The sequence below is a fragment of the Desmodus rotundus genome, chromosome 7, assembly GCF_022682495.2.
Source record: "Desmodus rotundus isolate HL8 chromosome 7, HLdesRot8A.1, whole genome shotgun sequence".
Taxonomy (NCBI): domain Eukaryota; kingdom Metazoa; phylum Chordata; class Mammalia; order Chiroptera; family Phyllostomidae; genus Desmodus; species Desmodus rotundus.
The window spans coordinates 105978546-106224478 of NC_071393.1; the positions used below are offsets into that span (position 1 = coordinate 105978546).

Below are 245933 nucleotides of genomic sequence, written 5' to 3' on the forward strand. Positions count from 1 at the left end.
CACTATGGTTACACTCTAAGTACTTTACTATATCATTTAATTTTCAAAGGATTAGTCTAAGCCAGGGGCCCTTAACCTTGGATTAGGTTTAGGGTATCCATGTATTAGATGGAGAAAAAAATTCACAAGTATATTGCAATTAACCTCTAAATGAAATTTAGCACCTCTTTCAATTATCACTGTAGGCAGCAAACCAAATAATGTTCATAGTACCTGTGACTTTGTCACCAGTAGAAATCACAGGTATTTTCAAGTCACATTACAGGTGCAGATATCTCAAAATATTCCTTATACTAGTCACTACTTGAAAATTATACTAATTATTATTAGACCAATTATTAATTACTGTTAGAGTCTAACAGCAATAAATAAAAAATAATATATACTACTAGATCACAAATTCAATAATTTTGTTAAGAATAGTTCTTTATAGCTGATTTCAATGGTGTGCATTTAGAAACATTCTCAGAATGGGTCTGTTGATTTCACAAAACTGACCAAGGTATGCTTGGTACAAAGAATAAAAATCCCTGGTCAAGGCTGATCACAATTGCCCTGCTCCCCGCACCAGTGATTGGCTCATAAATTAGCATATGACTCAATTCTGGCCAATGAGACAAAGAAAATCTGTTGGGGGAGGGGGCTTCTAAAAAAAGCTTCCTTTCTCCTGAGAGCTCCAGGGACAGAAAGTTCCTCTTGTCCCTCTGGATGCAGCTGTGACTAGATGAAATGCCTGGAACCGCAGCAGCCACCTTGCAACCAGTGTGGGGATGACATAGGCACACAGAAGATGGCCAGGCCAGGAGGCTGCTGGGAGCGACTGCCTGGAGGGCCATGCCTGGGGCCCGCCCTACTTCTAGCCAGTTTGGATTGTGTTTTCTTTTTTCTTTAAGATTTTTTTTTTCTTTAGAGAGAGGGGAAGGGAGGGAGAAAGGGAGAGAAACATCAGTGTGTGGTTGCCTCTCACGTGGACCCCACTGGGAACCTAACCTGCAACCCAGCATGTGCCCTGTCTGGGAATCAAACTGGCCACCCTTTGGTTTGCAGCCCGCACGCACTCCACTGAGCTACACCAGCCAGGGTGGGTTGTGGTTTTGTGACGTTTGCAGCCATGTGCACATTAACTCTGTGCTGTGATATATGTAGATTTTAGAAAAAAAGGCTTCTTTGAGAAGGTAACCCGCAAATGGCAGAAAGGATTAAGGTGCAAGAGGGGGGATCTTAAGGGTCAAAGGAAATGGTGTGTGTAGAGGCTTTGAGAGTGAATGACTTTGGTTTGTTTGAGGCACTAAAAGCTCATAGGACTGAAGTGTGGTGACTGAAGGGGAGTGTGAAATGAGATTTTAAAAAAGATCATACTGGGTCTTCTAGACCACAATAAGTTTAGACTTGATTTTGAGTGTAATGGGAAGTCACTGAAGGACGTAAACCTGAGAAGTGACATGATCTGAAGCTCATGATGCCTGCTGCTTGGAGAATGTACTAGAAAGGGGGAGTATAGCAGTCGGAAGACTATGTGGGTCTGTCGCAGGAATCCAGGGAAGAGATAATGATGGCTTGGGCTATTAATGGGAATTTGGAACAGTGGTTCTCAATTTTAGCTTATGGAAGAATCACTTGTGGTATTGGTTTAAAATGCGAGTAAGCACGTGAGTGGATTTTGGTGCAGGTGGTCTAGAGACCACACCTGTGAAACACCAATGTGGAAACACGGGTTAAAATCTTCGACTCTCTGGGTAAGACCACTTTCCAAAAATAATCATCTCCCATTCTTTAAGTTCTCCCAGTACAGCAGCTTCTAGACTTCCCAGGTAAAAAGTCCTGACATCCCAACCTCGTTAGAATCACATGATTTTTCCGTACAGTCTCACCTCAGTCTCTCTCAGCAAAGTCTATCTGTTCCCTCTCATGCCGTACTCAATAAAAGAAAGGTCCCTTTCACTCACTGCCCCTTATGTTCCTGAACATCATTTTTTCATCCATTCAAAAAGCACCTGTTAAGTACCATCTAAGGTGTTTGGCAATGAGCTGGGCACCGCTCATACCAACATAAATAAAACACACACTTTCATATGATAGATGTCCATCTTCCTTTATTTATCTCCCCTCAGATGCCATCCACGCTACAAAACTTAGATTGTGAAGGAAAAAAGAAAGAACACAAAGGGAAATTAGGCTCAGCAGAAAACAGAAGCAGAGAAATGCCCGGGAACAAGGATTCAGAAAATATAGATTGACGAGACCCTACTGGGATCTTGCATGTGGATGAGATCTTATTATGACTCTCTTACCTGAACTTTAAACACAGAACAAGCAGCCTCTGAAATCAGGACAACATCTGACGACTTGTGAGTACTCCGGAGACGTACTGAATACTCAGAAGAGAAAACTATGTGTCTAGATTGTGTATAAACCGCTGGAGTCAAGGAGGTCTTGTCGAGGGGAGGAAGAAACAGGAACTGAAATGCCCTCCACCGAAGTTGACTGAGACAAGGTCCTCAAATCACTGTGTGCTGGTCCCATCTGAAAGGTGGACAATTTGAGAATTCAAGAGATACTGTTGGGATTTTAGCTCCAGCCCTAGATCCTTTGATGTTTAATTAATGTGCTGAACTTAAGCTTATACTCGCCTCTCTAACCACCCCTGCCCCGGAATAAGACTAGAAGGGGGTTATTGAGAGCATAATTACTGTTTCTAGACATAATACCAGAAGTTCTTTTTAAAAGATAAATATTGAAGTGTTTTGAGTGGGCATCAAAGTTTACAGTAAAGCTTTAAACACTTCTGCCAAGAGCTTTAGAAACAATTATTCAATAAGTAACAGCCTTTTCTCATGAGTTACCTAGAACCTCAATTTCTTTTCTAGCCACTCTGAACTCTTAACAGCAAGATGGCAAACAATTAGACAATTGCGATAAAGGAAATTATTTATGCACAAGTACCCTCTTAGTACATTGACTTTGCCAACGTGTTGGGCACGGTAAGGCTTTAAGGCAGCTGCAAAATGTGGTTCTGATTTCAAATATAAAAAGAAATTAAAAATATAGAAATAAAACCGGCAGCCTAAACACTTTATTGTACCTTCACAGATCTATAGTATACTAAGAGGTGGAGGAAGAGAGTGATGAAACCTCTAACATAAATGCATGAACTGTTTATCATATTGGAGTGTTCAGTCAGATAGGTATTTTGCTTTCTGTGCTGCCAAGTGATCAGTTTCACTGGGTGTAGAGTAGTTGTTTTTTATAAAATTGTGATGCTAGTTTTATGTAGGCATAACCTTAGACACTTGGAAGAAGCTGGTTTAAAAAGTGTAACCGTAGCTCATCTACATGCTTGTACTTGTTAACCAATACAAATATAATTGTTCCAAAAAGATAACGCTGTTTATATTAGATTTGTTTTTCCTGGGTTAATACACAGTTAAACACCCATAAATTTACCCACTCTAGTGAGATAAAAATCTTTCTCTCATTACCTTGTGAATATTTTGGGGTGCTCTGGCAGGATTTTTTAGGGGGAGGTTTTTTTTTTTTCTTTAAATGAAAACCATGCCTAGGAAAGGTCTGGAGTCACATTCTAAAGACAAAGATCCTCTTTTTATATTTTTTATAATAAAAATATTTATCCCCCCAAACATGAGTGTTCATACACGTATAAGCAATTCAATAAATCCAGCTTGCACTTTTTTAACAAAATATGTGAAGTTACAATGATGCTTTTCAGTGTGATTATGCTTCCCACTTCTCAGGGACAATCTGTCCTGAGGCCAGTCATTCAGCTTACCTGAACAGTTCTCAATTTCCACCAGCACAATCTTATCAGAAGAGATTGGCCAGAGAGATAAGGCTATCCCATATACTGTTGCATCTGGAGTCCACGGCCAAATCCCTGCTGTTGATGCCACATGCGACCCAAGAACCACTGTGTGGATTGTTTGTGAATAACATTTTTAACCATAATTCTCCACTCATTGTTAGAAAGGAGAGCTTTCTTTATATTTAACTGGTCAACTCTTTAAAATAAATGTAGCCTCAGTTCTATGAATTAGCTACTGGCCATGTGTAGATTCCTTCTGAGACAGCCACTTTAAATCATACTACCAGGAGGGGAGAGGCCTTTCTTGATGGTGGTTTTCTAACTATTGCCAAATTCTCAAGGTAGAAAAATGTTCCTATAAAAATGAAAGGTACATTTCACCATCCCTTTCCCTCGCATTCATCATAAACAAGGACATTACTAAGTCCGAAATCTCATGAGACGTTTATTGTTTTAAAGCTTATTTTTATTATTATTTATCATTGCTTGTACATACATGGCCATGAATTTCACTTTTTTGGAGATTTTGTTGTAGGCAAAATTCCAAATTTAATTGCAACACTGAGAGCATATTTAGATATGCTATCAGTACTTCATTTCTGGTGAAAGCAAAGGGGCCAGGAGTTTAGCAGAGATCACCATGCTGACTATCAGCTTCCTATATGCAAAGCAATTGGCTCAACCAGGCAGCACAAGCACAGAAAACCTCACTCAATCATCTAATCCCTTCTGGCGTTACATTTTTCCTTTTTAAAAGTCTTTGGCTAATTAGAAGCATAACCTTACCAGGAAAGGAGAAAAAATATTTTCTCTTATCCCTTCTAGTCCACCTTCATTACCAACTCTAATGGCTCCTCCCACGAGCCTTAATTAATTGCCCACTGTTAACGAGCCAATCAATCAATCAATCAAAGTAGTATTTATTTCCATTTTTAAAGACAATTGCATTGAATCTACTGCAATGGTAATGAGAATGTGTGAAAGAGGAAGACAATAAAAAAGGTAGAGGTTTTGAGAGATGACTGGATAAATCAAATTGCTGAGAAAATAAATAAGTTACCATGCTCTCTGGCTTCCCATACCTTACAAAAGAACTATGGACAGCAGAAATTAACTACTGTTCACCCTGGCCGGGTAGCTCAGTTGGTTACAGTGCCAACCCGATACACCAAGGTTGTGGGTTTGATCCCTGGTCAGGGCACATACAAGAGTCAACCAATGAATGCAAACAACAAATCTCTCTCAAGTCAATCAATAAAAACTTTTTAAAAAAGAAATTCACTACTTATCTTGCTTATTGTCTTTAAAATAACTAGTCCCACATAAGACCTTTTTAGACATTGAGTTGAACCATTGATATACTTTGTCTGGGATGGTATTTTATTCATCTTAATAATCTACTAGTTCCTTTAAAACCCAATAACTGTTTTTTATCTTAGTAAACAATTTTACCATTCTGGTAGCCTAGATATACTATGCATTTGGCCATTAGTATCATAATCTTAATAATTTACCAAAAATTTAGAAACTTGTATGTTTTCTTCCATTGAAAGTATTTATAGATATAATTTTTTGTTCTGACTTAAGAGGTTAATTCAATCAAAATACATCTAAACAGAAAGTCTTCAAAACTTTCTTGGCCATCAACTTCACAACCATCCACAGAAAAATATCCCACTGCAGTCTAGCACAGGGAATGAAGAATTAACACCACTTCCTGTTATAGCTAGTACATAAATAGGCATAGAGGAGGACTTAAACCTGAATTTCAGCCAGGTTACCAGGATTGTTGATACCACTTCCAAGACAACTAAAGAATGTTAAGGTGAATTCTGTGGTCAGAACTTGAGGTTTTATTTCTCAGCTAAGAAATATAACATGTTAGAACTCTCTTCTCTTAATAGATGAAAGACATGATTTCAGCTTTTAACCAGTTGGTGTGCTTGAGTTGGTGTTGAAAGAGGGCCAATGCTGGAATTATAAATAATAGTCTGCCTCAAACTAGTCTTCACAGTATAGACTGGCCTGTGAAACAGGAAGAAGCTATAGATCAGGCTCTGGACCTTCTGCCTCTTACCCACTCTACTCAGGAGGGGATGCAATCACCAAAAGAATTTCCCATAGGAAACCACAAACCCCGAAACTTCTGGTACCACCTGCATGTCCTTCTGCACGAGGGTTGGCCCACCCCAACTCTTTAATTCTTCAGGGCCAGTGAGTATACAACTGTACCAAACCACTGAATTTCACAATGTAACCTGAGACAAACTGAATCTGAAAGGCTATTTTATGGGTATTTTGCCTCCACTCCTGCAGGTAATACAATCCACAGTACACCCACTGGCTAGCAGTATTTGACTCTCCTAATCCTCATTACCATACTTCCTTTGGTATACCTCTCTAGGGAAGTATGGCTGAGAGAACCAGCAAAGAAAATAGTTCTTTTTAAGTCATTTGTGTTATTCATAAGAAGTATAATGGAAGATTAAAATCAATCTTGATTCTTGTTTGTGAGTTTTCTTCACCTCTTCACAAAAATGTGGTACATTCGTTTTACTGTGTTTTATCCATCTCAAGTAATTACTCAATTGCAAGTCTTCATTAGGCCAAAATCACAAATTATAACATCTGTCATGTGCGTGTTTTTACAGTAAGTTTACCGCCCTGTAATGCTAAAGACTTGAACTTTGAAAAGTAAAACTTGCATTTCTTTTCATCTGTTGTTTAACTCAGCTAACTAATGCTGAAATCTTTAAGTTTTATAAGAAATTGACTTATTTTCCATTGTTTTGGGCCTTAATAAAAAGGGGAAAATACTTTTAACAGTTGAAGTATCAGTCAGCTGAGACTGACCTATAATTAAAATCATAAAACGTCATGCATCATAAATATACTGAAAACATCTAGTATGTTATCTTTCAAGCACTCCATGGGGGCTAATTCATTTTAGCTATAACTAATTTCCAGTAGAAAGAAAGTTACAATACCTCTGAGTGTATTGACAAGACTTTCAGTTTCGTGGAGGTTAGAGTGAGCAGGAACTACTGATTCAGCTCTTATGTACAACTCCTTTCGAGAAACTCTAAAATTGAGAGGCCTGGATTTCCACACATTTTTTTTCACTATGATACATCTGCAGCATAGAAATAAGACTCCCCTCTATAGCTAGCCTTCAAGTTCAGTCATATATTCTTTTATTTGAAATGAACTAAAGCTGATTTACAGCGGACATGCCTTTGGGAATTCCCCAAGGCATTTCATTTCTTGAATGATATGCTAAAGCTTGGAATCTACCCAAACCTCCTTGAAGTACCCTCTGCAAAGTTTAATCTACCTTAAATTAACTTATTCCTCAGCATAAAATGCTCTTTCTTATTTCACTTTATTGTTTGAGTGAGCACATGGGCATATTTTTTGTTTCTAAATATGTGGATGCTGGAACAATTTAGAAACAAGAATACTAGTACATATTTCTTTACTTCAATCACATTAAAAAGCAATGGCCAAAAGCATAATTCTGAGAACTCCTGGCCCTGGCATTATGCTAATCATTTCACAACATGCAAATTATTTTGTAGCAATATAATATAGTCATAGTTCCTACCAAATGTTTCTCTGATTATAGGACACATTCATAAAAGTAATGACCCTGAACTCTCTCTTTTTCTATCCATTTCTTTCTAATACTCATATTCAATTATTTACTTTGCAAATACAACTAATTAGAACATGCATTTGCTAAAAATAAGCATTTGTGTGAAAGGTGCAATTATGCAGGCATAAGGCAGTGTACACATGTACAACAGACATTTTGGGTAAATTTCTACACAAATGATAAGGGATGCGTCTACTCCCTTTACATCTACTTCATGGAAATTTGTGAGAATAACATAAAATTTTTAAACAAACAAAAAAACATTGAACAATTTCTGAGACTGTATGGTGATTGGCTACAAAATGATCAGTCCCCTAAACTAACAATTTAAATGTGTACAGTTTTTAGTTGGCTAGGATACCTTTGAAGAAAATGAAGTTGCTGGAGGAAAATGCAGTTACTAAAGAACTGAACACAAAATGCCTCTTCCAGTAACAACAATGAAGTCATTGTCAAGGGACTGCACACATGGGGGTCCTTCCTTAAAGACACCCACCACATGCATGTTCCACCTATTCTCTAGGTTTTACATTTACCTTTGCTGGGAGTGTTCCTCCTATTGGCAGGCCCCTGGTTTTACCACTGAGTCAGGCTAGGGGGGATAAGTCCCCACACAAACCCAGAAGTGTTCTCTCTCTCCCTGCCCATGCTAGTTTCAGCTATACATTTTGCTTTCCGTAATACCTGAATGAGAAAGTCCTTGAAATCAGAGAAGGATGTGCGATGTGTCAAAATGAGCTATTCATCCCTGGTGATCATTAGCAAGTGTCACAAGAGAAGAAATGTACCCAGGAGGGCCCTGCAAAATTCCAACTCTGGGAATTGTGTTCTATCTAAAGACTCTCCTTCATTTCAACAGCCCATTCATTTACTCAAAAAATATTTATCAGGTGCTATTATATCCAGCACTGTGTTAACATCAGCAAGGCATTAAATCTTCAAAGTAGGTTCTTATTCTACACTTATGTTGACACTTTTAGGTTGGGCCTTAAATTCTGTACTCAGCTGAATGCTTTAGTTCCCTTTTAGGTAATTTGTCATTTTCAGGCACATTTAAGAGGGTTTTATTTTTCATCAGTGGAACTCTACCATATATGATGGCATCTACATAAGTGTTGAAATCATGAAGAACAATAGAGCTGACAAAATCTAATCATAATAGATTTAAATATCATTTCAGAATTAAATTACTGGAGTTAAACCTCTGTGTCCTAGACTCAGAGTTTCAAGAACTGTTGTAGCTTTGCCTGCCCTCAAAGGCTAATCAGACCTTAGGTCTCTATCAGAATAACTTGTTTCCCTCTGTGTTTCAGACAAAAGGAGGAAATGGCCATAATCTGCCCTCACTGGAAACCCTAGCATCATGGGAATTTTCCCAGGCAGTTTTGTGAAAGCCTAAGAAGGCTTCAATCATATTGTAATTACAGGTACTAACGTCTCTTATACCGAACCCCTCACAGTTAATACTTCAGTTCATTTAAGCTCCATAGCACCGCTGCTCTGTATCATAGTTCCAGTTTTCCCTGATGAGGCTCGGGGAAGTCAGGTAACTTGCCCAAAGTCCCACAATTTGCAAGTGTGTGCAAGTGATAGATCTGTGACGGTGCTTTGCATTATTACAGTTCTCTCTGTAACCTGTTTCTACAATTAAAAAAGAAAAATCACCTTCACAGTCCCCATGAAGGTTGGGGAGAGAGATGAGGGCTGATTAATGCTGTCTGATTAATGCTGATACTTTCTGAATTAATGCAGGGAGAAAAAAGAAAATTCTGTAAGAGAACAAAGCAGCTGTCCAGGTTAAGGAGAAAAACTGGCGTTAAGGGGCCTTGGGTTTACTTCCTCCTACCACCCCTGAGGATGCACCAGCACAGGGCGAGGTGATTGGCAGGAGCGTCCTACCCAAGGGTGGTGGGCCTTGTGAGGTGGGAGCGTGAACTTCTCAGCTCCGCTTTATCCCATTAAACCCACCCCTCTGTCGTCTCCCAGCCGCCAGCGGGGAGCTTCCACTGCCAGTGCAGGCGAGGCCCGAGGCAGATGGATGCTGCTGACTGATGGGGGCGACCGAGCGCGAGGGCGCTGAGTGAGGCCCGAGTTGTAGCCGCTGGGCCTCCAAATCCCTGCAGCGCACCCTGCGCCTGCCCCGGCCAGGGCGGAAGGGAAGCCTCTGACCAAGAGCTGGCGCGAGATCCCGGAGCACCCCGCATCTCAGGCCAGTGCGGGCGCAAAGTTGGGCATACCCCACGCTGCGGCCCACTGGGGGCCTCTAGGCCCTTACACCAAGGCCGCGCTACTCCACAGGGGTCTGCCTTGGGCCTTGGGTTTTCCTTCCCACTCTGGGTTGACCCTGAAGACAGATGAAACAGTGGCGGCGGCGGTGGCCCACGCTGTCTGGAGGCGCGGGGTGCTTGGGACGCGGCGTGGAAGCCAGCCCCAAGGGGCGCCTGGGCCTCTCGCGCCCAGTAATCTCCCGGTTGTCCTCTCTCCTCCTTCCCCGGCTCAGAAAGCCTGCCAGCCGACTCCAGTCCTCTCCCTTCTCCTCCCCCCAACTCTGCGCCGGGGCTCCGCTTTCCCTCCATCAGCTCCAGGCCGAATTCAATCCGAGAAGGCTCCTTTGAGCTTTTGTGTTTGCTGGGGAAGATGTGGGCGCAGGAGGGATCGCGTTACAACTTTCATTTCCTGAAATGTTTGAGGGAACATCCAGGGTTTTTATCCCCCCATCAGGCCGGGCGATGGGCTCGGGTTTCAGGCCTTGTCACTCAGCTGTCACCAAACAAACGAAGCTCTCATAGCCCTGGAGAGGGAGAGCTACCTGCTATTCATGACCCCTGGAGCAGGTGATCGCTCATGGGAAAAACAGGTAGAATTAATCATAGGGCTGTTCTCTGTTTCCTCTCCTTTTGGCAGACCTGCCCACAGTGTGAAACCTGTCAGAAAACAAATTAACTCTTTCTTGCCCCCCAGGGGAACTAAAAACACATTTTCAGAAAGCCCAGTACACACAGTCACACCGAACGAGCCGAGGGAGTGTTGGAGAGAACATCTTCACATCCCGCTCCGCCTTGCAGTTCCTCAGTTTGTGGGATTCCCCCCTTAGTGGGACTCGGGACTTGGGGGTACCAGAAGGGAATAGGGCATCTTCCGGTCACCTGGTTCTAACTACCGAAAGGAGCCCCCGGTGTGGTCTCTGACTCAGGTGGATTCCAACCTCTTCCTTCCTGGGTGTCAGTGCAGTTGGGCAGAACCTAAAGAAGGAAAATCTCGACCCTTACACGAGTTTCTAAGAAACTTCTGTAAATTGGAGTTTCTCCTCCCCCAGACTCTTCCCTAAATCAAACGTGTCGAGCATGCATGTTGAGCTCTATATTAGAAAACCCAAACAGCTTCAAAATTTCCCCCATGCATTTCATTTCCAACTTAATTCAGAAGTAATTTTCTAAAATCAGTTCTTGCCTCAGCTGAACACAAGCTGAAAGGTTCACAGACTCGTGTTCTTTGTTGTGTGAATACTGTCTAACTTCTACTTATTAAATATTATAATGCAAATGTTAAAGTTTACCTTTATTTTATATTTTGTTTTACTTTTCTTTTTCCTATACCTCTGTCCCTCCCTAGAAAAATCATAAAATTAGAGGGAAAGAGGAAACACATACAGATTTACTTCTAAGATATATTAAGGTTGGAAAGCTTGGGGGCCTTAAATCAGACTGATTTTTTAAAAACAGAAATGTGGTAAGGGGTCTGCATTGTCATTCTTCCATTTACTTTTTCCATAAAGGATTGTTTGTTAAGAAATCAAGAGATACTGTATGTAAAAATAATCCTCTTGGACTTCTTTATGAAGGTTTTGGCTGTTTATTTTGAAAACAGCCATTGGTTCCAGATTCCCAGAACTGATTTTCTTATTTTAGCTATTTGGACTCAGAGGTAGAGCCCTGAGCAATATTATTCTTCAATTAAAATCAAGAACTTAACTTTAAGAGGAAGCATGTTATGTTTATATAGCATCAGCAACGCACAGAAAATATTACCACACATATCTGAAGACAGACAAGGCCTCAATTGTTTAAATGCTCTCTTCACTTCATAGATACTAAGGCACATTGACCTTTCATCTAGCTTCATTTTTTAAAGCTTGTTGCCTACTTTCTCTGATATTTACAGCATTCTAAATACATACAGAGATAATGCTTCTTTCTTGTATCTACTTCCTTGACTTAGAGGTAAAAATGCCTTCTGCAGGGTATTGCTGACTATGCCACCTCACACTCAAAATGTGAACGTTCTGTAAAGCACTGTCAGCTTCTGCTTCCCTCCACCAACCACATCAGTCCTGACCAAAAACAAAAAACAACAAAAATAAAACCCCTGCAAAGTTAAGGGGAACATTATTGCATACTAATGCTTACCATTTAAATATAATATGTATGTAAGAGTCAACTAAAGATGTCACAGTTATGTGGGTTGGGTTGGGTTTGTTATTTTTCACAGTTCGATTGCCTTTTCCTGGTATTTAGATCATTTGGATAGCTAGCTAGCAACTCAAATTAGAACTGAAGTGTTGCACAGCAGATAAAGCTATGCCTTAATGGGGGAAGATAGTAGTTGAATTTGTAAAAAAAAAAACAAAAACAAAAACAAAAACCCAAAACCAAAAAACCTGAATGTAAAGAACACCTAGGAAGTCAATTTTACAGACTTTCTGACTGGAGTATGCAGATTTTGTATCAGAGATGCCGATTAGCTCTATGAGATGTGAAAGAACGTTGAAAAGAATCCTAATGTTCCTTAAGAATGCTAAGACAATTTAATGGCCTGTGTCAGTAAAAATATGTAGTCTAGGACTGTTCTTTTCTTTACAATTCCACATGGATGTCAGCTCAGATCCTGCACCACCACCATCATATCTATTATAGATAAGCCATGGCATTATGAAAAACCATAATCTATTTAAACTCCTAAATTAAAATAAATTTTATAGCAAATTATTATAAATGTGCTTGTGTAAATCCATCCGTGTTTCTATTTGACCCTGCCTATGTCAGTCCTATAAAAGATTTACCTTCTAAGTTAAGGAGGGTAGGAAGGACGGGGGACCAGGTGGAGGAAGCTGGTACACATTTCCAATGCCTCCTTATTATAGTAAGTAAAGGGCCAGAATCTATCTTTCTATTTATCAATCTGTCATTTTAATGACTACCACTAATGGCAGTGAAGAAGGGAGAGCAGCCAATATCACCTAATAGTATTTTAATTACAATTGCGTGGCCATTTCAGGTACACATAAATATGTGTTAAATCTGAAGGTAACCTTTTCTCTGTCAAAGATCAGATTGTTTGGGTTTTAGGTTTGGGGGGGGTTGCGTTTGTTTGTTCTTTTTCTGCATTTTCCTGTTTGATCACAGGGAAATGTGGTTTTAAGAATATGTTAACGTTATGGCAAAAGAAAGCAATTAGTAAGCACTCTCTGAAAAGGAGAGGGGACAAAAAGATTCCCACTAGCTAAGCAATAGAGAGCAGCAAACCTTAAGGTGGGTGAGCTCTACCTGCTGAGAACTGGGGTCTCAGCTGTTCATTAACAAGTTAAAAGGAAAGGAGCTGAAACTCAGATTGGGGAAGAGACCTGCATCCAGGCGCCTCAAGCAGTCTCTTTCTCTTTGTTTTTAAATGCTACTGCAGTGTTGTTCCTCGCTGTCTGAAAGTTACCACAGCGTCTAAAACACTGATTGTCATCCTCAGTGGGAGAACAGGTTTCCAATTTCATTAGCTGGAACGAAGTTGTGTGTGTACACTAGGTTTAAAAACACTAGAGAAAACGCGGTCTCACCAGGGCAGCGCTTTTTCTGGGTAGACGATAAGCCTACGATTTTTGACTCTTTTCATTCCTGGCTGGCTCACCTATCTCTTCAGAGAATCTTCCAGGTGGAGCTTTTGGATTGAGTCAGACTGGGGGATGGGTCGCTAGACCTCGAGGGAGCTCAAAAGTCCCCATCTGAGGTCGCAGAGCAAACCTGCTGGCTAAGGGACTGAACTCTCGGGTATCCTCGGTACCAATTACTCCATCAGGTGCGAAGTGGGCACAGACACAGGTTCCATTGGCTTCGGGATGTTGGAGGAGGTAGCCTGGGAGGATTTTTAGGCTCCTACTCCTGGGGAAAGTTCAGAAAAAGGAGAAACGTGGACTACCAGCGCTTTTCCTCACCTTAACCCTGTCCCACTTGTCGCTGTCAGTTCCACCTACCCACCCAAAGAAGGGCACAGTGTACGCCCCCGACAGCCGGGTCCCAAGCGCGCTGCCGGCGTCAGCCAGTGTCCTCCTGCCGAGGCCCCGGGCCGTGCGTGGGGAAGGGGCCGATGCTCTTCCCAGGGCCCCTGGCCTGGGAGGAAACGTCCGAACATGCCCCACCGAGGAAGCGGAACTGCCCCCTAGTCCTGCCCGAGACTCCAGGGACGAGGGCAACTCTCCATGGCCGTTCTAGCAACAAGCAAGAGGAGCTTGGCGCCCCTCCGCCGAGGGGCTCGGGTGGAGAGTCCAGTCTGAGGGCCAAGACCGAGGCTGCAGGAGGCAGAGGAGACTGACTTTATCTGAAGCACGAAGGGCAGCGAGGCACCGGCGGCAGCGGGGCCTACGCCGCCTCTCCACCATGCTCAGAAGGCCGCAACCCACCGCCCTGGGCGTAAAGCGCACGGGTGTGAGAACTGCAGCGCGCCCACGCCCGCGGGCTGCGGGCACTAGAGTCGCCAGCGGCCAGGAGGCCTTCACCCACCGCCGCGGGGCCTGGGCCGACCCCGAGGTCGTGCGTCCTACGCCGCTCGAGTGCCTTGCCCGGACCTTAGCTCCAAGACTGCGAAAGGGAAACCGAACTTGCGCCTGGGAGGTGACTTCGGGGTACCCAAGACGACTGCACCTGCGTCGTCCCTCGAAGTTCAGGCGGCGCCCTCCTCCGCTGCCTGGCCCCTCGAGGCTGGCTTCGCAGCGGGCCAGGCCACCAGGCCCCGCGCCTAGGGCTGTGCTGTGATTGATGCCTGGAGCAGAGAGCAACTGCATCCCACTCCCCGGGCCCCGGAGCACAGAGTGCCAAACGCTACCTCCCGAGCGTGCGAGTGGCAGGAGAAGCGGCCCCAGTTTTCTGCAGCCGGACACTGGCGGAAGGGGAGGGAGTCTCTGGATCCCCAACCTCGAGTACCGTCTTCGCTTTACCAAAGATCTCCAGGCGGGGTGCGGGGGGGTGGGGGGGTGGGGGGGAGTGAAGCCCCTTCAGCTAGAAGCGCGGCTGCCCCACCGCCGCGGCGGCGAAGAGGAACTGCCGCTTCTCGAGGGTTCAGTGCCAGGTGCCCGACAGCCACCAGTGTCGGGGGAGAGCGGCGTAACAAGGGTCACAGCTCAACAAACTCAGAGTTCGCCTACAAGTGCCAAAGCCACTGCCTCTTCTTGGAAGCTTCCACTTCAGCTCAGGGTTATGACCAAGATGTCCTTGCCTGGAGAATAAGTTCAAGACCAGCGATGCCCGGCCCCAGTGGCGCCTACCTCCCTGCCCGCAGCTTGTGGGGACTTGGGGAGCCCTTGAGCCCCTATCTCCTAAGCCCAAAACTGGGGAACCTCTGGCCAAGCCCCTTGGCTTTCGAGTATTTAGGGAGCTTCATTCTCAGCCAAGAGGTCAAGGCGAGCAGGCAGACAGACCCGAACAATCCAGGGTTCAGATTTAAAACATCAACAACAAAAAATCACCCTGGCATTATTTTTTCATTTCACTTGGCAAAATACTGTAACGTTTTGTCCTAAAAACACTTTATTTATAAGCCGTTGTTCATTTCTTTTGGCTATCGTTATAAAATCTGTAGAGGAGAAAGGAAAAGTGGCTTTGATTCCGTTGAACTGCGACGCCGAGAAGGTAAATTGAAGGTCCCTTAACAGCTGGTTCTCGAAGATTTTATCCAGGGGAAAAATTTTTAATATTTAGTTAGTTAGTTAGTTAGTTAGTTCCCCCTAATGATCACTCGAAAATGATTGCCAAGAAAACTCAGAGCAATATTCAGCTTACTGGCTTCCTCCCGCTTCTCCCTGGTTTAGCCAGTCTGAGCCGAGGGTGGCACAGGGAGGCGTATTGTGCAATTTCTTATTAAACACATCTGGAATATGCGCGCTCTGTATCGAGTGCCAGGGATTTTTACAAAGAGTTTATGACTGTGACAGAAAATTGTCCTTTTAACGAGTTTACAAGCAGTAATCACAAGGGTTTTTACAGGACCAGGCTGCTCTGCTCCTCGCCAGATCTGCACACATTTCCAAGATTCACCAACCAAGGGAGCAGGAAGTGGGCTCTGGCGCCCTGGGAGACCCAAGTTCCACGAGCCTAAAATTATACTAAGCAGAGCTGGAAGAGTGGGGGGCAGTCACCAGAGTAGGAAGAGAGGGCATGTAAGAAATTAAAGTAATTGGCCCTTCCTTATTTTCCAGGGAGATTTCCGCGGTGCCCTTTGAAGCCTGTCAGGGTCATTGAAAGCTATCTTTGTGCAGGGTGTTTGTTTTGGGGAGTGAATGTGAAGAATGTGCGGAGATCCCCTGTGAGAGCCCCTCCTGCAGAGGGTGGCATTTCTCTCTGGCCCAAGACGTGGAGAATAAACACCCTCGTGACTTAAATAAACACCAACTTAATGATCCAAAACACTAACAAGGGAGATTGGGACCCTGAGCTCCCACTCCAAGGGATCGTCTCTGAGCGGCTGTGTGCACATCTGTCCATCACTGAGGGAAAAATGACTTTATAAGTAAAAGTGACTACAGTTAAGTACAGTGACCCTTTCTCCCTTGAACTCCGTCAAATCCATTTGACATTTAAAAAAAGTCGTAATAAGGCCTTAATCCCCACCCCACCTCGGTTTCCTAGATCCACACAAGAAAGATAGAAAAGGGTAAGAAAAAAAAAAGAAATGATTGTATTAACTGTGACACTTACAGATGAGGAAAAATCAAAATTATGAAACTGTCATGTCAGAAAATAAATAGATTCTCTCTGGGGAACAATATTTTACAAAGCACAAGCAAGCCAATCCTGTTGTCCTGAGTAGAATTTTAATAAATAATGCCATTTGTTTCACTAACTTTAAAAGCTAAATACAAAGATACATCATTTTTGCCCCAGGCAAAAATAATATGGAGCCTACATGATTACTGTGATTTTTCTGAACACTATCCAGCAGCACTGCAAAGAGCTCCTGTATTGCTGGTCTGTTTTCTATTTGTGCAAGTTAATTCACAAAGTTCCTATCCTTGTTCGAGTCCCCCTCTGTTCTCCCCAAGCAGATAAATTATTTCACTTTCACAGTCTGGTCATAAATTTGTTAATACAAAAGAGCTGAGTTAACATACGGATGTTGTGGGGAAAAGCCAGTGGTAAACAAAATTGCATACCTAAATAATAAGAAAATAAATTAATAACCCAAAGCTAACTTCACTCTTTTTCTGTCATATAATTAACTCAGTCACCACTCTTGGTTCAGGTGATGGCTTTCAAACTACCTTGCAATTCATAACCACCATTAAGTAGACAAGCAACAAAACTACCTGTTAAAAAAAAAAAAAAAAAAAAAAAAAACAGGGCCCAATGACAGCAATATACAACTCACCTTTCAGAAACAGAATCTCGTACTCCTGGTGTTCTACTAAGTTTTAATTTAGACAGGTTTAGGTACAATAGAAAAGAAACCTGAAAACACATGCTGTTTTAGTAACAAATACCAGGTTGCCAGATTTGTTACATAGTTTTTGCAAGCTAGAAACTAGGAACAGAAGAAACCCTTAACAGGAGTAGGCTACAGATATGAAAGCTTCAAGGGCGTGAGAAGAACTGGCATTCAGGAAAAGTGTATTTTTTTCACATTGGTACATTTTGAAAGTTTGCCATAAAAAAAAAACCAAGAAAACAAACAAAAAACCAACCCAAAACCCCACCAAATTTGACAAAAATACTTGTATCACTAATGGTCACTTCTATCTCTAACTGCCTCACATAGAGAGCATTAAGACATTTAGGCACTTGTTTTTTTCCCCTAATACTGTTATTTCATTTTAAGCTACATAAAATTGTTTAACACTAAATATGAAAAATGTAAACTTAACTTTCTCCATCAAAAAATGTTATATTTTTCCTTCTCACCTTAAAAATGCAACCATTTCCTCCCAGGCTGGAGGCTCTTATTTTTCACAATTTTGACTTCTCTCTCTCTCTCTTTCTCATTTCCTTTTCCTCTTCCCAAAAGATTTTTTCATAAATAAATTAAAATGAAATAATTAAAATCCATTTGATTTGTAATTCCCATTCATTGGGGAAGAAAAAAAAAGGAGACAAAGAAGAAGAAGACAGCCTACTGAAGCAGGAACATGGGTTGCCCAGAACCAAGACTGGGTGACTAGGTGCTTTTGTTTGTTTGGGTTTTTTTTTTTTCTTCCTGATTTCTGCACTGGGAGGGGAAATGCAAAAGTGGAAAGAGTTGAGAGAAGACTAAGTTTGAGATCGCTGTTGGTTTTGAGTTTTAAAAAGATATCTGTGAAAGTCCACCGTTCCTTTATGCACAAAGAACCCTGGAAACAAGCTGCAAAAATGTTCCTGATTTCTATTTACAAGTGTCCCTAGTCCCTGCTTGGAGGCCCCAGTCCCTCCCCACTTAGGACCCCAAGTCCACCAGACTGGAGGTGAGAGGGCCCAGCAAGGAGTCCTGGAGCTGATGCTGGTGGGCTTGCAGGCCGTGGCTGGGCTGGGAGGCGGTTAAGCCCGGGAGAGAATAGTTTGCGCTCCTGGCGTGGCCCATATTGCCCTGCAGCAGAAGGACCGAGTTCTGGTCTGGACTTTGGGGAGGTGAGAATTCTTCTTCTGAGCTGGACATGAGCGGCTTGCCCCCTTCCAGAGGAGAGAGTTGATTCTGCTTGTTGGAGGAGGAGTTATTGTTTTCGGTGTTCTCCCTAAGAAATAGAGGACAACACCATATGGTTAAAAAAAAAAAAAAAAGGTAGGTTAAAAAAAAAGTGTGAGATGGAGGGAGGGGAGCTGGAAGGAGAAATGGGCCATGGTGCAATCAGTCGTAGACCCAAAGGGAGGAACTCTGCTCTCCTACCCATCTCCAAGGGTCCTGAGAAGAGTGGAGAAATGGGGAGCTACATACAGAGCTCATGGGGAGCCAGTCCCTTCCTGTTCCAGATTTTAGAAAGCTACAGCGGCAGGGCTCATAGGAAACACACAATTATTTTTTAAATTTCGTTCAAGGAGTTATTTCTAAATACCTATCAACTCGCAGCACGTTTAGAAGTAGCTTTGAAAGTCTTCCAACAAATGGTTGTTGGTGATGAAGAAAATGATCAGGGACAAGCAGTCCCCAATGCACACGTTTGGGGTGAATCAAGTCAATTGTCGTGTTCCCATATGAGGAAACAATTAAACGTCGAGTTTCCCTGCCCTTGCCCGGAGGTTGTGGTTTCTGAGGCACAGGACAGGTCATGGGAAGTGGTGCCCAGGGCGGCCCAGTGACCTGAGTAAACACAGGGAGCGTAGCCAGTCTCTCCAATTTCAGCAGGTAGTGGGGCCCTCGGGCCTGGCTTGCAGCGCCGCAGTTTTGTAACTAAAGTCTAACTGGAACCATAGTGTCCCAGTCCCTGTGTTACCCACTCAATCCTTAGTCCCTCATGCCCCGCTCTCAAACTCTCCACAGACATCCGCACAAGCGCGCCCTTCCCTGCCAGGGAAACTTCTCGACCCCGCACAGCCGGTGAGCAGTTGCGGGGTGCCGGGGGTGGAGGGATCAGTCCCGGCACTGGGCGCTAGTAAACTTCAGGATTTGAAAGCTCTGGGCGCTTCCGCCTGGAGTGCTCGCCAGTCTGCCCACCCCGAGAGCCTGCCCGTCTCCCCTTTCTCTCCCCTTCTCTATTAATCTCTCTCTCCCACAAAGCCCATTTCAGCTGAAAGTATCCAAGTCCCCTGCTTGTCTACCCAGAGTGGAAAGCGGAGGCGACATCTTCCGCCCCCCAGGTTCGGAAGCAAACAAAGGAAACCCAGCCCGCCTGGAGCTCAGGTTTCCCCGAAACTCGTCGGCTTCCCGAAGCGCTCTCCTCGAGGTCGCTGCTGCCGCCACTCGCGCGCTCTGCCGAATCTCAGTCGGAAACTTCTACTGCGAGCGGATGGAGCGGGGCCAGGTGGCCGGGGGGTTGCGGGGGAGAGTGTTGGCGAGAGGAGGGTGGAGGCAGAGACGAGTTTTAAAATTACTGCCTTCTGAGCTCCAAGGCGGGAGAAGCCAGCGACTAGACCCCTTCCTCGTCCGGCGGCGGTCATCCAGACGGACCGGCCGCGGCGCCTGGCCACGAGCGAGGGAGCCCAGAGAGGAGCGATCCTTTCTGAGCTTTGGGCTTAGGGAAGTAAATGCAGCGCCACCTCTACCAAATCTCTCTTTCTGTGGATTTTAAAATGACTCCTCCCTTTGTAAGGCTAGTGCGGAATGAAACGGTGACCTCTCGCCCAAAAGACTAGCACGGGAGCACCAGTTAAGCTCGGCGAGGCAGTGGGGGCACAGCCGAAGTCTCAGGCCAGCTCCACCCCTCCCGGGAGCAAGAGGAGAGAGGTTCGCGACCGTCAGCCTCCACCGAATCCCTTTCCTCGCGTTGCCAATCAGCACTTCCCTTCTAGTTGATCTAGAAACTCCCTCTCTACTTCCACACCTCTCCCCAAACAGCCAAGGAAGCATGAAAAACAAACTTAGCACCAGCATTTCTCGACACTCACACCCCAAGAAGCCCACGCGCGGGCGCTCAAATCAAACGAGTCCCCGTCCCTAGCAAGCGATCTCAGAGTTCATGAACTTTCGCTGCAGGGCTGTGGCGGCCCGGGCGCCGCCCCGCGGACTGGCTCCCGCGGGCCGGGAGGATGCGGTGGCGAGTGCCTGCGGGGGCGGGAAGGGGCAGAGGGAAATTGAAGGCATCCCCGGGTCGCCCCAGCAGCGGGAAGTACGCCGCGTACCTTTCCTTGGCCTCGGCAGCCCGGTCTCTTTGCCTCCGGTTCTTAAACCAATTGCTGACCTGGGTGGTGGTGAGGCCAGTGGCCTCAGCCAGCTCCCGCTTCTCACGCGGCGAGGGGTAAGGATTGTGCGCATACCACTCCCGCAGCACGCCCCGCGACTTCTCCTTGAAGCAGTAGCTGGTCTCCTCGCCGTCCCAGATCGTGCGCGGCAGGGGGAATTTTCGGCGCACCCGATATTTGCCCACAGCACCCAGGGGCCGGCCCCGCAGCTTCTCGGCCTCCACGTAGTGCGCCTTCAACCACAGTTGTTGTAGCTTGGGGTGGTTATGTGGCGAGAACTGGTGGCTCTCCAGGATCTTGTAGAGCTCGCGGAAGTTGCCGCGGTGGAAGGCGACCACGGCCTTGGCCTTCAGCACGCTCTCGTTCTTGTGCAGGTGGTCGCAGGCAGGCAGCGACCACAAGAACCTGCCCAGGCGCTCCAGGTTCCCACCTTGCTGCAGAACCTCGCACACGCACGCTACTTGTTCCTGCGTAAAGCCGAACGACGGCAGCATCGACATGGCTGGGCCCTGCCGGGGCGCAATGCCCGGGCGCAAGCAGTAGGGAGAAGAGCCGAAAATGCAGGGGGCGGCGGCCGCAGGGGGGGTGCGGCTGCTCCTAACCCCCTTCCTAAGCTTTCCCTAGCCGAAAATGCAAGTCGAGTTTTGGGTATGGGCGGCGCCAGAAGAGCAGAACTAGGAGTGGGGAGCGCGCAGGACTCGGGAGAGGCCGGCTCACTCCGCAGCTTTTCGGGCCTCGCCGGCTCCAGGCTTCCACCCGGTGGATGCTGCTAGTTGCTGGGGAACTTGGTTTCTGTTCTCCCGGCTGCTGCCTTAAAGCGCGCAGAGTCCTCGGCGCGCTGATTGGCTGCGGGCGGCGCCTATCCCGGGCTGGCGAGCCTGCGCGCCGCCCGGCCGGGCGGGGAGGGCGAAGCTGTGCAGTGGGGGATTGGGAGTGGTGAGAGGAGAAGGACCGGGAGAGGTGGGAAGCGAGGTGGAGGGCGGGGGTTTGGGGGGTAGGCGTGAGGATGGAGCCTCGCTGCCCGGGAACGAGAGGGGGGTGGTGTTGGTGATCGCGTCAGGACCCTGCAATGTGAGCCCCCTCTCCAGTGTCACCTAAGGGCAACCGCGCACATCTCTGCGCGAATCAATGACTCCAGACCTTCTAATTCCCCTCTTCTCCCTCCGTACCCCTGTCTCTTGCAGACATGCCCTTTCCCGGTGAGCTCATATTTAATTACCTTAATGTTGGAATGAATAAATAATGAATTGATAAATAGCTTATGGAACGAGATAAATAATACAAGAGCAGACTAGAGTTCAGGGCTGCAGTCGCTGGAAGAGTGGCCTCTCTCCGGACTGGCTTCAGCTCCAGGAGCCAAACCTAATTTCCTCTCCTCTGCTTCCCTACTCCCGCCCCCACGCCCCCACCGCCCTCCAAAGGGCACGCGTACTCCCAGCTGGAGAGCGCTTCTCTCATTGTCAGAAGCCCGCGACTATTTGCGACCACGCGCAGTGCTGTTTAGAGCAAGGTTGCAAAGCAGAGTAAGATTCCGAGGATTCACTTGTGATTTGGCATCTTAATTATGGTTTGAGTCTGCAGGCTCTGGACTCAGTTTCCCCGTCAGCGTGGTTGCGATTTCCAAGGCTACCTCCCCTACCGCAGAATGCCCAGAAGCTTTACTTGCTGTTAGCAAAGATGCTTTGGGAACCTCATACAAAAGGCGCTGGATGGGGTGTAAATTAAATAAAACTGGTCCGGCTCCAATAGCCGTCTGGTTGTAACATAATCCTTGCCCGGCTCTAAGAGGGACACTTCCCTCAAAGCGAGGACGACAGCGGCTCCAAGAAGATTAAATAAAGAGGGTGTGTGTGTGTGTGTGTGTGTTGATTGCAATGCTGGCCTATTTTACTGCCAGGGACTGAGAGATGTCCTGCAATTTCAGTCCCATCATCTGTTATTTTGTGTATGTGTGGAGAATGCTTAGTAAAACTGCACAAACAAGTGAAGCTGTAATTATCGTAAGCCTCATTTGCACACCTTGTTCCAAAGCAATTACTAAAAAGATTTTGAAAACAATTAGCATTTCTAAACAAAGATAATCTATTGTCAGTAGCTGAGGCTGGCAGAAGATAAGAACAATGGGTGGAGATAAGGGGAGCCAAATGGTGGAAGGAGAGTGACTTTATGACTATACTTATCTCTGATTAGATAAGTTCAAAAACAGAATTGTAAGTACACTTCAAAAATGCTTTTGATTTAAATGCACGCTCTTAGTGAATGCAAAGAACAGACTCTAGGCTCTTTAAACTTTTTGTCTTCTTTAAATGTTTTGATTCCACCAGCCAAAGCCCAGCTCCACAAAACCCTTTGCATATTGAGACATAAGTGGGAAAAGGAGAAGCACCGTGTGGGTTCCCCCCTGTATTATTTATATGGTTTTAAAATAATGCACCCAGTCCAGTGTACCCTGTAATGTACATTTTAAACTCATGATGGGTTTCCACCTCCTGGCTGCCGCTCCAGAGATACCAAGTAGAGGGAAGCTACTTCTTTGCTGAACTCCCACACAATGCTTTTTGCTTCCTCGAAACTCAGCAGTATCCCATGCAATTAGACCTTGGAAACAGATACTGATATTTCATTACATTTAGAATTATTTTTAAGTGCATTTAATGGGTGCACATTATTTCAAAAGAGCCCCTACCACATGGTGTGCCCAATGACTTACTTTCCAAACTGGAAGCCTGGCATGGCTGAGCCCAAGCCCATGTGTCTGGTAATTTTCCCTTGCGGTCTTATTTTAGTACTCATGATGTTTCAGATGAAGTCTTAAGAAGCTGCAGTGTCCTGCCAGAAGGAATGTCTCTGCTTGGAACAGTCCTCATTGACACAGCAGCTGCGTGAGGACCAGGACGGAGGTTTAAACTTGGCTCTAAAACTCAGTTAATACCCTAAAGTCTCGAGCAAGTGCGCAGAATTACAATGTGTGGTGCAAGGTCTCTTAAAAGACAAACAGTAAGTTGAGTTGGGGGTGTATTGTATAATTAACAATTTTGTATAAGGAAATGAGGCATAACTTGGACAAATAAGGGCAGGTATAAATTTACAGGGGATGACAGCGAGCAGAGAGATGGCCATTAGACACCAATATAACCACCTTTTTTCCCCGGCTTACTCCAGACCTCCCTGCCAACTACTTTTCATCTCTCTTCAAAAGAAGCCAGGATGTACTAGACTTTGGTGATACCTGGGAAGACGACCCTGTGGATGCTGTGACTGCAGCAGGCACCAGGGTGCTGAGGAGTGGTGCTCAGTCTCCGAGGCTCTGCCGAGGGCCCGCCAGCCCTTCTCGTTGCGTTTCACCCAATAGACAGCGCAACTAGAAAGGAAAAGTGCTATTCGCTTTGTACTAACGAGACTACCTGCTATTTCGATCCCTTGGTTAGGGGAACCAATTGTTATAAGTGTTAATTATTGGCTCGGATATATAAGGTTTCCCAAAATGGAACCTTTCACTGAAAACCACTAAAAGAGGTAAAATGACATGAATTTACAAACCACATAAACCAAATGATCCATTTTAAATCGCACACAGAAAGGTTAGAGTTGTTCTAGTAACTTAAAACCCTTGCTGTCAATGCAAATCACACGAAAAACAGAGATGCGTCGGAGATTTAAAGGGAACGCGCAACTCTAGCTGCTGCCCTCGCCGCATCTTGGCTCCCGAGGGCAAAGCGCTGGCAAAGGGTGCCCGACGCCAGGTTTAGCTCTTGTGTGCCTCCTCTATGCAGGTACTGGCCGGGTGCGCACAACGGGTCTATGGAAAAGCCAGAGCGAAGGCACTAGGTGCTGCTGGAGTTTCTGGCTGAGTGGACATGAGGCCTTGGTTCAAAAACCTCTGGCTAGAACCCATGTCTTTCCCTTCTGGCTTGCAGCGCGATGCTTTGGGGCTCCAGGCCCGCTTTCTTGGAATTCCTTCGCCATCAACAACAGCGGGGATCCTACTTTAACTATCGGTAATTTGGAGGGGAAGGACGTCGGGAGGTGTTTCTTCAACAAATTAGCATCGTCGCTCAGGGAAAGTGCGAAGACTCCCCAAATCTGGTTGAAGTGACAACATTCATCTTTTTCCTCTGCTTGTTCGGAAACTCCGGGTGTCCTCGACCCTAGGTATCCTGGGCTCCAACGACCTGTGCGGCGCCGCGGGAGCAGCCTCCCACCTGCCTCCTGGGGGACTCTGCTCCCCGAGAGGTCTGAATAGGCCGAGAACTCAGGCAGGGCGATTTGCGGACCCGAAGGAGAGAAACTCAAAACCAGTCCATTAGTAAATGAGTTTTGTGTTGTCAAGGTTCTTTCCCATCCACTTGCTGTTCTGAAAAATAGATCACGTTTCGTTATCTTTAGTGGGAATCTGCAATGTGACACCGGATCCGTGCGGCCCCCACCTCTCCGCCTCCCTCTCTTCCAGCCGCGCTAGGCCGGGCCGAGGGGAGTCTGTCGGCCTCCTCGGCTTATTTCTGAACAATGAAGATCTGTCTCTTCCCCTAATATATTTATGCATGTATGGAGGGAGGGAGGGAGTTTTCTCCTGGAAGCGGGAAGCGCACTAGCAGAGCCTCCCGCTTCCTTGGTGCAAAAACTCAGCGCCAGCCCAGGACGCCGGGACGGCTGTCCCCAGCCCACACCTGGACAAACAGAGCTGCCAGCCCGCTAGCTGTTAAAAACCCTGCCGCCCTGCGCGGGTCCTGAAAACACAGTCTCCACATTGTCCCGGGGTGGAGGAAGGGAGCGAGAGTGAAAGACGGAGACACCAGGGAGAGAGAACCCAGATTGCAGGGGAATGGAGCTGAGGGGGTGTGTGTGGACGAGTTACCCTCTCCCTCTGTGCGCGGACTCACGTCTAATCTCTGTCTTTCTGTATGTCTCTTCCTGTCTCATTCTCTCTTCCCTGTCTGAAAGAGGAAGCTCCTTCATGTTGTGTGTGAACCCGTTTCTCATTCTTTCATTCTCTTTCAGTCTTGCTCATCGCCAGGTCACCTTCTCTCCCTCTTTTTCTGCCTCATTCTTCTCATTGTTTCCCCCCTCCCTCCATCTCTCTCCTCCCCACCTGCATATCCGCCTCCCCCCGCAACCCGCACACTCCCTTTCCTCTGTATCTCTCTCTCTCTTCGTTCTCCTCCCTTCCGAAGGCTGTGGGCGCCTGAACCTGCTTCTTTCTGCCCCAGCCAGGGACTGTGAGGTTCCGCAGCCATCGTGCTGACATCGTGAACCAAGGTGACTCTGAAGTCTCGGCAGGGCCTGGGCTCAGTCGATGGGACCCTGTCAGGCTGAGTGGTGGTGTGGTCAAAAGGTGGGGATGCCCGTGGGTAGAGCAGAAGAAAATGGGTTGGGGAAAAGGGCCCACTGCAGCTGTGCTCTGAGGAACTCGGGCCCAGGGACTCACCAACTGCCAGGTTTGAGCCAGAAGATGCCACTCGACATCAGATGCCAAACACCTTTCTGGAAAGTGAAGGAGAGAGTTATAAGAACCCATTTTTAAGAATTTAAGACATTCTTATTCCTCTTCTCTTTATTCATGTCGCCTTAGGGCAATTTTACAAAAAGATACTCCTGGAGAGCCCTTATCTTCCACTGAGTTTCCAATCAGCTTTTTTCCTCAACTAATGTACATCCTGAATACTGCATCTGTCTAAGCTAAGAAGAATTTCCTTTTGGGAGGTGAAAGCCTGCAGCTCCTCCTGTTCTGAGGAAAGTGCTAGTGACAGTAATGCAGGGTGACACTAAATAAACAGTTAGGGTGGACTGGAAAGATGGAGTTAATTATCCAGTGAGCTGCGTTTCAGCCCAGACCATCAGGGGCTGATTTGTTTTGGCTCATAGTCGGAGGAAGGAGACAAACCACTCTTCTCTACTTCTGTTAGGGATCCCGAGTGCTGGTTTCTCAAACAAAACAAAAACGACTACCCAGGTATCACTACTTTGATTAAAATTTAGTTTATTACTCCTTTGCAGACTCTGTAAAAGCAAAAAAAAAAAAAAAAAAATTGTCCATTCCATTGTCCCATGGCCCTGGAGGGAAGACCCAAAGTGACCCAAAAATGCACTCCCAAAATCTCTTTTCAGAGGCCTACTGGTAAGGAAAGTGGACATCCAGCAATCCTCCCCAACTCTTCACGAGGATTCTTGCAATACGTTTACATAACTGCGTGTTTAGAAAAACTAAGATGTTAGCCTGGTTTTCACTGTGGTTTTTACTGCCCGCCCCCTCCAAAAAAATCAGGCTTCGTGAAATTTTAGATGCAATTAGATTTATTGTTTGCGTGATTCACTGACTATCCGGTTTCCTCAGGTAAGCCTGCACTTACATATAAATCCTAGTAATTTAAAACGTCTCCCTCCCCACTTTGCTCTTCCCTGCCTCCACTCACGTCCCCACCATGCCACATTCTGATATTAATAATCCCCGTCTGCCCCTCTTTCCGGGTCATTACGGTACTGCTGGTCTCTAATCAATCCTAATGCGATGGCAATTGGAGTCCCTGATGACTGCGGCTCGGGTTTCTTGTAATGGCTCTACCACATTTTCCTGGACCTCCTTCTTTAACCTGAGATGCCAGGGGGACGAGTCCCTTCTCTGCTGCTGATTACTTCAAGATGTGGGGGCTGGTTCGAGCAGAAGGAGAAAGAGACGCGCGCACAGCGTGGCTACTACTGCGGGCTGGGTGGCTGGGGTGAGCGAGGCGTCTGCCAGCCCGACGCCCGCACCCGAACGCCTTTCACTATTCTCTCTTTACTCCCTCCACCCCCATATTCCAGGCCCAAACTCACCCTGGCAGACTGAAATGAAGATTTTTAGAGTATTTTTCCCCTGGTGCGGAGACGCCTCTTAGTCTCTCGGCCTCTCCAGTTCTCTCGTGTTCCTATCCTGCGGCGCCTCCCGGGCTCCTAGGCTAGGCCTACCCGTTGCACTGGAGTGAACGCCTCTTCCCATTCTTCAGAGCCGGCTCCTCTTTCCTCCAGGGTTTTTTTTTTTTTTTTTTTTCCCCATTACCGCCCATCCTTCCCAATTTTAGTGTAGTTGTCACCGAATAGGAATTGGATTCTTCCCTATCTCCCTTGCTGACCCTTGACCTCTCCCAACCTGTTTCGGACCCAAAGCTGGGGGACACAAGAGTGGCAGGGTCTTGTCTGAATATGAGCACTCCTTTTCCGATCTCTGAGGGCCCATTGCTCAGAATCCTTAACCCCTAGTGACAAAGGTCCAACACTTCTTTCTGCAGGTGCCTTTGGAAGAAAGGACCTGTAGTGGGAACTTGAGCCATACCTCCCTCGCCCGGCTGCAATCTTTTCGCTCACTTCTCCTACCCCTCGTGCAGGCCCGGCAGCGAGGCGAACAGCACGTTCGCGGCTTTTGTATTGTTGCATTTCTCAGACTAACGCCATTTAGCGTAACCTGAGCCCGGGATAATTGGCACGTTTCTGCCGCGATACTTTAAAAAACAAGATAATGCATCTGAATTGCGGAAGAAAGTACTTCGGACAAATTGGGCGCTGAGCTGTCGAGAAGGATCGCTTTGTTAGGGAGGCGGGTGGTTTGTGACTCAATTAGTGCCTTTCTGGGATCCGCCTGCACTCTGCAGCCGGGTCAGCTCGAGGCGAACTCCCTCCCGTAGCTCCCGGGCGCCAGGAGGGGTTGGGTTGGGGCGGGAGTAGGGGGGCAGTACTTCAGGCCTGTACCTACGTCGGGGCAAATCCACGATATGGAAAATGTTTTTTTCAATCCCACACGAGTACATTGTTTGGGTTCTAAATGATCCAGATTTTCGCGGACAGAAGCTTCGTTGTCTCTGCTCCCGACTGCGCCGCGCGGCATCAGTCTAAATCACCGGTCCTCTGAGCTGTGGGGAAAAACAGACACTGGGTGGAGGGTGCTGGGAAGGTGCCCACTCACCCAGGCCTCCCTGCGCGTCTGGCCCACCAGCCTGGGCACGGATTTTGCAACAACGTTTCCACCACTGCTGTACTTGGCGCAGCCTTCCTGGAAGCCGGCAGGGTGAGGTTTCAAGGCAGCCAGCAGACCGCGAGGGGCGCTTTGGGGGCTCGGAACAAGGCCGTAAGAGTTTTCCTTTCCTCTCCTGAAGTTCATCCGCCACCCCCACCTATCACCCCGCACGCAAGCCGGGTCCTCCTTTCGTGGGCCCGCCTTGGAGTCCAGGGTAAGTTGCTCTGCCAGGTGCGCGCGCCGGCCCAGCTCGCAGCGCGCGGGAGCTGGGGAGGGCTCGCCGCGCCCCTCGCTCGCGGCCCCGCCCCTAGCAGGCTGGCCCGGCCGGGGGCTGCGGGGCCCCACCCAAGCCGGGTCGTCCACACCAGGAACCCCTCCCGGGAGGCGCGCGAGGAGTCTCGGGCGCCGCGTTTGCGCAGGGGACGGCCCCGCGCAGCCATGCGGCCAGAGGTCCGGCGCTCCGGCCTGCCCGGCCCAGGGGTCCGGACCCGAGCAGGCTTTGGACCTGGCCGCTCTCTCGGGTGGTTCGCCGAGGCGGTTGTAGGGACGTGAGGGAGGAGGGGACAGGGCTGGGGAGGGCGGGGGCGAGAAGGAGGCTGGGAGGTCAGCGGAGCCAGGCGAGGACGCAGGCCCACGGCGGACGCGGCTGGAGGAGAGAGAGGGCGCTGTCTTCCTGGCAAAAGAGACCGATCGACAAGAACCGAAACAAAACAAAACGAAAAGAAGAGAGGGGCTGCCTGGTTGAGCCTCGAGGGTGAGGGGCTTAAGGCGGGGAGGCGCTGGGGCGGCAGAGCGGATTCTCAGCCCACCGCCCGGGAACGGCTCTGCCCGTCTCGGCTCCGCGTAGCTCGGGGCGGGACTCACAAGTAGGGAACCCTCTTTGGACCCCTTAGCTCTCCACCTAATGCCTTCCTTCAGGACCACCCCTCCCCGGAGAACTGGAGGTACTGCGGTCGCGGTAGGGTTGGCCACGCTTCCCGGGCGACGGAGGAGCCTCAATTTGCCCGAGGCGAGCGGCGGGGGGGAAGGAGAGTTGGGAAACGGATCCCCTTTTCCTGAGCGAAGTCCTCTTTTTCAGTTTCGTGAGTCCTGCGGAAGGGAGCCGCGACGCCAGCCGATGTTTTTTTTTCTTTCACATTCAAGCCCCGAAGCAGGTGGCCCTACCTGGTTTGGCGGTACTTTGCCCAGGAATAACCAAGGAATAGAAGACCCCCTTATTTATGTCACCAATTGGCCGGAGCGGACACTCGGAGACCAGAGGGCCCCGCAGACGATACTATCAAACATTCCCCACCCAAACTCACAAATCTAAAAACTGCATTTATATTAATTCGGGAGAAACTGCTATCCCTCCATTCCCAAAGTCCATACTCATCTGTCATGTACAAAGGATAATGTGTTCTTGTCTTTCCATGCTCATAATAAACCGGGCAAAGCAAAACAAAGGAGCCCAAACTCACTCATCTTCTGTCTTGGAAGGCCCCTCTGTATTAATGGACATAGTTAAAGGCCCTCCTGATTTGTACATAGATACTCTATGTACCGACCATCTCCTTACACGGCCGCCCCCGAGAGTCTCAAGCCCCCGTCTGCATGTGAATTTCCTGGAGAGTTGTGACTCTTCCATAGCCCTTTCAGCAGAATTCGTGCAGCCCTGGAGTTCCGCCTCTGGCAAGAGAGCTGTTTCCTAGGAGTAACTGGGTGGGCTTCAGTCCGCCGGCCTCTTCACATTGAGAAACGCTTCTCTTGTGGGAACGTCTGTTTCTATTCACCCGATTTTGTAATTTCTTTGATCAGCCTAAATATTTTCTTGGCAAACGGAAATTGACCATGCCATGAATATGATAACAACCTGCTTAGAAAAAAAAAAGCGATTTTGTTTCCAAGCAGCAGAAAAAGGGGGGCGGGGGTCGCTAGCTGGTAGAATGTCTGTAACAGATTCCTGCACGTATATTTTTTTGCAGTCTCTAAAGCGGCTTTGAGGAAAGCTGCCTTTTCCCCCTAATATAGTTTCTTCCCTTTCTCTCCTCCCTTCAGATAAACACACACCTGGTCTCTTAAAAGTCTTTGATACTCTTTATTAAAAAAAAAATAGAACTTCAATGGATGCCTCTGGAGAATTTCCCTTTAAAACATAGATGAAAGGCAAGGTTAATACAATGTTCTCTTAATCCCTTTGCCTTCTGAGTCAAAATAAATATTTTCTTCTGCATGTGATTGTACATCCTGCCATTTGGCTGTGGCTATAAGCAAGTTGACCGGTAATAAAAGTGTTTTGAGGCTGTGTATTAAATGCAGTTCTCTTGAAATCAAGGTGGGAGGGGGGAAGGAGCAGAGAGGGGGAGCTTTACTTCACAGGCAAGAGTTGGTGGGTTTCTGAAAAAGCTGCAAGAAAAAGACCTTTCACCTCTCATTAGTGATGCCATCAGTGCTCCGGCAGAGTGGAGCTGAGGTCATGTTACATATGGCACACAGTCTGCTCAGCACTTGAAACGTCAGCTTTGAAATTTTAGAGAGGGGAAAGGTCATCTTTAATAAGCTAAAGTCTGGGGCTCCCATTGCCCTCATTGCAAACTGGGTGGGTGTCCATATGCTTCAAACCTTCTGGGTAAGTTTTTTTTTTTTTTTAAATTTGCAGTTTTAAGCTGATTTTTGTTTCCCATCTTCAGTGAAGCTGTAATGTTTTCAGCTGCTAATGCTCCAAAGGCCTTTCATTTTTATAGCAACTCTGTCATCTTTCCTTTTCTTTTCATGCAATCATAAAACCGTCTGTTCTGAGTGATAGCTTTTTAGAACTAAACTTCCCAGGAGAAATGAAGTGTATCTGTCCATCTGCATACATGGATCCAGACATGTGGGCTATAAGGTTACCCTTCTGAGTGGGTAATTTAGACTTCACTCTTCTACACTACATAATTTACGGGACCTTCAAAACACTAAAACTTCCATATTATGTAAAAGCTTTAGTTTCTGAAAACTTCCTGGGTACTACTAAAATTTTTCATGCCAGTTACTGAAATTTCACATTTTATTTTTACCATGTGGAGGAAACTCAACTCAGAATATACTGATTCTTCCAAAAGGCTTAAAGTTAAGGCTGACAGATGCTATAATGGTAGATACAACACTGAAAAAAAAAAAGTGCTAATGTCTCACTTTCTTGTTCACAAAATATTAGGAACATTTGTGAATGTTTAATCCTCATATTTGTTCAAGAAATTAAGTCAACCAAACCCAAGCCACTGAACTATCCCCAGATCGTTTTTTAGCTACCGTCAAGGTGGATATAAATATTTTTCTTTCATGTAACTCTGCAAGGAACTTCTCAATAGTGATTTATCATTTGCTCAGTTCCAGAAACTTTTTTTCCATATGGGTCTCCAGTCCAAGAGGAGTAGCCTCACCAAAGTTAACATGCATTCCTCTCTTACTTTCCCTTATATCTGTCAGTCCATTTTATCTGTTTATCATACAGTGCTGACTTTAGTTGTTTCTTCAGTTTTTTCTTCTCTTACATAAAAGTTACATATTTTGGCCTTGTAAAATAAACTTTAGAAAATAAGGCAACTATATGTGATAATCAGATGCAAACAGTAAACTCTATTAAAAAATTCCTTCTGCCACTGCAAATTGAAAAACATCTAAAGGATTTAATGATTGTAATATGCAGATGTGTTGGTTTGGTTCTGTTTCTAGTTCTCAAAAATTCTTAATTCGGTGAGCAAAGATTTTTAAAAACAGTCTGCATAATAGCAACTGGAAATATAGATGGGTAGGATGATTTCACAACCAAGAGCGACATCAAGTAAATAATTTATTTCTAATCACCTTCTCACATTAGGGTTTACTGCTAATAAGCTAGTGGACTTTTTGATACTTTAGATAACTCAAAGCACTTAAGGGTTTGATAGCCCAAATGGTTTAGGAAGTCCAATCAACCTAGTCAATACGAAGTCAAGGTGAAGACACAGGCACTATAGTCCTAGGAGTGCATGAGTGGGAGGACGGTAGTGCTGCCTTTTCTGGTTTTTGACTAAATTTTAAAGCTCCCCAAAATACTCCAGGAGAATTTAAGAGCAGAGTATGTCACTGCAGTAAGTCTGAAAAACAGGAAGTGGAATATTTCAAGAGGCAGGTTCATCACTGACAGGTCAATAACTCATTAAAGGCCTATAAAAGGAATACTAATAATTTACACTTTTTATAGGATCCCTCACTCAACAACCTTTAACATTTTACAAGCCAGATCTTATTCGTCTCCTTGGAACTTCGTAATAAGAATATTATTCTTACTACAAAGTGATTATCCCTATTGCAAAAATATGGCAAAGAGATTGTATAATTTGCCCATGGAATTATAGTCAGAGGCAGTTTGGGGATTAGAGGTATTAATCCCAGATCCTTCACAATTTATCTAAAAAGCAATTTTCCATAAAGAGACCATGATGAAAGTGATTTGGACTTAGTTCTTATAAGTTCTCCTTAGGTCCTTACAGAGAATAAAACATTCATTATTCTCCTTAATTTAGACTCTATAATTCAGGTTCAAGATTTGTGAAAAATTCCCTAAGTGTCTTTAAATCACCAAGAAAAAGAAAATGTAACATGAAGAGGCCTCAGTTCACAAAGGCCTGGTAGTTCTTCCACCCTGGAAATAAACCATAGTCTTAGTTGGTGCAAATGTCATGTGGGAGGAGACATACAGATTACAGAACCATGAGGTAATTACTACAGCTTAACTGTCCCATGGAGAAGCTACTAAGTGTTCATAAACAGGGTTACCATAGAATAGATATTCTATGACAAGATTTGGCCTGTACTCTCAATGCTTATAATTCTTTCTTTGGCTTGTTTAGGAGAAGAAATACTAGATATCCCAGAAAATTAGGATTTGGTTAATATTGAGGGCAGTGCTTCATAAATTTCAGGGGGGAGCATGCAAATAACCTGAGACACTTGTAAAAATGCAGCTTTACTGGGCCAGATACCTAGAGGTTTTGATTCCCTAGGTTTGAAGCGGGGCCCTGGAATTTGCATTTTAACAAGCACCCTGGGTGATTTTAATGCAATCAGTTCCTAGGCTATTCTTTGAGAAGAAACACTCACTCTGCCTGAGGTAGCAGCATAAAAGAAGGAAGGTTCTATTAGAAGGTATAAAGTTTAAACTCCAAACATTGACCTAACCAGAATTTACTTTTCTTTGTATGATTTGTGAAAGAGGACTTTTAGACTAGGCTTTTACTAGGGAGGAGACTCTCTGGGTTTCTAAAGAATTTTGTAGGAATTAAAATGTTCCTAGCTAATAATTACAGAGGAAATCTTTTGTCTTCCTTCCCAAGTTATTGCTTCTGCTGAATGGCTTAGCAGGAAAGTGACACCAGACCAGGAAAATGAGACACGAAAGAAAAATCTCAGAAGAAAATCCAAGCACCAGTCACAAAAATTAAGTAAATCTCATTGGCCAAAGAACAGTGCATAGGAGCATGATAGAAAACAAGGAGCCAGTTTTCTCCCGAATACCACCTTAAAAATTGAATGTTTTTAAAACATCTGTCAATGTGCATGGCCCCTTTAGAACAGAGTAACCCAGTTAGGTCCCCCTCCCCCAAGATCTGCAAGATATGGAAGTACTCTGGAGAGTCACTACAATATAATGCAAGGAATAGAAAACAAAATCTAAGAGGAAGTTAAAAGTGTCTATCTACACTACAAATAGTGGCCATTTGTTGCTTATAAAGGTATAGAAAAGGTTTTGCAAGAAAGAACACAACCTCATAAATCATGCCGTCTTGCTTTTAAGAGGGGGATTAAATAATGGAAAAGGTTAATAATCATAACTTATTATTTTTCTCCCTTTAAATACCATTTGAAAATGAGATCATGGGAACATAGATGCCAGACTCTTTATTACTGGAAGAGGCCAACAGTAAGTCATTGGACCTGCCACTCTAAGTAGAATCCCTCAGAGAACACTCTTGAGGAGACACCCCCCAGCTTTGCTTAAACACTTGAGTGTTGGAGAACTCACTACCTCACACCTGTTTTGCATGTTTCAAGACTCACCAAAAGAAGAAAGATATGCATGGTGGCAAAAAAAAAAAAAAAAAAAAAGAAAGAAAATCACATGGAATCCGTGATCCTGTACAAACTAGATAACATGTGAGAGAAAGAAACATGGAGGGGAATCTCCTAATTACCTGTTGGTCAAGTTAGGAAGTTAGAGTAAACTACTAGCTAAACTGCTTTCTCAAGTTTCCATTTTAGGCTTTTCTACTGTTTGCCCACTGCTTCTAGGCTCCTGGAGCTCCGTATAGGAGAAGTAAATATTGTCATTTCAAATAAAGAACTGTTTATTATATAACAGAACAGAGGTTGCCTTCTATTTTTGAGACTCTGCTAAGTTAATTGGGGACAGTAGCCAAAGCAGCTGCCCTGGAGATGGTGTTTTCCAACAGCTCCAGTCCTGAAAGCTAAACTGGGTTCATGTTTGCCTACCAAGTGGCAATCACATTGTTCCTTTCATTGAATGTTCTTTGCCTCCTGTTGGGGTTGAGTAAGTGGGGGCACCATTTGTACTACTTCACCAGCCTATTTGACTCCTGCAGTGAGGGGAAAACTTAAGCCAAGACAGATCAAAGCCGAACTTGCTACCATTAAAGGGATTCAGCCCAGAGACATTTCTCAATGAAAGGGGAAAGGTTGACTAAATGCGGATTTCCATCTAAATCAGGGGTTCCAAAATTTTGATAGGTTGGGCACAGGGATTAGTGTTTTTAATAACTTTTGCACATCCGTTTTGATCGACATGAGTTTGTTGCCCACATTTTAGAAACACTGATAAATAGATGCAAAGTTTTGCTTAATAAAAGAATGTTTTTCAGCCCTGGTGGGGTAGTTCAGTTGGCTAGAGCGTCGTGCCCGGTAATCCCAGGTTGCAGTTCGAGCTGCAGTCAGGACACATACGGGAATTAACCAATAAATGCATATCAATGTTTCTCTCTCTCTCTCAAAAAAGAAAAACAAAAAAGAAAAAGAAAAGGAAGGAAGGAGGAAAGAAAAGAAAGAGAAAAGAAAAATCAATAAGTAAACATTTAAAAAGTAAAAGAACATTTTCAGAAACAATCACTTGCACTTCTACAGTGCTTTCTATTTTTCAAAGGGCTTTTTACACTTGACCCTCACTTATGGGATGGGTGAGAGGAATGATGTTATTAACGCCATTTTCCTAATAGGGAAATTGAGACAAGAGAGTGTAAGTGACTGGATATGTGGTGGAATGGAGGCTCTAAGCCTGAGCTTTCCCGTCTCTGTTGACCCAGGTCTTAGTCTCACTTCTAGTAGGTCAAAATATATCATGCCCCTCGAGCTCTTTAATGGCTGTGAGATATTTCATGGATTTTAAAAATGTATCTAACTATTCTCTTATGGATAGACATGTCTTTTTTCCCCAAACTTTTTCTTTTATAAATGATGGTTCTGTGACTGTCTTTACATATATGTCTTTGAATACTTGTGTGACCATTATAATAGGGGAAATTGCTAAAAGTAAAGTTACTGAGTCAAAGGGTATGTATATTAAAATTCTGATGAATATTGCTAAATTGCCCGTCAAAATTTGTACCCTTTTGCACCCCCCTTGACAGTGTATAATAGACTGTCTTTCCCCAAATGCCTATCTGTACTATTTGATCTTTACCAGTCTGGGAACATGTGGCTAATTTTAAATGTCATTATTATTAAAGTTTAGCATCTTTAAATTATGTCTAAAATAGATACGAGATAGGAAAATGTAAAAATCTGAAGTGTACAGCTCAGTGAGTTTTTACACATGTACACCTCTGAGTGACCACCATCCCGATCAAGATATAAAACATTTCCATTTCCTCAGAAAGTTCTCTCTTGCCACCTCACCCACCCACCCCTAATCCCTCTTTTGACTTCTGTCAACATCGATTCACGTTGCCTGTTCTTGAATTTGGTATAAATGAAATCAGACTGTTTTATGATGTCCTCCTTACTCAACATAACATTTGCATTCATCCATGCTGCTGTGTGTTAATTTTTTTATTATTGTTTTGTATTACGTTATATGAATATACAATAGATTAGTGATCCATCCTCCTGCCGATGGACATTTGAGCTGTTTCTAGTTTTTTACTGTATTGAATAAAAACTGCTGGGACATCCTTGCATATGTTCTCCATTGGGCACACATAGTCACTTCTCTTGGTCATATACCTAATAGTAGAAGTGCTGAGTCATAGAGTAGGTGTATGTTCAACTGTAGTAGACACTGTTGAATAGTTTTCTAAAGTTACACTCCCAGGAGCAATTGTATGAGAGTTCCACCTGCTCCCCATCCCTCTCAATACTTAGTGTTTTGAGTCTTTTAAGTTTTAGATACGTAGTAGTTTCCTATTGTTTTAATTTTTGTTTTCCTGATGAATAATGATGTTGACCATCTTTCCATATGCTTATTAGCTATATGGATATTCTCTTTTGTGTGATGTTTGTTCAAACCTTTTTTTCCCCATTCTTTAAATGGTTTCTGTGTGGGTTTTTTGTCTTATCTGATTTGTATGAGTTCTTTATGCATTCTGATATAACCCTTTGTCATAGATAGATAGGTAAAACATTATCCTAGTTTTGTGACTTGCCTGTTTACTCTCAAACTAATATTTTAAAAGTTGTTTTAAATTTATTGATTTTAAAGAGACAGAGGAAAGGAGGGAGGGAGGGAGAGAGAGGGAGAGAGGAAGAGAGAAAAACATAGATTCGTTGTTCCACTTATTGATACATTCATTGATTGATTCTTGTATGTGCCCTGACTGGGGATTGAACCCACAACCTTGGTGTATCAGGGTGTCACTCTAATCAACTGAGCCACCTGACCAGTGTCAAACTGATGTTTTTAATAACAGTTCTTAATTTCAATTAAGTCCAATTATGTTTTTATTCTCTTATGGTTATTCTTTTGTATTCTAGTTAAGAAAGCTTTATCTACCCAAGGTTAGGAAGATGTTCCCCATGTTTTCTTCTACAAGTTTAAATATTTTAATTTAACATTTACATTATGGGCCATCTTTAATTAATTTTTGAATATGGTGTCAAGGAGGGAGTCAGCTTTTTGAGGATTTCCCCCCATATGGATGTACAATAGTTCTAGCTTCATATGTTGAACAAAACCATACCTTTTCCCCACAAAATTGCATTGGCATCTTAGGGGGAAATTATTCAATATTTCACCATTAAATATGTCAGCTCTAGTTTTGTTTATTTGCTTTTTATTTTGTAGATATATTTTGTCAGATTAATAAAGTTCCCTTCTAGTTTTAATTTGCTGAGATTTTTTTCCTGAGTACATGTTATGGTTTATTAAATGCATTTTCTGTGTCTACTGATATAGTTACATGGTTTTTCTTCTTTTTTTATGTTAATGTGGTGAATGAAATTGATTATTTTAGAATGTTAAACCATCCTTGCTTCCCTGGGATAAACCTTACTTTGTTACTATGTATTTTTATCTCTTTATTCAATTTGCTAATATTTAGAAATTCTGCAGCCATATGCAGGAAAGACTTTGGTTTTGGCTCAGATTTACGTTAGCCTCATAAAACCAGGAAGTAATTGTTCCCCTTTTCTCTAATCTCTGAAAGGGTTTGAGGGAGAATGTCATTATTTCTCCTTAAATATTTGGCAGAATTACCATGAAAGGCACCTATTCCTGGATTATCTTTATAGTAATTTAACTATATATTGCCATTTCTTAATGTATATCAGAGTATTAGTATTTTATTTATCTTTATATCAGTTTTGATAAATTGTATTTTTCAAGAATTTGTCTATATTGTAAAATTTATCGGCCAAAAGTAGTTCATTGTGTTCTCTTAATATCTGTAGACTGTGTAGTGGCATCACATTTTGAAACTCCAGATACTGGTTTTTTGTGTTCCTCTTTTATTGATTACTCTTATTAGGAGAATATAGATTTTATTACTCTATTTAAGGAACAAATTTTGACTGTGATGATTTCTCTATTGTATATATACTTTCTATTTCATTGAAAGAAATATTTTATTATTTCCTTCCTCTTTACTTGAGTTTGAGCTTAATCTGCTCTTCTTCTAGTTTTATAAGTGAAAGCTTACAGTATTGATTTTTAACCATTCCTCTTTTTTAAATGTATTCGACACCATAAATTTCCTTCTAAGTACTGTTTTAGCTGCATCCCACAAAGTAGATGTTTTCTTTTCATTATTATTCAATTCAAAATATTTTCTGGTTTCCTTTTTGACCTACAGGTCATTTAAAAGTATGTTCCTTAATTTTGATACATTTTGGGATTTTTCTCCTTATATTTCTTTATTGATTTCTAATGGTTGGAAAATATACTCTGTGATTTCAGCCCTTTGAAATTTGCTGAGTCTTATGTTAGGACTCACATATGGTCTATCATTGGTGTACATTTGAAAAAATATGTGTATTCTGCAAGTGTAATATAGTCCTACAAATACCAATTAGGTTAAGTTGCTTAAAATGTTTATATGTCTCTTTACCAACTGTTTGGTCTTCTTGTTTTTAGTTACTGTGAGATATGTGTTAAAACCTCAAATTATGTCTGTGACTTTGCTTATTTTATTTTACTTACTTAATTTTTGCTTTACATGTGTTAAAGCTACATTATATCCATATAAATTTAGAATTGTTGGGTTTTCTTATTGAGCAACACTTTCATTATTATGAAATGTTCTTTATCTCTAATAACACTTGCCTGAAAGTACTTTTGTCTTATCAATATAATCATACCATCTTCCTTCTTTCCTCCCTCCCTCTTTCCTTCCTTCCTCCCACCCTCCTTTTCCTTCCTTCCTAACTTCCTAACTTCCTTCCTTCCTCCCTCCCTTCCTTCCTTCCTTCTCTCTCTCTCTCTATCCCTCCCTCCCTCCCTCCCCCCTCTCTCTATCCCTCTCTCTCTCTCTCTCTCTTTCTCTCTCTCTTTCACCCCTAGAGAGAGCAGAAGGGAGGGAGAAAGATAGGGTGAGAAACGAGAAACATGCACATTAGTGAGAGAGAAACACCTATGGGCTGCCTTCCTCATGCAACCAGTTGGGGACCAATCTACAACCCAGAAATGCGCTCCCACCGGGAATCAAACTGGAAATCCCTGCCCTGTAGGAGAACGCCAAACCGCCTGAACCACACCGGCCTGGCCGACTGACTGTTTCACGCCATGACTTCTTCCATCCTTATATTTTCAAGTTGTCTCTTTCTTTTTGTTTAAGTGTGTTCCCAATAAACAGCGTATAAGTTAGTCTCTTCCAAGAAACTGACATTCACTTACTTTTAATGAGCTTATTGATATAATTGGGTTTTAGTCTACCATCTTCTATTTGTTTTCTATTGGTTTCATTTTGTTTTTATTCCTCCTTCCTATTTTCTTTTGTAGTAGTTAAGTTTTTATTTTATTTTAGCACCATTTAATTTTTGTTATTTATTATTTTTTAAGTCTACCTATACAGGAAATGGTATATTTATTTAGGTCATGTTAAGCCTGTAGTGAGTTGAATAATGTCCCCCCAGAATTCATGTCTATTCAGAACCCCTGAATGTAACCTTATTTGGAAAAAGGTTCTTTGCAGATATAATTAAGATAAAGATTGAAATGAGACCATACAGGATTCGGGTGGTCCCTAAATCCAATGAGAGTTCTTATAAGAGATAGGAGAGAACACATAAATACAGAGAAGACTATGTGAAGGTAGAGAGAAGGGTTGGAATGATGCTTCTTCAAGCCAAGGGATGGCAAGAATCGCCAAGCAACCCACCAAAAGCTAGGAGGGAGGGAGGTGACAGTATCTCTCTCAGAGCCTCCATAAAGGGACTAACCCTACCAACACGTTCACGTAAGACTTCTAACCTTCTGAACTGTGAGAGAATAAATTTCTGTTGTTTTAAGCCATTCAGTTAGTGGTGATTTGTTTTCAGAGAAGTTCATGATCCCGTACTGCTTTACTGTGTTGTTCCAATACTACTCTAACCACCTCTTGGTGTCTCAGCTAAGAATGCCTGTCTCAGTTCCACCTGGAAATTCTCCACATATATTTGCAGCTGCTAGATTGCCTCAGGTACAACTAACACTCTTCCTTACTCAGGGAGGCCACTCTTCTGTTGTCTTGTGTTTGCCTTGGACTTCTACCTCTGGCATGTGTTGTTCTGCCGTCTGTCTCAGGTGCAAGCGGTCCCTGGACTGCTCCGCTGGCCGCTTCCCTGGCCACACCACCAGTCATCTCTACAGCTGCTCCGCTCTACCCCATCGCTTTCTTGCGTCCTGTGTGGCAATGGGATCCCTGAAATTGTAATTTGTTTGTAGTCACCTGTTCCTCCTAACCCCTCCCCACAAAAGCTTTTAGTGTGCTGTCATTATCCATGGTGTGCTGAAATTTCACAGTGTGTCTAGGGATGCATTTTTAATTCATCTTGTTCTGTATTTAACAGGCCCTTTTGGTCTGAAATTTTATACCTTACAACAACTCTGGGGATGTTCTTCTATTATTTTTATGATTTTTTCCCTCCATTCACTATTCCTGGATCTCCTATTGGATGGATAGTGATTCTTTCAATTGGTTCTGCCTCTCTTGACATTTCCCCCTTGTGTTTCTTGTCTTTTGGTCTTTTTGTTCTCTATTCCAGGAGATTTTCTTAACTTTTTCTTGCATTCTTAGATTTATTATTTATTATTTTGGTATTTTTAATCTCCATGAACTCTTTATTGTATTCCTGTGCTCCTTTCTCATAATAGTCTCTTCTTGTTTAAATGAATACAGTATCTTCTCTTTTAGGGCACAAGTGGGAATTCCTTGTAGTATCTTATATTTTATGAATGATCTTTATTTATGCTGTCTGGGTCAGTTTTTTGATATTTATTTTGGTTATTCTCACTTGAACTACAGAATTTGCTACTCATCCTTGGTCTTTCAGGTATCTTTGCAAATCAAGGACAAGTTTGATTGATATAGGTGGCTTGGGTGGGGTTTCCTTTGTCCTGACCCTGAATTAGAGCTAAGTTTTGTGTTTTGAGGTATGAATGTGAATGATAGGATTCACTTTAGGGTTTTGGGGGCAGGTGGTAAGGTTGAGCCTCTCCGCAGGTGCCACAGCAAAGTGAGTCCCCTCTGGGGCTTCAGACATGTACTCTGAATTGTTATTGCATGGATACACTACATTTTATACCTAAATTTCTTCAGAGATAATGTTTCCAACTTGGCTTGGGGGCAAAAGTCTTGCGGTATAGCATGACAGGAGCAGGGGACAAAAGACCAGCAGGACTCTGTGCTTTGGCTCTGTCCGTCCTGATACGTGTTGTAGAGTCGGGGATGAAGACACCGGCACTCGTGACACCATGGATTGAGCAGAAAAACTGTATTCCTCAGAGGAGATTCTGATGCTTTTATCTGAGGACAAAAGCTATGACTGTCTGCTATAATGAGCAAATGTGATTAACTCCATTTTATGAGTGAATTTGGTGAAATATTGTAAATGAATTATGGAGGTTAGGAATGAGGAGCAGTGTGATATCATAAATCAACCTAGTATAAACAACGCCATTGTTGATCATTGTGGGAAAAGCTAGAGGGAATGATTAAGCATTTCCATCAACCTGACCCAGTTCACACCAGTTGGGGATGGAGAGGAAGACGTCTGAGGAAGGAGAAGCTTTAAAAATCACTAACATCATAGCAAAGATGCTGTAGGCTTCACTAGAGACCAATTTCCAGTTTCTGATTTACTGAAATTTCCCTTCAAGTGAGCATAGAGTAATTATGGGAGGAGAATGTGGCTGTAGAAAAGACATTTGGAATTTCACAGAATGTTTTGGGCCTTTTCCCAATCCACTTGTATTCAGTTTCTATCCATTTCAAAGGCTTTTCTGAGTGCTGACAAGGAAGAAAGTTCTGCTAAATTGGAACCTTTTAAATACATCAGGATTTTCAACATATCCCAAATACAGTGAGTTCTATGCAGATAAATCTCAACCATATCACAATGTTGATGGGATTATTCATTTCCTTTCTTTTTAGCAGAGTAACTAACAATCCCAATCACCAATCAGGTATTTGGCCCTAACAAAAGTAGTAATGTAGTAACCCAAATAGACAGCAATCAGCTTATCCAGTTTCCCATCTGTGCTTTAGCTGGGATGATTAATTTTCATTTCCTCCTTTCCACTGACATTCTAGCTCAGTCAGGGAGGTCTGATAGCCCTTTCCAGGGGACGTTGTTACTTCCTCATTCTTACATGAGAACCGGAATTTCATTTGGAAAGACGAATTACATTGGGCTTGATCAATAACCTCAAAGAACTAAAAGAAAAAAAGTACCTGTTATTTGACTTTAATATGTACTTGATGTCCATGATTTGTGTTCATGTGTTAATTGTAGGGTCACTAGCAATTAGATTAGCCACTGTTAACATCTAAAATTGATTTAAATGCAAAAAGAATCAATACTTGAGCTAAATGTTTAAACATCATAATACTAACAAAAGAGGAATCTTCCTAATTGAATTATTCTTTGCTTTCTGCATTTTAGAACATGGAGTAAATCTAAGAAAGGTGAAAATCACCTCCTGTTTTAAAGGACAATGGTAATATCTTGCTGTGGTCACAGAAATGATGGCAGTGACACAGGTGTGAGCAGTAAGTGGTAAGTGTAGTTTGTGAAACTAAAATTTCTTAGCATTAAATTTGACAAAAGATTATAGTAATTACAATGGCTGACATTATTTGGGTGCTCGACAACTGTTATTTTATTTTTTTCACTTAATCTTCACAATATTTTTATGATGTAAGTACTAAGTGAGTCTGGAAGTCACAAGCTGGGTTGAAGCCCAGGTGTGCTGAACACAGATCCAGAAACTGTAACATGTCTGCCATGTTTTAGCAACTGTGATTCTAGATATCCTAAACAAATGGAGTCTTAATGGAGCTTTAAATAGTGAAAAGTAATTGGAGTTTGCCAATTACTTGCTCTTATATTTCATTAATTTAAGTCTCAGAAACTATCTTGTTAAATTTTGATACCCATAAGCCCTGGCTGGGTAGCTCAGTTGGTTAGAGCATAGTTTTGATGCACCCAAGTTATGGGTTCAATCCTGGGTCAGGGCACATACAAAGATCAACCAATGAATGCATAAATAAGTGAAACAGCAAATCAGTGTTTTCTCTCCCTAAAAATCAGTAACAAATTTTGGATACCCCCATAACCCTAAATTTTGTTGAATTGGATTCTAAAATTCTAATGGTGAAATTCACAAAATTTTTTTAACATGTTCGAATCTTCTGACTCTTTCAAGTTCTCAAATTAAGAACTATTAGCATGCATGCAATCATAGACCACAGAAACATAGATCTGAGTTGGGGGACTAAACCTAGCCCTGTGTGTGTGTGTGTGCCTACTGCGTCAGTGGTGAGGTTCTTGGATAGACATAATTTCAGCCAAAGAAGCTGCGTTTAAACATGGGCTCTGTTTAAAAATAGTGAAACCCCTTGATGCAGATTCTCCTTTTGTTTTTTGTTTTCAAGTATTACTGAGAAGCTAAACACAGTTATATAAATGTACATCAAGGGGGCCGTATGGAAAGTGGAGAGCAGGATCTTCTGTGGTTTGACAAAGGTCGTTTATAAGAAGCCCTTGGTTTGCAGAGTTGGACCCCTGGAGAGAGGAGGTAGGGGGTCTGAGGAGTAAATTTGCCAAAATTCTGGAGAGCCAACATTTTCTTTTCTGTGGTTCAACTTTATTAGAACATCTCTGAAGGACTGAGATAATCTTGCCATCAGCCAATCTGTAGGACAGGACACCAGCAGCCTCCAGATGTAAATTACCCCAAGGCAAGAAGAGTCTTGACCTGGTGGCCTGGGACTCACTCAGAGGGTCTTGGTCATCCTGGCACAGAATGTTGGTGAGGTTGGATGTCCCTCCTGCCATTGTCACCTCAGCATAGAGGATGTGCCTTAGAAGCAAATTATTGAGCATGTGAGGGCAAAACAACATAATTGATACTCCAAGCCTGCACTATTCTGGGCTGGATACAGCTTTGGAAGGAATGGTTCATTCTTTCTTGGTTCAGTGATTTTAAAACTACGTAAGTTACTCAGACTCCAACCTATTAGAGTGTAAATTATAGCAATATTTTAACACACTTTAATTTTACCAAATCTGATATTCAACTTCAAATATTCAGGCTTTGACTACATTAACAATTATATTTTGAATACAATTTTTACTTTAGATTAATAAATGCTTTATTTGGGAATATCTTAATAGTCTTTTTTTTTTTTAAGTTCAGATTTTTACTGCCCGTGTTACAAAAAGAGCTTTAGTCAAATAGTCCGAAGCCCATGTCATCATCAGACTCCTCAGATTCTTCTTTCTTTGCTTCCACTTTCTTTTCCTCAGCTGGGGCAGCAGCAGTTGAGGGGGCAGGACCTCCTGCTGAGGCCGCACTAGCTGCTGGGGCAGGTCCACCAGCCCCTACATTGCAGATGAGGCTCCCAATGTTGACATTGGCCAGAGCCTTTGCAAAGAAGCCTGGACAGAAAGGTTCAACATTTACACCAGCTGCTTTAATGAGGGCGTTGATCTTATCCTCCGTCACCGTCACCTCATGGTCGTGCAGGATAAGGGCCGAGTAGGTACAGGCGAGCTCCGAGACGGAGGCCATGGTGTAGGCGAAGGCTGCCGGGAGTGGTGCTAGTCACTGGATGAAGTGAGGGCCTCACCCCAACACGGCCTTAGCTTCCTCAGAAGGACCGAGCACCTTAGCAGCAGCTGGGGAAAGGGCGGGAATATCTTAATAGTCTTAACACTTCTTTCTTTTAAACCTAGTTTGCTTTGGAAAGGAATATTTCAACTTTGAAACCGTTAGTTCCCACCATTTTGTCAAAAAATATTTGTGTTTGATCTGTTCGGGGCCTCAAAAATTTCTACTCATCTTTTCCTATCTCTGCTACTGTGAGAAAGGACTTTCTGCCGTTTGGGTGGTAAAGATCACCCAAATCACACTGTGAGGTAAATAGGACATGGATCACTCTTCCTATTTCTGGTTGAGGAAAGCGAGATAAGGTATGAGTTGATGAAGGTCTCACAGCTGGCCAGCAGCAGCCCTGGAGCTCGCATGGGCTATTCCCACTGTTATGTGCTGCTGATCCTTATGAATAGTTTCCTAGACTGAAAAGTGATTTTCAAAGAGGAGGCAGATCTGACTTCGAATCTGAGAGCTTCCGCTTCTTATCTTTGGTTGGGCAAGGAACCTAAACTCTGAGCCCTAGAGTCCTCGTGTGTAGAATGGGAGAAAATAATATAAACTTTGCAGGGTTGTTAGGATTTCATGAACTGCAAGTTTTAAGTGCCTGGGACTGTACTATATAAGAAATACTATGGACTTAATGGAGGTCAGAACAGAGGTGTAGGTAGATATGGTTTACCTCCTCACACATCCTCAACAAAAATTACAACTATACTACAAATATCACTTAGAATCAGAAAACTGAGCTGTATGGAAGTCTGACAACCAAGGAATTAAAGAAGTGACATTCATCCAAATGGGTAGGAGGAGCAGAGATGAGCAGAGAGGCACGAAGATGTAGAGATGCAGAATGGGTGGTCCCCACAACATGTGTGGTGAATAAAAATTGGTAAGGATACCTGGAGAGTGAGGGATCCCAGCTCCACACCAGACCACCCAGCCCAGGGTTCCAGTGCCAAGAAGATAAATCCTCATAACTTCTGGCTGTAAAATCCAGTGAGGGGCAGCAGGAAGAAACTGCAAAATTCTTAAAGGGCCTGCAATAGACTTAGGACTTATGCAGACTTACTCCGTCTGTGCTTCAGCACCAGGGCAGCAGCTGGAAGGGCACCACTGTCACTCAGGGAGAGAAACTGAAGTGTCCGGCATGACAGTACCGGGGGACAGCTTCCTCCCAGACAAAACTCCAGAAGCCAGGTAGTGGCATTATCCCTTCTCTGAGCCCTCCCTCACACAGAGCCACTGAGTGGCGACACCATATCTGAGACTTTATCAACCTGGTTCACAGGGGTTGCCCTGCCCTGGAGATTAAGGCTCTGCCTCACCCAAGTTATTGGTGAGCTTTTCTACAATAGGACATGCTACTAAGACAGGGAGTCAAAGCAGCTCTACCTAATACACAGAAACACACACACTGGCTGGTATGGCTCAGTGGATTGAGCACTGGCCTGCGAACTGAAAGGTCACCAGTTTGATTCCCTGTTGGGCACATGGCTGGGTTGAGGGCAAGGTCCCCAGCTGGGGGTGAGCAAGAGGCAACCAGTTGATGTTTCTCTCACACATCGATGTTCCTGTTCCTCTCTTTCTCCTTCCCTTCTCCTCTTTCTAAAAAAAATAAATAAAATCTTTAAAAAACAAACAAACACAGGGAGGCTGCCAAATCGTGGAGACAAAGAAACATGACCCAAATGAAAGAACAGACCAAAACTCCCGAAAAAGAACTAAACAAAATGGAGATGGCAAATTGGTCAGATGCAGAGTTCAAAACAGTGATTATTAGGATTCTCAAGGAACTCATTAGGTACTTCAAAAGCATAAAAAAGACCCAGTCAGAAATGAAGTTTACAGTACGTGAAATAAAGATAAATTTATAGGGAACCAACAGTGGAGGGACTGATGTCAAGACTCAAATCAATGATTTAGAACATAAGGAAGAAAAAAACATTCAATCAGAACAGCAAGAAGAAAGTAGAATCCAAAACAAAACAAAACAAAACAAAACAACCAAGGATAGGCTAAGGAGCCTCTGGGACAATTTCAAATATACCAACTTTCGAATTATAAACCTGCTGGAAGGAGAAGAGAAAAAGCAAGACATTGAAAACTTGTTTAAAATAATGAAAGAAAAATTCCCGAATTTGGTGAAGGAAACAGACATACAAGTCTAAGAAGCACGGAGAGTCCCAAACAAGGTGGCCCCAGAGAGGACCACACCAAGACACATCATAATTGAAATGCAAAGGTTAAAGATAAAGAGAGAATCTTAAAAACAGCATGAGAAAGGCTGATAGTTACCTACAAAGGAGCTCCCATAAGACTGTCAGCTGATTTCTCAAAAGAAACTTTACAGGCTAGAAGGGACTGGCAAGAAGTATTTAAAGTGATGAAAAGCAAGGACCTACAACCGAGATTATTCCATTTCACAAAGCTATCATTTAGAATGGAAGGGCAAATAAAGTGCTTCCCAGACTAGACAAAGGTAAAGGAGTTCATCATCACCAAGCCAGTATTATATGAAATGTTAAAGGGACTTATTTAAGAAAAACATAAAAACTATGAACATTTAGATGGTAATAAATTCACAACTATCGACAATTGAATCTTTAAAACAAAGTAAGCAAACAAGCAGAACAGGAACAGAATCATAGATATGGAGGTCAATTGGAGGATTATCAGTTGGGAGGTAGAAGGGGAGCATGGGCGAAAAGGCGCAGAGATTAAGAAGTATAATTGGTAGGTACAGAATAGGCAGGAGGATGTTAAGAACCGAATAGGAAATGGAGAAGCCAAAGAACTTACATGCATGACCCATGGACATGAACTAAAGGGATATATTGCCAGAGGTAATAGGGGGCACCAGTTAGAGGGACACAAAGGGGGGCAAACGGGACAACTGTAATAGCATAATCAATAAGATATATTAAATAAAAAGAAACACTATGCAGTGAGTTGAGTCATAAGAGAATAGAACACATGTAATTATTTCAAAACATTGTAAGAAAGGTGTCTAGTGATGTATAGAGAAAGAAGAAAGTGGATTTCAAGTTCTAATCAGAAGGTGATTATAGATCATTTTTTCAAGTAATCAGAAGGCCTCTAAGGAAGTATTCCAGAGGCATTACTAAACCCTAGTGCAAAAGGGAGAAAGAAAGAAATAGTGTTCTTTTTTTTTTTTCACTTAAAACCTTTTTCTTATTATCCAAGTAAAACATGCTCATTGAAATGCTGAGTGCATGGGGAAAAAAAGAATAAATGCTCAGTGCAATGGACACTTGCTATTTGGATGGTCCAGCAGCTAACTTTCTTCTACGTATATCACATTTCTTTTTATCTATCTATCTATCTATCTATCTATCTATCTGTCTATTTTTAGAGAGAGGGGAAGGGAGGGAGAAAGAGGGAGAGAAACATCAATGTGCAGTTGCCTCTCAAGCACCCCTTACTGGGAATCTAACTGGTGGCCCAAGTTCACCAATCACAGTGTCTCACTACCACTCCCCTGGCTACTGTGATTGGGTAATGGTTGGATATGTGATCTAAAGTGGGCCAATGAGAATTTTTCATTTGGATTGTTTTAGCTGCATCTGCCTGTAGCCTGTCCCAAAGAATAGGGGAGCGTTCTTTGCCTCTCTAGTGAGAAAACCAGAAAGTGTGAATCCAGGAGCTGTTGGCAACAGTTACAAGGCTTGTGGAGAAGTCAAGTCTGCCATAGGAGACACTCTAATGTGCAGTTCTAGTAACTGTTTCAGTAAACCAATAAATGTCCTTTTATTTTTTATTTTTATTTTTTTATTGTTGTTCATGTACAGTGTTCTCCATTTTTCAGCCACCACTTCCTGCCCCCCATCCTCAGCTCCCACCCTCAATCCTTCCCCACTTTGACTTTGTCCATGGGTCCTTTATACATGTTCCTTGACGACCCTTCCCACTTTACCCCCATTATCCCCTCCCACTTCCCTCATGTTACTGTCAGTTTGTTCTTTATTTCCATGTCTCTGGCTCTATTTTGCTTGCTTGTTTGTTTTGTTGATTAGGTTCCACTTATAGGTGAGATCATATGGTATTTTTCTTTTACTGCCTGGATTATTTTACTTAGCATAATGTTCTCCAGTTCCATCCATGCTGTCATGAAGGGTAGGAGCTCCTCCTTTCTTTCCACTGTGTAGTATTCCATTGTGTAAATGTACCACAGTTTTTTGATCCACTCATTAACTGATGGGCACTTAGGTTACTTCCAGGACTTGGCTATTGTAAATTGTGCTGCTATGAACATTGGGGTGAGTAGGTTCTTCTGAATTGGTGTTTCAGGGCTCTTAGGGTATAGTCCCAGTGGTGGAATTGCCGAGTCAAAAGACAGATCCATTTTCAGTTTTTTGAGGAAATTTCATACTGTTTTCCACAGTGGCTGTACCAGCCTTCATTCCCACAATAAATGTCCTTTTAATTAAGCTAAGTTTGTTTTGGGTTTCTCTCACTTACAATTAGAAGGCCTGATATCAAACAAAAAAGTATAAAGAAACAAATAATATATATGCAAATATACAGAGACAGCAACTATCATGTACTTGTGGTCTTTTTTATTAAGCATTTTGTTGTTGTTTTTCATCATATTGATTTCCAATATCATTGAAAATCTTAGTAAATAATTATAGTTTTCATAATTGGTCCCACAATAGTGGACATTTACATTATATCCAAGTTTTTGATGCATTGTGGGCACAAATATTTGTTTGTATCTCTAATTATTTCTTTGGGATATATTACTAGAAAGATAATCACAGAGTCATAGAGTATTAATTGAGACTTTTAAAGTTTTTTTTACTTCAGGGGAAAAAGAGGTTTATGATAAAAAGAATTAAACAATTTAAAATGATATAAAAGTGAACCAGCCACCCTCCCATCTTCGATCATGTTTCATCATGCTGCTTCTTCCCCAGGCCGTGTGCGTGCACCTTCCACTCCGCCTTTAGAGCATCCCATTCACTTAAGGTTTTGTAGAAGTAATTCTTGTGTACTTTGATTTTCACATTTTTAACAATATATTTCTTAGTAGCTGCTGGCATTTAATTGTCTCCTTCCAATGATGGACATCTAAGCCTTTTCCAGTCTTTTGCTACCACAAAGGAGTCCCATTAAGTACCCTTATATTTAGAAGTATCACAAATGTGCACATATGCACAGGTGTGGACAAAAGTAGGGCTACAGCTGTAACACAAGGAAAGAATACAATAATTAATAAGTAATAATATAAGAATACACTCTGTATTTGTATACTCACAGCTGAAAACCCGTTTTTGTCCACCCCGTGTATGTAAGACAGATCTTTAGAAAGAAATACTGAGTAAGAGTATGTGCATTTTAAAAAATGTACTAGCCATCCCCAAAATGTCTCCACACTGTTATTCCAAACAGGCTCCCACCAACAACATATGAAAGAACATGCTTTCTGATACCTCATTATGAGAATGTGTTAACAAATTTTTATATTTTTGCCCAAGTGATCAATAAAGTTTGTTTCTTTTTATAGTTGTAATTTGGAAAATTGCCTTCTGGAAAGGTTACATGAAATTTTTAGAAGATTTTATTTTATTTTTTTTAGAGAGAGGGAAAGGGAGGGAAAGAAACATTGATCAGGACCTGGCCTACCACCGAGGCATGTGCCCTGAGTGGGAATTGATTTGGCGACCTTTCGGTTTGTGGGATGACACCCAACCCGTTGAGCCACACCGGTCAGGGCTGAAAAGATTGCACGAATGTATACTTCCATCTGCAAGATGTGAAACTGTCCACCTTATTGCATCTTCATCAGCGTTAGGCACCATCATAATTTTAAATCTTCACTAATATAATAGGGGATAACACTATCTCATTTTTAAAGCTTGCATCTTATTCATTTATAGAACATTTGTTTTCCAAGCCCCTATAGTGTGGGACAATGTTCTGACAACTGTGGCGAGACACTCTCCTTGCCCTGAAGGATCTTACATTTCTTTGATTACTAAGTCTGAACATTAAAAAATGAGCAGTTTTGAATTGTGTTTTAAGTTAGGAATTATGCATTGCCTCAAACTTTTTAATGAGACAGGAGATGGTAAATTTAAAGATGATGTTTATTATTCTAATAGGAAGCTGAGTCTGTACATATGTAATGAAAAATGGCATTTCCTGACTCATTTATATGATTGCTTTTTTCCTGCTATCTGGAAGGGATAATCCATAGGCCTCAGGAAAGTAGGCTGAGTACAATGGCAGACACCACTAGTTGACCCCCCAGTGTCTATTGTCCCCTTCCTCCTTTTAAGAATAGAATGATCTCACCTGTTATTAGGGCATATGGCCACTCAGGTAGAGACTACAGTCCCCTTAGAGCTGGTATATTTGTACTAAGATATTCAAGGCCATTTGTCTCTTAAAGAACACGGTGCAAATGTACTTCTTAAATAAATAAAAACAATACAAACTTGTATTATATTTCCCAAATTTCAACCAAATGTGTATATGTGTGTATATGTATGTACACAGGCACATCTCCTATGTAACACACATCTTAAAAAGCAAAACAAAACAAAACAAAATCCCAGAATAACCTGTGCTTTTCTATGGCTAATTTTTATGGTTTTATTACGGCTAATGATTTTTCAACACAGGAATCTTCTTGAAGGAAAATTTCCAGGCTCTGGATAAGATGGCTGTGGGGAAAACTCCACTGTTAATTGTTTTCAGAGGATCCAACAGCTTAGATTCCACTGGCTGGTCCTTGATGCTCATCAGGAAAGGGGAGCACACAAAGAAGGGAAAATGGGGACAGTCTCTCTTTTTCCTCTGCTCACCCATCCTTCTTTCCCTATCCCCCAAATAAACACAAGCTCGCGCGCACACACACACACACACACACACACTTGCTGCACTGAGGAATAGGGAACACTTTGCTTAGTTTTATTAATCTGCAACTTATCATCCACTATTATACTTAGTTCATTTGAGTCTTCAAAAGTGTTCCTTGAAGTGCAAATTCCCCAGGCTTAGGGGGTTGGGCTCATTGAACTGTTAACCACTCCTATCTTGATTATCAGTTAAGGCATTTCGGGAGGTAGGGCAATACCTGAGAGAGGGGCAGACCCATTAGGGAGCCAAGTAGACACATGTGGAGAAGGTGAAAGAGTGCAAAGCTACACCTGCCTTGCCTAGCTCTACACCTCTAAATAGGGGGCACAGGTTGTGGACTCAATATCAATTATTTTATCTTTTGCCTTTGTAGCCCTTGGCAGGTGACAGTGTACTTTCACCCTGTAAATGATTTGCTCTTCTTAACCTGTGGGTAGGGAGGGGGGAGTGCATTTTTAAATCCTTTCTTTTTTTATAACTACATGGATCTCAAATATAATCATATCCGACATACTTATTTCAATAGGAAAAATAGGCCCAGAGAGGTGAATTGCTATTTCCCATACCTTAAGACTACTCAGAATCAAGATTTTCTGATGCCTAAACTCTATGTTCCATTTACTATTCCTCATAGACTCTCTAGACATCTGCTCAGTTCAAAACAAGTACTAGACATATATCCACAGAGAGAATATTTTTAGAAAGTATATCTATACATAATTATAAATAGCTTTTCTGTACATCACCGCTATTTTGAAACATTGATCTAAAAAGGCTTAATGAGTACATTTTTGCTAATGGCCCAGTTGTCAAACTTTTAACCAACCTCTATCATCTGAAACAATTTGGAAGTAAGTGGAAAAAAAACCAATGCTTGGAGCAAGAAGGAAAATAGTCACTCTAAAGAAAATCCACTAATACTAGAAGATTCCTATAACCACTCTGGTACTACCCCAATTTACTTTTGTCCTCTAAATAGGGATAATACTTTAACCATTTTAGCCATAAAGTTTCCTAATCCATAGCAAGTGGAATGATTTAAAGGGATGAATGACAGAGTTATTATTCATTTAACAAATAATTTTTAAGTGCTTACTATGCCCTACTATACTATGAGGGGGAACCCAGAATTTATTTATAAAAAAATGTGTATTTATTCTTTTTTTTTTTGTACCAGTCATCTTTTATTAGGTGTTAGTTACAATATGAAAGGATTCAGAGGTGCTGTGCAAAGACAATGGTCAGGAATTCGGAGTCCCCAGTGGGTCCTCTTCAGTGGTACTTGTGTCGCCGCTCATGTTTGAGTTCCTTATAAGAGCGGCAGTAGTTAAAAAGCACGTAAGCTGCCAGCACCATAGAAACTCCAGCAACATTCCCTTTCTTCACATTGACGTACTTGTTGTAATACCGGTAGTAACCTCTTTGAAACGCTCCACCAATGCCTTTAGGGGTGAAATCCCGCATCAGTATCCAGCTTGGCAGCTCCCCTAGTTTGACATCCAAGAGTCTCTTCTCCTTCAATGGTACTGCTGACACCATCTTGGAGTCCGGGGTGTCCTATTTATTCTTACATGTTTAAAATTCAGTCACCTTCAAAGCACTCTCCATTTGAAGCAGTACACCTATCGAGATGTTATTTTTCCCACTGTTTGAAACAGTTTTTGAACTCGATTTTGACGCTGTTTAGTGCTTCTGCCATTTTTTGTTTCAGCTCTTCCACATTGGTAACATGTTTCCCTTTGAGGACATTTTTCTCATCTGGGGAAACAAAAAGAAAAAAGTTGCTCAGGGTGAGGTGAGGTCAGGTGAATAGGGAAGGTGGGGTAGGAGGGTCATGCTGTTTTGGGTCAAAAATTGCTGAACACTCAGCGTGGTGTTGGAGGTATGCTTGTGAATCACCCATCATGAAATGAGCAAATGCGTTGAAATTCTTTAAAAAAACTCACTGAAGCTGAACACAGCTTCTCACAACAACACCAGCTGGTACACTGATACAGATGGGTTCCTAGAACACTCACCTAGCTGTGGCAAAGCTGTGGGGAAGCCTGTACTACAAGGGGCCTGCCCTGCAGAAGATAATTCTGGGGTTTTTTTGGGTCCCCCCTCATAAATGTCAGAGAAACAAAGATGAAAGTGTAGAAAGGAAAACACAATTACAGGGATGTGATAGTGCCATGCTAAAGGAAGGTTTAAATCCCCATCTAATCACAGAATGGGCCATGCACTATTCTACTATGAGGGTGAAACAGAGCTTCCTGGAGCATTACCTCTAGTGAGTCTCGAAGTTTGAGTGCTAAGAAAGAACCTGGTCCACTTGGGGAATACAAGTAGTTTTGTGTGGCTACAGGTGTGACTAGACAAAGAGATAGGGCCTGGATCATGGGGGTTTGTATGTTAAGGAGTTTAAATGGTATTTCATAGGCCCTGGAGAGCCATTGAAGGTTCTAAACTGGAAAGCAAGGCTCAGATAGTAAGTCTTGAATTCTGAATGTTACATCTGCATGTAGTTGTAATGTATCCTGGAATGAGGACCAGGCATTGGGATTTAGTCAAGAAATGATATATTCCTAAACTATAGCAGTAGCCTTAGAAATAGAGGGGAAAGAACTGTTAGAAAAGACAATGGAAGAGAGGACATGGATATAGGTAGTGATCTTGGAAGAAAGCAAAACAACACCAAAGTGAGTCTCAGGTTTTTTAACTGGACAATGGATGGATCAATGCTATGAAAATGAGGAACACAGAGTGGAGAAGAGGCTTAGAGCAAAGATAATAGTTTAAATTTTCATATATTGAGTCATAGTTGACTGGGACACTGAAAATATCCATTAGGGGACTGGATCTACCAGCTTGGAGTTCAGGGAACAGGTTCAGGTTGGGATAATCCCCGCAGGAAGCTGGTAGCTTTAGTTAACAGCAGGAGGCAGAGTAGACAGAAATCTTGGAGAGCACAGAACTCCGAAGACACCTGGGGACAAACTGCTATACATGCTTAAAGTATTTCCTGTTCAACAGCTTAGGACAACCAGACATCGTTTCGAAATTCCTGACTTCACTCTAGCCTCCTACAATGCCATTCTCCAAGGAATAGGCGTGGTGAGAATTTTAAAGTGTAAATCATGATTTATCATTCCTCACTTCTCAGACTCCAATCCAAACTGTTTGGCACAGAGCAATAAAGCTCTACCTGTGATGTGATTCCTATCTCCCTGAGTGGATCTCCTATCACATGACTCCTGGACTTTACACTGCAACCCAGCTGCTCTGCCCCTGCCTCGGGCCCTGCTATTCCCTGTCTGGAATGTTCTTTTCTAGGTCCTGCAGACTGGCTCCCTTTCATCATTCAAGCTTCTCTGCTGAAATGTTACTTCCTCAGAGACCTTTCTTGACAGATCTAATGTATATCCTCACCTCTACCATTCCCTGTTCTTAATCCCATTACCCTGTTATTGACTTTATAGCACTGACCATTATTTGAATGTATTTTATTTAACTTTACTAGCTCTTGTATTGGCAATGGTTATGTGAAAAGGTAAATCTCTACATTATTTCTTAGGAGAAACTGGAAAAGTGAGATACAATCATGTAGTTGAAGGTCTTGAATTCCCATTGAGGGGTTTTATTTGATTTGCTAGTTTTCCAGGAGCCAAAAAATGTTTGAAGTAGGTCAGTGACCTTGTCAAGTGTTTTGAAATATTTGTTTGGTTAAGATGTTATAAAATGTAATCACTCCACAATACTCTGACCCTGTACTCACTTACTGAGGCACTATTCACTTTAACTGGTTTAACTACATAGAAAATTTGTAAACTAAATAAATGAACTGAATGACAAGAATATAAAAAATCTAGGCATAGTACCTGAAATTCACTTGATGGCTTTGTAATAGAACTGTGCAGTTCTACTTTACTACTAGTCTCCTCTTCCTTTCAATGTGGGAGCCATACAAAATCATTTCAAGTGTGAGAGACATAATTGTAAAGTTAGGACCAGACTGTACCAAGGCTGTCTTCTACACACTCGGTAATGCAGCTCTGTCCGCGACTTCGTGTCAAACCACTGGTGGACCCAGCTGTGGTACAACCAGACTTTGGCTAATGGGAGAGCTTTAGAGGGTGGGTTATACTTAACTCTTTCCATTAGAATGGAATGGAAAGATGTTTGGACCTTTCAATTTAGTTTTATTAAACCTTCTAGAGTACCAGATTTAGATTTTGGGATACCAAAATGAACAAAACACATTTCTTTCCTTTGAGGAGGATGAATTGTAATCATTTAGCTCTGTGTATGCAGTATGGTTAAGTGAGTCGCATAATTTTGTACAGAGTGCAACAGAGATTATTTTTCCAAAATGACTCCTTTTGTCGTTATATTTGCCACCCAATGAAATGTTTGTGTGGGTTTTCTTCTTTCTCCTTCTTTGCCTTTTCAGGGAAAAATAACTTTCCACACCAGGTATGTATAAATATAAAGTTTATTTAGCATAGTGTTTAGAAAAATAAGTTCACATCATTTCAGAAACAAACAAAACACTTAATTGTCCAGGCATAAACCCCTATTACAGTACAACATACATACTTTAGAGCTCTTTGGTTGGGTAATTAAGCACAGAAATGTTCTGGGACATGCTCTGTGTGCCATCACCTAACAGTGCAGTAAAGACTCTGTCACCCCGTCCCGTGACATACATTCTGTATAGATCTTCTCTGCGTAAGGCACAGTAAAACCATATTGAGTATGTAACTGGTTGCTTCTAAACATACAGTACATGCAATTAAAGAATAAAATTTTTTGGAGAACCCTGAAAGCCAAGAGTCACATGCTATATAATTTTGATTAATAAAAAGTATGGTTGTAATATTAATGTGATGTATCAATTAGATACAAAATAAACATTAGGCTCTAATCATCTAAGTTCTTGGAAGACTTTGAAACACCTTTTATACAATGTAATTCTTTCCCCTCCAGTTTTCCTGAATTGTTTATATTTTTATGATGAGATGATCTGTCAGAAACATTTTAAAGAATGAAGAACTTCTGGCTATGTACTAAGCACACTTGTCTAACGTAGCAGGGCAGGCTCAATACACGCCCATAATCCAACGTTCAACATGCAAGATGTGAGGGCATATGCAAGATTTAAAGTCAGTGTGCAATTTGACTACAGTTTTTATCTATGGCTGTAACGTCTACCTGCCTTTCATAACGCAAGAAAGGCACTGAAACGTGTAAAATTCAGTTTTTCGTTACTATAAATATACATGAGCTATAGAGAGCAGTACAACATAGGTGCTCTTGTTTGACTGAGGAACAAATGCACCTTCTGTTTAAACAACAGACCGTCCTTTGCTAGATGTAACTAAGAGCTAAATGCCAAATTCTGGCTGATAAGAGTGCATAGTTAGGCTCACACCAAAAATCCCACAGCCAGACGCAGGCGTAGAAGTTTGTAAGGAGTTATTTACCCCTATTCTGATTCCTCTGTGGGGATCATTAGAGGGTCATTTGCAGCATCTTCAAGCATCGGTTTATGTAAAAGAGAAATTCCGCCACATGAACTCCAAGGGTTCTGAGTCTGGCCCTTGGTATTGCAAAGACATTGCAATTCTGTGCATGGAGATCATGGGGTTTACCTAATTTCATTCACATATATATCGGCTACATACCAACTGGCCCGCATTTTACTGAAAGACTAGAAAAGAACAGTAAGTTCTTTATAATGTGCATTGATTCTTACCTGGTACATTGTGTAGCTACCTGGAGTAATTATAGGGGTATAATTACATCATGTTGGGAGTACGAATGGGTTTCCTAGGTAAGTCTTAAGTTTTGTGCTATCTTTTTTTTTTTCTTAAGGGAAAAAAGAGGAAGAACTGTGAATACAAGAGGTTTATTATATTTTTGGAAGACAGAAAACTTTTCCAGTTATATATATATAACATATATAACTTTTAAAACCTTCCAACCTCCCTTATTGAATGGGTATTTTTAAATAATTAACAAACTTTTGATATCTGCAGCAATCAAGTGGAAAACATCATTTTCATGTAAACCACACCATGTAATTAATCTCAGTAACATGATCAGCACACACCCAAAGAAAAAAACAAGCCGTATAAGTAGCGGTGGAGTGGAGGGGAACTCTACAACACTTGGCTTTGTAAAAGAACAAAATTAAAAACATGTAGTTTCAGCAGTTTAGGAACACTCACCAATTCTGTAAAAAGAAATCCGAAGTTCTTTATCAAAATGATAGAAGAATTCTGCATAAGGCTCTTCGTCTATGCCTGCAAGTTCCACTTGCAAATAACAACAGAAGTGAAATTCGCTATGGCCCTTATTTCAACATCTCAGCATACAGAGATCTATGGTGGACCCTCTATTCTGATCTTAAAGCAAGCAAGATCTTTATGTTCAACAACTTTATCATTTTCCCACTTGTCTTGCTTTTCAGAGACCAGAGACTTTACTCACTACATACAGGTATTTTCACTCTTACAACTTGTGTTCAGAGTCCTGATAAAAACTGTAACCACAGCTCATGACATTATCACACAAGCTTCTTACAGAAACCCCAAAAGATTGACTTTTAAAGAGGACATGATATAGTGCAAACAACGGTCATATGTCGTAGTATAACAATGGATTCAAAACATTTAGAACGAAGTTTCGACAGTACAGAATTTTGCTCAATAGAATCTACATACTTTTTCTTTACTTTAAATGGTTGTTTTCATAGCCTAGAGAATTGTTTCTATATGGTAATCTATAATTGTTATTTTCACTGTAATGAAAAGTATTAACAATAATTAGTTGTTCGTCCACTTGCATCATAAACATTATACATAATAATAAAAGTAAAACGGAAGTTCTTCGGATTTAAGCAATTCTGTGTGAAATTAACCCTGTTAGAACAGTAGAAAAGAGCCATCAGTGCCTCTGTTGACACTTCTGTACCTTAGTAAGAGTAATAAAAAGGCCACAAGGTAAAAAGGCACATAGAATTCTATATAAAACATATTTAAACGAATCAGAGAGCTGCTAAATAAAGAGCAAGGATGTGAAAAAAAGTACCAAAATTCCAATATTGGGAGTTGGATTTCCTGTTTCAGTGTTATTAATATTGACCTAAATAGACTCCTGATAAAAATTATTACTTTTAAAATCCTACAAAAAGTAAAACTTCGTTGGAAATAACTATGGTCACTTCCTGTTCAAAGAATAAAAATAAATTAAACGGTAAGAAAACATTTTTCTTTTCAGTTCGTAGTGTCTGAAGTATAAGAGAGACATATATATAGCATAAATAAAATTCACTGTAGTCACTCAAACCCTTGCTTATAGGACTAATATATTTACACTCATACTGAAATTTGTTTCATAGGTTTTAGTGGAGTTGCGAACTTTCTCAGCCACACAGAACTATCAGCGATCACATTTGGAAATGTGTAGAGAGAAATCCAGACTTTCACAAAAATGTTGAAAAACAGAAATGCACGTATTTAAAAATACAGCCTTAGAATAGTGTTGAGCATAGTACCATTTATGCTACTTAACCTTATCAATGCCCATGGAGTAAAAGTAAACAAAAAGAACCGTATTGTTTCTAATGCTCTGTAGTGATATTTAATTTTGTTAGGTGCGTACATTTTTAATTTAAAAAACTATCAAGTCCCATTTGACCTCAGAATTATATTAAGTCAACCAAATGATACACTTTGACTTGACATATTCCATCTTGTTCCTTTGTCTCCATCTGTTTAAAAGAGAACACGTGTGAAGAAAAAGGCTGCAGTAACGCAGTTCCACTCCTGTATATTCACTGTGATCTTCATGCAGATCAACCCAAAGTCTCTTCAATGCATTTATTTGCAAAACTAGTGTTTCCCTTTAAATGGGAAAATGCTTTATGTCCTCAGGGCTTCTTGAAAAGATTTGCTCACTGATGTCAGAGGAAAAAAAAAAGGGGGTGGTGGATAAAGTTTATAAGTCTTGCATATCTTCATCCAATTGGACAGTTTGGAGCTTGGCAAGCTCTTTCTTGTCTGTTTCCAGGTCTTCACAGACTGTCTCAACCATGCCCTCTAGGACATACTTGGATTTGGAGTCCAGCATCATTAAGCTGCTTGTAGCTTTACTCTCTGAACTTGTTAAGAAATTCTCTTTTATGTTGGTTACTGATTGTAGAACCAACCGATGTTCTCTGACAAAATCCTGGGGTACTGCGGGGGAGGGGTGACCCACCTGGTCTTCAGCTGTAGGAACTATTTCCCCAAGGGCAGCCTGGGTCATTGGGATGGACAATAGATCTTGACCAGTAATAAGGGAGCAGTTCTGAAGAGTTGCATAGTTAGTGTTGCTGCCAGATGTCACAGTAGATTTGCTTGCCACAGGTGCAGACATGGGCTGGCTATCAGCAATGTCGGGGTTTAGTTCAGTGGGATGTAGCAGGGTAGGGGGATTCAGGGGAAAACTGTGAGTTGGGGATACATTGACTAATGAGGAGGCTAGTGGATGAAGGCCACTCCCCGAGATACTTTCAGAAGACAGGTTTGCATTTACTTGTGCATTCTGATTGACAGGCATCAACTGAGAAAACACCAGGCTCCTCTCCAAACCCTCTTGTTTAACAGATCCTATAGTCTGGCCTGAATTAGGAACAGTGTATACCACTGCACTGGGAGCAAGAGAGCTCAAGAAAACCTTTCCTTGCTGGACTGTGGTAGACTCACTTGTAAATGTGCTCCCATCTGAAGTGCTTGAATTTACTGAAATATTACCTAAAAAAAAAAGGTACAGATTATCATTGATTAAAACTGCTAATGACAGAAAATAATGACTTTCTTACACACATGATTTTTCTCAGGTTCAGTAGAATCACCTGCACGTAAAACTACAGATTCCCAGGCCCCACTCCTAAGAATCTGGCTCCGTTAAGTCCTGGGACAGGTGTATTTTTAACTCCCTGAGCAAGTCTGATGACCAAGTGGGAGTGAGAACTATTGGTTTAGAAACAAAGTGTGAAAAAAAAAAATCTTTCCAAGTTTTAATTTTAGTCAAGTTCTGGTTCATAAAAAATATTTATTATTTTCCATATAGACCCCAGCTTATCTTTCAATGAGCTGACAGTTACTGCCAGCTCTGCCAGTCAGAACTAGAAAACACAAATCAAAATAAAATGCCTTTGTTCAAGACAAGCTCAGTTAACTCACATAAAATATAAATGGAAATGTAGAAAATACCACATAAAATGACTTACCCTGGGGCTTAAAGTTAACCATATAAACGTGTACGGACAAGTTGAAAACTATTGCCAAACTAACCATGAAGTAATGTCAAGTCAACAAAACATTCAGTAGGTTTTGTTTTTCTTTTCTTGTGCCAGTTCTGAATTTTCAGTGTTGTAGTGATAGGAGGAACTAATGATAATAATAAAATGTGCTTTTAAAAATATAGATTAACATAAAGAATTAGAGCTAATACTTCTTTAAAAGGTTTGAATCTTTTGAGGCCCTCACTGGCATGGTCTGCAGAGATTAGAAGTAGAAAAAGAAATGTTAATAGAAAGCTGATGATGTTCCAATCAGGTAACTCAGACAATGCAGATGAATCAGATCCTCGCCCCACTCCCACCATTAAATAAAACCCTCGTGTTTCTGAGTCTTTACATAATAGGCACAGTGAAATGTTAGCAATGATCTTGCCAATGAAGGAAAGGTGGACTTGGGGGAGTTTTGTGACAGAATAGTTTCCAAGGACTGTTTACCCTGCTCTTGAATTAGATGTTCAGTAAACTCTTAATCATTTTGAGAAAACAGCCCAAGAGTAAAGGGAATTCACCTAACACATTTGTCTTCTTGAATTACTACAATAATTTGTGATTATATTGCCACCTACATTGATAAATCAGTGTCACAGGGCTGTTTATGTCTTCCAAACATTTTTAAGCACCCTAGTGCAAAGGAATGTCTTTAAAATGAAAACATACACGCACAGTATATTTGAACTTAAAAAAAAATTAACCACCTGAGAGTATCCATCATGGAAATACTGGTGTTAAGAAAAACATTTCTATGTTTTGTTTGGGCTCTTCCCTAACATAAATGTTTGTTCTAGGCCAAATGAATGAAAAAGGTTTTTATTTGAAAACATTTAACTTCAACTTAAGTATGCTTTAAAATTCCTGTCAGCTGCTAAACTGTAGCAAAAAACATCTGAAATAGATGTTTACTTGCTTGTTAATGGTTGTAAAATTGTCTGCCAATGTGTATGTGAATAAAATAGTCATTTTTTGATAGAGCCATAAATAATAATAGGTGTGACATTTCCCGCAATTGCTGTTGAATGTAAATAAAGTAATATTTTTGAATGTGTAGAAAGTACAACATATAAAAGCAAAGGGGGAAAAGCAGATGTGATCTAAACCTTGATGTTTCAATATAACTGCCATTAAATTATAAATTGAATAAATTTAAAAATCAATTAAATCCAATCGAAACATGATACAGGTGCAAAGTATGTAACTTTGCAATGATGGTCAAATAAGAAAAAAACCCTTATTTTCTCATATTATAAAGTGAGAAAAAGATGTAGGTATTCTGCTTCTCCATATGAATGCCAACTATAGAAGATTATTTATCTTGTCAAGGTCTTTTTGAGAAAGGCTGAATCTCCAAATGCTTTGTTGAGAACTGCAATACACAAGTACTATAAAGAAGTGTTGCTTCCCAGACCCATATGGTTAAACTTAAGCCTTCAAGTCACCCAGACAGTGTGAGGATTGACAGTTCTGTCATTTGAGCTTAGCTTTTAAACTGAAAATGCTATTCGTATTCATATTAAATGCTCTGTTAAAAAAATTAGCCATTGGTTTGCAATAATCTTCTACGGCAGCACTTTTTTAGATTACACATGAAAAGTATTTCTGCTTTTCTCTTCCCTCAATCTATATACCAGGCTTTTTGGTCAAATGTGTTCTCTAAAATGTTACATACTGTTTAGAAATTTCCCGAAGAGAGAAAAGGAATTAGATCCACATTAAATTATTATAAAACTAAGCATTTTGGCTTTCCCTGTGGTTTCGTATCTTTGTCCTATGTTGGACAGTGGCTGAGCTTAGTCCTTTCCATAACCTGGAACAATGAAAAAATAAATAGTATGCTGAGGGACTGTCGTGTTTTCTCTACCATTTTACCTAAAAAGAAGCGAGTACACAGACGAAATTTACTGCATAACCATTTCTTCCCTTAATGCCTCAAATAAGCTGAAGTAGATCACAGTTGTTAAAAAAAGTTGTGCATAAATTGATTTTTAAAAAATAAAACCATTTTATAGGAAGCTCATCTTTAAGGCAAACAATGATTATTCTGCATTGGTAAAGCAATCTGGACTTTCAGATTTGTTTGCAGAAGGCCAATATTCATTAACATCTTGCACTCCTAAATTCAAGGGGGATATACAATTTCCGCTGCTATTCTAACCATTCTCATTTCTATATAGAACAAAATGACACAGAACCATCCAGACTTGGTTAAAGTCAGTGAAGGACTGGCATATCGGCCTCTGGCTTCCTGAATTTTAGATCAGTGCTTTCTTTAGCAGACTATCTTTAGTAACAACACAAACATATAAAACAAGGCTTTTTAGTTCCTCTCACTAATAAACTTGCATATTTAGGAGTCACATATTCTCCTGATTTTCCTCCAGGTCTGTTAGTCTCAGTTAAAGGAGGAACATGAATCAAACAATTGATCTAGTCTTGTTCTTATAAAACACTTTTCGGTCAAATAAATAATGTGAAGGTACAGTGCACACATTCTTACCAATTACTCCACTGATTTTGTGTTCTTAGCAATGTTATTAATTTTTAATCTTAAAATGTCAAGCAATGGGTTATTTTGTAAGCACCAATTAACTTACTGCATTTCTATAATCATAGACCTGGCAAGACTTGCTATGAACCATATTTTCCCATTCAGTTGTTAGGAAAATAAAAGTCCATCCCCATGATGCCAGGGAACCAACCAGGCTGGATATTTCATGGGTGTAGTGAAGAAGGAGAAACAAATCAAGGCAATTGTGCACCTGTGGCAGCCAACAGGGTACCTGAACATCAATCCATAGCTCTCACCAAATGCGTCATGTACAGCAGCTGGCTAAACATTACTGGTGCATTGTAGTACCAAATGAGACTTTTACCTTGTGAAGCTGCCACTGAAACAGGAGGCAGCTGCAATGGAGAGAATCCAATGCTCCCATTAAGAAACTGGCTGTTTGCTCCGGAATTGGGGATCTGGACAATACCATACTGATTAATTTGCACTGGTGTAGTAAAAGTCACGACAGAGCCTCCATCCTGGGAAGCCACTGTTTGAATGCCTTCTCTTTTCACCTCAGTGCTGGGGATCAGTCCGGGAAAAGACACGGGGGCACCGGGGCTGTAGGTGGTGGTGGCTGCTGAGTTAGCTGAAGAACTCTGGAGAACTTTGAATTCCTTCACATCCTGGGAGGTAGAGCCCAGTATGTCAGTCATGGATATACCATTGCTCACAATGTTTGATGCCATTTTGGGTGGGTTCAATGACACTGTCTGTGTATTTCCCACATTTAATCCATTAAGGATAACTCCGTTGGGTCCCTGAATGAAAGAATTACCATTAAGGAAGACAGGTGAAGTACTTGCAGGTACCAGGCTTCCATTCAACAGAACTCCAGAGGGGCTTAGTATCTTAGCATTTCCAATTTGTTGCATATATACTGGCTCCATGTGACTGGAAAGGCTGAGGTTGGTGACACCTTCAGATGAACTGGAGAGTGGATGAGGAGACAGATCCTCATGACCCTTGCTGGACTCATCTTCAGTGCTAGGATTACCATCTGACTCACTGTATGGACAGGGAAATCAAGACATTAAGGTTAGGGGCTGACATTTTACATTGTGCCATTTGTTTGCAAAACCAGCTTCTAACCCCAGGACAGCAGCATTTGAGGAAAAGCACAGCAGGAAATCTTTTAGTCCTGTTTAAGCTATAAGGCCTTTCAGCAGATTCTGACCAGGCAGAGAACCTGGGAAGATGTAAATTTAACTAATAGGATTTATGGAATTGTTTTTAAAGCATTGAAGTTACTTCTTCCAGTTAAATGTGCTATTATCTATATATACCATAGGGGAAAAAACCTTATTAAATGCTAAGGTCAGCCCGTCCTGTTTAGGAACCCCTTCCTTCAAACCAGTTCAGGTTAGTGTGATTTTGAAGGTAAATCAAACTGACAAAGGAGCAGGAGGGGGAAAGTATTCCGTTTTGTTTGCCAGTTAGTTAACAAGTGATCATTTCTCACCTGCTCTCAAACTTCTACTCCACCAGATTGACAACTTTTTCATTCAACAAAGTGGCTGGCCTTTAGGAAAGGCACTTTCAACCCAAGACTGTTTTGTGCAGCCTCCCTTGAATCCAAAGGAAGCTACAAGGGCCCATTTAACATACGCCATCCAGTGCCCTGGTGAGGTGGGAGGGGAAGGGTAGGTCACTCAGCTGCTCAGTAACTATCAGAGCCCTGACCTGCACCCTCGGTCCCTCTGTTCCAGACAGGGCTATGTGTGTTCCTCAGCCCCTCGACTTGGGAGGCATAACAATCCGGGGAAGGGAGGTGGTGGGGTATCCCATTTGGTCTGAAGGTGGGCGGGGGAGAAATGGTTGAGTAGGACATTGGCAGTTTGGAAACGCGGCGGGACTTGGCCTAGTAGTAGATCCAACATCCCAGTAGTGCCCGCCGGTTTGCTTTCAAGCAGAGGGGAGGGGATTACCCGGGCTTTGGGCTGCGGGGCTAAGAGCGTAAAAATTGCTTTGATTTACGAGCTGAGGCTGAGCCGCCGCTGCCGTCTGCTAGGGTGACTCACCGGGGGTGCGGGTGGGAGGTAGATCCGGAGAGGGGCCTACATCAGGCAACAGGGCCCGGGGCGGGAGTGTAGGGTTTGGGAGGTGGGCGAAACAGGTAGAATATGGTCGAGGAGACCCAGGGAACGCGCCCTGCCTGGGGGCAGAGGCTGCAGGACAGTCGGCCTGCGCCCCCGGCCCGCTCCCCACCCTCTGCCCCCAGTTCCCGGGATTCGGTCAGGGCTTGGAGTGACGGGATCCGCTGCCTCGAACGGGAGCGGGGGACAGGTGGGGCGGCGTTACCAACACGCCTTCTCTGAGTCTCTTGCAGGCCTGCGGTAGGGTGCACTCAAGTCGCAGTGCGCGTTTTTTTTTTTTTTTTTTTTTTTGTTTTGGTTACCGCGAGGCCGGACTCCGTCTAGCGCCTGCTTCCCTGACTGGGGTTAGGAACTGCGGAGCCGTCGCGCCTCGAAGGAGCGCAGGGGCAGGGGCGGGCAGCTGCGGGTTCTGGAATGCGCCGGGTGATCACCTTCGCCCGGCGGGGCAGGCTCCCGGATTCCTTCCCCGAGGAGAACCTTAAAGAAGCATTTCGATTATTTCTCTCCTCTCCCCGTAGGGCTGGAGGCACCATCTCTTTAGGCGACCTTCTCCTTACTTTCCTTCGCTCCCTAACTCGGGAGGACGTACAAAAGAGGTGGAAAACCCGATTATATTTTACCGATTGAGGAAAAAATACCTGCCAGTCAAAAAGTTCAAACCCGCCAGGGTGGGCGCTCTGGAGGTGCGCAGTTGATAGCACCCCCACTCCTCCCTGCTGTCCTCCTAAAGCCAGCCCGCGCTAGCCCCCAACCACCGTACAAGGAGGGAGCCACGCCGGGTTCCGGGGGTCCAGAAAGCAGCCCTCCAGCCTAACAGCCCCATAACGCCGGCGGCACTGAAATCCGATCCGAAGGAGTTCAGAATCAGGTTTCAAAACACCGCAGAGCCGAACTGCACCAACACCCCACGTTGCCGCGGCCGCCGAGGGAGCCACCGCGGGCAGAGTGAATGATTAACTCTGTCACATAAAACCTCGACGGCCCAGACCCCCTTCTCCGCCGCCAGCCCCTACCAACACTCTCTACCCTCCAGAGCCGCCAAGGGGACCTCCTGCGTAGACTTGTCCACAGTGGGTGCGCGGCGGCACCCTGGGGGTCGGGGACACTGCGGCGCGCGCCGGGCGGGTGCGACCCCGCGGAGGTGCGGACCCCGCGGGCGCTGGCAACCTCTACGGGCCTCCAGCGTCAGCGGGAGCGGCCTTTCCCGCGCCTACACACGCTCCTTCGACCGCCCCCCCCACCCCTAACAGGGAAGAGAGTGGCAACTTCAAAGCCAGCGGGATGGGGGTGGGAAACAGGGCAGCAGTGACCAGCCGAGGTGGGGGCGGGGACTGAGACCTAGGCAGGCGACGAGAAACTTCTTGGGGGGGAAGGGTAAAGAGAGAGGCTCCCCCGCCCCTAGCCACCGCCGCTCCCCCTTCCCGGCTCGGGGAGAGAGGTGGGGGCGGGGAGAGGTGGGCAGCCGGACCAGGCTGGTGGGGAAGGTAAGCGCCATGTTTGCGAGCGCCAGAAGGAAAAGAAAGCTGGGAAGGGGGTGGGGGAGAGGAAGGGAGAGAAGGAGGAAAGTTGGCGCTCACCTTTTGGACTGGGTCTCAGAGGGGTTCCGATCGCGCTGCCGCCGGTTCTTGAACCAGTTGCTGACTTGGGTGAGGGAGAGGCCGGTGATCTTGGCCAGGTGCCGCTTCTCGGCAGGCGAAGGGTAGCGATTCTGCTTGTAGAGCTCCTTGAGCGCGTTGCGCGACTTCTCCTTGAAACAATACACCGTCTCCTCGCCGTCCCAGATGGTGCGGGGCAGGGGGAATTTCCTGCGGAGCCGGTACTTGTCCACGGCGCCCAGCGGCCGGCCGCGGGCGCGCTCGGCCTCGGTGTAGCGCGCCTTGTACCAGAGCTGCTGCAGCAGCGGGTGGTTGGCCGACTCGAAGCTGTGGCTCTCGAGGATGCTGTAGAGCTCGGGGTAGATGCCCTGGTGGAAGGCCACCAGCGCCCGCGCCTTCAGCAAGCTCTCGTTGCCACGTAGCAGGTCGCTCTGGGGCAGGGACCACAGGAACCGGGCCAGGCGATCCAGGTTGCCCCCCTGCTGCAGCGCCTCGCACACGCAGGCGACATGGTCGGGCGAGAAGGCCAGTGTGGTCTGCGCGGCGGCGGCGGCAGCCGCGGCGTGGTGGTGCCTGCCCAGAAGTTCCGAGTGGAGTTGTACCTGATCCGCTGCCGCTCCGGCCGCCGCCGCCACTGCCCCTTCCTCTCCGCTCACCCTGGCGGCCGCGTCCCCCGGCTCCAGGGGAAAAGGGGCTGGAGCCGGGGGGCTCAGCCCAGCCGCCGCGCCCCCCGCCACTTCTCGAGGCGCCTCCTGCCCTTCCGAGACGCTTTCCATCCCATTCTCCTGCTTGATGTCCGCCGCACTTGCGATCTGCCCGGTGGGGGAGGAAGAGGACATTTTTTGTTGTTTATTTTCCTCCCTCCCTCACTCCCTCGCACTCTTTTCCTCTTTCTTTCCCCCTCTCTTACTCCTCCTTCTTCGTCTCCCTCCCCCCTCCCCCCCTCCGGAAAGCCCACTCCCTCCCTCCCGGTTTCGGCTGGATCTGGCCGATCAGGTTTCCCCCCGGCCACGCAGTCACCATTAAGATAGCTGCTAGAGCAAAGTAGTGTAAAAGGATAGCTGCTTTCTGCCGTTCCCCCAACGTGACTCCTCGGGCTGCTGCATACTATATGGCACTGGCGGCCGGGCCGGCCGGGCCGCGCCACCTCATTGGCTATTTCACATTCAGAGGGAGGAGGAGACACTGTTTCTATCCCTGTCGATCACCCGCCTCCCACTCCACCCCTTGCCTTTCCCTCTCCCCCCTGACCCCCAGGGCACCTATACCTGAAGGAGAACACCGACATTCTTTTCAGGCCATGTTCCTGGGCGGGAAATTACCTAATGTAGCCTGAAAACTGGACAACAGACTCTTTCAAAGACAGTCTCTACGATTCCATAGGGAATATTAATTGTGTGACCTAAAGGTCCGAATGCGAAACTCTCAACAAAGAAACGCCCCCCTCAGCATTCAGAGGACAGAATTTCAAAGAGGGTGACTTCCCTATCTCCCTACTCCCCTTGACCCCCCCCCCCCAAAGACTTCTTTATTAAGGGTATTGAAAAGGGTCAATAATAGAATGGCACTCGGGAATGTGCTAAGGGGGAAGCATTTACAGTAAATTAAAATTCCAAAGAGGGAAAAATGCTTGGAACCTTAAAATAAGGGGTATAAATAGCCCAATGACAATACAAAAAACAAAAAGCCTTTAAAAAACGTGTTTCATCTTAAGTCACATGGCAATCCAACTCAGTTGAACCTAAGCATATAGAATATTTAACTATGTTTATCCTGGGTGAGTAGGGTGGAAGAGATCCAAGCTTTAGATTTAGATAACAGGATGTAAATGTAAGTCTTCTGTATGAACATTTTTAAGAAATGCACATGTATGAATAGTTCTTCGGAGATGATATTCCTGGTAGAAACACCATTTCCACGTGCAGGTGTCTTGGAGGAGATCAATGCAGGATCAGCAGCTCTTTCCACAGCACAGACAGATGGAAGACTGCCTGCCCTCTGGTTTGAGGTGAAGTGCCTGGGGGTGGAGACTGCTGCTGTTTGCAGTTCTGCCTCTTTCCTTCATGGTTTTGGTAAAAGGTCTTAGCTCAAAGAAGGATGAACACATCTCTGCTTCTCTGATTATTGTGAGTCAGTTGGGTCCACTTGCTGGTGCTTTCTCTCAAAATCCAGCCTATTAATGACATCATCCTAACCTTTACTTCAGGGTGGCCTTGTGTTGTTTCTGTTTCCCAGTTACCCATAACTGCCTACTTCAGCATACTAAAAAGCAGCTGTTTAGGTCACCTGCTATTGTGATGAACTTGGTAGCTTTTCTTTTTCATGGACAGGCTGCACTTTATTGCTGGTCAACCGAGATGTCATTCGATTTTGTACTTATTTTACTTCTGTACAATCCCAAAGAACCTAGCACTGGCTTCTCTGGTGGTTTAAAAATTCATAATCATTGAAAAGACCATGTGTTTCTACCCCCTTGGAAATACCCAGTTACATATTGAGCTTCAGGACAATATCTGAGATTCATATCTTCCTTGAATTTTTAAACATGTACTTTTTATTTTAGAATAATTTTGACCTACAAAATAGTTACAAAAAGAGTATAGAGTTCCCATATATTCTCTACCCACTGTAAGATGTAATGTTAGCATCTTACATTGCAACGATACATTTATCCAAACAAATTTTGGTGCAATACTGTTGCCTAAACTCTAGAGTTTATTTGGATTCACCAGTTTTTCCACTAATGTCTGTCTTCTATTCCACGATCCAGTCCAGGTTACCACATTGCATTTAGTTCCTTAAGTTTTAAAAGCATATTTATCAAAAGAAAGGAGACAGGAGGTAGTGTGGTTTAGTGGAAAGGATGTGGACTTGGGGATCAGCTATCTTGATGTCAGTTTAATCCTAGCGCTGCCATTTATTAGCTATTTAACTACAAAAAGTGGAGAGGATTGTTGTGAGGATTAAACAACATAAGATGTGCCAAAAAGCACCCCGGACATCATTAATCTTTGTTACATGTTTGTTATCTTCCTCCTGATTGTGCAAAGTAAGAAACTTTTCAGTTGTATGTATACCTAAGGAAAATTCATTTGTCTATATTTTAGGGTTATCCAAGTTCAGGTCATAGAGTCTTCTTCAGGTGTATTATCTATCAAATATAGTGCACTGATTTGAAAAACCACGTATTGGGTTTCCCCACATGTCTTCTGTATAGTGCCTCCAGAGCACCAAGTTCAACAGATTATATAGAAGCAACAGGGACCTTTTGTTGCTATCTGTAGCCGGAGCTAGATTGGTATTCTATAGCTCCAGGAGGAGATTCCTCTAGGACCAGAATGAAATCCAACACCAGGTTCTGGATTCCTTTAGCGGGCTGAGCGTGGGGCTCATTCTGGCAGTGGTTCAGAGTGGCCTGGAAATCTCACTCAAACATGGTCAGCTACAATGGAACAGCAGAGTTGAGGAAGTGTAGATCTAACCTTAGAGCACTGGTTTTGCCAAGGTATTTGTAAAATTGATTAGTACTTGCTTCTGCTTCTTATGTCTGCCATGCTGTAAACATCGAGTCTGCTGTGCTGATATGCGGTCTAAAGCTGTGCTGTAATTTGGTAAAACCGGGTTGAGGCTGAGACTGTGTGAGAGTCAAAACCAAGCTGTTCATTTCTGTATCTTTTCCTTCCTGCCCAAAGACAGGATGAGAGTATATGAGAATGTTTTGCCATTTTAGTGTACTGAATGTACACTAAAATTTTAGTATTTTAGTGTATAAAATGTTAACTTTTAGTGTACAAAATGTTACACTTTGCTTGAATATATTTAATGGTGTTGCCACCAAGAATGGTGATTTCTTTCTGAAAGCTGACTTTTCCTGTTTGAAAGATAGAGGGGAGGCCATATAACTGTTTCTTGGTAGGTTCTTTCTATTTCAGAAAGCTTATGTACTGGTACCATTAGGAAAGGTTCTAAAGTTATCTTCCAGGTAGAGGAGGTGTTCCATTGTTATTTAGTGACCGATGGTTGATGATGGGTAGTCAACATTTCTGAAGGATCAGTCATTTTCCAAATATTTATTGAATCCTCATTAAGTACAAGGTATTGCATCAGGTACTGAAGGATAAAAAGATGAATAGATGGGGGTCCCTGCTCCTGACGAATGTAAAACTACTGGGAGAGAGAAGACATTTGTAACTAAATACTTTACAGGGGATGGGATTGGTGAGGGTAAAGAGACTAATTTTGAAAGGAGGAGGGCAATGAAGAGTGGACTTTTAGCTGGGCCTTTAAGGACAGAATTTTTGAGAGAACAACGATAGAGCTCACTAGAGGCAGAGGGAACAAAGTGAGTAAAACATAGAGCCATGAAGTTATGTGATATATTTCTAAAATATTGAGTAATTCAGTGTGTCTGGAGTTTGGGTTTTCTGTAGGTGTGTGGTGGGAAATGAGCTTAAAAGGCATGCTGGGGACAAATTATGAAGGACTTTGAGTGAAATGCTCAGTTTGCTGTGGGGTAGTGGACAGAGTAGTCCTTCTCCAGTGGCTGTGCCTGTGTAACATCATGGCCACTTGATGGTCACTTGCTCCAAAGTGAAACAGAAAAATTCTCTGAAGTTTTAAAAACTTGCATGAGGGGAAGAGTTAAGACTGGTAGAGGGAGCCTTGGATGTAATACTTGGGAGTTCTCATAGACTGAACTACCTGCCTTTGGGGATGCTGTTGTAGGTAATAAGGAGGGTGACTTAGTGAGTTGCATGGGTAACAGTGCAGGGAAAAGATCCTGGCAGAGATGGAATGAGTGTCGGGTTCTAGTGCTTTCCCAGGGATAGCAGCATCTTGCCTTTCTGTGGTGATATGAATTTTCCCAGAGGCCAGAAACCCTACTTGAACTAGCCTAAGACAAAAGGTGAATTTATTGGATCATAATACCAAATAGTATGAAGAGCAGGAATGCAGCTGGTTAGACTTGAGGACTAGTTGTCCCATTTCATTTGTCTCTGCCTTTCTCAAGTTAGTTTTAGTCTTTCAAAGGGCTTTCTCCAGAAGGATTGGAACCACGGCTCTCTCTAGTTGCCAGCTCACATTTTCTGACTTCATTAAAGAGATGGTGCTGCTTTTCCCTTACTGCCAATGTGAAAAATTCTAGGGAAGATTTTTGATTGGCCCAGCAAGGGTTGTATGTCAACCCCTAGGCCAGAGGGCCAGGGTTGTATTGGTAGGCCCACTGAAACATCTGTGGCGTGTGGGAGAGGATTTCTTTTCCATAAGATGCTGGGGGAAGGAAATGAAGGGTGATATTTAAATAAGCTGTTCAAATGAGGAAAGTCCAGGAAGGGTCTAGAGTCCTGGGCCTGGAAAGGAGGGTCCAGGCCCAGGGCTCTGGACCCTCCTGCATTTGAGAAACCTCGCTGCATTTGAGAAACACTGCCCCAGTGAGGTAGAATCTACTCTTAACTGAGAGGGGAATGCTAGAGGATGAGCAGATTTGGGAATAATGGTCCATTGTTGGGATGCAGCTGTCTTCAGACATGTAGGAAGCTTGATAGTTTGGTGGTTTTAACATAGGCTGATGTTCTGTTTGAATTGAAGTCTGGTGTTATTGCTTACCCTCTCAAAGTTTTCTGACTGTTCTAAGTTAGTGAAGCCCACCAATTATAATTGTGTACATTTCAGAGTTACTGTTATGTACACGGCATTGTTCTAAGGCCTTTGTATGTGTACATATCATGAAATTTAATCATTACAGCAATCTTATGCAGTGTATTATATGGAGGAAGGAAACAGGGAAGGAGAATAAGACGTTTGGCTTAAACAGGTCTGTCTGATTTAAAAGGATAGGCTCTTCCCATTACATTACCTCTTTTAGATATTACTGCTAATAATACTCATACTACTATTAATAATGGCTAACAGTTACTGAGCTCTTACTCTGTGCTAAGTACTGTGTTAAGCACTTTAAATGAAATATCTAATTTAATCTTTACAAGCATTATCTTCAACTTCTAGTTGGGAAAACTGAAACTGAGGTCATATAGCTAGAAAGTGATGAAGCCCTCACTTGAACCCGGCCAAATCTCTAATCACTACTTTCTGTTGTGTCTAGCTCTATGATTATTGTAGTAATGACTAAAAAATTTAATCGCTCACTGACCATACTCACTTGTTCACCAGAAGTTTCCTGCTCTGTTACAATAAAAAAGATTCTGAAAGCTGCCTTTATTTTTAGAGATCTTCACTCTGAGTCATGTAACTGACTTGAATGTGTTCTCTTTCAATAAGACGACAGCAGCATAACAAGCCTCCAGGTTGGCCCAGCACTTGATATTGCCTATTTTAGTTAACTTACATTTGGTTTGATCTTGATCATGAACAATGTTATGATCAAGCCGATGATAACTTATTTATTAGGTGAATCCCTGATGTCCCTATACTAATACAAAGCCATGATCTGCTTTGGACTGCTGTTTCCCAGGTGTGGTATTCAATTGTTTGACAGGTTTCCCTTTCATATCCCATGGAAATCCCAACTGTATTTCCACAGTATGGATTGCCTGCTTTGTTCACTGTTTAAAAAGGTGGGAGTTGGAATGTTCTTTTTTATGTTTTTATTGAAAAGAGCAAAAGTGCTATAAAGAGTTTTAAATTACTATGAGTGTATACAGCTGGTATTCATTGCACGGGCTATGAAAAGCTTAGTATTCTGATGGAATTTGGGTCAGATTATAAGATAATGCTTGGCATAAAAAATTTTCACATTACACTACTATTGATAATCATTCACTCATTTTTCATTTACTCTACTTATTCAGTAAGTACCAACAAACCCTTGCTATGGAGATGAATAAGATGTGTCCCTTACAGTGGGAGTTTATTATCTGATAGAGTTGTTTACAGACTTCACTTTTGCAACCTTGATAAATGCAGTGAACGCGGCTTACAATGTCCAAAGAGATTCAGGCTCTCAGATCTTAGAATTGCTGAAAGAAATATTATATTCTTGTGTGCACCCCCTCCACGCCCAATATTGTCTTTGGTGTGGGGAGGGTAAGAGACATGAGAAGCAGGTGACACCATTAATCTCTGCAGAGCAGATGCCAGGTATTATTTATATAAATATTCCAGTATTTAGGGTTGGTGCAGAGACTTTCACTCCAGACAACTTTCCCAAACTTTCTATCTGCGAATGCATAGTATTTCTGTGTTTGCATGACCGTGCCAGCATAAAGGAGAAGTATACAGCACAGACTGTCAGACTGTTCGAAAGAAAACACTAGTGTGAATTATCAAATATGTACACCAGGCATAACTCTTTGAAACCATGGGAATGTTTTCAGACACAACAAGATGGAATCTATGTTATTAATTGTGAGACAATTCCTTGAAAAAAATACAGTTAGAAAAAATACGGAAATGAGGCTTTGAGTACAGTTGCCCTTTTTGAAAGCCCTCCCCCCCGAAATCCAAGGTTTTGGGCTTGCTCACGGAAGCTAAGTCCTTGCTTCAGCGGCAGGACCGGAAACCTCGCTGCCGGAACGTTTGTGCTGCAGGGCCTCTTCCCGGCCGGTGCTCGTTCTCAAAGGGACCGTCTCGGTCAAGCGCCTGTTGGTGGGAAGCTGTTTGGCGTCGGTTCTCAGGGATCCTGGAGGTGACTGTGGCTGTGGTGAAGCAAGCTTCGGGGAGTCGGTGCGAAAGAAGGCGCCATGGACGATCAGGGCTGCCCGCGGTGTAAGACTACCAAATACCGGAATCCCTCCCTGAAGCTGATGGTGAATGTGTGCGGACACACACTGTGAGTCGGGAGACAGTGAAAATTTATGGGGGTGAAACGAGCAGGGTTGGAGGAGAGAGCCGAGAGATGCTTGGCCTCGGTTCGGGGGAGAAAAGGGCGGCATTGGTTTCGACACACCGGGAAGAAAATGGGAAAAGGGAACGTTGTTTCTGTAACGGACTGGAGCCGCCGCTCCGGCCTGCTTTGGACTGCCGGTTCTCAGGTGTGGTCTATCAGTTTGTCAGGTTCCCCCCTTCATAGCGGAAAAATCTGTATTTCCAGGCTGTGCCCTTCACTGGAGTCCAGACATATTGATGGTTAAAAGGGTGGGGGATCAAAGTGTTAATTTCACGCAAAATAATTTTACTGAAATGAGCGAAAGTGCTATGGTAACAATTACCGTGAGAATATACTGCTGCTTCTGGGTAAGTTAATTTGAAAACCCCGTCTGTGTGCCCACTTGTCCTGATGGAGTTCGGATAGATTCTCATGACTAAAAGGGGGAAGAATCACACTCTAGGCAGTTAACTTTGGAGACATAATAATGGCTGGCATTCATTACGTGCATATTATGTGCCATGCACAGTTCTGAGCCCTTTACCATGAATTATCTCCTCATTTCCCACAACAACCCTGTAAACTAGGTATATACTGGTATCTTTCCCATTGCACAGGGAAGGAAACCGAGCCTGCTCAAGGTCCTTTATTATGGGCCCTGCCAGAATTGGAACACAGGGTGTGTAACTCTAGAATGTCCATTTTTGGGGGGGTGGTTAGGGAAAGGAGGGAGGCTGAATTTGTGTATTTTGAAGAGTAAGTGCAGGGATTGCTTAAAGTGTTTCCTACCACATTTTTATGGTTAGATGTGGTTCACTAAAGGTTTTTTCTGTAAAGTGTGGGATGTAAGGTGCTATGTTATGGTGAGCATATATTGTATTCCTGTAGTTTCTCTGAGGTGTCTCAGAGATAAACATGATGGTTAATCTCCAGCATGGTGGACAAGATCTTTGAGAAAGCATAAATTGCATAATTAGTTGTAGTTACAATGATTTAATGGGTTTTATTAACTGGTCTCTTTTCTGTATCTTATCTAATCTTTATTTTTACCGTTTATCCATGATTGAATGGTTTAAGATTATAAGTATGGTAAAAGTAATCAAGTAGGATTTGTTAAAAAGGGAAGCATGGCAAACACTGTATATAGATTGTTAGGTTTTTAGAGAGATTTTGTTCAGTTTCTCTTCATTTTCCTGTATCAGGCTTATTACAGATGTGCTCAAGGAAAGGGAATTTACTTTTTTGGAAGGATAATAAATGTAATTGACTGGAAGAAATGTCTGCTTAGTTGAAATTAGAAAACCAGAGAAGATTATGTGATTTCAGTAAAATAAATGGCATTTTTAAAGACAATTATGAAATACCTATTTTTTAATTAGAAATTGCTTTTGTTGTATCCTTAGTCCTTTTTACTTTCTCCTAAGAGTTAAGAATTGTCCCTTTCATTCCAGTGTTGCATTTGTTTTGTTTTATTTGCTTATTTGTTAGTAATAGGCCACATTTTATAGTCCTTTTTAAATTGTTATTCTGTTACAGTTGTCCCATTTTTTTTCCCTCTTTGCCCTCCTCCTCCCAGCCCACCCTGATCCCGCAGTCAGTCCCCACAACATTGTCCATGTCCATTAATCATTTATACTTGTTCTTTGACTAGTCCCTTCCCCTTCTTTCCACCATTATTCCCTTCCCCCCTCCCTTCTGGTCACTGTCAGTCTGTTCCGTGTTTCCATGTCTCTGATTCTACTCTGTGTGTTAGTTTATTTTGTTCATTAGATTGCCCTTATAAGTGAGATCATATGGTGTTTGTCTTTCACCCACTGGCTTATTTCACGTAGCATAATACTCTCCAGTTCCATCTGTGCTGTTGCAAAGGTTAGGAGTTTCTTCTTTTTTTTTGCTGCGTAGTATTCCATTGTGTAACTATACTAATTTTTTGATCCACTCATCTACTGGTAGGCACTCAGGTTGCTTCCAGCACTTGGCTATTGTAAGTAGCACTTCTATGAACACAGGGGTGCGTAAGTTCTTTTGAATTGGTGTTTCGGGATTCTTAGGGTATATTCCCAGCAGTGGAATTACTGGGTCAAAAAGCAGTTCTATTTTTAATTTTTTGAGGAAATTCCATACTGTTTTCCACAGTGGCTGCACCAGTTTGCATTCCCACCAACAGTGCGCTAGGGTTCCCTTTTCTCCACAGCCTCGCCACCACTTGTTGTTTGTTGATTTATTAATGATGGCCATTCTGACAGGTATGAGGTGATATCTCATTGTGGTTTTAATTTGCATTTCTCTGATGACTAGTGATGTTGAGCATTGTTTCATATGTCTATGGGCCCTCTGTATGTCCTCCTTGGAGAAGTATCTATTTAGATCCTTTGCCCATTTTTTAGTTGGATTACTTGTCTTCCTGGCATGAGTCCTATGAGTCCTTTATACAGGAGGTCTGTCTGGAAAAAGTCCATCCGTTGTTAATATAACGAGAACAGTTTGTGTGACATTGATGTGATCTAGCAGCCAAGGAGAGTGGGCTGGAATGCATGTGGGTGAACAATGATGACTTCATTGTGGTCAGTGGGGGTGGTAGAAGCCATTGAGTGAGCATGTGTACTGTGTGGCCGTGGCATTGAAAATGACTGAACGAGTAGAGCAATGAATCTGCATCAGAGTTTGCACTAAGCTCGAACATTCCTCCACAGAAACTATTTGGATGATTCAAATCGAAGGCCACAGCTATGGGCAGCTGGTGATTGGCAGCTTTATCATAACAATGCACTTGCTCATTTATCATGTCTGGTGCAGAGTTTTTTGGTGAAACATCAAATCATCCAGGTGACTCAGCCACGCTAATAGCCCAGATTTGGTGCCCTGCGATTTCTGGCTTTTCCCAAAACTAAAATCACCTTTGAAAGGGAAGAGATTTCAGACTATCAGTGAGACTCAGGAAAATAAGGTGGGGCAGCTGATGGCAATTGGGAGAACTGTGTGAGGTCCCAAAGTGCTTACTTTGAAGGGGACTGAGGTGTCATTGTCCTGTGTACAATGTTTCTTGTATCTTTTTCAATAAATACCTCTACTTTTCATAGTACATGGCTGGATACTTCCTGGACAGACTTTTGTATTTTGGAGATTAAAACCTTGTCAGATGTATCATTGGCACATATGGTTTCCCATACAGTCGGTTCCCTTTTCACTTTGTCGATGGTTTCTTTAGCTGTGCAGAAGCCTTTTAATTTGATATAGTCCCATTTGTTTATTTTTTCCTTTATTTTCCTTGCCCTAAGAAAAATATTGCTACGTGGGTTACCTGAAATTTTACTGCCTATGTTTTCCAGTAGGACTTTTATGGTATCCTGACTTACATATAAGTCTTTTATTTATTTTGTGTTTATTCTGGTGTATGGTGTAAGTTGGTGGTCTACTTTCATATTTTTGCATGTACCAGTCCAGTTCTCCCAACACTATTTATTGAAGAGATTATGTTTTACTCCATTGTATGCTTGCGTCCCTTTTGTCAAATATTAATTGACCATAGAGACATGGGTTTATTTCTGGGCTCTCTGTTTTGTTCCACTGATTTATGTGTCTGTTCTTATGCCAGAACCAGGCTGTTTGATTACAGTGGCCTTGTAGTATAGTTTGATATCAGGTATTGCGATTCCTCCAACTTCATTCTTTTTTCTCAAGATTGCTGAGGCTATTTGGGATCTTTTTTGGTTCCATATAAAATTTTGGGCCCTGGCTAGTGTGGCTCAGTGGATTGAGTGCTGGCCTGCGAACCAAGGGGCAGCCAGTTCAATTCCCAGTCAGGGCACATGCCTGGGTTGCAGGCCAGACCCCCATTTGGGGGCACACGAAAGGCAACCACACATTGATGTTTCTCTCCCCCCCTCCCCTCCCCTCTCTCTAAATATTAAAATAAAAAAATTTGGGGGGGTATTTGATTTAGATCAGTGAAATATGCCATTGGTATTTTAACAGGAATTGCTGTGAATCTCTAGATTGCTTTGGGTAGTATGGATATTTTAATGGTGTTAATCCTTCCAATTCATGAACACGGTATATACTTCTACTTATTTGTATCTTCCTCAATTTCTTTCTTCAGTGTTCTATAGTTTTCCCAGTACAGGTCTTTTACCTCCTTGGTTAAATTTATTCCTAGGTACTTTATTTTTCTTCTTGCTGTAGTAAGTGGCATTTTTCCCCCTAGTTTTCTTTTTCTGATAGTTCATTGTTGGTATACAAATATGCCATCGATTTCTGAATATTGACTTTGTATCCTGCTACTTTGCCAAATTCACTTATTAGGTAGAGTAATTTTTTGGTGGAGACTATAGAGTTTTCTATGTACACTATCATGTCATCTGCAAATGATGACAGTTTTTCTTCCTCCTTTTAAATTTGTGTGTCTTTTATTTCTTTTTCTTGTCTGATTGCTGCGGCTAGAACTTCCACTACTCTGTTAAATAAGAGTGGTGAAAGTAGACACCCTTTTCTTGTTCCTGATCTTAAGAGAAAAGCTTTTAGGTTTTGCCCATTGAGTATGATGTTGGCAATAGGGTTTTTTTTTGTTTCTTGTATATGGCCTTTATTATGTCAAGTTACGCTCCCTCTATTCCCACTTTGCTGAGTGTTTTTATCACAAATGGGTTATAGTCCTTTTTGACATGAGCGAATGAGTGAAGGACTAAAGGATATTGGCTAAGAGAACAAAATTCTGTTTTTGAATTCATTGCTTTTGTAGACTCAGGCTTTACTAATTCCTTGTGTTTTATTTTCCTTATCTGTACAGTAGAGATAATAGTGCTACCTACATTACAGTATTTGAGGATTAAAAATATATGTAAAATATATGTAGGTGTCTAATAGAGTTTCTATCACATAGTATTCATTCAATATATATGGCTCTCATATTACTATTATTTGCGGATGACATAGGTGCTAAGCGAAAATGAAATTAAAACAGGATTTATTTGACTTGCTATGAAAGACTTGCACAATAGTGATTACCTTTAAATAAATGAGACTATAAAATACAGCGTTAATTTTAATGACCCTATTATAATTTTCTTAATATAAGCTCATTATCATGTTGTGTCATGGAAATGGGGTTTTATGTCTTCTGAATTTTTTTATGTATATCTTGGATATCTTTTCTAAATCAGTATGTGTATGTTTTCTTTATTTTTTAACAGTTGGATGGTAGCCCAGTTGTTCTCAAAAAAGATTGTACTAATCATGCCCCTAACAACCATGTCTGGTAATTTTTTTTGCCACACATCTTTGCTGTTGTTGGGCATTATTATCTTTTAATCTCACTGTTCTGGTAGGTAATAAAACATTATGGATTTGATGTGAAATACTTTTGATTTGGTAGGATGTTGAGTTTGTACAGCATGTATTTCATGGAAATGAACTTGGGCATTTTTATAATACACATTAATCTCAGAGGAGCTGGTATGTATTATTATTTAGCATTGCTATTTGTATTAGTTATCAATTGCTGTGTAATGAATAACCCCAAAACTTAGCTTAAAACAGCAAACATTTATTCTTACACAGTTTCTGACTGGGAATAGCACTGGCGACCTTTTGGTTTGCAGGCCGGTACTCAGTCCACGGAGCCACACCAGCCAGGGCCTTAACACAGTTTCTGAGTGTCAGGAATCTGAGAGTGGCTTAGCTGAGTGATTCTGGCTCAGGATCTCGTGAGGGTCTCTCAAGCTAGTTTCTGAGACTGGAGTATTTGTTTCCAAGGTCACTTGGAAAGCTGTGGCTCTTGGCAGGAGGCTTCAATTCCTCCTATTGTCCTTCCATAGGGCTATGTATGACATGGCTTTCCCCAGAGTTAGTGATGAGAGAGAACAAGAAGCCGCAGAGCCTTTTTAATCTAATCACAGAAGAAATCCCCATCACTTCTGCTATATTTTGTTAACACCGAACAATGCCGTTACAACATGGGAGGGTATTTACACACAAGACTGTGAATACCATAAGTCAGGGATCACTGGGCCATCTTGATGCTGGCTATTTTACTTGTTTTATCTTTTGTTTCTGTCCTCAAGTAGCAAATATATTTTGGGCATGTAGCAAAGGCATTTTACAGGAGGCAGTGATGGAGTGAATAGTAGTGCTTCCCAAATGGAAGGAAGTATAGGATTATGGAAAGATTAATTGGGAGTACTATTTATGGGGGAAAATACAGGGGTAGAAAGGAGAGAAGAGGTGAAACATTGTGAAAATACTTGTCTCCCTCAACTGCTGGTGATTGAGGAAGCATATTCCTTTATATATCAATTCAATCAGCAAATACCCAGGTGAATTGATTGCATCAAAGAAGGTTGGATTCTACTTGTGTTTGTTTTTTCAATTCAAGGATGAACTTTGTCTTAATTACAGAAAAGGGTAGTTTTTTTCTTTGTTTATCATGGCCACCTATTTTAAGAAATGGGCCTTGCACAGAATTCTTTCATAGAATTCTGAAGGCATATTGCATTAGGTGGAGTCAGTTATATCTAATTTTCATTTAACTACAGTCTTGAAAAATTTAATTTCTATCCCAGACAAAGTAGTAAAATAAATAAAAGCATGTCCTGATATGTAAAAGTCAATATTTTGCCATATTTACTTAATTCTTTCTCTCGAGCCCCTTCTTACCTTTTTTTCTCTGTTCCTCTTTCTCTCTCTCTTACTTACTGATGTTACTGGGTAGTTTGTAAGAGTTTCCCATTTAAATTTTGCTGATTGCATCTCTGTGGTATTGTGTAATATGTTCTTCTGTATCTTCTCTAAATTATTAGTTATGTTTAGGAGCTTTATCAGATTAAGGTCATATTTATTGTTGGAAAGAATAAGTCACAAGTGATATTAATTTATTTGTTTTAACCGATATGCTGGACAGATTAGGCAACAGTACCTCTTCTGGGCAGAATAATTAGGAAAAGGCCCTCATTGTGGGTAGAAGAATTAGAAAAGGGGACTTTCTAGAAATATTGTTGATAATTTCTAATTTTATTCTGTTGTGGTAAGAACATACTCTGTTAAATTTCAGTCTTGAAATTTTTTGGAAATTTATTTAAAGCCTAGCATATGGTCCATTTTGATGAGCAATCAACGTATATTTGAAAAGAATGTGTATTCTGTGGCTGTTGGGCATAGTGTATTATACATGTCAATTAGGGCAATTTGGTTGATAGTGTTACTCAGATCTGTTATTGAATATATCTTTACTAATTTATCTACTCATTTATCAATTGTTCCAACTGGATTATGGATTTATCAATTTCTCCTTGTAGTGCAGTTATGCTTCATATACAGAATTTTGAAGCCTTTTTATTAGGTACATAGATATTTAGAATTGCTATGCCTGGATGAAATGTCTCTTGTAAATACTCTTTGCCCTGAAGTTTTGTCTAATGTTAATGTAGTCATGTCAGTTTTCTTATGCTTAGTGTTTGATTGTATATGTTTTCCTATCCTTTTGCTTTCAACCAGTGTGTGTCATATTAAGTAGACAGTGCATACTTGGGTCTTTTTTTAAAAAAATCTTGTCCAACAATCTATGCCTTTTAATTTGTATGTGAGTCCCTTTATATTTAATGTAACTGTTGATATTGGGTTTAAGTCTATTTGCTTTCCATTTGTCCTCCCTCCCCCCGCTTTTTTTTTTCAACCACGCCTGACTGGCTTGCTTTATTGGAGAAGGGGACGTGGAGAGAACAATGTGAAGGTGGTTGGGATGGACCTGAAATTGAGAAGAACTCACCTTCCTGTACATGACCACTGCCCCAAATAAAAAATAACCAACTATGGGAGAGCAGCTGAGACAGTGACTGGGGACGGGGGACAGAGACAGGAAACTCGAGGACAGCAGAAGAGACCATGCGTATGCTGGGAGGTCCCAGAGGCAGCGGCTGTAGAGTAACATGGTTACAAGTCTCTGTATTTTCCACACAGGTCTGTATAAATACATAGAGATAGGTTGTTTGCTTTTCTTCTCCTCTCCCTTCTGGCTCTGTGCTGTGCTGCTCCCCATGGTCCCAGCTCCTCTTTCCACATGAGGGCGGAGGGAAGGGGGATGATGAGTGAGTCATCACCAAATTGCAATCAGACCCATATCCATCAGCTTCTGGATCTTCTGTGCTATCACAGGATTCTTTCAGTGTCTGCTAAGTGCCTGAGGGTCCTGCTGCATCTGTTCCAGGATGAGCCACATGGCTGGGTCACTCATGATCTGCTGCACCTCCGGGTCAGCCATGGCCTGTCACTTCACATCTTCGGGGCTGTCGTGTCTGTCGTACTGGCCATCAAACAGCGTTGGTATACATCTGCTGCCTCCTTATTGTTGCAGTCCAGCTCTAGCGCCTTCTGGTAGACATCCATCGCTTTTGTGTAGTCCTTCATCGCTTCTAGGGCAGCTGCTTTCCATGTATAACCCTTAATGAAGGTTGGTTCTAGCTGAATACACTCTTCACAGTCCTTGAGTGCCAGCTGAAACTCCAGGAGTTTGGTGTAGCAGGATCCTCGATTGCTGTACAAGTTGGCATCTTTTGGGTTCTGTTTGATGGCTTCTGTATAATGCTTCATGGCTTGGGGATAGTCCCCTTTCAGGAAACATTTGTTGCCTTTGTTTTTCTCCTCCAAAGCCAGGTAAGGGTTTATGTAGGCCAGCCGCTCTTGCTCCTTCAAGATTTCCTCTGCCTGTTGGCATTTCTTGAGCACATCTGGTGTTCAGTGCTCTGCCAGAGCACTTGTTGTAGAAATGGAAGGCATCCTTGCATTTTTCTTTGAAGTAGGAATTGCCAATTCGTGTGTAAGGTCTGGCAATCTGCCGATAGTCTTCCCGGTTTTCTTGCCCTACTTCCATGGCCTTCCCACAAAGCTCCCTGCACTTACTGTAGTCGCCCCTTTCGAAGTACCCAGCTGCCTGGTTGTTCATGTATGTCATGTTGGTGGGGTCCAGGTCCTTGGCTGTGTAGTGCTTCAGGCCTGTGTTGAAGTCCTTCTTTTTGTAGGCCTTGTTTCCCAACTCTTTTTCTTTTAGCGCCTGCTTCTTATTCTCTGGAAGATCCTCTTCCATTGGTTCTGGCTTGGTCTCCTTTTTGGGAAGTGGTGGTGATGGAGGTGTTGCGACCTCCTCCTCCTCATCCATACTGCCCAGATCAAACCCCAGAGGGACACTGAGAGTGGTCATGATCTGAGGGTCTTGCAGTTTCGTGCCCTGGTCGGACGGCTTGTTTTGTAGTTGCTATATCAGTGCCCGGTAGGAAGGGTCACTGTGCAGTGCCCTTGTCCTGGGGTCACTCTCCAGTTTCTGGTACAGGTTGGGCATGTTGAAAGGGTTCATGAATTTCCTCTCTGCCAACCAGGCCTCCATGTTCTGTAACTCTCTTTGAGCTGAGAATTATTTGCTTCTTGTTTTAAACCCTCATCATAGGTTTGCTTGGCTTCTTTGAATCGGTTTAAGAACTCAAGAGCTGCTACTTTTCGCGAATAGCCCTCGCCCCAGTCAGGCTTTAAGTCAGCAGTTTTGCAACCATCCTCATAGGCCTTCTGGTAGTCTCCTTTCTTGGCGAAGGCCGCCAAGCAATTGCCGTAGAACACATGGTTCTGGGGATCCAACTTAAGTGCTTCGGAGTAGCGCTGTAAGGCATCGTCGATGTTGCCAGCACTCAGAGCCTTATTGCTCTTCTCTTTTAGCTCATTCATCTACTCCATAGCCCAGCCAGGAACCCGGTTGAATCGACTCCGTCCGCTCCACCTTACCAACCGCACATGCCGCCTTCTGGAACCTACTTGAAGCTGCTGGGATGGGCCCATTTATCCCTTTTGTTTTATTCTTCTTGTTCCTTTCCTGATTTAGTTTGGATTAATTTGATATTTTAAAGTATTGGCCTATTAAAAATAGGTCTTTATTGTTATTTTATTTTTTTTTGTAGTTTCTTGAGGTATAATTGTTCATCATTTTCAAAGTCTATTTGGAGTCAACACCTGACACACCTTATTTTTTAATTTCTTTTGTTTTTTTTAAGATTTATTTTTAGAGAAGAGGGAAGGAAGGGAGAAAGAGAGGGAGAGAAACATCAGTTGATCCCTTGCCTCTCACATGCTGGCAACCCAGGCATGTGCCCTCACCTGAAATTGAACCGGTGATCTTTTGGTTCCTGGGATGACACCTACCCCACTGAGCCACATCAGTCAGGGCCACCCTATTTTTCACTTCCCACTTCACTGCCCCACAAATATGAACAAAATAATTCCATTTACTCAACTTCCCATCCTTTATGCTGATGATGTCCTATCTTTTATTTCTATATATGATTCAGTGTTGTTATTTTTTTGCTTTAAACAGTCAGTTGTCTTTAAGGAAAAGTAGAAAATTAAAAAAAATAGTCTTTTTAAAAACTACCTTTGTTGTGATATAATTAACATACCATAAAATTACCTCATTTAAAGTGTAGAGTTTAGTGGCTTTTGGTATATTCTCAGAGATGTGAGTCCATTACTACAGTTAATTTTAGAACATTTTTGTTACTTCATAAAGAAACCCCTCACCATGTAGCCATCACCCCCTCACTGGTCTCCCCTGTGCCTTTGCTTCCCAGCCCTAGGCAGCCATTCATGTACTCTCTGTCTCTGCAGATTGCATTATCTGGACATTTCATACAATTGGAATTATACAGTATATGGTCCTCTGTGATTTACTTTTTCTAAGAATAATGTTTTCAAGGTTCATCCATGTTGTAGCATTTATTAGGATTTCATTTCTTTTTGTTAATACTGGTCCATTGTGTTGATATAACACATTTTATTTATCCATTCATTAGTTTATGGACACTTGTTTTTTTTCCCCCTACTTTTTGGCTATTATAATGTTGCTGTGAACATTGATGCACAAGTTTTTGTGGGACACATGATTTTGTTCCCTTGCGTATGTACTTAGGAGCAGAATTGTTGGACCATATGATAACTCTGTGTTTAATCATTTGAGGAACTGTAAGACTGTTTTCCCACGTGGCTGTACCATTTTACATTCCCACCAGCAGTGCACGAGGGATCCAGCTTCTCTACATGTTTTGCTTACACTTACTGTTTATCTTTTTTGATTATAGCCATCCTAGTAAGTATAAAGTGGTGAAAGGTAGTCTTTTATATTAATCTACTTATTTTCCATCTTTGGTGTCCTTCCCTCCTTTGATATGATTTTTTTAGGTGTATTGAGTTTCTTCTGCCTGAATAATATTCTTTAGCATCTCTAGTAGTCCAGGACTGTTGGTGAAGAAGTCTCCCAGATTTCTTTCACTGAAAGTGTTTTCATTTCGTCCTTCTGTTTGAAGGATATTTTTGTTGAATATGAAATTATGGGTTGGCATTTCACCACCTCAAAGATAGTTTCCATTGTTTTATGATCTTCATTGTTTGTGATGAGAAGTTAGTTGTTACTCATATCTTTGGTCCCATTATATAAAAATCTTTTGGGGGTGCTTTCAAGATTTTGTTTTTATCTTTGGTTTCTAGCAGTTTGAGTATAAGGCTAGGTGTGGTTTTCTTTGTATTCATCCTAGTTGAGGTTTGCTGAGCTTAGATTTGCAAGGCAATGTTTTTTCATCCTATATAGAAAATTTCAATGGTTCTCTCTGCATTATTTTCATCCTCTTCTCATTTTGGAACTCCAATTACATGTATGTTAGACTCTGATATTGTTCTATAAGTTCCTGAGGTGCTGTTAATTTTTCTTCAGTCTTTTTTCTCTCTGTTCTTCAGATTAGATACTTTTTGTTGACTATCGTCAAGTTTGCTGACTTCCAACTGCCATTTCTGATCTTCTGTTAAGCCCATTCAGTAGATTTTTAGCTACTGTACTTTTTGTTCTAGAGTTTTCATCTGGTTCTTTTTTAAATTTTAACTTCTCTGATTACATTTCCTACCTTTATACTCATTATGATCATATTTTCCTTTATTTCTTTTGAATATATTTTCCTTTAGTGTTTTGAACATATTTTGGGTTAATCTTTAAAAATACTTATAATAGCTGATTTAAAAGTTTCTGTCTACTTGGTCCAACTTCTTGGCTGTCTCAGGGGTGGTTTCCATGACTGCTCTTTTTTTGACTATAGATGACACTTTTTTTTTGAATGTTCAGTAATTTTTTCAGTTGTATTACTGGATTGTGCAGATGGTGCATTTTAGAGATTCTGAATTTTTTCATCTTTCTGTGAAGTGTTTTTTTAATTCTTGAAGGTAATTCAGTTACTGGCTGATCACTTTGAACTTTGTAGGCTTGGTTTTAATCTTTGCCAGGAGAGACTTGTGAAGAGCCTAATGAGTTTTCTTAGTTTAGTGCACAGGTGGCAAACACAAGGCCTGTGGGCTGAATCCAGCCCTCCACCTTGTTTTATTCGGCCTGTAACTGTTAAGGAGTAGTTACAGTTATATAATCCTAAAGTTACATTTGGCCCTTTGAAGGCAGCTGTGAGGCTGATATGGCCCTGGTGAAAATGAGTTTGACACCCTTGCTTTAGTGCAACTAAACCTTCAGACTTTTAATACCTTGGAAACTCATTGGGCCTTCATTGTAGTCTTTGTTTGGGTGAGTCAAGAATGTCTTATTCTAGGATGTGGTCCTTAACTTAACTGATGTGGTCTCAGTTGAGGCCATTTTGGTATCTCAGCTGGATGTCTTAGGTGTTAATAAGGTATTAATGTGGTTTTTCTACTCTCGCTAGGTGGGAAATCCAAAGTGTACCCAGTACTCTTTAACTACCCTCTATTCCTTTCTCCGCCACTGTCTTTTAAGCCTTGGTTGGTTTTGTCCTGTGCAGCCTGTTCCTTGGCCAAGGATTTATGGGGGGTTCCCTACACAGACTTCTAGACCTTCTGCCTTGCAGATTTCAGCCTTATCAGCTGTACTCAATTGTGCCTATTCAGCTTAGCACAACCACTTTCCCTTCTTAAACTCTTGCTTGCTGGGCCGTGGTCATGGAAACTGTCTCCAGGTAAAAAGCTGAGGTGATTGTAGGACTTTGGCAGTATCTCATCTCTGAGGCATTGTAGGTTTTGTGCTGCCTGTTATCTAATGGCTATAAACAATTGTCTCATATACTTTGTTTTATGGTGGCTCATCATGGGAATGCTAGTAGGCATCATTAGTCCATCATTTTTTGTTAGGAAAGGCTGACCTTAGTGTTGAGGCATTTACTTATATCGTCTCTGTTCTACGTGTAAATACATGTTTATTTTCTTTACCTCAAAGTTGGCAATTGCTTGTGTTCTTTTAGCATTTTTCCCTTTTGTATTTTCTGATTGTTATTACTATTGTTTGTACTCTCTTGGCTTCTTCCCTAGTACTTTTCTAAGTTTTTTTTTTTTTTAATGGAGTGTTTGAAGTTGATTAAAACATAATGCTTCAGAACAGTGGTAGAGAATTAATATATCATTATCTTCTGAATGTTAATTACAATGAAGTTGTCTTTGAAGGAGGTGGTTTTTCGCTTTCACTACATATATGAGTTGGTGACCCATGTATTTCAGTAATTCAGTTTTGTAGCATAGTAGAAAGAACACTGAATCATGAGTTAGAAAATCTGGGTTCTCATTGTGCAATAGACTGGCCCACAGGCCAGCCATTTAACTTTGATTTGTTTGTTTGGATAGATACTTTTTAGCCCCCTTCAGTCTCTTAAAAGGTGGGTAATTTAGTTAATAGTTAATTAGAAAGTCATTGTAGTTTTCTTCATTTTTTATACCGTTAATAAAACTCATAATAAAATTTTAGTTATTTTTGTTAGTTGTAATTTTCCAATTGGAGGAGAGTGCTGATCACCTTATTTACAGAATATGCACACTGCATTGTGGTTATTTATGGCTGTAATATGTATATATTTTTTGGTTGACCAAAAATGATTCTTAGTGCACTTAGTCTTTAAGATGAAATATGTACCAGTATAATCATTTCCATTCATTTTCTTAGAGTGTAACTTAGTGTTATAGTTTTTAAAACTATAATTACTAAATATTTAGTACTTACTGTTATTTGTAATGTTTCTCTTTGTGTTTGTATATCCATCCCTATCCCTACATAGCTTTTCTCTAATTTTTTTTTCGAATTGGGAATCTGTTTTTAGGGTTACTTTTATCTGCTAACTATTTCATTCTCATTCTCTCTCTCTTCCCCATATATAATATATATTTATATGGGGATATAAATGTATATGTAATATACATCATGTATATAAAATGTACATATATATATTTTTTTCCCTTCTCTTGAGGAAACCTTTTGTAAGTTTTTGCCTCGGAAGGTATCAGAAAGTTCCATGGGAACTTTGGTTTCATGGATGAGTGCCCTGTAGGATCTCTTTCTCTGGAAGTTAATTTCCAAATTTGTGTTTTAAGATTCAAATAGGTAACATGAAGTCATCTATTAGATGTTCATATATATTTGTTAAAATGCAAATTATTTTATTTTTCAAGAACCTGAAACAATAGTACATTAGTTTCCTTTAGGGATACAAGTATAAACAGAGACAGAATTCGTTTATTTTCTCATTGCCTTTTTTCTGCTGTGGGCATAAAATGTTTTGTGTAACAAATATGTAATGACAGTCTGCCCTAGTTTTGCTGTTTTCTTAGCTGTGTGACTTAGGGAAAATTAGTCACCTTTCTTAAGCCTTTGTTGTCCGTACAGTGGGTTTAGCAGTAGCATGTACCTCACAGGGTTCCTGTGAGGGTTACATGAGGCACAATTCATGTAAATTTTAAAAAATCAGGTAACTATAAATGAAATTATATTTAGTTATATTTGCTTTATCATGCATAATCAACTGTATAGTGTTATTTTCAGTATTCTAAATGCAAAAATACACAGTTTTTAGGTTAAGTTTCAGGAGTCTTTTTGGCAGTTTACTTCCTATTTACTTATCAACTAGTGCATAAGACTGTAAATAGAGAGTAATTGAATGAAAACTTAACCTAGTGATCTTAATGGTTTTCTTTAAGTTTTAAATGTGTTAAGTCTATTTTCAAAGAAGCAAAGTAAGACTCAAGTAATTAGTTGTTGGTGTTTACTAATAAATACAAGTTTGGAATTTTTGTCATACACTTAATACATTTTCCAGGCCACTGACTCCCAGACTTGCCTTATCCTAAGAATCATCTTGGGTGTCATTTAGGATACAAATTTCTGCACCCTACATGCACCTTTGGGGGAGGGACCTTGCTTTATACCAGCTATCTAGGAGAGTCTTGTGTTCCAGTACTTTTGGAGAACACTGTGCTGGGCGTACTGTAGTGAATATGGCACACGTGGCTGCTACCCCCACCAGTTTTAGAGTGTGTTGGCTCTTCTTTTGAGTCATTGAAAGGGAATTAGTTTTTCTCTCTTCTCTATGAGGAAGAACTAGGAATTTTAGACTTATAAATATATTCTTTGTAATTAAGGTGTGAAAGTGGGCTTTATGCAATGTGTGAAGTAAACTATTTGTTAAAAAGAGAACTATTAAAGAAACAGAAACCTGAAATCCTGAAACTCAATCATAACCATTCTCCTGATTTAGGAAAAAGAGCCTTTGGGGAAGCAAATAATTTTGGTGGGTGTACCCTGAACTTTAAATTTAACATCATGGGAACGAAAATGTTTAGTTGATTCCAAATACATAAATGTTTTCGTGGAGCAGCCAGTGAAAAGGAAAGATCTAAATATTAGACCTAAAGGAAAGTGGAGTGTGATGTCTGATTTGGCTGTCAGCCTGAGGATGGAAGCCTGTGCAAAAGTACATGCTAAGGGTACCATTTGTTTGTCAAAGGGATTGATAGGAAGCTGGCAGACTCAGTTAATTTAAAATAGAAAGGAGTTTAGCAGTCATCCTTTTCGTTTTATTCTACAACTGTCCCCCTTTTCTTAACAATGGGGAAGCAAGGCTGAGAAAAGTTGTATGGTTGTATTGCCCACCTGCCAGTTCCATTTTCCTCTTGTTGTGTCAATCCCAGGTAGGAATTATTCAATTAAAATTTGATCACATTTGCTAAATAAAATTATTATTAATGTAATGCTATGAGATTGGAACTTAAACCCATTTTATGTAAAAAATGAAAATACTACAATAATATCAAAATGAATTTAAATATGCTTAGAACAATTTTCTCTATATTTTAGTTTCTAGGATATTAGCTTAAAATAAAATTTTAAACATTCTATAATGATTTATCCGTCAATCCTGGTTTTTGCTTTATCTTTTTCATTGATAATATATAAACAATGTTACAGTATTTTGTTTTTGAGGTATAGTCCATATGCAAAGTAGAAAGCCTAACTGTAGTGTTTATGTGATAAAATGATTTGGAGGATAACTTTTTTTTTAGTTTAATTAGAAGCAGATTTTTGTTTTGTTTTTTAGTGTTTTTGGAGAACAAAAGATCTCATGGTATCTCTGAAAAATCCATTATTTAGCCTTTATTTTGTATTGTTATACTCAAGTGTCTAGGAAGATTATATCAACCAACTCATAAGGATAACTTATTTTATAGTATTTTTATTTTGCATATCTCACTTTCTGATATTGTATCAAGAAATAGATACATGTACAAACATATGTATTCTCTTCAAAAAGACAAGAAAATGTAAAATTTAATGAATTTCATTAGAAATGTTTTGGATTATTAGGTTTCTTCTCACTTACTAAGTTAGAATATTTAACAAACAGTTTAAAGATGAAGAAAAATAGTTGTTCACCTTACTCAATTTTTTAGAACACAAATATCATTGTGACTATATCATTGAAAATTAATGAGGACTTCATCAATATGGTGCAGTACCTCTGCATCACTGATTTATATATATTTAATGAGCCTGCTATTCTAATTTCAGGTAACTGAAGCAAACTGCATCTAGCACTTACTCTGATTTACTTGGAAACAATTCATTTTATTAAAATATAAATGTCTTGAAATTTACCACTGTTAGGTGTAATTTCTTCATAAATATTTCTATAGTGTTTTCTTTCTGGGTATAATTAACTGGTCTCTAAACAGAGCATCATTTTTAGTACTGTTTCAGATACTGTTACCAAAACATGTTTTATTTTATCTTATTTGTTACTACTTAATCTATGGAGTTGGAATGGAAAATATGAGGGGAAATAACTTAAAAAAGTAATAGGATTGTGAAGTGTGACATGGCAGATGGTGTATTTTTGAGATCCATTGGAGCATATATAAGAACCATTTAGGGATATATTTCTATATTCTTTGTCATTAGGAGTGTAATTTTTAATATTTGCTTTATTTTTAGTTTTATTTTAAAATACTTGCTTTTAAGGTATCTATTTTGTAGTTTATTGAAAAGATAAAATATTTTTGACAACAGTAAAGATTGTACTTAATACTTTCACAAAGCATTTATTTTAATTTTTGCTTTCTGATTCTTGTGTGTTACCCCCACACACAAATGAACAATTAGGTAGAAATCAATATTATGTAATGTGTAATTTTTATGGAACAGGAATTTGCTGAATTACACATTACTTTATTTTCTAAAAATGCTAATACTGAGAGTCAAATTAATACATAATTGATGTCCTAAAATTTAATAAAATATGCTGTAGTAGATAAAAATTCTTTATCTGCATATTGTCTAACCCCAGTCAATTGATAGCAAAGGGAGTGAGCTTCTTTAGAAAGTTGCCATTTATAAGCAAAATTTTGAAGACAAAAACTCTTACTCTTAAGGTAGTTTAAGTATATTTTTAAGATCTAAAGTATAATTTGTTACAATAGATGTTTTGCATTCAGATTATGATGTCTTGTTTCTTATAATTGTATCTGGCACATTTATTAATACTTAATATCTTTTGGAGGTTAATTGCAAAAAAAACTATGTAATATGCTGCAACTAAATGTCAAAACATCCAATTTATAGTAGGAATGGTGTCAAAAATAATAAGTTGCCACAGTTAGTATAAGATTAGTGTTTGTAATTCCCTCTTGGGAAATATATTAGTTGTGCCTCCTGTTGTCTTTATGTAATTTGGATTTATATGATTTGGAATTAGAATAGAAACTAACATTTATGTATTTATGTAGCAGGTAGAATGTAACAAACGAGAAATTATTGAAAACATATGGCCCAAGGGGATTGATTAATAAAATACCTCACAGAGGACAATTATATACATGTGTAAATACGAAGGTTCCTTCTTTTCCTACCAAAATAGAGAACCAAAAACTAAAACTGTGCTTTTCGATTATATTCTCTTTACTAACTCTGTTCCCAATTGCTGTATTGATTTATGAGTGTTTGGTTTCTAGATTATGCTTCCAGAGAGACAATTTGGTGCAGTGGCTAAAAGCATCAGCTTTGGAATCAAACTTGAGTTAAATCCTTGTGCTACCTACCACTCAGTTACTAGTTGTGTGATCCTGAGTAAGAGTTCTTTGAGCCCCAGATTTCTAAGTTTCTAAAATGGTGATAAAATAATATCACTTACTTTTGTGAAGATTAGATAAATGGCAAGTTGTGCAAGTGTTGGCATGTTGTGCCTGGCATGTAGCAGCTAATATTTATTGGGCACTTAACTGTTAAGAATGGTGGTGTCAATCTTAACTTTTATGTAGTGTTTCTTTGTGAGAAATTGTAAAATATTTGCAATAATAGAGAATTTTAAGTACGCTAAGGGTACTGGTCAAGCAGATGTAACCACAGCTAGCAATTTCTATGCATATGCATTTCTTTCTTTTTTTTTTGTAAAAATTAAGTACGAATAGGATTGTGCCATATGAATTTCTCTGCAACCTAGTTTATTAATTTATCAGTGTATCATGGATAATTTCTCATGTTTGAGCATATAAGTGTCATTCTCTTTATTTTGCTTGTAAGTTTTTTAATTTTTCAATTACAGTTTACTTTCAATATTATTTTGTACTGGTTTCAGGTGTATGCATAGTGTTAGAAAAACATGTACTTTACATAACATCCCCCACCACTGATATTTCCAATACTCAACTGACACCATGCATAGTTGTCACAGTATTATTGACTATATTCTTATGCTGTACTTGCAGAGTCTTCCATCTTTTAAAAATGTATTACTGTTGACCATTGAACAATGTGGGGAGTTAGGGGTACTGACTCCAAGCAGTTGAAAATTCTCATATAACTTTTGACTCCCCCAAACTTTTATTTTTCGGACTATAAGACGCACCTAGGTTTTAGAGGAGGAAAATAGGGAAAAAAAATTTGAAGCAAAAAATGTGCTAAAATATTTAATAACATCCTTTAAAGCAGAAATCCTTATCTGCTTTGACATCTCTCCACAATTACGGTAGATTCAGCAGGAGACTACGGTACACTATCGTATCTTTCTACAACAAAACACAGTAATGACAGAACTATCAGCACTGTGTCCTTCATAGCTATGGGGCACTGTAGCTGAGAACATCACTCTTATGGGGGGATCTGCTACTGACACTGTTATGGGGGAGATCTGCTGCTGGAGGGCCATTGGTTGTGCAACACTCTTGTATGGGGACAGCAGTTTTGCACAACCTGTGTAGCTCTGCAGCTGTTGCTAAACTACAACTCCCATCATGGGATGATGGGAGCTGTAATTTAGCAACAGCTGCAGGGCCACATTGACAGGTGACCCTGCAGTGGAATTTGCCTATGTTAATGTTAATGGGGGACACACCAGTCACATGATGGAGGCACGTATGGGCGCTGCAGGCTTTGTTCTAACGTGCCTGCACTGCCTGTACCCTCCTCCCTGGCACTATAGTGTGCGGCAGTGGGGACTCTGCTCCTGCCTCCTGTGACTCCGCTGCCCCCCCCCCCCCCGCCCCCACCCTGCGCGAGCAGGTAGGCTACTTTTGGACTATAAGACGCACCCCCATTTCCTCCCAGGTTTTTTGGGGGAGGAGTGTGTCTTATAGTCGGAAAAATATGGTAACAGTTCACTGGTGACCAGAAATCTTGCTGATACCATGAATAGTTGATTAACACATTTTATATGTCATTTGTACTGTATTTTTACAATAAAGTAAGCTACAGAAAAGAAAATGTTATTAAGAAAATCATTAGGAAGTGAAAATACATTTACAATGTTTATTTAAAAAAATCTGTGTATAAATGGACCCATGTTATTCAAACCTGAGTTGTTCAAGGGTCAACAGTAATTTATGTAACCTGTTGTTTATGAATGGAATCTTGGTTATTTCCACATGTTTAATATCACGCTTTTAGTGTTCATCCTTATATTTGTGTGTTTATGAATATATAGGAGAAAGTTATAATAGCACAATGTGCATTTAAAATTTTGGTAGATATTACCAATATGTTTTCTTTTTATTCTGCATTTTTCAACTTTTTTGAGGTTATTGATTAATATTCATTAAAGCATACACACACATATGTATTTTTAATTCTCATCTGAGGATGGATATGGATATATATATATATGTATATATGTATATATATATATATACACACACACACACACACACATACCTATATCTACATTTTTTTTTGAGAGAGGAGGGGGAGAGAGAGGGAGAGAAAAAGATCGATGTGAGAGGGAAACCTCCATCAGTTGCCACTTGTATGCGCCCCGACCAGGGATTGTACCTGCAGCCTAGGTATGTGCCCTGACTGGGGGTCAAACCCGTAACCCTTTCATGGACTGGACAACGCTCCCACCAGCTGAGCCACCCAGCCAGGGCTAAAGCATACATATTTAAAGAGTATAATTTTTATTCACCTGTGACACCATCACCACAATTGAAACAAATATTTCTATTACCTCCTCACCCAAAATATTCTTATGCTCTTTTGTAATCCATTTTTCCCTCTACTTCCATCTCCAGGTCACAACTGATTTACTTTATGTTATCACATACTAGTTTGCTTCTGCTACAATTTTACATAGAATTATGTAGTCTGTATTCTTTTTTTCCCTGGCTTCTTTCATTCAGCTTATTTTGAAATCCATGTTTTTTGTGTATCAGTGGTTCATTCTTTATTGCTGAGTGCTGTTCCATTGTATAGATATACTAGTTTGTTTATCCATTCACCAGTTAGTTGGTGGACAGTTGGCTTGTTTCCAGTTGTTAGCATTATAAAAGAGCTGCTATAAACTTTTATGTAAAAGTCTTTGTATAAACATGTTTTTGTTTCTCTTGGATAAATAGGAGTGTCATGCTGGGTTGTGTGCTAGGTGTATGTTTAACGTTTTAAGTTTTATAGTTTTCGATTTTATATTTAGATCTGTGATTCATTTCAAGTTAATTTTTATGTGTGGTGTGAGTGTTTTTCTCTCCCCTCTACAAGGATATCTAGTTGATCTAGCACCATTTGTTGAAAATCCTTTCTTTTTTTCCCCTTGGGTTGCCTTAGCATTTTTGTCGAAAATCAATTGACTAAGTGTGAGTCTGTTTCTAACATCTATTCTATTGTATTGATTTATATGTGTCTTTGCCAGTACAACTACTGTCTTAATTTTGCAGCTTTGTGGTAAGTCTTGAAATCAGGTAGTGCAAGACATCTAACTTTGTTTTTAAAAATTGCTTTGGTTATTCTAAGTCCTTTGCCTATCTATGTAACTTTTAGAATGAGTTTGTCAATTTTAGTAAAAATGCATGCTAGAGTATTGATTGGGATTGCTTTAAATTTGGGGAGAATTCCATCTTGACAATATTGAGTATTTCAGTCAATGAAGATGATATATCTTTTAATTTATTTAAATCTTTAATTTCACTCAGCCAAGTTTTATAGTTTCCAATTAGAGGTCTTAGTCAACTTGTATTATATTCATTTATTAATTTATTTAATTACTTTATTGTTGTTCAGTTACAGTTGTCTGCATTACCCCCACCATTCCCCCCACCCCACTATTATATTTATTTTTAAGCATTTTGTATTTTTTGGTTCTACTGTATATGGTCCTTAAAAAAATTTCACTTTCCAATCATTTGCTACTAATATATAAAGATACAATTGATTTTTGTGTATTAACTTTATATCCTGCAATTTTGCTGAATTCATTTATTCTCATAGTTGGTTTGTAGATTCCCTGGGATTTTCTATGAAATAAACCTTATTATCTATAAATAGGGCTGTTTTACTTCTGTTATTGCCATCTTTATTGATTAATTAATTAATTAATTTGGCTTTCACACAGTGCTGGAACCTCTGTGGTAATGCTGAATGGAGTGGTGAGAATGGGCATTCTTGCCTTTTTGTTGGGTTTGGGCAGATGAAATTCAAATTCAGTCTTATGAAATGCAGTGTTTTACCATTAAATGTGATACTAATTACAGGTTTTTTCAAAGATGCCCTTTATCAATTTGAGGCAACTCTTTACTATTCCTAGTTTGTTGAGAGTTATTTTTTGTTTTTAAGCTGCAAATTGGTTTTGAATTCTGTCAACGCCTTTTTTGACTCTATTAAATAACTGTATGTTTCTTCTCCTTTATCCTGATTGATTGATCTTTGAGTGTTAAAACAATATTATGTTCCTGGCCTTAACCTGAATGTGTCATGATATATCATTATTTTTATATACTGTTAAATTTGGTTTACTAATATTTTGTTAAGGATCTTTGCTTGGATATTCTGTAAATTTTTTTTTTTGTAATGACTTTGTTAGGTTTTAGTATTGGAATTACTCTGGCCTCATAAAACCAGCTGTGCTGTGGATTAGCTACCTATTTCTTTGTAACAAATTATTTAAAAATTTGAAAAGCAAAAACAGTGTCGCACAGTGAGTTAGGGATTCAGTGGTGGCTTAGTGAGGAGGTTCTGGCTGAAGGTCTCTCCCAAAGCTGCAGTCTTGGTGTGGACGGTGTGGACGGTGTGGACGGTGTGGACGGTGTGGACGGGTGAGGAGGTTCTGGCTGAAGGTCTCTCCCAAAGCTGCAGTCACGGTGTGGACGGTGTGGACGGTGTGGACGGGTGAGGAGGTTCTGGCTGAAGGTCTCTCCCAAAGCTGCAGTCGTCTCCAGACCCTGCTGGGAAAGATCAGCTTCGACTGACTTCCCTGAGCTGTAGTTATCTGAAGGCTCAACTGGGACTGGAGGATACACTTCTAAGGTGCCTCCTGCGGCTTTTGTAAGGAATTCCTGTTTGTTGGCTAGAAGCCTCATTTCTTTGCTGTATGTGCCTTTCTTAAGTTTCTTGGATGTTGTCACCACATGGTAGCTTTCTTTCCCTAGAATGATTGATTTGAGAGAGAGAGAAAGGTAGAAGCCATCATGTCTCATGAACTACTCTGGAAGTCTGATACTGTCATTTCTGCCACTTGTTAGAGTTGTAAGTACAGCCCACATTCAAGAGGGGTGGGGAATTAGGCTTCACCTTCTGATGAGAAAAGTATCAAAGAATTTGTGGACTTGTATGAAAGGACATCAACCATAATATCTGCCAGTTCATCACTGTTACAGCCCAAATCCAAGAGGGCTCCCAATGATTCCTGCCTCCTGGTTTTCATGCCCTTGTGTAATTTCTTCCCAAATTGTATCAGTTGCCTGTGTGACCAATAGAATGTAGCAGAAGTGATGGTTTGTCATTCCTAAGATTAGGTCATAAAAAGACTCTGCGGCTTTCTCACGGACCACTTGCTCTCAGGAAGGACAGTTTCTGTGTTGTAAGCAGCCATATGGAAAGGCCCTGTGATGAGTAGCTGAGGCCTCCAGACAGCAGCGGAGTGAGCAAGCCGTCTGCTTCTCCAGCTCAGTCCTGTCTTCAGATGCCAGTCACGGCTCACATTTTGACAAATAAGCTGCTCTGGATCCCTGGCACTCAGAAACCATATGAGATAAATGTTTATTGTTTTAAGCTTCTAGATTTGGGAGTATTTTGTTACACAGTAATAATTAATCACTTCATCTTTATTACAACAAGAGAGACACATTACCAAAACTCGTACACTATTAGGCATTTTTTAAAATGGTAATGGGGAGAGGTTTCCTGTGTCAAATAAGCCATTGTCATTATGTAGATAAATGGTTTTTGTTCAGGGGTATATAAACTACTTTAAGAAGTAAAGTAATAAAGGGAGAATCTAGTAATATTGTTTTGCGAACTGTAAATTGCAAAGGGAAATACTTTATCTCGTAAACTTTGATAATGGTGTTTTTTTTAGGGAGAACCTTATAATTTTTTTATCATTGACTAAGGTCTTGATTAAATTTTATGGCAATGCATGAAGTAGCAAAATTTTTAAAATTTTTATTTATTGATTTTGGGGAGAGAGAGGGTGAGCAAGAGAGAGACATTGATTTGTTGTTCCACTTTTTATGCATTCATTTGTCATTTCTTGTATGTGCCCTGATCAGGGATCGAACCTGCAACCTTAGTGTATCAGCACAATGCTCTGACCAACTGAGCTACCTGGCCAGGGCCACAAAATAGCAATTTGAGGAGCAAATTCTTTATAAAAATGCTTTAGTTTATGTATGAATTTGTTTTTATATGTTGTATAATAGTGTTGAATCTTACTTGGAATTTATATCGTGAAGTTGTGTAAGGTAGAAATCAGACATAGTGAATGAAATGGTATGATCATAGCAGTTTGAAATATGCACAAGTTGAGTCATAGTATACTTTTACCTTGCTTTTCCCATCAGTGAGAGATCTTGAGTATTAGCATATACCACTTTATCTTCTTTTTAGCACTTAATTTTTCTTTGTATGGATGTTTCTCCTATTGATGAAAATTTAAAAATTGAAATTTTTATCTTTCTAAATTGTTGTTTAAAAAAATACACCAGTTAATTCCCTGCAACGTGTATAAAATTGCCTGTTTCCTCACACACTTTTGCAACCCTGCAGATATCATAAAGGCTATTTTGGTTTTAATCCACTGTGATCAGTTATACCTATTGTGTTACTATTTTTATTTAACAGGAAGTCTCCAATATGATTGTAAGACTACAGATATAAGGTGTTTTTTCCCTTGAAATTTGCAGTTTAAGGAAAATACAGGTTGAAGTTTCAGGTTAAATCTTTTTTTCTTTTTAATTTTTATTGTTATTCAATTACAGTTGTCTGAGTAATAAAAATCTGAAAGAACATTTGGAAATATACTCGTATGAAATAGCTATTGTTTGTAAGCACTTTATCCACCTTTTCTTTCTGTAAAAGAGTCATATTACAATTAGTACGAGATCTATTCTTTGGGCAGCTGGAAAGCAGGGCAAGGAAAAATCATTCTCCTCTTGTCCAGTAAAAAGTGCATTGTGTCCTCTGCTACCATACTTGGGCTTTTTTGAAAGGATAATGGATTCCACACAGGTGAGTCAGTCTTTTGTGTTCTTACCAGGTGCATTACTGATTTTCCTGATGGCAGTCTAAGTGCTCTCATTTAATAGTAGTTTAAGCAATTCTCTGAAAGAGTACAAAGAAAATAATCAGAGATTTTCGCATTTTGAGTGCAAGGAAATGAATTTCCTTAACTTTTTTGGCCATTGTACTTTTTCTTGCTCGATGCTTATGAACTGTGACTTCTTTGAAAATTGTATGTAATGTATGTAGCTTTTTTTTTTTTTTTTTGGCATGGATTGTGTAACATGATGTACTTATCTAATTTGGAATGTGAAGCAAAATATATTGATTTATAGTTATTTTTCCTGTCTATAAACTGGATTAAGTTAGGATGGGATGGATTCCCTGTTACAGAAGGTTATCCATATCCCAGAGTCTATGAATAGTCAAGTTCTGATAGACATTTAGGGTTACCAATCATTTGATACTCACTTGGCCCTTAAATCACAATACTAAAAATACATATGAGGTTTTAATTAAGGCAAGCATTTCAGAGTAATCTTAATGTAAGAACTCTTTGAACAGATTTGTGAGTGGAAACTATAATCTACCTTCCTTCAGTGTTTGGGAAAAGAAATACCTACTACTTTAAACTTTGAGATTATCTTTTCTCAGGTTTGCAAGTTATTTATTTTTTAATTGTTAGCACTGAGGTAGTAGCTTAAGCTGTCATAGCACTGTAAGTTTATTTTATGTTGACATTTAGTATTTCAAACAGTGGTAGTGAAACTTTATTTAGATTATATCTTCTTTCTTGGTATTTCTTATTAGGGTTATATTTTCCTTTTAAAGTTGTCATAGCTTCTTTCATTCAATAAATATTGAGTACTACTATGTGCCAAGCATATTCATAGTTATAGAATGATACTACTTTTTGCCTTGGTTATTAGGTTTCTTTGATTATCAAATATAACGCTAGTTAAAGGTTTTAAGTGTTGCTTTTCCTGTCTTAAATCTTTTTTTAAATTAATGTATTTATTTTTATTCAGTTACAATTGTCTGCATTTTCTCCCCTTCCCCTTGATTTTGTCCTTGTATCCTTTATAGTAGCTCCTATAGACCCCTCTCCCCACTATCTTGTTTTGTAAATAACAGTTTAGTTTAAATGTATTATTTAAGCATTTTTGTGTGTGATTTGACAATTTTTGGCATATATAAATTAATGTCCTGGCTCCTAATCATGGGCTCAAACTGTCTAGATTTGTGAGTTGATAAATTCTAATTCTGGTACTTTATATGTTTCAACATTTGTTTTTTTTTTTAATCAGATATTTGTATTTTCTTTTCCCCACATTTTATTGATTCTGTATTCCCTCCATTTTCTATTATGTAAATCATCTGCTCTTACCACGTGGTAAATTGCTGCTTCAATTTGAGTCAGTAACTGGAAGTTTATAGCATATCAACTAGACCATAATCTTCTCTTTTGTTAGAAATCTCATGCTTAATTCTCAGGAGGAAAAACCCTATAGAATTCTTGGATGTAATTACTATACTTTCTGGGCAAATCTCATCCTAATGAGAAAATTTTTAGTTCTTTAGTCCAAACCTTATAATGGACTGTAATTGTTTTCAAATAGATTATCAAGAGAGTGAATGTTGGAAAATATTTTGAGACTTTCTGTGGTAAAAGAATTTCACATTATGCCACTGTTTAAGGGGTTTTTCTGTGAGATTTATATATACTTCACCAAAGAAAAAAATTGTGACTACCACTTAGGTAGAAATTTTGACTTATCTATGGTATTGCATATAAGCAAAATACATAAAGAAAACTAAACATGTTTCTTTTAGCCTAATTTGCAGTTCAGTTTATCGGTTGCTTTATGAAGACAACTTATTCTCATGTATAGACTTTCTGAAGCCAAAAAGAACCTTTAGTACAAAGAATCATCTAGTATAACTTCTTGATTTTAGTAGATGATAGATTTTAAACATTTTTTTTGGTAAAGCTGTTGTGGCATTGAACTTTGCAAATTCAGTTTGATCCTCCCTCCCTTCCTTCCTTTTATAAATACAGCATTGTATTTATTTTTTCTTTTTTATTGTATTTTTTTCATTACCATTTAACCTTGTTATACCCCCTACGTTTGCAATCACCACACTGTTGTCCATGCCCATGAGTCCTTTTTCCTTTTTTTCTCAATCCCTCAGTTAAACTAAATGAGTGATGTTTAAAACAATCTAGAGTTAATTTACCCAGTTCTCATTGGTGCTAATGAAAAGTAAGAAAATTTCTTACTGAGGGTCAAAAGAGCACAGTTATTTTTATCATTCATCTTTAATTGTTAGTTTATAGATGAAATGGCCATTGCTGCATTGCTGATTAGTACTTTATTTTTTTGCGACTTGATAGCAACTGCTATAGCCTGTATCATTTTAAGTGAATGATTAAAGAGGAATGGCTTATTATTTTCCAACATGTACATATAGGATGTTAGTTTCTTAGAATTACAGACTTTATGTTGGAAGAGATCTCAGAGCATCTAGTCCATGTTCTTAGTTTATTTAGGTGAATAAACTAGGATACAAAGTGATTGAATGATCTAATCCCCCACGATTATAAGGCAGTTTGTGTGCTTGCCTCCATTGTGATTTAGTAAGGTTAGAGCCCTTAATGCTCTCTGACTTCAACTTTCACTAGGTTAAATTCCAGTTTATGAATGTGTTGTATTATCTGCTTTCCTGCTTAGTGTGAGTTATCAAGCAATGAAAACTCAGAATTTATGTGAGTGGCAATTGAGCACAATCACTCCTCTAACCCTATCATTATCTGTAATTTAGAATTACAGTGACCAGGAAGCAGTGTTAGTATAAGCATACTTTAATACATCCATATTAATCCACCCGGCAGAATATAACATTTTAACATACCTTTTAGATCCATAGTGGTGGAAAAAAAAGATTAAATTGCTTATTGTCAAAACAAAGAACTACTTTAGATATGGTCATTTAATAAGCTGTTTTGCTTCATGTAAACTAGTTTTGCCTAAGCCCTAGAGATAGTCACATGGACTTATCTTTCATTGACAATTGTTTACTGTCTGGGTTTATGTTTAATGCAGGTGCTGGTGTTAGTTTAAGATTCTTGACTTAATGCCCAACTTGGAAAATGATTGGTTTTGCTAGCTATGCACAGAACTGTCTTTTAAGGTTCCCTTTTTACTGCAGTTAAACCTGACAATTATTCTGTCTTTATAATGTTATGAAAGAATGGTTAGTGGTGTGATATATCTTGTGTATATTATGTAAACTACTAAATATATGTAAGATGAAGTTTATGTGTACATGGTAGTTACTGCAGTAATGTAAGTTTCAAAAATAGAAAATAAATATATTAGGTTTATACATTTAAATTGTACAATATTGTTGCAGCCCTCTTTTTCTGGAGGATTTGTTCGTTTTCAGTATGTTCTTCCTTTTTCCTTGTTTATGGCTTTATGCCTGCGATAACAGTGACAGATTGCTAAGGAAGCCTATCTAGTCTGTTTATCAAGGAGTGAAGCTAATTTAATTGTCTTTTGGCTTTGTATTACTTACTAGCTGTCAAATAGTCTAATAAATAGGTAAAGCTTATCACAAATGGTTATAAGTTAACGGGTTATTTGATTTTAGAACCCGTACTTTTAGCTGCTTTTGTGTTGAATTAGTGTGTGAAAAGGACATTAACTAAGATATTAGAGTTGAATTGAAGAATGTAGGGAAGATTTGAGACAGACTTAGGAAGTAAATTGGAAGGATTTACTGATTCTTTTGACTATGAAGGTAAGTTGGAGTAGTCTAAGATAATTCTTATATTTGGGATTTTGATGAGTAAAGAATGGAGTTTTGAAGTTTTGGTGAAATTCTTTCTGAAACAAGACAAGGAACTTTACAGGAAATAAACAAGCAAATAAATTAGCTAGTGGTAATAATAGCTGAAATGGTGGGTCTTGGAGTCTGAGTTGATTATGAAAGGTACCGTAACTAGGAGTGAGCTGTACCTAGGAGCAAAAGGAAATATGAAAGTGTTGGAGATCTGGATGTGATCAAGGAGGGCAGCATAGGTAATGGGGGATTGAAAGCTGGGATTTCAGAAGGTTGTGGCCACAGTTTAGAATATAACGAAAACAAGCTGATGCTGTGTCCAGTGTTGGAGAAGCTAGTGGCAAGAGAGCTAAACAACAGATAATAAATGTTTACAAGATTTAAAAAGTAGAGTATTCTTAAAATTAAGATTCATTAGAAAACAGAGGCATAACCACAATAGCTTATTGCTGATTGCTTCTATTTACAGTTAAATCGAATATAAGAATCTTCTTGCTAACCTAAGACATACTGTGTTGTGTTAAAACTTTTGAACTATATTTGTCATATAACTATGATTTTAGCAGGTGTTGAATGATAACCTTTAAGTGTAGAATCCTTTATCTTAAATCCTTAAATCTGCCTCTGTGCACTTTAAAACCTGTGATCTTAGAATATATAAAATATTTATTTATATATATATAATTTTTGAAATTTTAAATAGATATATATATATAAGGATAAATAAACCTTGACATGATTTTTAAAAAATGAATCTCTTAATTTTGCAATATTTGTTTTTGCTGATGCCCTAAGATGATGATGACTCAGTCAGTGTGAAAGGACTGCGTCTGCTAAATACAAACAGCTGCTCTGGCCCGTGTGGCTGAGTTGGTTGGAGTGTTATTTTGTGGACGGAACGGTTGCAGGTTTGATTTGCAGGTTTGATTTGCAGGTTTGATTTGCAGGTTTGATTCCCAGTCAGGGCATGTGCCTAGTTTGCCGGTTCCATCCTTGGTTGGGTGCGTGTGAAAAGGCAACCAACTGATGTTTCTCTCTCATATTGTTTCCCTCCTTCCCTCCCTCCCTCTTTAAAAGCAATGAGAAAATGTCCTCAGGTGAGGATAAAAAAAATTTAAAAATATATAAATAGAAACTATTCCGTCCCCCTGTTTTTAGGTACCAATCATGATTTTCAAAATCTTTTTGAGAGGTTTTCACATGTACGACAAATAATAAATCAACAAATAGTCAATAGCATTCATTATATGACTAAGGTTTCATTTTTGTGAGGTTTATTAATATAGTTTAATAGTTTAATTATTAAACACCAAATGTATTGTGGGTGCTTGTTAGAACTTCAAATATATGACAATTGAAATTTGAAACAATAAAAAAATGAGTGAATAAATGTTCTCTAAGAAATAGGAAATGTTAAAAAAAGTTAGAAATAGGAAATGTTTTCAGATAATATGGAGTAAGTGTGGGGAATTACAGTTCAATAATAAAAACTAATGTTTGTACCTAAATCAAATTTGAGAGTTTCTGCTTTAATAAGTAGTTAAGGTTTGGGTTCAGAGATCTGTTTCCCTTATAGTAAACATTTTTAATATAGGAACAGATCAGGGAAATAGTTTCCATATGCTTCTTGAGGTGTTAACAATGCACTTTTGGATTGGGAATGCAATATAAACCTGAACTACATTCTGAAAGGTGAGTGGAGGAGCATTTCAGTGTAATATGTACAAGAAACTCTTGTGCTTTGTGGATTTGTGACTTATGATTTTGTGAGTTTCTGGTACATGCAAATTACTCCCCCACAAACCTGGAGTCTAACACACCTTGTTCTGTCTGGCCAGCTTACAGCCTTAGTCTGGTCCAATATTTCTTTTACTATAGTTCATCCCTCTGGGATTTTTCTTGGAAACCCTTACTATGGGGAGAATTGAGGCCAGTTTTGGGGCCTAGTCTAAGGGACTTAAGATACATAAAACAAAGAGGATGGCTGGGGGATGGGAAAAAATAATCCAAGTGGTAGTTATATCTGCCAGAGCCTTTGGATTTTCTAATGATTTTAGAGACAAGAACAATTCAGTTTTTGAATTATAGCTAATTTGATTTCTGTTTGAGGTTGAGTATGTAGTAGTATTATTTTACTGATTTATTAAGAACTCCAGAATACATCCATTTAAAAAATAGAATGGTTGTCCATAATGGTATTTATAATTTTGAAGAGTTGCATGTTTAATAATTTATTCTTGGTTGACTTTTAAAAGTCTTGGTTGACCTTAATTTTGGGGGGGGGGTCTATGTAAATGACGTGTCCCACAGAAATATAAGAAAAATTCTAAGGGGTTTTAGAGTTATATCTCCGAACAGTATTTTTTATAACCTTTCTTTTAGGATAACAACAAAATCTTTCAAATAGAGGTAGGGCAAAAGGAGGATTAGAATAACCTAGGAATGTTTTTAAAAAATACTCCTCCTCCTATAGAAATGCTTACTGTGTCTTAGGCATAATACTGAATGTTCTTTATTCATTATCTCATTTAATCTTTATAATAACTTTAATTGGTAGGTACTGTTAATATCCTCTTTTTATGGATGTGGGAATTGAAGCTGAGAGACTTTAAGTAACTTGCCTAAGGTAACAAAACTAGTAAATGGCTCAGCCTGCATTCAGCATTGTCTAATTGATGACAAATCTCTGCTTCTAAATCACTGTGCTATAATTCATTTCCCACAAACCCTTTCTGTCTTTCTCCTCTGTATCAGACGGGGATGACGGCAAGGGCATGTGCATTTTCAAAAAGTTACCCTAGTCCCCAAGGTTATAATGTTGAGTTGATATTTCAAGTTATTTTTGCATAAAATGTGTAAAAAACATGTGTAGCTTAACAAATAATAACAGTAACTCAAACACCTGTACTTACCACCTATATTAATGGGATATTACTGATAACTCTGAAGCTTCTATCCTTTCTCTGTCATATTTCTTCCTTCTCCCATGGGCATGACTACTACCCTGAATTTCATGTTAGTCATTCTTTTTTTTCCTCTATAGATTTGCCACATCTTGCTGGATCTCTAAGCAGTTTAGTTTTGAGTTTTATGTGTATGTATTATATATGTGTTCTTTTTAGAAAGATATTTTAAGTGTACAGTTTAGTAGGGTTAAGTATATTTACATTGTTGTGCAAGAGATCTGTAGAGCTTTCTTGTCTTGCAGAACTGAAACTCTATACCCATCAACAGTCACTTCTACTCTCCTGACCCCCAGCCCCTTCACACACACCTTTCTATTTTCTGTTACTCTGATTTTGACTACTCTAGATACGTCATATAAGTGGACTCATACATACTTGTCCTTTAGTGAGTGGCTTATTTCACTTAGCATAATGTCCTCAAGATTCTGCCATTTTGTTGAATGTGGCAGGATTTCTTCCTTTTTTAAGGCTGGGTTCCATTGGGTGCAAACACCACATTTTGTTTCTCCATTCAACCATTGATGGACATTCAGGTTGTTTCCATATTTTAGCTATTGTGAATAATGTTACAGCGAACCTGGGAAGTGTGGATATCTTTTCAAAATCCTGGTATCAGTTCTTTTGGATGTATACCCAGAGTGTGATTGCTAGCTCATATGGTAAACAGGAACCTGCACACTGTTTTCCGTAGTGGCTTCACCATTTGACATTCCCACAAGCAGTGTACAAGAGTTCCAATTTATATGTGTTCTTTTTTGACTTTGCTCATTCAGTATTGTGTTTTTGACTTATAATTTTGAGATTCATTCATGTTGATGCATATAGTAGTAATTTGTTCATTTTTACTGCTATATAACATTTCACTGCCTGACAGTATTGCATTTTATTTATTCAGCCTACTGTTAATGGACATATGGGTTATTCCCACATTTATTTCTGCTATAGAAAATACTTCCATAACATTCTTGTACATGTCTCCTGGGACTCATGGGTTAGAGTAGAATTGTTTGGTAACAAGGCATGTGCATGTCTCCAAAGAGGCTGCACAGTCTACATTCCAATCAGCACTGTGAATATGTGGTTTTCTCCATCTTTGTCAATTTTTGGTATTGTCAGATTTTAAAATTTTTAAAAATGTTCACATGTCAAATGGTATTTTACTATGGTTGTATATTTCCTTGAATGTTCATCTTTTCATACTTCTTGGCAGTTTCTAGTTCCTCTTCTGTTAATGCCTCAATAACCTGAGAATCTGACCACTTTTCACTCTATCTTCACTGCTTTCATCTTGGTTTGAGTACCTTCATTTATAGTAATAACTCATGACTTAGTTTACTTGATTTGCCCATGCCCCTACAGTCTGCTTTCCACACAACAGCCAGAGGGATCCTTTTTTTACCTTTTTATTAAATTTATTGGGTGACACTGGTTAATAAAATTATATAGGTTTCAGATACACGATTCCACAATATCATCTGTACACTGCACCGTGTGTTCACCACGCCCAGTCAAATCTCCTGTCACCATTTATCTTCCCTATGCCCTCCTCCATCTCCCCCCATACCCTGTTCCCTCTGGCAGTCACCACACTGTTGTCTGTGTTCATGAGTTTTTCTTCTTTTTTTCTTTTTGGCTCAATCCCTCTACCCTTCCCACCTGGTTCTGCCAACCCACTGCTGTCAGCATGCTCTCTGAGTCTGTCTCTATTTTTTTTTTTAATCCTCACTAGAGGATATGTTTTTATGGATTTTAGTGAGAGATGAAGGGAGAGGGAGAGACAGAAAAGAGAGAGAGGGAGAGAGAAAGAGAAAGAAAGAACAAGAGTAAGAGAAAAAGATTGATGTGAGAGAGAAGCATCGATCTGTTGTCTCCCATATGCACCCCAAATGGGAATTGAACCCACAGCCTAGGTATGTGCCCTGATCAGGGATGGAACCTGCAACCTTTTGTTGTATAGGATGTTGCTCCAACCAACTGAGCCACTGTGCCAGGGGTTAGATATTTTAAGCTGTCAGGAGTTTAATACAGGCAATTGCAGACTTATAAACCTGCTTAGAAAGACTAGAGCAGTGAGGGAAAATAAACTGCCACATTCAGAAAGTCAGGAAGAGCAAGAATTGTAGACAAACTGCTGCTGCTGCTGTCAGTTGTTTTTGTCATTGAAGTTGGTGATTCACAGGAGGATGCCTACACGCTGTGAATGAAACCTCATATGTCATTTGCTTATGCCCACAGCATGCCTGTCTGTTGCTGCTGAAGGAGCGGTAATGTTTCTGCTGCCCTTTAGTTTTCCAGATCTTCTGCAGATGTTTATCAAGAGGTAGAATCAAAACTGGAGTCTTGCTGCCAGGGACTCTGGAAAATGTAGTTTCCAGATTTCCCAGAGTCCCTGGGAAAACAATGTACCATAGTTAACTATGAAAAGATAACAGGGTTACCAACTGTAGATTGGGTTTGGTAAAGAATGCATCTCTAAAGAGAAGATATCTCATGGATATGATGTTTTAAAAGTGGAGAGGTCAATTTCTAACAAGAATTTTGGCTGTTTTATGGCACAAGTAGAGGACAACCTTAGATAGGAATAGGGACTGAATTTTTCAATAAGAGTCTTTCTGAACAGATGACATTTGGTTTGAGACTTGACTTATGAGAGGAGACAGCCATAGGAAGATTGGGGAGAAGGGAGTTTCTGGCAGAGAAGATAAGTACAGTTGCCCTGAAACTTGATGACCTTGTCATGTTGGAAAGACAGGAAGAACACAGGGGTATGTGGATTGATAGCACATGTAGCTGGAGAGTTAGGTAGGGGTCAGGTCATTTAGTGTCTTCCAGGGTTTTGTAACACATTTGGATTGTATGCTATTTAATGTGAGACTCTATTGGGTCATGAACAAGGAAGTGAAATGAGCTAATTTCTAATTTAAAGAGATCATTCTGGCTGTTCTGTAAAGAACAAATTTGGGGGGAAGGAGGCGAGAGAGGGTTGAGGGCAATAGTGAAAGCAAGGAGAGCAGTTGGGAGGCTTTAGCAGTACTTCAGATAATAAGTGATAGTGGCTTATAACAGTGGAAATGGCCAGAAGTGGATGTATTTTAGCAAGTATTTTAGATGTGATGCCAATTGGTCTTGCTCTAAATTTGATGTGAGGAATTAGGAAGAGAGAGATCAAGGACCTTTAGATTTTTTGATTGAGCAACTTGGTGGGTGGTGGTGACATTTACTAAAATAGGAGTACTTGGGGGAGGAGCAAGTAGCACAGGATGAAGGGATGAAGAATTCTGTTTGGACTTGGTATGTTTGAGATAACCCTAGACATTTGAGTGGAACTGTTGGTTAGGTAGTTGAGTTGGAATCTGGAGCTCAGGAATGAGATCAAGTCTGTAGTCAAGTTCTGAGAACCATACTTAAAGCTATTTATACTAAATGCGATTAGTTATGGAGGGAGAAGAATGAATGCCCAGGACATAACTGTAGGCACTTCAACTTTCAGACGTCTTACAGAGGAGAAGGAACCAGCAAACGAAATGGAAAAAGAGTAGGCAAAAGATTATTGCCTGCCCTCATGAAGTTTACATCCTAGTGGAGGTTACAGAAAATCAACACATAAAGAAAGAATTTTCGGCAATGCTAAGAAAGGAGATTCTTGTGGCTCTAACCTATGTGGAGTTGGGCAAGATTACAACTGGATGACTACATACCAAAACATGTAAATATTTAGAAGTTATGAATCAGCCCTAGCTGGTATGGCTCAGTTGGTTGGAGTATCATCCCGTAAACCAAAAGGTCACAGCGGGTTTGATTACAGGTTAGGGCACATGCCTGGGTTGCGGGTTTGGTCTCTGGTTGGGGTATGTAGCAGAGGCAACTGATCGATGTTTCTCTCTCGCATTGATGTTTCTCTCCCTCTCTCTTTCCCTCCCTTCCCCTCTAAAATCAATAAGCATGTTATCAGGTGAGGATCAAAAACGAGTTATGAATCAAAGTACATTTCTGGCACAGCCTCAGTTTCCATTCTGCATCCTGAGTTCCCTGTTGCCTGCATTCTCAAGAACCAAGGCCTAAAGGAGCTGCTCTCTTCTCCAGCGAGCCTTTCCACTTGCTAGTCTGATTAATAGAGTGAAGCTGTCGGGGTAGGGCAGGGATGATTGGGCGGTACTTGGGGCTACCGGAAACAGCATGGGAACTGATCCTGTCAAATCCCCAGAAATCTGGTACAAAGAAGTCAATGTTTCCAGCTCCTTGCTTTCCAACTCAAGACTTCTAAGCTCTTCCCCATATCGAACTACTCAAGAGAGGATGCAGGTATTTGGGAAACCTGTGTAGGCAATCACTCTGGTGGATTTGAGGTAGCCAGTTTTGACTGGTTAAAGTTTTTATAAGTAACCACTCTTTCTAGGACTTCTTGGGCAGAGGCTGTGGTAATTTTCTCCTTTCTCTGCATGTTTGGGAGCCCTCTCAGTTTTTCACCCTCTGGCTTGGGGGGCCTCCTTCAATAAGCACTTCTCTCCTATAATGCCCATTTGCTTAATTGCTTACTGAACTTACAAAAAACTTTCTTACAAGGCTGAAAGGGAAGGAAAGTTGTGGTCTTAGTGACTGACTTAAGCAGTGCTCTCTAAGGTATAGGCCCCTGGCCAAGGCTTTTCTTGCCTAGGTCTAAGGTGATGCTGAACTGGGAATGGAGGTGACCATGGACCAGTCTTTTAGTTGCCTCTTTGACTTCTCCCTATCCTGCTCCCTCTGAATCCTCCTAGTCCCCAACTCTGTTTAATTTGGAAAACCAAATTGCTATCTCTTGGAATACCTATGTGTGAAAAGTAACCTCTGAATGAAAATGAACATTTTCCAAAAATTTTTGGTAAGACTTTAAGTAGCAATGACTAATTTCCCACCCCCAAAAGCCTGCCCAAACACACAAAAAGTCCCCAAAACATGAAAAGACAAACTATATACAGATTTGTTGCACACTTGAATACTAGCTTAAAAGTTATATCGTACTTTTCTCCGACAGGTGTGAAAGTTGTGTGGATTTACTCTTTGTGAGAGGAGCTGGGAACTGTCCTGAGTGTGGCACTCCTCTTAGGAAGAGCAACTTCAGGGTACAGCTCTTCGAAGATCCTGCTGTGGACAAGGAGGTTGAGATTCGGAAAAAAGTGCTAAAGATGTATGTATTACTATTGCTTGAATGGTTCTTTCCACAGAGGACTTAAATAATTATTTCCATAATTGATATCATTACTTGAGGATTGTAATGTGGACAGTTTGGCAAGTGAATAAATACGTATAAATTCATCTGTGTATTTGTTCAAAAAACATTTAAGTTCTTAGAGAACTCAGAAATATTAATTATCTAAACTTTGTTAGAAGAGAGTAAATCCTCTTGATTGATGGCTTCACAATTCATTTATTTGCTATTTTTGCATTAATTTAATTAAATATATACTGAGAACCTCCTATGTGCAAGCACTGCATTATACATATTAGGCACTAGGTATGAAATGAGTGAAACAGCTATGAACCTTGTCCTCAAAGGCTTTTGTAGTATGGTAGCATAGGATGGCATAGAGGTAGACAATATAAAACAGGCAAACAAAACTGTATGGGATTATAAATTGAGAAAAATGCTGTGAAGTTAGTGACTGTATGTTGGTGTGAGACAGGATGTCAGGTAGGGCCCAAGGAGGTAGTGTTTAAGTTGAGATTTGAAGGCTGTTAGAGAAAATCAGGTGTTAGCTATTATTTATTTTTATATATATCTCTAGGTATGTGTACATATGTATTCTTTTTAATTTATAATTTAGATTTTTACCCTGTGTTAATAGATTTGGGTGTCATTTTATTTGTCTTCTTGCTGTAAGAAGAAGACAAATAAAATGTCTTCAGCTTATTGTTTTTGAAATTTGAAGAATTAATATCTATATTTAATTTATTTTTGTTTTATTTATTTATTTATTTTGGTGGTTGCATTTCAACCTTGGTCACTAATGTTTGAGCAGCATCTTTCCAGGTGTCTAACCAGTGTTACTTTGGTTCCCCAGCTACTCTTTTATTATCTGGATTACTTCTAGGAGGGAGTCTCTCTTAGATTCTTGTCTTTTATTGTTAAAGGCTATGATTTTCTAATTCTTCACAGGTATGTTACAGTGTTTACAGATTTTCCTGATGTTGCATTCCTTAGACTGTCATGAAAAACAGGAATGCAGTTTTTGAATTCATTTTTAGCTTTCTGGGAATTAATGCATCTATAAGAAAAGTAAACAATATCATGATAGGCATGGTTTAAGCCCATTTTCCATTGCTTCAGGGTCCTAGTTTCTTTTTCTTTCTCATGAGTCTTAGAAGGATTTTTTATTGTACCACTCTCTCCTGATTCTGCTGCTTCTCTGTAGCCATATCAATTTAAGAACAGCATTTTAAAAAAGATTTCTTATATTTACTTTTACAGAGATGGGAAAGGAGGGGGACAGAGAGGGAGAGAAACATCGATGTGTGAAACATCAATCAGTTGCCTCTTGTGTGTCTCCAATTGGGGTCCTGGCCCACAACTCAGGCATGCGTCCTGCCTGGGAATCAAACTGGAGATCTTTCAGTTTGTGGGAGGACGCCCAACCTCCTGAGCCACATCAGTCAGGGCAAGAACAACATTCTTGGTCTTAGGTACAAACCTGGTGTCAAGAAAACAGTATTTTACATAGTAAGCAATCCTTTTCTATGTATCATGTATGAATTAAGTAAGAATAAACAAAGTAGTTGGATAATATTGAAAGCAAGTGATATGTGATATGTTAATTTTTTCTTCTCTTAAAGATATAATAAAAGAGAAGAAGACTTTCCTAGTCTAAGAGAATATAATGATTTCCTGGAAGAAGTGGAAGAAATTGGTAAGTTTTTAATGCTTATACTTTTGGTGTTCTAATGTGTACTTCTATCTTTTAGATGCCTAGGAGAACATTTCAAAACTTGAACGAATTTTGTTGTGATAGCTGATGTTACCATCATTACTTTCTGTTGTACTTACTCATGTTTGTTATATTGAAGGCATACTTAAGTAAAGGACATACTTAAGCAATAAACATTTCGTCTTAGGAAAAAATATGAGGAATACCACTGTATTGCTGGGAAAGGAGGCTGTACCTGTGTATATATCATCTGTTTGTTGATGATGTATTAGAGTCAACACAGGAAAGAATACTCAGATTTTTTAAAAACAGAATTTCTATTACCTATATCCATGATGACTAAAGGTATATGTTGTTTATCATCATTTATGCTTCTGCGCATGCAGTAGTTTCAAAATACTTTGAAGCAGTTTACTGTTGAAGTGGCATTCTGTTATTTAGTGTTATTCTAGAATCAGGATAGAGTAACCTTAGTGCCTTTTTTTCATGCTGTGGTTTGTTAAGAGGATGTTTTCATCAAAAGAAAGTATTGTTTCATTTTCTTATGTAGGATTTCAGAGATGTTAAAAACTCTGAAAGTTGTTATATATCAATTAAAAATATCAATGTTTTTTTAAAAGATTTTATTTATTTATTTTTAGACAGAGGGGAAGGGAGGGAGAAAAAGAGGGAGAGAAACATCAATATGTGGTTGCCTCTCATGCATCCCCCACTGGGGACCCAGCCCACAAGCCAGGCATGTGCCCTGACTGGGAATCAAACCAGCGACCCTTTGGTTCACAGGCCAGCACTCAGTACACTGAGCCTCACCAGCCAGGGATTAATGTTATTTTTAAAGTTGCCATTATTATTACTCAATACAGGCTTAGAAATGTTAAAAAACAATCATAGACCATAAAAATTAGAAGGAGAGTAAGAGAATCAAACAATCATCTTGTTTCAAGCTATACCCACATTCTTATTTATTTATTTATTTTAAAGATTTTATTTACATTTAGAGAGAGGGGAAGGGAGGGAGAAAGAGGGAGAGAAACATCGATGTGCGAGAGATACGTCAGTGTGTGATAGATACATTGATTGGTTGCTTCTCGAATGCCCCCAACTTGGGACCTGGCCCACAACCCAGGTACATGCCCTGACTGAGAATCAAACCAGCAACCTTTCCATTTGCAGGCCAGCACTCAGTCCACTGAGCCATACCAGCCAGGGCCTCACATTTTTATTTAAAATATGATTATAATAAAATTGATTATTCTTGACATGGTTTATATATGGTAAATTTTTAGAAAATTTAAAAATTGAGGAGTGGAGTATTCTAATTCCTTTAACTTTTTTTTTTACTAACTCTGAGAAACCCAGAAAATTTTTTGTTTCAACTGTTACTGAAACTTTTCTAAGATATCTAAGTTTGTTTGTTGTGTCATAGCATATTTGCTATGTAGAGAACATAATTTGGACTTTTTCTGGGATCTGTTAGTACTTTGGACCCATTGCTTTTTCATTGTAATTGTTCACTGCACTTTGAATGTAATGTTAGCAACTATGAATGTCTATGGATTTTAGCTGAAAAGGTGGTGGAATTGGGAAAACCAAGGCAAAGTAGAAAAGTTAAGTTATAGACTGAAAAGATAAATCAAAAAGGAATCTGCAGGTACGCAGATATATAGAAATCTGGCTATATACATAGGTACTAAGTATAGGACAAAAAGTCTGGTCAGGCAGTAAAGAGAAAGGAAATCATAGATGTCACAGGGCAAGTTGAATACATGGTCACAAGTCCAACCAGGCAGGCAGGATGATAACTAAGAGACACTGATGGATAAAGAAGGTGGGGAAGAAGGGGTCTTAGTCTGGAACAAGATTCTTGTTGAGTCATGATTTAAAAATATGTGTATATTTTTGCTATGAGATGAATTAGTTTGAAGATATGAGCAGTCTGGGGCCCATAGGTAAAATGAAGTTCGTGTCCAGAAGTGACAGCTAGGACTGACAGGTAAGAGCAGATCTGGATATTAGGCCTGTACAATATGTAATCCTTTACCAGGAAAGGAAACTGTGGCTCAGAGCATTTCATTTGAAAGTGATTTTATGAAGGACTGTTCTTAGTTGCAGTATGTTGAAGCTTTCTTAATTAACCTCCACTCAGTTGACTCATTGGGGTAACTGACATTTCCCAGTTTTTCTGTAAAATGTTATTTACTGTTGCCCAAAGCATAATGAATACACGATGAATTCTCTCCATTAGAAGATGTCCCCCAGCACACCTCTGCACTTCTTTCACCAGTTCAGTTATACACCCAGAGTTGTAGGCATGGGTAACCAAATCTGATGCTAGTGGTACTTGTTACTGTAATTATGTAATTTAGTTAGGTAGTTTATAAGGTTGGGAAAAATTGCGAAACTCCATGAGGATTCTGCTTCTCAAATTCTTGGTTCACTTTTAGAAAGACAAATTTAACAGTATAGATGACAGGTATGATTTATATATGATACTCCAATTAAAGACTAGATCTTGGCTTATGTAATTAAGTTAGAAAATGACTGTACCCTTAGTATGTGTGTTTTCAGTTAAAGTACTCAGCAGTATGTATGTTTCCTTCCTTTAACAGATTTTTAAAATAATTAACTACTAATTCCGATTATGTTGGGTAAAGAGCAGTTCTATTGTATTTGAAGATATTGATGAAGCTTGAGACCTAGTCTCACGGACTTAGAGTTTATTTTCTGAACTTCAGCTCAGTTTAGCAAATAATCAATCTGTGTGAACTGCATCACTTGCTGGGGACATAAGATTTTGCTTTCAATAAGTTTGGACTCTAAAGGGGGAGATAATTATGTAAACTAATGACTAATTTAATATGAAGTATAGGCATTTATTTATAAAATGTTATGGAGTATAGATAACAAAACAGTTCAGCATTTAGGAAATACAGTTATAGCTTGGTGAAATTCAGAGAAAAGGTCACATTTGGGTTTGATCTTAAAAGATGAATAGGAGTTTACCAGGTAGAAAGAGGATGGAAGAACCTTTGTAGCAAAAGACAAAGTCACAGAGATACAAGGGTGTTGCACATATTGGAGAATAAGCATGTAATCTGTTACAGGTAGACAGAAGTGGGGAATGACCAGAAATGTGGCTTGAAAAACAGACTAGGCTGTCAGGGTAAGAATTTATTCTATGATCAAGTGAGCCAGTGGGACAGTGTGGTAGAGATGTGGAATAATGACAGGAGATACTCAAGGCTGGGAGACCACTTTTAAGAAACCATGACAGTAATTTGGATGAGAAATAGTATGAGCTTGGCATAGGTAGCAGGGGTGATAGATAAAGGTGATGTTTTAGAGAGTGAATATTCAAGTGACTATTTTGATGTAGGAAAGAGCAGGCAAGGATAAATTAAAGTAATCTGACCTTGAGCAGTTGCATGGTATTCATCAGGAAAATAAAAGCTGGAGAACAGGCAGTATTTTCTGTTGTTTTGTTTTGTTGGGTGGAAAGTATAGAAATGAGGGAAATAGTAGCTGTTGCCTTTTTAAGTTTGTTAGGATGTGCTTCTACCACTTAGTTGTGTGCCATTGTGCTGATTGTGGTGGCATAAACTTCCTTTAAAAATCTTGTTTCAATAGTTATTTACTTTGTGTTTTATTCATGCTTTCAAAGATGGTTAGATGGTTGTTATTTCTGTATTGGTTATCTCTGTGTTAATCAAAAGTATAAAATGTTAATTAAAAATTATTTCACTGAATTTATTGGTGTGACATTGGTTAATAAAATTATATAGGTTTCAAGTGTACAATTCTATACTACCTTATCTCTATATTGTATTGTGTGTTCACAGTCAGTCAAGTGTCCCCTTTTGTCACCATTTATTCCCCCTTTACCTTTTTATACCTCCCCACCCCCCTCTGGTAATCACCATACTTAAAATGTTAATTTAATAAGAGCTCGACTGAGCTGTACTCATATTATCTCATATAATAATTTTTACAACTCTAAGGGAGGCAGACATTTTTATCCCTATTTTACATATGGAGACGAGGCAGAGACTGAAGTATTGTGCCTGAGATCACATTGCTAGTAAATAATGGTACCAGATTTTGAACATAGGTTTTTCTGACTCTCAGAGCCCATGAAAGTGCTTATTAGTGTTCGCGAGTAGTTAACAGCCTGAGTCTAGAATATGAGGTGCTGATTGGTGGAAATGTGGGAGATAAGAGAAAAAAAAGTAGGTTGTGGCCATATTTTGAAGGATCTTAAGTTTGAAATTGATCTTACAGGTAGAAGGGTCCCTTTGAAGATGGTTAGGCCTAGAGTGAGGATTAGAGTTGTTATTTTGACTAAGGAATGAGCGTTTGAGGATTTATAAATTGGGGGCTGGTCATTTTGTTATATAAATTTCATGATGAATCCTTTGAACATCACAAATGTAAAAATAGAAAAATTTTGGAATTTGAATAATGGTATAGAAATTACAATATAAAGGACACACATGAAGATGATCTTTCTTGTAGCATTAACAATAGGCTCTTTTCTGTGGTTATGACAATCTAAACATAAAAATTCTTGTTCTTTGGCCCCAGGGATCATCTCAAAGGTTTGTTCTTAGTTTCATAATAAACAGATTATTCTTTTGGTTCAGGGTATTGCTTATTTTAAAAGGGTGAGAAAGTCCTGAGGGCTTTAATTATAAATTCTGGATGTCAAAAAGACTTTAAAATTGTACTTAACATTAAATCTTTCAGAAAACACAATAGGTTTTTTGTTGGCTTTTAATACTCGACCAAAGACAGGTCAACATCTGAGCTACACCAGTAGCCAGATAAAGGGCAAAATGATTGCATAGAAAATTATCTTCTATTTTGTTTTCTTCAAGGCTATTATATCACAACCTGATTCATTGTGGCATGAATGAGAGACTTGCTTCATCTGAAAAGTTTTTAAAATAGTAATTCACTTTTTGTTTTTCTTCTTTTTAAAGGTAGAGATTTGTATTATTTATGATTATGATTCACATCTGTTATTGCTATTACCTTTGCTTTCTAAATTAAAAATGAAATAAACAGCCCTGGCTGGTGTGGCTCAGTGGATTGAGCGCCAATCTGCTAACCAAAGGGTCACTGGTTCAATTCCCAGTCACAGCACATGACTGGGTTGCGGGCCAGGTCCCCAGTTGGGGTCACATGAGAGGCAACCACACTTTGATTTTTCTCTCCCTCCCTTCCCCTCTGTCTAAAACTAAATAAAAGAAAATCTTTAAAAAAATGAAATAAACAAATAAATTATTTTGATTTTTTTGGAATTTATCAAAGTTTTTAATAAGCATAAAAGAAAGAAATTATGTACAAACAGATTTCACTTAGAATTTAACTTTACCTATTTCTGGGTTCTATTTAAATATTTTATTTTTATTTATTTTTAGAGAGGGGGCAAGGGAGGGAGAAAGAAAGGAAGAGAAACATCAATGTGCAAGAGAACCATCAATTGGCTGCCTCTTGCATACCCCGAGCCGGGGACCTGGTCTGCAACCCAAGCCTGTGCCCTGACTAGGAATTGAACTGGTGAACCTTGGGTCTGTGGGACGATGCCCAACCCACTGAGCCACACCAGCCAGAGCATTTCTAGGTTCTATTTAATGGAACGTTTAAATCAGCAGTACCCTGTCTTAGCTTGCTGATAAACTGATATTTTTTTCTTGAATTGCTGTAAACATTCTGTTGAGTTCAACATAAGATATCAAGTTGATTACTTTACTTGTCAGTAGGTTCATACCATAAGGAACTAAGATTATTTCTATAATTTTACATCTTATTTTTCCATCTGTATCATTCAATTCTGTAATTATAAAGGTCATTTCAGTTAAATTTGTAATTATAAAGAGAATTATAAATGTTAGCATTGGTTTATTTCTTTATTTTTCCTCTTGTGATAATTCAACCGATATTTCTTAAACAGATGGGAAATAGATGGGAAGGCCCCCAACCCCTTTTTAATAGACTTTATTTTTTAGAGCAGTTTCAGATTCACAGCACAATTAATGAAAAAGTAGAGTTCCCATATCCTAGACTGCACGGACTCCTTTGCTGTAAACATCCCCCACCAGAGTGGTAAGTTTGTTGTAATTGATGAACTCGCAGGGATATTGTCCAAAGTCCATAGTTCACATTAGGGTTTGCCCTTGGTGCTGTACATTTTATGGGCTTGGACAAATGTATAATATCATGTATTCACCATTATATTGGATTGGCCAGAAAGTTTGTATGTTTTTTTTCCATAAAATAAAAGACACATTTTTCATTTTCACCAATAACTTTATTAATTTGGATATTTTGAGTATGTTGGCTATCTCCTCTGTGGTATAACGTTGATTATTCTCAATTAATGTCTCAATTTGATCGCTGTCAACTTCAACTGGTCTGCCCAAATGTGGAGCATTGTCCAGAGAGAAATCTCCAGTGTGAAACTTCACAAACCACTTTTGACATGTTTGATCAGTCACAGCACCTTCTCCATACACCGCACAAATCTTTTTTTTGTGTTTCAGTTGCATTTTTACCTTTCTTGAAATAATAAAGCATGATATGCTGAAAACGTTGCACATTTTCTTCCATCTTCAATATTACAATGGCTACACAAAAATTCACCAGTTTTGATAAGTTTTTTTTAATGCATGCTGATATGACAGCTGTCACAATACAGTCTAACAAAATTGTTTTGAATGAAGTTCAAGACAACTAAGCAGTACTAGAGCCATCTTATGGAAAAAACCAAATGAACTTTTGGCCAACTTAATAGTATCATACATAATAGCTCCACTGCCCCCAAAATTCTGTTTTCTGCCTATTGTCCCTCCCGTCCTCCTTCTGCCCAACTCCTGGCAATCACTGATTGTTGTACTTTTTCTGTAGTTTTGCTTTGTCCAGAGTGTCATATATTTGGAGTCATACAGTATGTAGCTTTCTCAAGTTGACTTCTTTTGCTTAGTAATGTGTATTTACAGTTACTTCATTTCTTCATGGTTTGATAGCTCATTTCTTTCTAGTGCTGAATAGTATTCCCTTGTCTGTATGTACCACAGATTATTTATCCATGGAAATGTGTCCTTCACCTATGGAAGGACAGCTTGGTTGCTTCCATATTTTGGCAATTATGAATAAAGCTGCTGTAAATATTTGTGTGCAGATTTTTGTATAGACATAGATTTTAACAACATTGGTTGGACTTGCCAGATTGTATGGCAAGAGTATGTATAGTTTTGTAAGACAAACTGTCAAACTGTGTTTGCAAAATGGCCGTGCCATTTTGCATTCTCACTGCAATGAATGAAGATTCCCATTGCTCAGCATCCTTTTCAGTATTTGGTGTTGTCAGTATTTTGGATTTTGGTTATTCTAATGGGTGTGGATTGGAAGTTTGGGGTTTTTTTTTGAATATTTTATTTATTTATTTTTAGAGCGAGGGGAAAAGAGAAAAAGAGAGGGATGGGAACATTGATGTGTGAGGGAAATGTCGATCTTCTTCCTGCATGCTCCCAACTGGGGATCTGGCTCGCACCCCAGTAGTATGATGACTAGGAATCAAACCAGTGACCCTTTGGTTTGTGGGACCATGCCCAGCCCACTGAGCCACATCAGTCAGGGCTGGAAGTTTTTAATTTAAGTGCTGGAAGTGATAAAGATGAATCAGACCTAGAATCTGCCCTCAAGCCACACTCTAGTAGGTGAAATAGATGTATACATTAAAAATAATTACAAAGAAAGTGGGTAAGTGCTACCATAATGGTATAGATAATGTTAGATAATGTATTGCAAGCATTTGGGGATGGAGAGATTGTACCTGCAAAGTGAATTATAAGAAAGATCTGGGGATTATATTGGGTATAGGAAGTCAAGTCAGATATGGATATCTATACTTGTTCTGAGATGAGGTTGGGGCTAAGATGGGCTGTCTGGGATCACTTTGATCATGGGTATGGAAGTAGGAAAGTGTCATACAGGAATAACTGAACTGGACTAGCAGTGGGTGTTAGGCATTGAGAGAAGCAATAGAACTAGTATTGTAGGTGAGGTTCAGGCTTTGGAATCAGATAGCCTGGGTTAAAATCCTGATTCCAACATTTACTTAGCTATATATCTTGGACGTAGTTAATATCTCTAAATCTTATCTGTGAAGTGTACCGATATCATCATAAAGTTGTTAGGAGGATTAAGTGAAGTCAAATGCTGGATATAGTACTTGTCATATGTATTTCATAAATGTTTGATTGATACATACACACACACTATAGAGGTCACATAAGCATACAAATGAGGGAAAGCTGCTCTGGTTGGAATTGGCTTGGTCTCTTCCATTTGCTTCTTGAAGAGACTCTGAGGTATCTGCAGAACTGACAAAGCAGAGAGGGAAAAGGAATGTGGAATGTGACATAAGTTTGGAGTTTTTTTTTTTCAAGGCATTATGGATGCAGAAGCAATGAGTGAACTTAGTGACTTGTAACTTAATGACATAATCAGAACTTTGTTTTAGAAGGTTAGTTGGTAGCTGATTCCATTAAAAGGGAGGACAGTTTATTTCTTTAATAAATATTTTTCAATAATAGTGCAGTGTTAAATATTATTTAATGAATGACTTAAGGATACCTTTGCTTTTTGCTATTATCACTTCATCATAGAGTGTTTTGTATTATTACTTTAATTTTATGTGTGTAGGTAGGGGTGATCTAATAAGAATGTTTGTCTTTGAAAACAAGATGTTCTTTTGTATGCTCACAACACCATAGTGTTGGGAATCTAATAGATAATCATTAAATTTTTTCCCTTTCCTTTTTTCCCTTATGTCTGGGTGATACAGAGATTGTAAAAAATAGGATTTTTGCATGCAAGATGAAGTACAAAGTAAAGAATGCTGTGTACGTGTGTATAATCATGTAAAGTAGAAAGATTTTTGTATGAGTTGTAAATAATGTTTTCGACATTTATGAGAGAAGGAGGTTATTTCTTGTTGGGAGATCAGGGAGACCTCATGGAAAAGTATTTGGGCAGACACTTAAAGATTGGGTATATTTTCAGTAGTAAGGAAAGGGGGGTCAGGCATTCTAGGCCGAACCGTGTGATCAAAGGAATTGGAACAGGAAGTGTGGGGACTTTGGAGAACGAAGAGCTGACTAGTTTCAAGAGAGGTCTTTATTAAGGGGAGATGAAAGTAGTTATAGCCAGGTTGTTAGTTTAGATTATAGCCAGTGGTTGCACCCAGAAGGGTTCTGAATTCTAAAAGTGGTTTTTTCCTGGTAAAAGAGATGACAGAGGGAGTGTAGTGATGGTAGAGGTGGAAGGTGATATGAGTGTGATTCAGAAATACTAGTCTGGCAGCATTGTATATTATGGATGGGGCTAGTGTATAGGGTAAGATGAAAAGATCCTGGAGAAAGGAAGTTAAGTCAGAGATTATTATAAATTTTTCAGGGAGAAGAAAATAGATCCCGGCTTGGTGCATTGTCAGAGTACCTTGAGAATGGGGCAGTTTTAAAGAGATTTTGGTGGTAGAATCTGCAGGATTTGGCAGCTGGTGCTTGCAGAGTGCAAAGGAGAATGGGTTAGGTGAATGAAGTGTTAAATCTTGGTGTTTTAGCTTGACAGTCCTATTGTTGACAGATAAATAATTAAGTGGATAAAACAACTATGGTACATTTACACAATGAAATATTACTTGGTTGTAAAAAGAAGAAAGTTTTATCCTTTGCAACACTATGGATGGACCTGGAGAACATTATATGCTAAGTGAAATAAGCCAGTCAGGAAAGAAAATCACCACATGATTTCACTCATATGTGAAATCTAATGAACAAATTGAACTGACAAGCAAAATAGAGACAGACTCATAAATAGGGAGCAGGAGGACAGCTAATGGGGGAGAGAAGGGGATGGGGGTGGAAGGATTGAGCAAAAAGGAAAAAGGACTCATGGACATGGATGACAGTGTGATGACTGTTGGGGGAGGGGGCTAAATGGTAAAGGGAAAAAAAAAAAAAAGAATTAAGTGGTTGTACATGTTGATGGTGGTGGAGGTTGTGAAAGATTATTGGATTTGGTGCCTCAGTGGATGGCCTGATAAGTACAAGAAGTAAGTTGTGAGTGGTTGGGAGAGATAGTGGAATTAGACTACATTAACTAATGGATCACAATTGCCTTTATGAAGGCCATTGCTAGTTTAGAGCCGCCTTCTCTGTTTTGTGTTGGGGCCAGAATGTACTTTATGGAGAATACCCTACATTGCATCCTAGCCAGATTCCCTGGTTTACTGCAGTTACTACTTTCTTTTCTACGTTGTAGAGAAAAAGCTAGAGAAAAAGCTAGAGGGCTATTGTTTCTTATTTTCTCTGTGCCTCCCAGAGTTTTTAAATTGCATATAATAGAACTGAGAATTGCTTTTATTTTCCTACATAGCTAAATGAAACTGAATTTTTGATGTTCTGAAGTAAGTTGGCCTTTTGAAGAGATAAAAAATGGATGAGATTGGTCTTTTGGGTATGTTTGATGGCCTTACTCAACAAAATGGGTAGCCCCATTTTGGGCCTCCAATATTACTTTTCAAATCTTACAAGACTCTAATCCAAAAGTCTAAAAACTATTTTAGATGGTTGTTAGTTAAAAGAAGGAGTGGGGTGGGGAAGGAATTTGTAGGAACAGGTAATAGAGCAGTTATGTAGGGCAGATCAAACCTTTTTATAGGATAAACAGCAGGAAGCAGTGGTAAGTAACTGGAAAAGGGGTAGAAGAGCTAGTAATGGGTGGAGAAAGATTTCAGAGGAAGCCGAGGGAAGTCTGAATTGAATTATGGAACAGGATAGTCTTAATGATTTGGATCCTTCTTTAGAAAGGCTGATGCTAAAACACTGTAAGTGGTGGGGCAGTACTTTATAGTGTGAATTTATATATACCAAAGAGTTTTTTTCTTGTTCAGAGTACTATAGCAACTTCCTGATTTATGTATGTAAACTTAGGAGGGAGTAAAGGCATTTATAATTCAAGTTATTTTGGGTTGGAATTATTGAAAGGCAGGTCTAATTCACTGAAAATTTATTAGCTGTCGTAACATGCCTCAGCAGCTTCTCTTGCAACATTATTTTGGTCTTAAATTTTGGTGGTAATTTGTCCTTTACCTTTCTGTTAAGTGTTAGCTCTTGTGTCTTTCATATTTTTCCAGATCTAGACTAGGTGGGAAATAATTCAAGCTGTGAATAGCCATGTTGGAGACCATTCGAATATCAATAAAACCTGTTGTTTCAAAATATAAATTATATATTTTTTCCTTTTGGATATTTTTTTCCTTTTGGATATTTTTTTGTTTCTGGAGCACAGATTCTTTTGAAGATTGATTCTGACCAGTGTAGTAGATCCCATACTTACTTTTTTAATTTAAATTTTAAGCTTTCTTTTTGTATGCTTTTAAAATTAGAGTAAAGACTATAAAAATCAAATTTAATGTGATTATGGCACACACGTATTTTGTGATAGTCTGACAGTTCCCTTATATTTGGCTCAGAAAACATAATTGTTGAACTAGAGCTAGTCTCTAAAATAGGTAGTAGGTAAAAGGACACAAGTAGAGCTGTAAGGAATTAAGAAGTCATTAAGATGACTATTTGGTTTTTGCCTACTTAAGATTTTATTAAAACTATATTTCATGTCATTGTTTCCTTTCTGATGTAGTTTTCAACTTGACCAACAATGTGGATTTGGACAACACCAAAAAGAAAATGGAGATATACCAAAAGGAAAACAAAGATGTCATTCAGAAAAATAAATTAAAGCTGGTTAGTTGCTAAATATTTTCTTCTTTTGTTTTAGAAATGAATGCTTCTACATGATTTCTTACCTGGGTTATTAAAATATTTTTCTAACTAGTTTTCCTGTCTTCACTCTTGAACCCTGTTGATTTGTATCTGCTTCTAGTCATCTTTCTAAACTCAGTTTAAATTTCCTTAATTCTTCCCAGTTGCCTTAGTGTGGCACAGATTCCCTTAGTATGCATGGTGTGATAGACTTTCCATGTCTTTGCTCTCTGCTTACCTGTCCTGCTGTATCAAGAGCTTTTTCCCATCCCCACACTTCATGACTTGGCCACAGCAAGCAATCCATGTTGATTCATGTCTTTGCACCTTTGTTTTTTGTGTCTAAATGGCCATTCCAGTCTCCAGTGGGGGTAAATACCTGCTCTTTCAGTCTTAGCTCATCCTACCTATATTAGTTTCCTAGGGCTGCACTAACAAATTATCACAAACTAGGTGGCTTATAGCAACAGGAATTTATTCTCTCATGGTTGTAGAGTCTATAAGTTAAGGAAACCTTTGTCCAGGTTATGTTCTCTCTGAAACCTCTAGTGAAGCTTCCTTTTTTGTTTGTTTGTTTTTTGTTTTTGCTTCTTCTAGCTTCTGGTGTTCGCCAGCAACCTTTGACACTCCTCTGATCTCTGCCTTAGTCTTCACATGGCCTTCTCCCCGTGTGTCTGTCCAGATTTCCAATGGACCTGGATTCGCTTGCATATGCAAAGACCCTATTTCCAAATAAGATTACATTGGCAGGTACCAGGGGTTAAAACTTCAATGTAAGGAAACCTAGTGTACTGTTGGTTGGAATGGAGATTGCTGCAACCACTATGGAAAGCAGTGTGGAAGTCTAATTGTTCCTCAAACAATTAAAAATGAAATTGCCTTATGACCCCAGCAATTCCCAGCAATTCTGGGAATATATCCAAAGAAACTCAAAATACTAATTTGAAAGAATACTCATATATGCATCCCTGTGTTTATTGAAGCATTATTTACAATAGCCAAGGTATGGGAGCAACCCAAGTGCCCATCAGTATATGAGTGGATAAAAAAGCTGTTGTACATACACATAGTGAAATACTACTTGGCCAGAAAAAAGAATAAAATTTTACCTTTGTGACAGCATGGATGGACCTTGAGGATATTATGCTAAGTGAAATGAGTCATTCAGAAAGACAAATACCATATGGTTTCACTTACAAGTAGAATCTAAAAAAACAAATAAACAAATAAATGAAAAATGATGATTTTGGTGGTAGGAATTGTCAGGGGAATTTCTGAGCTTTATGCCTAGAAAAAAATTATGATGGTGAACCTCAAAGTGGTTGAAATGTGGTGCAGGGGAGCTCTTAAATATGGATTCTTCTCTTCTCAGTTTTCCTAGGCCTCTCTGAACTCTCTGATCCGTGCAGGAAGGTGACCCTGGGGTGCTTCTGGAATTTCCAATAAACTACTGCACTCATTCTTGTTCTAATCACTCACAGCATCATTTCTAATTTACTCCTTGAGGTGCTTTCACAGTCTATTCTTCTGACTTTTTTGATCTGTCAGAAGCCTTCAGGACTCTAAAAGGCCATTTGCAAAGCCAGGGAGGAAGGTGTACAAATGGTCCACAGAGAGGTCAGATGCCTTTTAGAAGAAGCCCCACAAGTAGAAAATTGCAGCTGGTCTTTTGAAACCTTTGTCCAGGCAGAACTTGATGACTAAGAGTGAGATATTTGAAGAGATGGTTTGATTTCCCACTCTGAAGCACTCTGGAAAAAAAAAAAAAGACTTCAACAGATATTTTGTGGGGACACTTCCAGCCCACAACACTCTGTGTGAAGTCTTTTCTGACTCTGCTTGTCTTCCATCATCTCAAAAAGAATTTACCTCCCTATCAATTCTGTTCCCGTTGTACCCTGTGTATACTTCTATAACACTTGTCATACTTAGTTGCTCACGTGCCACTGCTTTATTATGAAGCTCATCTTTTTCTGTTCGGTGGGCCTCCAAACCAGGTAGTTCACTTTTCCAGCCCTACTACCTCAGCCTTTAACCCTAACTTTTTACATTCATTCCTATTAATCCTACTAGATCACATTTGAATTCTCCACTAGAGGAGTACTAGAGGAGAAGTTTGTAAAATTATAGAGAGAGATGCTAATAGAACTTAGAGACACACTTAATTTAAGGGGAATGACAGCGTGGGGAGAAGGATTAAATAAGGATAACTTTGTGGTTTCAGCTTGAGTTGACTGAGATATAGGTGTGCATTTAGCAGAATAAGAAATATAGAGGGTGATCAGCTTTGGGAGACCAGGTGCTAAACTTAATTTTGGATATACTGAGTTTGAATTATAAGTGAAACATCTTTTTCCATGAGCACTTTGTATTTTAGGGGGGAGTTTATCTTCTGTATGAGATTTAAAAATCCAATAAAATGTTTTATATATTATTTTACATTAAAAATGCTCCTTTGTTTGAGGTCTCTGTTAATTTCTATATTATGTTAGTGATCCCCAAATTTATTATGCTCTCTCCCCCCATTCCATATTTGCCTTCAGGTGCCATGAATTCACAATGTTCTGTTGAATTAAAACAAAAGCATTACAACATTTTCAAGAGCAAGAGTCAAGGTTTTAAAATAAAGCCATTCAGATTTTACTGCATTTTTTTATTCATAAGACCTAAAGAGCAAAGACTTGGTATAATACTATGTTTAAGTATGAGTTAGAGTTGGAATAAATTTTGGAGCCCAGAAGTATTTAATATTGCTGAAGAACTTCATAAAAGAGGAATGAGTAGACCTGTAGTTAATTCTGTGTACATATTAACTTTGAATTTTGAATTTTTCAGTCCAGAAAGAGGACTGTTGAAATTTACATGCCTGTGTTAGAAAATAACTTCATTTAAAAAAAATTTACCTTAATGAATGCTTTTTGGAACTCTGGCATCATATAGACTTATTTTAGCTTGGAAAAAAGAAGCTAAGTGCTGTGTTAAGTTTTCATTATTTTATATATTTGGGAAATTATTGCTGTTAAATAAACCAGTCTTTTAAATGGAGCATTTCAGTCAGTAGTTCTATGTGGAGATTATCTGTTTGTTATGTCATGTTTTTTATTTTGGTCTGTTTTCCTTGTTAAATCCTCTAAAATGAATGACTTGAAACTGTCTGTAATCATTATAAATAAGTTAACCCATTATTAAGCACAGTTCCTGCAGTTCTGTAACTGGGCTGCATGTACTTTGTTTGGGTGTTTGTTTGTTCAGTGCTAGATGTCACTCTCTTTAATAGTAACATGTCTGCGTGGAAGAAAATGGATTTTAGTTCCTTCAAAGTGGAATTGCTATGCTATTAAACAATAAGTGACCGGTGTGCTTTATGCTTTCAAAAATGTGGTATAAGACTGATGCTGGTTACTAAATTTATTCCATACCACATATAAATGTTTCTGTTTTAGACTCGGGAACAGGAGGAATTGGAAGAAGCTTTAGAGGTAGAACGACAGGAAAATGAACAAAGAAGACTGTTTGTACAAAAAGAAGAACAACTACAGCAGATTCTAAAAAAGAAGAATAAGCAGGCTTTTTTAGATGAACTGGTTCGTATTAATGCTAGTTGCGATAAAAAAAGTCATTAGTCTTCAGGGTTTGTATTTCTTATTTATTATGCTGGATAATGGCTTATAAATGGTATCCAGTTTGTGCTGGTATATTCAACTTCTAGTCCTTTATTTAAAAAAAAATTGTCAATATCCATTTTGTTCTCAGAAGTGAGAGTAATATAACTGACATAATCTAGTCTACTGTTAATAGATTGTTTGCATGTTTCTAAATTTACTAAAACACATTGTTTTCAGAGCAATTTCTCCTAATTAATACTGGTTTTCTAATAACTGGCTCATTTTCAGTTGTTTAAGCTCCATACTGAAGTTTATAGTGGCTCTGGTTACTCTGTGAGAACTATATTTCATATTTTAGTGTGAAAAGTAATTAAAAGAAATAGTGGTGTTTTGTTGCAAGTCATAGGTGTTTTCCAGAAATTAGCTCCTCAAGTGGTTGACATTGTTAGATAATAGCAGTGATAATAACTAAGGTTTATGAAGTATTTCATAGATTTCATGTATTATTTGATCCTTATAACCCAGCGTGATGCTGATTAGCTAGAATATCATCCTCTCCAGGAAGGTCTTTTGTATTCTTCCCTTTCTCTTTCTGCCCAAATAATTAATTTCCATGAGGTGTTAAAACACCTAACTTCTCAGTTTAGTTGATAGACTGTTTGTTATTCTGTGATCAGGTAAATGTATATGTGTATATTTTTCTATTCTAACTTTTGCTAACTCTTGGTTAGCCAGCTAACCAAGAATAAAGAGAGAAAGTAAGATTATTTAAATTAGAGATAGGTGAGAAAGTAAAGGAAAAGTTGGGGTAAGGACAGTAATAAGGCTTAGATAAAAAATGCTTGTTATCATAAACCATATGTACTTTGTCTGAGAGGAGTGTAAATTGGTTCAAAAACAGTGGCATGTAAGATAGAATATGATGTTTCCCTTAGCAACTTCCATTAATTTTTCTTGAAACTATTAAGTGGCAGATAAGGCTTTAACATGTGAAATGACATGTGTTGTGTTTCACAGTTTTTGTGGACATATAGTTTGTGAGAAATTAAAACCTTTAGTAAATCAGTTAGTAAATATTGATGTAATTATTTATTGAAAGGTTCTTTCCCTCATCATTTTGTACAAAATGACACACTTGTCTTCGGTAATGCTTCTCCTCTATACAGTCAATTGAATTAATTACAAATACAGAACTTAGACATAAGATGAAATTAAACTTTAACATTTTAAAGATGTTTCATCTAATATAAAGAGTTTTTAGATTTTACCTTGAGGTTAGGTAGCTTTGCATAGCAATTATACTTGCATATTCTTTTAGTCCTCAAAGTACTGTGTTTTGCTGCCTCATTGAGTTGCTGTTGGCGTGAAGCTCCCTTTTAATTCAGTGGGGCGTGAAGCAAGATGTGAAACTGCCACTGTTGTACATTGTGTATAATCTGGAGTTAAAATTGGCTTTTGTGAGGACCACCCCCCACTTCCTGTTTTCTTCACCTGCAAGTCATTACTGCACATACTTTCTTCACTGTTTAGATCATGTAACATGGTAGTTAAATAATTCTTAGCAATTTACTGTATTCATTAGAACAATTAATTACAACATATTGGTTTAGAATAACCAATGAAGTTTGAATTTCTGGTTCCCATTTTAAAATTTATTTTAAAGATTCTTTTTTACTTTAATTTTTGAATATTTAGGTTTTTTTGTTAAAATGTTAACAGATTTATTCCTTATTGACTAATTGAAAGAATTCATTCAATTTTTTTCCTTCTGATCCTTATTAAGTAAAAGAGTATATTGTATTTTTTTCTGTGTATGTTGAGTTACATTTTATTTAAAAAAGATAGCATTGGCATTGGTAAGTATATCTAGAAGCTCAAGTCTTAGAATTATTCAACTAAACTTATTTAGGCAACAAGCACTACTTACTAGATTTTTTTTCTCTGTTTCAGATTTGGTCCTTGTGCTAAAAGTCACTTTTTAACTTTTTGTAAAGCATTGACATTATATTATACTGTACATGACAATTTTAATGTTACGGTCTTAATGTTTATGACTTAGTATTTACTGTAATGTTGCCTACAGAGTCCCTTTATTTAATCCTAATTGTAAATTCAGGTTGTTGTTTTTTTTTTTAAAAACACTTTGGAAAAAGGTTTTAAAACAGGTCCTGACTTAGTAAATTGTTTTATATTCCTGTTTGAAAATTCTCTTCAGTTTATGTCTGAAATTTTGTATGGGCTAATATTGCTGTCAAATGCAGTAGCTGATTTTTATTAGAAATATTGTTTGCCAGATGGCTTGCTTAAAGTCAGTTAAAATAATCTTTTAAAAATGGTCATTATAAGGCTTTTAATGAGTATTACAGGCAGTCTTATTAAAATTTCTTTAAGTATCAAATAAGGTACCTTCAGGCAATTAATGTAGGTTAGGGAACCTTTCAAGGTAAAATGGAAAGCTAAGAAGAATGAAATAATTTGAAAGGCTGAATCTGCATTTTATGTATTCCCAAGAGGATGTGTGTTTCCTATAGTTTATTTTACTCTGTAGATTTTTTGTAGTTGTTAGAGCTCCCGCTTAATTCTAGTTTAACATTCACAAAGATTTTCAGCCTCCAAAGTTTTGAGTGCTAAAGTAGAATAAAGTGGGTTTGAGGTAATTGTATGCTGCAGTATCAAAATTGGTTTTAGATTCCCAGAATGTTTACTTTTATTAAATTTCAGCTGTTTACCAAGACATTTTAATAGTTAGGGCCTTTTATGTGAAAGTGAAACCAGGCCAAAATATTGATTAGCAGGTTTTGAAGTGAACACATTGTCTTGCTTTTACAGAAGAACTTTTACTTTTTAAGAGTAAATACCAGGTATCCAAGAGCATTTGAATTCACTTAGAGTATAAATTGGGAAGCCAAGGAAATTAGTTTTTCTTCTGTTAGTTTTTTACATGTGAAAAGATAGTAATAGATTTTAAGAGATATTTTGGGCTATAGCCTATTTAAAGTGTTCTATAATTTTACATTTTTATTATAAAATTCTTAATGGAAATCTAGAATAGCTGCAGAGACTCATGGCAGTGCCATTACTAATGCATTACTAATGTTTTTATTGTAGAATATGAAAGATATTCAAGTATATTCTCATAGTATATTTCATTCATTCTCCATTATTGCTAAAGCCAGGTCACAAGGGGTTTGCTTCTTAATAAAGTTCTACTTTATAAATACAATGTGTTCTTCCATTTATTTTTAAAAGATTTAATTTTTGTAACACGTTCTTACAGAGCACTTCTATTACAGTCTTGAGGTACAGATTTATTCTAGGACAATTCTGTTGAAATAAATTGGCTTGTTATTTGAATTACTTCTGTACTAGAACCCTAAAACAATTCCTTTAACTATATTCATTAGTCACATGTGTGCCTAAAAATATTATTAAGTTGTTAGATTTGGAAATAAAATTAGATTCTGCTATAAGTTTACCCTTATACTATGAAATGTTAGCAATATAGTTTTTTTTCAGTATTAAATTGTGGGTAGTTACTATTTAAAAAATTTGTAGGCCATTTGATGAATATGTTTATTTTTGTAAGTAACCTTGACGTAGGAGATCAAAATGCATTTGTGCCCTTTGTTTTTATTTACGGATACAGAAAGTAGTAGTAGTAGTAGTAGTAGTAGTAGTAGTAGTAGTAGTAGTAGTAGTAGTAGTAGTAGTAGTAGTAGTAGTATGTGTGTGTGTGTGTGTGTGTGTATGATCTTAGGCTCCTGCGTTCCTTCTGCATGTTTCTGTGTTCTTATTCAGCTGACCACTCAGAGAGGAAAAAGTCAGGATATCTTTTAGTTTAGACTTTAGCTCCACAGCACTTTACATGTACTAGGACTTCATGTTAAACAGGATAAATAACACCCTACACAGAAGAATTAGTAATTTGCTTTGTGTTTTTAATATGTGTGTGTACAGATTTGTGTGAGTAGTGGCCCTGATTTAGTATCAACGTAGACATTAAAAACATTGACTATCATTTTGTTAAAAAAAATTAGACTTCATTTCTAAAAATAAGTCAGTAAAAGAGAAAATAAATGTACTTTTGGTTGTACTTAACAATCATTCCATTGTACAAAACAGAGCAAGGATCATTTCCAAACAGCCTCAGGTGAAATCTAATGGGAAACAATTTCAAACTGGTCTGAATTCACTGCTACAAAGAATGTGTCTTAGATAAACATCTGATCTAAGTTATAGTACTTTGTACTACTCTTTTTGTGATTAGCTTCTAATTTTTTTATTTTAATAAATATGGTTGGCATTGCTAGATGAAATAAGACCCTATTATATTTTCTTTAATGTGGATTTTATAAAAATAATTTTTTGCATGTTTTGATTTACGAGTGTAAAACAGCCTTTTCTTATTATGGAATGTTAAGATTTTTTGTAAAGTGTTCTCCATAAAGTGAATATGTAGGTTGACATCAAATGCTTATGGAAAGGCATAATTTAAAATAATGGACCTGTTGCTCTTTAAGTTTTTTTTTTAACTTTTATATTGCATGTTAACTTTTCTTACAGGAGAGTTCTGATCTCCCCGTTGCTCTACTTTTGGCTCAGCATAAAGATAGATCTACCCAATTGGAAATGCAACTTGAGAAACCTAAACCTATAAAACCAGTGACATTTTCCACAGGCATCAAAATGGTAAGCCACATTTTAATTGCTTGTTTGAAAGATATATTTCAAGGGTTACACTTTATAATTTTATATTGATTTCTACTGATAAGTTGAAAGTTTTAGATGTTTAAGAATAGTGATCTAGGCTGGATGTCTAGAAGTAAGAATATGCAGTGTGTGAAAGGGAAAAGTAATAAATCATTTTCCAAATGTGCAACACACTTTTGTTGTATATAATAATGGTTGTATGTGTTTTCTTAGTCTACATAAAATTTTAAGTTTATAGTATAGGAAAACATTTCTTAAAAGAAAATGCAGATTTCTGGTTTCTGGAACGTCATGTAAGAAGCTCGGAAGTTGCCACTACATCCTTACAAGTAAAGCTTGGGAATTGCCACTCCATCCTCACACTGAAAAAAAAAAACCTTTTCTTAGATCCATAAATGAAGAGAGGTCACAAGGCTAATTACTGCTCTGAAAATTGGAGAGACTGGCAGAGAATACAGAGAATCACAGCTTCCGAGAATCACAACTTCTCAGCAACCTTGCAGGGAACCGGTGGTGGCGTAGGGAAATGTGAACTGACACTGACAAATTGTGGAGGCTCAGTGTGGATAACTCTGAGAGTTAAAAACCCCAGAGGGCACCAGACTTTTGTTTTACCTCTTGCGTCTCTACCAGGTCCTTTCAGTGAATATCGAGAAAAATCCCTTTGTGCTTCTGGCAGATAAAGGGGAAAAGGAACTATTTTGAAATAAGAGTATTCTGTTTTGCTTAAGAAGGCCTGCCCTCAAGAAACTTCCCACCAGAGCTTAACCTGCTGCAGTGTTATCAGAGCCTGACTGATGCGGGGGAAGGGAAATACCCACCTCTAGCTACTCAAATCTTCACGTGGGAAAAAGAAACGCACAACTTCAGACCATCTTTGTCATTCTGCCCCAGCTAAGGGGAGGAAGATGGACTGAGAAGCATGTGTGAAGTTCACAGTCCAGGAGCACAGACCCTCTAAAAGACTCAGGCCTAATTTTGTAATTATAAAATGCTCTGCATCTTCCCTTACAACCACAGTACTCAAGGCTTATTTACAGTAGTGCCTTTTACCCAGGGCCTCATTGCCTGGCTGTCAGGAAAAAATTATGAGACATAGTATAAGACAGAAAACACAGTTGGAAGAGATAGAGCAAACATAAGAACCAGGCTCAGATACGGCAGGGCTGTTGGAATTATCAGACTGGGAATTTAAAACAACTATGATCAATATGGGTAAAGTAGACAACATGCAGGAGTGGATGGACAATATAAGCAGAGACATAGAAATTCTTAGAAAGAACCAAACAGAAATGCTAGAGAATAAATCAATTTAACAAAAATCAAGAATGTCTTTGATGGGCTTATTAGTAGACTGGACACACCTGAGGGAAGAATCTTTGAGCTAGAGGATATATCAGTAGAAACCTTGAAAACTGAAAACCAGAGAGAAAAAGACTGGAAAAACCAAGAACTATATCCAGGGACTTTGGGACAACTAGAAGGTGTAACATACATGTAATGGGAGTGCCAGAAAAAGAAGAGAGAAAGGAACAGAAGTATTTGAAACAGTAATGACTGAGAACTTCTGTAAATTAACATTAGACACCACACCAAAGATCCAGGAAGCTCAGAGAACATGAAGTAGGATAAATGCCAAAACCCCTCATATCTATGCATATCCTTTTTAAGTTACAGAAAAAGGGAAAAAATCCTGAAGAAGCCAGAGGGGGAAACAAACACCTTCCCCAAAGAGAAGCAAAGGTAAAAATTGTATCTGACTTCTCCCTAGAAAAACTACACAAGCAAGAGGAGAGTGGAGTGAAATTTTTAAGGTGCTGAGACAAGAAAGCCACTAACCTAGAATAATTTGCCCTGTAAAAATGTCCTTTAAAAGTGAAGGAGAGATGAAGACTATCAGACGAAATTCAAGGAAGTTTTTTTCCAGTAGACCATCCTTGCAGGAAGTGTTAAAGGAAGTTCTTTAGAGACAAGAAAATGATGTAGCTAAAAAACAGATCTACATAAAGGAAGAGCATCAGAGAAGAAATAAGTAAAGGTAAAAATAAAAACTTATTTTTTTGTTCTTAATTGACCTAGTAGGTATGAGTTTGTTTAAAATAATAAGCAACACTGTACTTGACTATCTTTACTTATGTATGTGTGTGTATATATGCTTACGTGTGTATATATGGGTGTATATATGCTTATATACATGCACATGCATGCTTATCTATAAGTGAAATGAATGACAGATAATACAAGAAACAGGAAGAAGCAATCAGAATTATTTGATTTATGGATATGTGGGTACCTGGATAGTATAAAATATGATTAGTTTTAAACTTACAAATGTAGGAAGTATTAACACATTTTCAAATGTAAAGAAAAATACTACTAATTAAGAAATTACCAATGCTTTTTATTAAGAGACAATATAGTTTAGAGGGAAGAAAATGGGCATGGGAAGACTCAGATAAAATTGGATTAAACTTCAGCTTCACCATTTACTAGATGTATATCCATGGGTAAGATTTTACTTTATTCTTTCTGAGTATGTTTTCTCATTGGTAAAGTTGAGATATTTTTAACTGAATATGATTATGTGGAGTATTACAACGTGTGTGTGTGTATGTGTATAAAATTAGGTAAACATTTTTTAGGATTCTTGAATTTGAGGGAATTTTATGATAAATTTCGCATTTTGATACTTCTGTAAATCTATGGTATTGCTGTGACCATGGTGTTTTGTTTTGTTTTAAAATTTTTTAAATTTATTTATTTATTTTTTTAAAGATTTAGCTTATTTATTTTTAGAGAGAGAGGAAAGGGTGGGGAAAGAGAGGGAGAGAAGCATCAATATGTGGTTGCCCCTCACGTGCCCCTAACTGGGTATCTGGCCTGCAACCCAGGCTTGTGCCCTGACTGGGAATTGAACCAGCAACCCTTTGGTTCACAGGCCTGCGCTCAATCCACTGAGCTACACCAGTGAGGGCCTAAAATTTATTTTTAAACTCAGATATGGTAAAGATCAATCCTTGTGATGTACAGGGTCTTGATAAATGCAGAGTTATGTATCTGCCACCATCATCATAATAGAGAGCAGTTCAATCTTTCCTCCAGATTCCCTTGTGCTAGCCTTTCCTAGTCAATCCTGCACAGGCCCTGCCCCCCCAGCAGTTAGTGATCTGTTCTTTCAGGTCTAGCTTTGTTAGTTTAACAACACACATTTGATGTCATCCCTATTGTTGCATGTATTCATGGTTATTCCTTTTTGTTGAGTAATATACCGTATGTATGGATTTACCAGTTTTTTTTATCCATTCATCAGTTGGACATTTGGGTGGTTTCCTTTTTTTTATGGTTATGAATAAAGCTTCTGTAAACATTGCATACAATTATGTGTGTACATAAGTTTTCATTTCTCTTGGGTAAATACTGAGAATGAGATTGGCAATTTATATGGTAAGGATATGTTTGACTTTGTAAGAAACTGCCCAGCTATTTCCCAAAGTGGCTGTACCAGCTTGCATTTCCACCACCGTTGTATGAGTGTTCTAGTGGCTCTGCATCCTTGATGACACTTGGTATTATGAGTTTTAAAAATATTTTGGGCATTCTAATAGGTGTGTAGTGGCGTCTTGTTATTGTTTTAATATGCATTTCTGTAATGACTAATAATGTTGAAAATCTCTTCATGAACTTATTTGCCATCAATATTTCATTTGACCTAGCATTTAACTTAATGCTTCAGATGTCTTACTAAAAAGTGTTGTGACCTTATTATTTTTGTCCTCCCTCCCTCTCTTTTTGTTTTGCGAAATGTAATGTATGTACACAAAAGTGCACAGAACCAAATCATACAGCTCAGTGAATTATCACAAAGTGAACATCAGTGTGGCCGTCAGTCAGGTAAAAGAAAACAGTATTGTCAGCGCTCTAGGAACCCTCCTCACGACCCTTCTTCCTGGTCAGCTCCCCGTTCCTTTTCACTTTCAGATCAGTCACTTTCTTTTAATGGCAGTTTTTTTCTGGCTCTTATAAATAGCTTTAGCATCTAAGCATATATTCCTTAACTTAATTAATGTTTGCCTGTCCATTTTATGTATGTGAGATTCATGCAGGTTTTTGCATATAGCTATAGGTTTTTTCATTTTCATTGCTGGTTAATGTTCTATTGGAGGAATATACAGCTGACCCTTGAACAGCAGGGGTTTGAACTGCCCAGGTCCACTTATTTGTGGATTTTTAAAAAATAAACCTGCAGTGTTTTTGATCTGTGGTTGGGCTTCTGTGGCTGCAGAGGGCCAACTGTATACATTGATCTAGGCCATTTTATCTAGGGGACTGAGCATCTGTGGGTTTTGTTATCTGCAGGGGTGGGTGTCCTGGAACCAGTTCCCCATGGAGACGAAGGGATAGCTAGAGTTTGGGTGCCCATATTGTTCAAGGGTCAGCTGTACTGCTATTTATTCTACTGTTGATGGACTTTTGGATTGTTTTTGAGTTTTTGGTATTATAAATTATCCTAACATTTTTATATATGTTTCTTTGTACACATGTACATACATTTTTGGTAGATATTTATTTACCTAAGAACAGAGTTTTAATAGATCATAGTGAATATGTATGTTCACTTTAGAAGGTACCAGCAAATTGTTTTCCAGAGTATTTTTTACCAGTTGGACTTTTACTGGCAGTGTTCTTGTCAAGACTTGTGATTTTCTGTCTCTTCCAGTTTAACCAATCTGGTGGGTATTTTGTATTGCTCTGTGATTTTAATCTGTGTTTTATGTCACTGATCGCTAATGAGATTGAGCATGGGTTATCCTGTTTTTGGAAATACCTGTTCAACACGCTTGCTCTTATGTAGAAGTTCTTTATATGTTCTGGATTTAAGCCTTCTGTTGGTCATAATGTGTTATAAATAATTTTTGTCACATTGTGGCTTCTCTTTTCTGTTCTCCTAAGGATGTCTTTATTGTTTTTCTATTATCTGTCTGGAATCCATTCCTCCATCCCTCCCTCCCTCCCATGGTGTGAGGTTGATGATCTAATTACTTTAATGCATGTCGAGATACATATGACTTAGTGTCTGATGAAATACTTGTTATTGTTTATTATGACAAAATTTAGTATTATGTTCTCGGCATATTTCAGGTGAAATTTCAAACGACACAGGTTTTAGGTGGATTTATCAATATTATTTACTGAATGTGGATATTGACACATAATGTAGATGAAAATTAAATGCTGTTCAAAGAAACAATTTTTAATTTTATTTTTCTATTTTTTTATTACACTTATATTTGTTCTTTATTATTTCCTTTATTATTCTTTTTAAAAATGTATTTATTGATTATGCTATTACAGTTGTCCCATTTCCCCCCCTTCACTCAACTCCATCCTGCCCCCCACCCCATTCTCCCCCTATAGTTCATGTCCATGGGTCATACTTATAAGTTCTCTGGCTTCTACATTTCCTATACTATTCTTACCCTCCTCCTGTCTATTTTCCACCTATCACTTATGCTATTTATTCTCTGTACCTTTCCCCCCTCTCTCCCCCTCCCACTCCCCTGTTGATAACCCTCCATGTGATCTCCATTTCTGTGGTTCTGTTCCTGTTCTAGTTGTTTGCTTACTTTGCTTTTGTTTTTGTTTTAGGTGTGGTCGTTAATAACTGAATTTGCTGTCATTTTTACTGTTCATATTTTTGATCTTCTTTTTCTTAGATAAATCCCTTTAGCATTTCATATAATAAGGGCTTGGTGATGCTGAACTCCTTTAACTTGACCTTATCTGAGAAGCAGTTTATCTTCCCTTCCATTCTAAATGATAGCTTTGCTGGATACAGTAATCTTGGATGTAGGTCCTTGCCTTTCATGACTTGGAATACTTCTTGCCAGCCCCTTCTTGCCTGTAAGGTCTCTTTGGAGAAATGAGCTGACAGTCTTATGGGAACTCCTTTGTAGGTAACTGTGTCCTTTTCTCTTGCTGCTTCTAAGATTCTCTCCTTATGTTTAATCTTGGGTAATGTAATTATGATGTGCCTTGGTGTGTTCCTCCTTGGGTCCAGCTTCTTTGGGACTCTCTGAGCTTCCTGGACTTCCTGGAAGTCTATTTCCTTTGCCAGATGAGGGAAGTTCTCCTTCATTATTTGTTCAAATAAGTTTGCAATTTTTTGTTCTTCCTCCTCTCCTTCTGGCACCCCTATAATTCGGATGTTGGAACGTTTAAGGATGTCCTGGAGGTTCCTAAGCCTCTCCTCATTTTTCCGAGTTCTTGTTTCTTCATTCTTTTCTGGTTGGATGTCTCTTTCTTCCTTCTGGTCCACACCGTTGATTTGAGTCCCAATTTCCTTCCCATCACTATTGGTTCCCTGTACATTTTCCTTTGTCTCTGTTAGCATAGGCTTCATTTTTTCATCTAGTTTTTGACCAAATGCAACCAATTCTGTTAGCATCCTAATTACCAGTGTTTTGAACTGTGCATCTGATAGGTTGGCTATCTGTTCGTTGTTTAGTTGAATTATTTCTGGAACTTTGAAGTGTTCTGTCATTTGGGCCATATTGTTTTTTTTTGTCCTGGCACATCTGTTACTTAAAGGGGCGGAGCCTTAGTTCACAGGGGCGGAGTAACGCTGGTTGCTGCACTGTGATGCTGTACGTGGGGGAGGGGCCGAGAGGGAGCAATGGCGCCTGCTCCACTCTCCACTGGATTTCACTCACTCCCTCTGCTACCCACAATCAAATTGGGCCCCTCTGGTGCCGGTTCCCGAGTGGGTGGGCCTGTGCACGCCCCGGCCCCTGTGGGTCTCTCCAACGACCTCTCCTGTGAGGCTGGGAGTTTCTCCTGCTGCCGCCCCAACCCCCACCGGTGTTTTCAATCAGAGGTTTGAGTCTTTATTTCCCTGCGCTGGAGCCCTGTGTTACGCGGTCTGCTTCATTCCCCTGCCCTTCGTCCGGGTTTATCTGTGCGTGAATGTGGGGCCGTGGGGTGCTACCCGCCGCTCTGCCTGCCCCGTTCTCCTCCACTCTGAGTCCGGCCCTTTCGATTTATCTGTGTGCGAATGTGGGGCCGCAGGGTCTGCTAGTGGTCAGACTGCCTGTCCCGTTCGTCCCACACTCTGCCAGTCTTGGTCCCGCACAGCAGCGCGAGTCCTCTCCGCCCCCCGGCTGCCATCTCTGTCCCTCCTACCGGTCTGGATGAATGTTTCTTTTTTATCTACTTGGTGTTGGACTTCCTTGCCATTCGATTTTCTGTCAGTTCTGATTGTGCGGGGAGGCGCAGTGTGTCTACCTATGCCTCCATCTTGGTTCTCCCTCATTCTTTTTTTCCCTTTATTATTCTTAATTGGGCTATAACTTGCTCTGCTTTTCTAGTTTCTAAAGGTAGAAGCTTAGATCATTGATTTGATACCTTTCTGATTTTTTATTATTGGCATTTATAGTATAAATACTATTTTGACCATTATTTAGTTGCATGTACCACATTTTGACATGTTGTCTTCATACTTCTGAGTCCTTTGAGAAGCAGTTACCAAAATTGGTTTAGATGTGCAAGAAATGTGTTAAGGAAAATACCTGTGAGAGAAAATGAGGCAGCTATAGGACGCTGAGAGCATCATCAGACTGGATATAGGTTTGATTCCAAGTGAAGACAGAAGAAAGGTTGGGTAGAAGTATCTCCTATGACAGTATATTTCTAAGGAAAGTTTGGCAGGGTGGCTGGGAGTACTTGTAGCAAAGTTTTCTGGCATAGGAGTCTCGCATCTATCTCCTAAGTATGGAACTGCCTGGGTATTCTTGCCTCACTTAGACTGGCTAAAAGCAGCCTGTGGAATTCGTGGACTTCGTGCAAATGTGGAGACGGATTTGAGAGTGCAGCAACTAGGCGTCTTGGCCCATTATACTTCTGCAGTTGGAGAGCTGGGAGGTGCAGTCCTCTAGCCATCACAGTTGTGTTTTCATTTTCATTTAGTTCAAGTTATCGTGTAATTTTATTTTTGACTTTTTGCTTGACCCTTGGATTATTTAGAAGTGTGTTTAGTTTCCAAATATTTTCTGTTTTTCTAAATGTCTTTTTGCTACTGATTTCTGGTTTAATTCCATTGTAGTGAGAGAACATATTTTGTATGGTTTCAACGTCTTGGATGTATTGAAACTTTTTTGTTACTTGACGAGGTCATTTGCTCTTGGACAGCGTCCTTGAGTGTGAATTAGGTCAACTTAATTGATATTGTTGTTTTTTGTTTCCTTATTGATTTTCTTTTTTTCTTTCAGTTACTGAGAGAGCAGTGTTGAAGTATTTTAGAATAATTATAGATGAAAAAATAAATTTTGCACATATCTTTTCAAACTCTGTTTTTAGTTGCATAAACATAAGGTTGTTATGTCCTCTGATTCTTTGACATCTTTATTATTATGAAATATATCTATTCCTGGTACTATTCTTTGTTTGAACTACCACTTCTTCCTGTGCTAATATAGCATGCTAGCTTTTTTTTTGATTAGTATTTTCTTTGTTATGAGTTGTTTTTTAAAGATAGCATATAGTTGGATCTTGCTTTTTCATTAAATATGATAATCTCCCTTATTGTTTTAAGGCAGTTATTGATATGGTTGGATTTAATTGACTTTAATCAAATTTGGAAAAATATTTCTTCGTATATTTTTCTATTCTTTCCTTCCTTTCTTGCTCTGTGATTTTAATTACATGTTATACTGCTTGATATTGTTACACAGTTCATCAATGCTTTGTTTTTTATTTATTTTTTATTATTATTTTAATCCTCACCCAAGGATATACTTACTGACTTTTAGAGAGAGAGAGAAAGAGAAACATCTATCACTTGCCTCCCACATGCGCCCCTACCAGGGATCAAACCCGCAACCTTAGGTATATGCCTTGACCAGGAATCAAATCTGCAACCTTTTGGTGTACGGGACGATGTTCCAACCATCTGAACCACCTGGCTAGGGCCTTTGTTCATTACTTTAATAGTTTTAGTTTCTTTTTGCTTTCAGAGGCTACTGTTGATGTGTCCTTAAGTTCACTTATCTTTATTTCACTAATGTCTAACCTGCTCTTTGTCCAACTTGTTATATTTTTCATTTCAGGTTTTATGTGTTTTAAATCTCTGCATGTTCCATTTGGAAGTTTTTTACATCTTCCATTTCTCTCCTCATCATTTTCATATTTTTTTCCTACCTTCTTGAACATGTGGAGCATATTTTTAATAGCTCTTTTGACTTCCTTGCCTGCTAATTTCATCCTCTTTGCCATTTCTGTGTGTGTGTCTATTGACTGATTTGTTTTTGCCTAGTGTGGGTCATGTATTTCTGCACTGTTTTTGAATATCTGGTAATTTTCAGCATTCCATTAAATATTTTCAGACTTTGGGAACAGTTAGGTCACCTATAACCTATAAGATTGTTGCAAGGATTGCTTTTAAGCATTGTTAGAGCATATAAGGGCAGACTTGAATGTTAGTCTAATTTAGCTCCACTTTGAATGTGATATTATTTTGAAAACTGCACCTGATGCCTCTTGAATTGAGAGGCCTTTTTATCTTGTTTATTGAGAATGTGAGTTATTCTGGTCCTTTGTGAATTTGGGAATTGTTTGACCTATTGGTTTTTCAGGTTATTTACTTGGCCTTGAGTAGTTTATACTCCCTTATGTGCAGATTATTACCCAGGCAAAAATCAAGGACATTATTCTAGCATCTCTGGAACAGAGGTAAGCAAATTACAGTTCACAGGCCAAGTCCCACCTGCCACCTGTTATTGTAACTGAAGTTGTATTGGAACATAGCCATACTCATTCATTTATGTATTGTCTTTGTCTGCTTTTGTGTTTTAATTGTAGAGTTGAGTATTTATGACAGATCATATGGCCTGCAAAGCCTAAAATATTTATCTGCCGTTTACAGAAAATGTTTGCTGACCCTTGCTTTAGAGTTTTGTCTGTGCAGACCATTCTCTGGTAATCTGCCCTGCAAATTATACATAGACACCCTGACAGGCCATCTTTGTTTGGGTTCCCCTTGCACGTACTGTGGCCTGGAAATGGCCTCAGTGCGGCAAGCCAGGACAATACAGGGCTATAACCTTGTTTGCTTCCATTCCCTTGGGGAACACTGGCCTGTTTGGACTGATATTCAGTTTCTGAATACCATTGATTCTTATATTCTTTCTGTTTTCTAGATGCTTAACATGGGAATGATTTATCTAGTTCTTCTTCCTTTTTTTTTGGAGACAAAAATGTTAATATAATTCAACATTTATTCATAACCAAATATTTTAGCAAATTAAAAATAGAATAGCACTTCCTGAACTGATAAAGGAAATATACCAAAACCTATCACTCACGTAATATTTATGATGAAAAGAACGAATGCTTTCCTTCGATACAGGAAACAAGGCGAGGATGTGTGCCTTTACCACTTCCATTCTACATGGTACTGATAGTTCTACCAGCTCAATATGGGAAAAAAGAAAAACAAAGTAAGAAAAAAATGAATAAAGGACTTAATTCAAAATTTTTAATATGAAAACTACCATATGTAATAGCATCAAAACATGAAATACTTAGGGGTAAGTAATAAAATATGCATAAGAACTGTATACAAAAAATATTGTATGCAACAAAATGAGAGAAGTAACAACTATATAATTGGAAAGATATACTGTGTTTATGGTCTGGGAGACTTTTTATTGTTTTCTTTTTTCATATTTTTACATCTTTTTATTTTTTAAACTTTTTTCAATTACACTTTACAATTAACGTTATTTTGTATTAGTTTCAGGTGTTCAGCATCATGGTTACACAGTCATATACTTTGCAAAGTGTACCCTCTGATATTTCCAGTACCCAACTGGCGCCATCCATAGTTATTAAAATATCATTGACAACGTTTCCTATGCTGCACTTTACATCCTCATGCCTATTTTGTGACTACCAATCTTTACTTTCCAATCCCTTCACCTTTTTCTCCCAGTCTCCCAACACCTTTCCTCTCAGGCAGCTGTCAGTCTGTTCTCTGTATCTATGAGTCTGATTCTGTTTTGTTGTTTGTTTATAAATTTCTTTAGATTCTATATATAAGTGAAATCATATTGTATTTGTTTTTCTCTGACTTACTTATTTCACTTAGCATAATATCCTTTAGGTTCATTCATGCTTTTGCAAATGGTAAGATTTTGTTCTTTTTTATAACTGAGTAATATTCCTTGTATATATGTACCACAGCTTTTTTAATCCACTAGTCTATTGATGGGCACGTGCGTTGCTTTCATAGCTTGGTATTGTAAATAACTCTGCAGTGAACATGGGGGTACATATATTCCTTTGAATTAGTGTTATATTTGTGTTTTAATGCCAGTACCTTGCTGTCTTGATTATGATGTCTTTGTAGTATAGTTTGATATCAGCATAATTATAATGTAATTCCTCCAACTTTGTTCTTCTTTCTCAAGATTGCTGTGGCTTGATGATTTGTTCTGGTTCTGTGAAATATGTCCTTGGTATTTTGATAGGAATTGCTTTGAATCTACATTACTTTGGGTAGTATGGAAATTTTAATAATGTTAATTCTTTCTATCCATGAGCATGGTATATGCTTTGATTTATTTGTATTTTATTATAATGTTCTGAATACAGGTTTTTTACCTCCTTGGTTAAATTTATTCCTAGGTATTTATTTTTTTTTGATGCAGTTGTAAAAGGGATTGTTTTCTTTGTTCCCCTTTATGATAGCTCATTAATGGTATATACAAATGCAACTGATTTTTGGATATTTAGTTTGTGTCCTTCTAATTTACTGAAATTCTAGTCATTTTTGGTGGAATATTTAGAGTTCTGTGTGTATAGTATCATGTCATCTGGAATAAAGACAGTTTTATTTCTTCCTTTTCAGTTTGGATGCCTTTTATTTCTTCTTTTCTGACTGCTGTGGTTAGGGCTTCCAGTACTATGTTGAATAAGAGTGGTGAATGTAGACATCTCTGTCTTTTATCTTAACTTAAAGGAAATACTTTTAGTTTCCCCAGTGAGTATGATGTTCATTGTGGGTTTGTCATATATGGCCTTTATCATGTTGAGGTGTGTTCCCTCTCTCTTCCCATTTTGCTGAGCAGTTTTTCATAAATGGGTGCTGGATTTTGTTAAATGTTTTGTTCTGTATCAATTGATATAACCATGTAATTTTTATGCTTCATTTTGTTTATGTGGTATATCACACTTATTGATTTGCAAGTATTATACCAACCTCGCATCCTAGGAATGAATCCTATTTGATCATTGCATATCATCTTTTCAGTGTACTGCAGGATTTGGTTTGCAAATATTTTGTTGAGGAATTTTACATCTGTGTTCATCAGGGATATTGGCCTATAGTTTTCTTTCTTTTTGTAATCCTTACTTGAGGATTTTTAAAATTGATTTTAGAGAGAGAAAGATGAGGCTGGAGAAACATCGACGTGAGTGAGAAACGATTAGTTGCTTTCTGTACGCACCCCAACCAGGCATCTAACCTGCAACCCAGGTATGTGCCCTGACTGGGAATCAAACCTGCATGAGTTTGGTACATAGGATGACGCTCCAACCAGCTGAGCCACCCAGCCAGGGCTAATTTTTTTTCTTTGTCTCTTTATCTGTTTTGGAATTAGGATAATGCTGGCTTTGTTTTGAGCTTGGGAGTCGTCTCTCTTGAATTTTTTGGAAGTTTTTTGATTACGGCTTCAATTTCATTAGTTGTAATCAATCTGTTTATATTTTCTGTTTCTTCTTGATTCAGTTTCAGGAGATTGTATGTTTCTAGGAAATTTTTCTTCCAGATTGTTGATTTTGTTGACATATAGTTGTTCAAAGTGTATTTTAATAATCCTTTGTATTTCTGCAGTGGCAGTTTTTACTTTTCCTCTTTCATTTCTCATTTTACTTATATGAATCCTCTTTTTTTTTCAATTACTTTATTTAAAGATTTGTTAGTCTTGTTTATCTTTTCATAGAACCAGCTGTTTTTCTAATTGATCTTTTGTAGTTTTTTTAGACTATTTTGTTTAATTCTGCTCTAAACTTTATTATTTTATTTCTTCGACTCACTTCAGTTTTTGTTTTTTGTTCTTTTTCTAATTCCTTTAAGTGTAAGATTAGATCGTTTATCTGAGATTTTTCTTGTTTCCTGAAGTAGGCTTGTAATGCTATGAATTTCCCTCTTAGGACTGCTTTCTCTCTGTCCCATAGATTTTGGGTTGTTGTATTCTCATTTTCATTTGTTTCAAGGTATCATTTCATTTGTTCCTTGATCTTATTGTTAATACATTCATTGTTTAGTAAATGTTATTTAGTCTCCATGTATTTATGTGTTTTTCAGGTTTTTCTTGTGATTGATTTCTAGTTTCATACCATTGTGGTCAGAGAGATGCTTGATATGATATCAATTTTCTTAAATTTATTGAGACTTGTTTTGTGTTCTAACCTGTGTCTATCCTGAAAATGTTCCATGTGCACTTACAAAAAATGTATACTCTGCTACTCTGGGGTGAAATGCTCTGGAAATAACCAATTAGATTATTCTGATCTAGTGTGTCATTTATTTTATTACTTTTTTAATCCTCACCTGAGGAGATGCTTATTGATTTTAGAGATAGAGGAAGGGCGGGGAGGAGGAGAGAGAGAGAGAGAGGTAGAGAGAGAGAGAGAGAGGTAGAGAGAGGGGGAAAGAGAGAATCAGAGAATCAGACAGACAGACATTGATGTGAGAGAAACATTGGTTGGTTACTTCCCGAACCTACCCCAATCAGGGATTGAACCTGCAACCTGCGTAATGTGCCCTGACTGGGAATTGAACCTGCAGCCTCTTGGTGTATGGAATGATGCTTCAATTAACTGAGTCACCCAGCCAGGGTTGATCTAGTGTGTCATTTAAAGCCACCATTTTGTTGTTGATTTTCTGTCTGGAAGATCCATGCACTTATGTCACTGGAGTGTTAAAATCCCCTACTATGATTGTATTACTGTCAGTCTCTCCATCCAAATTTGCTTTATGTATTTAGGTGCTCCTGTGTTGAGTGCATAGATGTTTACAAGGGTTAGAGCTTCTTGTTGGATTGCTTTAAAAAAAAAAATTATGTCGTGGCCTTCTTTGTCTCTTACTATAGCCTTTGTTTTAAAGTCTGTTTCATCTGATATAAGCGTTGCTACCCCAGCTTTTAAAAAAAAATTTCCATCTGTATGAAATAACTTTTTCTATCCCTTTACATTTAGTCTTTGTGTATCTTTCATTGTGAGGTGGGTATATTGTAGACAGAATATATTGGGTTGGCCACAAAGTTTGTTTAGTTTTTTTCTGTAAAATGAAAGACATATTTTTCACTTCCACCAATACTTTTATTGATTTGGATATTTTGAGTATGTTGGCTGTCTCCCACATGATATAATGTTGATTGTTCTCAATTAATGTCTAGATTTGACCACTGTCAGCTTTAACTGGTTTACCTGACTATGGAGCATCATCTGGCGAGAAATCTCTAGCACGAAACTTTGCAAACCACTTTTGACACATTCGATCAGTCACAGCAACTTTTCTATACACTGCACAAATTGTTTTTGCATTTCAGTTGCATTTTTATCTTCTTGAAGTAATAGAGCATAATATGCTGAAAATGTTGCTGATTTTCTTCCATCTTCAATATTGAAATGGCTACACAAAATTCAGCAATTTAGATTTTTTTTAAAGAAATGCATGCTGATGTAACAGCTGTCACAATGCAGTCTAATAAAATTGTTTTGAATGAAGTTAAAGATAACTAAGCGCTACTAGAACCATCTTATGGAAAAAAACCAAACACACTTTTGGCCAACAAAATAAATGGGCCTTGTTTTCTTATTCATTCAGCTATTCTATGTCTCTTGGTTGGAGTGTTTAAGCTATGTACATTAAAAGTGATTATTGATAGGTACAAATTTATTGCCATTTTATTCTTTATAACTATGTTCCTTTTTTTCTCTTATCTTTTAAAGAAAGCCCTTTAACGTTTCTTGCAATACTGGTTTGGTGGTAATGAACTCCTTTAACTGTTTCTTGTTTGGGAAGCTATTTATTTCTCCTTCAATTTTAAATGGTAGACTTATTGGGGAATGTTGTCTTGACTGTAGGTTCTCGCTTTTCATCACTTTGAATATTTTGTGTTAATTCCTTCTGCCCTGAAATATTTCTGTTGAGAAATCAGCTAATAGTCTTATGGGAGCTCCCATGTAGGTAACGACTATCTTTCTCTTGCTGCTTAAAATTTTTTTTGGTCTTTAACCTTTGCCATATTAATTTGTCATGGTGTGGGCCTCTTTGGGTTCATCTTGTTTGTGACTGTGCTTCCTGGACTTGTATGTCTATTTCCTTCATCAGATTAAGGAATTTTTCAGTCATTATTTTTTCAAATAAGTTCCCAATACCAATAATACCAACTCTTTGATCTATAATAGTTCCATTTCTTTTTCCTCTTGTATGCTTTTATTGTTGTATATTTTATATATTGTATAAACCCAACCATACAGTTTAATAATTTTATTGGAGTCATTTTAAAAATTAGTTAAGAGAAAAGAAAAAGAAATGTTTCCATCAAGTCTTTAGTATTTACCTATGTAATAACATTTGTAGTGCTCTTTATTCTTTTATGAGAAATGCCTGTTGTCATTACCTTTTATCCTGAAGGAGGTTTTTAGTATCTTTTTTTCTTTGTAATGCATATCCTAGCAACAGATTAGTCAATCTTTGTTTATCTGGAAATGTCTTCATTCTGCCTCTGTTGAGTAGTTTAGTAGGATAAAGAATTCTTTTTTTTAATAGATTTATTTATGTATTTTTAGAGAGAGAGGAAGGGAGGGACAGAGGTGGAGAGAAACATTGGTATAAGAGAGAAATGTTGATTGGTTGTCTGTTGCAGGCCCCAAACCAGGGAGCTGGTCCAGCCCGGGCATGTGCCCTGACCGGGACTCGAACCTTCAACCTTTTGGTGTATGGGATGATGCCCAACCCACTGAGCCACACCAGTCAGGGCTGGATAAAGAATTCTTGATTGACACAGTATTTTCCTAATAGCACTTTGAATAAATCAGACTACTACATTCTGACTTCTGTGTTTTCTGATGAGAGATTTCAGTTGTTAACTTTATTTGGGTTCCCTTGTGTATCAGGAGGCATTTCTTTTCACTACTTTCAATATTTTCTCTTTCTCTTTGTCCTTCTACATTTGTAGGGCCTGGTAGTGCTTAATTTCCCTAATTTTATCACCCTCTTAGGGCTTTAGTTTAAAGAGGTTAATTTGAAAGGAAAATTTCTTAGATTTTTACTGTTTTAAAATACTTATAGACTGAAATTATCTTTTACATATTTGCCTTTTTTCTTGTTTTTGTATTCTTTTAATTCAATAACACCCCTTTGAGGAGAGGCTACTTAAGTATCTTAGTTAGTAAGAAATGGTAATAGTGTTTCAGTTTTATGTTTTATTTTACATTGTGGAATTCTTTACCATTGCTTTCAGATTTTTCTCCTGCCTCATGAGGTTTTATACACATACGCCCATATATACCTTTTTGTATATATTTGCCAGATAAAAACATGTATAAAAATAAGGCTTATTGGAATAAAAATACGGACTTTCTTAAGTGATATATGATCTTAATGTAATGTATTTTCTTTTTGATGACCATTGAATGATAATCTTTAAGACTAGGTAAACATACTGTAGTATATTTAGTATTTGTATTGAGGCACGTATTATTTTCTTTAGGAGTTTATGTCCATAAATAGTTAGCTCTGGACTGTGTCATTGTCAAGTAACATCTGGGATTAGCGTTCCCAGCCGGGTATCTAATTTTTCTGCCTTACTCTTTTGGAAGTGTTACTATGAGCAGTAGGCAGGCAGCAGAAACAAAGAAGGTGACTGGGACCAAGAAAGAAAAAGACTGAAACAGATGGTAGGGAAGTAAAAGAAATTAAAAATTTCTTAAGCATTATTTGTTTGGGGTTGTTTTCTTATTAAACACATGGAAATACTTCGCACCTTTGAGAATTACTGACTTCCTACATGTTATTTAAGAGAAACAGCAAATCATTCATGTAATATAAACACAATTACAGATTAACTGGAACTTTTCATTTCTGGGTCTTACTCTTACATAAGATAAATATCAGTGCTTTCTTTCAAATCATATTGCTGTTTTGAGGGATCATAAACAAATATAAATTGAGTGATGCTAATGCAAATAAATGACAAACATTCACTTAAAACTTCTTGAGTATTTATAATCTTGTTGAAGTATATTCAGCTTTAAAAATGAATGTTAGTGGGATTGGACATTTCAGAATGCACCTTAAGTCAATATAGTTAGTTATTTTGAAATGTCTGTGAAGCTAGATTTCTGCCTCTGTAATCATGAATTAAATATTGTGAATGAAGAGTATTTTTGCATGTAAATATACACCCTGGATATTATTAATCTTCTCCCCAACCCTATTTTTTACTGATATGTTTTTAAACCCCATTAGGAAAATGGAAGTCAGGGTGAGAATATAAGCCTTTAGATTCATAGTTCATTTTTTTTCATTATGCCACAGTGTCTCTTGAGTTAAACGTGCAGAGTAGCAGAGAGATGGGTAAAGACAGAAATGAAAGAAGGAAAAAGAATTTAATATAGGAAGTAATGTTATATGTTAAACCAATCATATTATCAGTGGTAGGAGCTCTTACAGTGCCCTAGTTTCTTGAGAGAAGATTATTGATAAAGATATGGCTCTGTAAAATAGTCTTTTTGTTTCTGTAGTATTGATTTTAGTAGAAATTAGATCCATAAGTGTAATTACCTGTTTCTGGTGCAAGGCCTCTTATCTTTGAAATGGTAAATAACGTTACATATTTTTTCATTGCTCTCTCCAGTGTTGGTAAAATTCCACTGTATTTTATCAAAGATTATCAAGGTATTTCCCTTGTGTTCTATAGCAACATGCACTTTTTTCAGTAGGTGGATCATTTCAGTTGAGGATGAGAAGTAATGGGGAGTATTTGTAGCCCCCTGTCATTTTCTTTAATGGCACAATCAGGACACTTTTTCCTTGCCTTTTTACGGAAGATAGCTTAGCAGTATGGCTAGGGATAAATGAGGATTTAATATTTGACCGGTTGGGTTCAGATTCTGGCTCTGTGAGTTAAGGCTTATGGGGTATTCATTGGAAATAGTATAAGCCTTATTCATTGGAATATACCTCACAATATGGTGTTTGTGAGAATAAAATGAACATAAGGTCAGAATATTATTTGAATGATTTCCTTAGATATTATCAATTAAAAAGATAAACTGTTTTAACCTTTTAGTTCTCCCATAGGTGACATAGTTAACTTTCTTAAAACACCATAAAGAAGTAACACTAAAGTAAAAGGAAGAGAGTGATTGAAGGACCACTCCAAACAAGACACATCTTAGATCTGGTTGTATTACAGAATTTTCCAAAATTTTAAGCAGTCTAAAGACAAAGGAAGAATGATATGTTCTAACTTATAAACAGGATACTAGGAAATAATAATATATTCTATTAAAAAGTATTAATGACTTTTTAAGTCATTAAAAAGGATAATTTCATTTAGCAGATAATAGGAACCCTAAAAGTAATCCTGTTCTTTACTGGGTTTTACATTTTATCTGAATTTCTGTTGAATAGATATTTTCTGGTGAATATATGAAAAAGCAAACATTGATCTAGCCATCGATTGTAATTATTGGAAGCAGAAACCAAGAATGCAGAGTGAGTCAAAGCCTTAGATGAAATCATCATTAAGAAACAATCTGACCTGGCTGGTGTGGCTCAGTGGATTAAGTACTGGCCTGTAAACTGAAAGGTTGCTGGTTCGATTCCCTGTCAGGGCACATGCCTGGGTTGTGGGCCAGGTCCCCAGTTGGGGGCATGCAAGAGGCAACTGATTGATATATCTCTCAAACATTGAGGTTTCTCTCCCTTTTTCTCTCTCCCTTTCCCTCTGTCTAAAAGTAAATAAATAAAATATTTAAAAAGAAAAAGAAACAATCTGGTACTTTCTTGATTAAAATACTGTAGTTAAAGAGGTTTCCTAAATATTTATGAATTTGTATTTTGTATTACCATGATGATTCATGTCCATGCATCTTCCTCAGCAAAAACATACCTTTCTTCAGTAAGAATCATGTATCTTAGAAAGTCTTATGCACAGAGAAATTGAAAAGAAGTTCTGGTTCAATTTTTGGAAGACAGATACAGTGGTTTGTGTGCATTAGAAGATATGTAGAATTTTGGCTGTGTCGTATAGATTTTATCACTCATTCATTCAGATGCACTTTTATACATCTCTTGGGTACTGAGGCTTATCTTTCTAGACCGTTTTGGTGCTTTGGTCTATCTTGGTAAGCTAGGAGGTGTTTAGCCATAGGGTTATTGAAGAAGGTATTAAAAAAGTGAGTGGCTAGTGAGACTGGAGATAATCTTTAATGTCTTGTCTACTTCTGAGATTCTGTGAATTTCACTAAATCTTACCCAGTGTGTCTGTAGCCTCCCCAGTCCTCATCGTGGGATTCCTGATGTTACTTTAATTGAGTCATTGTGAAAAATACTAATCTTTTTTAAAAATCTGTTTTTTATGTAGGGAAATATAAAGATAAAAAAATTTGGCCTACATAATTTGTTGACAGTTATTAAACATACAAAAACTATAAGCAACATATAAAATATTCAGTGAATATTTCTTAGTCCATGTCTTTAAAAGGCAACTACTGCTTTGCATTTTATTTCAGAAAAAAATGTTTTACAAATGTTCTTTTAAAAAGCAATAATAACCTAATAAAATCCAGATGTCCACTAAGCAAAATCATGCAATGCAATTTCTTTCCTCCTCATACCTAAGTGGTATCAGGCAGTTTTGCTTGTAAGATGCGCTTTGGTGACTTAAGATCAGGGAGAATGTTGGGATTCAGTAGGTTTAAGTGGAGTGTTTCCAATTAGGATCTTAGTGTTAAAATGTTGTGGGGATGTACAGTGCTCTGGGAAAGGCACTTAGGTGCTAGGTAGGAATGCAAAAAGTAAAATGAGAGAAGCTAAAATTTTAGAAATTTGAGAATTTCCCCTAAGGCCAGAGTTGTATCTAGGAAAGAGAAAGTAAGCTTGTTTTCTCTCCTATATTGCTCCCAGGGCTCTAAGACTAAGTTTGAAATAATGTGGTTAGTATATTGTTAGCTCAGGACTGTAATGCCATTCAGAACTGTTTCTGCAGGAAGGTATTTGGAGTTCTGACTTACTTTCAAGCAGACTTTTGAAAGGTTACTGTTCACCTGCTGACAATTGCCTGTGGTGACTTTACCTGCTGGTAGTGACTAACAGTCAGTCTGTGGAGATGGTGAGAAATATCTCTCCTCTTCTTGCTCCCGAGGAAGTTCAGAATACAGAAATAATGATAACTATTGGTAGCATTGTGGACATTTGATTCTGCTATGTTTTTAAAATAGATTTTTTTTGATACCTTAAAATAATTTTACAGGTGAAACTGAAGTTTGTTTAAAAAAAATTGTTCAAGGTGAAGTTAGGATTGGACTCTTCGGACTCCAAAGCTTGTGTTTTTAACATTGTGTTATTCAAGGGGGGTTGTAATATAGGGACTTTAAAAGAATAGAGCATATGCTTGCATTCCTGAGGAAAGAGGAGCTACAGATGGGAAAGCTGTTGTGTGAAGAACCAAAATAAATGGAGTCTGGGATTGTTCTTGCAGCTGCTTTAACTTATTTGGGGATTAACCTGGGTTAACCTGCTTGACATTGCAACTATGGGCTCTTGGGATGTTATTTTTAATTATAGTTATGACTTCATCAAGATAGTTTGGGATATTAGGGAAATCTTGAAGCACATGCATTTCAAAATGAATAGAGGACTTAGGCATTTAAAAAATACCACCAGCATTGTCATAATATTAGAACATAGTATAAGGTGAGGTCTTGAGGCATTTTTTAAACATATTTGATTCATGTTTCATAGTTATTCTCAATTTTTATGTTGCCTCATACAGTATAGGTTAATAGTATGAATAAAACTGGCTAGTAATTTTTTCAGATGAATTATATCTATTTAAAGATACAGTGCCTGCAGAACACTTAAAATTTAACATAATTAGTTTTTCTGAAAGGCTTTATATTTTAAGAAAAAATGTTTTTTGTTTTAGTGATGAATTAAAAAAATATGTAAACTTCTACCTGTATATCCTAGGCAGAGAGAGAAAGTATTAGGGATAGAAATTGCTTAAGACATCTTTTCTTAGAAAAATATGAATATGTTGCTTAAAATGTTAAACTTTAATGAAATTGATTTTTATTTAACTCTTCAGTTATATTGTCTTCACAGAATATATTTGGTGCCATCTATGACCGTGTCTGTTTTGCTACTGTTAATTCCCAATTCTTAAAAATGTATCATTAGATTTTTTTCACCATTTAAATAATTAGTTCAATAGTCGATCTTTACAATTTCTAAAATTTTATTTTTTAATTAAATTAAAAAATATTCTGGTAAAATATACATAACACAAAATTTACCATCTAACCATTTTTACGCTTCTAGTTCTTTGGTATTAAATACATTGATACTGTGCAGCCATCAGTACCATATCTCTCCATAACTCTTCTCATCTTGTAAAACTGAAACTCTGTAGCCATCGAGCGATACTCCTTTCCACGATAGGTCTACAGACATTTTTCAGTTGTTGTACACTTAATAGTAAAGAAAAAAATTAGAAGAGTGTAGAACAAGGAAATATTCACCTAATTCAATGTATTTCAGTTTCCTTTATGTTGAGCAGTTAGCCGATAAGCTAGTTTGAACCTGACTTTCAGGATAGAATACTTTTGAGGTTATATTCTTTCTTTGTTTTCAACAAGGTAAGTCTTGATGAGAGATCAAGTAGCAAATCCTGAGGAATTAATGTAAATAGTGTGGTAATTCTATTATGAGATACTTCTTAGAACTCATGAAATTCCTCCTTTCCTCAGTGCGTCAGATTTACTGTTAGATGGAGGATGTCGCTTGGCAGCAGTGTTGTCTATCAGTTCAAGTTTGTTTAAAATGAGAAGCGTTTTTTATTTAAATTTTCAATTACAGTTTACATTCAGTATTATTTTGTATTAGTTTCAGATGTACAGCATAGTGGTTCAACAATCATATACTTAAAAAGTGATTCCCTTTGATATTTCAAGTGCCCACCTGGCACTGTATGTGGTTATTTCGATATTATTGGCTACATTCTCTGTGCTGTACTGTACGTGCCTGTGACTATTTTGTAACTACCAGTTTGTGCTTACCCCTTCGCTTTTGTACTCCCAGCTCCCACTCGCCCAGCCCCTCAGGAAGCCATATTCTCTGCATCTATTGAAAGTGTTTTTAAAATTCTGTAGGAAAACTAATTAAACTGAACTTTGACATTAAAAAGAAAACAAAACTGTAGAGTTAAATACTAATGTTTTCTCTGTAATGTTTTTAAAACACCAATAAGAGTGCTGTAGGAAGATTTTTTAAAAACCCGTTTTCTTAAAGTATAGATCTTAAAGACATGTGTTAGACTTCATTGCATTGACTTTGCTAAGAGGATAGCAAGGCAGGTAAGTATCCTTAGGTCTGAGTATTAAAAGTACTATTATTTTTGAATAAATATTAAGAGATCAACATGGATGGAACTGGAGAGCATTATACTAAGTGAAATAAGCCAGGAGGTAAAAGACAAATACATATGATCTCACCTATAAGTGGAACCTAATCAACAAAACAAACAAGCAAGCAAAATATAACCAGAGACATGGAAATAAAGAACAAACTGACAGTAAGCAGAGGCGAGGGTGGGGGAAGGGAGATAAAGGGGGAAAGAAGGGAAAGGGCCATCAAGTAACATATATAAAGGACACAGGGAGAAAGCCACAGCGTGTGGGTTTGAGGGTGGAAGGCGGGGATGGGTGGGGCAGGATGGGGCGTGGTGGGGTGAAAATGGAGACAACTGTACTTGAACAACAATTAAAGAAAGATTAACTTTAACAACTCTTAGTATAAATAATTTGTATGCTAACTTTTTTCTAATGTAAAATGAATCTCAATATACCATACAATTGGTGACATATAAGAAACTCTTTGTGCAGCTAAGAGGAGATCTGTTTATTTAAGAGCTCTCAAAGGTTATAAAAGATTATACTTGGCTATATGTGAAGGATAAATCTTGTGCAGTAATGCTCTTAGTTTTCCTCTTATAATAAATCTCAGCTATGTGTTCAGCACAAGGGCTCAGTGCCAAAAAGAACAGGTTCAACTTGTCTGTGAGGATTTGCACCATAGTAAAATGCACAACTGCTTTTGTAGAGGTCATTGTGGAGGTCACAGGCATGCACAGTTGAATGAAAGGAACTTTAAAAACATAGTATTTCTTAAGATTCAAAAATCAATGATAATTTAAAACATTAAAAGTATGGGAAATCCCCCAAAGAACCCTCACATACATTTTTCACTTTATCGGTATATATTTGTGTTTGCAAATGGATTTAAAATTAGTTCTTTAGCACATTGTGCCAGCATATTTTAAAATAACTTCCGAATCACTTTTATAATAATCGCCCATACTTGGAAACGTTGGCTCTTTTAATGTTAAATTCTGAGTGGTGCTCTGAACAGAGTTCGTGTAATACAGGTAGGCTACGACGGTGGAAGAACAAAGCATGCAAGTGTGTGTGTTGGGGTGGGGGTTGAAGGCGTGTGCGTGGGCTTAAGTTCTAAGGAAAAGACAGATGTGATCTGAAGATGGCCTCTAAGACTCACACTTCTGTTGAGTTTATGATCGAAAGATTCAAAATTAACAACAAAGAAAATGCTATCATACAATTATATAATATGAATTTTCCCCCCAAGTAGCTCACAAACACTTTAATTTTTTTGTAGTAAATAGAAATAAATAACAGGTGGAGAGGCTATAAGGCTCATGACCCCCTAGCAGTAGTTTTGGATTTCGTATAAACAATACCAGAAAATGTTACAACTAAGTACAAGTTGTATCAAGTACATGCAGAGCTTACCGAGAGTTGTTTTACCTAGTTGTATTTGGTCATAGAGTGACTGTTCTTTTTTCTTTTTTAAAATGGTGACCAAAATGGCAGGCAGCCATTGGTTTCAGTGTAGAGATTAATTCGTAATCTTTAGAATATGCTTCAGCAAATGCAGCTGATTGGCAGCATCACCTGTCTCAGCAACTGGTAGAATGTTAGTGCTTTTGTCAAGCCTGTAATTTCCAGAAGGGCTTCAAAGATGTGTTCATTAAAGTCTTCCATACTAATTCCTTTCTTTGTTCTCTAGGGCACTATTTTACTAAATGTACCTTTTAATTTTTATTTATTTATGTGTTTTATTTATGAAGGTTATAAAATAAAGTTAGGTTTTAAAATAATTTTAACAAAAATTATGTACTCCTGTGTTAGTAGAACCACCATTTACACTTTATTCCCAGATGAAAAATTTACCAAGATTGTGATTTTTCTGCGTTGCTTTTATAATTCATATCCTAAACCTGGAACATACTTGTTAATTATGAAAAATGTTCTGTTAAAGTATAGCAAAATGTAATTTAAAGTGTTGGTCATTATAGTTAACGTTCTAGGAAGGTAGTTTACTTCTGTGTTGCTAGAAATTATTCTTGTTGAAATAATTGTTCTGGCTCATATTTCAAAATATATTCAATTTACATAGATTCAAACAAATCATCAATTTGTATATTATTTGAGGGAGATAATATTTTTCTTATGAAAAGAAGACTGAACTTCTAAGACAGCATCTAAAATGATGAAGCACATACCTCAGTAGAGGTGAAATTGCATCAGTCTAAATGTATTATGGAAAAGTCAAATGTGAATATTTTCTAAAAAGTTGTTCTATGTGTTAATGAACTAGCACTTATAAACTAATTCAAAAAGCACTTGTATATTAACATTTTAAAAACAAATGGGCACTTTCTAATTTGTTTAATAAATATAAATATATGTATTGTTAAATGCTTGAAGTTAGATTCAGTTCTTGTGGTATATCCTTTCTGTCATACCTTCACAGGGCCTAGTATCTACTAAATGTTCACGTAAATGATTTTCGTACTGTAGCTCTGCGATAGAAAAGTGCGTGGTGCATTCCGGCAGTATAGGGTTAACACCTGGGTAGATTACTTGGCCTTGGAAAACTTCAGTTTCTTTTCCTGTAAAACAGGCAAAATAATAATTACCTGTAATATGTGTATAGTGCCTAACATGGCATGTAGTGTCTACAGATATTTATATTCAATAAATATTTGTGTCCTTTGCGTGGAATTTCACTGTTAGTAATCACCCGTATGTGCATGACTTTTGTAAAAGACAATTTAGGCACAGTTGCAAGTGAAAGGGAATCAGGGAGTCCTAAATACCCTATTCTATTCTGCATGTACAGTCCAGATTTAATTGCACAGTGGTTTTGTGAAGGCGGTAGTTGTGGTGGTGATGTGTGTTTAAGGAATGCAGATTGGGACGGTTAGGGTATTTGTAATATTTGTTGTTTCTGTTGTTTCCTGTTAGGACCGAAGAAGGATATAGTCAGTTACAGCTTAGCTTAGTTGTTTACTTATCTTCTACAATGGGGATGGCACAATAATGACCCAATCTATAGTTAAATGACCTCAAACAGAGCCAGGAGATTTGTCATGTACTTTTTTGGGGGTAGCGGATTAGAGAGAGAGGGATACTGTCATATCCTTACAAAACGGTTGTTCATTCATGAAACAAACATCCTCAGGCACTGTAGTAGGCACAGAGTCTAGATCTAAATAGAAACACTACTAAAATATCTCTAGAATTACTCAGTTTCTTTTGTGGCATAAATAAACCTTCTGCTACCTTTTCATTGAAAAATATTTCTTCTTCAGAAGATTACTAATCTTACATGCTATATTTTTGGTTTATAAAATAATTGTAATGCTTTTAGAGAGCTTTATATGAAGTAATTTTCATATTTTATCACATTCAGAAATTTAGACTTATGTATAAGTTATCATTATTGTTGGTTAGTGAAAGGTAAAAGTGCCAAGATAAGAATCCTTTCTTGGAAGCTCTTTTTGTAATTACTAAAAATAAATAAGCTAAAATGGTATATGCCTGAAAAGTTGTTTTGAAAATTTTGGCAAGTACTGTTTTTCTTAAAATTAGTGTAGACTCTTTCAAGGAGACAGGTTTTATCTCACCAAGTAGTCTCCTTGATGTTTTTCTTTTCTGATCTTTTTATAGAAACAGATATGACTTGCTGGACACTCTGTCCTCTTGGCAACAACTGGTGGTTCTGTAGCAAGACAAGCATCAGAGAAAGAATGTAAAAATACTACTTTTCAACACTGCCTTGTGGTTATCAGTGCTCAGGGAAAAATAGAACCTAGAACCACAAAAACAAACAAAATCTCTTCCTTGGACTCTGCCTTTTCTTTAAGCCATTGCCATCTCCCTATTTTTATTTTACCTTATAATTTGATAAAAACAATAATCAAGTTCTCTCAGTATTTCTACTTCCTTAACTCCCATTCTTTCTTCTATCATTGATATTTTGACTCCTATTCTCACTATAATACTGAAGCTTCTCTTGGTGTTGAAATTCCCTTCACTACAAATGCTCTGTCCACCACACTCCCTGCCAATTTCAGACCCATTCAGTCTTCAAAGCCATCTTAAATGTCATTTTTTCTCCATGAATTCAATTGAATGAACATTCAAATACCTGTCGTGTTCAGCAGAGTCATATCATATATATATATTTAACTTGTTTGAATTCAACTGAAGTTGAAAAAAACACCAAATAGGGAGAAAAATAGCAGAGAATTCTTCTCTTCCCCAAGTAAAAAGTGGTTTTGAACATCATTGCCAAAAGCAAGCCAACTACTTCTGGTTTTCTGCAGAACAGTAATTTATTCCAATGGTAGAGGAAAACCTAGCTGAGTGGGATTTATATAAAGATATTACGGTATGCAAAAAACAATGTATAGTGTACTTTATGGACTATTTTAGGGATTTCTGAGGGGTTATTTTGACCAGTTTTTGCCTTATTCCCACTTCAGAGCCTTATCTTTGGGTGCAAGATGTGTCTTTACTGTTACAGCTACGTTGAACTTGAGTCAGTCACATCATTTAGGACCCTTCTAGACAACATTTGGATCTTTCTTGGATGTTGTGGGTGTAGAACTATCTGAGGCAGAGATGACTAGCTTAATTCCTTTTCTGTCTTTATTTTGGGAGATAAACTATATGAATGCAATTATAGTCACAATAGGGTAAAACAGGAGGAGAAAATGCGATTCCTTTTTATTTCACGTTTACCTATAGTTTGAGACCCTTGGCTTTCTGAAAACTAATTGCATGTGTCCGCAAATATATTGTTGTATTTTGTTTCTATATGAGCTGTAACAGTTCTGTCCAAATACAAAGGAACTTATATAAATCTTTTTTTAACATACAGGGTTTGGTTGTAATTATATTTGAGAAGCCTTAATGATAGTGATAAAATAGATATTATTTCCTTATTTTCCCCAACATTTTACTTTTCTAAATGTGTTACATTTGATTTCCGAAGTTCTTTCTCAAGGAATAGTTTACATTAGTGTAACAATAAGAATTTCAAATTAAAGTTGATGTATTATTAAAGAATAATTTTGTGTGATAATTTGAAGACTAAATGGTGTGCATTGCAGAGAGGAGAATGCAAATAAACTTATTTAACAAAGACTTAAAAATAATCTTAGTGCATTGAACAGATTTTGATGAAATTTTCAGGACCAATTGATAGAAATAGTTTCGGAGTCTTGGCTTGAGCAAGTGAGAATGTAACTCTTTTAGGGCTTTTGACTTTTATTTAACAAGAAGCTTAAGCCCAACTAAATAGTTATGGAAATTATTATTTGATGTTTTAAAGCATGTCTTACATATTTGAATGAAACTGGTCATTACTGAAAAGCTAGAAAAATATAGTGCTATTCTTAGTGTATTCAGGATGAAACCTCTATAAAGGTTTGAATATAGATTCTGGAAAAGCCTGTTTTTGAGATGGAAAATTTTTGGGAGAAATTGGTAACCTAACTATTAGGCACCGTATTTTTAAAAGACAAAGAATGCCTATAAAGGCTGATCTGTGGGAATAAGTGAGCAAATAGCCAACCCTAATAATTGTTTCTGAAAGCATGTTTATTAAGCTGGGGACAGTAAAACAAGGAAAGGCTTAGGATGGAATGAGCAACAGGAGAGAGCCTAGGCAGGGCTGATTGGCTCACTGGAGAGTCAGAGAAAAGGAGACCTTGGGGACAGGTTCAGGAGTTTGGTCCTGGAAGAGCTGTCACTGCCCTTTGCCCCCCTTGGTTGCAAGTTTCGTGGGGTCCCTTAGAGTGTAGGAGATGCACACCTGAGAGGGAACAAGAGGGGGAAGGGAAAGGTGTGGGCATGCTCCTGGGAGGGGGAGCACGCCATAATAATTTTTCAAAAACATTTATATATTCTGCTCATTCCAAAACATGCATTCAGATAGGGAATGTAGTCTGAGGATTCTAGTAGAGAGTGGGGAATCTAGGGATTAGTGCTTGTTTGTTTTTCTTCCACTGGCCATTCTGTAGTGTGTGTGTGCATATTATATACATTGTGTGTGTGTGTGTGTGTGTATAAATCAAATTACTGTACATTAAATTTTGGGAAAATTCTTTTTTTATGATACATGTCAGGTAGTAGCTTATTTCCACTTGGTGATCATGCAGACATGGCAGGTTAGACTTGGAAGAACATTTGGTCCAACCCCCAATTCATTCCCAGTCCCTATTATAGATGATGAAGATGAGACTTAGATATATTGTATCACTTCAGTTCATTTTAGTTTACAGGCTGTGCCGGCATGTTACTCATACCATATAGAAAACTTGTCCCTCATTTGTCTTACGCTGTTTACTATAAATTTTGAGAGAAATTGGAGAAAGCCATTTCAGTGGGGGGAAATGAATTGTACTTACCATGAAATTATGTGCTACCAGGAAGTTCTTACCATGCAGCTGCTGCAGTGATGACAGGCTGATGTCCCCCGAGAGTGACCAGACAGCATAGTATAAAAATGGTGCTGTTTCGTTTGCTTCTAAAATAAATAGAAAACAACTGAATTATCCCCGCACCCCAATATGTTACTTAAATTGAGCAGCTTGAAGGCAGTGCCAGGTATATTTTTAAGTATTCTATATCCCCTAAAATACTGTGTGAGTATAAAAACACACAATTAAAAATATGTATGCACAAACAAAACACATGCACATGTGTGCACAGATGTGCTTAAATTATTAGGACACTTACCAACATAGAAACAGTGTTTCAGGAATAACTTAACTGATTTTCTGAGAATTCTAAACATAGATATTTTCTTTGGAAATAATCACTAAAATTGTATTGGTTTAATGCTCTGAGAACAGGGAAGTATCCTGGTTTCTTACTCCCTTTAGCAGTGTGATGCATTCTGTAGGATTTGATAAATTTAACATGTGATAGGACCAGTTTATGCAAACTACCACCACTATTATTGTTTTATTTTTTAATTTTGTTTTCTTAAATTTGTTTCACATTTACATAATTCAAAAAAGAAAGTAAAAGTAGAAGACACAATCTCATTGGAAAGGGATTTACTAGAATATAAGCTCCCTGAGGGCAGCGGCTATTTATTATCTCTTTTGTTCTCTGCTGTACTTTTTAGTTTGTGGTACATAGTCAGTGTTCATTCAGTATTTGTTATGTGAATGGGTGATGATTCCAACAGAATAACCGCAATGTTGTGTTATCTGAAATTTTGTTAAAAATGTGTTCTTAACTGGCTAAAGAGCACATTTCTAGTCTATGTGTTAAAAAACACCCATTGACACTCTGTAATGAAAAGAGAAGAAAAACAGTTGTATTAAAGTGTGGAGAAGGTGGAGATGTATTCCTTATGTAATCTTATAGTGTATATGATTAACAAAATTTTGATTGTTATGGTTAGTAAGAGCATTTTTCATTTTTTGTTTTTTCTCTTATTTATTTAAATTTTAATTTTTATTGACTATATTGAGTGATAGTTAATAAAATTACATAGGTTTCAGGTACACAAGTCTATAATACATCATCTGTATTGTATTGTGTGTTCGCAATCCAAAGTCTAGTCTCCTTCCATCACCATTTAGTACCCTCTTCCCCCACACCCCCTTTTCCTCTGCTGACCACCATACTGTTGTCTGTGTCTATGAAGTTATTTTTCTTTTTTGCTTAATCCCTTTACCTTTTTCACCCAGCTCCCCAACCCTCCTCCCCTGTGACAGTTGTCATTGTTTTCCCTATCTATGAGTCTGTTTCTATTTTGTTTGTTAGTTTATTTTGTTCATTAGATTCCTCATGTGAGTGAAATCATATGGTATTATCTTTCTCTGACTAGCTTATTTCACTTAGCATAATGTTCTCCAGGTTCATCCATACTGTTGCAAAAGGTAAGATTTCCTTCTTTTTTGTATGGCTGAATAGTATTCCATTGTATAAATATGCCACAGATTTTTAAAAATTAATTTTAAAAGGATTTTGTTTATTTATTTTTAGAGAGAGGGGAAGGGAAGGAGAAAGAGAGGTAGAGAAGCATCAATGTATGGTTGCCTCTCGCACGACCCCAACTGGGAACCTGGCCTGCAACCCAGGCATGTGCCCTGACTGGGAATCGAACTGGTGACCTATTGGTTCGCAGGCCTGCACTCAGACCACTGAGCTACACCAGCCAGGGCTACCACAGATATTTTTATCCACTCTTCTACTAATGGGCATTGGGGCTGCTTCCAAATCTTGACTTTTGCAAATAAGGCTGCAAGGAACGTAAGAATGCATATATTTTTTTTGATTAGTGTTACAGGTTTCTTTGGATGTATTCCCACAAGTTGAATTGGTTGCTCATAAATTTTTAATTTTTTGAGGTAACTCCATACTGCTTTCCATAGTTGGTTGTGATATCTCATTGTAGTTTTAATTTGCATTTCTCTGATAATTAATGATGTTGAGCATTTTTTTTTCTTTTGTATATCTACTGACTGCATGTCTTCTTTGGAGAAGTGTCTATTCCAGTCCTTTGCTCATTTTTTAATTGGATTTTTGTTTTTTGGTGTTGAGTTGCATAAGTTCTATATAAATTTTGGATATTAAACCCTTATGAGATGTATCATTGGTGAGTATGTTCTCCCATCCGATAGGTAATCTTTTCATTTTGTTGATGGTTTCTTTTGCTGTGTAAAAATTTTTTAGTTTGATGTAGTCCCATTTGTTTATTTTTTCTTTTGTTTCCCTTGCCCAAGAAGGTATATCAGAAAAAATTACTGCTACAAGAAATTTCTGAGATTTTACTGCCTATGTTTTCGTCTTGGATTTTTATGGTTTTGAGTCTTACATTTAAATCTTTAATCCATTTTGAGTTTATTCTCATGTGGTGTAAGAAGGTGGTCTATTTTCATTTTTGCACTTATCAGTTTTCCCAATCACTTACTGAACAGACTGTCTCTACTCCATTTTATGTTCTTGCTTCCTTTGTTGAATATTAATTGACCATACAGGTATGGGTTTATTTCTAGATTCTCTGTTCCGTTTTGTTGATCTGTATGTCTGTTTTTATGCCAGTATCTTTCAGTGTGATTACTGTGACCTTGACCTTGTAGTATATTTCCTCTAACTTTGTTGGTCTTTGTCAAGATTGCTGTGGCTATTCTGGGTTTGTTTGTTTCTTTTCCTGTGGTTCCATACCCATTTTTGAAATATTTTTTAGTTCTGTGAAATACATTGTTGGTATCTTAATAGGAATTGTGTTGTACCTATAGATTGCTTTAGGTAGTATGGACATTTTAATGATGTTAATTCTTCTTATCCATGAACACTGTATATGCTTCCGCTTATTTGTATATTCTTTAGTTTATTTCTTCAATGTCTCATAATTTTCTTTTTTTATTATTGTTCCATTACAGTTGTTCCAATTTTTCCCCTGTTGCTTTCCCTTACCCCACCCCTCCTAACCCCCCCAGTCATTCCTCATCCCATTGTTCATGTCCATGGGTCCTTTATACATATTCCTTGACTTGGCCCTTTGCCTGTTTTTCCTGTTATCTCCCTCCCCCCTCCCCTCAGGTTACTGATAGTTTGTTCTTTATTTCCATGTCTCTGGTTCTGCTTTGCTCATTTGTTTGTTTTGTTGATTAGGTTCCACGTATAGGTGAGATCATAATGGTATTTGTCTTTCACTGCCTGGCTTATTTCACTTAGCATAGTACTCTCTAGTTCCATCCTTGCTATTACGAAGAGTAGGAGCTCCTTTCTTTCTGCTGCGTAGTATTCCATTGTGTAAATATACCACAGTTTTTTAATCCACCCACCTAGTAATGGGCATTTAGGCTGTTTCTAGCACTTGGCTATTGTACATAATGCTGCTATGAACATTGGGGTGCATAGTTTCTTCTGAATGGGTGTTTCAGGATTCTTAGGGTATCGTCCCAGGAGTGGAATCAGTGGATAAAAAGGCAGTTCCATTTTCAGTTTTCTGAGGAAATTCCATACTTTTTTCCACCTCGGCTGCACCAGTCTGCATTCCCACTAACAGTGTGCTAGGGTTCCCTTTTCTCCACAACTTCTCCAGCACTTGTTGTTTGTTGATTTGTTAATGATGGTCATTCTGACTGGCGTGAAGTGGTTATCTCATTGTGGTTTTAATTTGCATCTCTCTGATGGCTAGTGTTGCTGAACATCCTTTCATATGTCTATGGGCCCTCTGTATGACCTCCTTGGAGAAGTGTCTGTTCAGGTCCTTTGCCCATATTTTAAATTGGATCGTCTGTCTTCTCAGTGTGGAGTCATGTGAGTTCTTTATATATTTTGGAGATCAAACCCTGTCTGAGGTATCATTGGCAAATATGTTTTTCCATATCGTTGGTTCCCCTTTCATTTTGTTAATGTTTTCTTTAGCTGTGCAGAAACTTTAATTTGATGTAGTGTCTTTTGTTTATTCCTTATATCCCTTGCTCTATGGGGACATATCAGTGAAAATATTGCTGCATAGAATATCTGAGATTTTCCTGCCTATGTTCTCCTCTAGAATTTTCATGGTGTCATGACTTACATTTAAGTCTTTTAACCATCTTGAGCTTATTTTGGTGTATGATGTAAGTTGGTGGTTGGTGGTCTAGTTTCATTTTTTTGCATGTACCTGTCCAAATCTCCCAACACCATTTGTTGAAGAGATTAGTTTTTACTCCCTTGTATGCTCATGCCCCCTTTGTCAAATATTAATTGCATAGAGACATGGGTTTACTTCTGGGCTCTCTCTTCTGTTCCATTGATCTATGTGTCTGTTCTTATGCTAGTACTAGACTGTTTTGATTACAATGGCCTTGTAATATAGTTTGATATCAGTATTGTGATAACTTCTACTTTGTTCTTTTTCAAAATTGCTGAGCTTATTCAGGGTCATTTATGGTTCCATATAAATTTTTGAAATGTTCTATGTGAAATGTCATTGGTATTTTAATAGGGATTGTATTGAATCTATAAATTGCTTTGGGTAGTATGGAATATTAATGATGTTAATTTTTCTTATCCATGAACATGGTATATGCTTCCACTTTTTCGTGCCTGCCTTAATTTCTTTCTTCAATGCCTTAAAAATTCTGGGTACAAGTCTTTTCCATCTTTGGTTAAATTTATTCCTAGGTATTTTTTAAATGAGATTGTGTTTTTTAGATTCCCTTTCTTGATAGTTCATTATTGGTGTATAAAAATGCAACTGATTTCTGGATACTTATTTTGTATCCTGTTACTTTACTGAATTCATTTATCAGTTCTAGTAGACTTCTGGTGGTGTCTTTAGGGTTCTGTGTATAGAGTATCATGTCACCTGCAAATAATGACAATTTTGTTTTTTCCTTTTCGGTTTGGATGGCTTTTATTTCTTCTTTTGTCTGATTGTTGTGGGTAGGACTTCCAGTACTATGCTTCATAAGACAGGGGAAAGCAGATATCCCTGGCTTGTAGTTTTTGCACATTGAATATGCTGTTGACAGTGGGTCATATATGGCCTTTATTACATTAAGATATGTTCCTTCTATTTGCACTTTGCTGAGAGTTTTTGTCATAAACTGGTGCTGCATTTTTATCAGATGTTTTTTTCTGAATCTAATGATATGATCATGTGATTTTTATCCTTCAGTTTGTTTATGTGGTGTACCACATTTATTGATCTGTGGATCTTGTATCAAACTTGCATCCTTGGAATAAAGTCCACTTGATCATGTTGTATCAACTTCTTAATGTATTGCTGGATCTGGTTTGCTAATATTTTGTTGAGGATTTTTAGCATCTACTGTATATTTTTCAGGGACATTGGCCTATAATTTTCTTCCTTTGTAGTATCTTTATCTGGTTTTGCAATTATGATAATGGTGGCCTTGTAAAATCATCTTGGGAGTCTTCCCTCCTCTTGAATTTTTTAGAATAGTTTGAGAAGGCTAGGTGTTAGTTCTTTGAATGTTTGGTAAAATTCACCCTTAAAGCCATCAGTCCAGGGCTTTTGTTTGTTAGGCATTTTTTGATTACTGTTTTAATTTCATTAGTTGTAATCTGTCTTTTCAGATTCTCTTATTCTTCCTGATTCAGTGTAGGGAGATAGTATGTTTCTAGGAATTTATCCATTTTGTCCAAGTTGTCCAAATTTTTGGCATATACTTGTTTTTAATATTTTCTTAGAACCACTTTTATTTCTGTGCGGTCCATTATTATTGCTACTCTTTCATTTCAGATTTTATTTGGATCCTCTTTTTTTCTTGATGAGTCTGATTAAAGATTTATCAATCTTGTTTATCTTTTCAAAGAACCAGCTCTTAGTTTCATTGATCTTTCTGTTGATTTTTAGATTCTATTTCATTTATTTCTGCTCTGATCTTTATTATTTCCTTCCTTCTACTCACTTTGGGCTTTGTTTGTTCTCCCCCCCGCCTTAAGTGTAATATTAGATTGTTTATTTGAAACTTTTCTTGCTTCTTGAGGTAGGCCTGTAATTCTATGAGTTTCCCATAGGATGGCTTTCACTTGTCCCATAGAATTCAGGTTGTTGTGTCCTCATTTTCATTTGTTTCTAATTATCTTTTGATTACTTCCTGATTTCATTGTTAATCCCTTTGTCATTGTTTAGTGACTTGTTATTTAGCCTCCATGTGCTTGCGTATTTTTGAGGGTTTTTTTTTGTGACCGATTTTTAGTTTCATACCATTATGGTAAGAGAAGGTGCTTGATATGATTTCAATTTTATTTAATCTATTGAGACTTGTTTTGTGTCCTAGCATGTGGTCTAACTTGGAAAATGTTCCCTGTACACTTGAAAAGATATATATTCTGCTGCTGTGGGGTGAAATGCTCTGAAGATATCAATTAACTCCATCTGATCTAATGTGTCATTTAAGGACGCTATTTCCATCTTATATTTTTGTCTGGAATATCTATGCATTTATGCAAATAGAGTGCTAAAATTTCCTACTACGACTGTATTACTGCTGATCTCTCCCTTTATGTTGATTAAGGTTTGCTTTATATACAGTGGTATCTTGGTACTCATTGCCTTCAGAACTCATCAAATCTGGTACTCATCACATTTGGACAAGAAAAAAGGTTTCAGCACTCAGTGCTTGCTTGCCACTCATTGCACTTGTTAGAACTTGTATGAGTCACCATGCCACCCTGCAAGAGAAAATGCTTCACAAATCGTCACTTGCTGGCCACTCGAGTACTGACCACTGTGTTCAGGTGCTCCTGTGTTGAGTGCATAGATGTTTACATTTATATCCTCTTGTTGGATTGATCCTTGTAGCACTATGCAGTGTCCTTCCTCTGATTATGGCCTTTGTTTTGAAGTCTATTTTGTCTGATATAACTATTGCTACCCCAGCGTTTTTTTTTCTCTTTTCATTTGTATGAAATATCTTCTTCTATCCGTTTACTTTTAGTCTTTGTATCTTTCTTGCTAAGGTGGGTCTCTTATAGTTAGCAAATGTATGGATATTGTTTTCTTCTCCTTTCAGGTATTCTATGTCTTCTGATTTGTGCATTTAAGCCATTTACATTAAAAGTGATTATTGGTATATTTATTTATTGCCATTTTATTCTTTTAACTGTGCTCCTCTCTTTTGTTGTTCTTCGTCATCTTTTTCTTTTTTTCTTCACTCTTTTTTTATATATATATATTTATTGATTATGCTATTACAGTTGTCCCATTTCCCCCCTCCACTCCAATCCATCCTGCCTACCCCCTCCCTCCCACATTCCCCCCTATAGTTCATGTCCATGGGTCATACTTACAAGTTCTTTGGCTTCTACATTTCCTACACTATTCTTACCCTCCCCCTGTCTATTTTCCACCTATCATCTATGCTACTTATTCTCTGTACCTTTCCCCCCCTCTCCCCCTCCCACTCCCCTATTGACACCCCTCCATGTGATCTCCATCTCTATGGTTCTGTTCCTGTTCTAGTTGTTTGCCTAGTTTGCTCTTGTTTTTGTTTTAGGTGTGGTCGTTAATAACTGTGAGTTTGCTGTCATTTTTACTGTTCCTATTTTTGATCTTCTTTTTCTTAGGTAACTCCCTTTAACATTTCATATAATAAGGGCTTGGTGATGATGAACTCCTTTAACTTGACCTTATCTGAGAAGCACTTTATCTTCCCTTGCATTCTAAATGATAGCTTTGCTGGATACAGTAATCTTGGATGTAGGTCCTTGCGTTTAATCTTGGGTAATGTAATTATGACGTGCCTTGGTGTGTTCCTCCTTGGGTCCAGCTTCTTTGGGACTCTCTGAGCTTCCTGGACTTCCTGGAAGTCTATTTCCTTTGCCAGATGAGGGAAGTTCTCCTTCATTATTTGTTCAAATAAGTTTTCAATTTTTTGTTCTTCCTCTTCTCCTTCTGGCACCCCTATAATTCGGATGTTGGAACGTTTCGAGATGTCCTGGAGGTTCCTATGCCTCTCCTCATTTTTCCGAGTTCTTGTTTCTTCATTCTTTTCTGGTTGGATGTTTGTTTCTTCCTTCTGGTCCACACCGTTGATTTGAGTCCCAGTTTCCTTTGCATGACTATTGGTTCCCTGTACATTTTCCTTTGTTTCTATTTGCATAGGCTTCATTTTTTCATCTACTTTTCGAACAGATTCAACCAATTCTGTGAGCATATTGATAACCAGTGCTTTGAACTGTGCATCCGATAGGTTGGCTATCTCTTCGTCGCTTAGTTGTATTTTTTCTGGAGCTTTGAAGTGTTCTGTCATTTGGGCCTTTTTTTTTTTTTTTTTTGGTCTTGGCGCTTCTGTTACTTTAAGGGGCGGAGCCTTAGGTGTTCACCTGGGCGGGGTAACGCTGGTCACTGTGCTGTGACGCTGTATGTGGGGGAGGGGCCGAGAGGGAGCAATGGCGCCCGCCTCACTCTCCTCCGGATTTCAGTCTTTCACTCCGATACCCACAATCAAACTGGGCCCCTCTGGTGCTGGTTCCCGAGTGGGTAGGCTTGTGCACACTCTAGGCCCCTGTGGGTCTCTCCAACAACCTCTCCTGTGAGGCTGGGAGTCTCTCCTGCTGCTGCCCCAACCCCCACGGGCGTTTTCAATCAGAGGTTTGAGGCTTTATTTCCCGGAGCTGGAGCCCTGGGTTGCACAGTCTGCTTCGCTCCCCGCCGTTTACCCCGGTTTATCTGTGCGAATGTGGGGCCACGGGGTGCTACCCACTGTTCTTCCTGCCCTGCTCTCCGCCACTCTGAGTCCGGCCCTCTCGGTTTATCTGCACAAATGTAGGGTTGCAGGGTCTGCTAGTGCTCGGACTGCCTGCCCCGTTCGTCCCACACTCCGTCAGTCTCAGTCCCGCCAGGGCCACGCGAGTTCTCTCCACCCCGGTGCCCGTCTCCGCCCCTCCTACCGGTCTGGATGAATGTCTATTTTGTATTTCCTTGGTGTTGGACCCCCTTGCCGTTCGATTTTCTGTCAGTTCTGGCTGTGCGAAGAGGCGCAGTGTGTCTACCTACGCCGCCATCTTGGTTCTTCCTTTTTCTTCACTCTTTAACATTACTTGAAACACTGGTTTGGTTGTAATGAAATCCGTTAGCTTTTTCTTGTCTGGGAAGCTCTTTATTTCTTCTTCAATTTTAAATGATAGCCTTGTTGAGTCTTTGTTGTAGTTCTTTGCTTTTTATCACTTTGAATATTTCTTATGAATCCCTTCTGGCCTAAGTGTTTCTGTTAAGAAATCAGCTGTCAGTCTTATGAGAGAGCTCTCTTAAGTAACTAAGTGTCTTTCTTTTTCTGCTTTTTAAAAGCTTTCAAAGAGAAAAGCTCTCTTTTTCTTTAACCTTTGGCATTTTAATTACAATGTATCTTTGTGTGGACCTTTTTGGTTTCGTCCTGGACTTGTGTGTCATTTTTGTTCATGTAGGTAGGGAAGTTTTCAGCCATTATTTCTTCACATAGGTTCTTGATCCCTTGCTCTCTCTCTTCTCCTGTTGGTGTGCTTATGATGTGGGTATTATTATGTCTTTATGTTGTCCCAAATGTCCCTTAAACTGTCCTCATTTTTTAAAATTCTTTTTTGTTTTTGCTGCTCTGATTGGTTGTTTTCTGCTACCTTGTCTTCCAAATCTCTGATTCAGCCCTCTGCTTCATTTAACCTACTGTTTAGTCTTTCTAGTGCATTATTTATTTCAGATATTGTATTCTTCATTTCTGACTGGTTCTTTTTTATGGTTGCTATGTCTTATTTTGTTGTCTCTTTGTTGAAGTTCTCATTAAGTTTCTTGAACATCCTTATAACCATCCTTTTGAACTCTGTGTGTGGTAAATTGCTTGCCTCCATTTCATTTAGCTCTTTTTCTGGAGATTTCTCCTGTCTTTCATGTGGGAGATGTTTGTCTCCTCATTTTGGCTGCCCCTTTGTGTTCATTTCCATGTATTAGATAGATCTGCTATGATTCCCAGCTCAGTCTGTCCAAGATTCCGCCCGGAGTCTGAGCTCAATAGGGCAGGGCCACTGGAGTGGGCAGGGTGGGCCTAACGGGTCTCCTGTAAGAAGGAGGTGCCAGTGGAGCTTGGGGGAATGTGGGAGGAGTGGACCCCAGAGGCACACAACTCAGTCTGTCCTGGATTTTCCCCAGACCTCAGCAGTGCAGGGCCACGAGGAGTTGAGAGGGTAGGGCCACTTGGATCCTGGATGGTGGGGCTAGAGGATCTCTTGTGAGGGGGGGGGTACCAGTCAGGTTCACGGGATAGTGGGGGAAATGCCACACACTCAGTCATTGACACCCCCTGAGTCTGCCAGACCGCTACACCCTGGCACAGGCAGCTGACTTTTCAGCATGGCGTGTGCTATGCATGGTGCAGGAACAGGGAGTGGGGGTGGGGTGGGGCTGTTTCATTCCCCAGGCTGATGCTCTAAGAAAGGTAGTGCTTCACCCAAGAAGGATTGTGTCTGTGGTGTGGGAGAGGGACTCAGCACAGGGGTCCCACAGCTATCCCCTCAGTTTTCTCCCCAGAGCCACAAACTCCAGTAAGAGCATTATTTTAATTTATAGAATTTGGAAACCTGACTCTAATCTTACAGTTTTCTTAGTGTTCGTACCTCTATAGCAGATGGCTGTTCTCCTGCTGTTTCATATTATTCCTTCATTCAGTAAAACACTGAACAGATCTTTGGTTCCAGGCACTGTGGAGTAAATTATGGCAGTGAATATAGGGCCTTACCATCTCACGGGGAGACAGATATTAAAGAGATAATTATACAAAGAGAGTTTAAGAAAGTTACAGGGTTTATTAGCAAATATGTTAATTTTTTAACATATGATGAGGCTAGCCTGGCAAATAAAAGTCATTTAAGCAGTTGCTGTTTTTCATGACATTGACTTATTGAAGAGACCAGATCAGTTGTTTTGTAGTATGATTGTTCTAATTTTTTTCCCAATAGTGGTATTCAATATGGTTCTGAGAATATTTTTATTATCTTTTTAATAGTTATAAATAGACAATATATCCATTTTGGCCAATTTAGAAAATGCTGTATAAAAATAAAAATATAAATAGTTCATAATCTGATCACCTAGATAATTGTTACAATGAACATTTTGGTATTTTTCATTATAGCTCTTATGCAGATTTAAAAATAATTTAGGTCATCCTGATTATATGTTTAATATTTTATTAAATCCCCTTTGAACATTATTTTAAATGGCATACACATGATTGCATTTGAACTCATATTTACTTAAATTTCCCAATATAACTGAACATTTATGATCATTTTGGTGTTTTACAATAGAAAGTTAACCTATGATGAAGATTTGATTATATTTCTGACTTTTTATTATACATTGCCCAACTGTAATTATTGGGTGAAAATATGTAAATATTTTAATGGTTTACTCAATTGCTTTTCATAAGGGAGCAATTTCTTGTTTATCTTTCCTGTTTATCACTATTTCTATAATTTAATGGAGATAGAATTTTTTACATTGTTTTACGGGCCTGATTTTTTTTTACCGTATGAGTTTAAATTAGTCCTGGAGTATTTTCTGGCTATAATTTAAGCTGTGCTGCACTGATTCAGTCTCTTCTCTGCCTACCCCTGCCTCCTTATACCCGCATTCTCTGATGATGTTTGTTTGTTACTGTCTCAAGACACAGCCTATAGCTCTGGTAATAATTGTTGTTTCTCCATTTCCCTACTTTTGTATTCTTTGTCTTCCCTCTCAGGTCTCTCACAGGTCTTACTATCTCATTCTTCCACCTTTTATTGATTCTTCCTCTCTTGATTTTCTGTAGTTCTTCAAGTATGTACCATATGGTTTGGTACCAACTAATATTTAATTCAGGTGTGATACATCACTACTGCAACATACAGTTTAATTTCCTTAATCTGGATCCTCCTTTTTGGGGGGTAATTTAGAATAATATCACACTTACCATTTTGATAGAAATACCACGTTCAGTTAACGGTTTGCATCTGGAAACTTTTGAAAGCCTTTTGACTGCAGTCACTTAAAACCCCTAACCCTTTCCTTGCAGTACTTGTTAAGACATCTATCTATCTGGTCAGTTGATGATTTTTTTAAAAAAAGTCTTAATTATCTGACTGCCTTTTCCTGTTAAATTCTTCCCGAGCTTTGGACTTAAGAAACTTGGCATCTATTTCACACCAGTTTTTTTGTGGGGGAGGATAGATTGAATGTTAGAAGGCCAGGTTTTGCATCATTTATGATCATGGTAAACGGAATTACCACTGAATAATTTCCTTCTCAATGTCATAATGTTTATTTCTCTTTAAATACCATAATTTAAAAAATTCTTTTTTGCACCTACAGTGTTTTGACCATATCTAAGTTATTTGAATTATTATAAAAAATTGTTTTAAACCATCTAGGATTTACTTATAACATCAAAGTTTCATTTTTATTTTTTTAATTTTTAAAAAAGGTTTTATTATTTTTAGAGAGAGGGGAAGGGAAGAAGAAAGAGGAGGAGAGAAACATTGATTGGTTGCCTCTCATGCCTCCAAACTGGGACCTGGCCAGAAACCAAGGCATGTGCCCTGACCAGGAATTGAACCAGCGACCTTTCAGTTTGCACTCCTCTGATGGATCCACTGAGCCATACCAGCCAGGGCTAACATCAGAGTTTCAAATTGAGCAACTATGACTATATTATCTAAAAATAGGACATTAAAAGGCAATGTGGTATAGTAGAACCCACACTGGCAGGAATTAGGAAATATGACTCTGTGTGACCTTAGGAAAATTTACATTTTGGGAGTCTTAGGTTTATTTTTAATCCATAAAATAAGGAAGTTAGGGGAAAAGAACATGGGCTTTAGAATTTGACTTGGCTTCTAATTCTCAACCTGCCATTAACTATAGTGTGACCTTGTAAAGGACTGATCTAAACTCCTATTTCTCATCCATAAAGAGTAATAATATTTATTTCATATTTTCAAACAATGGCTCCAACAAGGGATTAATATCCAAAATACATAAAGGATTCATACAACTCAATACCAAACAAACAAATAATCCAATTAAAAAATGGGGAGAGTATCTGAACAGAAACTTCTCCCAAGAAAACATACAAATGGCCAACAGACATATGAAAACATGCGCAACTTCACTAGCTTTTAGGGAAATGGAAATCAAAACTGCAATGAGATTCCACCGCATACCTGTTAGAATGGCTATTATCGACAAGGTAGGCTGGCCTCTTCTTAATGAATGGAATGCTCTGTGGTCAGATTCATTTCTCAGCAATTGGAGTACTGTGACATAGTATAAGATTTAGCTTGACAGTTTCATGTTTGTTTATTTACTTTTTTTTTAGTTTTTAACTTAACATCTTTATTTTTTATTTTTTATTATTATATATTTTTTCAATTTTTCAATTATTTTATTGTTGTTCAATTACAGTTGTCTGCATTTTCTCCCCACCCCTCTACCCCACCCCAGCCAAACCTACCTCCCTCCCCTGCTTCCACCCTCCCCCTTGGTTTTGTTCATGTGTCCTTTATAGTAGTTCCTGAAAATCCTTCTCCCCACTGTCCCCTCTCTGCTCCCCTCCAGCTATTGTTAGATTGTTCTTAATTTCAGTGTCTCTGGTTATATTTTGTTTGCTTTTTTCTTGAAAGTTAAGGGTAAAAATAATCTTAATGAAGTTTTCCAGATATTTCACTTCTATTCTCTCTTCCTTGTGTGTTATTCTGTAAGGTAAATAAATAAATTAGAATATTCAAAACCCATCTTTAGAAATTGAGGTGAAATATATATATAATGTAAACTTTACAACTTTAATCACTTTTAAATATACGTTTCTTAGCATTACATACATTCCCATTGTTGTGCATCTGTTACCACTGTCCTTCCTTTTTTTCACAGGGCCAACATATTTCCTTGGCACCTATTCAAAAGCTTGAAGAAGCTCTATATGAATACCACCCACTGCAAGTAGAGACGTGTGGACCACAAGTGCCTGAGTTTGAGATGCTAGGAAGACTTGGGTAAGTGCCCAGAAGAACTTCTCATTGAGGAGCCGATGTTTAATGCTTTGTTTTTACCTTTTTCAACTGACACTTTACCATTAGATTTTGAATTTACGGAATTTTATTCTCTTTTATAAAAAGAATGGTGCTTAATACTAAGTTAATACATTATTTTTTTACGGTTTTATTAGGTTTTTTTGAGATTGGATTGTATTAGTTCCTTTTGAAGGCTGTCCTTGGCAGCTATACTGAAGTAGCTGTTCATTTTCAGGCCTCCCCCCCCTTTTTTTTTTTTTTTTTAAAGAAAAAGGGTCTTAATTTAGTCAGTAGTATGCCAGTAAAATATGAGAGTTGAGCTCCTTGCCATGAAAAAGAGTAGATTCACTCACTGTGTTATGTCTACAGTGAAACTGTATTGATGAGAAATTAGCTACAGAATATATTTTGTGAAAAGTTATAATGTAGGGGTTGCCAGTGGCTCAAAGTCATATGCATTCATTTTAAAAATGAATGTAGGATCGTGGCTTCTGTGAGTGATGGATTTGATCACAGTCTTTCTCGGGGACGTGGGTGGATGGATATTTGTATACTTGAGTACAGGCACAGACTTTGTTGGATGGAGCAAATCGTATTTTGCTGTGGTGTTGCAACAAAGATTATCGAATGAAAAGATGACCCAGAATTGGTTTTCTAACAAAATAATGTAGTGTAAAGGTATAATTGAAAAGGAAGTAATCGGCACAATGAAACCAGTTAATTAAAAAAAGACGCTAGTGGCGAAGATAAGATAGGTGAAACACATAAAATCTACATGCATCTTTAAAAACAAAATCAGAGTCTTGAAGATAATACATAGTATTTTGTACATGAACATAGAGGCTCCAAGGTCAAATTAGTATTAAAATGATGGATAATTTACATATTTGCTATTTGGTAGATCTTATGCTTTTCTTTAGTTCTGTATACTCTTAATGTTCTGTGATCTCCAAGCATAAAGTCAGGGGGGTGTGAAACAAATACTAAAACCCCATTTGAGTGTGATGTAACAGATTTATCAGATAATTGGCCTAAATGCTGAAGTTGAAGCTTGAGGAGCCAAACAACATAGGGTTGTATGATGTAAAAAGTTATAAGTGATTTAGACATTGATTTCTTTTCTCTTACTTGGTAATGAAGAGCCGGAATTCTGTATCTCTAAAGTAAGTTTTTTTTTTTAATCTTTACTTTTATGTCAGTGAAGACAAGTATTTAAATAGTATTCCTCTGTTAGAGTTTGATGCATTTTCCAATAATTTCAAAATTACATGTGAAAGATTATGGAAATGGCCAGGTATAATAACAATGTATGACAATAATTAATACAGTAGATATGAACAGGGAAAAAACTGCTGTTGCAATGTTCTTATATTACGTGTGAATTGGTGTAGTAGTATCTGGAGATAGAATATATGTTAAAGATGTTTACTATAAACCCTAGAACAACTAATAAGATGTAAAACAAAGTGGGATCATGAATAAATCCATATCAGAGAGAATGAGATTAAAAAACAGAAGGCAAGAGAAGAGGGGGCAAAATAAATGGGATCATTAGGAAACAAGTAGCGTGGTGGCAGATTCAGTTTTGACTATATCAGTAATTACATTAAATATAAATGTTCTAAACAGACATCATCCAAAAGACTTTCTGAAGTGATGGAAATAGTCTGTATCAGTGCTATTGGAAAGAGTGGCCACCAGTTGCACATTTTAACTGGGCATTTAAATTTGTCTAGTGCAAGATAATAATTGAATTTTAAATTTTATTCCTTTTAACTTAAATAAACACATGTGGCTTGTGGCTACCATATTGGATAGCACAAGGTCTTAATACTCCAAATAATAGGTTGAGATTTCCAGAGTAGATTTTTTTTGTTTTTTATTATTTATTTATTTATTTTTTAAGATACATTTATTGATTATGCTATTACAGTTGTCCCATTTCCTCCCCTTCACTCTAGTCCTTCCTGCCCACCCCCTCCCTCCCACATTCCCCCCCCTATAGTTCATGTCCATGGGTCATACATATATAAGTTCTTTGGCTTCTACATTTCCTACACTATTCTTACCCTTCCCCTGTCTATTTTCTACCTACCATTTATGCTACTTATTCTCTGTACCTTTCGCCCCCTCTCCCCCTCCCACTCCCCACTAATAACTGTCTATGTGATTTCCATTTCTGTGACTCTGCTCCTGTTCTAGTTGTTCGATTACTTTTTAGCTTTGTTTTTTAGGTTCAGTTGTTGATAGTTGTGAGGTTGTTGTCCTTTTACTGTTCAGTTTTTGATCCTCTTCTTTTTCTTAAATAAATCCCTTTAACATTTCATATATATAATAAGGGCTTGGTGATGATGAACTCCTTTAACTTGACCTTATCTGAGAAACACTTTATCTGCCCTTCCATTCTAAATGATAACTTTGTCCAGATAATATTTAAAAAAGCAAGATTTACTATATTTTCTACAAGGATCTTGCATTTTTAAAATACATTTTATTGATTATGCTATTACAGTTGTCCCATTTCCCCCCCTTTATTCCCCTCCACCCTGCATATCCTTCCCACCCGAATTCCCGCGCCCCCCTCCCCTCCTTAGTTCATGTCCATGGGCTGTACATATAAGTTCTTTGGCTTCTACATTTCCTATACTAGTCTTAACCTCCCCGTCTATTTTCTTCCTACCATTTATGCTACTTATTCCCTGTATGTTTTCCCCCATCCCCCCCACTTCCCTGCTGATAACCCTCTGTGTGATCTCCATTTCTGTGATTCTGTTCATGTTCTAGTTGTTTGCTTAGTTTGTTTTTGTTTTTGTTTTTGTTTTAGGTTCAGTTGTTGATAGTTGGGAGTTTGTTGTCATTTTAATGTTCATATTTTTGCATTATATATAAAGATACAGTTTCTCTGAGCTTTACAAGTTTGTTTGAACTTCTTGAATCTATAATTCATTATTTTTATTTTGCTCCATTGTTCTTTTTTCATTCTGAGACTCTGATTTCACATATGTTAGACCATTTGATGTTGTTTTACAGTTCTGGGATGGTCTGTCTTGTGCTTTTAAATCTTTTCTTAAATTTGTGTTTCAAAAGTTTGGATAATTCCTCTTGTCCTATCCTCAAGTTCACTTACTTTTCTTTTTGTGTCCTTCTGTTGATAAGTCCATCAAAAGAATTCTTTCTGTTACTGCAGTTTTCATATATTGCATTTCTATTTCACTCCTTTTTGTAATTTCCATCTCTTTGCTGAAACTCCCTGTGTGTTTACATGTTATCCACCCTTCTCACTAGATCCTTTAACTTACGTATGTTATTTTACAGTGCCTCTTCAATACTTCCAACATCCTGTGGTCTGGTTCTATTGACTGTTCTGTGTCTTGATGATAGATTTGTTTTTTTCTCCTTTTTGTGTGTATTGTAATTGTTGCTTACATATTGGACATTTTGTGCAAAAGAACAGCAGAGATTGAGATAAATAATATTTATGCCCTTTTTTTCTTGTCAGGCCATTAATGTAGGGAGTTGAGTATTAAATCTGTAGTTTGATCTCAGTTTGGGTTTTGTGGTTGCTATAGTTACCATCAGAGTATCACGGCTTCAAATCCTTCCAGTTGTGGTCTGTTGCTTCTTTGTGTCTTAATACAAGGCCTGTGGTGCTGAAGGGATTTTCTCAGTCTCTTTGCTCCACCCTTAGCGTTCTGCAGGCTTTACAAGCCTGAGCCACAAAGGGGTTTTTCTCTGGATATCCCTCCTCAGCAGTAGACTGCTCTTGCTTTTTACTTGGAATAAGTCTTGTGGTGGAAGCAAGGGGTTTCTTAGTTCTCCTGTTTGAGCTTTAGGAGGTCCTGTGTGCTGGAGCCTCAGGGTGGTGCTTTCTCAGTGTACCTATCCTGTTCCCTGAGGCAAACAACATTAGTCTCGTATGTACATCAGGGTGCAAGTGGGTTTGCCATTCTTTTCTCAGCCCCTCAACCGAACAGCTCCTTGTTTTGGTGGCAGTGGGGGGTTCCTGAGTATAATACAGTTTCCTGCCCCTCCCCGAGCTCTGCTTTGGATCAGAGTGTTAGCTTGGGTAAGAGTGGGTATCCTACCTTTCCTCAATGGTTGAAGGCTTTTGTTGTGTCAGTATAGGATTGGAGAGGGTTGCAATGGGTTTTCTGCTCCCCCCTCAGTGGCATCTATAACTTTTGCCTTCCCTCAGCAGCTAGCCTTGGCTGTTTTTTTTTTTTTTTTTTAATAGTTAATTTCCTTTCCCATTTGGTGTTCAGTTAATGCTGATTTTTATTGGGTCTCTTTAGTGGAATATTCTCATCTTTCTCCTTTAATCTGTTACAGTGATTTGTGCTGCTATGTGCAGAGTGGGACAAGAGTAGGTTTACAGTGCTTTGTATGGAAAATAATATAATAATAAGTAATACAAGAATAATCTGTTTCACATACTTAAAACTGTATGTGTATTATTTTACTAATTAATGCTGATAGAATTTTGTGTAAAATAGATGTAGCCTAATAGACTTTTCTTCTTGTTTTGTGTGAAGTATTACACTGAGTACACTTTGGTAATACCTTTGATTGTTTGGAATTGTTTGGAACCCTCTTAATTTATTTCTGCCTTTACCATTATGGTTTAGATTTTAAAAAGTAGGATAAGTGTCTTTTAGATAAGGTATAACAATAGTGCTTATACTTTTCCCCCAAGTTTTTCATGCCTAAAATCTTATTTAAACTTAAATAGAGAAGGCTGGGTTGCTTTTTTTGTGGGGGTGGTGGTGATGGTGGTTGGGGTTCTTCAGTATTAACCATTGGCTGTTTAGAATACGGTTCGATCCAGATTTCTATAAGTAGACTTTTGTCTCTCTCAACAAAGACCGTACATATATTCTGTATCCACAAAAGTCAAGAAGGCAAATTGTTTTGATTACAAAGAAATATGTATTATTTCGAGCAATAGCCCAGTGTAAGTTTCTTTTAAACATTTCTGGCTAAGGAGTGGAGGAATTTAGATTAACAAGAGTGATACCAGAATTGCTAAAGAAACACTGAATTTTTCTTGACATAGAACTACTTATATACCAAAATAGAATGTATATCATACCTCCCTTTTCTTTAATCTTCTACCTTGAGAAAAGGGTTAAATTCCATATAGACAGTTTTAGTTTTCTGTGAAGCTGGGATTCGTAGCTCAGCAATCTCTTTGGTAATGTGTGTGACCTAACACTTAAACATTTGCCAAAGTAAATCCCAAGTTCATTTTTTATACTACTAGTTTATTTTCTATTATGCAGTTATTTGAAGCAGTGTGCTTTCTTTCTTTTTTCTTATTACTCTGATTAAGAATACATTTTTGCCTACTATAATTTTCAAAGACAGAAACTGAAGAAGTTGCTCTGTGAAGGGACTTTTCAGTGAATGATTTGGTATCCTCGAAGGTACTGCTCTTAAGGTACAAGGAATATAATCTCAGTTGACTAAAGATATAATCGTTACACATCTGTCCCGAGAGTTGTCCACATCTTTGCCAGAAGGTTGCATCCGATAAGCCCCAGTTATCCCTTTACAGCAGGTTCTCCCCTTTCCCCCAGATCTCTAGCTTCTACTCCTCTTTTATTTTCCTATTACAACAAAATTTCCATTTCATATTATGTTATTCTACAGCGGGCACAAGTTTAATTTCTTTAGAGGCAAATGGAGAGTAAATTAACTACCTCATTCCCATTTTCTTATATCTGCTTTGAAATCTCTGTGACATGAAGTTAAGAATAGTACACTTACAGCTTCACTTTAGTTGGTGTAAAACTGTGGATGCAGGCACTTTCAAAATAATTTTAATTACATATTTTTAGGAGTGGGTAACATAAGGTCTTGTGAGAAGGCCACCTAAAAACTGTGTTTTTGTCCTCATGTGCAACTTTGATAAGGGGTGAAATCAAAAGTACTTTGCCGTGAGATTTTAGGCGGTTTTACTGAGATCTTTTCTAAAGTTAGTTAAACTTCAGAAGTAGATGAAGAATAAATGAGCATTTCTCATTCAGGAGGGTATTATGGGTCTATAGTTATAGTTCACATTGCACTTGCGGTACTCTTCTGGTTTGCAGAAGGCAGTGTAAACATATCTTACTAGTTCTGTGCCAGTGGGAGCAAGCATTGGGAAAGCTTAACTGCTAATTGAAATTCCCCAGACTATGACTTTAGTGGTTATTCTGTGATGTCTCATTGATTGGCACTGGGAGACTGTCTCTGTAATAATCAACTGGCTTTCTAGTGAATATTTTACTACCTTCCACCCAAAGAAGAATTATTCCCGTAACTGAGGTAAGTTATAAGCAGTAATCAGTTTCATTCATCAATTTCACATTATTTAATCAGATATCACTACTGTTTTAAATAGACATGTGATTCACTTAACATGAGCTGTTCATTTGTAAACCTATTATAGAAATAAGATAAAATATGATCTTTAAGTAAGATGTATATTTTTCAGTTATCCTTATTTATGAATTTAAATGAAGCTATTTGCTACCAAAGTTCTGTAGAATAAAATTTTAATCTTCATTTCATGTAGAACATTTCTCCCATCCAAGTACTAACCAAGCTCAACACTGCTTAGCTTCCGAGGTCAGACGAGATCAGGCGCGTTCAGAGTGGTGCGGCCGTAGGTAGACTCATGTAGAACATTTCTGTGTGTTTCTTTGTGGTAGAGTGTTGTAGCCAGATGCACATGTTTATTTATGTCTCTCTTACCAACATAACTAATAGATTTAAACTCTGATGGTTTAATGTCTTGGGTCCTTTCTAACTAGATGATAAATTATTTATTATTACAAAATTAGTAGTGAAAAAAATTTGTGATGATTGTAGTACATTAATTATAACCTGATGATAATTAGAAGAAAGTTTCTTGTTTGCTCTCCATCAGCGTCTGTCATTTTTCTTCCTTGTGTGGCCATGGACTACATTGACAAAAACCAACTTCCTGAGCAAAAGTAACTGACTTGTTAGAAATCCATTACTATTAATGGCAATGCAATTGCAAGTGTTCATTCTTGAGGGACTAAGATAAGGTTGTAGTCTCCCCGTAATAGAAGATCTACCTTCGTGGTAATCTTGGAGATACTTTCTTTTACTCTTAAAAATTGATAAATTCAAACTTTATGTCGCAAAAATTTGAAATGAAATGTTAAAGGTATTCTAACAATATTTTTATCTTATAAATGCTCTCTTTGTCCCCCTTGTTAAATCTTTCCTCATTGTTGCCCTTACCTGAGATGGTGAATCTCATCTTCACCGGCATAATCTGACCCCTGTCTACCCTCATGGCCATATATCCTGCCCTTCTCATACGTGATGTTTCTTAAGAACCTCATGGCGTCTCACACATTTTTGTGCCATTGCATATGCTGTTTTGTTTTCTTAGGAGATTCTGTGTCTTTGTATTTGTGGTGTAGTCCCTCTAGTAATTATTTTCTCTCTTTTCTTCCCTATGCATGAATTGTCTGTTTTTGCCCCGTGTCCCCTTTCCTATTGGTATAGTATTGTTCTCCTTATTTATATGAGTCAGCTGTACACTAAGACTATTAACCCTTGAAATTCTAAATTTTTTGCTATTTTTATATTATTTATGATATGAAGTGGTTTTAATCTCTGAGCTGTAAAATATATTGATGATGTCCTGTTAATTTTCCAATGTTGTTCTATTTATGAAATCCTAAACCAGCACAAAAGTGTGTGTGTGTGTGTGTGTGTGTGTGTGTGTGTATCCTAATTTTTATGTAGCTTCAATTTTTACTTTTAGTCACTTAATCCATCTGGAATTTATTTTGTTGTGAGGAGATATAAAATAATTTTTACTTTTCTTAACATAGTAAATTATTTTACTCAGAATAATTTATTTAATAATCCTTTTTCCTCCATTGATGTGTTATATTAATATATTTTTCTCTGCTATCCTTTCTTTTCCATTAATTTGTTTCAATTTTAAATAGTATTATGAATTTAAAATCATGGTGTTTTAATATTAAGCTGTCTATTTATTTTCTGTATATATTTATTGCTGTATATCAAGTTTAAGCAGATTAAAACAACATTCCTCCCTAGGCGGGCCACACTGACCCGCTGGGGATGGGTGTCCACGGCCCCCCCTCTAGTTGCACGTGGTTGCGATCCAGGTGTCAGCAGGTGCTGTGGTTCCATGTATGCAAGATTTGTGGGGTTGTCTTCCAAGCTCGTTCATATTATTAGTAGTATTAGGTTTCTTGCAGATGTAGAATTCACAATGGCTTTCATCTTTTTCAATACTAGCAGGAGAAAAATCTCTTCAAATCTCTTTCTTTTTAAGTGCTCCTACCTGATTAAATCTGGCTCATCTAGGTGATCTTTCTTTTTATTAACCTCGGTCAACCAATTTGAGATTGTAACTATATCTGCAAAATACCTTTTGCCATCTACAGCGTTTCCCCATGCCATCTGTGGGTCACGCATTCCGAGATCCCCAGCATACCTGAAACTGCGGATAGTACCCTGTACATACTATGTTTTTTGTTATACACACATACTTATGATAAAGTTTGATTTATAAATTAGGCACAGTAAGAGACTGACAATAACAAAAAATAAAATGGAACAATTATAGCAATGTGTGGTCTCTCAAAATAGCTTAATGTGTTATACTCACCCTTGTGATAATGTGAGATTGTAAAATGCCAGACCTATTCCTGAATCTGTGTGACTACCCTTTACCTGTAGTAAATGGCTTGGTGTTACTTATGTCAGGAGACCCCTTGTGAAGTCTTCATACAGGCTGAATGTCACCAGGCATAGAATGTTGCCTCCAACAGAATATGTTGTCTGTTCATGTCTTCCACCTACGAACGTAATGCCTTTTCCATCTTAACCACGCACTTACCACATACTGTGGCCATAACTTTTGCAGATTGATGTGAGACAGCAAAACTAGCACAAATTTCTTTACCTTCTTCACAATTTCAGGGATAGAAGATTCATTTTTACTATAGGACTTAGCAGCCTCAGCCTGTGATTTGTTTTTCTTTTTAAGTAGAGAACTTTCACTTTATCATACAAGAAGCACTTTAAAGCTTCTCTTTGGCATATCTTGAGGCATATTTGGCAATTGCCAGTGTCACTACTCTTGCATCTTGGGGTAATTATTAGGTGAAATAAGGGTTACTTGAACACAAGCACCGTGATATCATGGCAGTTGATCTGATTAGCAAAATGGCTAACGAGGGGGAAGCATGTACCATGCTGGATGTACTAGACAAAGGGATGATTCCATCCAGGTGGGATGGAGCAGGACAGTGAAAGATTGCATCGTGCTACTCAGACCAGTGCACAATTGAAAACTTATGAATTGTTTATGTCCAGAAGTTTTCCTTTAATGTTTTTGAACTGTGTTGACTGCTGGTTACTGCAGCTGTAGAAAACAAAACTGCGAAACCAGGGGACTACTGCAGTATGATCTCAGGAGTGAAATCCATCAGATCGATGGGGAAGCTGTTATGCAGGGATGCACGCAGTGTGGTGGGAATCTTGGAGGCCACCTCAGGGTTCTGCCCACCACATGGGGGCAAGTCTTCCTTTGTTACTTATCTTTCTCAAAGTATTCTTAGCGTTTTTATACATTCATGCTTCTAAAGCAACAAAGCACTGTTCAATTCTTTCAGGTTTTCTCTACATTTGAAAATTTTCAGCATAAAATATTGTGAAATAAGTAGTTAAACAAATCAAACCAAAGTCACCAACAACTTAACTAGACACGGCCATCCCTGTTACCCCCCCAGATAACAACCAAACGCCACTCCTTTGGGAATTTTATTTGAAATTGCTTTAAACTTATAAACTGATTAGAAAAGAATGGATGTTTAAAATTTATTGAGTTTTCATACATATACATTTCTTGAAAATTTTTCTTATATCATACTTGTTGCTATAAAATTTTCATTATGCCTTTCAACTTGTTCTTAAATATACTTCTATTTTGGATCAAGCTGCTTTACTGAGGTCTAATAATTTTAATTGTTCTATTAGGTGAATATCTGGAGTTTTATTTGGAAATCAGTCATCTTAAAAAATGAATTTTTTCTTTTAAGTGCTTTATCTCTCTCTGTTATATTTTGTTTTAACTATGAGAGTGTTACTAAATTAACTCTCTTTTACTGGCCATGACAGCAAAATGTCTTTAGTATCTGTTTTTGTTGGCATTTGAATTAGAAATCAACTCACATATCTAGCATGAACCTTTTTGCTTAAAGTTTTAGTCTGGCTCTAGTCTGGTAAGTTTTAAATCTTTTTTATGCAATCATGGAAAAAATATGTTTCTGCTTGAAGCAGTTGTCAAACAAGCTTCTTTCATCGACAGTCAGACACAGGGCAGCTGAAGGAGCCTGTTTAGTCTAGAGTAAATGCTCACGAGATTACAAGGTCACTGAGGAAATGTAATTATGCAGTTGATTCCAGAATAGTCTTTTGTAGTAAGGACTTTAAGAGTATTAAATCACCATATTAATTTAAAATATAAATATATTGCAAAATTAAGCTCAGAAAGAAAAGCAGCACTAAATAAACCAAATTATTACAATGAAATATAGTTTTAATTCAGATTTTTTTAGGACCCTAAAGCAAGTTCAGTTTCAGTTTATTATTGGAATTTGGTCAGTTCCTCTCAAATCACTGTTAAATTCAGTAGACTCTGTATAATTGTCTCCACTGGGAAATGAAATCTCATAGTATTTACCTCATGTTAATTAAGACAAGAATTCATTATTTAGCACTTTCTTTACTTTTGTTATTCATTTGATTATCTAGCACCTCCTGTGCCAGTTTCTCTTCTAGGTGCTGAGAAAATAGCAGTGAGCAGAACGGAGAAACTGCCTACTGTCATTCAGTTTACATTCTGCTGCGGAGAAACCAACAGTAAAAAATGTATGAATGAATCTGTTAGATAGTGATTAGTACTTTGAAGACAAACCTGGCAGGAAAGGGGGAAGTGTCGTGATTGCAGTAGAGTGCTATTTTTGTGTAGGTAGTGGTGCAATTTTTGTAGGATGATATTTGAACAGAAATGAATGAAGCAAAGGAGCTGATTGAGTGGTGTCCTGGTGCAACGGCCCTGAGGTGGGAGTGTGTGAGGAAGAGAAAGCAGGCCAGTGTCTGAAGCAGAGTGCATTGGGAACAGAGTGCATTTCCTATCGGAAATGAGGTCTGGAGGGGTGGCAGGTTTTTCTGTGGGAAGCAGGCTGAGCCCAGTTAGATCATATAGGGTTTTTTAGATGGTGGTCAAGACTTAGGCTTTTACTTTGAAGAAGATGGGAAGTTATAGGAGAAATTTGGACCTAGGTATGTTACGTGACTTAGAAAAGTCTGTTATAGGAGAATCAATGGTATGGTGGAGGCAAGAAAAGTTGCAACAGTCCTGATGAAGGCGGTAGTGGCTTCCGATACTGAGATGGCAGCTGTGTAGCCCTGGTGAAGTGGCCAGATTATGGATGTAATTTTGATAGCAGACTGGAGAGTTTTTGATGGATTGGATGTGGGAGGCACGAAAAAGTTGCCCCCAGGGTTATGTCTGAGGGACAAACCTGCTATGTACTGTGATGAGGTGAACTGGAGTTGGGGGGTGGATCTTTGGGGCAGCATAGATGTGCCAGTTGCTTTAGGTTCAGTTATTTATCAAGTGTTGTTAAAAATACGTTTCTAAAGAGACTGCAAGAGCTGGCCAGGGACCTTTGAGAGACTCTGTGCGACTCCTGTTTTACATGAGGTCACCATAGCAGAGGCTGGAGAAGAAAACTCTTGTCCTCATAGTTACATCTCTGGTTAGTGCAAAGCTAAGACTAGATTCTTAGTTTCTTAGGATAATTTTTCTCTGCTGTACCATATGACCTTGCCATTTATAGAGCTTTCAAAATCTGAGTGAACTTTATTTTTATTATGCTTTTAGATTATTATAGTTTCAGGTAGTATATTTAAAGGTGATAGATTCAGCTATGTAGCAATTTTTCTTATATTCTCAAAAAAAAGAAAAGAAAATTATTCTTTCTAAGTATGAGCCAAATTCTCAGTCGCCATGCTGGGTGTGTGTTTTTAAATTTTTTATTTATTGGTTTTAGCAAGAGACATGAAAGGAAGGAGGGAGAGTGGGAGTGGGAGAGGCAGAGAGGCAGGGGAAGGAAGGGGGGGGGAGGGGGAGAGAGACAGACAGAGAGATAGACATTGATCAGCTGTTCCACCCATTCTTGGATTCATGGGTTGATTCCTGCATGTGCTTTGACCCAGACCAACCCGAAACTCTGGTGCACACAGCCGTCACTCCCCCCAACCTGGCCAGGGCTGAGTGTGGTATTTTATTGTTTGTGAGGAAAATGAGGTTGCGTTGGGCATGGTGACTCACAAGCTTTTGGGTGAGAACGTGGGTAAAGGTGACTGATAACTCGATAGCAGAGGTGTAGCGAGGGTGAGGTGGTAGGAATGGTCTGTCCCCAGAGCAGGCAATAGGGGGTTGCATTGTCTGTAGAGAATTTAAAAAATAATAAACCCAATTTAAGTCTGTCTTTTTTTATCACTATATACAACAGTTTTAAACAATGTTGGTTAATATACTCCTTCCTGAAATATCTTTTGCTGGTCCAAATACTAAACAATTACTGTTGTTACTTTTGAATTTAATAGTGAATATGTAAGCTTCCAGTGAGCACATCTTTATTTTTGTTCTTTAATAACATTGTATTATGCACAGAAGTTAATTCAGAGAACTCCCAGTTTTATAATTTGCCCCAGACTCTACCTCACCTGCCCTCCCAACACTCCCAAATCCATTTAGCCTTACTCCAGAGTAAGTTTGTAAGGTTTTAGAATCCTTCCAGCTCCTTTTGGCAAAATTTCTATTTCCAGCTCTCCTGTGGCACTATATATTTCTGAGTTTAAGCAGTAGATTTGAAGTAAACAATAATACTCCCGTGATTGTAAAGATGAAGAAATAGAACTTAAGTTCTTGGGCATTTACTTGCATTTAAATCTTTCAATTAGGGGACATCTGAAAGCTGCTAGAATCAGTCCTAAAGAAACAAAGACATGACCAGTATTACATTTTCTGGAATTTATTATGAAATACTTGCATATATTTATAAAACTGTCACAAACTCATCTTTATCATTAAGATACGTTTATTAATATTATTAGTGGTAGTATTAGTATTTTAATCCTCACCTGAGGATATGTTTATTGACTTTGAGAGAGAGAGAGAGAAAGAAACAGAAACATTAATCAGTTACCTTCTATGTGCACCCTGGTAGGATAGAACCCGCAACCTAAGTATGTGCCCTGAATGGGAATCGAACCTGCAAACTCTTGGTGTACAGCACAGTGTTTTAATTAGCTGAGCCACCCAGCCAGGGCACAAAACATATTCTTGATTTTATCATGAGCATAAATAATTTGAGATATGAATTTATTACCTATTGAACATGAATATACAAAGAATATCAATTTTAGTGAATTCACTGACAAATTTGCAGAAGTAAAAACTCAAAAACTATAATGTGATAGTCCATTATGTACTTACATTTTCTTCAAAAATTAAATTAATATAACTAATGGGTATTTCGGTGTTACTTTCCCACCTCTTTCGTGATATAAATTTTATTTTTATTTTACGTTAAAAATTTTACTGGCATTATTATGTGTACAAAATCCAGTGAAAGAAAAATCCCACTGTGTGCTGTGTGTCTTTATTACAGAAAATTTTGTTGTACAGAGGAGCAAGTGTGGTAAAAAACAAAACAACAGCAACAAAAGAAATGATTTCTTGGCTGTCCAATTTGCTAGGTGTGCAGCGGCCTGAGAAGAATGGACGGTGACAGCAGGATCCTGCGTCCTAGGCTTCTGTAACACCAGAATGTCTTGTTAATGTAGAATAAGTATAAATTCTCCATTATATTTGGTTCTGTTGCTTTCAGAAGGACATGGAGACTTAGAGGGATTTGAAAAAAACAAACAAACATGTAATGGTTAGGAATTAGCTACTACTTAGGTTAAAAGATTGCAATTGTTTAATCTGGAAAACAAGTGGCTGTGCTTTGGGAAAGCAGAATGAATATGGCTGGCAATCATTTTTTAATTTATGCAGGATTTTTGGAAAGAGTACAATTTTTGAAAAGAAAATTGCTAATAAGATGGTAAAATGTGGATCAGATGACCATCAGGGATTGGAAGATTTTTAATTAATTATTTTGGGTGACAGTGGTTAATACTATTATAAAGGTTTTAAGTGTACAATTCCATGATACATCATCTATATATTGGGTTGTGTGCCCACCACCCAAGTCAAGTTGTCTTCCGTCACCATATATTTTGCCCCTTTACCACTTCCCTACCCCACTTCCCCTCTCTTAACCGCCATTTTGTTGTCCGTGTGTATGAGTTTTTGTTTGTTCATTTGTTCAGTTTTATCTCCCACATAGGAGTGAAATCATATGATTCTTAACTTCATCCATCTGACTTATTTTGCTTAGCATGATATTCTCAGGATCCATCCCTGTTGTTGCAAATGGCATTATTTCAATTATCTTATGGCCGAGTAGTGTTCCATCGTATAAATGCACCGTGTCTTCTTTATCCAGTCATCTGTTGAAGGAGCTTCAGTCGTTTCCCTGTCTTGGCCCCCGTGAATAATGCTGCAGTGAACATAGGGTGCATATATCTTTGTGAATAAATGCTTTCAAATTTTGGGGTATGTATTAGCACTTCTCCCAAGCAGACATGCAAAGGATTGGCATTTGTTTATTTATGTGTTTGTTTGTTTGGGGCTTAAAAACACCAGACCTTTATTTTCTGGCAGTCCTAGAGTCTGGAAGGTCAAGATCAGGGTGGCAGCGCGGCAGGTAATCTGTGAGGGCCTCTTCCTGGCTTGCAGACAGTCTCGCGTCTTGATGTGGCTGACAGAGGATTGGCTCTCAGTGCTGAAATATTCAGTCTGGTAGAAGGTGCTGGTTGGTTCTGTATGGCTTTGATCTATTTTACTGAGAGCAACATGCTATTTCAGGTAATTTTCCAAAACCTTTTGCCATTCTTGGATTCTGCATTCCTCAATATACTTTTGCTGACTGTGCCCCACTTCAAAACCTTAGTTTTTGTCATACTATTTATCATATATTTCTGACTACTGTAACACAGACTATAGCTTCTTGATTTTAGACCTGTCTCTTGACATCATCAAATTATGATGTCAAGAGATGAAGAGATGAAGATTTAGCCTTTAGAGACTTCTTCCCTATCCTTGTTTCACTTCCCGTTATCTCTGCATAGTTATAAATTGAATCAATATTCCCTATTTCCATGTAAATATATGAATATTATTTTCAATGGAGCCACATATTGTGCAATGATTGTGTTTTACATTTCTCTCAATGATTGCCTTTTTTCTTTTTTCCTTTCTTTCTTCAAATCTTTCTCTTAGACTTCATTTGTATTTTCCCTGCCTCATTAAACCCTGAAATCATCTTAACCATTCTGGGGCTAATGGATGTGAAAACAGATAGAATCTCACCATTCATCAGCATCTCGCTGACCTCATCAATCCCTAAAATCGTCCTGCCTTTTCTGGGGCTAATAGATATGAAAACAAAATGGAATCTTCCCATTTGCCACCTTTTGCTTTCTTTCAGCTCCTTACACAGTTCATATAGCACTTCAGTGCTGTTTTTGTTAAAAGCTTAATCTCTGCTGTCCTCATGTTTGCCTTGAGTTGTATGTGCAATTTATCTGCTTTGCTACTTTGTGATGAGTAACATTTAACTTCCTTCAGCAATGTACACTTCTAGTGTACAGGTCTTGTATATAATTTGTCAGATTTATCCCTAAGTATTTTATATTTTAATGTAATTGTAAATGGCATAAAAATTATTTTTTAGCCAGAGGTAAAGGGGAGGTGGAGGGAGGTAGAAGATAAGAGGGGGAGAAATGGTAGTGAAAGGGGACTTCACTTGGGGTGGGGAACACATAATACATATGTAGATAATGTATTATGGACTTGTGTACCTGAAACCTATACAGTTTTATTAACCCATGTCACCTCAGTAGATTCAACTAAAAAAAGTAATTGAGTAATGTGAATTGTGAGTCATAAAAATGTTCACACCTTTTATTATAGAAATCATAGAAATCAGTATCAAAGATAACCTCCCAAGATTTTATATATATATATATATATTAAAAAAAACATATGCGTTGGTTCTCTGAGTCTGAAGGTGGGAACGGGGATTGACTATAATAGCAGGCAGGAGGGATCTTACTGAGGTGATGGGAATGTTCTAAATAAATGAAGGGAGGGAGGGGAAAAGGAGGAAGGAAGGAAGAAAAAATAAATGTTACCATTGGATTTAACATTTGTTACTTAGAATATTGCCAATATGTAGTGAGTTCCATAAATATTTAAATTTAATGTATTTTTAAAGTTTAAGTTCATCTTCACTTTGTTGAATAGTTTTATTTTTGCATTGTGACATTATCCTAATTTCATAATTCCTCATTATTATATTTCATTTTCAGACCAAAGGTATTTTAATGTAAAAACAATGTCAAATTATGGGTCATTTAATTGTCCTGCATGATCTGTATGAGTTTGGATCTTTTTCAAAATTGTTCTATTTTTAATCTAGATACTAATTCTATTTCTGTAATCTCTATTTTTAATTAAGTGTAATGATTTTTAAAAGCTTATGAAAAACAATTGTGCCCTGTAGTTTGTTTTCCTTTCCAAATATCAACATATATGATTTGCACGTATCATACCAAGGAGCACTCTTTCTTAGGCAGTGCTCTATAACAAAAGTAGTAGTCAAGGAATGCTTCCTCAAGGCTTAAACAGAAAAGGAATAAGTGAGACTAGCAGATCTTTGTTATTTATCTTTTGTTTGTTGTTCTAAAGAATACTTAATGGAGTTATTAAGTGTTTTTAGAGACAGTTTCAAGTTTTGTAAATAATGATTTTAGTAATAAAATGTAGAAAAATTAATCACTTAAAGGTTTATATTCACTTTGGAGATAATATGTTCACGCTTGCATGAAATGTGAGGGTCTTTAAAAACATCAGCAAGAGTCTCTTTTTTTAATTATATGTTGTATAGGCTGTTAATTGAAGGTATTGTACAGTGTACAATTGATAATTAATTCTTCATTTTCTTGGCAAGAACTCAGGAACGCAGGCTAGGATTCAGGTAACTATTTGGAGGTATGCACTGAAAGATTCATGTTCCCTTAAAAAGCACTTGTAGAGATAACTATTTTTTTTAGATATGTAGAAATCATATTTCCATTTAAAGAGACTAAAGTTTTTTAAAAAACAAAAATAATCTGCAGATTGAGCTATTAGGAAATTATTAGACATATGTAGCTTGGTGACTTTCTTAACCTTTCAAATGTAAAACATGTTGGCTCTTGGGTAAAGAACCCTGCTAATTTATAGTTATCATGTTCTATGATTTTAACCTAGGTCTGTTTTCTTTTTCTGTCTCCTTATTAACTAAGATATAATTCATGATTTTAATGTCTCTTACTTCTTCTATCATGAATTTGCCAATTAAATTAAGCATCTAGCATAAGAAACATTTGATTTTTATACAAGCTATTACAAACTGTCATTCATTCTTATTTTCAGAAAGAATAGAAATTATAAAAATTTAGATTTTCAAGAAGATACATACAATACAGGGTGGGGCAAAAGTACGTTTACAGTCATGAGCATGCAAAACACAGAGTTCATTCTTATTATTTATTAGTTACTGTATTATTTTCCATATGAACAACTGTAAACCTACTTTTGCCCCATCCTATGTGAAATGTGTTAAGACAAGTAAGCTTTTTCTTCTCTAAGAGTTTCCCCTAATCATTGGAGTCACATGTAGCTTTCTTAAGAGCTTCTATTAACATAAATAAGTTCATTGAGTTTTCACTGTTACAAAGATAATACATGTTTATTACAGAAGGACTTTGCAAATATAAGTAAACAGAACACTTACCCACATTTCAACTATTGAGTTACTGTATTTTTCAATATGCAAAGTCATAATAAGCCCTGAGTGGTTTCTGCCTTCAGGAAATAATTACCCATATCCTCCATGCATTTTTTTCTTAGTACTTTATTATCTAAATGTCAACCCCCTTCTTCCTGGTTTGGAAGAAGCCAGTGTCAGCACTCCTCAAACAAAAATCCTGCAAGTGGAAGCTGGATAGTTAGTTCTGCTGGTACAGAATCAAAATATATTTAAGTATTGTTTCTAATAATATTCAATTATTTAAACATGATAAGAATGCCGTTAATGCTAATAAGTAGTCATTATTCTGATCTGAAGGTAATGTTACCATGTTTTTTTGTTTCTCTGTGTAACTGGTTTTAAATGTAAAAACATAAATCCTAAAGAGTGGGAGTGGAAAAACAGGGATGGTTTTCATTTGCTACAATTTCCTGTGAGACAGAGCTCTAAACAAGGCCCATATTTACACAAGACTATATAGTTTTATATACAGTGGTATATTCAGCACATTTTGAAATTCTTTAACTAGTCATCTGTATTTAATACTTTCATAGTAAATGTGTTTAATAATGCTAGGTGAAATTTGAAATAATTTTTAAATAATTTTACAGTAGAAACACCAGTTAAATCAACCTTTTGGTAATAAATGTCGGAAAAAAATGAATCATTTTTGCTGCCACTGCAAAATCAATTGTGTAACTGTTCTTTTTAAACTGACTTTTACACTACTAAATTCTAAACACTACACTCCTGTAACTCGTCAGAAGCAGGTTTTAGTTAATAGATATTTTCAGTGATGTAATGGGAACTTTTGGCAGTGAGTCAGAATATAATGGACTGTGATTAATGTTTTAATAAGTACTTTTCTGTTGCTCATGATGTGGAGGAGAAATGGTTTCCTGCTTGGATTGATAGGAGAATAGCAGGTGTGCATACAGTGTTTTTTGAAAAGCATTGGAATATTTTTCGTAGAATTACATTAATGTTTTTATATTATTAAAATTTCTTATCATGGGAGATGCATATATTGCTACAGAAACCTGAAATTGATATGGAAAAATAAAATTAGGAGACTATTACCAATTGCCTAATTAAATTTTTAAATTTTCAGTCTTTATTTTCTTACTTGAAGTCTCTGTAGTTTGATATTAGTTCTTAGTGTGAGCTAAGAGGAAATCAGGGATCTGCTTAAATCCAAGGATATGTGAGTTCTGTGTCTCATTATTTCTAAAATAATCACATTGTTCAAAGTTTAGAAATAAATGTTTAAACTTCTCTAAAAAGTTTTTCTCTTAAGACCAGGAAGTATAGGTTGATAGTCAAATGGAATAGTGCCCATGTGAGAATTCTCCATTGGAAAGGCCACAAGTTCAACCTGTAAGCTCAATAAAGTTCAGAAGTATGGAAAGTAAAACCCAGGAGATTTTGTGTCAGCCTTGGAATCTGAGTAAGTGGAGACAAATCAGAATAAATATTGGTGTGCCAGAGTTGAGGGGTTGATTTACAGTTTTCTGGTTCTTTCATTTTTCTCAATTTAATTTTGTCAACTTATACATAGTAAGTATGTGTTATTTGTTGTAAGTAAAGGGTGGTAGGGCTCAATAGATATAATTTACTTGGGAATAGTATTGTGCTACTCCAGATGCCTCTGTTCTATGTTTGTTTTTGAAATATATGTCAGTAGTGCATTTGTTTAAATGTGCACTTCTCTGAGAGAAAATTCATGATTTTCATAAGTTGTGATGGGATCTTGATCCCAAAGGATCTAGAGTAATGGTTCTCAAACTTCAGCATAAATCAGAGTTGCTTGGACGGTTTACTAGAGCACAGATTGCTTAGCCCTGCCACCTGGGTTTCTGGCTCTGTAGGAGTGGAGTGGCGCCCCAGAATTTTCACTTCAAACAAGTCCCCACGTGACACTGATATTCCTTGGGGAATAGTCTTTTAGAACTACTGGTATAGCTTTGGTACATAGCCTTCTAGACCTTTTCCTATTTTTGTATATAATGTATATTTTACAAAAACATTTATGTTATATTAATTTGTTACCTCTTTTAACTTACTGTAATTTTCCATATTTATCCATAGCATCATTTAAAATATTTCATATTATAATTTATTTTACCAGTTCCCTATTAGGCATTTAGGTCACTTTTCACTTGTTGTTTTTATAAATAAATTGTAGCTGAATTTTTGTGTAATCTTACAATTATTTTATTACCAAAATCCTTGGATTGAAGGATAGACATATTTCTAAGGCTCATATGAGGCTAAATTACTTTTAACATCTGGCAGGCACCTGAACACTAATAACTATAATGATCACCACTTTAAAAGAGACAGAAATTTTAAAAGTAGAACCTAAAACCTTGTTTTTTCATTCAGTAGTTTGCATCTTTTTAATGATGAAAACTTGTTTGACCAATAGAATTTTCTAAGTTAAAAACATCTATTTTAATTTGTGTAACTGTAATGAAATTTTTAGGGAGTAATAATAGCTTTTAAAAAATAATTGGACAATATTTGCCTTGTTTTACTCTCTTGGTATGTCATATATACATAGAGTTTAAGTTTACACTAAATTTATATAATTAAGTTGTGCCATCATTAAAGAGCTATTCAAATTCAGTGCCTTTTTAAAAATATTGTGCTCCATGCCTGGAAAATAGCAAATCTATGATAGAGATTAATGTGGGAAAGTCTTTTTTTTCTATCTAGAGCTATAGTAGGAAAAACGAAATCAAGAGACATTGTTTTGAATTTGAAAAAAAATGAAGTATTCATCCAGTTTCAAAACTAAGAAATAGAAATACAAGGGGGAGAGACCCCAAAAAACCCCTGGAATTTATTTATACAAAATTGTGTGTTTATTTTTATGTGTAAACTTCAGTCACCTTCTATGTAATATCCATTTGATGTAATATGCCTATTGAGACCTTTTTTCCACTGCTCATAACAGTTTTTAAATTCGTTGATTTAGATGCCTTTTAATGCTTCTGCCATTTTTTTGTTTCACCGCTTCCACATCAGCAAAATGTTTCTCTTTGAGGACTTTTTTCATTCAGGGAAACAAACAAAAATAATGTCGCTTGGGGCCATGTTGGGTGAATAGGGAAGGTGGGATATGGGGGTGATCCTGATTTTGGTCAAAAACTGTTGAACACTCAGCGCTGCGTGGTCAGGTGCACTTGTGAATAACCCATCACAAAATGGGCAAACACGATGGAGTCTTCAAAAAAAATTCACTGAAGTCAAATGCAGCCTCTCACAACAACGCCAGCTGGTGCACTGATACAGATGGGTTCCTAGAACACTCACCTAGCAGGGGAAGCCTGTACTACAAGCAGCCCGCCCTCCAGAAGATAATGCTGGGTTTTTCGCGGGGGGTACCCCCCTCATGTATATTAAATCTCTCTGTTGTGTTGTAAAACCATCCTGACAAACAGCAAGCACCCGCATCTCCTGACTCTCAAAGTACTAAACCCATACAGAGAAAAATAGTCTCTGAGAGAGTTCCACAGGTATGATCACTCACAGGTGTCCAATGTTGTGGTTTTGTGTAAAGCAACCCAGGGAATGGGTGAGGGAGAATTGACAACTGGGACACAAATTGAATGATTTTCCCCAGCAGATAAAATGTGGTACATTATGGAATAATAGCAGCAGAACTCAGATATACAGATACATTAAAATAGCTGAGTTCAGCAAGTCATAGAAGAATGAATAAAATATTATACAGGATGTTCATTCTCACCATGTTCTTTTTTTGGCTTAGTTTTGGCATGCATTCTCTCTTGGAAGTGCTGTTTTTGGAGTTTTCCCCAGTTTTTGTAAATTTTGCCCTTGGCAACTTTGCCCCTTTCTTACAACTTCTTTCCTTCAAATTACATTCATTTTTTTCTCACTTAATCATAAAACTACATATATTATCTATGTGGACTTTAAACAACCTTTAAGATAAAACCATGCTAATACTTTTGGGAGTAGTATTAATGTTTTTTGTTAGTGCTCTGATTAGAAAGTTTGCAAAGGTTTTTATGTGCACTGCTTCAATGCAGTTTTACCCATAATTTTAATGTATGCATTTGGCAGAATGTAAGGTCTTTCAAGAACACTTACACCATGTTATTACTGACACGCCGGCATAGAGGTATAGGCCTCTGGTGCGCTGAGTTGGAGTAGGCTCAGTCAGAAATAATTTAGCCTGGAAATCTTTTGATGGAGATTCAGTCTTGACTGTGGACTTGAATGCTATGCCCTTTCTTCGAAACCTACTCTCTGGAAACCTTAGCATTTAAAAGGTTTTCTCCATTTGTGAGATGAACTTCTTGTCTCTTGGATCACCCTTATGCTATCTACCAAGAGTTGTCGATGTATGCTTTCAAAAGGAGAACCATGTCTTCTAATGTGTGACTTTTAGAGATACAGTTCCTTCATCAGAGGGGACCCTTTCCTTGTGTGGCTGTGGAAAAGGCCCTTAGGTTGGGATACTCACTTAGGTGTACACATGCACATAAAATACTGACACAAGCACTCTAAGATGCTTTACTCATTTGGTAAATTTTATTATTCCCTCTCATTTAAAAACAATGTGTGTGGAGGGTATGGTAAAGGAATAAGGGGATGGGTTTCCATTTGGCTTTTGAAAAGATGCATAATGTTTCCAATTCCCAAAATAGAATAAGTTTCTGAGAAGCCAGATGTGTGTATGGACCAAAGATAGTATTACCTGTCATTTTGATGTAATCATTCTAGTAGGTGAAAGTGGTGTGTGTCCCTTTGTGGATTTAAATTTGTACTTCCCTAGTGACAAATGATGTTGAACATATTTTTATACTCTTATTAACCAGTATAACATCTTTGTTGACATGTTTATTCAGGGTTTGTTTTTTTTTTACCTATTTTAAAATTTGGTCATTTGTCTTATTAAGTTGTAAGAGTTCTTTATAGATGTTATGTGCCAATTCTTTATTAGATACATAACTCATCAGTATTTTCTAAGTGTGGTTTGCCTTTTCCATTTTTAATGGTGTCTTTTGAAGCATAACATACTGAATTTGATGAGGTTCATCTTACCGATTTTTTGCTTTCATGGATGATCTTTTGGTGTCATGTCTAAGACACCTTTGCCTAACTGAAGACCATGAAGATTTCCTGCTATTTTTTCCTCTAAAATTTTTATAGTTTTAACTCTTACATTTAGATCTCTGAAACTGAGTTGAGTTAATTTTTATGTATGGTGTGATATATGGGTCCAAGTTCATCTTTTTTGCGCATAGATACCCAGCTGTCCCAGTACCATTTATTGAAAAGAATATCCTTTCCCTGTTGAATGAATACCCTTTAAAGCCATGTATTTTGCCTATTGTCCACAGTAATTCTTACTATAAGCAAAGCTATGTGATTACTGAGTCCTGAAATTTTCTTTGACCTGAGGAATGTTGTCTTTTCTTGAATTACAGTTTTAGCTTTGAATCTATCCGGAATAGTTGAGTGTTAGACAGAGGCGTGTATTACGTTTGAGGAATGTTTAGTTTTAAATGTGAAAACTATAAGGAAACATTTCACATCTCTCCTGTCAATTTATAATTAAGTCTTGAAATAAATATTTATTATTACTGTTTGCGATCCAAGATCCTTAGCAAGGAAACATTTCGACAGGAACCCTCTTTCAACCTCAAACAAGCAAACACCTAACTTTCTAATGTCAAGAAGTCTAAATTTTGTTTTAGTCTTCAAACCCAAAGTGTTTGTATTCAGAGGTCAGAAAAATATACATGCCCTGGTAAAGCAAAACTGGCTCCTTTAATTACTTTTCCAGGTCAAAAATTAGAGGTCACTGAGGCAGCGTTTAGTTTTGGCTGCGTTACAAATACTGTCTGTCATCAGTTAATTCCGGGGTATTTGCTTAAGAAGGCATCCTCCTTCTAAGTCCTTATTACTAAGGTTTATCTTCCTTCTTTATCTTTTGAAGTCTGTTTTCCATCTAGATTGTAAATTCTTCTAAGTTTGGGAATATCTCTTATTCATTTAAAGTTTTCCCCCTCACTACCCCATCTCACCTCATCCCACAGTGCCTTGAAGGCACAGATGTTCTGAACTGACATTTTAAATGAAGACCACTTAGGTGTCCCAGAGAGGGGTGTGACAGTGCCAAGCGCCAAGGTTCTCCTTCCTTCTGAAGTGTGTTGAATGTAATCATGCTGGGTGCTAGAACTGTGAACACAGTCATCTTTGGTTTCTCCTTCGGGACTGATGTCTGGACGTGGAGGTTGTTGCGTTAAACAAGCACGCCATTGTACGGGAGAGTGCCCAGGAAGGCTTCGTAGAGATGGTGGAATTTTGCTTCCATTTTAAAGAATAAATTGGCGTCTATAGTGCATGCATAGACCATCCTGTGAGATGAGAGGGAAATTTGAAAGAGCGTGGTGCCTTGATAGAAATACAGGTATTTCAGTGTAACTAGGGCCACAGTTTGTAACAGAAAGGGACAAGAAACTAGTTGGGAGTCAGATCATGAAGAGTCTTATTTATTTCTGTGTGTCTTAAATCAAGGTAGAAAAACCAGCATTTTCCTTTAAGCTCGGCTCTGGACCATGCACTTTAGTCATAGGGAGCTGTTGAAGAACTTTTAATAGATGACATATTCATATTTACATTTCAGAAAAATACTTCTGAAGGCAACAATGTGGAGGATGTGTCTGAGTAGGCTGAAATTTAAGAAAAAATGGAGAGCCGAAAATAGAGATGTCAGAACAGTAAGGATGGAGTTAAAGAGTACATTTGAGATTTAAGGGATAGAATTAGTTGGACTTGGCAGCTAACTTCATGTGGAAAGTAAAGACTAGTCTTGGAAAATACCATGGGTTTTGGCTTGAGCATCTGGACAGTTCTGATGACTTTCAGAGGGAGAAGGCTGCCTTCAGCGCTCTGCGTGGCCTACAGAGTACGATGCTGGGACACAGGACTGTGAGAGCCTCAACGAGCCCCAGAGTGACTGAGGCAGCTGCTTTAGACTTGCTTTCTCTCTGCCCACTCTTGCCTACTGCGTGGGGCGGGGGGAGGGTCAGGAAGAGAAGTCCGTGGGGGACAAGGGCTGCAATTATTCTGCTGCCACAGAGCACGCACAGCTGCCGCTTCCTTCTGATTTCACCACCACCACCACTTGCCACAGCTGCTGGGCTGGACTGAAGTAGGTAGATGGCAAAAACTTCTGTCACAACAAAGCCTGTTGCAGCACTGGGTGTAGCTTAAAATTTTGTATTCATGGTATTTCTCCGCTTTTGTCTTAGAAAAGTGTCCTTTTTCAGAAATCTGTCTGTAGACATACACATATCTTAGACCTAAATTGTTCATTTAATATGCTGAAACCCTTAATATTCATGATTTAGTCAGTATGTTTGAATATCACTACTTGTTTGAAGTTCAAACATATAAGTTTACATATTTATATATTTTTTATATAAATATCATTTTAAATAATATAGTTGTAGAATCCAAGAAAAATTGCATAGTTGTCAAGGTAAAACATTTTTAAACACTCTCAAAGTCAGTTTTTTAAAATAATGCTGAATTATTTTTCTATTAAAGAACTATTTAAATGTTTTATTCAATGATTTTAGAAATTAAGCATGCTATTTGTTAATAGGACAGTTTGTATTTAAACTTGCCATGTCTAGAATATTCAAACTTATTATTTTTATTAATTTTTCTTTAGTCCAAACTTTGTATTATATGGATATTAGTTTTTATCTATTTTATATTTAATTATCAAGTTTTTCTTTCCCCATGTAGTGTATCTTTATTTTTACTTTGTACAAGCCTCGTGGGTTTTCCTGTCTAGAAAAGCAAAGTTTTATTCTTTTTCTCTTTATCTTGTTTTTTATTTGGCAGCTGGTGATCTGTCTGAGGAGATCAAAAACTCTTTTAAAGACTGTCTTTGGATTTGTCATTCTACTTGATTATGCTTGTTGGTAACCTAAGATATAAATATGTAGCTTTTGTAAAATGTAGTCAGTGGCTCAAAATATTTTATTATATCAGGTTGACATTCACATCTGCCCATTCCTCTTATGCTTTTGTTTTCTTTGTGGAGAATAGTGCCATCTTCATTGGGTGACTAGAGCCATTCCTCATCATGTTTAAAAATGGGAAAAATCTCCTTTACAACCACAGCTTTGTTTTTTTAAAACAAGTTGAACCTCTCAGTATTAGATATTACTTTGTTAATGTTACTTTTCTGATGACCAGTAGATATTTTAAATTGTCACTTGTTTTTTATTTTATTTTCCATAATTTATTTGAGAATATCAATAGAAAAAAAATGATAGAGGATCCCTTTCATTTTATGGACACAACTGCATTTTTCATTTCTATAATACTTCCTGCTTTTAGCCTTATAAAAGATAGATACTTTCAAATTAGCGTGATTTTGGTTCCAGTTGCAAATAGGAAAAAATGAGGTTTTCTTACCAAAAGCATGCAGGCACTTTCTTTGAGTACTGGTACTTTGCTACCCAGTGACATCAGGAATTTATTATTACTGAACTGTGGGAAATGATTTCTCTCAAACAAGTTTTATTAAAGTTCCATTACCTTTTTTCTTATGTTAAGTACAGTCTAAAATTAGAGTGACTAGTTTCTTATTCTTATTTCTTAAAATGTGTTTTGTTTTTTAAAAAATACTTTTTAAGATAATTATATTTAGTTTTTCTTTTTCCTTGCAAAACTACAGCTTTAAATTATGCCATGGGTGTTCAGTGTTGGTTCATTGTAAATTGGCTTGCATCCCAGAGCTGTTAATTTCACTTAGTTTAGTATTTTATTTGATTTTTTTTAAGGTTTTATTTATTTATTTTTAGAGAGAGGGGAAAGGGAGGGAGAAAAACAGCATGTGTGGTTGCCTCTCGTGTGCCCCCTACCGGGGACCTGGCCCAAAACCCAGGCATGTGCCCTGACTGGGAATTGAACCTGTGACCCTTTGGTTCACAGGCCAGTGCTCAATCCACTGAGCCACACCAGCCAGCAGCATTTTATTTGATTTTTAAGAAGGAGTTACCATTTAAGAAAACTTTGGAGATTCTCCCTCCCCCTTTCCTTAGAGATATGATTGAATAAGATTAAATGGCTCCAAGAAATACTACTGGTGGAATGTGTAGGTATAGCAACTATTTGTTTTTTACTCTGTATTCTTTTTTAAATGTTAAATACATTTTAGTTTACCCCGTTAGGACATTATTACATTATTATGAAAGTATAATACCCATATGTATATGTATAATAACCCATATTAAGGTCACTTACTTGAGGATCTTAGTCTGCTGTATTGACACTAATTCCCAAGACAGTTAAGCATACCACATAGTTGTTTAGCTATTTCTTATCCTCTGATGCTCTAGCATTTATCATTTTTAAAGCCATGTGTCAGAGGTTATGTTTGTTTCTAAATAGCTACATATTAGTGATTTTGTACCATGATTTCATGCACTGTTATATTTTATTTTCAGAAAATTTGATTTGATAAATATAATAACCTTACAAAGAGTTGACATATAAATCACTTTGTAAATAATAAGTTGCAGGATAGTATAGATAGATGATGTGAGAAGGGTTTTGGAGTTATATTGGTGGGGTTTGAATCCTGACTATGTCCTTGCTTGGTTTATAATCCTGAACAAGTTACTTAATTATTCAATGTCAGTTTTCTCCTTTATAAAACAGAGATAATAGCACCTACCATACGAAGTTGTTTTGAGTACTAAATGAGAGACTGTATTTAAGGCCCTAGAATACTGCTGGTAGAAGAAAAAAGTACAATATGGAAAGTCTGTTCCCTTAGAATTTATTAATAGTATAATGTTTTTAGGTCTGTTGAGTTTTCCTACCTTTCCTTTCTTTCCCTCTAATTTGATCTATTAGGGATATCAACTCAATGTTAATGGTTGTGTTGCTATTCTTCCTTATAGTTTTGGCATTTGGTTAAGTGTAAGCACTTGTTTTTTAATTACTTAAAGATTTAGTTTATCTTTGAGGAAAACCACTGTGGTATTCTAATGTTTTGGAATAGGTAAAGTAGCAGGTAAGAAGTTTTGTTTCAATGATTTCATTTGGGCTCTTAACAAAACCATGGCAAAATCACAGGTAAGAATTTAAGAAACGATGTAAAGGAAAAAAGGGGAGGGGACGTGAATGACTAATTCCTGTACTTTTTTATTTAATGACAATTGTAGTTGTCAAAGGAGGAAAGGATATGTTCTTCTTAGTTATTTAAAGAAAATGAATAATGATATCTAAAACATGGATCTCTCAATTCAATAGCTTGGCAGTCTGAAGCCCTCCACATAATTTTGTTGCTTTCTCCCTGGTCTACCTCTGTGACATGTAGTCCTTTAAAGAAGCTCTGTCCCACCTTGTGGGTATAGAACTATGTCATACCTTGGATATACAACTTTATCATTTCTGTGGACTCCCCCAAAAGTCTGGTCACATTTTCCTGAAGATTTAAGGGTTTCAAAAGGAGGGATCATAACACCTACCTGCACCTTCAGAATTGTGTCACTTTGTTTGCATTTCACCTCTTCTCTCACCCCTTCTTTTTCTTCTTTTCAGTAAGTTAAAGAAATTCCTTCCCTTATCTTACAGAGGGCATTTTCTCCCCTATGTAAGTGTTCTTGGAAGGGGCAGGGTATTTCACCTTCTCCAGATTATCAAGAGTTTCCTTCCAAAAAATGAAGAGTACGAACAAATACAGACAGTGCTTTTCCTGCAAGGAATTCTGGTAAAGTAGACTTTTCTGTACTTTAGTACAAGTGTATTTGTATTTGTTTATTAGTTATTTTTTCTTTCTTCTCTTTTTGTATTTTTAGATGGTAAAATTTAGGCATAAATGTGAAGGAAGCAATGGAATCGTCAGGTTTAGTAGGCTCTAAACCTTACGCTATCACACATTAGTTGTATAACATTTCATAAGTGGCTTAACCTCTCTAAGCCTTAGTTTCCTCGTATCTGAAATGAGAAATGTCATGCTTACTTTGTAGGGCTGTTGTACAGAACAAATGAGATAAAGTGTTAGGGAGCTAGGACAATACTGGGCTCAGAGTAAGCCCTTCATAAATGGTAACTGCTCTTGCTGTTGCCACCACCATCACCACTACGACCACCAGAGTTCTGCTGGTAAATGTTTTAACCATCTACTCATTGATACCAACAAAAACCGTGAGTGTTAAATAATACGAGATTACAATGGAATGAGAACGTGCAGTACTGATTTGGAAAACCCAAATTGCATACTGTTTTTTCTGGTTTGTAACTTGGGTGTTTATTATAAAGTCTTAAAGTTTATCTTGTATGTTGCAGAAAATTTAACTGAGTTTTAAATGAACCTCAGACATCATCTAGGAAAAGGTGGTTTTCCTTTTTCCTCCCTCCCTTCTTTTTTGCCAATTAGGGTGACTCTATCTAGTAAAAAAAAATATATGTACCTGAAGGGGAAGGATCATTTGTGTAGATAGTCATAACTTTCCAGGCAGTTGCCTTTAAAACATTATAATCGATATTGAAATACTTTACATAAAATACGAGGATATACTTAGAGTGGCACTGATGAAAAGTTGGCATTCTGATTCTTGTTGATAACTCATTTTTTATTAGTTGAATGAAAAGGAAACTATTTTGCATTAACTTCCAGATGTGTTGCTGTTATTCCCTTTAATTGTAGACTAGTATCTTTTATTTTCCAATATTTTAATTCATCTAACAAATATTGTTGAGTACATTATGGATTCTTGATGTATTTGACATTACGAAAAATTTAAAGATATATTAGACATGGCTTATACTCCAGAGCTGGCGGACTAGTCGTGTAAATGAGCATCTGTAAGCCAAAGCAGGAAGTAAGAACCGTAAGGAATTAGATACAGAGTACTGCTGGGGTCCAGAGGAGGGGATGAAGAACGACTAATATTAAGTGTATGCAGTCCTAGCTCCTAACATATAATACTTAACATACCCACTCTTTGCCAGCGACTCTATTAAGCATTCATATTATGTTAATTCATTGCACGACTCTATGATTAGTTAATTGTCACCATTTTACAGATCCTTATCTGTAAAGGCTTTACAGGGCTTTAAAAGAGACTAACTTTCCAAAGTATAGAGTTTTGGAAAAAAGATTTAAACCTAGAACTGTCTGACTTCAAAGTGTATATTTTTTCTACTTTGGGGGACAGGTTTAGATAAGCTTAGAAGTTATACAGGAATTTCAGTTGGGAGTAGGAATTTGGGGCACCATAGAATTCGGAAGTGTTATCCGACAGGTTCAGCACGGGGAATGCTTTCTTGCTGCTCTCTAGCTGGGACTGCAGGGCCCTTGCTCTTCCTGAAGCTATTAAAGTGCTTGCCGCTGTGATTAGCTCATAATTGATCACATCTGGCAATTTGGACCTGGAATTGTAGGTGAAGCAGAAGTATGAACTATTGGAGGAGGTAGAATGTTTTTTGTATTGTAGTGTTGAGAAGGCAGACAGCTAGCTGGCTCTGATTCTGAAGAAAATGACGAATGGTCCGCCAGGTGTGCTTGCTCATCAAAGACTTTCAGTTTATACAGTCCTGTAGGGTGGAAGTGATTTGTAAATAAAAGGACTTACTGTGCCATAGATTTCTTACAAATAAGAGTTTTATAAAATTTAATAATTAATTTTACATTACTAATTATATTGGGTGAGAAATCTATTGCCATATGGGTCATGAAAGGCCCCTTTTGCTTCTGATATTTAAAAAAATATGGAAAGCTATTTTCTTATTGCATATTACAAAAAGATCATATTTTATATTTCAGCTTTAACATACTTTAGAAGTAAGTTGTTTAGAAAAATAATAAATTTAATAAAATGTCTGTGTTATCTTCGAATTATGCTTGACTCCACTTGAAACTGATTGGTAAAACGGGTCCTGTTTATCGGAAAGGGTATGTTTTAAATGTTCATTTCTAAAGTGATTAGAACTATAAAAAGTAAACTGTATGAGAAAACATTTAATCATTTAAAAAACCATATGCTCATTTGTATAAGAAGTATTCAGCTTTACTCTTGGTCACTCGGTATATAAAGCCTTATTTCTCATTTCTCTCAAAATAAGTTGTCACTGTTTAATAAGTATGCCACATGAGTATTGTTTTCATTGTATTCAGTCTTAAAACTATTTTTATGACCTCTTTATTTCTTTTCCTTTTTTCTTGTTTTCTTTGTTTCACAGCTATAGCAAGTCTTAAACATTTTATATTAGAATAGAAATAGAAAATATAAATTAATATAAGGGTTTTCAAATCCAAAGCTTATTTTGCAAGCCCTTTAAAATATGAAAAATACAAAAAAAAGAAGTATGTTAAAAGTGAGATAAAATTCAGAAACAGCATGGAAGAGGCAGCCATTATGTTTGTTTTGGAGAGGAAGTGGAGATAGTTTTCCCTATCTGGGAAAACTTTTGTGAGAAGTGGTGCCTACGTAGGATCTAAAGGATGACAAGATATTTGCCAGACTTTTAGGAGAAAGACATTCTAAGTAGAAAGAAAAACTATATGTGAAGGGTCAGAAGATTATGTTTGTTGATGCTAGGAGAGAAAATATGGGTGGTATAAGGGTTAAGGAGGAAAGACACTGGGAGATGAGAATGCAGAAATAGACAACTCAGATTAAGGGCCTTCTGAGTCTTGCTGAAGAATTTGGATTTTGTTACAGTATAGGTGATAAGAGACTAATGTTAAGCAGAGAAGTGACTTGATGAAATACTCTTGTAGAAAGAGCTAGTACAGCGTTTTGTAGATTTCAGGGACCAGGGTGGTATAGGTAGCAAAGCTGAAGGCGAGAGGGGCTAGTTTGTTGATTATGAATATTTTTTGGAATTTGAATTTCAAACATATTTACAAGGTAATACAAGGTATAAGAAGAAGAGATTCTCTCTTTTTTTCTACTTTAGTAGTAAATTTAAAACCTTACTGTTTTAGAATTTTAATTAAAAAGTCACATTTTATAAGTGACTGATTATCCCAGACAAATTATCTGACTCACTATAAAAGAACTAATATATAGAGATACTACACCTATTTTTCTTCGTATACTTTGGGATTACTTCTTTTATTATGTGTAGATTTCTTCTCTATTCCTATTAATGATAGCTTGCATTTTAAATTTCTAAACAAACTATAGCAGTATGTTAAACTAGCCTTCTTTCTTGTTAGTATTTGCCATGTACGTGGTATTTTTGAAAATATTTTTCCATCTTTTGTGTGGCTTTATTTTATGTCACTTGTACATAGAATATGCATTGCCTTTGCTGTGTATTGGAAGGAATTTACACAATCACTTATGTGTAAATTACTAACTTATTAAAACTATAAATATAAACTGAACTACTCTTAAGCTTTTAATCTTACTTTACAGATTTTATTTATGAATCAAGTGATTTTTGTATAAAATAAGGACCATTTTTTCTTAATGTTCAATTAACTCAGAAATCAAACTTGAACTTCTAATTACAAATTTAAAAGTCTGATTCTTTAAAACACATCAAACTCTTAATAAAACGGTTTTATAAATCTAACAGAATCTTCCAAGAACTCAAGCTCTGGTAAGTGGAATAAATCTGACTTAAAAATTAAGTAAATCAAATTATCTTAAGTGGTTCAAACATTTTAAAAAGAAAATCAGTATATGCAACACAGCTCATTAATTACAGATCCTTTGTATGTATCCATGTGATTATAGTTCACACAAAAATATCACTAATATAGTTTCAATTTACTTCTCCTAAGACTAATATTCACTCACTATTCAAGGTAAGCAGAATTACTTATCTTATTAGTCCTTCTGGAACTGAGTTAATAGCTTGGGATTCTTGATTGGAGATCAGGATTTTGGAATACTTTTCATGGTGGTTATCTTTTGTTAGCTCCTTCAGATCCATTCTTCTCTCTTCTCTGCCCTGCTCTGTATCCTGGGATACTGATTTGTATGGACTGCATCAGTGGCTCCTGTGCCTTTGGTTTTCAGGTTGGAGTTGGGGTGGGCAGCGGGTAGCCTCAGTAGGAAATCAAAGAGAGGGAGGGGAGTGAGACAAAGGTACTCATTTCCATACCAGGTTGCCCTATGTTGGCTCTGTCCTTGAACAAAAAGTCACCGCTTTTCTCATGACAACCCTTTCTAAACTCTTTTTCCGGGTTTTAGAACTACGCTTGTTTTTCTTGCGTAGAATGGCAGTGTCTCTGCTGCTACCCTGGGTTACTGAACTATCCCCTTATTTCTCTACATCTTCTCTTCTATAAATAGTCCTTTTGTAAATAAACCCTCCTCAGGTTATCCCAAGTAGAGTGTGTCATCTGTTTTTAGTTGGAATCCTAACTGTTCCACAATCTAAAACCCAAGTTGGTGTAGTCAGATCTTTCCTGTTTGGTCAGTAGGGCTCTCTGAACCCATTCGTGCTTGTCACTGGGACTTAGTTATAGTGGTCAGTTTTTTTCTAGCTGTCCCGCAACTTTTTGTTGTTGTTGTTTGTCTTGCTGTTTAGTACCTTTCCCTGAGATGGTGAATCTCTTAAGCTTTACCTAAAGATTTTTTTTCATAGCCATAGTAATAACTTTTTAAAACCAATATGTAATTTCTAGTCTTATATACTGAATCCTGTATTTGGGCTGAAAATGGACTGCCATTCATTTTTTCTTTTTCTAATAATTTATTGAGGTGAAATTCATATAACAAAATTAACCATTTTATTTTCTTATTTTAAAGTAAATAATTCAGTGGTGTTTAGTACATTCAGAATGTTGTGCAATCCCCACTTCTACCTCATTCCACACATTGCCATCATTCCAAAGTAAAACTTCTTACTATTAAGAAGTTTCTCTCCATTTTCCAGTGCCCAGCCCTTAATAACCACCAGTCTGCCTTCTGTCTCTTTAGATTTATCTCTCAAACAATTTGTGACCTTTTGTGTCTCGCTTCTTACCCAAAGCATGATACTTTTGATGTTCATCCACATTGTATCAGTACTTCATTATTTTCTCTGAATAACGTATATTGCATTGTATGGATAGACCACAATTTGTATGTACATTTATTTATTGATGGACTGCCTTTTGGGTATTGTGAGAAGTGCTGCCATAAATCTGCCTGTTCATACATTTATTTCAATACATTTTACTTCTTTGGAGTATATACTGAGGAGGGAATTTCAGGGTCATGTGGTCTATTGAATTTTTTGAGGAACTACCAAAATGTTTTCCATAGCAGGTAAACAATTTTTCATTCCCATCAGCAATGTACAAGGATTCCAATCTCTCCATGTAATTGCCAGCACTTATTTTTCTTTTTAAAATTTACTATAATTATTCTAGTGACTATGTGAAATAAGAATATCATTTTAGTTTTGATTTGCATTTTCCTAGTGACTCATTATGTTAAGCATCTTTTATGTTTGCTGGCCATTTATGTCTTTTTTGGAGAAATGTCTATTCAAATTCTTTGCCCATTTTTTTATTTAGGTTGTTTGTCTTTTTGTTACTGAATTGTAAGAGTTCCTTGTATATTCTGAGCACTAGAACTTTATCAGATATGTGATAAGGAAATTTTTCTCTCATTCTCTACGTTGTCTTTCCACTTTTTTGATAATGTCCATACACAAAATGATTTAGTCTTGATGAAGTCCAGTTTATCTATTTTTTTCTTCTGTTACTTAATGGTTTTAATGTCATTTCTAAGACTCTGTTGCCAAATCCAGCGTCAGGAAGATTTACCCTCATCTTTTCTTGTAAAAGTTGAGTGGTTTTATTATATATTTAGGTTGTTGACCAGTTTGGAGTTAATTTTTATATATGGTATAAAGTAGATGTCCAAACTTATTCTTTTCCATGTGGATATCCAGTTGTCTCAGCAACATTTGTTGGAGAAACCAGTTTTTCCCTGCTGAATGATGCGACACTCTTGTAGTAAATCAGTTGGCCATAGATATATGGGTTTATTTCTGGGCTCTCAATTCTTTTGTATTGGGCTACATCTCTGTCCTTTTGCTAATACTACAATATTTTAATTACTGTGGCTTTATAGTAAGTTTTGAAATTGTGAAGTGTGAGCTTCCAACTTTGTTTTTCAAGGTTGTGACTAATTGGGGGCTCTTGCAATTTCCTGTGAATTTGAGGATTAACTTTGCCATTTCTGCAAAAAATGCTGTTGTAATTTTGATTCAGATTGCATTGAATCTGTTGATGCCTTTGGGTAGTACTGACATCTTAACAACATCAAGTCTTCTAAATCCATGAACGTGGAGTATTTATTTATTTAGTTAGTTGGTTTTTATTTTTAGGTCTTTAATTTCTCTCAGTATTTTATAGTTTTCAGTGTACAAGTCTTTCACCCCCTTGGTCAAATTTATTCCTAGGTATTTTACTCTTTTTGATGCTTATATAAATGGAATTGTTTTCTTAAATTTTGGGGGGTTATTGTTGCTAGTATATAGAAATACAGGTGGTTTCTGTGTGTTAATCTTGTACCCTGCAGCTGTGTTGCATTCATTTGTTAACTCTAGTGAGCTTTTCGTGAATTCTTTGGAATTTTCAATATATAGGATCATGTAATCTGTGAATAAAGATAGTTTTCCTTCTTCCTTTCCAATTTGGATGCCCTTAATTCCTTTTTTCTTGCCTTCCTTTTAGAACTTCCAGTACAGTGTTGAATGGCATCCTTGTCTTGTTCTTGATCTTAGGGGGAAAGCTGTTAGTCTTTTACCATTGAGTATGGCATTAGCTGTGGATTTTTGGTAAATGCCCTTAATCATGGTGAGGAAGTTCCTTTCTATTTCTAGTTCTCTGAGTGTTTTTATTATGAAAAGGTGTTGGATTTTTCCAAGTGCTTTCTCCATGTCAATTGAGTTGATCATGTGTTTTTACCCCCTTGTTCTATTAATACGTTATATTACATTGATTAATTTTCTGATGTCGAACCACCCTTGTATTCCTGGGATAGATTCCACTTGGTCATAGTATATAATCCTTTTAATATGTTGTTGAATTTGGTTTGCTTGTATTTTGTTGAGGGTTTTTATACCTTTAATGATAAGGAATATTGTTCTGTAATTTTTTTGGCTTTGATATTGGTAATACTGGCCTTAGAATGAATCAGTTAGACAGTGTCCTCCCTCCCACCACCCCCCTTCTAATTTTTGGAAGTGTTTGAAAAGGATTGGTGTTAAGTCGTCTTCAAATGTTTGGTGGACTTAACCAATAAAGCAACTTGGTTCTGCATTTTTATTTGCTAAGAGGTTTTTGATTATTATACACTCTTACTTGTTATAGGTCTGTTAAGATTTTCTGTTTCTTCTTGAATCAATTTAGATGAAGTGTGTGTTTCTAGGAATTGTCCATGTCATCTAGGTATCTAATTTGTTGGTATACAGTTGTTCACAGTTTTTAGTTATTTGTTGTCTTTTTTTAAAAGATTTTATTTATTCATTTTTAGAGAGAGGATAAGGGAGGGAGAGAGAGATGGGGAGAAACATGGATGTGCGAGAGAAATATTGACTTGGCTCCCTCTCACACACCCTCTATGAGGGCACCTGGCCCGCAACTCAGGCATGTGCCCTGGCCAGAACCTGTGACCTTTTGGTTTGTGGGACAGTGCCCAAACCACTGAGCCATACCAGTCAGGGCTTTTGTCTTTTTTTTTTTGGTCAGTCTGCTAAAGGTTTGTCAATTTTGCTAATATTTTCAAGCCACCAACTTTTTTCTCCTGACTTTTGTTTTCATTGATTTTCTTTATTCTTTTTTGTTCTCCATTTCATTTATGTTCACTCTAATCATTACTATTTGGTTCTTTTTGCTACCTTTCAGTTTAGTTTGCTCTTCTTTTTTAATGTAATCATTAAATGCTGTAAATTTCCCTCTAACTTTGGCCTTCTGTGTATCCCAAGTTTTGTGTGTTGTATTTTCATTTGCATTCATCACTTAAGTATTTTCTAATTTCCCTTTTGATACCTTTTTTGATCCATTGCTTGTTTAAGTACAGGTTGTTTGATTTCTATATACTCATACATTTTCTAGTTTCCTTCTTTTATTGATTTCTAGCTTCATTTCATTGTGATCAGAGAGGATGCTTTGTATGATTTCAGTGTTAAGGCTTGTTTTGTGGCCTAACTTATGTACTGTCGTAGAAAGTGTTCTACATGCATTAAAAAAAATCGTATATTCTCTCCCTAGCATTTCCTCCCAGGCTTTAGGCAATCTACTGTAAGTCTCAACTGTATTGGGTTGGCCAAAAAGTTCATTTGTTTTTTTTTCTGTGAGATGGCTCTAGTAGTGCCTAGTTGTCTTTAATTTCCTTTGAACAATTTTGCTAGATTGTATTATGACAGCTGTCATATCAGTGTGCATTTTAAAAAACTTAGCCCTGGTTGTTGTGGCTTAGTGGATTGAGTGCTGGCCTTTGAAACAAAGTTGCTGGTTCAATTCCCAGTCAGGACACATGCCTGGGTTGTGGGCCCAGTCCCCAATGGGAGGCACTCGAGAGGCAACCACACATTGGTGTTTCTCTCCGTCTCTTTCTCCCTCCCTTCCCCTTTCTCTAAAAGTAAATAAATAAAATTAAAAAGAAAAATATGAATCATTGAAAACCATTAAGTAGAGATAAGTTAAACTGGGAGCTCTGAGTCTATTCTCTGTTCTACATATTTTGTCAGCAAATTGCGGTTACAGCAGAACATGCATTTGTTTTGCATCACTGCAGACTAAAATACTTGCTCTTCAGCAAAGAAAGAAAAGGAAGCAAACTATGGAGAGACACATTATCAAACTTCTTTCAATCTTTTGTAATCAAATCTGAGTTTAAAGATTGCCAACTACCTAGAGTATTAAAGCACAAATTGATTAAAAAGCTGCACTCAGTTTTCTGCGTTTTAGAGATCATTCTTAATCATCTGTTTTCTTTATACTTTGCTATTTTTAAAACATTAAATGTGAAATCTTTACTTTCTTGTTTAGGTAGTATCTAAAACATTTGCCCCAAATAGCCAATGCGTGACCATATTTTAAGTTCACAGGATATATTGGTTTATACAAGCTTAAAAGCTGATTTCCTCTTAATGCCTTAAAAATTACAAAATTTCGTAAGAGTTACAAAACTACAAATTGTCCAAGTTCTGGTAAGCCAGGCACTTCAATTTTGGTTTCTAGAACTAATAATTTTCTATGAGAAATTATCTCTGGTTTTCTGGCTAGTACTGAGAACCATTTTATTGTCTTAACTATTCATAGAAAAATAAATATTGAGAACTCAGGAAGTTTTCATGCAAACATAGCTATTAAAGAGTGTTAAATCTTTGTTCACTGTGAGGAAATAAATGTTTAGAAAATTCTTACTGTAAATATGATTATAACAGTTTCCCAAAGCCAGTAAAGTAATTATTTGGTCAGCAAAAGAAAAATTCAGTCAGTGCAATTAAGCAGCTAATGTGAAGACATTAATCAGAATTGCAAAGCTACTAAGTACCACTTACTATCATCAAGTAGGCTCAAGTGCTTTACGCCCATCAAGTCACAGCAGTGTGCTTTCCTGTTCAAGGTAAACTTCTTTAGGAGTAAGGAGTTTTCCAAAACTATAGCCTCCTGCTGTGTTCGGAAGTGTTTTCTTGAGACACAGGTAGCATTTCCTTTAGAAAAAAACAAACAAACTTATCTCTGAGTCTGTAATATGTCATGAAAAAAAAAACCAAACCCTTATTTAAAAAAGGAGTCAGGTACTTTGGCCTCTATCCAGAACTCTTTGCCAGGAAAAAGAGAGAGGATCTCTGTGTGAAGGAATTGTAGTGTTACATATATTCTTTGTTTTTATTTGGAGTAAATTTGAATTCAAAATAGATTTCTTACAATAAACACTTTACAATATGCACCCAGACCTGAGTGAGGCTGAATAAATCTTTGGTCATCCTTCTCTGTAACCACAAGACAAGAAAGACATAAGCCATTGGGGTACTTTCTAAAATTCCTTTATAGTCACATACTTATTTTTTATGGATCAAGATCACATGATTAATTTTAGTGTTTTAATTATATTGTGTTAGTATATGACATTTACATACAATGTAATTGGGAATATTTGTTAAATATATGAATTATTATATGGGTTCTGCTGAGTACAGCTGGAGAAAATCATAGAATTGTAGATTTGGTGCCACTCAGCAATCATTTTGCACAAACCCATGGTTGGTTTCTCTCTCTTCCCACAATGGCTTTCCTAGATCACCCCTCTCCCAAATCTCTCACTCCCACATTCCTTCTTTCAGACTCAGCAGCTAATCTTTTAACCCACGACAGAGGAAATAGAAGTATGAATGTATCCCCTCAAAAGCCACTCCCAACTATAGACTTGTCTATGTTTGCACACATTGTTAACACCCTCTGTCCATCCGTAGATGTACAGGGGCCTGTCCTGTATCTGGAACTAGTCTTGCCATTTGTGTTCTGTGGTCTACTTTGACCTTCCACTCGGGGGTATAACACCATCAGATTGGTCTCCACCCCTTTTTCCAATCTTCTCTTCTCTGTTAGATCTTTAGTTTACCACATGAACATACTCAAATTTCCATCTTGAAACAACTTCTTTCATCAATCCTTAATCTCCCCTCGAAATACTGCCCTTTCTCCCGTATTCATCAAACTTTCGAAAGAAGTTTTATGCTTGCTATCTCCACTGACTTATTTCTGATTTATTCCAGACCTAGTCTATTTTGGCTTTTACTTAGAATATGATTTTGCTAATTCACCGTTGACTTCCTACTTTAAAAATTTGGTGGGTTATCTTGTAGTCCTTGTTTTATTTTTCTCTCTGTGACCACTTTTTTTTCCTCAAGCTGTGTCTTTCCTCTGCTTTGTGACATTAGTTTTCTTTCATTCTCTCTGACCTCTGCTTCTAAATCTTCTTTGACTAACTCCCTCTGGTAAAGTTGTTATCACGCCTGGCTTTTGATCTTCTGGTTTCACTCGCTATTGAGTACTTACTATGAGCTAGCTCTGTCCTAGGCACTTGTCCTACACGTTGGCTGACAATTTATAACAACTCTGAACAGTCATGTGACTTGCCTGAGTTCATTGCAAAGGGAGTGGTCAGGATTTAACACCATATCTGTTTGATCCCATAGCTATATTTTAATACTTTTCAAACTTTTAAAAGGGACAGAATAGTATTTTTTAAAAATGTGACTAGAACCCCAAAGGATGAAAGCATAACTACTCTGTTACAGAGGGGGTGACAGATCCAGCCTGGCCCTCCTCTGCATTCTGCCCTCACGACGCCCTACAGCCATTTGCTTAGAACCCAAGGGCTCTGCGAAAGCCAGTTGAAAAGGTAGAGTGATTTATATTAAATCCCAGGCCTGTTTGTTTTAAACCCAGATTTCCAGCTGGATCCTGGGAATTTCTATTTTTCTTCCTTTGTGTCTGACAAGTATGTTATGTTCTAAATGGAACTATCTTCTTTGTGGAAACTATTCTAACTATTGTATATTCTGTTGTGATGAAACTTCCTAGCCCAGCCAGTCTTCTGTGTCTGAGACTTGGGGGTTGTTAAAGAATTTTTTTCTTGCTGCTGTTTCTATTATAATTAGATAATTAAGCTCCTTAGGGTCGTAATCCCTAGAGGTGCTCACCATCATTTGCTTTGCCTCCTTTTTTACCCTTTCCTTCTCTAATCTGTCTTTCATACACAGATTTCTAAAAATTAGGTCAGATTGCATCATTTACCCACTAACATTTTTAATGAGTCCCCATTATCTATTAAAAAATATTTAAGGCATACAGGGCCCTTCAAATTTGACACTCAGGCCTCTAGACATTTTGTATACTTTTCCCCTTTCTAGAATACCCTTCTTGCCTCTTTATCTGCCAAATTATTATTCTCCCTTCATAAATCAACTTATGCACTATGTTTTCTGCAAACACTCTCATTCATGACTTCTCCAAGTGGCCAGTCCTCCTATGTTTTAAAATTGTTTATGTTCATATCTTTCTTTACAATAGACTTCGAGTTCCTTGGGAATGAGGACCATCTTCTCATCTGGTACCTAGCACAATACTGTTTCATAGTAAGTGTTTAATATATGTTCATTGAATGAATAGATTCTTCCCAAGAAGATAAAAAATTTTAACCTATCTTGGTTTCAGCTTCTTTATCTATTTATAAGGTAATGGGATAAAATTATTTCTTTTTCTTCTTAAAGAAGTCCCTTTAACATTTCTTGTAATACTGGTATGATGGTGATGAACTCCTTTAGATTTCTCTTGTCGAGGAAGCTCTTTATTTCTCCTTAGATTTTAAATGATAGGTTTGCAAAAGTAATCTTGGTTGTAGGTCCTCGATTTTCATCACTTTGAATATTTCGTGCCAGTCCTTTCTGTCCTCAAAAGTTTCTATTGAGAGATCAGCTGACAGTCTATGGGAAGCTCACCTATAGGTAAGCAGCTACCTTTGTCTTAGTCCTTTTTAACATTCTCTCTTTACCTTTAACCTTTGTTCTATCTATCTATCTATCTATCTATCTATCTATCTATCTATCTATCATCTATATCTTATTCTTATTTTTAATTGAATTTATTGGAGTGACATTGGTTAGTATAATATATAGGTTTCAGGTGTACAGTTCTATAATATATCATCTGTATATTGTATTATGTTCACCACCCCAAGTCAAGTCTCCTTCCATCACCGTTTATCCCCTTTATATCCTCTTCTACCACCCCACAGTCCCCACTTCCTCTAGTAATCACCATATTGTTCACTGTGTCTATAGTATATTTTTTGTTTTTTGCTTAATTCCTTTACCTTTTTCATGCAGCCCTGCAATGCCCTACTCCTCTGACAGCTATTAGTCTGTTCTCTGTATCTATGAGTCTGTTTCTGTTTTGTCTGTTTATTTTGTTCATTAGATCTTACATCTGAGTGAGATCATATGGTACTTGTTTTTCTCTGACTGGCTTATTTCACATAGCATAATGCCCTTTAGGTCCATCCACGATGTCACAGAGGATAAGATTTCCTTCTTTTTTATGGCAGAGTAGTATTCCATTGTGTAAATGCACCACAGCTTTTTTATCCACTCATTTACTGATGGACATTTGGGTTGCTTCCATTTCTGGGCTATTGTAAATAATGCTGCATTGAGCATAGGGGTGCATATATTCTTTTGAATTAGTGTTTCTAAGAAATGGAATCTCTGGGTTGGTTATTAGGCAGTTCCATTTTTAGTATTTTATGGAACTTCCATACTGTCTCTGCACAGTGGCTATACCAATCCCATTCCCACCAACAGTGCACATGGGTTCCCTTTTCTCCACACCCTCGCCAACACTTGTTTGTTGTTTTATTGTTGATAGCCATTCTTACAGGCGTGAGGTGATATCTCATTGAGTTTTTATTTTGAAATTCTCTGATGATTAGTGATATTGAGCATCTTTCCATATGTCTAATGGCCATGTGTATGTCCTCTTTGGAGAAGTGTCTATTCAGGTCCATTGTTCATTTTTTAAAAAATTAGATTGTTTGGTTTTTTGGTGTTGAATAAGTTCTTTATAAATTTTGGATATTAATTCCTTATCGATATATCATAGGTAAATATGTTCTCTCATTCAGTGGGTTGTATTTTCATTTTGTTGATGGTTTCCTTTGCTGTACAAGACCTTTTTTGTTTGATGTAGTCCAATTTGTTTATTTTTTCCTTTGTTTCCCTTGCCTGAGGAGATATAGCAGAAAAGATATTGCTATGAAAGATGTCTGAGATTTTACTGCCTCTATCTTCTCCTAGGAATTTTATGGTTTTTAGTCTTACAGTTAAGTCTTTAATCCATTTTGAGTTTATTCTTGTGTATGGTGTGAGAAGGTGGTCTAGTTTTTATTCATTCATTCATTCATTCATTTTTCCATCTATCTGTCCAATTTTCTCAGTACCATTTATTGAATAGATTGTCTTTACCACATTGGATGCTTTTGGCTCCTTTGTCAAATAGTAGTTGACCGTAAGGCATGGGTTTATTTCTGGGCTATCTGTTCTAGTCCATTTCTCTGTATTTCTGTTTTTATACCAGAACCATGATACTTTTCTAAAATCCTCACCCGAGGATATGTTTACTGATTTAGAGAGAGAGGACAGGATGGGGGAGAGAGAGAGACAGATAGGCAGACAGATAGACAGACATTGATGTGAGAGAGAAACATCAATTGGTGGCCTTCCCGAATGTGCCCCAACTGGGGATCGAACCTGCAACCTAGGTATGTGCTCTGACTGAGTGTGAGCCCACAACCTTTTGATGTAGAGGATGATGCTCCAATGAACTGAGCCACTCACTTCAAGCAGTACCATGCTGTTTTAATTACTATGGCCTTATAGTATAGTTTGATATCAGGTAGCATGATTCTTCCAACTATGTTCTTTTTTCTCAAGATTGCAGTGACTATTTGGGGTCTTTTGTGGTTCCATATACATTTTTGGAATATTCTAGTTCTGTGAAATATGCTATTGGTATCTTATTAGGAATTGCATGGAATCTATAGACTGATTTGGGTAGTATGGACATTTTAATGATGTTAATTCATCCTATCCATGAACACAGTGTATGCTTGATTTCTTTCTTCAGGGTCTTACAGTTTTCTGAGTATAGGTCTTTTACATACTTGGTTAAATTTATTTCTACATATTTTATTATTTTTCTGATCTAATTGTAAATGGGATTGTTTTCTTAGTTTCCCTTTCTGATAGCTCATTATTGGTGTATAAAAGTGCTACTGATTTCTGGATATTTATTTTGTATCCTGCTACTTTCCTGAATTCATTTATCAGTTCTAATAGTTTTTTTGGTGGAATTTTTGGGATTCTTTACGCACAGTATTACATATGTCATCTTCAAATAATGACAGTTTACTTTGGATGCCTTTTATTTCTTGTCTCATAGCCATGGCTAGGACTTCCAGTACTGTGGTGAATAAGAGTTGTGAAAGTGGACATCCCTGTCTTGTTCCCCATCTTAAGGAAAACTCTCGTATTTTTTGCCCATTGATTATGATGTTGGCAGTGGGTTTGTTACATATGGCCTTTATTATATTGAGGTGTGTTCTTTCCAGTACCACTTTGCTGAGAGTATTTTATCATAAATCGGTGCTTGGTTTATCAAATGCTTTTTTTGCATCTATTGATATGATCATGTGGTTTTTATCCTTCATTGTGTTTATTTGGTGTATCATGTTTATTGATTTGCAGATATGGTACCAACCTTCCATCCTGGAATAAACCCCACTTGATCATGGTGTATCATCTTCTCACTGTACTGCTGGATCCACTTTGCTAATATTTTGTTGAGGATTTTAGCATCTATTAATATACTCACCAGGGATATTGGCCTATAATTTTCTTTCTTTGTAGTATCTTTATTTGGTTTTGGAAATAGGATAATGCTGGCCTCATAAAATGAGCTGAGAGTGTTCCCTCCTCTTGCATTTTTTGGCATAGTGTGAGAAAGTTAGGTGTTAGTTCTTCTTTGAATGTTTGGTAAAGTTCACCTGTCAAGCCATCCAGTCCAGGGCTTTTGTTTGTTGGGAGTTTTGTGATTATTGCTTCAACTTCTTAGTTATAATATGTCTATTCACATTCTCTGACTCTTCCTGATTCAGTTTTGGGAGATTATATGTTTCTAGGGATCCCTTTAATCCAGATTGCCTAATTTGTTGGCATATAATTGTTCTAATATTTGCCATTTTAATTATGATGTGTCTTGGTGAGGGCCTGGGATAAGATTTCATTATAATGTTCTTTTCAGTTTTAGGATTTTAAGTTACTTCCCTTATTGTACTGTGTATACTGACTGCCTTTACCTACTAGTCTTTTCATTTATTTTACATTTAAAATTTATTTTTAGTAACCACATGTATGATTAATCTGAAGTGTTCTTTTCAAGGATGGGATTTATTTCTCTAGTATATATGTGATGTCATTTCAAATAAAATCCTATCTTTAGTTCCTTAAAAAAAATTTTCACAAATGGAGGCCAATTAGGAACAAAATTTATCAGAATAATCTTAGTTTGGATTTTGTTTCTTATTTTTACTTTTGTTGACCTATAAGGGCAGATTCACTCCAAACTATGATTTTGAAATGCGGAAACTGTATGGCTTATTTTATGAACTTGGTATGACAGGTGGAAATAATTTTTCTCCCAAAAGGTACTATTCAAGAAAACAGTAAGGTAATTTCCCCCCTTTACTTTATCCTTTTAAAGTAATAAAATAAGAAATTTAGGTTTAAAGTAAACTTTTAAAAAAATTAAATTAAATTTTTAAAATTTAACAACTTTCAAAGGGTTGTATGTAAATGATTAGAATGTGTTTTCAATTAAAGTATTATTCCAGCATATGCAGAGTCATAATGCATTGCCAAAAAACTGTAGTCTGGAAGCAAACCAGAATACTGAAAATAATGCTATAATTTTTTAAATAAGAGGAAAATATGTTTTTACACATGAAGTTTTTGGTTCAAGTGGTGTGTAACCAACTAACTGACTTGTCTGTTAAAGCATTCTGTCCCAGAAAAGCTTCATTTTTGATAAAATTGATCGCATTAGCACATTACATACGATAATGGGCATAGATTTATTTTTTTCTCCCCAAAGTGATGCTGTGGTTTTGCTTTTGGAAGAGAGTGCAAGTTTTCTGTGGCTTAAGTATTAAAAATGCTTCTTAAAAACTTGAAATTGTTATGCATTAAACCAGAACTCTTGGAGATTTTATTGCTTATAGTCACTCATTCCCTTTAGTAGATATTTTATGAACTTGTTTCCACTTGCTGGAAAAATAGAATTTTCCATAATTAAGAGAAAACATCAGTTATTTTATCCACTTGGCTTTGTCTTTGCTTGTTATTGTTTGCTTTAGAGATTTATATAAGTTATTGACATGATTCAGATTCCAGTGTGTGAAATAGACCTTTTGAGAAGGTGCTTTGAATGGAAAAATAAATATCTTACAAAATATCTAGCTTTGGGTGTGTTCACTTCTATTTGAATTTCTTGTTTTTCTTTGCATTCACACTTGTATTCCAATGTAGAGTGTATATTTCAGTGTAAAGTGGGTTCAGCTTGTAAGACAGGATGGTAAAATATCAAAGAATTTTTAAATACATCTATTAAGGAAAATGCCAATATTTAGAATTTAAATAAAGTTATTTTACACTCTACATTATACCCCATCTCTCCGTCATTTTTATAGGCATCTTCTAATTTGCAGGAAACTTTCCTGTCCGCAGTGGCTGATGTACAACTTGTATTCCACAGAGTCCTCTGCCACCTTCCTTCACAGCTTCGTATTTTGTGGTGATAATTCTTCATATCCTCTGTGTTTTTATTTGCCATCTTTATCATGGCCATGCTTTAGATCTCTATCTTAATCACCTAGAATCTTGATTTACTTTTAAAATTCTATATTCTCTGCATATAAGTTAGGATGATTTATTTTTTTTAAAAATGATGGCTGTTTAGTGAGTCAATATTTATCTTGCTGTCAAGAAACTTATGTGACAGGGAATGGGTAATGTTTATAAATAGCCATGGTACTTACAAGAGAAGTAGGGATAAAGTACTGTGCAAATTTAGAGGAGGAAAGAAATAATTCTACCTGGGCAATCCACAGGTGGTGGCATCTAAAATACTGTTAAATATTTTAACAGAGAGAAATGCAAGAAGTAATATGAAAAAGAAACGTTATAATTCTGCCACTCAGAATTAATAAATGTTGTTTTCAAAAGTCTAGAGGTAACATATCTCTTCCAAACAAAACAAAGGCTGTCGAGTGCTTAATGTTAGACTACCCCCTCCTATTTTTCTTGCTGTCTTTGTTATCAGTGTATGGTGGTGGTGGTAGTGGTGTTTTTGGTTCATCTTTGCTTCATGTATCCTTTTCTTCCATTGGGATTTTACCTCCTTGTTGCTGAAATATCTTCTTTAGTGAGTCTTTCATATTTTCTATGTTTTAGTGCTGCTAAATTCTTCATGTTTTTCTTCACATATGAGGTCTGTCCAGAAAGAATCCAGCCACTGTCATTATCACATGAACAGTTTACACACCATTGATGTAACCTGGCAGCCAAGGAGAGCGGACTGAAATGCACATGTGTGAACAATGGCAACTTCACTGTACCAGGCAGTGAGGGCGTTAGACACTTTGAGTGAGCACGTGTACTGTGGGGCTGGGGCATTCAAAATGACTGAGTAAGTAGAGCAATGAATGAATCTGCATCAAATTTTGCGTTAAACTTGAACGTACCTCCACAGAAACTATTCGGATGATTCAGGAGGCTGCAGCTATGAGCAACTGGTGACTGACAGCTTCATCACAGCAACACACCTGCTCATGCATCACATCTCATGCAGAGTTTTTTAGTGAAACATCAAATCACCCAGGTGACTCAGCCCCCCTACAGCCCAGACTTGGCACCCTGCAACTTCTGACTTTTCCCAAAACTGAAATCACTTTGAAAGGGAAGGGATTTGAGACCATTGCTGAGATTTAGGAAAATATGATGGGGCAGCTGATGGCAGTTGAGAGAACTGTGTGAGGTCCCAAGGTGCCTACTTTGAAGGGGACTCAGGTGTCATTGCCCTGTGTATAGTGTTTCTTGGATCTTGTATCTTCTTCAATAAATGTCTCTATTTTTCATATTACATGGCTGGATACCTTCTGGACAGACCTCGTATATCTTCTAATTCACTAATTTTAGACAAGATTGGGTGCTTTCAGGTTGGTATGGCCATAGTCTAAATCACTAATTTCAACTGCTTAACCTGTTAATTGGGATTTTTATTCCCAGAATCTCTGTTTGATTTATTTTAAAAGGAAAATGCCTGTGTTATTCATACTGTCTTTTTCTTGCCTTATGGCATTGATTTCTTTCTACACAGCTTTTGACTTCTCCCAAACTTAACTATAGTCCTTCGGTATTTGTAAGGGACAGTTCTATGACTCCCGCTGCATGCAGAAACTCCAATTCCTGGACGCTCAGGTGCTTATATAAGATGGTGTGGACCAATATATATATATATATAGCTGGCCATTTGCATCCATGGATTCCCATCATCAGTTGTTCCAATCCATGGTTGCAAAACCCAGGGATAGGAGAGCCAGCAGTGTATTTATTGAAAACCATGTGTAAGTGGAACTGTGTGGTTCAAACCCATATTGTTTAAGGGATCAATTGAATACTTCTTTTAATGTTTCTTTTCAGATTTTCTTATCTATGGGTCTGAGTGTGTTGTCCTGCCATTGGTTGTGTCTTCTGAGTTTTTATAAGTGAGGCTCAATTTCATCTTTTAAAAATCTATGAACCCCTTTTTAGTGGGAGTTGTTTTCCTGCGAGCCTCGGATTATGAAGACATGTTGATACAGGGATTCACATTTTCTTCTGCCAAACTCCTGTTGGCTTCACCAACACGCTGGACCCATTGTTAATTCTTTTTTTAAAAAATATATTTATTGATTATGCTATTACAGGTGTCCCATTTCCCCCCCCCCTCACTCCACTCCATCCTGCCCACCCCCTCCCTCCCACATTCCCCCCCTGTAGTTCATGTCCATGGGTCATAAGTTCTTTGGCTTCTACATTTCCTACACTATTCTTACCCTCCCCCTGTCTATTTTCCACCTATCATTTATGCTACTTATTCTCTGTACCTTTCCCCCGTTCTCCCTCTCCCACTCCCCTGTTGATAACCCTCCATGTGATCTCCATTTCTGTGGTTCTGTTCCTGTTCTAGTTGTTTGCTTACTTTGCTTTTGTTTTTGTTTTAGGTGTGGTTGTTAATAAGTGTGAGTTTTCTGTCATTTTTACTGTTCCTATTTTTGATCTTCTTTTTCTTAGATAAGTCCCTTTAACATTTCATATAATAAGGGCTTGGTGATGATGATGAACTCCTTTAACTTGACCTTGTCTGAGAAGCACTTTATCTTCCCTCACATTCTAAATGATAGCTTTGCTGGATACAGTAATCTTGGATGTAGGTCCTTGCCTTTCATGACTTGGAATACTTCTTTCCAGCCCCTTCTTGCCTATAAGGTCTCTTTGGAGAAATCAGCGGACAGTCTTATGGGAACTCCTTTGTAGGTAACTGTGTTCTTTTCTCTTGCTGCTTCTAAGTTTCTCTCCTTCTGTTTCATCTTGGCTAATGTAATTATGATGTGCCTTGGTGTGTTCCTCCTTGGGTCCAGCTTCTTTGGGACTCTCTGAGCTTCCTGGACTTCCTGGAAGTCTATTTCCTTTGCCAGATGAGGGAAGTTCTCCTTCATTATTTGTTCAAATAAGTTTTCAATTTTTTGTTCTTCCTCTTCTCCTTCTGGCACCCCTATAATTCGGATGTTGGAACGTTTCAAGATGTCCTGGAGGTTCCAATGCCTCTCCTCATTTTTCCGAGTTCTTGTTTCTTCATTCTTTTCTGGTTGGATGTTTGTTTCTTCCTTCTGGTCCATACCGTTGATTTGAGTCCCAGTTTCCTTCGCTTCACTATTGGTTCCCTGTACATTTTCCTTTGTTTCTATTTGCATAGGCTTCATTTTTTCATCTACTTTTCGAACAGATTCAACCAATTCTGTGAGCATATTGATAACCAGTGCTTTGAAATGTGCATCCGATAGGTTGGCTATCTCTTCATCGCTTAGTTGTATTTTTTCTGGAGCTTTGAAGTGTTCTGTCATTTGGGCCTTTTTTTTTTTTGGTCTTGGCACTTCTGTTACTTTAAGGGGCGGAGCCTTAGGTGTTCCCCGGGGTGGGGTAACACTGGTCACTGTGCTGCGAAGCTGTATGTGGGGGAGGGGCCGAGAGGGAGTAATGGCGCCTGCTCCACTCTCCACCGGAATTCAGTCACTCCCTGTGCTACCCACAGTCAAACTGGGCCCCTCTGGTGCTGGTTCCCGAGTGGGTAGGCTTGTGCACACTCTAGGCCCCTGTGGGTCTCTCCTACAACTTCTCCTGTGAGGCTGGGAGTTTCTCCTGCTGCCGCCCCAACCCCCACGGGTGTTTTCACTCAGAGGTTTGGGGCTTTATTTCCCTGCGCTGGAGCCCTGGGTTACGTGGTCTGCTTCGCTCCCCGCCGTTTGTCCCGGTTTATCTGTGCGCGAATGTGGGGCCGCAGGGTCTGCTAGTGGTCAGACTGCCTGCCCTGTTCGTCCCACACTCCGCCAGTCTCAGTCCCGCCACGGCAACTTGAGTCCTCTCAGCCCCAGCTGCCCATCTCCACCCCTCCTACCCATCTGGATGTTGTTTATTTTTTATTTTCTTGGTGTTGGACTTCCTTGCCGTTCGATTTTGTGTCAGTTCTGGTTGTGCGAAGAGGCACAGTGTGTCTACCTGCGCCGCCATCTTGGTTCTCCTCCCATTGTTAATTCGTAATTTGTCAGAGGTGGAATGGGCTTATGTATTGTAATATAGTATGTATAATTTCTTTCCTACTCATGCCCCTAGACTTTCTTGTGACTGTCCCTAGGCCAGTGAGCAAAATTTCCCTACAAGTTGTTTTACACATGGGACGGCATTTTGTAGATATAGGTTAATATGCAGGAAGCCAAGCCCAGTTCCTGCCTCCAACAGGACTGAGGCCCATGTTCCCTGTGCTTACATGGTTGTTGAAACGCTGGTACCCAGGACCTTTCTAAACTTTAGCCCCTGCTCATGCACTGATTATGAGTCCTGTGTAGTTTCTGGTACCTAAAGTTTTCTTGCTTTTAAGGTTAATTATTTTATTATTATTGTTTGTTGTAATATATAACATTTCGTGTCATATAGGGAAGCTTCCCATGTCTCTTTTCAGAATTGAGGGGTTGATAGTTGAACTTAGGCTTTAGAAGACAGGCAATGGTGAGGGCATTCCAAGATAATGAAACACTGTGAGCGAAGATATGGAGTGAGTAGTTATCAGGCTTTTGTGGGGAATAACCGAAAACCTTATGACTGGCTTTGTCTTAAGTTTACATACATGGAGACAACGAATGGGAAATATGTTTGGAAGAGTAGGCCTTGAATAGTAGGCTAAGGAGTTTGGACTTTATTCTACATATAGCAGGGAGCCAATGAATGTCTTTGTATGTAGAACTTTGCCTTAAGAAGATTAATATAGTAGCCATGAATAGGTTGGAAATAGAGAAAACATAGTGTACAGAGGGAGATCAGTTAAGAGATAGTTAACTGTAGTCCATGAAAGAGGTAATAAAGAGCTGAAATAGGCAACAGTAGTGGCAAGGATGGTGATGTGAGAGGTAAGCTAGATAGTTTGTAGAGATAGTGTGATGTAGGGTTCCCATTGGTGTGTGGGAGAAAGAGGATTCCAATATGACAGCAGGAGCATGTTGAAGCTATTAAGAGAAATTAATAGACACACAGAGAGGGGTAGGTTTGTAAAGGTAGATGAAGTCAGTTAGGAAAATACTAAATCTGCAGTGCCAGGGGGACATCCACGCAGATAAAGATGCTGCACTATAACTAAGATGGGCAAAAGGGCAAAGATGGAACTGTAGGGTCTAGCAGATCAGAGGTGATAAACGAAGCTGCACATTTTAGAGATGGAGTCCAGAATGGAAGAGTAGGTAAGCCAAGAAAAAGAACTAGTAATTAGGAAGTAGGTGGGTAAAGAGAAATTTAGGGAATCTTTTGTCAAAGGGTAGACCTGTTGCCCAAATTATAGGCATTGTTATGGAAGTCAAAGGCCAAGAACATTTCACAGCCAGAGGCTGTTTCCAGATTTTGAGAGGTGAAGGAGGATGAGGATAGAGAAAGAGCCATTTAATGGTGATGGAGTCAAAATCCTGGATAGGAGGACTAAGAGAAAGGAAATTCAGTAAGAGTGGAAATAATGTAGCATTTTAACATTTGAAATAAAATGTACTAGTGCATGCACAGTATTTGTGAAATATAGATTTGTATATATGTTTGTATTTATAAATGTATTATATATGTATATATGTATATAATTTTTCCCTTTTGTTTTTTAATAAGTAGGTGTTTGTGTCCTTGGTTTGCTCTGTTACCCTGTGATAATAGATTAACAAGCAGGTCTACTTCTTTTATTTTGCCTAATTAAAAAAATATGTAACTTCCACTTACATCTCCATAGTTGGGGTACATTGAAAGGTGGAAGTGGGGGCAACATTATTATTGTTGGAATAGATGTGGAATAGACAGGAAGGTCACAGAGTTGGGAAAGGTGAGGCACATACTGATTAGCAGAAGGTAAAATGCTTTGGAAATTTGGGCTGTGAAAGGCCTATTCATTGTGACAGCTGACTTTGTATTAATAGTATCAAAGTGAATATGAAGGTGGTCAGGGACACCATACTTCTGTGCCAGACAATTTACATATTTTTCTTGTTTAATCTTCTAAAAACTACTATGAGGTATTGTTGTCTCACTTTTACAGATAAAGAAACTGAGGCTTAAAAAACATAAAAGCACTTTCCAAATCATAATGTTAATAATTGTCCAAGGAGGGATTCAAACTCAAATGCATCTGTTTCCAAAATCTTTGCCCTTTTTACTAAACTATGATGTCTTTATATATTTATGTGGTACAGGGGAAGATGGGAATGATACAAGGTAGAAAACTGAGATTGTTTGTATTTAGTTTAGAGAGTCTGCCATCAGCAGAAAACCACACTAATGGGGAGAGTTTCCCTTTTGCGAACTTTGGAAGGTGCTTGACTAACTACCACTGAACAGGGAGAGGAAGTGGGTTTGGTTTCTTCATGTAGGCTGTTACTGTAATATTAGCCGCATGGAGCTCAGTATTGTCGTGGGGGAAAATTCCAGATTATCAGAGTTTTCATTGACCACTTAAGTGATTTTTATCTGCCACTTTGTTTTTTGCTGCTTGGGTAGGTCACCTTGTAAACCTCTGATCAACACTTAGGCTTGCTAACAGGATCGGAGTAGCTATAAATAGTAGTATTGCTGAAACATAGGCCATGTGTCCATGCAGACTATTGCCTGGATTAATGGCAGCTGTAGTTTCATGACTATGTTCTGTGCACTCCTTTTTCTATTAATGAAATAGTTCATACAGAGAGAAAATATATAGTATATGTATTTTATGGAGAATAATAATAAAACAATTGCTGAATCATTTCCATTCTCATTGCTTCTCCCTCCTCACTCCTTCAAGTCCTGCATTTTGAATTCCAGTTACTGATTTAAGAGATGGAGCATAACAATTCCAGTTATTGATTTAAGAGATGGAGCAAAGCCAGTGCAGTTGAGGCTCCCTGTATTCACTCCGCTTCCCACTGCACATCAGAGATTCACTCACCCTCCATATGGTGATTATTATTTCCTTGCGTTTCTTTACAGTTTGATCATATCTATATATTCCGTGTTTAGTTTTACTTGTCTAGAACTTTACATAAATGGAACATGCTCTACACATTTTCTTTAATTTGTTTTTTTTAACTGAGCATTGTGAAATTCTGCAATGTTGATGCATGTATGTAGCTGTAGCTCCTTTGTCTTCACTGCTGTATAGTATTCTTTATAAGTAATACCACTTTGTTCATTCTCCTGCCAATGGACATTTGCATTGTTTCCTTTGCTTTTTGTTGTAAGAAACACTGCCGCTTTATATACCAGGAATAGGGCCTTTGGAGCCTAGATGGAGAAGTGTCATGTTTCCTCTCTCTGTTATTATAAGAACGGGTCAAAAAGGAGTCAAGCCAAGAAGCATGTTCTACTCCTTTCCAAGTCATTTACACCTCTCTTACTTCTACCTCATGTGTAAGACCAGGGGAAGGGAGTGTACGAGGGTATTGGAAGTGGATTGCAGCATGTGGTAAACCTGAACGCACCTTTCTCTTCAAAATATCTTTGAGTGTTATTAGTCAAGGTTGTCCAGAGAAACAGAGCCTATAGGAGAGGAAGGGAGCAAGCAAGAGAGAGGTAGTAGGTACATAGGTAGGTAGGTAGGTAGATAGATAGTTATTGAAAATGATTATAGATAGGAAGAAAGAGATTTATTATAAGGTATTGGCTCACACAATTACGGAGGCTGAGCAGTTCTATGATCTGCTGTTTGCAAGCTGGAGACCCATGAAAACCAGTGGTGTGGACACCCGTCCAAGTCTAGAAGCCAGTCTGGAGCATCAGGACAGGAGAAGATCAATGTTCCAGCTAAAACAGTCAGGCAGAGTGAATTCAGTCTTCCCCCACCTTTTTGTTACTCTCAGGCCCTCAACAGATTGGATAGTACCCACCCAAATAGGGGAGGACCATATGCTTATCTCTTCCAGAAACACCCTCACAGACACAGACACACGGAAATAATGATCAGCCAGATATCTGGGCATCCTGTGGCCACTCAGACATAAAATTAACCACCACAGCTTCTATATTGTAGTTTTCTAATCCTCTGCCTTAGGCCCTTCTGTCTTCTCATTCTATCCAGTCTTCCTAAATATTAGCATCTTCTCTTATGGTTTCAAATACCATCTAAATACCGATAACTTCCAAATTGTTATCTTAACTTCACTATATGCCTTGTCTATATCACTTCAGATTCAAGTCGAGAATTACACTTAGATCTTTCTCTTCTCTTCTGTCCCACCCCAGCTTGCTCCTTCTCCATTATTGCTGTGAGGGCATCTTCCCTGTTACACATGACTAGGTAGCTGAAAGTTGACCTTGACACTCCTTCATTCTTCCCTTCCCTGCTTTCCAAGTGCACTGATGCAGTTAGTCCTTCAGTATTGCTTGAACCACTACTTTTCTTTATTTGCACTAACACCACCCTAATTCAGACATCATTGTCTCACACCTGGAATACAGATACATTTTCATAAGGAGTCTCTATAATCAACTCATGCTTTTCTCCCAATTTGTAATATAGCAGATAGGTTATTTAAATGATGAGGTTCCTAACAGTAACTTTTCAGTGGCTGTCCATTGTCCTGTGAATGCATTTCACAGTTCTTCATATGTCCTATAAGGTCTTTCTTTTAAAAAATTGAATTTGTTGGTGTGACATTGGCTGTAGAAGGCCTTCTTTTGGTACTTTCTGCCCACATCTGTAGCCTCACCCTGAGTGGGAGCCACCTTTCCCTCACGCTCTCCCCGTGTGCTGGGGCTTCTGGCCACTTCCTATATGTTCCTCCTTCGCTGGATCTCTGCTCTCCTCCTCTGCTCCTCTTTGTCCTTTGGGTCTGAACTGTCATTTCCTTAGGGAGACTTTTGCTAAACTTGTTCGTGTTGGCTTCCCTTTTTATCCAAACCTGTAGAGCCCTGGCTTGCTCATGATACTTGTTATTGAACATGTTTTTTCCCTTGCTGAATTATAAGGTCCATGAAAACATGGAATCTTTGCTGTTTTATTCTCAGGGTTGCTGTAATACGTGGCACATATTAGGTACTCAGTAACTTTTTTTTTATTTTGAAGAATGAATGAGCTACATATATATGAATTTCTGCATTTTACCTATCCTACCCTTCGGGAAAAATTACTCATCCTGCCTTTTTAAAGATGTGATGGCACTTTTGACACACATCTGTTATAAGCATGGATTTCATAGTAAAAAATTACATTAGACAAACCAGAATTTTGTAAAGAACTTGATTTAAGAAATTCAGAAACTAGGATATTTATTTTTAGAATACCTATTGTATTTCTACCACAGAAGTGGCACTTGTCCCTCTCTAGGATATATTTTTATATGACTCTGATTTGACTTATTTTTACATTTTTTTCATGAAATTTTGCCTTCTCCTCTCTCCCCTAGTTATTATCTTGAATAAATTCCCTAGGATATATTCTATATGACTCTGATTTGACTTACTTTTAGACTTTTCATGAAACTTTGCCTTCCCCTCTCTCCCCTAGTTATTTTCTTGAGTAAATTCATAGGAATGAGTATCATAATGTTTTAAGGAACAGTAAGTAAAAGCATTATTTATACCATTTTTCTGCTTAATCTCATCTAAGTATATAAGAACAAGATTGAAATGAGCCAAACATAATTGTTACTGAGATAATATACGGTTTTGAGAAGTATATTTAAGATTTATCAAGAACCATTGGTTTGTTGGCAACTCAAATTTGTCTCATCGCACCTGATTCCTGAGATATTTCCTGTATTTGTCTGTATTAAATTGATGGGATCTGTCCTTAAGAGTTTTGTCAGCTGAGATACCCTGATCTGCCAGCTACCAGTTGTTCGTGGAATCTGCTACAGCTATATCATCTTTGTGTTTGATAGTCCACACTCAAATCAAGGACGTGTTCCTTTTGCTGTGTAGTCACATTAACTTTCAGCAATAGCAACCCTCTCCTAAAATACCTTCTTTGACAGCAATTACTTGCACAGTTTACTTCAGTTATAATTCAGAAAGGCTTATCTGAGCAGTCTGTATTCACCTGTACCCTTGGGCATCATGTGGCTTTTAATTTCCAAATCTGAGCTTTGGTGTTGGATGCTCTAAATATCTGAAATAATTGGTCACTTGATTCCCAAGTGTAAATCTGAAATCAGCTTTAATAATTTATTCAAATTGTGTTTTTACTTGATGGCTGGATAATAAAAGTGAAGCGTAGCATCATGACTGCTTGCTTCTAGTTCATGCGCCATGTGTTTTTATAACCAAATTGCCCTCTGAATTATGGATATTACTGATTTGTAGTGCTTTCCCCATTTATCTTAGAATATGTGAAGATCAATCTCCCTCTGTAGGCAGTTTGTCTGTCCTGACATCGTGATTAAGTTAGGATCCCTGAGCTTTAACCTCAGTTTTCAGAATGTTTCTGCCCTTTAGAGGCAATTGTCTGAGCACACTATTGCTTTGATTGTTTTTAACTCTCATCGAGATAGACTCCAGGTTGTTAATGTAAATGTTTTATAGTTTTGACTGAATTTCTTACAAGAGCTCTTGGTCTTGACAGCTGAGGATCAGATGGCTGATCTCTCTTAATGGCATTTACATTTACATTTTGTAGGCTGGGAGGCAGAGCTACTTGGAACTGGTCTGTTTAATGCATGATGGCTTTAAATGCAGACTTTAAAAAATGGGCCACCTTGTAAAAATAAAATCTTAGTCTCTAGAGTTCACTCCCTTTCTTAGTTTAAACCAGTCCAAGTTTTTAACTCTGTGTTTTTCTTTTTTTCTTTTAACTCTCCATAGGGCCTGGTAATTTGAGGTAGAGGGAACTAATATGAACTTCACATTTTCATTTCAATTTAAATTCCAAGAATCTTTGATTCTCTGGAGCCAAAGTTTTTCAAGGGTTTTCATGAGGCGGGGGGAGGGGGGGGGTTGTGGCTGGAGGGGAAGAGTGCTACCTCTCAGTCTTGAGTGATGACTCCCTGCCCTCTGGCCCTAGCTCTGAACTTGAAGCTTGTGGAATAGCACTGCGATGAGCTGAGTCCACTACCTCAGCCAGATGGTCAATATAGGGCTTTTAAAGGAAGGGAAATGGTGAAAGAGTAATCTTAGAGAAACTGTCTTATGAAATCTTTCTGAAGCTAAGTGTAAATTATACCACCTTCTTTGGGAGCAAAAGCTGCTAAATATAACAGAAGAAAATAACAGTGTAAGAAATCAAAGTTCAGGAACAAACTTCAAGTGTGGTTTTCCAGTGCTTAATACTCTCTTACTCCCCTCCCAGAAGCCGTTGCCTCCTTTCCTCCCCCTCCTCCGAAGTCAATTTAAAAGAGACTTTGATGGGTAATGGCCAAGGAAGGCAACTTCAGACACAGTGTAAATTAGGGCATAAGATGCCCTCTGCACAGGAATTATCTTAGACATGTTTTTGAAAACAGACTTTTTTTAGCCTTATTAAGGAAATAATCAAAGGTATGATTTTTAAATCTTTGAATTTAGTCTGCTTTTAGTAAAAATAAGGTATAAAAATGTATAGGTACCAAAATAAGCACACGCACACACACCCGCCCTGGTTTCTGCTTATAAGATTTACAGGTATTTAAAATAAACCCATGAAAAACAGAAATACTGCCCTGGGATTGGCTAATAGTCAGAGCAATTACCTCTGGGCTCCGAAATCCAACTGAGCTTGACTTTTGGAAATAAATTTGGCTAAGACTTCTTCCTCCTTCTGTTGTATAAAGGTGTACATGAAATGATACTGACCTCTGCCAGAAACCCCAGGAATCCTATTCAGTGATGTGCTTGTAACGGTCATGAAAGAATTAAAACAACACAGATGTGGATTAATGTGAAAAAGTAGGCAAAACACAAAATTCTCATTGTGTGGTTTCAATGTGGCAGATCCTTTAAAATACTTTGGTGTACCACAATAATTAAAGTGTTTAAGAACATTAAGTTAAGATACCTAGAAAATAAAGCCCACAGTTGAATAACAAGAATGAACTGTGTTTTATTTTTAAAATTGGAATTAATGTAGGTTGCCATGGTGAAAACAGGTTGAAATATTTAACAGTAACTGTTTTGTGCAGCCCTAGAGATCAAAACCAGCAATGTAAACAGGCAGGTCTTTAAAGAATCGTTCTCACAGACATGTTTCATGTAAATGATTGCTAGAAAGGAAATGCATTTTCTTCAGTGCTATGCAAAGAAATTTTAATTGGCTTGGTTTTGGCAGTGAGAATCTACAACTTAGCATTAATAACTCAAAATTGAAAATATTTGCTCATTGCTCTGGGTTAAGACTGTGTTCAAGAAATACTATTTTCAGACACTAATTAATCATTTTAAATAAACTTTTTTTACACATTTATGGCATCAGTGAGTATGACTGTTTATTACATTTTACCTATAAAAAGTTGAACTGTTTTATATACTCTTTATGGAAACAGTGCACAGTCATAAATTAAAAGATGCAACTGTTCTGGATATTTTACTGGTGGTCCCGTGTTTTCCTGCCAGCAGTGCAGCTGTTTCAGGTTTCTCGGGATAACATATAAAAAACTGTATGTACACTGCAAGTTTATGCTTGAATTGCCAAGCCCGAGATGGTATGACTCAACTTTCCCAGAAGCAAGTCGTACCAAAATGTGATGAATCAAAACAGCTAGTGGCTGGTGGTTTGTGTTACCACCGTGAAAACCAATTCCCATTTATGATAGTTGGTTTGTGAGGTTGACAGACATTCCTGTGTGGTACTTGAGTTCTGCCATGAGTGAGCAGCCATTGGAGCCACAGGAGACTGTGCTCTTCTTCTGAGGGTCTCAGGAGAGGGAAAGGGTGATGCAGCGTTGTCTGGAGTACAGATAAAAACTAGCTGGAAACGTGGGTCAGGAGTGAAACATTGCATTTCCAAGTTACTGTAGAAATGGTAGTCACTTACTACTCCTTTGATAGTTGTTGAGTTCCCAGTGATTTTATGCTGTTCTAGCTTGATTTTTAGATTTTTCTAAGGCGATTTAACACTTACCTCATTTCTTGTGCATCAGAGTCTTAACAGTTTGACATTTTATTGTGTTCTGGGAGGTAATAAACAGATATTTTTATGGCCATGCAGTAGGTTTGGTGAATTCTTATTTAAATTCCGTGGGACCTAAGGTTCTACCAAGAGTTTGACAATGACTCGTTAATAACAGTAGTCTCCAAAGTGGGATGCATCCCACCAGGGTATATAAGGTGGGAGAAGTTATTGAAACTTTTATTAAGTATTTTTATCTCATCCTTTAAATATTTCTATTATATATTTTATAATATTCTTATGTTAGTATAGTGTGTATATAATTATTATATATTACTGTCTAATATTACATGTATATAATTTCTAAATAAGTATACAGATTCTAGAGATACATGCTCAAATTTTTTTTACTGCTATAAATATCCTATCAAAAAAGTTTGGAGATGTTGCTCAATAAATATTAATTTCCCTTTTCCTTCCACTTTCCCCTTTTACCCTTGGCAGAGAAGCAAAGAATTGAGTTAACACCTTGATTTGTGGCAATGTGAATAAATTATAGCCAATTTCAGGAGCTTATGCCATGTCTTACTGGGACTACTTTTTCTATTTGGCCTCTTATAACGCCATATATTTTTTAATCACACAAGCTTATTAAACATGGATACAAATGAAAAACAGACTTGTTATTATGTTAGAAATAATAAGTTGCTCATGCATCAAGACTTTGACACACAGGAAGTTTGAATGAATGAGTAGAAAAGTTTCCAAGTTATTAAAATGTTCTGGTGCCTGATTTATTCATTTGCCATACCCCTAATTCTAAGGTGGGTGAAGCTCCTTTACTTCCTGAGGCCTGAAGAAACAATGTGGTTTCTTAAACTAGGCATTAAAGCAAAGCTAGAAATACTTGTTTTCCAACGGTGCTGGCAGTCATGCTAACAAGTTGCCCCTCTTTAGTTAGGATTCTCCCAAGTTTTCCAGGCCTGTTTGTCTACCTTTATCAAGGTAGAAAGTTTGAATGACTAAATAATTATGTATGATTGAAGAAAAATAGTGTCTTTTACACTGTCTTTAATTTTTTTTTTTTTTTTTTTTTTTTAGAAAGAGAGCAAGGGAGGAAGAAAGAGAGGGAGAGGGAGAGGAACATCAATGTGTGAAACATCTCATGCGCCCCCTACTGGGGACTTGGCCTGCAACCCAGGCTTGTGCCCTGACTGGGAATCAAACCGGCAGCTGGCACTCAATCCATTGAGCCACACCAGCCAGGGCCACACTGTCTTTTGAAATCAGTTCAAAGATTCTTCTGTATTTACTAATTGGGACAAAGTTTTGGAACTGAGGGCTCAGTCTCAGAGATTTCTTAGACATGTAATTTTCTAAGGTTTCCTTTCCTGTAAAAAAGACAGTCTATTTTGTAATATTAAAGTAATTTTGAAGCAAGTAATATTTTCTCTCCCCTCCTGCATTTGTTCATGTATTTGTTTCAGGACATATGTAAATGCTGAATAGATAAATCAGCCTTCCCTATCTGTAATTCCTTGATAACAGGGATGGAGTTCTTTGGGCAGATGTGTATAACAGAGCAGTCTTCCAAGGTCATTCTCTATTTTGATATCCTTTTGGCAATGAGTACAAATTTTTATTCATGTAGACTTACTCTTCCCTCACAGTTTGATTATATTTTAACCTAATTGATAATCTAAAATAATCTAATTGTTTTGGGCAATTTAAAGTAGGAAGAATAGAAAGTAGAGACCAAAGCCCAAAACTTTCAAAGGTTTAAGGTATGTAGTGAATGATGAAGAATCAGATTAGTCGCACGAAGACTCAGTTGCTATGTAGTAAGTAGTGGTAAAACTTTCAAAGACAGCAACTGGCAGTAGGTCCATTTTCATCCAGGGAGTGCCCTCAGTTCACCTCTAAGAATGCTTTCAAATAAATTTGAACAAAAGTAGCTTATTTTTTTAAAGAAGAAAAAAATACACAAATTATCATAGGGTAGTAGGCATGATCATGCTAATAGCAAATGAAAGAAAGAATGAAGAAAATGTAGAACACAACTCAGCAAGTATTCATCAAAGAAGACAAGTAAATGTGTTTTTTGCCCATGTAAATGTAAATATACTGAAGCAGTCAAACCAAAGGTCCTTCGTTTTGTGGTGAAGACAGAAAAAGCTGCAGTTTCCCCAAGCTCTGTGCTTTAAGGGTTCATCATTATAAATAAATCCTCTATAAGTGAAGTATAGGCCTGAAGGGCTTCTAAATTGTCAAAGATCCTGCAGCATCATTTGAAAATGACTTCTCCAAAATAACAATAATAGATCCCTCTCAGATGACTTGTCTGTATTTAACATAGGCACACACACAGGAGAGAAAACGTAAAAGCATACAGAAAAGAAGGAGACTCTGGGAACAATGGAAGTAATACTTTTATTTTTAGAAATTTGGGCAGGACACTTCTAACTGGAATGAAGGCGGTGGTTGGTTCTCCTGGACCAGCAGCGTCCCCAAGGATATGATGATCAGGGCTTCCGTGGGGTGCAGATAGAAGGCTCTTGTGGGGCTGCGAGAGGAAAATGCTGCGGATTGGGGTTGAGCCCAGCACCGGCTCCTGGGCGGAGGGGCACACAGCACTCAACCAGGCAGTGCCGAGGTGTCTCCGGGAAAAGCCTTACTGCCTCCGTGTCCAGCAGCTGGCGGGGGTGGGGGCTGGGGGGTGGTCTTGGGCCAAAGTCTTCTTTGTCAGGTCTGAGCTGCCCACACCACACTGCAGAGCTTAAGGACAAATCCCATTTCCTTGGACCTGAGCTCCTGGACTTCCAAAGGTGGGAGGCTTTGCCAGGTGCTCTGAGCTCCAGCCCCTTTCAGAGCAACTCCCAGGATGTCTGTGAACCTCCTTGAAGGAGAGGAAATTTACTGTGTCCCGCCTCCCAGTCTGGCCTGGCCAAAACCAAACTCAGGAATGAGGTGGCGAGCAGAGGGCAAGTCACAGGTTCTTGCAGGACAGGCTCAGACCTTTGGATCATCTGGACCCAAAGGGCAACATAGGGGCCGAGGCTCCCCAGTGGGCAGTGTGGACACTTGAGGCCCTTTAGGGCACCCACCAGCAACCCCCTGCAGCCTGGCAGTGGTCTGTTCTGGTTGCTTATGCAGGTTTGGGTTCTAGATAGAATGCAGCTGCGTGTTCTCTGCTGTTTGTGGCCCATCCTGGCCCTGGCTGCAGCCTCTGTATCCAAGGCAGCCTTGGTGCCATGGAGCAGCCCAGGACTGCCACTCAGCCGTACTTGGGGCTGATCCTGGAAGAGCTATGCAAGGTTGTTGCAGCATTGCCTGAAGATGCCAGAAAAGGCCCTGATCCCATGGGAATTGCTGACATGTGTAGGTAGCTATTGCCGAATTTTTTGCTCTTGAATTATTTTATTTTATTTTTTTGGAGAAGTTTTCGAATGATTAGAAGCCGACTTTATGTGGGGAGAAAAAGCTTGCTGTAGAATTTTCTACACTAATCAAAGAAAAACGTAAACTATTTGAAAAATTCAGCCTCGCACAGAAAGAGTATGAAGGCTGAGTCATTAAAGGATTCCAGCTTTGAGAAGGAGTCAACAGAAGCTCAAAATTTGGAGGCATTCTGTGAAAAGCTGAACAGTTCCAAATCTGAATTTAAGGAAGAAAGACTCTTTCTAAAAGAAGAGTTAAAGGAAGAGAAATCTCAACATTCTGAACTTGATGAATTGGTGGTAGATATTTCAAAAAGGATACGATGAATCAGAATCACTCAAATCACAAGTAGCTGAAGCTGAAACAACCTTCAAAATATTTCAAATGTATGAATAACTTAAGATGGCTATAAAGGATGCTTGGAGTGAAAATTCCCATCTTCAGGAATGCCAGAAACAGCATTTACAAGAATCTGAAGAACAGAAAGAACAAGTGAGTGAACTTAAACAAAATAACATTTGAAGACTCCAAAGTATATGCAAAACAAGTTCTATGTGATAAAGAAAATCAGGTCAAGTCTCTGATCTAGAGATTCCAGATGGGCTGCTGCCCTTGGAGAGGATTTAACAGATGATAACTTGGAATTGGAAATGAAGAGAGATTCGGAAAATGGTACACTCTTAATCAGCCCGAAGGGGCTTTGAAGAATGTTGATTCATGCTTCTAAGTTAAAGGCTTCTTTAAAAACCATAGGAGAAAGAAACCAAACATAACATAAAATTAACTGAAGTAGACAAAAGAAAGGAAGAGCTTATAGAGTGTATTAAAAGACTACAGACTGAACAAGTATCTTTGCAGTCAAAAAATGAAATGAACATCTTGAAAATGAATCACAAGCGTCTGCAAAAACTTAAAGTAATGACTGATCAAGAAATGAAATCATACTACAGGAAATTAACAGAAGAAAATTACTTGTTAAGAGAAAGAGGGACAACTTTCTTAAGCAAATGAAAATACCAAGCATGTAGCTGAAGAACTGGAGACCTCTAGAAAGTGAGCCAAAGACCTTGAAGAATTGGAGAGAACCATTCATTCTTAGCAAAGGCAGATTATTTCCTCTGGGTAAAAAGCACATGATTGGTTGGCAGCTCGGACTACTGAAAGAAATCTCAATGACTTAAAGAAAAGTCTTACTTCAGACAAAAATTAACTGAAACAGACTTAAATTTGAACTGTTAGAAAAAGATCTTTATGCCCTTGATATTCCAAGCACAGCATTTGGCAGAGAGCACTCCCCACATTGTCCCTCACCATTGGGTCAACCTTCATCTAAAACGAGCGTTTTTCTCATGATGTACATTTCAAATCGAAATTCCTCTTTGGGATTTGAATCTGCTTGTCGCTGTCTGCCAAACCTCTAAAAATTTTTATGAGTTTATTTGAGCCAAACTGACGAAAATTGCTGGGAAACAAAATGTCAATGGACTGAGAAAATGCTCCAGAGAGTAGTGGTTTTGCACCTTATTCTACATTACAGTCAAATGAGCGGGTGTAAAGGGGGATGCATGGAATCCAGTGGTGATAGATAGATTAGGGAGGTGGGAGAGAGCAAAGCAGGGAAACCTCTGGGATTGGAGAAGATGTAATGAATAGACATACGTTTTTTAACATTACAAAGCAGGGTGGGGTATAGGGTAGTTAACAGTTTACAATTAACATAATAACAACAACAATGAGGGGCTTTGTGGGCTCTGCTCAGGTGGGAGATTGTGCCCTGAGGGGTGTGGACAAAGGAAATTACCCTGACATTCCTGTTACAGGAGATGCAAAAAGACAATAGTCAGGCTTGGCTCAGGTAAAGACTGACCTTTGTCAAGGAGGGTAGGGGCGGAAGACAGGACTGCCTGTCGTGACTAGCGTTTAGTTAGGAAGTTTTAATTTCAAACCATCCTGTGTGGCTACTTTAGGTCTCTGAGCATGTAAGGCCCGCCATGGATCCCTTGCCTGAGCCTGTCAGGTTTAGTATGTGGCCCCTTTCTCCAGTCCACAGCTTTACTCTTGCTTTTAAAAAATGTTACCAACTTTTATGTGCCTTCTATATCAACGCTACATTTTTGTTTTGTTTTGTTTTGTTTTAGGTACTTGAACCATGTCAGAGCTGCCTCTCCACAGGACCTTGCTGGAGGCTATACTTCTTCTCTTGCTTGTCACAGAGCGCTACAGGATGCATTCAGTGGGCTTTTCTGGCAGGCCCGTTAACCTTAGTTTCTTCTTTATAAGATGTGGACTTGGGGGAACCAGGGACCTAGCAGAAGTAAAGCAGACTTGTAAAACTGTAGCCATATGCAGCTGCACAACAGTGCTACCATAGCAGCTGTGTTAAAGTATTTATGAAGAGACAATTTCAGAACTAAGCTGAGTGATATAGTGGATAAATATTCGTGGAAAAAGATTTATTTTTTACTTATATTTTTTTGAGAGTGATTGAAGCTGGAAGCCTCATCTGATGGAAGATATGAATAATTTACCCATGTATATTTGAGGTTGACAGGCTTGTAAAATCTTTTTAAAAATAAAGCTAGACTTTATGTTAAGTTTTGTGGTTTTTCTCTTATTACAGTATTTCACTTGAACACATTATAAAATGCCATTTTGAATACGACATTTAGTGTTAATATGTAAGTCTATTACCTCTTCTCGTAAAATGTTCCCTTTTTTTCCCTCCCCATGTCTTCTTAATACTAGTCCAGACAAGTGGATATATTTCCTTCTACCAGCAGGTTATGGCAAGTAAAACCTGACCTGTGATAATGTCACTCTTTCAATATTAAGGACTCGGTGCCTGTTTTGAGCAGTGGAATGTGAGACAAACCTTGATCAAGGTTAAAGTTTCCAGCTGTGAACCACACTTAGGATACACTGGAGAAGAGTATTAACCTGCTTTAATGACAAATGCAAAGAAGTAAGTTAATAAAATTTAATACTTAAATGAAGCCTTTCACCTCAAAAGTGAACTCATTTTATGATGAAACCCTGGAGACTGTGGAATGGGTACATTTTAAATGAAATTTCCCTGTGAGACTCTGATGTAGTTTCTGTTGAAACTTCAAAGGCTTTCAGTATATCCATGATTTTGCTTGAAGAGTTCAGCTGTGGATAGGATGGATGTTTGTAGGATCTCAACCTTCCATTGCTCTGTTCCGTAGGCCACTGGGTATGGGTCAGGGTTTCTCAAGCAAATTAAGGGATGTCCTATCAAATCTCCATTACAACTGATGCTAATTTTATGGGTAGAAAGTTATGTGAAACAAGATTGGTTACATTAGGTTGGGATATCCTTATGTAACAACTCCATCTTATTTGACTAAACAGCCGTTAATTTCAGGAGTGCATCTTCATCTTTACAGTACTTCTAATTATCTTTGAAAATTGAGAAAACCGAGGCATCGAATAATTGGGTAGGCTAAGGTCATATACACAAATCAGTAAAAAGCCAGAACTAGATAACAGATTTTTTGTTTTGTTTTGTTTTTAGGTCTAGGTTTATGTACTCTTCCAGGCTGCATCCTGTGTCTTGTATCTACTGGTATTCCCCAACTCAGAATTAGCATTTTCAGTAAAATGTATAAATCTATTCAAAGAACAGTGAGAATTTTGGACATAGTACTAAGGCTTTGCTCTACTCAGCTGCCAAAGTTAGGTATCCGGTCTTTTAAAAATAAACACTGTTGCTGGTTCTCAATACCTTGCATGACCTATTGAAATGGAATTAACTAATTAATGGGATATCTCAAAAGCTTTGAGACTTTTGAGCCTACTTTCTCATTGTGAGACTTGCCTGCACTTGACTTGGCAAATAAAGTCCAAAAGTTTTATACGTTTGTAAATATTTTGCCCCTACTATTGCTATATTTTGTTCAATAGTCAGAATTTAGAAGTTGTTACCGTATTTTTCGGACTATAAGACACACCCCCCAATTTGGGAGGAAATGGGGGTGCGTCTTATAGTCCGAATGTAGCTTGCCTGGCTCGCGGGGGGGGGGGGGGGGGGGAGGGGGCGGGGTGGTGGAGCAGGGTCACAGGAGGCAGGAGCAGGACCATATTTTTTGCTTCAAAAAAATTTTTTTTCCTATTTTCCTCCTGTAAAACCTAGGTGCCTCTTATGGTCTGGTGCGTCACATAGTCTGAAAAATACAGTAAATAATCCTATTAGATCAAAGGGAATGATGAAAGATAACCTAACGACAGCAATTGACTAAATAACAGAAATATTCTAAGTTGATGAGGTCATTCCCTATTCTTCCAGTGATTTCCCCTCCGAGACAAAAGGTTGCACAAGTCTTTCAATTACATGAATTCATTCTTTTAACATTTTAGAACATGAGCACAGAAATATAGTAACAGCCAGCTACTGAGCATGTGCCAAGCCCTGTGCTTGCTACTTTGTGCGTTTTCTAATCCTTACAACAGTGGTAGTCTTGTTTTCCCCACTTTAACCCATAGGAAGGGTAAGTGATGAGCCAGACAGAGGTCAACAGGACTGAAGAGTAGCAGGGTTTGGATTTGAACCCAAGGGGCCAAACTCCAGTCTACGCTCCAGAGGTGACTGTCAGACTTAACACTTTTGTAAATCAAGTCTGAGTAGGAAACTTCTTAAGACTCCAGGAAATTTTATAGATCAAGTATCTAGTTTTTTATGAAATATAAATGGCATCAATGAAATAATCTTGAATTCCTTGAGAGGAGTTTGAAGAAATTCATTATGTAGAACATGGTTATTAACTATTACACTCCCATTTAAGCAGATATGAATGGTACTGAATACACTTAACATCATCGTTAGAATGCATTTTTACTCAGCATTCCTTAATTTCATTCAGCAAATAATTGATCTAAGCTTCTCTTAGAAGTAGGCTTTCGATGTCAGCAGGTGGTCAGATAATCATTTCAAATTAAGGCTGCACAAAACTTGTCAAAAATTAACAAAATTCAAAAACTGTGTCTAATGAACTTTCTAACTGTGATCTTCTAGTGGATTCATTAAGAATTTAGTTACCAAGCATCACATCTAGGGAGGGCCTAGATTTAAATAATGAAATAATCACATGTTCATTTACCCACCCTGAGGGAAGAGAGGGGAGGGGTTAAAATGTTAATA

At 38.2% G+C, this 245933-nt stretch overlaps 4 protein-coding genes, 1 long non-coding RNA gene and 4 pseudogenes across 9 annotated transcripts; 2 read left to right on the forward strand and 7 right to left on the reverse strand.

Moving 5' to 3' along the window:
• Positions 1–16523: 16523 nt before the first annotated feature.
• SIX1 (SIX homeobox 1) lies at positions 16524–21335 on the reverse strand. Its single transcript, XM_024568153.4, has 2 exons — positions 20474–21335; positions 16524–18432 (listed from the first exon to the last, which is right to left on the reverse strand). Exons 1-2 carry the CDS (start codon positions 21031–21033, stop codon positions 18138–18140), a joined length of 855 nt encoding a protein of 284 aa, XP_024423921.1. The 5' UTR covers positions 21034–21335; the 3' UTR covers positions 16524–18137.
• A 1319-nt stretch (positions 21336–22654) lies between these two features.
• Positions 22655–28759, reverse strand: LOC112311840 (uncharacterized). 2 transcript variants are annotated; one of them, XR_002975472.4, is made up of 3 exons: positions 28257–28759; positions 25959–26014; positions 22655–24887 (listed from the first exon to the last, which is right to left on the reverse strand). It is a non-coding gene; the product is annotated as an uncharacterized lncRNA (long non-coding RNA). The 2 variants fall into 2 exon arrangements; XR_002975473.4 differs by having other exon boundaries at positions 28253–28759.
• An 11791-nt stretch (positions 28760–40550) lies between these two features.
• LOC112311971 (SNRPN upstream reading frame protein-like) lies at positions 40551–44501 on the reverse strand (annotated as a pseudogene).
• A 341-nt stretch (positions 44502–44842) lies between these two features.
• On the reverse strand, positions 44843–45248 carry LOC112311970 (large ribosomal subunit protein P1 pseudogene; annotated as a pseudogene).
• An 8157-nt stretch (positions 45249–53405) lies between these two features.
• On the reverse strand, positions 53406–53783 carry LOC112311762 (ATP synthase subunit f, mitochondrial). Its single transcript, XM_045201849.2, has one exon. The coding sequence runs from the start codon at positions 53743–53745 to the stop codon at positions 53479–53481; it is 267 nt and encodes an 88-aa protein (XP_045057784.1). The 5' UTR covers positions 53746–53783; the 3' UTR covers positions 53406–53478.
• A 2879-nt stretch (positions 53784–56662) lies between these two features.
• Positions 56663–68868, reverse strand: SIX4 (SIX homeobox 4). Of its 2 annotated transcripts, XM_053928172.2 has the most exons (4): positions 68794–68868; positions 67756–68585; positions 64405–65090; positions 56663–60986 (listed from the first exon to the last, which is right to left on the reverse strand). In XM_053928172.2, exons 1-4 carry the CDS (start codon positions 68794–68796, stop codon positions 60190–60192), a joined length of 2316 nt encoding a protein of 771 aa, XP_053784147.1. In that variant the 5' UTR covers positions 68797–68868; the 3' UTR covers positions 56663–60189. The 2 variants fall into 2 exon arrangements, with proteins under 2 accessions (XP_053784147.1, XP_053784146.1); XM_053928171.2 differs by lacking the exon at positions 68794–68868 and having other exon boundaries at positions 67756–68760.
• A 6466-nt stretch (positions 68869–75334) lies between these two features.
• On the forward strand, positions 75335–243369 carry MNAT1 (MNAT1 component of CDK activating kinase). Of its 3 annotated transcripts, XM_045201450.2 has the most exons (9): positions 75337–75562; positions 112686–112838; positions 114482–114555; positions 126280–126383; positions 129845–129985; positions 134570–134695; positions 177738–177859; positions 218966–219030; positions 242914–243027. In XM_045201450.2, the coding sequence occupies exons 1-8, from the start codon at positions 75474–75476 to the stop codon at positions 218985–218987; spliced, it is 831 nt and encodes a 276-aa protein (XP_045057385.1). In that variant the 5' UTR covers positions 75337–75473; the 3' UTR covers positions 218988–219030; positions 242914–243027. The 3 variants fall into 3 exon arrangements, with proteins under 3 accessions (XP_053784148.1, XP_045057385.1, XP_024423391.1); XM_024567623.3 differs by lacking the exon at positions 218966–219030 and having other exon boundaries at positions 75338–75562; positions 242914–243369; XM_053928173.1 differs by lacking the exons at positions 177738–177859; positions 218966–219030 and having other exon boundaries at positions 75335–75562; positions 242914–243369.
• On the reverse strand, positions 83653–85309 carry LOC112311571 (stress-induced-phosphoprotein 1 pseudogene; annotated as a pseudogene).
• LOC112311299 (melanoma inhibitory activity protein 2-like) lies at positions 240431–242902 on the forward strand (annotated as a pseudogene).
• Positions 243370–245933: the final 2564 nt, after the last annotated feature.

What these genes read in the sequence shown, in the direction of transcription:
- SIX1 (XM_024568153.4), bottom strand. Translation starts at nt 21,033, where the DNA reads ATGTCGATGCTGCCGTCGTTCGGCTTTACGCAGGAACAAGTAGCGTGC. An exon ending in GCTGCCGAGGCCAAGGAAAG is followed by an intron (nt 18,433 to 20,473) that starts GTACGCGGCGTA and finishes TCTATTTCTTAG; the next exon opens with GGAGAACACCGAAAACAATA.
- SIX4 (XM_053928171.2), bottom strand. Translation starts at nt 68,612, where the DNA reads ATGTCCTCTTCCTCCCCCACCGGGCAGATCGCAAGTGCGGCGGACATC. An exon ending in TCTGAGACCCAGTCCAAAAG is followed by an intron (nt 65,091 to 67,755) that starts GTGAGCGCCAAC and finishes CTGTCCATACAG; the next exon opens with TGAGTCAGATGGTAATCCTA. An exon ending in TTCAGTGGCAGCTTCACAAG is followed by an intron (nt 60,987 to 64,404) that starts GTAAAAGTCTCA and finishes TTTTTTTTTTAG; the next exon opens with GTAATATTTCAGTAAATTCA.
- LOC112311762 (XM_045201849.2), bottom strand. Translation starts at nt 53,745, where the DNA reads ATGGTGTCAGCAGTACCATTGAAGGAGAAGAGACTCTTGGATGTCAAA.
- MNAT1 (XM_024567623.3), top strand. Translation starts at nt 75,474, where the DNA reads ATGGACGATCAGGGCTGCCCGCGGTGTAAGACTACCAAATACCGGAAT. An exon ending in GGAAGAAGTGGAAGAAATTG is followed by an intron (nt 114,556 to 126,279) that starts GTAAGTTTTTAA and finishes TTTCTGATGTAG; the next exon opens with TTTTCAACTTGACCAACAAT. An exon ending in GAGATGCTAGGAAGACTTGG is followed by an intron (nt 177,860 to 242,913) that starts GTAAGTGCCCAG and finishes GTTTTGTTTTAG; the next exon opens with GTACTTGAACCATGTCAGAG.